At 44.6% G+C, this 265,442-nt stretch overlaps 2 protein-coding genes across 3 annotated transcripts; both read left to right on the top strand.

The window, feature by feature from the left end:
- Window positions 1-62,043: 62,043 nt before the first annotated feature.
- On the top strand, window positions 62,044-88,485 carry LOC115144763 (tyrosine-protein phosphatase non-receptor type 5-like). The gene is made up of 14 exons (XM_029685812.2): window positions 62,044-62,191; window positions 72,210-72,313; window positions 74,603-74,876; window positions 75,549-75,671; window positions 75,923-76,015; window positions 76,569-76,822; window positions 81,297-81,489; window positions 81,919-82,003; window positions 82,151-82,230; window positions 83,011-83,148; window positions 83,233-83,343; window positions 83,508-83,668; window positions 85,349-85,462; window positions 85,599-88,485. Exons 3-14 carry the CDS (start codon window positions 74,610-74,612, stop codon window positions 85,690-85,692), a joined length of 1,713 nt encoding a protein of 570 aa, XP_029541672.2. The 5' UTR covers window positions 62,044-62,191; window positions 72,210-72,313; window positions 74,603-74,609; the 3' UTR covers window positions 85,693-88,485.
- Window positions 88,486-102,628: 14,143 nt separating this feature from the next.
- On the top strand, window positions 102,629-231,672 carry LOC115144762 (dual specificity protein phosphatase 8-like). Of its 2 annotated transcripts, XM_029685810.2 has the most exons (6): window positions 102,629-103,007; window positions 142,441-142,579; window positions 223,240-223,400; window positions 223,544-223,703; window positions 226,006-226,129; window positions 226,530-231,672. In XM_029685810.2, exons 1-6 carry the CDS (start codon window positions 102,771-102,773, stop codon window positions 227,743-227,745), a joined length of 2,037 nt encoding a protein of 678 aa, XP_029541670.1. In that variant the 5' UTR covers window positions 102,629-102,770; the 3' UTR covers window positions 227,746-231,672. The 2 variants fall into 2 exon arrangements, with proteins under 2 accessions (XP_029541670.1, XP_029541671.1); XM_029685811.2 differs by lacking the exons at window positions 102,629-103,007; window positions 142,441-142,579 and adding an exon at window positions 207,941-208,626.
- Window positions 231,673-265,442: the final 33,770 nt, after the last annotated feature.

Raw genomic sequence — 265,442 nt, 5'->3', positions numbered from 1 at the left:
GCTAAAGTTACCGCATCCTTTTCCTCTGCGAGGACTTTGGGGTAGGAGTCTGTCATTCAGAAATGTAGCCATCCCACATTCTTGCCATAACTCCATGAGAGAGGGTTAATGAATGCATCCATGGGGTCTCGCAACAATACCAAGCACAGCTAAGGCAAATGTTTATCGAAACAAATATCAATACCTTCTGTAAAAAAATATCTGAGTGGACATAAAATGTCCTATGTCCACATACACTTAATAACAAACATATAAACGCAACATTTAAAGTGTTGGTTCAATGTTTCATGAGCTGAAATAAAATATCCCACACATTTTCAATAGGCACAAAAAGCTTATTTCTCTAAAATGTTGTGCACAATATTGTTTACATGAGCATTTGTCCTTTGCCCAGATATTCCACCCACCTGAGAGGTGTGGAATATCAAGAAGCTGATTAAACAGCATGATCATTACACAGGTGCACCTTGTGCTGGGGACAATAAAAGGCCACTCTAAAATGTACAGTTTTGTCACACAACACTCTGCCACAGATGTCCCAAGTTTTGCGGGAGCGGGCAATTGGCATGCTGACTGCAGGAATGTCTACCAGAGCTGTTGCCAGAGAATGGAATGTTCATTTTTCTACCATAAGCCGCCTCCAACGTTGTTTTTGAGAATTTGGCAGTACATCCAACCGGCCTCACAACCTTAGACCACGTGTATGGCGTCGTGTGGGTGAGCAGTTTGCTGATAGCAATTTGAATGCACAAAAATACTGTGACGAGATCCTGACGCCCATTGTGAGGCCCAGATTTGTTAAGGTATCTGTGACCAACAGACGCATATATGTATTCCCAGTCTTGTGAAATCCATAGATTATGGCCTGATGAATTTATTTCAATTGACTGATCTCCTCATATGACCTGTAACTTAATAAAAATCTTTTTAAATTGTTGCATGTTGCAGTCATATTTTTGTTCAGCATAAATAATATCAATGTGATTTCTGTTGTGTAAACCCTATCCAGAACATACAGCGCTCATGCTTACCTTAGACACCCTACCAACAAACCCCTAACACCCTCATCTATGTCCATGGAGGTATTCAGTATTCTCCCTTGCTTAATGTATCTGAATTCCGTTGATGATTACATGTTGAGGGACTATTTTAAGCACCACTTGTGTTTGACAACTGCACTGCCCACTCTGTCACTGATCTCCCCTCATTCTGGGTCCCCGTCATCGTCTGACAGACAGACATCTGCTTCTCAGACCAGCTTGATTGAACGTGGTTAAAAGAAACTCAGTTTGAAGTGACATTGAGTTGATTTTGCCATGCTATTTGGAATTTGTGTGTGAGTACGTGTGTGTGTGTGTGTCTGGTTGCAGGACCAAGGCTCCTCATCTCCTCATGATGAGTTCATCTTCTTCCTGACAGAATGAATGGATGCGTCACAGGGACCACTGTCCACCAGGATGTCTGAGTAAGTTCCATCATTCCCCCCAGATCAGTACTGCCCTCTGTCTCTGTTTCTGCCTCTGCCTCTTTCTCTCTCTCTCTCTCTCTTTCGTTCTCTTTATGAATCTTTGCGTCTCTCTCTCTCTCTCTCTCTTTCTTTATCTGTGTCGCTCTCTTTCTCTTTTCTCTTTTTACATTTTTCCCTCCCTCTCGCTTGCTCCCTCCCTCCCTCCCTCCCCTTCCTTCAGACCAGGGGAGAATGACTTCCCCTTGTCATTGAAGCCACGGAAGTTCAAGGCCGTACTGCATGCACATTGTTTACAGAAAACAGGTTCCCCATTATAGTAAATGGAAAAATGTTAATCTTCATGGTCAATCTTTGTGTAAATAAAAATGTTTTAGAAGACAATCATGATACCAATAATTGCTTCTAATACACCAGATGCATGTCCTTGAACCGATTATTTTAAAATCGCACACAGTATGTGCAGTATCCTGGTCGGTCTTCAACTTGAGTTACAACTTCAGAGGGGGCAGCACTGAACTAGTCTGCAACATCACTTCCTGGAGTAGCTCAAACTGCACATGTTATGTCTCCACGAAATGCCATCTTACAGTTTTTTCCAACTGCTTACACACTTTTTCAAAACTGTCTCCTTTTTTTTCAAATCTCTACACACAATTCTCAAAACTGCACACACAAAATGCAAAATGCCTCACATCTCCTTCAAAATGTAACACTGCATTCAAAATTACATAAACACATGTCAGAATGAAGCATTTACATCAAATGACAAACACAAACAAACACAAACATTTTTGGATATACCATGTAAACACTGTTGTTCTAAATCTAAAGCTCTTTGGTCTTTCATAGGCTTTTATCTACATTTCAATACAATGTTCTACAGTGAAAGTCATCTGCTGAGAGGGGTAACACGTACACTGTAAACACCAATACAATGTTCTACAGTGAAAGTCATCTGCTGAGAGGGGGTACAATGTTCTACAGTGAAAGTCATCTGCACTGTAAACACCAATACAATGTTCTACAGTGAAAGTCATCTGCTGAGAGGGGTACGTACACTGTAAACACCAATACAATGTTCTACAGTGAAAGTCATCTGCTGAGAGGGGTAACACGTACACTGTAAACACCAATACAATGTTCTACAGTGAAAGTCATCTGCTGAGAGGGGTAACACGTACACTGTAAACACCAATACAATGTTCTACAGTGAAAGTCATCTGCTGAGAGGGGTAACACGTACACTGTAAACACCAATACAATGTTCTACAGTGAAAGTCATCTGCTGAGAGGGGTAACACGTACACTGTAAACACCAATGCAATGTAGAAACAGAAAATATTTATTAGGCCAAACATTACTGTTGTATACAGTAGCATACAACAAAACCATAAACATATGTAAACCAAAAGTATTTTCTTTAGAATACAGTAAAGAACACGATTGTGTGTGTGGGGTCCCGGGGGACAGTCCAGGAAATGGTAGGGGGGGCAGTCACCAGTGCTAAGCTACGCTTCATCTCTTCTCCGGCCTGGGTCTGGCCACAATACTTTGTCCACATCACAAGATACTTCCCTCGATGTATGGCAAGAGAAAACGTATCTCCTAGCATGGCGTATCCCACCTTGGACAGAGGCAACCTCTATGTCCCCACATGGAGGGAAGTATCTCCTAGCATGGCGTATCCAACCTTGGACAGAGGCAACCTCTATGTCCCCACATGGAGGGAAGTATCTCCTAGCATGGCGTATCCAACCTTGGACAGAGGCAACCTCTATGTCCCCACATGGAGGGAAGTATCTCCTAGCATGGCGTATCCAACCTTGGACAGAGGCAACCTCTATGTCCCCACATGGAGGGAAGTATCTCCTAGCATGGCGTATCCAACCTTGGACAGAGGCAACCTCTATGTCCCCACATGGAGGGAAGTATCTCCTAGCATGGTGTATCCAACCTTGGACAGAGGCAACCTCTATGTCCCCACATGGAGGGAAGTATCTCCTAGCATGGCGTATCCAACCTTGGACAGAGGCAACCTCTATGTCCCCACATGGAGGGAAGTATCTCCTAGCATGGCGTATCCAACCTTGGACAGAGGCAACCTCTATGTCCCCACATGGAGGGAAGTATCTCCTAGCATGGCGTATCCAACCTTGGACAGAGGCAACCTCTATGTCCCCACATGCGTCCTCCATTGCCTGGAGAAGCGGCATGCGGGCATAGGGTTGCCGATCATACACTTTCCAGCGCCAGGCTGAGAATAATTCCTCTATGGGATTTAGAAAAGGTGAATATGGGGGTAGGTACAAAACTACAAATTGTGGATGGGTGGCAAACCAGTTTTGGACCAGAACAGCCCGGTGAAAACTAACATTGTCCCATAAAACCACAAATCTAGCAGGCTCCTGATCTGGATCAGGGACAAGCATTGTGTAAATTGCATCCAGAAAAGTGAGCATATGGCCAGTGTTGTACGGACCCAGTGTGGCATTGTGATGGAGGATGTGCCTCTCTCAATGGTCAAACCGTGGTTGATCACATGATCAACAAGTGTTGCCCTAATCTCATCAGAGATGGCTCTCCTTCCTTTTCTTCTTTGTCCTCATCCTCTTCTTCCTCTTCCTCTCCCTCCTACTCCTCTTGCTCTCTGTCCATTGTTGGCATCCATTGTTCAAAACAGGTAATCTGACCTTTGACCTATTTATAGGCCTATACTACAGTAAAGCAGTGATTGGTTAGTGATCAGTTAAGCTATTAGTGTTTGCACATGTGAGGAGTGTGTGTGTGTGACCTGGTGAATAAGTGTAGCATTTTGATTGGTTGTGTTTGGAAAAGGAAAGCAAGTCACTTCCTGTTCGATTTTTGTGTTTTAGGTAGAGAATTGTGAGTAGTGTTTTGAAAAAAGTGTTTTATGCAATTGACAACTGAGTCAAAGGCTGAGATATAGCTTATGGTTTTGGATGTGTAGTTTTGCACTTTGAGTGAGAGGTTTCAAAAATCGTGTGACATGAAAAGATTTTGTATGTAAGCAGTTGGAAAAAACTGTAACCGACTTCCTTTGGCTTCAATGCGCTAATGAGTCTTCACACAGGAAGGAATGGTGTCATGTGATTGATGCCTGGGCCAATAATACATACAGTCGTTGCTTTAGACAGTCAAATTATTGCTTGACAGTTTTGAATTTATGGGCTAAGCATACACATGAATTCTATTTCTGTTATGCGGATAGCCAAGTCAATAGACTAATAAGGAAAAGTGGGTAATCTGCCTACATAGCTGTGTTTTCTGGACTACAGATGAGAGCAGCGGCAGACGGGGCCTTTTAAGATAGCGTTTCATTAGCGTGTGCTTCTTTCTATTACACAATATTGGATGACAGTCATTCATATTCCATTCACCCAGTTCAAAGTAACAGCGATAGGTTTAGGCTACTACATGATACACAAATTGTCCCTATAACCCTCATGAGGTTGCTACAACCTAGCCTATGAATGAAAGTTTAAACGTAGGTGCACACACAGACAGTTACACGTTCAATACCACCTCGCACACTCTTGCCTGCATCTAGCTGATCTAGGGTGGAATAATTAGTCCAACAGTTGCAAACAAGAGTTGCTATTGGACAAATTCAGGTATATTTATGCCCGTTTCGTATCGTTTGCTTCCTTTAAGAAATGCTTTTCAACAGAATCGGCTGAGTGAATTCACCTCTGATCACACGTTTACTTTCTAGGAAGCCGCGTTGTATTCTTTCTCGCATCTATGCGCTCTCCTCCTCTCACCTTTTTCCTTCACTTGTGGTCTTCAATGCACAACACATCAGCTGTATGTGACGAGGCGAAAAAAAACTTTCCAAGTTAAACCATATCATAACCGCTACACACATCCTACATCGTTGTCACCATATTAGCTAAAGTAATGTCATAGTCAACATAGCTTAAATAACTGACGCATTAGTAAACCCGCTACAATCATGCAGTAATGTTACAGTGTATAGTCAGTAAGCAGTTGAACCAGCCCCGTTGACAATAAATTAGTAAAACCAAACGCTTACCTTGACTTGAAGAGTTACAGTGTTGTGTTGGATAGTCATAGCCAGCTAGCTAACATAGCATTCCTCTGTTTGAGCAGGGTGCTTTAGTAGGCTTAACTAGATAGCTGCATTTACTAGCTAAGTAAGTAAAACTGAAATTTTAAAAAAGGATGAAATCTCTCTCTCTTGCTTCTTCATTTTAGACTAAATTAATTAGTTTAAAACGATTAAACTATTGTCTTTCTCTCTTTGAGTCAACTGCTCACCACATTTTATGCACTGCAGTGCTAGCTAGTTGTAGCTTATGCTTTCAGTACTAAATTCATTCTCTGATCCTTTGATTGGGTGGACAACATGTCAGTTCATGCTGCAGGAGCTCTGATAGGTTGGAGAACATCCTCCAGAAGTTGTCATAATTACTGTGTAAGTCTATGGAATGGGGTGAGAACCATGAGCCTCCTATGTTTTGTACTGAAGTCAATGTACCCAGAGGAGGACGGAAGCTAGCTGTCCTCCAGCTACACCATGGTGCTACCCTACAGAGTGCTGCTGAGGCTACTGTAGACCTTCATTGCAAAACAGTGTGTTTTAATCAATTATTTGGTGACATGTGATTATATTTAGTATAGTTATATCTAAAAAATATATATATATTTTTTTAAAGTTTCACCATTTTTATTTTTATGAAATTCACTGAGGGTCTTCCCAGAGTGAAATATTGTATAATGATATGGCCAAGCAATACACTTCCTTGCCTCTCCATAGCTCTTCTCTGTACGGGATTCTGTCCACCATCATGAGCACATGACCAGTTGACCACAGGAGAATGGTCACTCTGTTTTTGAACACAGTGGCGAGGTCACTAAGTTACTGTAATAGCCTTTCACATCCCACTGGGGAATTTGGAGCTGGGACTGTGTGTGTGTGTGTGTGTGTGTGTGTGTGTGTGTGTGTGTGTGTGTGTGTGTGTGTGTGTGTGTGTGTGTGTGTGTGTGTGTGTGTGTGTGTGTGTGTGTGTGTTTGACTGTGACAGTGCATGTAAGGGTGCACGTGTAATGTATGCATTTTGTCCGTGTTGGTCTGTTCGTGTCTGTGAGCCAGATGATGTTTGTTCGTTTGTGTGTGTGTGTGTGTGTGTGTGTTTGACTGTGACAGTGCATGTAAGGGTGCACTTGTGCACTTGTTTTGTCCGTGTTAGTCTGTCTGTGTCTGTGAGCCAGATGATGCTTCACCCAAACAAACATTTAATGGAAAGCTAGACTGCCCATATCCTCCAATCCAGTGCATGTGAAGACTGAGTGTCTGTTAGTGGCCAGGGCTAAATATAGCAGCCACCTTCATTGTGTGAGTTTCTTCCTTCCGTCTAAACAGGCCACAATGCAAATCAGATGCACTCATTACCCCTGTATGACAGGAGCCAGGGCTGAACTACCATGCAAATGATGCATCCACATACCTATTCCCATAATACAGGACTGCATTCTGGGAAGAATGACTTAGTGTAAACAGGAGTTACTGTACGCTATTGTTCTGATGCGAAGAATCACCACCTGTCTGCCTGTTGACTGGTTCCTTGCAGATCAGACAGTCTGTGGCTGTGCAGTTGAATCACTCGTATCTGATTGTCATGGTGGAAGCAGAAAAACAATGTACTGTCCTATGACTCTGCCTAGGCCCAAGGAGCGCATTCTCATATGAGGCCTTGTATTTTTATATTCTGTACATTGAAAGTTACTGTATGCTCCATCATCACTCTTTGAAAAAATGGTTCCCAAAGGGTCCTTAGGCTCTCCCTAAGTCACGACTTCCGCCGAAGTTGGTGCCTCTCCTTGTTCTGGTGGCGTTCGGCGGTCATCGTCACCGGCTTTCTAGCTGCCACCGATCCATGTTTCTGTTTTCCATTTGTTATGTCTTGAGTGTACACACCTGGTTCCCATTAAGTTATTATTACTTCCCTATTTAACCCTCTGGTTCCCTTGATATTTTGTGCCTGATTATTCCTGGTTTGTGTTAGTCGTGTGTGTTAGGGTTGTTATCCCTGCGTGGATTATTTTAGCTGATTTATTTTTCTGAGTAAAGTACGTTATATTACTCAGTTCTGTGTCCTGCGCTTGACTCCGTCCTCACCTCTGCACAACTGACAAACTGTGAGGGAAAAAAGTATTTGATCCCCTGCTGATTTTGTACGTTTGCCCACTGACAAAGAAATGATCAGTCTATAATTTTAGTGAAAGGTTTATTTGAACAGTGAGAAACAGAATAACAACAAAAAATCCAGAAAAACGCATGTCAAAATTTTATAAATTGATTTGCATTTTAATGAGAGAAATAAGTATTTGACCCCCTCTCAATCAGAAAGATTTCTGTCTCCCAGGTGTCTTTTATACAGGTAACGAGCTGAGATTAGAAGCACACTCTTAAAGGGAATGCTCCTAATCTCAGTTTGTTACCTCTATAAAAAGACACCTGTACACAGAAGCAATCAATCAATCAGATTCCAAACTCTCCACCATGGCCAAGACCAAAGAGCTCTCCAAGGATGTCAGGGAGAAGATTGTAGACCTATACACAAGGCTGGAATGGGCTACAAGACCATCGCCAAGCAGCTTGGTGAGAAGGTGACAACAGTTGGTGTGATTATTTGCAAATGGAAGAAACACAAAACAACTGTCAATCTCCCTCGGCCTGGGGCTCCATGCAAGATCTCACCTCGTGGAGTTGCAATGATCATGAGAACGGTGAGGAATCATCCCAGAACTACACGGGAGGATCTTGTCAATGATCTCAAGGCAGCTGGGACCATAGTCACCAAGAAAACAATTGGTAACACACTACGCCGTGAAGGACTGAAATCCTGCACCGCCCGCAAGGTCCCCCTGCTCAAGAAAGCACATATACATGCCTGTCTGAAGTTTGCCAATGAACATCTGAATGATTCAGGGGACAACTGGGTGAAAGTGTTGTGGTCAGATGAGACCAAAATGGAGCTCTTTGGCATCAACTCAACTCGCCGTGTTTGGAGGAGGAGGAATGCTACCTATGACCCCAAGAACACCATCCCCACCGTCAAACATGGAGGTGGAAACATTATGCTTTGGGGGTGTTTTTCTGCTAAGGCGACAGGACAACTTCACCGCATCAAAGGGACGATGAACGGGGCCATGTACCGTCAAATCTTGGGTGAAAACCTCCTTCCCTCAGCCAGGGCATTGAAAATGGGTCGTGGATGAGTATTCCAGCATGACAATGACCCAAAACACACGGCCAAGGCAACAAAGGAGTGGCTCAAGAAGAAGCACATTAAGGTCCTGGAGTGGCCTAGCCAGTCTCCAGACCTTAATCCCATAGAAAATCTGTGGAGGGAGCTGAAGGTTTGAGTTTCCAAACGTCAGCCTCGAAACCTTGATGACTTGGAGAAGATCTGCAAAGAGTAGTGGGACAAAATCGCTCCTGAGATGTGTGCAAACCTGGTGGCCAACTACAAGAAACGTCTGACCTCTGTGATTGCTAACAAGGGTTTTGCCACCAAGTACTAAGTTGTCACCCCCTGACCGTAGAGATCTTTTTATTCTCTATGTTTGGTTGGTCAGGGTGTGACTCGGGTGGGAAACTCTATTTTCTTTGTTTCGGCCGGGTATGGTTCTCAATCAGGGACAGCTGTCTATCGTTGTCTCTGATTGGGAACCATACTTAGGCAGCCTTTTTCCCTTTTGTATTTGTGGGTAGTTGTCTTTGTTAGTGGCATTATAGCCTAAGTAAGCTTCACAGTCGTTTCCTTGTTCTTTGTTTTGTTGGCGACATTTATCAATAAAAGAAATGTACACTCACCATGCTACACCTTGGTCTGGTCATTTCCACGACGACAGCGATCATAAGTCATGTTTTGCAGAGGGGTAAAATACTTATTTCCCTCATTAAAATGCAAATCAATTTATAAAATTTTTGACATGCGTTTTTCTGGATTTTTTGTTGTTGTTGTTCTGTCTCTCACTGTTCAAATAAACCTGCCATAAAAATTATAGACTGATCATTTCTTTGTCAGTGGGCAAACATACAAAATCAGCAGGGGATCAAATACTTTTTTCCCTCACTGTATGACACCCCATAGGAGAACCCAGAAAGGGATCCACCAGGAACCAAAAAGAGTTCTTCGAAGGGTTATCTTATGGGGACAGCCGAAGAGCCCTTTTAGGTTCTACATAGCAACTTTATTTCCACGAGTGTAGCAGTCATCTGGGTTAAGCAAGGAAGCCATTTTGTGCCGTTGTTCATCTCATGTTACATACAGTAAATCAACATGGAAACCGGTATGTGCTCATGTAGACTGCCTGCTATAATTCTGGCCACACATTTCAATGACAAGGATTTGAGTAGAATTTACAAATAGTCTATACTTCATCCTAGTTATAAAAGTATAATATATTACATTGGCATACAATAAAGTACTATTTTCTCTTAATGAGGACAACTTTCACTTCTTTGTTTCAGTAGCTACTCACACCTACAGAGAAACACACTGCCTCAAAACCCTTGAGCAGGCGATGCAGTCACACACAGTCACTTCCTCTTTTTCATCTCATCTCATCTCTCTCTCTCTCCCTCTCTCTCTCTCTCTCTCTCTACCTCTCTCTCATTCTACCTCACTCTCTTTCTCTCTCTCTCTCTCTACCTCTCTCTCACTCTACCTCACTCTCTTTCTCTCTCTCTCTCTCTACTTCTCTCTCGCTCTCTCTCTCTCTCTCTCAAGCATTGAGTTCACTGAGGCACAAAGATAAAAGCAAAACACACCATGAAAGCAAATCTTCAATGTAACAAAAAATGTAAATGCATGCCTCCATGCGTGCTTCCATGACAACGCCTAGATGGCCTTCTTTATGTCACACATAATAAAGGCACAGAGTTCTGTTGGTTCAGGAAGCTGCTGATTCTCTTCATAAATAAATACTGATTGTAGTATGCAGCCTATATATGTGATAATGAATATTATGTTTCATACACACACAGAATAACACAATCCCAATGAGTATGACCCTGGTCAAGTTTAAACATCACCCTGAGAGGCCAACCTGTCGAATGTTTGACCTTCTTCAAAGAAGAAGAAAGGAGGAAAGGAAAAAAAATAACTCTGGTTCCAGAGCAAATACTGAAGACAATGGAATTTGGTACATATAGTGGCTTCTGGCCACACATGTCCCGGGGTGTCTCGAAAGGGGTCTGGGCCATACGTGTCCCGGGGTGTCTCGAAGAGGTCAGGACCACACGTGTCCCGGGGTGTCTCGAAGAGGTCAGGACCACACGTGTCCCAGGGTGTCTTGAAGAGGTCAGGACCACATGTGTCCCGGGGTGTCTTGAAGAGGTCAGGACCACACGTGTCCCGGGGTGTCTTGAAGGGGTCAGGACCACATGTGTCCCGGGGTGTCTCGAAGAGGTCAGGACCACACGTGTCCCAGGGTGTCTTGAAGAGGTCAGGACCACACGTGTCCCGGGGTGTCTTGAAGGGGTCAGGACCACATGTGTCCCGGGGTGTCTTGAAGAGCTCAGGACCACACGTGTCCCGGGGTGTCTCGAAGAGGTCAGGACCACACGTGTCCCGGGGTGTCTTGAAGAGGTCAGGACCACATGTGTCCCTGGGTGTCTTGAAGAGGTCAGGACCACACGTGTCCCGGGGTGTCTCGAAGAAGTCAGGACCACACGTGTCCCTGGGTGTCTTGAAGGGGTCAGGACCACACGTGTCCCGGGGTGTCTCGAAAGGGGTCTGGGCCATACGTGTCCCGGGGTGTCTCGAAGAGGTCAGGACCACACGTGTCCCGGGGTGTCTCGAAGAGGTCAGGACCACACGTGTCCCAGGGTGTCTTGAAGAGGTCAGGACCACATGTGTCCCGGGGTGTCTTGAAGAGGTCAGGACCACACGTGTCCCGGGGTGTCTTGAAGGGGTCAGGACCACATGTGTCCCGGGGTGTCTCGAAGAGGTCAGGACCACACGTGTCCCAGGGTGTCTTGAAGAGGTCAGGACCACACGTGTCCCGGGGTGTCTTGAAGGGGTCAGGACCACATGTGTCCCGGGGTGTCTTGAAGAGCTCAGGACCACACGTGTCCCGGGGTGTCTCGAAGAGGTCAGGACCACACGTGTCCCGGGGTGTCTTGAAGAGGTCAGGACCACATGTGTCCCTGGGTGTCTTGAAGAGGTCAGGACCACACGTGTCCCGGGGTGTCTCGAAGAAGTCAGGACCACACGTGTCCCTGGGTGTCTTGAAGGGGTCAGGACCACACGTGTCCCGGGGTGTCTCGAAGAGGTCAGGACCACACGTGTCCCGGGGTGTCTCGAAGGGGTCAGGACCACACGTGTCCCGGGGTGTCTCGAAGAGGTCAGGACCACATGTGTCCCGGGGTGTCTTGAAGAGGTCAGGGCCACACGTGTCCCGGGGTGTCTTGAAGAGGTCAGGACCACACGTGTCCCGGGGTTGTCTTGAAGAGGTCAGGACCACATGTGTCTCGGGGTGTCTCGAAGAGGTCAGGACCACACGTGTCCCGGGGTGTCTCGAAGAGGTCAGGACCACACGTGTCCCTGGGTGTCTCGAAGAGGTCAGGACCACACGTGTCCCGGGGTTGTCTTGAAGAGGTCAGGACCACATGTGTCTCGGGGTGTCTCGAAGAGGTCAGGACCACACGTGTCCCGGGGTGTCTTGAAGAGGTCAGGACCACACGTGTCCCGGGGTTGTCTTGAAGAGGTCAGGACCACATGTGTCTCGGGGTGTCTCGAAGAGGTCAGGACCACACGTGTCCCAGGGTGTCTTGAAGAGGTCAGGACCACACGTGTCCCGGGGTTGTCTTGAAGAGGTCAGGACCACATGTGTCTCGGGGTGTCTCGAAGAGGTCAGGACCACACGTGTCCCGGGGTGTCTCGAAGAGGTCAGGACCACACGTGTCCCTGGGTGTCTCGAAGAGGTCAGGACCACACGTGTCCCGGGGTGTCTTGAAGGGGTCAGGACCACATGTGTCCCGGGGTGTCTTGAAGGGACTACACTTACAGTATCATCTAGACTAAGACAAGTAGAGTTATATTCTGTTATATTATACTATCTTCTCTTATCTATTTATTATTTAAAAAATAATACATATGTATTATTATTTATTTATCTATATATTGTCTATTGAACTATCTTCTTATTTTAGATCATGAGGGCTCAACCAGGGGTGTTAATTGGTATGGCAGAGTATGGCAGTCACTAGCTCAACACCAACAATTTAAAAAAGGTTACTAAAATCACTCAAATTCCAATTAAAAGGCAAATGCAGTTTAGCAGTATTAGAGGGATATTAGAGGGTATTGGCTTTAGGATCATGCAGACCTCTCAGAGCGGGTGGACAAGCTCTGTGTTTACCAGTAGTAGGGTAGGGAGCATGTTTTAGGACCATGCGGATGCCTCAGAATAGCAGGTGAACAGTGTGACTTTTCTCTCAAAACAGTGCAGAGGTTGAAGATGGCTGTGGATGTCTAGGACGCTAGGTAACTGCTGTTTGACTTGCCATGAAACTACTCTAGAGTTTCTAATGCCGGTGCTGAGCTAGGGCGTAGCAGCTAGCCTAATTGCTGTATGACGTGTTTGAGGTGAATGAAACTACAGCAGCTAAGGTGATAATGACTGGATTCAATTTAGCTTGTTGTTGCTGTTTTCCAAATAGCATTTTAGAGTTTTTAAATTGTGTATAAATGTAATAAATTAGTTTAAACTGTTTTATTTACTGCATTTCTAGACTGTTTAAAAACTATAAAGAGTGTACTTCCTTTTGGGGTGCAGGTGTGGACAACCCTCCTGTAAATCTGCTGGGTAGGTGAGATTTTGCTCCTGCGCTAACAAACCTGATTCTGCTAATCAGCTGCCCTTCCGAACATTCATTACCCATATAAAATGTGCTAGAGCAGAGCCTGTAAAAATAGGTCTCCTATGAGAGGTTGATTCTGTCTCACACAGGGAGATTAAGAGATGGAGCATGTATACTAGTGGCGGCTGCTGAGGGGAGGACGGCTCATAATAATGGCTGGTATGGAGTGAATGGAATGGCATCAAACACATCATGTATTTGATACCATTCCATTCCCTCCATTCCAGCCATTACACTCCATTCCAGACATTATACTCCATTCCAGACATTATACTCCATTCCAGACATTATACTCCATTCCAGACATTATACTCCATTCCAGCCATTATACTCCATTCCAGACATTATACTCCATTCCAGACATTATACTCCATTCCAGACATTATACTCCATTCCAGACATTATACTCCATTCCAGACATTATACTCCATTCCAGCCATTACACTCCATTCCAGACATTATACTCCATTCCAGACATTATACTCCATTCCAGACATTACACTCCATTCCAGACATTATACTCCATTCCAGACATTATACTCCATTCCAGACATTATACTCCATTCCAGACATTATACCCCATTCCAGCCATTACACTCCATTCCAGACATTACACTCCATTCCAGACATTATACTCCATTCCAGACATTATACTCCATTCCAGACATTATACTCCATTCCAGACATTATTATGAGCCATCCTCCCCTCAGCAGCCTGCACTGATGTATACAGATAGGTTGAGCCTGTCTGTATCACACCTTCACACCAGATGGGCAGACAGGATTTTCAGAAGGTTATTTCCTGCCAAGTTTATATATAATGTATATTACAAAACACCTGCTTTTGGTATTTTGGGGTATTTTATTAGGACCCCCATTAGCTGTTGCAAAAGCAGCAGCTACTCTTGCAGGGGTCCACACAAAACATTAAATATAATACAGAATAAAATAATACAGAACATCAACAGGCAAGAACAGCTCGAGGACAGAACTAAACTCAGCAAAAAAAGAAATGTCCTCTCACAGTCAACTGCGTTTATTTAATGCCACCAGCTGCATTAAGTACTGCAGTGCATCTCCTCCTCATGGACTGCACCAGATTTGCCAGTTCTTGCTGTGAGATGTTACCCCAGTCTTCCACCAAGGCACCTGCAAGTCCCCGGACATTTCTGGGGGGAATGGCCCTAGCCCTCACCCTTTGATCTAAAAGGTCCCAGGCGTGCCCTTTGCTGGCCATGGCAGAACACTGACATTCCGGTCTTGCAGGCAATCACACACAGAACAAGCAGTATGGCTGGTGGCATTGTCATGCTGGAGGGTCATGTCAGGATGAGTCTTCAGGAACGTACCACATGAGGGAGGAGAATGTCATGCATACTATGCATGCCGGTCAATCTTGGTTAAGAGTTGATGAGAGACTGACTGCATAATTTCTTCTTTTTATAAGAAACATTCATTTGTTGAAAATCCCATATTGTTTGCATAGTCAACTTACACACAGCTCTGACATACACACATATCCCACCAGACATGCCACCAGGGGTCTTTTCACAGTCCCCAAATCCAGAACAAATTCAAGAAAGCGTATAGTTTTGTATAGAGACCTTATTGCATGGAACTTCCTTCCATCTCATATTGCTCAAATAAACAGCAAATATGGATTAAAAAAACAGATAAAGCAACACCTTGTGGCACAACGCCTCTCCCTTATTTGACCTAGATAGTTTATGTGTATGTGTACTGGTCAGAATTGAAAGAATGATGGATGATGCTTAATACAGGGAAATTCTTGAGGGAAACCTGTTTCAGTCTTCCAGAGATTTGAGACTGGGACGGAGGTTCACCTTCCAGCAGGACAATGACCCTAAGCATACCGCTAAAGCAACACTTGAGTAGTTTAAAGGGAAACATTTAAATGTCTTGGAATGGCATAGTCAAAGCCCAATTCTCAATCCAATTGAGAATCTGTGGTATGACTTAAAGTTGGCTGTACACCAGCTGAACCCATCCAACTTGAATGAGCTGGAGCAGTTTGCCTTGAAGAATGGGCAATATCCCAGTGGCTAGATGTGCCAAGCTTATGGAGACATAACCCAAGAGACTTGCAGCTGTAATTGCTGCAAAAGGTGGGTCTACAAAGTATTGACTTTGGGGGGATGAATAGTTATGCACGCTCAAGTTTTCTGTTTTTTTGTCTTATTTCTTGTCTGTTTCACAATAAAAATTATTTTGCATCTTCAAAGTGGTAGGCATGTTGTGTAAATCAAATGATACAAACACCGCAAAATAAATTTTAGTTTCAGGTTGTACAAAATAGGAAAAATGGCAAAGGGGGTGAATACTTTCGCAAGCCACTGAACTCGGAATCCACAATATGGCAGTGGTTGAAAAGCCAATACAACATACGTTTTTTCAACAACAGATTATAGTCAATAGTATCAAAGGCTGCACTGAAATCTATCAGTACAGCTCCCACAATCTTCTAATGATCAATTTCTCAATCATCAGTCATTTGTGTGAGGACATTACATGTTGAGTGCCCTTCTCTATAAACATGCTGAAAGTCTGTTGTTAATTTGTTTACAGAGAAATAGCATTGTATTTGGTCAAGCACAATTTTTTCCAACAGTTTGCTAAGAGCTAGCAGCAAGATTATGGGTCGGCTGTTAGAACCAGTAGTGGAAAAAATTCACCACCCTTGGGTAGTGGAATTACTTTGGCTTCCCTCCAGGCCTGAGGACAAAGACTTTTCTCTAGGCTCAGATTAAAAATGTGACAGATAGGAGTCGCTACAGAGTCAGCTACCATCCTCAGTAGCTTTCCATCTAAGTTGTCAATGCCAGAAGGTTTGTCTTTATTGATCGATAAGAAAAAAATAATAATTGCACTGCTTATCTTTCATTATTAGTTTTTTTATGCATTAATATAATTGCTCACTGTTCGTTGTTGGCATTTCCTGCCTAAGTTTTCCCACTTTGCCAATGAAATAATCATTAAAATAATTGGCAACATCAAATGGTTTTGTGATGAATAAGCCATCTGATTCGATGAAAGATGGAGTTGAATTTGTCTTTCTGCCCATAATTTCATTTAAATTACTCCAAAGTTTTTTTTCCATCATTCTTTATATTGTTGATCTTGGCTTCATAATAAAGTTTCTTCTTCTTTTTGTTGAGTTTAGTCACATAATTTCTCAATTTATAGTAAGTCAGCCAGTCAGATGTGCAGCCAGACTTATTAGCCACTCCTTTTGCCACATCTCCTTCAACCATACAATTTTTTCAATTCCTCATCAATCCATGGAGCCTTAACAGTTCTAACAGTCAGTTTCTTAACAGGTTCATGTTTATCAATAATTGGAAGAAGCAATTTAATAAATTCATCAAGTGCAGCGTCTGGATGCTCCTCATTAATCACATCAGACCAACAAATATTTGTAACATCATCCACATAAGAGTCACAGCAAAATATTTTGTATGATCTCTTATACACAATTTTAGGCCCAGTTGTTGGAACTTTGGCTTTCCTGGATATAGCAACTATATTGTGATCACTGCATCCAATGGGTACGGATACAGCTTTAGTACAAAGTTCTACTGTATTAGTAAAGATGTGATCGATACATGTGGATGATGTTGTTCCTGTAGTGTTTATAAACACCCTGGTAGGTTGATTAAAACTTCTTACGGCTGGGGGGCAGAATTGAGTAGCTTGGATGAATAAGGTTCCCAGAGTAATCTGCCTGCTACTCAGGCCCAGAAGCTAAGATATGCATATAGTATAATTAATAGATTTGGATAGAAAACACTCTGAAGTTTCTAAAACTGTTTGAATGATGTATGTGAGTATTACAGAACTCATTCCCAGCCTGGTGCAGGTCTACAATTTTGTTTCTGGTGTCCTTTGACAGCTCTTTGGTCTTGGCCATAGTGGAGTTTGGAGTGTGACTGTTTGAGGTTGTGGACAGGTGTCTTTTATACTGATAACAAGTTCAAACAGGTGCCATTAATACAGGTAACGAGTGGAGGACAGAGGAGCCTCTTAAAGAAGAAGTTACAGGTCTGTGAGAGCCAGAAATCTTGCTTGTTTGTAGGTGACCAAATACTTATTTTCCACCATAATTTGCAAATAAATTCATAAAAAATCCTACAATGTGATTTTCTTAATTTTTTTCCCTCATTTTGTCTGTCATAGTTGAAGTGTACCTATGATGAAAATTACAGGCCTCTGTCATCTTTTCAAGTGGGAGAACTTGCACAATTGGTGACTGACTAAATACTTTTTTGCCCCACTGTATTATATAATTCCTGACTGTTAGCACTTGGTGGCCTATGGCAACACCCCAAAATAAAAGGCTTTAGATGTGTCAAGTGAACCTGCAACCACAACACTTCAATAACACTTGAGATAAGATCTTCTCTAAGCATTACAGGGATATGGCTCTGAATATATACAGCAACATCTCCCCATAAGCATTTCTGCCTATAGGGGAGGTGTTGCACGTTGCTTATGGGGGAGTTGTTGCATGTTTTCCATGGCAGGTGAATCCAGGTGAAAGCTATGATCCCTTATTGATGTCACTTATTAAATCCACTTCATTCAGTGTAGATGAAGTGGATGAGACAGGTTAAAGAAGGATTTTTAAGCCTTCAGACAATTGAGACATGGATTGTGTATGTGTGACATTCAGAGGGTGAATGGGCAAGACAACATATTTAAGTGCCCTTGAACAGGGGAATTGTATTGCAAAGCTACTGGGATTTTCACGCTCAACAGTTTCCCGTGTGAATCAAGAATGGTCCACTACCCAAAGGACATCCGGCCTACTTGATCCAACTGTGGGAAGCATTGGAGTCAACATGGGACCTTGTAGAGTCCATGCCCTGAAGAATTGAGGCTGTTCTGAGGGCAAAAAGGGGTGCAACTCAATATTAGGACGGTGATCCTAATGTTTTGGACACTCAGTGTAGACCAGAGAGGTTGGGCCTGTCTGTATCACACCTTTACACCAGATGGGCAGACAGGATATTTATAACATTATTCCCCACCAAGATTCCGCTGGAGTTTTATTCAAATAAATGTAAAATAGTTATACGAGGATGTTGTCACGCCAAACTCCAGTTTCATCCCTGTGTCAGCATTATTGTTGTTATTTTTCCCTTGTCCAGACGTTGTCCGTGTTTTGTTTCATGTCCGTTATTCATTAAATGTTTACATTTAACATGTTCACTCCCTGTACTTGCTTCTCGTCTCCCAGTGTCTGTCCTCACAGAATGCTGACACCACAATTGGAAGCATCAGGGAGTTTTTAGTTTTTTTGTTGGTGACGTAGGGTGCCGCTGCCGAAGGAACCGGAGGTGCCTCAGCTGGCTCGTCAGGCTTCCATGCCTTAGCTAGCTCGTCGGGCTTCCATGCCTCAGCTGGCTCGTCGGGCTTCCATGCCTCAGCTGGCTCGTCGGACTTCCATGCCTTAGCTGGCTCGTCGGGTTTCCATGCCTTAGCTGGCTCGTCGGGCTTCCATACCTCAGCTGGCTCGAGAGGTTTTCTTGCCTCAGCTGGCTCGTTGGGCTTCCATGCCTTAGCTGGCTCGTCGGGCTTCCATGCCTTAGCTGGCTCGTCGGGCTTCCATGCCTCAGCTGGCTCGTCAGGCTTCCATGCCTTAGCTGGCTCGTCGGACTTCCATGCCTTAGCTGGCTCGTCGGGCTTCCATGCCTCAGCTGGCTCGTCGGGCTTCCATGCCTTAGCTGGCTCGTCGGGCTTCCATGCCTTAGCTGGCTCGTCGGGTTTCCATTCCGGGTTTTCTTGACTCGGATGGCTCAGCAGGCTCCCATCCCACGTCATACCTTAGCCGGCTCATCGGACTCCCACGCCTCAGCTGGCCCGTCAGGCTCGCCCAGGTGGGAAGCCGGGTGGCACCCCTTGAGGGGGGTACTGTCCTCACAGATGTTTTCTAAATGCTCTGATCCAAATGGGCCTTTCCTCTGTCCTATAGTCTAGTGACTGTACGACAGTCTCCGTATGAAAACAAATGTATATGATGCTTGTGTCAGTGTTTCATGTTAGATACAGTGTATTCCGAAAGTATTCAGACCCCTTCAGACTTTTGCAACGTTACAGCCTTATTCTTAAATTTAATACATGTTTTTTTTCATCAATCTACACACAATACCCCATAATGACAAAAAACAGATTTGACATTTCTTTGCACATTTATAAATAAAAATAACTGAAATGTCAAATTTACATAAGTATTTAGACCCTTTACTCAGTGCTTTGTTGAAGCACCTTTGGCAGCGATTACAGCCTAGAGTCTTCTTGGGTATGGGAACTCCTGTATTTGGGGAGTTTCTCCCATTCTTCTCTGCAGATCTTCTCAAGTTCTGTCAGGTTGGATGAGGAGCGTTGCTGCACAGCTATTAACAGGTCTCTTCAGAAATTTTCGATCAGGTTCAAGTACTAGCTCCGGCTGGGCCACTCATGGACATTCAGATACTTGTCCCGAAGCCATTCCTGAATTGTCTTGGCTGTGTCCTTAAGGTTGTTGTCCTGTTGGAAGGTGAACCTTTGCCCCAGTCTAAAGTCCTGAAGTTTTCATCAACGATCTCTCTGTACTTTGCTCTGTTGATCTTTCCCTCAATCCTGACTAGTCTCCCAGTCCCTGTTGCTGAAAAACATCCCCACAGCTTGATGCTGCCACCACCATGCTTCACCATAGGGATGGTGCCAGGTTTCCTCCAGACGTGATGCTTGGCATTCAGGCCAAAGAGTTTAATCTTGGTTTCATCAGACCAGAAAATCTTGTTTCTCATGGTCTGAGTGTCTGTTAGGTGCCTTTTGGCAAACTCCAAGCGGCTGTCATGTGCATTTTATTGAGGAGTGGCTTCCGTCTGGCAACTCTACCATAAAGGCCTGATTGGTGGAGTTCTGCAGAGATGATTGTCCTTCTGGAAGGTTCTCCCATTTCCACAGATTAACTCAGGAGCTCCGCCAGAGTGACCATCGGGTTCTTGGTCACCTCCCTGACCAAGGCCCTTTTCCCCCGATTGCTCAGTTTGGCTGGGCGGCCAGCTCAATGACGAGTCCATTGTATTGTTTGGGACCACTGTGTTCTTGGGGACCTTCAGCAGTACCCTTCCCCAGGTCTGCGCCTCGACACAATCCTGCACTGTCAACTGTGGGACCTTATATAGACAGGTGTGTGTCTTTCCAAAAAATGTCCAATCAATAAAATTTACCACAGGTGGACACCAATTAAGTTGTAGAAACATCTCAAGGATGATCAATGGAAACAGGATGCACCTGAGCTAAATTTGGAGTCTCATTGCATAGGGTCTAAATATTTATGTAAATAAGGTATTTCTGTTTTTTATTTGTAATACATTTGCAAAAAATTCTAAAAACCTGTTTTCACTTTGTCATTATGGGGTATTGTGTGTAGATTGATGAGGGGAAAACGAATTCAACAAATTTTAGAATAAGGCTGTAACCTAACAAAAAGTGGAACAAATCAAGGGGTCTGAATACTTTCTGAATGCGCTGTATTCCCTAAGGATCCCCATGAAGAAAATACCAGATTAAGGAACTATGGGACATTAACTGAATGTATCTTATTCACTTCCTGGAATATCAACTGTGCTTGTGAGTTCTTCTTACAGGGAATCTTTTAATTATGTCTTACTCCCGGACACTCCACAGAATGATCATCCCAGAAAATCATGGACAGGGCCACTCACTGTGTTGTCTGCAGAAAGTGTTGTTTACGCTAATGCAGAGTTCAGGGGAGCCGGGTTGCCAGATCTACTTTTACTTTAACCAGGAGTTTCCCACATCTGGCAAGCAGGATAGGAGGAGAGGAGGAGAGGAAAGGAGAGGAGAGAAGGGGAGGAGAGGAGAGGGGGAGGAGAGGAGGAGAGGAAAGGAGAGGAGAGAAGGGGAGGAGAGGAGAGGGGGAGGAGAGGAGGAGAGGAAAGGAGAGGAGAGAAGGGGAGGAGAGAGGGGCAGGGGAGGAGAGGGGGAGGAGAGGAGGAGAGGAGGAGAGGAGGAGAGGAAAGGAGAGGAGAGAAGGGGAGTAGAGGAGAGGGGGGAGGAGAGGGAGGAGAGGAGAGGAAAGGAGAGGAGAGAAGGGGAGGAGAGGAGGAGAGGAGAGAAGGGCAGGGGAGGAGAGGAGGAGAGGAAAGGAGAGGAGAGAAGGGGAGGAGAGGAGGGAGAGGAGAGAAGGGGAGGAGAGGAAAGGAGAGGAGAGAAGGGGAGGAGAGAAGGGCAGGGGAGGAGAGGAGGAGAGGAGGAGAGGAAAGGAGAGGAGAGAAGGGGAGGAGAGAAGGGCAGGGGAGGAGAGGAGGAGAGGAGGAGAGGAAAGGAGAGGAGAGAAGGGGAGGAGAGGAGGAGAGGAAAGGAGAGGAGAGAAGGGGGGAGGAGAGAGGGGCAGGGGAGGAGAGGAGGAGAGGAAAGGAGAGGAGAGAAGGGGAGGAGAGAGGGGCAGGGGAGGAGAGAAGGGGAGGAGAGGAGGAGAGGAGAGAAGGGCAGGGGAGGAGAGGAGGAGAGGAGGAGAGGAAAGGAGAGGAGAGAAGGGGAGGAGAGGAGGAGAGGAGAGAAGGGGAGGAGAGGAAAGGAGAGGAGAGAAGGGGGGAGGAGAGGAGGAGAGGAGAGAAGGGCAGGGGAGGAGAGGAGGAGAGGAAAGGAGAGGAGAGAAGGGGAGGAGAGGAGGAGAGGAGAGAAGGGGAGGAGAGGAAAGGAGAGGAGAGAAGGGGAGGAGAGAAGGGCAGGGGAGGAGAGGGGGAGGTTGAGGAGAGGAGGAGAGGAGAAAGCCCCTCACACATACTTTTTATTTTCAATGTGAAAAGAGAGAGCTGTTGTCTTTTGGAGGGGGATGAAATCTTACATTGCTGTGTGTAGACGGACATTCTTTAGGGAGGGAGAATGGAGGGGGGAGGCAGGGGACAGGGGTACTGTTTTTCTGGTTGTGTCTTAATTATAAGGTCAAGTCCCAGTTGGACTGGATCCACACTGCGAGGAGATACACTGTAACACACACACTCATACATACAGTACACTTCCATACAGTATTTACAGACAGTCATCTCCATCAGAACCTACTGTACATACTGAATGAAATGATCCATATTTAATCAGACCACCAGTACATGCTGTAACAGCTAGTGACCCTCCAGTGAACCCTTGTCTTGATACTAACCCCCCGTACACTCCTCTTTAGTCAGGATTACAGAGTCCCTCTGTTGGACTGTGCTGTACTGTACTCGCTGTCCAAACCCTCAGTTAAAGGGTGAGTCCTTTTAAATGTCTGTTTATATTTGAAATCTCTGTCCCAACCATCCATTAAAGGGATAGAGTTTCACTTAAGCCCTTGTTTAGATTTAGAGGAAACAGTTATAATTACTTCTGTATGAAATTGTCATTTTCGCTATCAACCCCCATTAGAATACTGTCTGCTCTCCCTCTCTTTCTCTCCCGTCTCTATCGCTCTCAATCTCTCTCTCTCTCTCTCTCTCTCTCTCTCTCTCTCTCTCTCTCTCTCTTTCTCCCTCTCACTCCCTCTCTCTCTGTCTCTCTTTCTCTCTCTCTCTCTCTTTCTCCCTCTCACTTTCTCTTTCTCTCTCTCTTTCTCCCTCTCTCTCTTTCTCCCTCACTCCTTTGCTCTTTCTCTCTCTCTTCCTTCTGTCTCTTTCCTCATTCCAACTCTCTCTCCGTTCTATCTCTCTCTCATCTGTTTGTTTACATTCGAGACCTTGGGACTATAAGGTTCTATCTTCGCAAAGCATAGTTCTGAGACAAAGTTTTCACATCAGAACTCATTCCAACTCTCTCTCCGTTCTATCTCTCTCACATCTGTTTGTTTACATTAGAGACCTTGGGACTATAAGGTTCTATCTTCGCAAAGCATAGTTCTGAGACAAAGTTTTCACATCAGAACTGAACTGTTTGTAGTGAATTCTTCTTTCATAACCCATTAAGGTCCTCATGTTAAAGGTACCTCAAGTGCAGAGTATCAAAAACCCTTTTCTAGGGGGTGCAATCGCAGATAGAACCTTATGGCTCTGAAATGTCAATCTGGGTTCAGCCATAAGGTCCTACCTGCCACAGAATGCTAAAATGATTTCAATTTCAATAGAAAAGCACAGACATTTAATGATTAAATAAAGAGAATACCCTTCCTTCGTTCTAGTCACATCATCAAATACATGAATTTATGTTCATCACACATTTGTTAAAGCGATAGTTCCCTAAAATGACAGCTATACTACATCCTGTGCAGAACTAGCAACATTGCGAAAATGTAGTTCTGGATGAGTAAACTGATATGTGTGTCTGGTCTCTGACACCCAAAGTCACTGAACTACTTGATAGTTATTAATAAAATGTGGTAAATTTGTCATTTTTGTGACATACCCCTTCCATGGAGGTTTTTGTATTGATATAGAATAAGACAAAACAGCAATGTCTCTCATAAGGGCCTTAAACTTGCTCTAAGGCGCCTGTATTCATGTGTTTTTACAAGAGCTTACATTATGGGCATTCTTCTTAAAAAAGTGGTGGAAACAACCTAAATCATTTAAAAAGAGGACCAGAACCTATAATATGAATAATCAAGGACTTGAGACAATAAGGTTATATCTGCAAAATGTATCATTTTTAGATAATGAGTATTTTATCATGTCCCAGATCTCAGAAATGTTTTGTGATGTCTTCCTCTTTCATGACTCAGTAAGTATATCACCTTACATACAGTTAATTTTTATTGACAACCCAGCATTGTGTGATTGGATTGAAGAAGGAACCTTGGAGCACCAAGTTAAAACGTGATTGGATTGATGAAGGAACCTTGGAGCACCAAGTTAAAACGTGATTGGATTGAAGAAGGAACCTTGGAGCACCAAGTTAAAACATGATTGGATTGAAGAAGGAACCTTGGAGCACCAAGTTAAAACGTGATTGGATTGAAGAAGGAACCTTGGAGCACCAAGTTAAAACATGATTGGATTGAAGAAGGAACCTTGGAGCACCAAGTTAAAACATGATTGGATTGAAGAAGGAACCTTGGAGCACCAAGTTAAAACGTGATTGGATTGAAGAAGGAACCATGGAGAACCAAGTTAAAACGTGATTGGATTGAAGAAGGAACCTTGGAGCACCAAGTTAAAACATGATTGGATTGAAGAAGGAACCTTGGAGCACCAAGTTAAAACGTGATTGGATTGATGAAGGAACCTTGGAGCACCAAGTTAAAACGTGATTGGATTGAAGAATGAACCTTGGAGCACCAAGTTAAAACATGATTGGATTGAAGAAGGAACCTTGGAGCACCAAGTTAAAACATGATTGGATTGAAGAAGGAACCTTGGAGCACCAAGTTAAAACGTGATTGGATTGAAGAAGGAACCTTGGAGCACCAAGTTAAAACATGATTGGATTGAAGAAGGAACCTTGGAGCACCAAGTTAAAACATGATTGGATTGAAGAAGGAACCTTGGAGCACCAAGTTAAAACGTGATTGGATTGAAGAAGGAACCATGGAGAACCAAGTTAAAACGTGATTGGATTGAAGAAGGAACCTTGGAGCACCAAGTTAAAACGTGATTGCGCAGATAGAACAAGTCATATTTTTCTTTCCATCGTACATTTACTTTTTAAAATAAAAATCGGACATATCTCACATGTAAAGGACCACCTAGAGGAACTCTATGTGAGTAACACATTTTTGACCAAATTGTCAGATAGAACCTTATAGTTCTAAGGTAACAATTTGTCAAATGGTCATAATTGCCATTATAACCTGTGTGTTTACGCCGTTACTGCCAGAACCATGTTACAGTTCAGATCCACCTTGTTTAGTTTCGACCATCTGAATATATAGGGCATGTAATCTCTTTACAGATAATATGATGTTAATGAGGGGTTATCAGGCATCACTGTGTAATAGGCCCCAGGGTGAGGGTGGGGACGTCACTGTGTAAGAAGCCACAGGTTGTAAGTTGCCCCAGGTTGAGGGCGGGGCCAATAGGGAATGAAATGATACGGTGACCATATTACTTCCACATTGGTGGTCACAAATTGTGATCGCAGTCAAATCCAATGTTGCACAACAGTTCTATATGCTATGAAATTTCTTGAGAAAACAGTGTTTAGATGGCCTCTATTAAAAAAGAGGAGGATCCCATCAGCTTTCTATGGGCTAGGCCTACTATATTTATTTCTCAAGTTTCCTAATATTAAGCACATTGCTTATCTTTACAACAAGAGTATAGCCTACCTGGCTGGCATGAAAATGAAACATGGGAAAAGTGTCCTCCACTCGCTATTTAAGTGCATAGATGACAGTCCTTTTTTCCCCCATGCCCATATTCCAAGACAGGTGCATCATAATGGTCCATTCTAAATCAAAACTAATTTCACACATACATTATTTAGTCTATGTAAAGACAACATTACATTGAGAATATTAGCCTATCACTTGTGAATGATGTATTATCACTTGTGAATGATGTATTTTCACTTGTGAATGATGTATTTTCACTTGTGAATGATGTATTATCACTTGTGCAGAAATGCAAGAAACAGTGCATGCCACGCTACAGACGTTTACGTGAGAAGGCTGATTTTCAGGATGTTTTATGGTCTGACAAACACAGCTCTAGTTATGTCACCTTTCACTGCAGATGTGGAAGAACTTGACTGGCCTGCACAGAGCCCTGATCTCAACCCCATCGAACACCTTTGGGATGAATTGGAACGTTGACTGTGAGACAGGCCTAATCGCCCAACATCAGTGCCCAACCTCACTAATGATCTTGTGGCTGAATGGAAGCAAGTCCCCGCAGCAGGAGGGACAACTCCATATTAATGCCTATGATTTTGGTATTAGATGTTTGACGAGCAGGTATCCACATACTGTAGTGTATCACAGATAGACTCTAGTCGTGAACTATAGTGGTGGTATGTAGTTCTAAACAACATTCTGTCCAATGAGGAAGTGATATGATCTCTATTGTAGCGAGATGAATGCTTTACTTCTGCCAAATGCAAATCCACTGGTTGATAGATTAGCATCCCTGTAAGGCATGTGACACTGATAGACAGGAAGGCTGCTGACAATAACATTTACACTTGATAGAGGTCAAAGTCAATTCTGACATACTGATAACAGTAGACCAGGGGTGGGCGACATAAGGCCCACGAGCCAGATCCAGCCCACGAGCCCATTCAATCCGGTCCGGGGAAGGTTTTAGTAACTTTTGGGCCTCTGTACACCTATGTAGATATTCCATTAAAAAATCCGCTGTTTCCAGCTACAATAGTCATTTACAACATTAACAATGTCTACACTGTATTTCTGATCAATTTGATGTTATTTTAATGGACCAGGTTTTCTTTCAAAAACAAGGACATTTCTGAGTGACCCCAAACTTTTGAACGGTAGTGTACATTTTTACTGAAGGATAAGAACCATGTTGATGGATATGTAAACACTGATCCAATAAGGTCTGCATAATCAGCTGGAAATGTAAAACCTATCAATACTGAAAGTGTGATGTGTTCCAGTAAGCCCTATGATGGTTCTGCAGTGACAGATGTACACCACTAGATGTCCTACTTTTCCACCAGAGGAACACTCCCCTCTGATTAGGAGACCAGGTGAATCTTCAAACATTACAGTAGACTGTTGCACACATTTGAGTTTGAATTAATGTAACCCCCACTGTACTCCCAAAAAATACAGATTAGGTTGGAAATCAGTGCACTGGTTGATTATTCTAGGTTTGCCATTTCTAAGCTATGTCCAGCTGTCTTTGCGGGCTCCTGAGTGGCGTAACTGTCTTTGGCACTGCATCTCAGTGCTAGAGGTGTCACTTCAGACCCTGGTTCAATTCCAGGCTGTATCACATCAGGCCATGATTGGGAGTCCCATAGGGTGGTGCACAATTGGCCCAGTGTCATCCTGGTTTGGCCGGGGTAGGCCGTCATTGTAAATAAGAATTTGTTCGTAAACTGACTTGCCTTGTTAAATAAAGGTTCAATAAAATTCAAATAAAAAAGGAAATTGGAAAGGAAAGGAATGGAATGCAGTGGACATGATAACATCTCTATCATGGCAATAGTGATGTAAGAAATGGACATGGTGACCAGGGATCCTGTCTGTCAACTCAAGGCTGTTTGGTATCAGGCCTTACACAGTGTCATCTGCAGTGGGTCTACCCTGTCTACCAATGACCTCTAGGGAAAAATGCATGTGTGTTCAAACCCATGTGTGTGTGTCACAAGACAGCATTAGCCTGCTGAGAGAGAGAGCATGTGTGATACTGTATTTTGCTGTTTTGGTGTTTATACAAGGGGGGACATACAGAGAGAGAGAGAGAGAGGGGGGACATACACACAGAGAGAGAGAGAGAGGGGGACATACATACAGACAGAGAGAGAGGGGGAGACATACACAGAGACAGAGAGGGGGGACATACACAGAGACAGAGAGAGACAGGGGGGACATACACAGAGACAGAGAGAGAGAGGGGGACATACACAGAGACAGAGAGAGAGAGAGAGGGGACATACACAGAGACAGAGAGAGAGAGAGGGGGACATACACAGAGACAGAGAGAGAGGGGGGGACATACACAGAGACAGAGAGAGAGAGGGGGGGACATACACAGAGACAGAGAGAGAGAGGGGGACATACACAGAGACAGAGAGAGAGAGAGAGAGGGGGGGACATACACAGAGACAGAGAGACAGAGAGAGAGGGGGTCATACACAGAGACAGAGAGAGAGAGGGGGGACATACACAGAGACAGGGAGAGAGGGGGAGACATACACAGAGACAGAGCGAGTGGGTGGGGGGGTCATACACAGAGACAGAGAGAGGGGGGGGACATACACAGAGACAGAGAGAGTGGGGGGCATACACAGAGAGAGTGGGAGGGGGACATACACAGAGACAGAGAGAGAGGGGGGACATACACAGAGACAGAGAGAGAGGGGGACATACACAGAGACAGAGAGAGAGGGGGAGACATACACAGAGACAGAGAGAGGGGGGGGGACATACACAGAGACAGAGAGAGAGGGGGGGACATACACAGAGACAGAGAGAAAGGGGGGGACATACACAGAGACAGAGAGAGAGGGGGAGACATACACAGAGACAGAGAGAGAGAGAGGGGGGACATACACAGAGACAGAGAGAGAGAGAGGGGGACATACACAGAGACAGAGAGAGAGAGGGGGGACATACACAGAGACAGAGAGAGAGAGGGGGGACATACACAGAGACAGAGAGAGAGAGGGGGGACATACACAGAGACAGAGAGAGAGAGAGAGAGGGGGGGACATACACAGAGACAGAGAGACAGAGAGAGAGGGGGGGTCATACACAGAGACAGAGAGAGAGAGGGGGGACATACACAGAGACAGGGAGAGAGGGGGAGACATACACAGAGACAGAGCGAGTGGGTGGGGGTCATACACAGAGACAGAGAGAGGGGGGGGACATACACAGAGACAGAGAGAGTGGGGGGCATACACAGAGAGAGTGGGAGGGGGACATACACAGAGACAGAGAGAGAGGGGGACATACACAGAGACAGAGAGAGAGGGGGACATACACAGAGACAGAGAGAGAGGGGGGAGACATACACAGAGACAGAGAGAGAGGGGGGGACATACACAGAGACAGAGAGAGAGGGGGGACATACACAGAGACAGAGAGAAAGGGGGGACATACACAGAGACAGAGAGAGAGGGGGAGACATACACAGAGACAGAGAGAGAGGGGGGACATACACAGAGACAGAGAGAGAGGGGGGACATACACAGAGACAGAGAGAGAGAGAGGGGGGACATACACAGAGACAGAGAGAAAGGGGGGACATACACAGAGACAGAGAGAGAGAGGGGGACATACACAGAGACAGAGAGAGAGAGAGGGGGACATACACAGAGACAGAGAGAGAGAGAGGGGGGACATACACAGAGACAGAGAGAGAGAGAGAGAGAGGGGGACATACACAGAGACAGAGAGAGAGAGGGGGGACATACACAGAGACAGAGAGAGGGGGGACATACACAGAGACAGAGAGAGAGAGAGAGAGAGAGAGAGAGAGAGAGGGGGACATACACAGAGACAGAGAGACAGAGAGAGAGGGGGTCATACACAGAGACAGAGAGAGAGAGGGGGGCCATACACAGAGACAGAGAGAGAGGGGAGACATACACAGAGACAGAGAGAGTGGGGGGTCATACACAGAGACAGAGAGAGAGAGGGGGGACATACACAGAGACAGAGAGAGAGAGGGGGGGACATACACAGAGACAGAGAGAGAGAGGGGGGACATACACAGGGACAGAGAGAGAGGGGGGACATACACAGAGACAGAGAGAGAGAGGGGGGACATACACAGAGACAGAGAGAGAGGGGGACATACACAGAGACAGAGAGAGAGAGAGGGGGACATACACAGAGACAGAGAGAGAGGGGGGACATACACAGAGACAGAGAGAGAGGGGGACATACACAGAGACAGAGAGAGAGAGAGGGGGGACATACACAGAGACAGAGAGAGAGAGGGGGACATACACAGAGACAGAGAGAGAGGGGGGACATACACAGAGACAGAGAGAGAGAGAGGGGGGACATACACAGAGACAGAGAGAGAGGGGGGGACATACACAGAGACAGAGAGAGAGAGAGGGGGACATACACAGAGACAGAGAGAGAGAGAGGGGGACATACACAGAGACAGAGAGAGAGAGAGAGAGAGGGGGACATACACAGAGACAGAGAGAGAGGGGGACATACACAGAGACAGAGAGAGAGAGAGAGAGAGAGAGGGGGGACATACACAGAGACAGAGAGACAGAGAGAGAGGGGGTCATACACAGAGACAGAGAGAGAGAGGGGGGACATACACAGAGACAGAGAGAGAGAGAGGGGGGAGACATACACAGAGACAGAGAGAGTGGGGGTCATACACAGAGACAGAGAGAGAGGGGGGACATACACAGAGACAGAGAGAGTGGGGGGACATACACAGAGACAGAGAGAGTGGGGGGGGACATACACAGAGACAGAAAGAGAGAGGGGGACATACACAGAGACAGAGAGAGAGAGGGGACATACACAGAGACAGAGAGAGAGGGGGACATACACAGAGACAGAGAGAGAGAGAGGGGGACATACACAGAGACAGAGAGAGAGAAGGGGGACATACACAGAGACAGAGAGAGAGAGGGGGGACATACACAGAGACAGAGAGAGAGAGAGGGGGGGACATACACAGAGACAGAGAGAGAGAGAGGGGGACATACACAGAGACAGAGAGAGAGGGGGGACATACACAGAGACAGAGAGAGAGGGGGACATACACAGAGACAGAGAGAGAGAGAGGGGGACATACACAGAGACAGAGAGAGAGAGGGGGGACATACACAGAGACAGAGAGAGAGAGGGGGACATACACAGAGACAGAGAGAGAGAGGGGGGACATACACAGAGACAGAGAGAGAGAGGGGGGACATACACAGAGACAGAGAGAGAGAGAGGGGGGACATACACAGAGACAGAGAGAGAGGGGGACATACACAGAGACAGAGAGAGAGAGAGGGGGGACATACACAGAGACAGAGAGAGGGGGGACATACACAGAGACAGAGAGAGAGATGGGGGGACATACACAGAGACAGAGAGAGAGAGGGGGACATACACAGAGACAGAGAGAGAGAGAGGGGGACATACACAGAGACAGAGAGAGAGAGAGGGGGACATACACAGAGACAGAGAGAGAGAGAGAGAGAGAGGGGGGACATACACAGAGACAGAGAGAGAGAGGGGGACATACACAGGGACAGAGAGAGAGGGGGACATACACAGAGACAGAGAGAGAGAGGGGGGACATACACAGAGACAGAGAGAGAGAGGGGGACATACACAGAGACAGAGAGAGAGAGAGGGGGACATACACAGAGACAGAGAGAGAGAGAGGGGGACATACACAGAGACAGAGAGAGAGAGGGGGACATACACAGAGACAGAGAGAGAGAGGGGGACATACACAGAGACAGAGAGAGAGAGGGGGACATACACAGAGACAGAGAGAGAGAGAGGGGGACATACACAGAGACAGAGAGAGAGGGGGGGACATACACAGAGACAGAGAGAGAGAGAGGGGGACATACACAGAGACAGAGAGAGAGGGGGACATACACAGAGACAGAGAGAGAGAGAGGGGGGACATACACAGAGACAGAGAGAAAGGGTGGACATACACAGAGACAGAGAGAGAGAGGGGGACATACACAGAGACAGAGAGAGAGAGAGGGGGGACATACACAGAGACACAGAGAGAGAGAGGGGGGACATACACAGAGACAGAGAGAGAGAGAGAGAGGGGGACATACACAGAGACAGAGAGAGAGGGGGACATACACAGAGACAGAGAGAGAGAGAGAGAGGGGGGCATACACAGAGACAGAGATACAGAGAGAGGGGGGGTCATACACAGAGACAGAGAGAGTGGGGGGACATACACAGAGACAGAGAGAGTGGGGGACATACACAGAGACAGAAAGAGAGAGGGGGGACATACACAGAGACAGAGAGAGAGAGAGAGAGAGAGGGGGGACATACACAGAGACAGAGAGACAGAGAGAGAGGGGGGTCATACACAGAGACAGAGAGAGAGAGGGGGGACATACACAGAGACAGAGAGAGAGGGGGAGACATACACAGAGACAGAGAGAGAGGGGGGGGTCATACACAGAGACAGAGAGAGAGGGGGACATACACAGAGACAGAGAGAGTGGGGGGACATACACAGAGACAGAGAGAGTGGGGGGGACATACACAGAGACAGAAAGAGAGAGGGGGACATACACAGAGACAGAGAGAGAGAGGGGGACATACACAGAGACAGAGAGAGAGAGAGAGAGAGAGAGGGGGGGACATACACAGAGACAGAGAGACAGAGAGAGAGGGGGTCATACACAGAGACAGAGAGAGAGGGGGGACATACACAGAGACAGAGAGAGAGGGGGAGACATACACAGAGACAGAGAGAGTGGGGGTCATACACAGAGACAGAGAGAGAGGGGGACATACACAGAGACAGAGAGAGTGGGGGGGACATACACAGAGACAGAGAGAGTGGGGGGACATACACAGAGACAGAAAGAGAGAGGGGGGACATACACAGAGACAGAGAGAGAGAGGGGGACATACACAGAGACAGAGAGAGAGAGAGAGGGGGACATACACAGAGACAGAGAGAGAGAGAGGGGGACATACACAGAGACAGAGAGAGAGAGAGGGGGACATACACAGAGACAGAGAGAGAGGGGGACATACACAGAGACAGAGAGAGAGAGGGGGACATACACAGAGACAGAGAGAGAGAGAGAGGGGGACATACACAGAGACAGAGAGAGAGAGGGGGGACATACACAGAGACAGAGAGAGAGAGGGGGACATACACAGAGACAGAGAGAGAGAGAGGGGGACATACACAGAGACAGAGAGAGAGAGAGGGGGACATACACAGAGACAGAGAGAGAGAGGGGGACATACACAGAGACAGAGAGAGAGAGAGGGGGACATACACAGAGACAGAGAGAGAGAGAGGGGGGACATACACAGAGACAGAGAGAGAGAGAGGGGGACATACACAGAGACAGAGAGAGTGGGGGACATACACAGAGACAGAGAGAGAGAGAGGGGGACATACACAGAGACAGAGAGAGAGGGGGGACATACACAGAGACAGAGAGAGAGAGGGGGGACATACACAGAGACAGAGAGAGAGAGGGGGACATACACAGAGACAGAGAGAGAGAGAGGGGGACATACACAGAGACACAGAGAGAGAGGGGGACATACACAGAGACAGAGAGAGAGAGAGAGAGAGAGGGGGACATACACAGAGACAGAGAGAGAGAGGGGGGACATACACAGGGACAGAGAGAGGGGGGGACATACACAGAGACAGAGAGAGAGAGGGGGACATACACAGAGACAGAGAGAGAGAGGGGGACATACACAGAGACAGAGAGAGAGGGGGACATACACAGAGACAGAGAGAGAGAGAGGGGGACATACACAGAGACAGAGAGAGAGAGGGGGGACATACACAGAGACAGAGAGAGAGAGGGGGACATACACAGAGACAGAGAGAGAGAGGGGGACATACACAGAGACAGAGAGAGAGAGAGGGGGACATACACAGAGACAGAGAGAGGGGGGGGACATACACAGAGACAGAGAGAGAGAGAGGGGGGACATACACAGAGACAGAGAGAGAGGGGGGGACATACACAGAGACAGAGAGAGAGAGGGGGACATACACAGAGACAGAGAGAAAGGGGTGGACATACACAGAGACAGAGAGAGAGAGGGGGACATACACAGAGACAGAGAGAGAGAGAGAGGGGGGGACATACACAGAGACACAGAGAGAGAGAGGGGGACATACACAGAGACAGAGAGAGAGAGAGAGAGGGGGGGACATACACAGAGACAGAGAGAGAGGGGGACATACACAGAGACAGAGAGAGAGAGAGAGAGAGAGGGGGGGCACACAGAGACAGAGATACAGAGAGAGAGGGGGGTCATACACAGAGACAGAGAGAGGGGGGACATACACAGAGACAGAGAGAGTGGGGGGACATACACAGAGACAGAAAGAGAGAGGGGGGGACATACACAGAGACAGAGAGAGAGAGGGGGACATACACAGAGACAGAGAGAGAGAGAGAGGGGGGACATACACAGAGACAGAGAGAGAGAGAGGGGGGACATACACAGAGACAGAGAGAGAGAGGGGGACATACACAGAGACAGAGAGAGAGGGGGACATACACAGAGACAGAGAGAGAGGGGGGACATACACAGAGACAGAGAGAGAGAGAGGGGGACATACACAGAGACAGAGAGAGAGAGAGGGGGACATACACAGAGACAGAGAGAGAGAGGGGGACATACACAGAGACAGAGAGAGAGAGAGGGGGACATACACAGAGACAGAGAGAGAGAGAGGGGGACATACACAGAGACAGAGAGAGAGAGGGGGGACATACACAGAGACAGAGAGAGAGAGGGGGACATACACAGAGACAGAGAGAGGGGGGGACATACACAGAGACAGAGAGAGAGAGAGGGGGACATACACAGAGACAGAGAGAGAGAGGGGGGACATACACAGAGACAGAGAGAGAGAGGGGGACATACACAGAGACAGAGAGAGAGGGGGGACATACACAGAGACAGAGAGAGAGAGGGGGGACATACACAGAGACAGAGAGAGAGAGGGGGACATACACAGAGACAGAGAGAGAGAGAGGGGGACATACACAGAGACACAGAGAGAGAGGGGGACATACACAGAGACAGAGAGAGAGAGAGAGAGAGAGGGGGGACATACACAGAGACAGAGAGAGAGGGGGGACATACACAGGGACAGAGAGAGAGGGGGACATACACAGAGACAGAGAGAGATAGGGGGGACATACACAGAGACAGAGAGAGAGAGGGGGACATACACAGAGACAGAGAGAGAGAGAGGGGGACATACACAGAGACAGAGAGAGAGAGAGGGGGACATACACAGAGACAGAGAGAGAGGGGGACATACACAGAGACAGAGAGAGAGTGGGGGGTCATACACAGAGACAGAGAGAGAGGGGGGACATACACAGAGACAGAGAGAGAGGGGGGACATACACAGAGACAGAGAGAGAGAGGGGGACATACACAGAGACAGAGAGAGAGAGGGGGGACATACACAGAGACAGAGAGAGAGAGAGGGGGACATACACAGAGACAGAGAGAGAGGGGGGACATACACAGAGACAGAGAGAGAGAGAGGGGGACATACACAGAGACAGAGAGAGAGGGGGGACATACACAGAGACAGAGAGAGAGAGAGGGGGACATACACAGAGACAGAGAGAAAGGGGTGGACATACACAGAGACAGAGAGAGAGAGGGGGACATACACAGAGACAGAGAGAGAGAGAGGGGGACATACACAGAGACACAGATACAGAGAGAGAGGGGGACATACACAGAGACAGAGAGAGAGAGAGAGAGAGGGGGGACATACACAGAGACAGAGAGAGGGGGACATACACAGAGACAGAGAGAGAGAGAGAGAGAGGGGGGGCATACACAGAGACAGAGATACAGAGAGAGAGGGGGGTCATACACAGAGACAGAGAGAGAGAGGGGGACATACACAGAGACAGAGAGAGAGGGGAGACATACACAGAGACAGAGAGAGTGGGGGGGTCATACACAGAGACAGAGAGAGAGGGGGGGACATACACAGAGACAGAGAGAGTGGGGGGACATACACAGAGACAGAGAGAGGGGGGGACATACACAGAGACAGAAAGAGAGAGAGGGGGACATACACAGAGACAGAGAGAGAGAGAGAGGGGGACATACACAGAGAGAGAGAGAGAGGGGGGACATACACAGAGACAGAGAGAGAGAGGGGGACATACACAGAGACAGAGAGAGAGAGAGAGGGGGACATACACAGAGACAGAGAGAGAGAGGGGGACATACACAGAGACAGAGAGAGAGAGGGGGACATACACAGAGACAGAGAGAGTGGGGGGACATACACAGAGACAGAAAGAGAGAGGGGGGACATACACAGAGACAGAGAGAGAGAGGGGGACATACACAGAGACAGAGAGAGAGAGAGGGGGGACATACACAGAGACAGAGAGAGAGAGGGGGACATACACAGAGACAGAGAGAGAGAGAGGGGGACATACACAGAGACAGAGAGAGAGGGGGACATACACAGAGACAGAGAGAGAGAGGGGGACATACACAGAGACAGAGAGAGAGAGGGGGACATACACAGAGACAGAGAGAGAGGGGGGACATACACAGAGACAGAGAGAGAGGGGGGACATACACAGAGACAGAGAGAGAGAGGGGGACATACACAGAGACAGAGAGAGAGAGAGGGGGACATACACAGAGACACAGAGAGAGAGGGGGACATACACAGAGACAGAGAGAGAGAGAGAGAGAGAGGGGGGGACATACACAGAGACAGAGAGAGAGGGGGACATACACAGGGACAGAGAGAGAGGGGGGACATACACAGAGACAGAGAGAGATAGGGGGGACATACACAGAGACAGAGAGAGAGAGGGGGACATACACAGAGACAGAGAGAGAGAGAGAGGGGGACATACACAGAGACAGAGAGAGAGAGAGGGGGACATACACAGAGACAGAGAGAGAGAGGGGGACATACACAGAGACAGAGAGAGAGGGGGACATACACAGAGACAGAGAGAGAGAGGGGGGACATACACAGAGACAGAGAGAGAGAGGGGGACATACACAGAGACAGAGAGAGAGGGGGGGACATACACAGAGACAGAGAGAGAGAGGGGGGACATACACAGAGACAGAGAGAGAGGGGGACATACACAGAGACAGAGAGAGAGAGAGAGGGGGACATACACAGAGACAGAGAGAAAGGGGTGGACATACACAGAGACAGAGAGAGAGAGGGGGACATACACAGAGACAGAGAGAGAGAGAGGGGGACATACACAGAGACACAGAGAGAGAGAGGGGGACATACACAGAGACAGAGAGAGAGAGAGAGAGGGGGGACATACACAGAGACAGAGAGAGAGGGGGACATACACAGAGACAGAGAGAGAGAGAGAGAGAGAGGGGGGGGCATACACAGAGACAGAGATACAGAGAGAGAGAGGGGGACATACACAGAGACAGAGAGAGAGAGGGGGACATACACAGAGACAGAGAGAGAGAGGGGGAGACATACACAGAGACAGAGAGAGTGGGGGTCATACACAGAGACAGAGAGAGAGGGGGGACATACACAGAGACAGAGAGAGTGGGGGGACATACACAGAGACAGAGAGAGTGGGGGGGACATACACAGAGACAGAAAGAGAGAGGGGGGACATACACAGAGACAGAGCGAGAGAGGGGGACATACACAGAGACAGAGAGAGAGAGAGGGGGGACATACACAGAGACAGAGAGAGAGAGAGGGGGACATACACAGAGACAGAGAGAGAGAGAGGGGGACATACACAGAGACAGAGAGAGAGAGGGGGACATACACAGAGACAGAGAGAGAGAGAGGGGGACATACACAGAGACAGAGAGGGGAGAGACAGAGAGAGAGGGGGACATACACAGAGACAGACATACACAGAGAGAGAGGAAGGGGGACATACACAGAGACAGAGAGAGAGAGAGGGGACATACACAGAGACAGAGAGAGAGAGAGGGGGGACATACACAGAGACAGAGAGAGAGAGAGAGAGAGAGAGGGGGGGACATACACAGAGACAGAGAGAGAGGGGGACATACACAGAGACAGAGAGAGAGAGAGAGGGGGACATACACAGAGACAGAGAGAGAGGGGGACATACACAGAGACAGAGAGACAGAGAGAGAGGGGGGACATACACAGAGACAGAGAGAGAGAGGGGGGACATACACAGAGACAGAGAGAGAGGGGGGACATACACAGAGACAGAGAGAGTGGGGTCATACACAGAGACAGAGAGAGAGTGGGGGGACATACACAGAGACAGAGAGAGAGAGAGGGGGACATACACAGAGACAGAGAGAGAGATGGGGGACATACACAGAGACAGAGAGAGAGGGGGGGACATACACAGAGACAGAGAGAGAGAGGGGGGACATACACAGAGACAGAGAGAGAGGGGGGACATACACAGAGACAGAGAGGGGGGACATACACAGAGACAGAGACATACACAGAGACAGAGAGAGATGGGGGGGACATACACAGAGACAGAGAGAGAGAGGGGGGACATACACAGAGACAGAGAGAGAGAGGGGGGACATACACAGAGACAGACAGAGAGAGGGGGGAGAGAGAGAGAGGGGGGACATACACAGACACACATACACAGAGACAGAGAGAGAGGGGGGGACATACACAGAGACAGAGAGAGAGGGGGGACATACAGAGACAGAGACAGAGAGAGTGAGAGAGAGAGAGAGGGGGACGACGACATACACAGAGACAGAGAGAGAGAGGGGGGGACATACACAGAGACAGAGAGAGAGAGGGGGGGACATACACAGAGACAGAGAGAGAGAGAGAGAGAGAGGGGGGGGGCATACACAGAGAGAGAGAGAGAGAGAGAGAGAGAGAGAGAGACAGGCTATGTGCTCACTGCCCACAAAATGAGGTGGAAACTGAGCTGCACTTCCTAACCTCCTGCCCAATGTATGACCATATTAGAGAGACATATTTCCCCCAGATTACACAGATCCACAAAGAATTCGAAAACAAATCCAATTTTGAAAAACTCCCATATCTTTTGGGTGAAATTCCACAGTGTGCCATCACAGCAACAATATTTGTGACCTGTTGCCACGAGAAAAGTGCAACCAGTGAAGAACAAACACCATTGTAAATACAACCCATATTTATGCTTATTCATTTTATCTTGTGTCCTTTAACTATTTGTACATTGTATATATATATATAATATGACATTTGTAATGTCTTTACTGTTTTGAAACTTCTGTATGTGTAATGTTTACTGTTAATTTTTGTTGTTTTTCACTTTATATATTCACTTTGTATGTTGTCTACCTCACTTGCTTTGGCAATGTTAACACATGTTTCCCATGCCAATAAAGCCCTTGAATTGAATTGAATTGAGAGAGAGGGGGGGGGGGGGACATACACAGAGACAGAGAGGGGGGGGACATGTGGATTTGTGTAGATGGGCTATTGACTGTGTTTCTACTGTTCAGTTCAGAGAGCTGCCAGAGGAAACTACCATATGGCAGGACAGGAGGGAGAGAGGAAGAGAGAAAGAGCGAGAGAGGGAGGGGAGATCGAGTGATGAGAGATATTGAGTGAGAGAGAGAGTAAGTGAGGGAGTGAGTGAGTAGGAGAAAGGGAGGGGATGGGAGCCGCAGTGGCTCAAAGGTTTTTCCTGCAGTTCTACACATTTTGCCATTGGGCGGAGAGAAGAATTTGCAGTTTTACAACAACATTTCTGCAGTTCTACCCATGTTGCAGTAAGGTGGGGAGAAATATTTGCCATTCTTATTATGATATCTGAGTGAGACTGACTAACAAAATCAATGTGTGCCCCACGGTCGATAATTCAACCATGATTAAAACTAGTTTAGATATCTGGCTAGACTAATTTACCAATCCATTTTTTGGAGTGACTGCCAGTGACTGACATAACAAGAGAAAAACTGCTGATCCACAACCGCATTTCAGAATTGCACCTTGTGTATTCTACTATTCTTAGTTCTAGATTCATCTAAGGAGGTAGGCTCATCTAAGGAGGTAGGCTCATCTAAGGAGGTAGAGTCATCTAAGGAGGTAGGCTCATCTAAGGAGGTCAATTCATCTAAGGAGGTAGATTCATCTAAGGGGGTAGATTCATCTAAGGAGGTAGATTCATCTAAGGAGGTAGATTCATCTAAGGAGGTAGGCTATTCTAAGGAGGTAGGCTATTCTAAAGAGGTAGGCTCATCTAAGAAGGTAGGCTCATCTAAGGCAGTAGACTCATCTAAGGAGGTAGACTCATTTAAGGAGGTAGACTCATCTAAGGAGGTAGGCTCATCAAAGGAGGTAGACTCATCTCACACTTTTGGGCTCCTGAGTGGCGCAGCAGTCTAAGGCTCTGCATCTCAATGCTTGAGGCATCACTACTAAACCCTGGTTCATTCCCAGGTTGTATCACAACCAGCTGTGGTCGAGAGTCCCATAGTGCGGCGCACAATTGGCCCAGTGTTGGCAGGGTTTGTCCGGGGTAGGCTGTCTTTCTAAAATAAGAATTTGTTCTTAACTGACTTGCCTGGTTAAATCAAATAAAAATATCTAAGGATGTAGGCTCATCTAAGTCAAGTCCAAATCAGACCAAAAGAAGTCTTAGAAACCTACCTGACCATTTTCTTTCATCTGATATGTCATGTACTGTTCTTACAGACCTTATTGATAACCTGGAAGCCTGCCTGAAAGCACAATATAATATTGATCAGCATTATAGCCAGTTCTGAAATGTACTACATGAGGCAATGGAAACGTGTTTACCTGGTAAATCAGTATAATCCAAGGCTGAGAGACCGCAGAAAATTGGTCAACTGTATTGGAATAAAGATAAGTCATTTGTGGTCTGTAATGAGAGTTGCAGAAAACAAGTTAATGAGAAGAGGTTTAAGAGAAGAGTTTAATCAATGTCAACATATCTTTGAAAACAAGCCTAGGTTCTATAAGAGGAGATTCAGAAGGGGCCAAGCACTGCATTCCGAACAACTGCAAAGTAACAAACCTCAGCAATTTTGGAATGTAATCAGCAAATTGGGTCCAAAAAGAGTTAGGAAAATTCCCTGGTTAATGTCTCCGTTGAAGATCCTTGCCATCATCTTGCTCTACATAGACAGAATATGATGTGTTTATGAGTTGTGAGTCCCCCTACCATCTCTGCCTAGCATGTGGACAAACACTAAAATAGCAAAACATTATATTATAACTGGAGCATATAATATCCAGTTCTTATTGGTATGACTTATTCAAAACTGTCCATGACTGGCTGCAAAAATACCTACCCTCGTATAATTCATTTTCAAAGACACAAGTAGTCATATGAGATTTCAAATATGTGATTACACTGGCAAATCTGGGAAGAAGTGAAATACTAAAATAAGTAGTGTTCTTGCTGGAAAGCACAGTAGTTACCCTATATTTTATCCCATTGTTAAGAATAATAATTGTTCCACTGATCAGACTATTAAGTAAATACAATGCCTTGCAAAAGTATTCATCCCCCTTAGCGTTTCTTCTATTTTGTTGCATTACAACATGTAATTTAAATAGATTTTTATTTGGATTTCATGTAATGGACAGACACATAATAGTCCAAATTGGTGAAGTGAAATGAAAATAAATAATAGTTTTTTTTTTAAAGGGGGGGGAAAAAGGAAAAGTGGTGTGTGCATATGTATTCACGCCCTTTGCTATGAAGCCCCTAAATAAGATCTGGTGCAACCAATTACCTTCAAAATCAAATCAAATCACATTTATTTATATAGCCCTTCGTACATCAGCTGATATCTCAAAGTGCTGTACAGAAACCCAGCCTAAAACCCCAAACAGCAAGCAATGCAGGTGTAGAAGCATGGTGGCTAGGAAAAAGTCCCTAGAAAGGCCAAAACCTAGGAAGAAACCTAGAGAGGAACCAGGCTGTGGGGTGGCCAGTCCTCTTCTGGCTGTGCCGGGTGGAGATTATAACAGAACATGGCCAAGATGTTCAAATGTTCATAAATGACCAGCATGGTCGAATAATAATAAGGCAGAACAGTTGAAACTGGAGCAGCAGCACGGCCAGGTGGACTGGGGACAGCAAGGAGTCATCATGTCAGGTAGTCCTGAGGCATGGTCCTAGGGCTCAGGTCCTCCGAGAGAGAGAAAGAAAGAGAGAAAGAGAGAATTAGAGAGAGCACACTTAAATTCACACAGGACACCGAATAGGACAGGAGATGTACTCCAGATATAACAAACTGACCCTAGCCCCCCGACACATAAACTACTGCAGCATAAATACTGGAGGCTGAGACAGGAGGGGTCAGGAGACACTGTGGCCCCATCCGAGGACACCCCCGGACAGGGCCAAACATCAGAGGTCACATCATTAGTTAAATTAAGTCCACCTGTGTGCAATCAAAAAGTGTCACATGTTCTGTCACAAGATCTCAGTATATATACACTTGTTCTGAAAGGCCCCAGAGTCTGCAACACCGCTAAGCAAGGGGCACCGTGAAGACCAGAGGCCGCACCGCAGTAAATAGTGTACAGCCACTGCAGACATCAGATTGACCATGCAGAGCCTTTAAATTCCAATCACCAAATGAGGGGACTATTGCAAGTGTGGATAAAAGCGACTTTATTACATGATGTCAAAAGGCAGCATTCTGCAATACGGGCGGGAGTAACAGCAACCTCATTTTGTTGACAACATTGCACATAAAACAGCGTTACCATGCTGCATTTTTTAAAACAGTTTCATCAACTCTCTCCATTCAGCTCCACTCTCCTAATCTTGAGGGGTGTTTTTTTTAAACATGCATCCAATCCCCTTGATCCCTTACATAACTAGACCAATCATATGCTTCAATGTTCCAGGATTCACAGTGCTGTGATAAGACAGGACAATGACAGAGGTTCCACTCGTGATGTTAAATTGCAGGTGCAGATGCTACGATTTCAAAGCGATTTGGAGCACAGCTGAAACATTACCACACTGACTATACAATGGACTGATTAGACAAATAAATGCAGTACTTATCAATGCGTTCATATAAGAGGTGTGGCATGTGAGCGTGAGAAGATGGTCAAATGCGTGTGTCTGATCTCGGCCAATGCCGGCGTGTTGGCAGCTCTGTGTATGTTTTATACATTTCCAATACTCCTTTGATTGAGTAAATAGGGATTTTCTTGTTTTCAAACGTATAAATGCCGGTGTGCATGGTAAATGGATGTTAAATGCTCTGTATAGAGCTCCAGTCTCCTGTGGACCAGTAGATGAGTTGGAGACTAGATGGTTTCCTATATAGAGCTCCAGTCTCCTGTGGACCAGTAGATGAGTTGGAGACTGGATGGTTTCCTATATAGAGCTCCAGTCTCCTGTGGACAGTAGATGAGTTGGAGACTGGATGGTTTCCTATATAGAGCTCCAGTCTCCTGTGGACCAGTAGATGAGTTGGAGACTGGATGGTTTCCTATATAGAGCTCCAGTCTCCTGTGGACCAGTAGATGAGTTGGAGACTGGATGGTTTCCTATATAGAGCTCCAGTCTCCTGTGGACCAGTAGATGAGTTGGAGACTGGATGGTTTCCTATATAGAGCTCCAGTCTCCTGTGGACCAGTAGATGAGTTGGAGACTGGATGGTTTCCTATATAGAGCTCCAGTCTCCTGTGGACCAGTAGATGAGTTGGAGACTGGATGGTTTCCTATATAGAGCTCCAGTCTCCTGTGGACCAGTAGATGAGTTGGAGACTGGATGGTTTCCTATATAGAGCTCCAGTCTCCTGTGGATCAGTAGATGAGTTGGAGACTGGATGGTTTCCTATATAGAGCTCCAGTCTCCTGTGGACCAGTAGATGAGTTGGAGACTGGATGGTTTCCTATATAGAGCTCCAGTCTCCTGTGGACCAGTAGATGAGTTGGAGACTGGATGGTTTCCTATATAGAGCTCCAGTCTCCTGTGGACCAGTAGATGAGTTGGAGACTGGATGGTTTCCTATATAGAGCTCCAGTCTCCTGTGGACCAGTAGATGAGTTGGAGACTGGATGGTTTCCTATATAGAGCTCCAGTCTCCTGTGGACCAGTAGATGAGTTGGAGACTGGATGGTTTCCTATATAGAGCTCCAGTCTCCTGTGGACCAGTAGATGAGTTGGAGACTGGATGGTTTCCTATATAGAGCTCCAGTCTCCTGTGGACCAGTAGATGAGTTGGAGACTGGATGGTTTCCTAAATAGAGCTCCAGTCTCCTGTGGACCAGTAGATGAGTTGGAGACTAGATGGTTTCCTAAATAGAGCTCCAGTCTCCTGTGGACCAGTAGATGAGTTGGAGACTGGATGGTTTCCTAAATAGAGCTCCAGTCTCCTGTGGACCAGTAGATGAGTTGGAGACTGGATGGTTTCCTATATAGAGCTCCAGTCTCCTGTGGACCAGTAGATGAGTTGGAGACTGGATGGTTTCCTAAATAGAGCTCCAGTCTCCTGTGGACCAGTAGATGAGTTGGAGACTAGATGGTTTCCTAAATAGAGCTCCAGTCTCCTGTGGACCAGTAGATGAGTTGGAGACTGGATGGTTTCCTATATAGAGCTCCAGTCTCCTGTGGACCAGTAGATGAGTTGGAGACTGGATGGTTTCCTAAATAGAGCTCCAGTCTCCTGTGGATCAGTAAATGAGTTGGAGACTGGATGGTTTCCTATATAGAGCTCCAGTCTCCTGTGGACCAGTAGATGAGTTGGAGACTGGATGGTTTCCTATATAGAGCTCCAGTCTCCTGTGGATCAGTAAATGAGTTGGAGACTGGATGGTTTCCTATATAGAGCTCCAGTCTCCTGTGGACCAGTAAATGAGTTGGAGACTGGATGGTTTCCTATATAGAGCTCCAGTCTCCTGTGGACCAGTGGATGAGTTGGAGACTAGATGGTTTCCTATATAGAGCTCCAGTCTCCTGTGGATCAGTAAATGAGTTGGAGACTGGATGGTTTCCTATATAGAGCTCCAGTCTCCTGTGGACCAGTAGATGAGTTGGAGACTGGATGGTTTCCTATATAGAGCTCCAGTCTCCTGTGGACCAGTAGATGAGTTGGAGACTGGATGGTTTCCTATATAGAGCTCCAGTCTCCTGTGGACCAGTAGATGAGTTGGAGACTAGATGGTTTCCTATATAGAGCTCCAGTCTCCTGTGGATCAGTAAATGAGTTGGATACTGGATGGTTTCCTATATAGAGCTCCAGTCTCCTGTGGACCAGTAGATGAGTTGGAGACTGGATGGTTTCCTATATAGAGCTCCAGTCTCCTGTGGATCAGTAGATGAGTTGGAGACTGGATGGTTTCCTAAATAGAGCTCCAGTCTCCTGTGGACCAGTAGATGAGTTGGAGACTGGATGGTTTCCTATATAGAGCTCCAGTCTCCTGTGGACCAGTAGATGAGTTGGAGACTGGATGGTTTCCTATATAGAGCTCCAGTCTCCTGTGGACCAGTAGATGAGTTGGAGACTGGATGGTTTCCTAAATAGAGCTCCAGTCTCCTGTGGACCAGTAGATGAGTTGGAGACTAGATGGTTTCCTAAATAGAGCTCCAGTCTCCTGTGGACCAGTAGATGAGTTGGAGACTGGATGGTTTCCTATATAGAGCTCCAGTCTCCTGTGGACCAGTAGATGAGTTGGAGACTGGATGGTTTCCTAAATAGAGCTCCAGTCTCCTGTGGATCAGTAAATGAGTTGGAGACTGGATGGTTTCCTATATAGAGCTCCAATCTCCTGTGGACCAGTAAATGAGTTGGAGACTGGATGGTTTCCTATATAGAGCTCCAGTCTCCTGTGGACCAGTAGATGAGTTGGAGACTGGATGGTTTCCTATATAGAGCTCCAGTTTCCTGTGGATCAGTAAATGAGTTGGAGACTGGATGGTTTCCTATATAGAGCTCCAGTCTCCTGTGGACCAGTAAATGAGTTGGAGACTAGATGGTTTCCTATATAGAGCTCCAGTCTCCTGTGGATCAGTAAATGAGTTGGAGACTAGATGTTTTCCTATATAGAGCTCCAGTCTCCTGTGGATCAGTAAATGAGTTGGAGACTAGATAGTTTCCTAAATAGAGCTCCAGTCTCCCGTGGATCAGTAAATGAGTTGGAGACTAGATGGTTTCCTATATAGAGCTCCAGTCTCCTGTGGATCAGTAAATGAGTTGGAGACTAGATGTTTTCCTATATAGAGCTCCAGTCTCCTGTGGATCAGTAAATGAGTTGGAGACTAGATGGTTTCCTAAATAGAGCTCCAGTCTCCTGTGGATCAGTAAATGAGTTGGAGACTGGATGGTTTCCTATATAGAGCTCCAGTCTCCTGTGGACCAGTAAATGAGTTGGAGACTAGATGGTTTCCTAAATAGAGCTCCAGTCTCCTGTGGACCAGTAGATGAGTTGGAGACTGGATGGTTTCCTATATAGAGCTCCAGTCTCCTGTGGACCAGTAGATGAGTTGGAGACTGGATGGTTTCCTATATTGAGCTTCAGTCTCCTGTGGACCAGTAGAGGAGTTGAAGGCCGGATGGTTTCCCCACTCTGTTTGGAGTCAAGTCATTTACAAAAACAGAAAAGAACGTTGGGGAAAGCACACAGCAAATCAAGCATGCAAACATTAAATGAGATTGTTAAATGAGATTGCACAATTTTGGGGAGACTATTGTACGCAGATGATATTGTCCTCCTTTCAGAGAGTGAGTTTGATTTGCGATGTATGCTGAACACTGTCAATCTCTGGTGTACCAAAGGGAGATGAATGATTAACCAAGATAAAAACCAAGATAATGCACATCAGACAAATGGGTACAGTAAGAAGTATTCATTGCCCCTAAAGTCCACTAAAGTACACTAGTTCATACTAATACCTTGGATTCCTTTTCGATGAATGTATGACCTTTGAAGAGAGTATAAAATATTTATCAGATTCTGCAGGTAGAACGTTGGTAGTACACTGAACATCTGTAAAGACCATGGCTAATGCACATACAGTTGAAGTCGGAAGTTTACATACACCTTAGCCAAATACATTTAAACCAGTTTTTCACAATTCCTGACATTTAATCCTAGTAAAAAGTGCCTGTTTTAGGTCAGTTAGGATCACCACTTTATTTTCAGAACGTGAAGTGTCAGAATCATAGTTGAGAGAATGATTTATTTCAGCTTTTATTTCCTTCAACACATTCCCAGTGGGTCAGAAGTTTACATACACTCAATTAGTATTTGATTGCATTGCCTTTAAATTGTTTAACTTGGGTCAAACGTTTCAGGTAGCCTTCCACAAGCTTCCCACAATAAGTTGGGTGAATTTTAGCCCATTCCTCCTGACAGAGCTGGTGTAACTGAGTCAGGTTTGTAGGCCTCTTTGCTCGCACACGCTTTTTCAGTTCTGCCCACAAATTTTCTATAGAATGGAGTTCCTCCGCTTTGTGATGGCCACTCCAATACCTTGACTTTGTTGTCCTTACCTTGCCACAACTTTGGAAGTATGCTTGGGGTCATTGTCCATTTAGAAGACTGTCGTGGAAATTTCCTCTATTTACCAAATCATGGGAGCAAACCACACACACACGTCAGAGTTAGTTATAAAAGTCCATCTTTAATTATATGAGCTCTTATCACAATCCTGTGACTCTCAGATAAATTCAGTGTCTCCCCAGTGAATTTTCTGAGAGTCCCCTTACAATCCAACTGAGTTCCTTTAATAGCAAAGACACCCATGGTCAGACAGCATAGACATAATTCATCGTTCAGCTTTGTCTCCTTTCATAAACCAATTCCTCCATATCAACAGGCATATATCAAATTGTCATTGATATACAACCCACTCTAAACACAAACTCCTGGACAAACTCACGGATAGGAGAGTGACCCTACAGGTCAACAAAGAGGAGCATAGAATGATTCCAGACACTGCAACCCCTCCTTTCCCCACTGGGAAAGTTAGGGAGTATAAGATATGTTTACATATGATGACACTTTGACCTCTCCCCTCTCATGTGGCCCATGCAACTTAGTCCTGACATAGAACAGATAACTGCCAATGGCCACCACTATAGTACAACAAAATACATTCTTATGAGAAGTAACTTACACACATTTGATGAATATTAAACATCTTACAAATGTTACCAACATATTCTGATAATTCCACGACAAGACCCATTTGCGACCAAGCTTGAACTTCATGACTGATGTCTTGAGATGTTTCGTCAATATATCCACATAATTTTCCTACCTCATGATGCCATCTATTTTGTGAAGTGGACCAGTCCCTCCTGCAGAAAAGCAACCCCACAACATGATGCTGCCACCCCCGTGCTTCACGGTTGGGATGGTGTTCTTTGGCTTGCAAGCCTCCCACTTTTCCTTCCAAACATAATGATGGTCATTATGGCCAAACAGTTCTATTTTTGTTAATCAGACCAGAAGACATTTCTCCAAAAAGTAGGATCTTTGTCCCTATGTGCAGTTGCAAACTGTAATCTGGCTTTTTTATGGCGGTTTTGAAGCAGTGGCTTCTTCCTTGCTGAGCGGCCTTTCAGGTTATGTCGATATCGGACTCGTTTTACTGTGGAAATAGATACTTCGTACCTGTTTCCTCTAGCATCTTCTCAAGGGTCCTTTGCTGTTGTTCTGGGATTGATTTGTAATTTTCACACCAAAGTTCATTCATCTCTACGATACAGAACGCGTCTCCTTCCTGAGCGGTATGACGGCTGTGTGGTCCCATGTTGTTTATACTTGCGTACTATTGTTTGTACAGATGAACGTGGTACCTTCAGGCATTTGGAAATTGCTCCCAAGGATGAAGCAGATTTGTGGAGGTCTATAAAAAAAATGTTTAGGTCTTGGCTGATTTCTTTTGATTTTCCCATGATGTCAAGCAAAGAGGCACTGAGTTTGAAGGTAGGCCTTGAAATACATCCATAGGTACACCTCCAATTGACTTAAATGATGTCAATTAGCCTATCAGAAGCTTCTAAGGCCATGACATCATTTTCTGGAATTTTCCAAGCTGTTTAAAAGCACAGTCAACTTAGTGTATGTAAACTTCTGACCCACTGGAGTAGTGATACAGCGAATTTTTAGTGAAATAATCTGTCTGTAAACAATTTTTGAAAAAATTACTTGTGTCATGCACAAAGTAGATATCCTAACCAACTTGCCAAAACTATAGTTTGTTGACAAGACATTTGTGTAGTGGTTGAAAAACAAGTTTTAATGACTTCAACCTAATTGTATGTAAACTTCCGACTTCAACTGTATTCACAGCTCTATAATTCATGTGTGTGTCCTATACTGAACTATGCTGCTGGAATCTAGGATTTTAAAGAATCCGAAAGAGGAATATGGTGTTTTCTTTGACTGCATAAGTTTGCCCCAAGCCTTGCTATTGAAGGAGACATGGGTTGAGAGCCCTGTGAAATAAGACAGAGGTGAAATGATTAGGTTATGGAACTGTCTTATCAATATGTCAGAGGACAGAATAACAAACAAGGTTTCAATTGGGATAAAACACAGAACTACTCTTCGAGAAAGGAACGCAATGCTATATTTAAGGAAGCTGGTCTACAACATATATATTGAAACAAGTTACGATGCAATGTCAATAGGATAAATAAAGGTCAAATTAAAATTAAAAATTAAAATTAAAAATTAAAATTAAAAATGTCAATAGGCTCAAACACAAGATAACGCTTAGCTACAAAGAAAAATTGTCAACTGACATATGGCTAAAACCAAAACTCAGAACATCCAACCAGAAAACAGCTAAGATCTAGAACCTTATGTCACCTCTCACCTAACCAGAAACCAAAGGTCCTTGTATTCCCAGTTGAGAACCCGGATATTGCCTCTGGTAATTGAAGTAGGTAGGTTCAATGGCATAGATGAATAAGAGCGACTATGACCAAGTCTGTAATTTAGAGATGAAGAAGAGCGACTATGACTATGTCTGTGATTTAGTGATCAATAAGAGTGACTATCACTTTGATTTAGGGATGAATAAGAGCGACTGTGACTAAGTCTGTGATTTAGGGATGAATAAGAGCGACTGTGACTATCTCTTTGATTTAGGGATGAATAAGAGCGACTATGACTATCTCTTTGATTTAGGGATGAATAAGAGCGACTGTGACTATGTCTGTGATTTAGGGATGAATAAGAGCGACTGTGACTAAGTCTGTAATTTAGAGATGAATAAGAGCGACTGTGACTAAGTCTGTAATTTAGAGATGAATAAGAGCGACTATGACTATCTCTTTGATTTAGGGATGAATAAGAGCGACTGTGACTAAGTCTGTGATTTAGGGATGAATAAGGGTGACTATGACTATGTCTGTGATTTAGGGATGAATAAGGGTGACTATGACTAGCTCTTTGATTTAGGGATGAATAAGAGCGACTATGACTAGCTCTTTGATTTAGGGATGAATAAGAGCGACTATGACTATCTCTTTGATTTAGGGATGAATAAGAGCGACTGTGACTAAGACTGTGATTTAGGGATGAATAAGAGCGACTGTGACTAAGTCTGTAATTTAGAGATGAATAAGAGCGACTGTGACTAAGTCTGTAATTTAGAGATGAATAAGAGCGACTATGACTATCTCTTTGATTTAGGGATGAATAAGAGCGACTGTGACTAAGTCTGTGATTTAGGGATGAATAAGAGCGACTATGACTAGCTCTTTGATTTAGGGATGAATAAGAGCGACTATGACTATCTCTTTGATTTAGGGATGAATAAGAGCGACTGTGACTAAGACTGTGATTGTAACGGTTTTCTAATGGTGAAGGAGAGTCGGACCAAAATGCAGCGTGTATATTACGATCCATGTTTTAATAAACAAACGTAACACGAATCTAAATACAATTACTACAAAAAACAATAAACGTAATGAAAACCGAAACAGCCTAAACTGGTGCAAACGAACACAGAATCAGGACATCAAGACACTAAGGACAATCACCCACAACACAACCAAAGAATATGGCTGCCTAAATATGGTTCCCAATCAGAGACAACGATAACCACCTGCCTCTGATTGAGAACCACTCCAGACAGCCATAGACTTTCCTAGAACACCCTACTAAGCTACAATCCCACTAACATACACACCAAAACCCCCAGACAAAACACACCACAATACAAAACTCCATGCCACACCCTGGCCTGACCCAATACATGAAGAAAAACACAAAATACTTAGACCAGGGCGTGACAGTGATTTAGGGATGGATAAGAGTGACTATGACTAAGTCTGTGATTTAGGGATGAATAAGAGCGACTGTGACTAAGTCTGTGATTTAGGGATGAATAAGAGCGACTGTGACTAAGTCTGTGATTTAGGGATGAATAAGAGCGACTGTGACTAAGACTGTGATTTAGGGATGAATAAGGGTGACTATGACTATGTATGTGATTTAGGGATGAATAAGGGTGACTATGACTATGTATGTGATTTAGGGATGAATAAGGGTGACTATGACTATGTATGTGATTTAGGGATGAATAAGAGCGACTATGACTATGTATGTGATTTAGGGATGAATAAGAGCGACTATGACTATGTATGTGATTTAGGGATGAATAAGGGTGACTATGACTATGTATGTGATTTAGGGATGAATAAGAGCGACTATGACTAAGACTGTGATTTAGGGATGAATAAGAGCGACTGTGACTAAGACTGTGATTTAGGGATGAATAAGAGCGACTGTGACTAAGTCTGTGATTTAGGGATGAATAAGAGCGACTATGACTAAGACTGTGATTTAGGGATGAATAAGAGCGACTGTGACTAAGACTGTGATTTAGGGATGAATGAGAGCGACTGTGACTAAGACTGTGATTTAGGGATGAATAAGGGTGACTATGACTAAGTCTGTGATTTAGGGATGAATAAGAGCGACTAAGACTAAGACTGTGATTTAGGGATGAATAAGAGCGACTATGACTAAGACTGTGATTTAGGGATGAATAAGAGCGACTATGACTAAGACTGTGATTTAGGGATGGATAAGAGTGACTATGACTATCTCTTTGATTTAGGGATGAATAAGAGCGACTATGACTATCTCTTTGATTTAGGGATGGATAAGAGCGACTATGACTATCTCTTTGATTTAGGGATGAATAAGAGCGACTGTGACTAAGACTGTGATTTAGGGATGGATAAGAGTGACTATGACTAAGTCTGTGATTTAGGGATGAATAAGAGCGACTGTGACTAAGTCTGTGATTTAGGGATGAATAAGAGCGACTGTGACTAAGTCTGTGATTTAGGGATGAATAAGAGCGACTGTGACTAAGACTGTGATTTAGGGATGAATAAGGGTGACTATGACTATGTATGTGATTTAGGGATGAATAAGGGTGACTATGACTATGTATGTGATTTAGGGATGAATAAGAGCGACTATGACTATGTATGTGATTTAGGGATGAATAAGAGCGACTATGACTATGTATGTGATTTAGGGATGAATAAGGGTGACTATGACTATGTATGTGATTTAGGGATGAATAAGAGCGACTATGACTAAGACTGTGATTTAGGGATGAATAAGAGCGACTGTGACTAAGACTGTGATTTAGGGATGAATAAGAGCGACTGTGACTAAGTCTGTGATTTAGGGATGAATAAGAGCGACTATGACTAAGACTGTGATTTAGGGATGAATAAGAGCGACTGTGACTAAGACTGTGATTTAGGGATGAATGAGAGCGACTGTGACTAAGACTGTGATTTAGGGATGAATAAGGGTGACTATGACTAAGTCTGTGATTTAGGGATGAATAAGAGCGACTAAGACTAAGACTGTGATTTAGGGATGAATAAGAGCGACTATGACTAAGACTGTGATTTAGGGATGAATAAGAGCGACTATGACTAAGACTGTGATTTAGGGATGGATAAGAGTGACTATGACTATCTCTTTGATTTAGGGATGAATAAGAGCGACTATGACTATCTCTTTGATTTAGGGATGGATAAGAGCGACTATGACTATCTCTTTGATTTAGGGATGAATAAGAGCGACTGTGACTAAGACTGTGATTTAGGGATGGATAAGAGTGACTATGACTAAGTCTGTGATTTAGGGATGAATAAGAGCGACTGTGACTAAGTCTGTGATTTAGGGATGAATAAGAGCGACTGTGACTATGTATGTGATTTAGGGATGAATAAGAGCGACTATGACTATGTATGTGATTTAGGGATGAATAAGGGTGACTATGACTATGTATGTGATTTAGGGATGAATAAGAGCGACTATGACTAAGACTGTGATTTAGGGATGAATAAGAGCGACTGTGACTAAGACTGTGATTTAGGGATGAATAAGAGCGACTGTGACTAAGTCTGTGATTTAGGGATGAATAAGAGCGACTATGACTAAGACTGTGATTTAGGGATGAATAAGAGCGACTGTGACTAAGACTGTGATTTAGGGATGAATAAGGGTGACTATGACTAAGTCTGTGATTTAGGGATGAATAAGAGCGACTATGACTAAGACTGTGATTTAGGGATGAATGACTATGACTAAGACTGTGATTTAGGATGAATAAGAGGACTATGACTAAGACTGTGATTTAGGGATGGATAAGAGTGACTATGACTATCTCTTTGATTTAGGGATGAATAAGAGCGACTATGACTATCTCTTTGATTTAGGGATGGATAAGAGTGACTATGACTAAGTCTGTGATTTAGGGATGAATAAGAGCGACTGTGACTAAGACTGTGATTTAGGGATGAATAAGAGCGACTGTGACTAAGTCTGTGATTTAGGGATGAATAAGAGCGACTGTGACTAAGACTGTGATTTAGGGATGAATAAGAGCGACTGTGACTAAGTCTGTGATTTAGGGATGAATAAGAGCGACTGTGACTAAGACTGTGATTTAGGGATGAATAAGAGCGACTGTGACTAAGACTGTGATTTAGGGATGAATAAGAGCGACTGTGACTAAGTCTGTGATTTAGGGATGAATAAGAGCGACTGTGACTAAGACTGTGATTTAGGGATGAATAAGAGCGACTGTGACTAAGACTGTGATTTAGGGATGAATAAGAGCGACTGTGACTAAGTCTGTGATTTAGGGATGAATAAGGGTGACTATGACTAAGTCTGTGATTTAGGGATGAATAAGAGCGACTAAGACTAAGACTGTGATTTAGGGATGAATAAGAGCGACTATGACTAAGACTGTGATTTAGGGATGAATAAGAGCGACTATGACTAAGACTGTGATTTAGGGATGGATAAGAGTGACTATGACTATCTCTTTGATTTAGGGATGAATAAGAGCGACTATGACTATCTCTTTGATTTAGGGATGGATAAGAGCGACTATGACTATCTCTTTGATTTAGGGATGAATAAGAGCGACTATGACTATCTCTTTGATTTAGGGATGAATAAGAGCGACTGTGACTAAGACTGTGATTTAGGGATGGATAAGAGTGACTATGACTAAGTCTGTGATTTAGGGATGAATAAGAGCGACTGTGACTAAGTCTGTGATTTAGGGATGAATAAGAGCGACTGTGACTAAGTCTGTGATTTAGGGATGAATAAGAGCGACTGTGACTATGTATGTGATTTAGGGATGAATAAGAGCGACTATGACTATGTATGTGATTTAGGGATGAATAAGGGTGACTATGACTATGTATGTGATTTAGGGATGAATAAGAGCGACTATGACTAAGACTGTGATTTAGGGATGAATAAGAGCGACTGTGACTAAGACTGTGATTTAGGGATGAATAAGAGCGACTGTGACTAAGTCTGTGATTTAGGGATGAATAAGAGCGACTATGACTAAGACTGTGATTTAGGGATGAATAAGAGCGACTGTGACTAAGACTGTGATTTAGGGATGAATAAGGGTGACTATGACTAAGTCTGTGATTTAGGGATGAATAAGAGCGACTATGACTAGCTCTTTGATTTAGGGATGAATAAGAGCGACTATGACTATCTCTTTGATTTAGGGATGAATAAGAGCGACTGTGACTAAGACTGTGATTGTAACGGTTTTCTAATGGTGAAGGAGAGTCGGACCAAAATGCAGCGTGTATATTACGATCCATGTTTTAATAAACAAACGTAACACGAATCTAAATACAATTACTACAAAAAACAATAAACGTAATGAAAACCGAAACAGCCTAAACTGGTGCAAACGAACACAGAATCAGGACATCAAGACACTAAGGACAATCACCCACAACACAACCAAAGAATATGGCTGCCTAAATATGGTTCCCAATCAGAGACAACGATAACCACCTGCCTCTGATTGAGAACCACTCCAGACAGCCATAGACTTTCCTAGAACACCCTACTAAGCTACAATCCCACTAACATACACACCAAAACCCCCAGACAAAACACACCACAATACAAAAACTCCATGCCACACCCTGGCCTGACCCAATACATGAAGAAAAACACAAAATACTTAGACCAGGGCGTGACAGTGATTTAGGGATGGATAAGAGTGACTATGACTAAGTCTGTGATTTAGGGATGAATAAGAGCGACTGTGACTAAGTCTGTGATTTAGGGATGAATAAGAGCGACTGTGACTAAGTCTGTGATTTAGGGATGAATAAGAGCGACTGTGACTAAGACTGTGATTTAGGGATGAATAAGGGTGACTATGACTATGTATGTGATTTAGGGATGAATAAGGGTGACTATGACTATGTATGTGATTTAGGGATGAATAAGGGTGACTATGACTATGTATGTGATTTAGGGATGAATAAGAGCGACTATGACTATGTATGTGATTTAGGGATGAATAAGAGCGACTATGACTATGTATGTGATTTAGGGATGAATAAGGGTGACTATGACTATGTATGTGATTTAGGGATGAATAAAGCGACTATGACTAAGACTGTGATTTAGGGATGAATAAGAGCGACTGTGACTAAGACTGTGATTTAGGGATGAATAAGAGCGACTGTGACTAAGTCTGTGATTTAGGGATGAATAAGAGCGACTATGACTAAGACTGTGATTTAGGGATGAATAAGAGCGACTGTGACTAAGACTGTGATTTAGGGATGAATGAGAGCGACTGTGACTAAGACTGTGATTTAGGGATGAATAAGGGTGACTATGACTAAGTCTGTGATTTAGGGATGAATAAGAGCGACTAAGACTAAGACTGTGATTTAGGGATGAATAAGAGCGACTATGACTAAGACTGTGATTTAGGGATGAATAAGAGCGACTATGACTAAGACTGTGATTTAGGGATGGATAAGAGTGACTATGACTATCTCTTTGATTTAGGGATGAATAAGAGCGACTATGACTATCTCTTTGATTTAGGGATGGATGACTATGACTATCTCTTTGATTTAGGGATGAATAAGAGCGACTGTGACTAAGACTGTGATTTAGGGATGGATAAGAGTGACTATGACTAAGTCTGTGATTTAGGGATGAATAAGAGCGACTGTGACTAAGTCTGTGATTTAGGGATGAATAAGAGCGACTGTGACTAAGTCTGTGATTTAGGGATGAATAAGAGCGACTGTGACTAAGACTGTGATTTAGGGATGAATAAGGAGTGACTATGACTATGTATGTGATTTAGGGATGAATAAGGGTGACTATGACTATGTATGTGATTTAGGGATGAATAAGAGCGACTATGACTATGTATGTGATTTAGGGATGAATAAGAGCGACTATGACTATGTATGTGATTTAGGGATGAATAAGGGTGACTATGACTATGTATGTGATTTAGGGATGAATAAGAGCGACTATGACTAAGACTGTGATTTAGGGATGAATAAGAGCGACTGTGACTAAGACTGTGATTTAGGGATGAATAAGAGCGACTGTGACTAAGTCTGTGATTTAGGGATGAATAAGAGCGACTATGACTAAGACTGTGATTTAGGGATGAATAAGAGCGACTGTGACTAAGACTGTGATTTAGGGATGAATGAGAGCGACTGTGACTAAGACTGTGATTTAGGGATGAATAAGGGTGACTATGACTAAGTCTGTGATTTAGGGATGAATAAGAGCGACTAAGACTAAGACTGTGATTTAGGGATGAATAAGAGCGACTATGACTAAGACTGTGATTTAGGGATGAATAAAGCGACTATGACTAAGACTGTGATTTAGGGATGGATAAGAGTGACTATGACTATCTCTTTGATTTAGGGATGAATAAGAGCGACTATGACTATCTCTTTGATTTAGGGATGGATAAGAGCGACTATGACTATCTCTTTGATTTAGGGATGAATAAGAGCGACTGTGACTAAGACTGTGATTTAGGGATGGATAAGAGTGACTATGACTAAGTCTGTGATTTAGGGATGAATAAGAGCGACTGTGACTAAGTCTGTGATTTAGGGATGAATAAGAGCGACTGTGACTATGTATGTGATTTAGGGATGAATAAGAGCGACTATGACTATGTATGTGATTTAGGGATGAATAAGGGTGACTATGACTATGTATGTGATTTAGGGATGAATAAGAGCGACTATGACTAAGACTGTGATTTAGGGATGAATAAGAGCGACTGTGACTAAGACTGTGATTTAGGGATGAATAAGAGCGACTGTGACTAAGTCTGTGATTTAGGGATGAATAAGAGCGACTATGACTAAGACTGTGATTTAGGGATGAATAAGAGCGACTGTGACTAAGACTGTGATTTAGGGATGAATAAGGGTGACTATGACTAAGTCTGTGATTTAGGGATGAATAAGAGCGACTATGACTAAGACTGTGATTTAGGGATGAATAAGAGCGACTATGACTAAGACTGTGATTTAGGGATGAATAAGAGCGACTATGACTAAGACTGTGATTTAGGGATGGATAAGAGTGACTATGACTATCTCTTTGATTTAGGGATGAATAAGAGCGACTATGACTATCTCTTTGATTTAGGGATGGATAAGAGTGACTATGACTAAGTCTGTGATTTAGGGATGAATAGCGACTGGATAAGACTGTGATTTAGGGATGAATAAGAGCGACTGTGACTAAGTCTGTGATTTAGGGATGAATAAGAGCGACTGTGACTAAGACTGTGATTTAGGGATGAATAAGAGCGACTGTGACTAAGTCTGTGATTTAGGGATGAATAAGAGCGACTGTGACTAAGACTGTGATTTAGGGATGAATAAGAGCGACTGTGACTAAGATGATTTAGGGATGAATAAGAGCGACTGTGACTAAGTCTGTGATTTAGGGATGAATAAGAGCGACTGTGACTAAGACTGTGATTTAGGGATGAATAAGAGCGACTGTGACTAAGACTGTGATTTAGGGATGAATAAGAGCGACTGTGACTAAGTCTGTGATTTAGGGATGAATAAGGGTGACTATGACTAAGTCTGTGATTTAGGGATGAATAAGAGACTAAGACTAAGACTGTGATTTAGGGATGAATGACTATGACTAAGACTGTGATTTAGGGATGAATAGGACTATGACTGACTGTGATTTAGGGATGGATAAGAGTGACTATGACTATCTCTTTGATTTAGGGATGAATGACTATGACTATCTCTTTGATTTAGGGATGGATAAGAGCGACTATGACTATCTCTTTGATTTAGGGATGAATAAAGACTATGACTATCTCTTTGATTTAGGGATGAATAAGAGCGACTGTGACTAAGACTGTGATTTAGGGATGGATAAGAGTGACTATGACTAAGTCTGTGATTTAGGGATGAATAAGAGCGACTGTGACTAAGTCTGTGATTTAGGGATGAATAAGCGACTGTGACTAAGTCTGTGATTTAGGGATGAATAAGAGCGACTGTGACTATGTATGTGATTTAGGGATGAATACTATGACTATGTATGTGATTTAGGGATGAATAAGGGTGACTATGACTATGTATGTGATTTAGGGATGAATAAGAGCGAATGACTAAGACTGTGATTTAGGGATGAATAAGAGCGACTGTGACTAAGACTGTGATTTAGGGATGAATAAGAAGCGACTGTGACTAAGTCTGTGATTTAGGGATGAATGACTATGACTAAGACTGTGATTTAGGGATGAATTGACTGTGACTAAGACTGTGATTTAGGGATGAATAAGGGTGACTATGACTAAGTCTGTGATTTAGGGATGAATAAGAGCGACTATGACTAAGACTGTGATTTAGGGATGAATAAGAGCGACTGTGACTAAGACTGTGATTTAGGGATGAATAAGAGCGACTGTGACTAAGACTGTGATTTAGGGATGAATAAGAGCGACTATGACTAAGACTGTGATTTAGGGATGAATAAGAGCGACTGTGACTAAGACTGTGATTTAGGGATGAATAAGAGCGACTGTGACTAAGACTGTGATTTAGGGATGAATAAGAGCGACTGTGACTAAGACTGTGATTTAGGGATGAATAAGAGCGACTGTGACTAAGTCTGTGATTTAGGGGTGGTTCCAAATGAACTTTTTTATTTTATTTTACTTTATATAATGATTTGAGAGCTGTACTGTTTGATATGATGTTGGTTGGAAATCAGGAACTATTCTGGATTAGAGATGAAGAAGAACTTGAATGGCTATTTAGGAAATAAGTATTCCTAGTTGCAAATTTTATGTGCAAAGCTCGGAAGATGCGACAAGATAAGTTGTTAACTTTAAATGTTTATTTTTTGACATTTTTATATTTCTAACATAACATCTACTTCCAGTGAAGCCGCTCAACAACTACATGACATTAGTCATCTAACAGACTCCCATCCGGAGCAACACACTGAAGGGCCAACGCCCTGCTCAAGGGCACGTCGACAGATCTCCCACAAGTTCAAAAACGGGGACCCGAACCAGCGATCCATTAGCCACTAGCCCAATCTCCCAACCGCCAGGCCACCAGCCCTCCAAGATCCCTCGAGAGCTGCCCCTCAACCAGAAACAGGCTACCTGAGGGCAATATCAAAACCAAATGGTCTATTGATTCTGTATTCTCACAACAAAATCTGCAGTGCTGCGATGATTTTATGCCCCAAATATTCAACATTCTGTTGGTGGCAAGAATTCTATATAATAATTTTAGCTGAAAAGTACGAAATCTTGCATCATTTTATTTATCAACTCATGGATTCGGTACATCAAAAATCTCTTCCCAACTATTTTCTGTATGGCACAGCTGTATGGGACAGCAATCTGTATGGCACAGCTGTCAACATCCTGGTCCTCAAATGAAACTGGTATACTTTCCTATTTATGCTGTGTTTATTCCTCATCGTGTTTTATATTGTGTAGACAGACCAGTTCCCTACCTCCTCCTGCTGCCACCTGCCTCATCCATTTTTGGGGTAATGCTGTAATCAATTGGTTATAATCTTGGAATTAGCAGACCTTCCCATACAATTCTGATGACTCCATGAAAGACATAACTCTACCATTCCAATTTACAATATAAGTTAAAAACAAAATACCCTTTCCCATAAATACAGGTATTTTATCAACCAGCACATTTGAGTTCAGCCATAATATTTGTTGTAACTTTTCAGGGGGGTGTAATTGTAGCCAGCTCTGCAACACATGTTTTAAAAAGCGAGATACTTTGAAAAAAGTTACATTTTTAATTAACTGAAAATGAGACATGTCAGTCTGCACAAAGGCAAAAAGGCCCTTTTTAAACCATTTATGAGCTTTTCTTAGTAATCTCCTTGAGAACCATTTAAGGTTCAAGTAAAACGTTTGGATAAGTGAAGATTTTAGAGAGAGGTTTAGTGCTTTTATATTTAATCATCTCTCATTCATATTCATTATATAGATAGGCATGCTTTATCTTGTCTGGTTTAGCATCCCAGATAAAGCTTAATATATTTTACTCACATGATTTGAAAAAGGAATCATCAGGAGTAGGCAGTGCCTTAAATAAGTGAGTAAACTGAAATATGACTAAAGACTTAATCAGGGCAATTTTTCCATAAATAGACAGGTATTTACCTCTCCATGTTTACAAGTTTTCTATTGAAATTCATTGTGGAGAGTTCATTTATATATTTTGTGATATGAATACCAAGTATGTCTACTTCACCATCAGCCCATTTTATAGGTAAACTGCAGGATATGTAAAAGTATTTTTTTAATATACAATACATAATATTGTACACTTATCATAACTAGGTTTTAGTCCCGAGAGTACAGAAGTTATCTAGATCTTTAATGATACATTGCAGGGATCTAGCTTGTGGACTTAATATCAAACTTGAGTCATCGGCATACATGGACAACTTTGTTTTTAAGCTTTGGATTTCTAGTCTTCTAATGTTATGTGATCTCATTTTAATAGCTAGCACTTCGATGGCCATAACGAATATATATGGTAACAGCGAACACCTTTGTTTAACTCCTCTTGACAATTCAAAACTGAGAAGTAGCTGCTATTTACTATTTTACGCCTGTGGTTGCTATAGATGACTTTGACCCATTTTATAAGAGAATCACCAAAATTGAAAAAATCCAGGCATTTATAAATAAAATCCAGTCTTACTTTATCAAAGTCCTTTGCAAAATCCGCTATAAATACCAGGCCTGGCTTCTTAGATATTTAATGATGTTTTATTATTTCTAGTAGTTGTCATCTATTATCTCCAATGTATCATCCATGTAAAAAAACCTGTCTGATTAGGATGAACAATACCTAGTAAAGCCTTTCTAATCCTGAGTGCTATGCATTTCGCTAGTATTTTTGCATCACATCACTGAAGTGTAAGAGGCCTCCAGTTTTTGGATCTTTATATTTGACTGGATCTTTATATTTGCAATCTGGGTCTTGATTAAATAATATTTTTGTTTTGTTGTCTTAATAGTTTTTCACTGTCGTATGAACATCTGTTTATATATACTGTACGGTGCATATATAAACATTTGTATTTTATTTTGCTACAGTAAATACATCCTGAAGATGCATGACAATATAACAATAAAGTAAATCAATCTTTTTATTTTTTAAATTTTGTTGGGGGATTGATCAGGCGGGTCACCAGCCCATCCCTGACATAAAGGGAAGCAATGGTTGATGATGTAGTAGAGGCTGACTAGAGGGAGGAAGAAAGAGATGATGAGCAATAGAGAGAGAGGGAAAAGAGAGAGAGAGAGAGAGAGAGAGAGAGAGAGAGGTGGGTGGCAATACCTAAAGCTTGGAAGGAGAAGAGGGGACAATGGGGGTGCTCACTGCTCAGTGATTTGTTATGATTCCTCCCTCCTCCCCCTCCCTACTCTCTCTCTCTCTCTCTCTCTCTCTCTCTCTCCATCCCTCTCCCTCATTCTAGCTCTGTTGCCAAGGCTACCGTACAGCCTCTTGCTGCATATACCTAGACGAGGCTGTCGCCTGTGGAGCTGTGGGATAACAGCGGTCTCTTCAGATTGCTGTGTGTCGAAGGGTTGATCTGAGAGGGTGGAAGGATAGTGCTGTGAAGAGAAGCACACCCAGGTAAGAAAGCTCTGCCAGACTAGACCATACGACTGGGTGAAGACTGCCTAGTGCTGCCACTACTCCCTTATACCTTCTCTCTCTCTCTCTCTCTCTCGATCTCTCTCTACACCTTTCGTCCTCTCTCTCTCGCTCTCTCTCTCTCTCTCTCTCTCTCTCTCTCTCTCTCTCTCTCTCTCTCTCTCTCTCTCGATCGATCTCTCTCTACACCTTTCGTCCTCTCTCTCTCGCTCTCTCTCGATCTCTCTCTACACCTTTCGTCCTCTCTCTCTCGATCTCTCTCTACACCTTTCCCCTCTCTCTCTCACTACACCTTTCCTCTCTCTCTCTCTCTCTCTCTCTCTCTCTCTCTCTCTCTCTCTCGCTACACCTTTCCTCCCCTCTCTCTCTCTCTCTCTCTCTCTCTCGCTACACCTTTCCTCCCCTCTCTCTCTCTCTCTCTCTCTCTCTCTCTCGCTACACCTTTCCTCCCCTCTCTCTCACTCTACACCTTTCCTTCTCTCTGCACGACAACATGGAGTGAATATTAATGTTTACAGCTCTTTGCTGCTGCGCTGCTGATCCTAAAAAGTAGGGAGAGAGGTGTATTGTGTGGTGTGTGTGTGTGTGTGTGTGTGTGTGTGTGTGTGTGTGTGTGTGGTGCATGTTTTGTTTGTTTATGTGTGTGTGTGTTTTCTCCCTCAATACTTAATGCTTTGCTGCCTACTATTATACATTTTGATACATATTTAATCTAATACTGTTATCATTGTGAAGTCTAGTGTGCTTGTCTCAGTAAGTATATTGTTTGTGTATGTGTGTACTGTTTATACGTGAACAATGTGGGAGTTACAAGAGAACGATGCAACAGCTCCCATCCCTGTGGGATTCTTTACGGATGCTCTCATACAGCTCTCTCTGTGCAGTTTGATCTCTCTGGCTCACCGTAGTGTTGTACGTGACATGAATGGTGTCTCAGTATGAACAATTACCATAGAAGACATATAATTTGTATCTACTTTGTCATGTTTTGATGTAATGTTGATTGACAACGCGAGAGACTGTTAATAAGAGTGCTTTCATTTCTGAGATGGTGAAGGATGTTTACTAACAAACCTTCCTTGGGGGAATTCATTTCATGGTTATTTATTGACGCATATTTTAATGTTGTTAAAAGGAATCCAGTGTGTGTGTGCGTGTGTGTGTGAGTGTCTGTGTGTGTGCTTGCGTGCGCTCGTGCATGTGCGTGCGTGTGTGTGAGTGAGTGATCGATATAAGCTGCTGAGGAAGGCAGGTCTCTGTCTCTCATGTGACCATGGCTCCTGTTACCGTGCAATCATCACTTTCAGTAAGAGCTTCTTCCTGCTGCCTGCCGCGTGTATTATAACAACACCTCTCAATACCTTCCTACCTCTACCAACCTCTCCCATTAATACAACACCTCTCAATACCTTCCTACCTCTACCAACCTCTCCCATTAATACAACACCTCTCAATACCTTCCTACCTCTACCAACCTCACCCATTAATACAACACCTCTCAATACCTTCCTACCTCTACCAACCTCACCCATTAATACAACACCTCTCAATACCTTCCTACCTCTACCAACCTCACCCATTAATACAACACCTCTCAATACCTTCCTACCTCTAACCTCACCCATTAATACAACACCTCTCAATACCTTCCTACCTCTAACCTCACCCATTAATACAACAACTCTCAAAACCTTCCTACCTCTACCAACCTCACCCACTAATACAACACCTCTCAAAACCTTCCTACCTCTAACCTCCTCGCCCATTAATACAACACCTCTCCATACCTTCCTACCTCTACCAACCTCACCCATTAATACAACACCTCTCAATACCTTCCTACCTCTAACAACCTCACCCATTAATACAACACCTCTCCATACCTTCCTACCTCTAACCTCCTCGCCCATTAATACAACACCTCTCAATACCTTCCTACCTCTAACCTCCTCGCCCATTAATACAACACCTCTCCATACCTTCCTACCTCTACCAACCTCACCCATTAATACAACACCTCTCCATACCTTCCTACCTCTAACCTCCTCGCCCATTAATACAACACCTCTCAATACCTTCCTACCTCTAACCTCCTCACCCATTAATACAACACCTCTCAATACCTTCCTACCTCTAACCTCACCCATTAATACAACACCTCTCAATACCTTCCTACCTCTAACAACTCACCCATTAATACAACACCTCTCCATACCTTCCTACCTCTACCAACCTCACCCATTAATACAACACTTCTCCATACCTCCCTACCTCTAACAACCTCACCCATTAATTAATACAACACCTCTCAATACCTTCCTACCTCTAACCTCCTCACCCATTAATACAACACCTCTCAATACCTTCCTACCTCTAACCTCACCCATTAATACAACACCTCTCAATACCTTCCTACCTCTAACAACTCACCCATTAATACAACACCTCTCCATACCTTCCTACCTCTACCAACCTCACCCATTAATACAACACTTCTCCATACCTCCCTACCTCTAACAACCTCACCCATTAATTAATACAACACCTCTCAATACCTTCCTACCTCTAACCTCCTCACCCATTAATACAACACCTCTCCATACCTTCCTACCTCTACCAACCTCACCCATTAATACAACACTTCTCCATACCTCCCTACCTCTAACAACCTCACCCATTAATTAATACAACACCTCTCAATACCTTCCTACCTCTAACCTCCTCACCCATTAATACAACACCTCTCAATACCTTCCTACCTCTAACCTCCTCACCCATTAATACAACACTTCTCCATACCTCCCTACCTCTACCAACCTCACCCATTAATACAACACTTCTCCATACCTCCCTACCTCTACCAACCTCACCCATTAATACAACACCTCTCCATACCTTCCTACCTCTAACCTCCTCGCCCATTAATACAACACCTTTCAATACCTTCCTACCTCTAACCTCCTCACCCATTAATAAAACACCTCTCAAAACCTTCCTACCTCTAACAATTTCACCCATTAATACAACACCTCTCATTACCTTCCTACCTCTAACCTCCTCACCCATTAATACAACACCTCTCAATACCTTCCTACCTCTAACAATTTCACCCATTAATACAACACCTCTCATTACCTTCCTACCACTACCTCTAACTTCCTCACTACTGTCTCATCTGGAAGAAAACAACACCTTAATCATAGACATACTGCATCACTGTATTGTGTAATAGGCAGTTCCCTGCTTTACATTACATTTACATTTAAGTCATTTAGCAGACGCTCTTATCCAGAGCGACTTACAAATTCTATTTCTATTCTATTTTTTTTTTTATTCCTCTCAAATGTAGTTTTCTTCCCTTGCATGCCATCTGCTGCTTTCACTAGTTCAGATGTTGGCACTTCCTCCCCCAGAAGTAAATTGAGTTAACTAGCTAGTGCAAACAAGATTTGATGATTATCCTTCTCCTAAACTCAATTGTACCTTTAATTCTTACCTTTCATGCCATTGTCCCTTTTGGAAATAACAGGTGCAAACCTTTCCCAAGTATGATAGACTTAGTTCATCTGGCTCCTGGATGGCTCCTAGTTGGCTCCTGGATGGCTCCTAGTTGGCTCCTGGATGGCCCCTGGATGCCTCCTGGATGGCTCCTGGATGGCTCCTAGTTGACCCCTGGATGCCCCCTGGATGGCTCCTGGATTGCTCCTAGTTGGCTCCTGGGTGGCTCCTGTATGGCTTCTGATGGCCCCTGGATGGCTTCTGGATGGTTCCTAGATGGCCCCTGATGGTTCCTGGATGGCCCAGGGTCCTGTATTCACAAAGTGTTTCATGCCTGAGTCAGAATAGGTACAACAGGAGCCATACTGTGCTGGTGTGGATATTTATTTTCACATCTTTCCAGCAGGTTCCAGCAACTGTGGTTGATGCGTAACCAGGCCAGCATTGTACAGCTAGGCTCGGCTCAGTTTGGCTCAGCTCGGTTTGGCCCTGTAGTGAATCAGATTAGGGATGCTGATCCAGGATCAGGTCCCCCTTCTCCATATAATACTATGAATTATGATCTAACAGGCTAAACTGATCATAGCAAACACTGAGATGCTTTGTGAATATAGACCCTGGTCTTCTCTTCTGGGACAGTCTTAAACGGTGACATGTCTTTTGTCTATTATGTGAGTGACTCAGAGGGAGCTGGCTTTGATATCTGCCTCTTTTGTCTATTATGTGAGTGACTCAGAGGGAGCTGGCTTTGATATCTGCCTCTTTTGTCTATTATGTGAGTGACTCAGAGGAGCTGGCTTTGATATCTGCCTCTTTTGTCTATTATGTGAGTGACTCAGAGGGAGCTGGCTTTGATATCTGCCTCTTTTGTCTATTATGTGAGTGACTCAGAGGGAGCTGGCTTTGATATCTGCCTCTTTTGTCTATTATGTGAGTGACTCAGAGGGAGCTGGCTTTGATATCTGCCTCTTTTGTCTATTATGTGAGTGACTCAGAGGGAGCTGGCTTTGATATCTGCCTCTTTTGTTACATAATCAGACTTTATTAGGTGTTTTGTATTGGGTGACAAACAAAGAACAAGAACCCAATAACAGCACCCAATATAAAATATTATTGTTATCAGCAGAAAAACACATTATTCATGAACAATCTTTGCGGAGGTCATTTTGAAACCATCTGAATAGTGGTCATAGAAAGCGTAGCCGTGATGGCTATAGTGTTCCACTGGGCTGGGCTCCCACTCACACTAATTATCCCCACTAGAAATTGTTTGTTTGTTTCAGTGTTTTCTGGCTCAGAATGCATTAACACTATGGGTGATTAACTGTTTATCGATCCATTAACCTGGTATATTGTAAAACACGGCCTGCTGTCCTCTGTTATTGTTGGTCTATTTTCTAAAAACATCTTATGATCAAGCTGGCCATTGCCACTCACATTAAAAATGTTTAAAATATGACTGGAACAGTTTTCCTCCAAAAGATGAGTTTTATTTGGAATAAATAGTAATAAATGCTCGGTTTTAAAATAAGCATAGTTAGAATAGCTAAAAACAAGGATACAAGTGAATAGGTGGTATAACATTTGCAAACACTGATAGACATGTGGCTCTCCCACACCTTTATCCACCACATAATCAGCAAGCCAAAGTGGTATGAGGGCTGTCAATTAAAACCAATAATAACAAATGCCTGTCCAAAAACATATAAAACACAAAATACAAAGTTAAATAGACTGTTTGGCTTGAAACGGTAGGAAATATATCAACTACGGCTTGAATATGAAAAATGAAATATTTGGTACCTGGTATACTACAGAATATCAACAAACATTTACAAATACATTTAAATATAGGGAAATGTCTTTGTTTTTGAGAGGTAATGCTCTCATCCATATAGATCTCATTCCAGAATTTAGACCTGGATACTCCTTGGCTGAGGTACCTACTGCGTACTAAAACCAAAGAAGAAGAACTTGTCCCACTATCGGCATGAATCAAAACAACACAACATAGCCCTGTAGAGTAGACAGCCTCTTGTACTCTTACTGTGGTGTAGACTTCTGATGTTATCCTGTGTCTTTGTCGAATAGAGCAACAAGTCACATTTTTGAAAACATTTTTGAAAACATCAACCATTAGGAGACCAGGCTGTACTGAGACTCTTGTGCTGTATATGTTCTGATAAACACAATGGATGTACTGCAGCCTAGACCTGAGAGGAGTCACAGAGAGTGTGCTGCCTACAGGACCTACAGAGGAGGCCTGCACGAATACATTGCCATTACATATACAATATGTACATATAGAGTGTGAACATATAGAATGTGTACATATAGAATGTGAACATATAGAATGTGTAGATGTAGAATGTGTACATATAGAATGTGTACATATAGAGTGTGAACATAAAGAATGTGTACACATAGAATGTGAATGTATAGAATGTGTAGGTATATAATGCGTACATATAGAATGTGTACATATATATTCTGAACATATAGAATGTGTACATATAAAATGTGTAGATATAGAATGCATAGATATGTGACAATAATGTGACAATACATCATGTGTAGATATAGAATGTGTGCATAAATAATGTGAACATATAGAATGTGTAGATACAATATGTGTACATTTAGAATGTGAACATATAGAATGTGTGGGTATAGAATGTGTAGATATAGAGTGTGTAGATATAGAATGTGTAGATATAGAATGTGTACATATAGAATGTGTACCTATAGAATGTGTGCATATAGAATGTGTGCATATAGAATGTGAACATATAGAGTGTGTAGATATAGAATGTGTAGATATAGAATGTGTACATATAGAATGTGAACATGTGGAATGTGTGGGTATAGAATGTGTAGATATAGAATGTGTACATATAGAGTGTGTAGATATAGAATGTGTACATATAGAATGTGTACCTATAGAATGTGTGCATATAGAATGTGTGCATATAGAATGTGAACATATAGAGTGTGTAGATATAGAATGTGTAGATATAGAATGTGTGCATATAGAATGTGAACATATAGAATGTGTAGTTATAGAATGTGAACATATAGAATGTGTACATATAGAATGTGTAGATATAGAATGTGTGCATATAGAATGTGTACATATATCATTGTCTCAGCGGTATACTGTACACCTCGCTCTGATACGTGTGTGTGTGTGTTTGTTTGTGCGTGATATGCTCATCGTTACCATGGTAACTGAAATGCAAGCTTTACAGCGTCAGTGCTTTAAGCAACCTTCACACAAAATAGTGCTGCTCGCCTTCCTATTTATAATTTCATCCATAAATCCATCAATCCACAAATCCATCCATAGATCCATCAATCCATAAATCCATCCACTCATCTGTCCATCCACTCAGCCATACATACAATGAGATGAAGGACCTCAGTGAACTTAAACCATCGCTTTTGATACAAAACACTCTCAATGCTGCAGCCTGTTTGAGGAGAGTGTGTGTGTGTTGCCATGGCTACTAGCCAGCCTGACTGGCGTCATCACTTCAAACCCACCTTTGCAGCGAGCGGAGAGAGAAAAATACTCAAAGCAGCACCCCTCTGTTCAACATCCGCTCACTCGCACACACACACACACACACACACACACACACACACACACACACACACACACTAACTATGTGTGGTCTCATATTCTGCTGAGGTCACCCATTCCAGTAAAGAAGGAGAGGAAATAAAGAGAGGGAAAAAAAAGAGAGGGAGAGAGAAAGAGGAGAAGAGAGAAAGAGGAGGAGAGAGAAAGAGGAGAGAGAAAGAGGAGGAGAGAGAAAGACATGGGAGAGAAAGATGAGGAGAGAGAAAGACATGGGAGAGAAAGAGGAGGAGAGAGAAAGAGGAGGAGAGAGAACGAGGAGGAGAGAGAAAGAGGAGGAGAGAAAAAGAGGAGGAGAGAGAACGAGGAGGAGAAAGAGAGAAAGATGAGGAGAGAGAAAGAGGAGAGAAAGAGGAGAGAGAGAGAAAGAGGAGAGAGAAAGAGGAGGAGAGAGAACGAGGAGGAGAGGAGAAAGAGGAAGACAAGGGAGAGAAAGATGAGGAGAGAGAAAGAGGAGAGAGAAAGAGGAGGAGAGAGAAAGAGAGGAGAGAGAAAGAGGAGGAGAGAGAAAGAGGAGGAGGAGAGAGAGAGAGAAAGAGGAGGAGAGAGAGGAGGAGGAGAGAGAAAGAAAGGAGGAGAAAGATGAGGAGAGAGAAAGAGGAGGAAGAGGAGGAGAGAGAAAGAGGAGAGGAGAGAGAAAGACATGGGAGAGAAAGATGAGGAGGAGAGAGAAGAGAGAAAGAGGAGAGAGAAAGAGGAGGAGAGAGAACGAGGAGGAGAGAGAAAGACATGGGAGAGAAAGATGAGGAGAGAGAAAGAGGAGAGAGAGAGAAAGAGGAGAGGAGAGAGAAAGAGGAGAGAGAAAGAGGAGGAGAAAGAGAGAAAGACATGGGAGAGAAAGATGAGGAGAGAGAAAGAGGAGGAGAGAGAAAGAGGAGGAGAGAGAAAGAGGAGGAGGAGAGAGAGAGAGGAGGAAAGAGAGAGAAGACATGGGAGAGAAAGATGGGGAGAAAGATGAGGAGAGAAAGAGGAGGAGAGAGAGAGGAGGAGAGAGAAAGAGAGAGAAAGAGGAGAGAGAAAGACATGGGAGAGAAAGGAGGAGAGAGAAAGAGGAGAGAGAAAGAGAGAGAAAGAGGAGGAGAGAAAGAGGAGAGAAAAAGATGGGAGAGAAAGGAGGAGGAGAGAGAAAGAGGAGAGAGAGAGAGAGAAGAGGAGGAGAGAGAAAGAGGAGGAGAGAGAAAGACATGGGAGAGAAAGAGGAGGAGGAGAAAGAAAGAGATGGAGAGAAAGAGGAGGAGAGAGAAGAGGAGGAGAGAGAAAGACATGGGAGAGAAAGATGAGGAGAGAGAAAGAGGAGGAGAGAGAACGAGGAGGAGAGAGAAAGAGGGAGAGAGAAAAGAGGAGGAGAGAGAAAGACATGGAGAGAGAAGAGATGAGAAAGAGAGAGAAAGAGGAGGAGAGAGAAGAGAAAGGGGGAGAGAAAGAGGAGGAGAGAGAACGAGGAGGAGAGAAAAGACATGGGAGAGAAAGAGGAGGAGAGAGAACGAGGAGGAGAGAGAAAGACATGGGAGAGAAAGAGAGGAGAGAGAGAAAGACATGGGAGAGAAAGAGGAGGAGAGAGAAAGACATGGGAGAGAAAGACATGGGAGAGAAAGATGAGGAGAGAGAAAGAGGAGGAGAGAGAAAGAGGAGGAGAGAGAACGAGGAGGAGAGAGAAAGACATGGGAGAGAAAGATGAGGAGAGAGAAAGAGGAGGAGAGAGAACGAGGAGAGAGAAAGAGGAGAGAGAAAGAGGAGGAGAGAGAAAGAGGAGGAGAGAGAGAAAGAGGAGAGAGAAAGAGGAGGAGAGAGAAAAAGGAGGAGAGAGAAAGAGGAGAGAGAAAGAGGAGGAGAGAGAAAGAGGAGGAGAGAGAAAGACATGGGAGAGAAAGAGGAGGAGAGAGAAAGAGGAGAGAGAAAGAGGAGGAGAGAGAACGAGGAGGAGAGAGAAAGACATGGGAGAGAAAGATGAGGAGAGAGAAAGAGGAGGAGAGAGAACGAGGAGGAGAGAGAAAGAGGAGAGAGAAAGAGGAGGAGAGAGAAAGACATGGGAGAGAAAGATGAGGAGAGAGAAAGAGGAGGAGAGAGAAAGAGGGGGGAGAGAAAGAGGAGGAGAGAGAACGAGGAGGAGAGAAAAAGACATGGGAGAGAAAGAGGAGGAGAGAGAACGAGGAGGAGAGAGAAAGACATGGGAGAGAAAGAGGAGGAGAGAGAAAGACATGGGAGAGAAAGAGGAGGAGAGAGAAAGACATGGGAGAGAAAGACATGGGAGAGAAAGAGGGGGAGAGAGCGAGGTGGGAGAGAAAGAGGGGGGAGAACGAGGGAGGGAGAGAGACAGACAGAGGCAACGAGACAGTGTGGTAGAGATGGAAAGAGAGACAGCGAAACTGTGGCTTGTGTAGCCGGCAGATTGGACTGGGTCGGTCTGACTGTTTGACTGGGTCGGTCTGACTGTTTGACTGTGCCTGATGTCATTTCAATGTTTTTGTCTGATTGACTGATTGAATGACTGACTGACTGGGTCCGTGTCTGGTTGGTGTGGATTTCCAGAGAGAGAGAAATAAAGAGAGAGAGGGAGAGAGAGAGAGAGAGAGGAGGGGGGAGGTTAGCTGAGAGGGAGATTGATTGATAGTTTACTTGTTTACCTTCCAACTCCATCCTCCTCTCATCACATCCCAGTTGGGGACTGGTGAGAATACTCTGGTATATCACTGGACTACACTGGATTACTGATCTCTTCAGAAGGACCACTTTATTTCACTGCTTGTGATTTATTTGAATGGTTATTGGATTGGATTCATTCACAGCTTATCTGAGTTTAAAAACTCATTTTCTTCAGGACTGATTTTATAATTCTGTTATTCTTCTTCTCTTTTCCAGGACTGATTCTATCACACAACATGGCCGACAACTGGTGGTTGCCACAGGATACAGGATTTGACCTGATCATGTGATCTGACTTCATTCCAGTAGACCTTTCATAGGTAAGTCACCTGACCTTCTCAGACTTCCTCATTGGCTAGATGAGCAGTGTGATTATTCAATTAAACAGCTGAAAGGATTCCACTAATTACCACAGCCACAAAGACAGACTTGTCAATTATCTTTAAAATGTATGAAAACGACAGGGTAGCCTAGTGGTTAGAGCGTTGGACTAGTAACCGGAAGGTTGCAATTTCAAACCCCCAAGCTGACAAGGTACAAATCTGTCGTTCTGCCCCTGAACAGGCAGTTAACCCACTGTTCCTAGGCTGTCATTGAAAATAAGAATGTGCTTATTTTAATGTTAGGCATGTGGTCAAGGTTAAGGTTCTATTTATAATCTGATTTTAAGAAGATAAATTGTAGAAATAGGTGGTGCTTATACCTTTGTGGCTGTGGTAACTAGTGACGACCGAAAAGTCAAGGATGTCCAGCTCTAAAGAGACTGTATTATTATTGTTTTTTATTTTTTGTATTATTTTACCTTTATTTAACCAGGTAGGTTAGTTGAGAACAAGTTCTCATTTACAACTGCGACCTGGCCAAGATAAAGCAAAGCAGTGCGACACAAACAACAACACAGAGTTAAACATGGCATAACCAAACATAGTCTGTAACACCATAGAAAAAATCTATATACAGTGTGAATGAGGTACGATTAGGGAGGTAAGACAATATATAGGCCGTAGTGGCGAAGTAATTACAATTGAGTAATTAACACTGGAGTGATAGATGTGCAGAAGATGAACGTAGTAGAGATACTGGGGTGCAAAGGAGCAACAACAATAACAATTACACTATATTATAATAACAGAATGGGTGAATTAGTGTCTACAAGCATCAGAAGTCATATAGGATAGAACTGCAAGTCAACCTGGATTGTGACATTAACAAGCCTGGTTAACTGTAATGTAGTAGTTGCCTGTACATTTTGTGAGAAAATGTTAGATTCGATGAGAAATCTTGTTTTGAATACGAGAACAGGCTGTGCCACACTCTGAGAGAGTTATATGTGTAATTCTATTGTACCATAGACCTCCAGTTAGAGTCTGACAGACACACACACACAGAGAAGCACACACACAGACACAGACACACGCACACACACGCAAACACACACAGACACAGACACACCACACACACAGACACAGACACACACACACACACACACACACACACACACACACACACACACACACACACACACACACACAGACACAGACACACCACACACACACACACACACACACACACACACACACACACACACACACACACACACACACACACACACACAGAGAGAGAGAGACGGACAAACACACACACAGACAAACGCGTCAGCAATCAGGCAAATGGAAGCAGCACCCTTACTGATGTGTCAGGAGTGGGACAGAAGAGGACTCTGAGTAATGTGTGTGCGTGTTGTCACGCACACACAATCACACATACAGACACACACGCACACAAACAAACAGACACATACACACAGACATGCACACACACACATAGACACACACACAGACACTAACACACACAGAGACACACACAGAGACACACACACACACACACACACACACACACACACACACACACACACACACACACACACACAGAGACAGACAAAGACACACACACACAAAGACAAACGCGTTAGCAATCAAGCAAATGGAAGCAGCACCCTTACTAATGTGTCAGGAGTGGGACAGAAGAGGACTCTGAATAATGTGCGTGTTGTCAGTGGATGATTATGCCAGGGACGGATGAGAAACACTATGTTGCCATGGAGACAGTCGGAGCTGTAAACACACCCCCTAACTCATCCCTCCCTCGACACACACACGCACACAAACAAACAGACACACACAAACACACACCACAAACACACACACACACCCCACACACACACAAACACACACACACACACACACACACACACACACACACACACACACACACACACACACACACACACACACACACACACACACACACACACACACAAACACAAACACAAACACAAACACAAACACAAACACACACACACACACACACACACCACACCACACCACACACAATATAGACCATTTTAATGTGACAAGAGGATCAGGAGAGGAGAGCCACTCCAAGCAGTGCAGCTACTCAACTGAATAGGCCAGCAGGATAGACACAACACACACACCACACGATTGAGCTGCACGATTGGGCTCAATGTCTGTTTGGAGGTTTGGCTGAGGGTGCTCATTTGCATTTGTGCAGATCATGGCACCCATCATATGACTGTATTGCCTCAGGGGGATCATGAACAGACGTCTGAGCAGCTCGACCCGTTCCCAGACGGAGGACTCCATCTTCCTAAAGCCAGATGAAGACCCCATGTGGCTGGACGACCTCCCAACGACAAACAACTTCTCTCAACCACGGGATGGCCCCCCAAGCCCTGATGCAAACCCAGGACGGGGGAACAGCCCCCCAAAGGACCCAGAGATACTGTGGAGGGACACGTTTTACATAGTTATCATGGGGATGCACTGGTGTGCCGTGCTCTGCGCCATTTCCCAAATCACGGTGGGTCAGCACTAAGGCCAAGGATGTTGTAGAAACTAAGAGTTTTCATGAATGCAAGTAGATGTGACCACAGGTGGAAAAGAACTAGCTGTGAAACTAACTGTTCTTGTCAGATACAAAAAAAAAAAGTCTGCATTGCCTATATTTACTGGTTTTATCTGCATTTATTTCAACTGAAGCTTTCCTTCTGATAGAAAATGTCCTGGCTTTTTTGGAAACTGAATGAACAAGAAAATATTCTGTCCTTTTTGTAGGATACCGTCCGTTTTATGATTTATTCATGCTGGAAAAAGGGACAGGTGGGAAATTACCACAAAATGACTCCTCCTTTTCTATCCCTTTCTCCTCTCCTCTCATCCCCTCCTCTTCTCCTCTCCTCTTCCTCTCCTCTCCTCTCCTCTCCTCTCCTCTCCTCTCCTCTCCTCTCCTCTCCTCTCCTCTCCTATCCTCTCCTCTCCTCATCTCCTCTCTTCTCTCTCCTCTCCTCTCCTCTCCTCTCCTCTCCTCTTCTCTTCTCTTCTCTTCTCTTCTCTTCTCTTCTCTTCTCTTCTCCTCCTCCTCTCCTCTCCTCTCCTCTCCTCTTCTCCTCCTCTCCTCCTCCCCTCCTCTTCTCCTCTCCTCTCCTCCCCTCCTCTTCTCCTCCCCTCCTCTCCTCTCATTCTCTGCTCTCAGGGTTATTGGGTCTTCTTTATGGTGGATGGTAACGAGTTGTTCCCAGCCTTCTACAAAGCCTTGCAGCTCTTAGACTTCTACCTGGGCGTCCTTCTATCATCCAACCCTGTGTTTGGAGTGGACGTGAGTACCTGAACATGCCGGTACACTCAAATTGTAACACAACACAGAACTTTAAGGTGGTGGCAGAGCAACGTTTGATAAAGACTCAAGCTGTACTTTACATTGTTGCGATTTATTGCGACCTCTGTTGCTTGGCGTATTGCTCTGTGATGTTTGTCTGGCTTGTGACATGTGCCCGCTTGTCTGATACTGATGTGTTGATACTGCTGTGTTCCACTTTCTCTCTCTCTGTGTGTGTGTGTGTTAAACAGTCTGTGTGCGTGTTGGTGGAGATGGAGAAGACCAAGAACTACTGGCTTCTCCACGCCACCGAAGGCATCGGCATGGCTGTCATTATCTTCATGGTAGGCATCTCTCACACCCTGATGAACGCTGCATGGCTCTCACATGATCTGACCTCCCAATGAGGAGAATTTGACTAATTCTTTCCAAAATCTTTTTAACCTAACAGAATTCTTGAAACCACAAATACGTATTTCCAACGTCTTTTCAAGTGTTATAATATCCACATGGCAGTTGTAAATACTGTATGGCTAGCATCAAGAAAGAAAACAATTACACACAATCTAGATGGGAAGACTCAGTCTCAGTAATACGATGTCAGAAGTAAGGGGATCTCTTGTATCTCTCAGTCCTGGCATGTGGGTGTGGGACAGAGAGGAGGCAGGTGCTGCAGGTGGTTCTGCCTTTCACTTATCCTCCACAGGCAGGTAATCCATCTCGGGAACGGGGACTTGTAGAGAATTATTTCAAAGTCCAGGCACTGTTGCTCTCTTCTCTCTTCAAATCTTTGCAGTACATTTTCAACATATTTTGCACATAAGACCATGTCTACTGTGACCTCGAGACGGCTCTTACCATTTCCATGAAATGTGCATTTTGATATTGTGTCTCCAGATCTACCGCATTGTGTGTAAGTTGGGGTACGGTGAAGCGTGGTGGCCCACGACAGTGGTGACTAACCACGGGGACAGACGTCAGTCAGTGAGTCGCCAGCCTTCCTTCACCCTGTCAGAGTGGACAGATGCCCAGGAGGACCTGATGGACCTAGAAGCTGAACCCCAGACACCTGTCTTTGACCTGGGTCTGGACACCAGGACGGAGGGGGACATCACCACCCTCTCTGTTACACCTGTGGGCCTGCAAGAGAGGTCAGTGGGAGGATGGATGTGGAGAGGTGGTCTCCGGGGGGGGTATGTGTGTGTGTGCACAATTGCAATACATTTTTCTTGTACACTGTAAACCCTAATGTGCTGTCATGACTCATAACTTTTGAGGAAACCTGTTGCACTTCATATATCTGAGTACGACCTGTACACTCTCGTTGGCTGGCCCTCTCTTCATACTCGTCGCCAAACTCACTGGCTCCATGTCATCTACAAGACCCTGCTAGGTAAAGTCCCCCTTTATCTCAGCTCACTGGTCTCCATAGCATCTCCCACCTCCAGCAGGTATATCTCACTGGTCACCCCCAAAACCAATTCTTTCTTTGGCCGCCTCACCTTCCAGTTCTCTGCTGCCAATGACTGGAACAAACTACAAAAATCTCTGAAACTGGAAACACGTATCTCCCTCACTAGCTTTGAGCACCAGCTGTCAGAGCAGCTCACAGATTACTATACCTGTACATAGCCCACCTATAATTTAGCCCAAACAACTACCTCTTTCCCTACTGTATTTATTTTATTTTATTTATTTTGCTCCTTTGCACCCCATTATTTTTATTTCTACTTTGCACATTCTTCCACTGCAAATCTACCATTCCAGTGTTTTACTTGCTATATTGTATTTACTTTGCCACCATAGCCTTTTTTTGCCTTTACCTCCCTTATCTCACCTCATTTGCTCACACCGTATATAGACTTGTTTCTACTGTATTATTGACTGTATGTTTGTTTGTCTCCATGCGTAACTCTGTGTTGTTGTATGTGTCGAACTGCTTTGCTTTATCTTGGCCAGGTCGCAATTGTAAATGAGAACTTGTTCTCAACTTGTCTACCTGGTTAAATAAAGGTGGGGGAAAAAACTGGGAAAAAAACAGTTACTTAAAGTGATTCTGTGGTCATTACTCAAATCGATTGTCACTGTGACCCAGCAGGGGGTCCAGAGTTGAGTTGTGTCAGCTTGAACATTTTGAGTAACTCACCCACTAAGCCACCCCTCCTATATCATTTCCCAGTGTGCCTTGCCTTTTCAAGTGAATTGTACAGATGTAGGATTTTAACATGATCAATCAAATGTATTTATAAAGCCCTTTTTACATCAGCCGATGTCCCAAAGTGCTATACAGAAACCCAGCCTAAAACCCCAAACAGCAAGCAATGCAGATGTAGAAGGACGGTGGCTAGGAAAAACTCACGAACAAACTCAGGAAAAAGGAACCTAGGAAGAAACCTAGAGAGGAGCCAGGCTCTGAGGGATGGCTTGTCACGCCCTGACCTTAGTATTCTTTGTTTTCATTATTATTTTGGTTAGGTCAGGGTGTGACAAGGGTGATATATGTGTTTTTGTATGTTTATGGGGTTGTCCCTAGTCTAGGTGTTTTTATGTCTATGGTTGCCTAGGTTGGTTCTCAATCAGAGGCAGCTGTTTATCGTTGTCTCTGATTGGGGACCATATTTAGGTAGCCATATTCCTTGGGTATTTTGTGGGTTATTGTCTATGTGTAGTTGCCAGTGTCAGCACTCGGTTTATATAGCGTCACGTTTGTTTATTGTTTCTTCTTTTATTAAAGAGTATGTATTCGTATCACGCTGCGCTCTGGTCTCCTCCTTACGATGAACGTGACATGGCTAGTCATCTTCTGGCTGTGCCGGGTTGAGATTATAGCAGTACATGGCCAAGATGTTCAAACGTTCACAGATGACCAGCAGGGTCAAATAATAATAACAGTCAAAGTGGTTGTAGAGGGTGCAACAGGTCAGCACCTCATGAGTAAATGTCATTTGGCTTTTCATAGCCGAGCATTCATAGTTAGAGACAGCAGGTGTGGTAGAGAGAGAGAGTCGAAAACAGCAGGTCCGGGACAAGGTAGCACGTCCGGTGAATAGGTCAGGGTTCCATAGCCGCAGGCAGAACAGTTGAAACTGGAGCAGCAGCACAACCAAGTGGACTGGGGACAGCGAGGAGTCATCAGGCCAGGTATTCCTGAGGCATGGTCCCAGGACTCAGGTTCTCCTGGAGGGGAGGGAGAGGTAGAGAGAGAGAATTAGACTTAAATTCCCAAAGGACACCGGATAAGACAGGAGAAATACTCCAGATATAACAGACTGACCCTAGCCCCCCAACACAAACTATTACAGCATAAATACTGGAAGCTGAGACAGGAGGGTTCGGGAGAAACTGTGGTCCCGTCCGACGATACCCCCGGACGAGGCAAACCAAGCAGGATATAACCCCACCCACTTTGCCAAAGCACAGCCCTCACACTATTAGTGGGGATATCTTCAACCACCAACGTACTGTACTACCCTGAGACAAGGCTGAGAAAAGCCCACGAAGATCTCCCCCACTGCACGAACTCGAGGGGAGCGCCAAACTCAGAACACTCTTTTGTTGCTGAGGATTTTCCTGAACAGCAAGACATGCAAACATGTAGTGTTTAAAAAGGCTTTTTTAAACACTATACCACCAACTTATTTCCACCTTTTCTTTATATCTCAAAGATATTGCTGGTATCAAAGCCAAAACGTGTTTTTCTGCCTAATGACCTAGTAATAATTTCCGTAAAGTTCTGCCTATGGTTTAGTATGAAACGTAGCCGTAATGCTGAGGCGGCATTGACACACCATATATATGGCTCTGTCTTAAACTGTTGATGGTTGCTACAGTGTTAGAAAAAAGGGTTCCAAAAGGCTTATGTGTGGAGGGATAGGGTTCTACCAAGAACTGATATGATCAGAATAACCCTTTTTGGAAGACAGGGATTCCTTGTAAGACAAAGGTTTCTACCAAGAACCTTTCACATTCTAATAACTTTTTTTGGAAGAAAGTGTTTTTTGATGGTTCTTTGGAAGGCAAGAAGTGTTCTTTGGTAGGCAAGAAGTGTTCTTTGGTAGGCAAGAAGTGTTCTTTTGTAGGCAAGAAGTGTTCTTTGGTAGGCAAGAAGTGTTCTTTGGTAGGCAATAAGTGTTCTTTGGAAGGCAAGAAGTGTTCTTTGGTAGGCAAGAAGTGTTCTTTGGTAGGCAAGAAGTGTTCTTTGGAAGGCAAGAAGTGTTCTTTGGTAGGCAAGAAGTGTTCTTTGGTAGGCAAGAAGTGTTCTTTGGAAGGCAAGAAGTGTTATTTTGTAGGCAAGAAGTGTTCTTTGGTAGGCAAGAAGTGTTCTTTGGAAGGCAAGAAGTGTTCTTTGGTAGGAAAGAAGTGTTCTTTGGTAGGCAAGAAGTGTTCTTTGGTAGGAGAGAAGTGTTCTTTGGAAGGCAAGAAGTGTTCTTTGGAAGGCAAGAAGTGTTCTTTGGTAGGCAAGAAGTGTTCTTTGGAAGGCAAGAAGTGTTCTTTGGTAGGCAAGAAGTGTTCTTTGGAAGGCAAGAAGTGTTCTTGGTTTTACAGTGTGGATGTTACATAATTAAACTCAAAATATGCTATCCTATACCTTTAAAAATACATGTTCTTAGTGTGATAATATTTTGGGCCTGTCTGAACGAATTAATAATGGGTTTATTTTTAATGGTGTATATTCAATGGATTTATTCAAATAGACACTCACCTACATCTGCACACCACTACTACCACTCGTCACCGGCATGCAGGCATGTACACGGGAGGTTTAAAAGGCATATGCAGGCAAGCATAGGGTAGAAATGGGCCTGTTCGTAAAGGCGACATAAAAACATTGCCCACACTTTGTTAGAGGCAAAATACCGTAAATCATATGTCATATGTGAAAGCAGTATTGGTGAACTCATTCATTTTCGATCCTGTGGCCTTCACCAAGTGAGTTGCTCAGCGAATCTTACCATTAAACTTAATGACATTACATATCTCATGAGGACTTATTTTGAGGCCTAATAAAATTCCAGTAATTTTCCCAAATTTCCTAAAAATCCTGGTTGAAGGATTTCCAGGAACCTTCCAACCAGGATTTGTGGAAAGCCAGGGAAATGTACAAGAATTTCCCCACCATACCTGCAAGTCACATTATGTTGACCAGCAAAATGACATGTAACTCTTATTGGCTTCCAGCAAAATGTAGAACAGCCAACAGAATTATATTAACCTGAAACTGCATTCATTATAACAGACAGAGTTGGATATGGAGAAAACAGACTAGCTAAGCTTTTAAAACTGGAACAACTATTTCAGCAATGGGTGGAAAAAATCTAACTAAATGATTGATTTCATTTAGAAAAATCTGTTATTTATCTTTGTGTAGCATAAAAATGATCAATGAATCACTCAAAAACATCTACCCTGCAGTAGAGCATGCTGGGAAAAAAGTTAATTCGTTATCCTAACTTTTTTTTTTAAATGTGTTGATCTGACTTCTCATTTAGTTTTGAGTCAGTATAACATAAACATTTGAAGAAATAATGTGTTGAATTTACTAGAAGTATTTGAGTTAAAAATGCCTTGGGGATTTACAGTATATGCGTCTGTGCCATCCTATGTGTGTGTGTGTGTGTGTGTTAGGAGGGGCTCCAACGTGTCCCTGACCCTGGACATGTGTTCTCCTGGCTGTACGGAGCCCTATGGCTACGGTGCCCAGCTCTCCCCCAGAGACCAGACTGCCAAGGAGTACCTGAGAGAGGGAACAAACGCACTCAGCCCTGCCCAGCTCCACACACGCGCTATGGACGACCAAGCCCTACAGGCAGAGTTCTATGTGAGTAACACACAAACCCACCAAGGAGCTCTCAACACCCAGAGGCTACTGTAAACAGTGTATGAGATGTTGACACAGTGAAATGCATTAGCATTCTCAGCTCTATAGAGGATGCATTACACCTTTAGGCTGAGATATACACTCACAATCACACACACACGCACACTCTCTCTAAGACAGAGGTAGGTCTACACAATCACACATTCTCTAAGGTAGATGTACACACTCACTATTAGTGTCAACCAAAGTTTCCCAAACTCATTCCTGGGGCCCCCTCTGCGAGCCCCGACTTTGGGCAACCCTGGTCTAAACTGTGTGTGCAATAGACACAAACCAAGATGAGCACACACAATCATGCACCAGAGACACCATTTCCTGGACACAACCACACATCACTAAGCTACTGTACATCCATTGTTCTGTTGCCAGGAAACACCCATGAACTTTGTGGACCCAAAGGAGTACAACTACCCAGGGCTGGTGAGGAAGAACCGCTACAAGACCATCCTGCCCAGTGAGTGGACACACTCCCAACAGCAGTCATTTCGAAACGCTCTCTGAACCGCACAAATAAAAGCAGAGACACACACACACACACACACACACACACACACACATAGGCAGCTGTCTGGGTCTTGTGATATGGTCCTGTGTTTTCCAGACACACACAGTAGAGTGATCCTCCAGACAGCAGATGAAGATGAATTCCTAAGGACCTACATCAATGCTAACTACCTACAGGTAGGTCTCTGTCTAACTACCTACAGGTAGGTCTCTGTCTAACAACATACAGGTAGGTCTCTGTCTAACAACATACAGTTAGGTCTCTGTCTAACTACCTACAGGTGTCTGTCTGCCTATTGCTCCATCTCAACTAATTAATGTACAAGCAGTGCCGTCCCAGCCAATAAGCCACATAAGTGGACGATTAGGGCCCAGCGGCTTGTAAGCTAGGGCCTTGTGTGCAAGTTTTCTCACCATGGTCCTGCGAGAACTACTGTGTTGCTGTCACTAGAACTACTGTGTTGCTGTCACTAGAACTACTGTGTTGCTGTCACTAGAACAACTGTGTTGCTGTCACTAGAACTACTGTGTTGCTGTCATTAGAACTACTGTGTTGCTGTCACTAGAACTACTGTGTTGCTGTCACTAGAACCTCTGTGTTGCTGTCATTAGACCTACTGTGTTGCTGTCACTAGAACTACTGTGTTGCTGTCATTAGACCTACTGTGTTGCTGTCACTAGAACTACTGTGTTGCTGTCATTAGAACTACTGTGTTGCTGTCACTAGAACTACTGTGTTGCTGTCATTAGAACTACTGTGTTGCTGTCATTAGAACTACTGTGTTGCTGTCATTAGAACTACTGTGTTGCTGTCATTAGAACTACTGTGTTGCTGTCACTAGAACTACTGTGTTGCTGTCATTAGAACTACTGTGTTGCTGTCATTAGAACTACTGTGTTGCTGTCACTAGAACTACTGTGTTGCTGTCACTAGAACTACAGTGTTGCTGTCCACAGGGTTACGGGGGTGAGGAGCGGGCGTACATTGCTACCCAAGGTCCTACAGTCAACACGGTGGGAGATTTCTGGAGGATGGTGTGGCAGGAACGCTGTCCTATAATCGTCATGATCACTAACCTAGAGGAGAAGAATGAGGTAGGGAGGGAGGGAGGGAGGGAGAAAGAGGTAGACCAGAGGTAAATGCCCATGTGAACTCTGGCTCTCTGTTGCCCCTTACAGAAATGTGCAGAGTACTGGCCTGAGGACTCTGTGTCCCATGAGGGCATCCTGATCACGGTTGTCACGGTAACCCAGGAGGACGACTACAGCCTGAGGGTCTTCAGTCTGAAGGTAAGACTAATACTACAGTATGCATCTATACACCAATGCCAAGGACATCACAGGAGGCTGCTGAGGGGAGAACGGCTCATAAAATTGGCCTTCACGATGCAAATGTAATGGCATTAAACACCTGGAAACCATGTGTTTAATGTATTTGTGTGTGTGTGAGACAGTGTGATGGAGAGGAGCGCAGCCTCAGGCAGTACTGGTACACCTCCTGGCCTGACCAGAAGACCCCAGACAAAGCCCCGCCCCTCCTGGAGCTGGTACAGGAAGTGGAGCAGGCAAGAGAGGAAGCTCTGCTCACCAGCGGCCCTGTCATCGTCCACTGCAGGTGGGGTTGGAAACACAGACATTATACCCACACCTATTACCGTCAGTAGGGAGGATGTCTCAGTGGATTTTTTGGAAGGTCTGTGCCCCTAGAGATAGAAGACGTGTGGCAGCATTGGAAGGGCTGTGCCCCTAGAGATAGAAGACGTGTGGCAGCATTGGAAGGTCTGTGCCCCTAGAGATAGAAAAGGTGTGGCAGCATTGGAAGGTCTGTGCCCCTAGAGATAGAAAAGGTGTGGCAGCATTGGAAGGTCTGTGCCCCTAGAGATAGAAGACATGTGGCAGCATTGGAAGGTCTGTGCCCCTAGAGATAGGAAAGGTGTGGCAGCATTGGAAGGTCTATGCCCCTAGAGACAGAAGACATGTGGCAGCATTGGAAGGTCTGTGCCCCAAGAGACAGAAGACATGTGGCAGCATTGGAAGGTCTGTGCCCCTAGAGACAGAAGACATGTGGCAGCATTGGAAGGTCTGTGCCCCTACAGATAGAAGACATGTGGCAGCATTGGAAGGTCTGTGCCCCTAGAGATAGAAAAGGTGTGGCAGCATTGGAAGGTCTGTGCCCCTAGAGATAGAAAAGGTGTGGCAGCATTGGAAGGTCTGTGCCCCTAGAGATAGAAGACATGTGGCAGCATTGGAAGGTCTGTGCCCCTAGAGATAGAAAAGGTGTGGCAGCATTGGAAGGTCTGTGCCCCTAGAGACAGAAGACATGTGGCAGCATTGGAAGGTATGTGCCCCTAGAGACAGAAGACATGTGGCAGCATTGGAAGGTCTGTGCCCCTAGAGACAGAAGACATGTGGCAGCATTGGAAGGTCTGTGCCCCTAGAGACAGAAGACATGTGGCAGCATTGGAAGGTCTGTGCCCCTAGAGACAGAAGACATGTGGCAGCATTGGAAGGTCTGTGCCCCTAGAGATAGAAAAGGTGTGGCAGCATTGGAAGGTCTATGCCCCTAGAGACAGAAGACATGTGGCAGCATTGGAAGGTCTGTGCCCCAAGAGACAGAAGACATGTGGCAGCATTGGAAGGTCTGTGCCCCTAGAGACAGAAGACATGTGGCAGCATTGGAAGGTCTGTGCCCCTACAGATAGAAGACATGTGGCAGCATTGGAAGGTCTGTGCCCCTAGAGATAGAAAAGGTGTGGCAGCATTGGAAGGTCTGTGCCCCTAGAGATAGAAAAGGTGTGGCAGCATTGGAAGGTCTGTGCCCCTAGAGATAGAAGACATGTGGCAGCATTGGAAGGTCTGTGCCCCTAGAGATAGAAAAGGTGTGGCAGCATTGGAAGGTCTGTGCCCCTAGAGACAGAAGACATGTGGCAGCATTGGAAGGTCTGTGCCCCTAGAGACAGAAGACATGTGGCAGCATTGGAAGGTCTGTGCCCCTAGAGACAGAAGACATGTGGCAGCATTGGAAGGTCTGTGCCCCTAGAGACAGAAGACATGTGGCAGCATTGGAAGGTCTGTGCCCCTAGAGACAGAAGACATGTGGCAGCATTGGAAGGTCTGTGCCCCTAGAGATAGAAGACATGTGGCAGCATTGGAAGGTCTGTGCCCCTTGCAGAAATGCTCTAAAATCGTGGTTGGTCAGGTCTAATACATTAATGGTTCCTCTTCATTCTCCTCCTCTTCATCCTCATCCTCTTCATCATCACCCTCTTCTTCCTCTTCATCCTCCTCCTCCCAGTGCTGGGATAGGTCGGACAGGCTGTTTCATCGCCACCTCCATCCTGTGTAAACAGCTGAGGAGTGAGGGTGTGGTTGACATACTGAGGACTACCTGCCAGCTCCGCCTCGACAGGTCAGTCTACCGTCTGTCTTTCTTTACACCTGTCTGTCTTTGTCTCTTTCCTGACGTGTGTGTGTGTGTGTGTGTGTGTGTGTGTGTGTGTGTGTGTGTGTGTGTGTGTGTGTGTGTGTGTGTGTGTGTGCGACAGAGGCGGGATGATCCAGACGGGTGAGCAGTACCAGTTTGTGCACCACGTCCTCAGCCTGTACGAGAAGCAGCTGTCCCACATTGCAGAGGAGTAGAGCACTACACCTGTACCTCCATCTTAATGTCACCCTTTAACGCACAGACACAACAACATCCTGCCCCCTTCCATTTCAGAGGCCCACATAAGAAAAGCCCAATCTTGATTTGAGAACTTTGCTTATAAGGCAAGACAGAAACTGCTGAGGTTTCATTATGCTGCCAGAAATTATTTTAAATAAAACAACTGCTATGAATTAAAACTATTTTACTGATTTGCTTTGCGGACGATGCTCTAAAAGGAGTGATGATGAAACGTTCTGTCACTTCTAACTCAAACATTTGTTTTCACACTTGCCAGAGGTCTATCCAGGATATCTTATCCGGTACACGCTATCAGGTGCCAGTTAACTTTGGATTATTCAGATTCCTCCAGATCAGAAAACGTTCAGCCTATATTAAAACACTGATGTTAAACACAGTGAGGGGTCACATGTTCGTCTGAAACGTAAGCATACCAAACTGTCCCCTGTGAGCAGGATGAAAACACATGCTCACTGGGTCTCTTTACGTTAAAACAGTACAGCAGGCCTTTCAAACTCCTGGTGCGGTCACCTCATCTTCAGGTTGCACGGTGCTCCGTGCTCATTACCATTGACTGAGCCATGTACCATAGAACTCTACAGAACCATAGAGGAATGTAACCATTAGGTAACTAGGCATTGTGTGCAGTCCCTACAGTATTACAGTGTCGTGTGTATGTGCAGTCAGTCCGTCATCATCATGACCTCACACAGAGGCGTCATGTGACCACCGAGACTGAGGGGGCGTGTGCATGTCTCATCTCCTGGGTTCACACATGAGCTGTTAGGACCGTCACATAGTGGAAGAATCCAGAGATAGAGGAGTAGCAAAACTTGCCCCTGTTCTTTTTTTTTAAGGTGTAACATAGCCTGGGTGCCAGTCTGCATCGGCTCGGTGACAACCTCGTATGGTATTGTCATGCCTTTATCATAACAATGGAGTCAGAAAAAGCACAAACAGGTCTGGGACCAGGATAGGAGTAAATCAGATAGGAGCAGAAAAGGACAAATGTAAAGGTTGCGAGAAGAAACAACACTTCAAACTGGAGTTTATCTTAACTCTATTTGATGGTTTTGCTTTCTTTCTTAGTTGTTATTTCCCCTCTCACAAAGGATGCATGCTGGGAAAACCTGACCCCCCCCCTAACCCTTCCCATCAGTGCTCCCTCAGTGGTGTTGGGATGGTGACACATCTCCTCTCAACAGTAGCCTAAACACATGCGTGACGTTAGCTGCCCATGATTGTTGTATAGATAGGCCAAGCCTAATCCGTATGAAGCACAATAGACCAACTATGGTTGTGTCTCTGATGTTCAGCTGTAAATGTTATTTTCTGTATCGTGTTTTGACTGTGTTGACTTAAATGGATTGCATGTGCTGTATGGGACTCTCGTAAGTCCACAATCAAAGCGAAGTGATTGGTTGTCCAGCTTTCCGTTGTGTAAGCGTTCTCCTATTATGTTGCAATGCTTTTGATACAGTTTGCTTTTGTGAAACCAACCAGAGATATTTTTAGAACATTTTGATACAATCCTTTCGAGTAGATGCCTTGTGTATATTACCATTTACACCACAATGGAATGTAGCTCATACTGTGGTCAAACCATTGGTTTATATTGCAAGATTTGACAGATAAAAAAATAAAAAATGTGACAACTAACTAAGTTACCTTACAACAACAACAAACACTGATTATGTTTTGTCTACAGTATTACTTTGATGCCTCTAGGCTTTGCTTTAATATGCTTTGCTTTATGTGTCCAAGATTTTATCTTGTTTTCACAGAGTCCTTAAACATTCCCCATATTCAATTTAATGACGTAAGGAAAATCACACTGTGGTTTCACTCTAAATGTTCAAGCTGTAGTTAGGACATTTGTGGAGTGTGGTTTCTCTTCCATGCCAATGTCCATGAGAGGAACAGCTCGCAGCCAGGGTTTAGATGTGGTTAACACCTCCGATACTTACTATTCTGACCTACAGTGTGGTTTCTCTTGGTGTGTAACTGATTGAATTGGGGCCTGTGACTCTTGGCCAGACTGGCTTTACAACAACATGAGAAATAATATGAGCTACGTGTATGGCAGCTAAAACAATGATTAAGAGTTGTATGTAAGACATCTCGGACAACTTTCATCTTGATTGAATACAACTGGTCAATTACAGCGAACATCACCAGGAGACAATCTCCTTGTTTTGGTTTGAAAGGCATCTCAAGAAGTCAGCACTAGTATTTCATCCTCTGCTTTGAAACTGACAAAATGTTGAGTTTTGAAGATGGAAAATAGCTGAAACTTGGAGAAGCTGGAAATTAAACTGTGAAATCCTTTCTTGATAACACTTATTGCAATTGATCCAACAGCTACACTTTGAGTGCTTGTTTTCTGTGCTGACCGGGTCTCATTCCCGTGCTGTAAAAGAAGATAGGTCAAATTGACATAGCCAATCCAGTGAGCAAAATCGGTTGAATAGACGTGGAAAATATGTCTCTTTGGATGAAGATGTTGAAAGTACATCTTTTGGGTTGAAAAGATGCTGAAAATACATATTTTTGGTTGAAAATATATTACAAACACATTTTTGGGGATGAAAATATGTTGAAAGGTGTCCTTTTGGTTGAAAATAAATGTAAAGACAGTTTTCGACCAGTTCTGCTCACTGGGAAAATATCAGACATACTCGAACCAACCAGCAAACAACCTACTCCTCTCCTCTGCTACTGCAGTATTGCTTTAAGTTGTGAGTTTTTGCATCCAAATAAAAGTTGATTTTCATGAATCTGTGTTGTCATTTCTCTAAGAATTTTTTGTCTGACTCTAAATAGTAAAGTTAAAACAAGTTTTAAAAATAACCCATTTATGTGAAGGCCTTTATCATAGTATTACTTCAGTAATGGCACATTTCCATGGAGTATTTACCCCAGTCTTTTACCCAACATGCTCAGACTTTTCTGTTTCTATCTATGTAGCCTGGCACCCGTGTCTCACTGGGCCATGGGTCCAGTGGACCTGGAGCCAAGGCAAGGCCCTGGGTACTTTTCAGCGCTCCATTTACATGACAATGGCTAACTGTGAACTTTAGCACTTCACAAAGCAACAGTCTTGAATGATGCAGAAGTTGTAGATTCTGCTTGCCACAAGTCTTCAGTGTCACACTCCTGATGGAAACACAATAAAGCTAGAGCTAACATAAATCACTGGCGACACCCTGGTGTGGGGGTAAGTCTAGATGGAAAAAGCACCATGAGGCAACACTCCACAGAGGCTAAGACTTGACCTGCTGCAGCAGTTGCCAGTTGAAGTAGACAACTATGACCACTAGGTGTCAGTTTATACAACGTAATACAGTGCTATATTGAGTAATGAAAACAACACATAAAGAACGTCCCGTTTTATGAGAAAAAAATACGTGTAAATCTCACAATGAGCATTGACCACCACTACAATAATATGAATATATTTATATGGATCTAATGCACTTTGGTATAGTGTTGATGTTGCTACTATATTTCTTGAATAGGCCTATAGTAACAGTGCAATTACAATATAATAAATTGTCGCTAACAAAAGGCCAGGGAAGCGAACCAGAGTCGCTGGTGTGAAAGGCAAACACCCTACATATCACCCAATAGGATGATCCTACATGGAGGGAACTGTAATGTGGTTCATATAGTGATGATCACTACAATATGTTTTTGTTCTGTTGGGTAATGGTGAATGTTTATTTTTCCCCTTTTGTTGATGTTTTTTGTTTAATGCTGCAATATGTATCTTTTTTTGGGCGACCTGAACCAAATTCACATAGAACTGTTAGTTATAGATATGTAATTCTCATTGAAAGCAAGTCTAAGAAGCTGCATAGCTGTTCTATGTGTACTATTTCTATGCTTCCCATGCTTACGTTTCGTTTTTGCATTTTTTAGTTTCAGTTTTGTACACCAGCTTCATACAACTGAGTACACAATATTTTTGCGTATGGAAAATATATGTAGATGGTACAATGATTATGTACACTATATGTACACTATACTGAAATTAGGCGAATTATTCGAATTTTAGCAACCAGGAAATGGCAGCGTGATTTCTGCATAGTGCACCATTAACTGGCTATTCTTTATTTTCATTCACTGCATTGTTTCCATATTAGAGTTAGCCCCTGTCTTGGCTCGCTCTCATTTTTCTTCTATATCCAATTTTGGTCCCTCTTGACATTCTCATAAAATGTGTCTTCGTTTTATTCATGGTAAAGTCATGAAATAAAACGTTCTTTGCATTGGTTATTTAATTATTTGATATTTAATTAATTTCATGCTCTTATAGCCTAGGAGGGCATACATATTTGTTTACCTTTATTTAACTAGGTAAATCAGTTATGAACAAATTCTTATTTACAATGACGGCCAACCGGGGAATAGTGGGTTAACTGCATTGTTCAGAGGCAGAACAACAGATTTTTACGTTGTCAACTCGATCCAGCAACTTTTCGGTTACTGGCCCAACGCACTACCCTCTAGGCTACCTGCCGCATATCCTAGGATTCCGCACACCCATCCAGCAACATCTAATCATGGTTGGACAAAATCGTTTTTTCCTGTCTCAACAAAGTGTGTGTGTGATCTCCCGGCAGCCCGCGCGCCGCACGTCTCCTTTAAAAACCAGAGTGTCCCTTTAATCCATGGCTCAAAAGGCTGACGTCAACTAACCCCTGAGCCACAGGCTCGGATTGGCTGAAGGTGACGTCAACTTGGATTTTTCTCTCTCCCCCCTCTGAACCATGACCTCATCCTTAGTTCATTTTAGTGCTATAGCTCACCTTCTGTTCTCCCGGGACGTTAATGTCTAGTAAATGGAGACTGCCTATCTACAATTGCGGTCACACTGCATGCCCCATATGCGAAACAATTTATTATTGTGCTTTAATGTGTTTCGCTCTGTTCTATTCTAGCGCTGTCAACTTTGCACTGGGACAGTAAAGGCTCAGCTGTCGCACATTATTCCATTGCCCTCGACCCATGACAAGTAAACAGTGACCAAAGTTAAAGCGCTTTGAAGAGGGCTGACATGGCACACTGTTCCTTTGCACATGGAGGTTAGCTGATCACAAATCACCAAACCGAGGAGACAGAGGTGAGTGTCTATGTTTGTGGACCCCTCCTGTTGTGTAGTGTGTGATCAGTCAGCTATCTGTCAAAAAATTCCTACACTATAATTCCTGCGAAATATTACGTTAGCAGGGGGTTGTTAGTTGGCTAGCCACAATAGCGCGCTGCTGCAGTTAATCCGCCAGTGCGCAACCCCGAATAATGGCAAAATTCAAACCTGGGTTTATTTCTGCTTTATTTTGACAAATAGCTTACCGCTTCTCTTCGCATTTTCTCTCTGAATTTTATGATTGATGGAATGCAGTTATTTTTCTGTTTTTGTTTTGGTGTCGTTAATCATGTGCACGATGAATGGATGCGGTGGTGGTTTTTGCGTGCACATATCCACACGTCACAAATTCACAATAGAAGAGTCTACCGCACCGCACTGTATCATTCTCCATTGACGCACCGCGTGTATAATATCATTGTCATTATCAAACCATTCAAATTTTTGTGAGGTAAAAAAAATACAACTAAACATTTTGTCACGATCATATCTATTCCATAGCTGGTCTTTATTGTCGTCTCCATTGGGTTTATTGTGGTGTGCTGCTCTATTCTCGCCCCCATCTCTATGCTGAGACTGGGGGACAGATTATTGGCACCAGGCCAGAACGACACAAAACTACAAATAGATTGTAATTGGTTTGTTTTCCATCCAATATTAGCCTACCGTTATTGTTATGATCATGTTATTATTTTGCAATAACATAAGGTTATAAAACATTATAGACTACTGCTATTTGCGTTTTTGTAGGCCTATTGATCATAGAGAGAAGATGATTAGCTAAAGTAGGCTACCTCTGTTATGGCAGGAGGATCCTGCCCTGTTCATCAAAGCATTCAGAGGGGTCCCCCCCCCCCCCTGCACTGTCATCTTCTGCCTGGGGATAGCCCATTACATTGATAGAACAGATATTTCCATTCAAACCAGTTCTATTTAGATATTGTGTTTACACTTGGGGAGTATTTTTCTACACTAATACAGGAGTAATGAAGGCCTAGATCACACTTTCACACACGGCTGGAAAAAAATAACTAATTGAAAGCTACGCCCCCCAACAAGCCACACATTCAATATAATTTCTCAGTGTGCCTTGCCAAGTGAATTTTAGAGTTCTTGTAAAACAAATGTTTACCCCTTTTTCATGGTGTCCAATTGGTAGTTACAGTCTTGTCCCATCGCTGCAACTCCCATACAGACTCAGGAGAGGCGAAGGTCAAGAGCCACGCGTCCCCCGAAACACAACCTAACCCAGCCGCACTGCTTCTTGACCAAATGCCCACTTAACCAGCCACAGTGTCCTCCACAGTGTTGGAGGAAACACCGTACACCTGGCGATCACGTCAGAATGCATGCACCCGACCTGCCACAGTGTCAGCCACAGTGTTGGAGGAAACACCGTACACCTGGCGATCACGTCAGAATGCATGCACCCGACCTGCCACAGTGTCAGCCACAGTGTTGGAGGAAACACCGTACACCTGGCGATCACGTCAGAATGCATGCACCCGACCTGCCACAGTGTCAGCCACAGTGTTGGAGGAAACACCGTACACCTGGCGATCACGTCAGAATGCATGCACCCGACCTTCCACAGTGTCAGCCACAGTGTTGGAGGAAACACCGTACACCTGGCGATCACGTCAGAATGCATGCACCCGACCTGCCACAGTGTCAGCCACAGTGTTGGAGGAAACACCGTACACCTGGCGATCACGTCAGAATGCATGCACCCGACCTGCCACAGTGTCCTCCACAGTGTTGGAGGAAACACCGTACACCTGGCGATCACGTCAGAATGCATGCACCTGACCTGCCACAGTGTCAGCCACAGTGTTGGAGGAAACACCGTACACCTGGCGATCACGTCAGAATGCATGCACCCGACCTGCCACAGTGTTGGAGGAAACACCGTACACCTGGCGATCACGTCAGAATGCATGCACCCGACCTGCCACAGTGTTGGAGGAAACACCGTACACCTGGCGATCACGTCAGAATGCATGCACCCGACCTGCCACAGTGTCCTCCACAGTGTTGGAGGAAACACCGTACACCTGGCGATCACGTCAGAATGCATGCACCTGACCTGCCACAGTGTCAGCCACAGTGTTGGAGGAAACACCGTACACCTGGCGATCACGTCAGAATGCATGCACCCGACCTGCCACAGTGTTGGAGGAAACACCGTACACCTGGCGATCACGTCAGAATGCATGCACCCGACCTGCCACAGTGTTGGAGGAAACACCGTACACCTGGCGATCACGTCAGAATGCATGCACCCGACCTGCCACAGTGTCAGCCACAGTGTTGGAGGAAACACCGTACACCTGGCGATCACGTCAGAATGCATGCACCCGACCTGCCACAGTGTCAGCCACAGTGTTGGAGGAAACACCGTACACCTGGCGATCACGTCAGAATGCATGCACCCGACCTGCCACAGGAGTCGCCAGAGTGCGACGGGACAAGGACATCCCTGCCAGCCAAACCTTCTCCTAACTCCAACGACGCTGGGCCAATTGTGCACTGCCCCATGGGTCTCCCAGTCAGCTGTGACAGAGCCTGGACTCAAACCAGAATCTCTAGTGGCACAGCTAGCAACTGCGATGCAGTGCCTTAGACCACTGCGTCACTCAGGAGGCCCAACATTCAATATAATTTCTCAGTGTGCCTTGCCTTTTCGAGTGAATTGTTGTATTACCACCAATTACTGTAGTTGTTAGTGACAGAGAAACATTGTTTAATTCGTTCCTGCTGTAGGAGAATGTTATCATTACAATTATACTCTTTAATTGTAAACTGACAGTGTTATTGTAACACCTCAAACAACACTACAAATGTTACACTGACAAATTAACACTAGGTAACACTGGCCAAAATGCTGTGTGTGTTCCACAGATTCCCATCCTATATGAGGTCTGTAGATGACGTTATTGGGAAGTTAATGATTAACTTGGATGATGTTACCTCATCGTTGGGTGTACTCCAGTTGATCCCTTTGTGTTTGCTTTCCCTCCACAAGCTTATGTGTAATTATTGACCTGAAGGAGACAGCCAGCACAGCCAACGTTGTTTATTTGACATGTATTGCATAGAAGTGAGTTCATTGTTTTAAATGTATTGCAAAGCATTATTTCTGAAAAAATTTGAGTTAAAATAATTGACTCAGCTTGAGACTTCTGGTCATTTTTTAAAAGTCATGTTTCATTACTCCTGGGCTACTACAGCACCAAACGTTTCATCTATATTTTGGATAGCATTATCCCGACCCTATTTTGTTATTCTTCTCCTGGTTAGTGTATGAACCTGTTCCAATGCAGTAGTAATTGGTCAGTAGTGTTGGAGCCAGCTCTAGTCCCTGTGGTGGTACCCTACCCTACAGTACCCACTACACAGCATCCTCCCTCTGTCCTCCTCGTGCCCCCTGCTCTCCCCAATACAGGCTGTTTCCATGGAAACCTAGCAATCTGCTCCAGTCAGTCCCACCTGTTTCCTACTTCTTCGCTTGTGTTCTTCAGAGTTTTAGAAATAAAAACAGTCTCCCACTGGCTATTTTAGGTTTCTAAATGCAGGATGGAGGAGACTAGTTGTGCAGGGTAGGGAATGTCAATGTGGTTTACTATGTTCAGTAAGTATTCTGCATTGTCATGTTGGATGGATGAGGATGCTGCGGTTGGGGCTCCCCTTCTCTCCTCTCTTCCCTCCCTTTCAGTCTAGACAGACAAAAGAGAATGAGAAGTGAGCTGTGATGCAATGATGGTGTTTGTACCTCTACAGATCTAACCTGCACACCCCTCCTCTCCCTGCTGGCACCTCTCTCCTGCTCAATACTACACCTCTCCTCTCCCTGCTGGTTCCTCTCTCCTGCTCAATACTACACCCCTCCTCTCCCTGCTGGTACCTCTCTCCTGCTCAATACTACACCCCTCCTCTCCCTGCTGGTACCTCTCTCCTGCTCAATACTACACCTCTCCTCTCCCTGCTGGTACCTCTCTCCTGCTCAATACTACACCCCTCCTCTCCCTGCTGGTACCTCTCTCCTGCTCAATACTACACCCCTCCTCTCCCTGCTGGTACCTCTCTCCTGCTCAATACTACACCCCTCCTCTCCCTGCTGGTACCTCTCTCCTGCTCAATACTACACCCCTCCTCTCCCTGCTGGTACCTCTCTCCTGCTCAATACTACACCTATCCTCTCCCTGCTGGTACCTCTCTCCTGCTCAATACTACACCTATCCTCTCCCTGCTGGTACCTCTCTCCTGCTCAATACTACACCCCTCCTCTCCCTGCTGGTACCTCTCTCCTGCTCAATACTACACCCCTCCTCTCCCTGCTGGTACCTCTCTCCTCTCCCCACCCCTCCGCTACTCCTCTCCTCCCCTCTTCACCCCTCCCCTCTTCTCCCCTCACAGCCTCGTCCTTGTTGTCCGCACGAGATAACGATAGAGAATGAGGGAGGGAGGGGGAGAGAGAGAGTGAGAAAGGGAGCTAGGGAGGGCGGACTCGGGCGCCATTAGACATATGCAGCGGTCAGTGTGTGTTGCGCTCAACAGCAGCAACACAGAGAGGATAGGATCACATCTCATCCTGCTCTCTAGTACTGCACTGTCTGTCTGAAGGACTCCACTGACATAGCCATGCTATGGGGATGTCATAAGGCATGGTAAGGATGACACAGGGATGCTAATATCCTTGGTCCAGTGAGGCTACACTAGCTGCTAGCTAAGGTGAGGAAATCAAATCTACCTTTGTATTGGTCTTGGGAGAGAGGAGGGGGCGTGTGTGGATCTTTGTTTACATGCATTGCATGTGATGTGTTTTGTACTATGTGTTGTTGTGTGTGCTTTACTTGTATCTCCTCTTACATACCAAGAGACGGTAGAGGCATTAGTGAGCACAAGATGTTGAAATATATATTTTCAACCAAAGATAGATTTTCTATGTCTTTTCAATGTCTTTTGCTCAGTGTACTGTAGTTTCCAGTGTCCCAGTGTCCTTGTGTTATGCAGGAGGACTCTGTTTGCTCTAGCAGTCTACATATAGAAGTTAGTTAGCTCTTCCATGTTCCAGATGCTGTGCTAGCACTGGGCACATTGCCAAGCAGCCACTGTAGATAGATTGACATCTATGTCAGATTGCTGCCCACTTGCTGGTGTAGGAGATGATGGAAGAAAATACCCCTGTTATGTAAGAACTACACTAGGAAGACATGCAATGGATGTTGTGTGCTGATGACAGTTTCAAATGCTCTTATCGTGACACACTCTATTCAATATGAATCGCTGAAGTTCAGAGTTACAGCGTGATTGAAATTTAAAGGCAATGTTCCTGCATTAGCGGAGACTGCATTCACGGTAAACACTGCATATGTCGGCTCAATTGGAAATACATTAACATTTCTATCGCACAATTTGTAATGCTTCAGCGATACAGATTGAATAGAGTCCTTAGTGATGGAGATTAAGACTGTCGGTTTCACACCTAATTCTGTTAATCTTTCTCTCTCAATCTAATTTCAAACGCATTCTTTTATAAAGCCTTTTTACATCAGTAGATGTCACAAAGTGCTTATACAGAAACCCAGCCGAAAACCCCAAACAACAGCTCTCTTCTCCCTCTCTTCTATCTCTCTTTCTTCTGCTTCTATATTCTATATAGCTCTATTATATCTCTTCTCACTCTCTCTTTTCTATCTCTCTCTCATACCTTTATATCAGGGTTATTCAACTCTTACCCAACTAGTACCGGAGTCTGCTGGTTTCTGTTCTACCTGATCATTAATTGTACCCACCTGATATCCCAGGTCTAAATCAGTCCCTGATTGGGAGGGGAACAAAGAAACAATGCAATGGAACTGGCTTCGAGGTCCAGATTTGAGTTTCAGGGCTCTATATTCTATATCTCTCTCTTCTATCTCTCATCTCTTCAATCTCCATCTCTCTCTTCAATCTCTATCTCTCGTCTCTTCTATCTCAATCTCTCTATTCTATCTCTCGTCTCTTCTATCTCTCGTCTCTTCTATCTCAATCTCTCTATTCAATCTCTCGTCTCTCGTCTCTTCTATCTCAATCTCTCTATTCTATCTCTCGTCTCTTCTATCTCTCGTCTCTTCTATCTCTCGTCTCTTCTATCTCAATCTCTCTATTCAATCTCTCGTCTCTTCTATCTCAATCTCTCTATTCAATCTCTTGTCTCTTCTATCTCAATCTCTCTATTCTATCTCTCGTCTCTTCTATCTCAATCTCTCTATTCAATCTCTCGTCTCTTCTATCTCAATCTCTCTATTCAATCTCTTGTCTCTTCTATCTCAATCTCTCTATTCTATCTCTCGTCTCTTCTATCTCAATCTCTCTATTCTATCTCTCGTCTCTTCTATCTCAATCTCTCTATTCTATCTCTCGTCTCTTCTATCTCAATCTCTCTATTCAATCTCTCGTCTCTTCTATCTCAATCTCTCTCTTCTATCGGTCCTATTTTTGGTATTTGGTGTTTTATTAGGATCCCCATTAGCTGTTGCAAAAGCAGCAGCTACTCTTCCTGGGGTCCAACACACAACATGAAACATGACATAATACAGAACATTAATAGACAAGAATACAATAGAATGCGTTTCCACTGCTCAATATTCCAATGGCGGCGAGCTCTACACCAGTCCAACCGATACTTGGCATTGCGCATGGTGATGTTAGGCTTGTGTGAGGCTGCTCTGCCATCGGAAACCCATTTCATGAAGCTCCCGACGAACAGTTATTGTGATGACATTGCTTCCAGAGGAAGTTTGAGTGTTGCATCCAAGCACAGAGGATTTTTACATGCTACGCACTTCAGCATTTGACATTGTTGCTCCTAGACATTTCCACGTCACAATGACAGCAGTTACAGTTGACCGGGGCAGCTCTGGCAGGGCTGAAATTTGATGAAGTGACTTGTTGGAAAGGTGTCATCCTATGACGGCGCCACGTTGAAGTCAATGAGCTCTTCAGTACGGGCCATTCTACTGCCAATGTTGATCTATGGAGATGTTATGGATGTGTGCTCAATTTGTTTTTACACCTGTCAGCAACGTGTGTGACAGGGTGTCCACATGTCCTGTATCTTATAATATATATCTTATAATACATCTCTGACCATCTCTGGATAGTGCCAATATAATACTGAGATATTCACAGCAACTAGACGCCAGAGCAATGAATGGGAGCAATAAAAGTGAACATTTTAAACGGTAAGAAATGTATTTAAACAGCATTGTACTGTAATTACAAGGGATTAGAGTGAGAATGTTGGCTGTAGGGATTTGCATATTAATGATTACTTGGTGTTTTGTATGAATTGCACTTCTAGAAGCCTAACAAAAGGTTTCCTCACTGGCTATGATGACAAAACAAAACATACCAAATGTACATGGGTAAATGTTCAAGACCCGCTTCAACTCTGACCTTTTCCTTTCATACAGTTCATTATTTAGGAAATACTACCACATATCAGTTCAAGTGGTACAGCACTCTCACTAACGGGTGCAACAAATAGAGCTTCTTACAATCGCGCCTTAAAATATGTTCATGTCCCAGTGATTTGTTCCACTCCCACAATCCACTGAGTACAAAACAGTAGGAACAGCCTGCTCTTTCCATGACATAGACTGACCAGGTGAATCCAGGTGAAATCTATGATCCCTTATTGAAGACACGTGTTAAATCCACATCAAGCAGAGTAGCTGAAGGGGAGGAGACAGGTTAGAGAAGGATTTTTAAGCCTTGAGACAATTGAGACATGATTTAAGTGCCTTTGAACAAGGTATGTTTGTAGGTTCCAGGCACACCTGTTTGAATGTGTCAACAACTGCAATGCTGCTGGGTGTTTCATGCTCATCCGTTTCTCGTGTGTATCAAGAATGGTCCACCACCCAAAAGCCAACTTGACACAACTGTGGGAAGCATTGGAGTCAACACAGGCCAGCATCCCTGTGGAACACTTTCAACGCCTTGGAGAGTCTATGCCCCAATTAATTGAGGCTGTTCTGAGGGCAAACGGGAGTGCAACTCATTATAAGGAAGGTTTTTCTAATGTTTTGTACACTCAGTGTATTGCTCCACGATGCACCATCATTTACAGAATGCTGTAGTAAATATAACAGCATAGCAATACAGTTCTTTATTCTTAAATTGTATCAAATAAAATCAGTAATTGCTAACAGTGAATATTTAATTATATATTACACTATGCCAACTGATATATGGTGTTTTCTATCATTTTGACTTTAAGCCTTAACAAAGGATTGTAAAATGTCAATACTACTGAGCAGAGCAGATCAAAAGGACATGGCTAGCCGCTCAACTGTTAAAGGTTTGTGACTTGCTACCACTTTGAGCTGTTCCCTATATACATTTAATTGGTAGGAATCACTACCACATATCACTTAAATTGATGCAGTACTCTCATTATCAGGCACAACTAATATAGCCTCTCATAAGGCACTCCTCAAAATATGTTAATGAGCAAGAAACAACAAGTCTGTGCACCCAAGGTTTTTGGCTCTCTACAAAATGCAGTATGGTATTGTATTTTGAATTCCAGTAAATTACTGGCAGCCATTAGCATGTACGTTACTGTAGAGTTTCAGGATAAGGTATATAGAGATCCTGAAGTACAGTATATTGTGGTATTCTATGAGGGTACAGCGTTCTCACTCACGGAGTGAAACAAATATAGCCTCTTATAGCACACAACATTTTCCCACAATGCATCATAATTAATACAGTAAAACACATGTATGGTATTTTACTGTGCATTTTACAGTGTTTTACTGTTGAAATGACAGAAAAGTCTCAGTGTGCTGTTACTGATAAGAAAGCTAACAGTGTAGCCTTGAGCTAGATGTGTTGTTAGGCTGGGAGTTCCTCACAGAATAACAACCCTTCCTTTCCCCTCTCCTCCCCTCCCTGTGCCGTGGCGATAATGTCATAGTAGGGGTTAGAGGTTGTTGAGTAGATCATGGCCCCCGTCCATGGACACTGCTGACTGACTGCTGACCAGAGCTCTCTCTCTCTCAATTCAAGGGCTTTATTGGCATGGGAAACATATGTTAACATTGCCAAAGCAATTGAAGTAGATAATAAACAAAAGTGAAATAAACAATAAAAATTAACAGTAAACATTACACTCACAGAAGATCCAAAAGAATAAAGACATTTCAAATGTCATATTATGTTTATATACAGCGCTGTAACGATTTGCAGATATGTAAAGTACAACATGGAAAATAAACATTAATATGGGTTGTCTTCACAATGGTGTTTGTTCTTCACTGGTTGCCCTTTTCTTGTGGCAACAGGTCTCTCTCTCTCTGTTTCTCTCTCTCTGTGTTTCTCTCTCTGTGTTTCCTTTTCTCTGTGTTTCTCTCTCTGTGTTACTCTCACTCTGCATGTCTCTCTGTGTCTCTGTCACCCACCAAGTCCCTATTGGACAGGGCTGAATGTTTCTTGTTTTTCTCTCACTCACACACACATTTCTGTCTCCACCTGTCTCTCATACACACAGGAATTAATTCCCTTTCTCTCACATACTCTTTTTTCCCCTCTTTCACTCCTTACACACATGGTGCCTTTCTTTCTCTCTGTCTCCATCTCTTTCATCTCTCTCTCTCTCTCTCTCTCTCTCTCGTCTGGGGTGTAAACCTTCCTTTACACAGTAAGCGAGAGGAGAGGTGACATGTATTTTTCACGACGCAGCGTAGCAGATAATAAATAAAATAACATGGCTGCTCTGCACCATCTTATGTAAAGCAGCACTTTCTGTCACCCCATCAGACAGGAACTCGGAATGTAATGTTTGTCCATCATGGGATTTCCTCAAATGTTTGGTCTACACTGTGTGTCTGCAAATGTGCATGAACGGTGTGTGTGTGTGTCAGCTAACAGTATGACAGTTGTGGAGAGGAGCTTATAGAGGGGTCTCTGTGACATGTGACACGCACACACACACACACACACACACACACACACAGGCTGTTTATCTATGTCCAGACCTGCTCTGTGAATTCCCCCCTCGGCTTAATTTATCTCAGCTCCTCAGTTTCCTGTTTCACGAGCTGCCACACAAGAGACCTTGCACCCACCACAACACACACACACACACACACACACACACAGTTTAAATTGTAGTACAGCGCTGTAGTCAGTGTATAAAGGCACTGTGTATTGTTGTAATTTCACCTGATAGTCCTCATAGTAGATTCCTCAGATCTCAGAACAGATTGTGCTCAGGGATGATCCAGAGCCCCTGTGAAGTCCTAACATGTTATATATTTGTTTAGTACTCTGGTTGTTTTTTATATGCGAAGTCTGCAAAGAGACTGTAAATGCAAGAATACTTTACACTTGACATTGCGGTTATGGTACTGATGGCTGATGTAGTTTGTTTTAGGTTGCTCTAATTAGCAGCCCAGGGTCTGGCATACAGGATGGAACATGGAAGACAGTAGGCTACTTTGTCCACTTGGTTACTGTGAGGTGTGAATCATCATTATGTCATGTGTGGTGTGAATCATCATTATGTCATGTGTGGTGTGAATCATCACTATGTCATGTGTGGTGTGAATCATCACTATGTCATGTGTGATGTGAATCATCACTATGTCATGTGTGGTGTGAATCATCACTATGTCATGTGTGATGTGAATCATCACTATGTCATGTGTGATGTGAATCATCACTATGTCATGTGTGATGTGAATCGTCACTATGTCATGTGTGGTGTGAATCATCACTATGTCATGTGTGGTGTGAATCATCACTATGTCATGTGTGGTGTGAATCATCACTATGTCATGTGTGGTGTGAATCATCATTATGTCATGTGTGGTGTGAATCATCACTATGTCATGTGTGGTGTGAATCATCATTATGTCATGTGTGGTGTGAATCATCACTATGTCATGTGTGGTGTGAATCATCACTATGTCATGTGTGGTGTGAATCATAATTATGTCATGTGTGGTGTGAATCATCACTATGTCATGTGTGGTGTGAATCATCACTATGTCATGTGTGGTGTGAATCATCACTATGTCATGTGTGGTGTGAATCATCACTATGTCATGTGTGGTGTGAATCATCACTATGTCATGTGTGGTGTGAATCATCACTATGTCATGTGTGGTGTGAATCATCACTATGTCATGTTTCATAACTTTAACATAACACCTTAAATCTGTCTCATAACTCTCACACCCATGTGTTTCAAAACTCCAACAAAGTTTTGTCTCAAAGTTGGTCGCGGCTCAGTTGCCACTAGTGTAAGTGTTACAAAGCATTTCATTTGAACAGGGTGTAGATGCTGATTCACTTTAGATGGATCTTTCACATACAGGTTAGAATGTTTGTCAGATTGACTGACTGACTGACTGACTCACTCTGTCTTCTCTCCTCAGACACCATGGCTCTCCTGAGGTCCGTTACAGTAGCGGTAGCTTCTCTCCTCCATTGACATCCTCTCTTCTCCTCTTCCACCACCACCACTTCCTCTCTCCACTCATCTACCCATCCACCCTCAGTACCACCCCTCCCCCCATCCATACACCCCTACAACCTCAGCACCACCCCTACAACCTCAGCACCACCCCTCCCCCCCATCCATCCACCCCTACAACCTCAGCACCAACCCTCCCCCATCCATCCACCCCTACAACCTCAGCACCAACCCTCCCCCATCCATCCACCCCTACAACCTCATCCACCACCCCCCCTCAGCACCACCTCCCCCCATCCATCCACCCCTACAACCTCAGCACCACCCCTCCCCCATCCATCCACTCATCCACCCTCATCACCACCCCACCCCCATCCATCCACCCATCCTCTCCACTCCTCACTGACCTCGTTGCTGCCCATCGTTGTGGCATCATGGCGGGGGAGAAGGGACCAACCAGGCGGAGTGCCATGGACATCAAGCGCCTAGCAGGGCTGATCCAGAGGGGGGCGGGTCGTCTACTGGTGATTGACAGCCGGACGTTCTCGGAGTACAACGCATCCCATGTACAAGGGGCGGTCAACGTGTGCTGCTCCAAGCTGGTGAAGAGGCGACTGCAGCAGGACAAGGTGTCCGTCACCGAGCTACTACAGCCCAACGGCAAGGTCAAGGTAGGTCAAAGGTCACGGGGACAGGGGTTAGAGGTCCTTCAAGAATAAATATTTTCAACAGCTCGCCAGTTACACTGCACAGTTCACCACAGGAAAACATGCTGGTAATGAGGGCCAAGGGGCTGCCTACAGTGTATCATTCTAACATAGAAATCGAATCTAGATTCTATGTCTGTGTTCCAGGAGACCATGACCAGTCATTAGTTCAGGATTATTTCCCGGATGTGAGAGATGCTTTTTGGATTGATCACTATGTTGATAACTGTTAGGGCGGGAGAAGAACAGCAGCCTAAGGACATGAACATTCTATGCTATTGTTCTATGCAACAGGGTCAGGTAGAGGACTGTGTACTGTTCTGTTCTGTAGTCAGTCTGTGTCTCTCTGGCTTGCTCTGCTCTGGATTTCTGGGTGCTATATTTGGCAGGCTGGCAGGCGGTCATACTGTAGGTTTATTGCAATGAAACTGAATCCTCCCGTTTTCCAGGACTTCTGCTCCCAATATGACAGCCTTGTTTCCATGGCCCAGCCATGGCATGCTACGCAAATCCTGTATTTATAGTCGCTGTGTGAAACTGGAGGTTGGGTGTTTGTCTGTGTGCATGTCTGTGTGCATGTCTGTGTGCATGCGCGCGTGTGTGTGTGTGAGGGTGGTTGGGTGTGTGAGTGCATGTCCGTGTGCATGCATGCTCGTATATGCGCATGTGCGTGTGTGTGCGTGTGTGTGTGTGTGTGTGTGTGTGTGTGTGTGTGTGTGTGTGTGTGTGTGTGTGTTTGCTCTATCCAGTAACTTTACATGATGGGTAAATCCATCTCAACAGACCTGTGGAAATGACATCTTCCTTCCCACAGCACCAACAAGACAGAAACAATGTTACAGTGGCGCAATTTGAATATAATTACACCTGCAATGCCAAAGAACATGACCACGGCATTGATTCTGGGATGCTATAAGATATGGATGACACATGCCCTTAGTATTGTGATGACGGAAACATTTAGGGGATTTTTTTAGGTGTGACACACACAGTTTGAGTGGCGACTCATAAAAGCCAGTCGTCTACTTCCTGATGTGAATCAGCGGGCCCTGGATGCCTGACCTGTCATGTATGTGTGTGGCTCGTGCTTCGTCTCATTCTCTCCTTCCCCCCTAGTTGCTTATATTCATGATTTAGCACTTGGAGTCAGTCCTTCCAACTCAGCCTGTCAATGTAACTACCCTTCAACCCTCAGTGAAATGTAGAGGTGTCTAACCCGCTCTACATGAGTGGAAGCAGCAGCACCTTAGACCTTTATTCAACTTAATCAATATATGTATGTCCCTGGGATTGAAAGACATCTTTAGCTGGCTGGGGAAGCTTGGCATTCTCTCTCTCTCTCTCTCTCTCTCTCTCTCTCTCTCTCTCTCTCTCTCTCTCTCTCACACGCTCTCTCTCTCTCTCTCTCTCTCTCTCTCTCACACACTCTCACACACTCTCTCTCTCTCTCTCTCTCTCTCTCTCTCTCTCTCTCTCTCTCACACGCTCTCTCTCTCTCACACACTCTCACACACTCTCACACACTCTCTCTCTCTCTCTCTCTCTCTCTCTCTTTCTCTCTCTGATTGAAATATGCATCATACCAGTATTTTCTGCCCTGGTAAGTTTAGAGTCATTATTACCCTGGGCAGAATGCTGTTGCACAACTTTTCTTTTAATAGACCAGTGACTAATATCTCCCAGTCAGTGTGTAGAGGCTTTGGACTGGTCGGAAGGCTAGAACTGGTTTACATCAGGGCTGAGTTCAATTACAGTTTCCAAAAGTGAACCCAATTCAAAGTTTTCCTAATTGAAAAGCATTGAAGATAATTGGAATTTCAGACTACATCCTGAATTGACTGGAGTTTAAATGGAATTGGCCCCAACCCTGGGGTGTAATCATTACTCCAAACATTTGCAAAACGTTCTATTGTGCAATGAAAACAAACGTTTCTATTGGACAGATTCAGGTAGGTCCCCCGTCCCTGTTTGCTGAAAATGTCCAATAGAAATACTAGTTTTCGTTACAAAATGGAAAGTTTTGCAACTGTTTGGAGTAATGATTACACCCCAGGTTAACATAATCATTTAGGGCCCGATTCTGATCCAAGTTAAGAGCAAGTAAATAGCTTTCTATTCACCTGCTATTCGTTTTGAATATGGCGTATTCTGACCTTGACTTAATTCCCTAATAATTCCACCACATTTACGAGGAAACTGAATAAGTTCTAGCGAACGTACCCGTTCCAAGTGGAAAAAGCATCTACTTATTTTTTTCCTGATAGAAATAACACATTCTCCTTCCACTGTAATGTACTTGGTATTAATTTGATAATAGCTATTGATAACAGCTAGGTAAATGAGTTATCCGTTTGGATAAGGGAATTGTAAATATAAGTGACACTTGTATTAGATATATTTCACCTTATAATCGCTGGAGACAAATGTGAAACCAGTCATATGGCAGCAAACTGAAGCATATCAACATGTCAACCACAGTAAAGTTGATGAAATGCTCTGCTATTATGCAGCATATTCATTGTACAGACTTTTAACTTGCAGGGATGGGTACTCTTGATTGACTTATAGACTACCCTGACTTTCTTCCATTTCTATCATGTTAAATATTAGTCACTATCAGTATCGACCGTCAGTAGGCCAAATAACAACACATATTCAACTGACAATTTACTGTTAGTTTTCTTCAGTTGGTATCATTTCATTTAATGACATTGTTTCATTTACCTTCATTTGCTTCCTCTGTAAACGCTGGCACGGCCATGTGGTTGTTGCTGATGATCTTTAGTAACAGTTGTTCATATTTTAAAAAAGGTGAATTAAATCATTATGGAGCGCAGACCATGCCGTGCCAGTTTAAACTCGCAAGGCACAATACTTGGCTGTGTCATCACACTGTTCCATGGTTAGTGCAGGCAATAGATGAGGGTACAGACTACTATTGTACACTATTATCCCAATTATAATTATATGTACACCAGTGGTGTAGAGTACTTCAGTATGTCCCTGGTCATCCCTACTGCCTCTGATCTGGAGGACTCACTAAACAGAGAACATCCCTGGTCATCCCTACTACCTCTGATCTGGAGGACTCACTAAACAGAGAACAACCCTGGTCATCCCTACTGCCTCTGATCTGACTCACTAAACACAAATGCTTCATTTGTAAATGATCTCTGAGTGTTGGAGCCTCCCCCTGGCTATCTGTCTTGTTTGCTTAATTATATGGAATTTGAAATTATTTATACTTTTACTTTTAATACTTAAGTATATTTGAGCATCTGTCTTGTTTGCTTAATTATATGGAATTTGAAATTATTTATACTTTTACTTTTAATACTTAAGTATATTTGAGCAATTACATTTACTTTTCATACTTAATTATATTTCAAACCAAATACTTTTAGACTTTTACTCAAGTAGTATTTTACTGGGTGACTAACTTTTCTATTAAGGTATTCTTACTTAAGTATGACAATCGGGTACTTTTCCCACCACAGATGTACACTAATCTTCCAGTATTACCATGGGTTAAACAGTTCAATATAACTCAATGTAATAAATTGCTGAGGTGTAGTCACCTTTTAGGACACAAGCTCAATACAATACAAAACTGTATTAATAAGGCTTGAAATGACTTAGATGCTTTCTAAATATAGCATAATCAAATTATAAAATGACTAACTATAAGATTTGACCATCCTTAGAACTGTAAAATACATATTTCTATGTTTAATGTTAGAGAAAATGTGCATATTTTCTAAAGTTCTCTGTTGATCAATGCATCTGCCCCCATTGCTGTAAAAGTCTCACAGACCTCTAGCTTGGCTTCCTGAACTCATTAGAAACTCGCCTTCCATCTCATATTAATCCTGTCCACCTGTGACAAACAGAAACTGTTGTTTGTTTAAAATCTATGAATTATTTTTAGATTCATGGATATAAATCGATCTCTGAATGTGCTACCGTGATGATTGCAGTCATGTGCTTTGTCAGCGGCTGTGACAGAGCGAATGAAATGGAAGGAGGGACATCCCAGCTTCAAGTGGTTTCAGATTTCACATCCTACGCCGCACAGACTCAGAAGAAAATACTACTGTGTCCTTGGGAACCAGGGATATCACTCAAAGCGAGCCATTTCGATCTATGGTATCCACAGATAGATGAGGAAGTGAAAATGTCGGGCGGAACCGATACCAGAAACACGCAGGTCCCCTAAAAATGGGACCTTACATCTAAGAGGTTTTAAAGAACTTTTGATTCCCAGGAGGACCCGTATGAATGAAAAAAAGATGGAAATGTATGCACTAACCTCTGTAAGTTGCTCTTGAGAAGAGCTTCTGCTAAATGACTAATATGTGAAAAAGAAAAAATTGATTTGAGAAAAAAAAGATATCTCTCTCTATATCACCATCTCTCTGTCACACTGTCTCTCTGTCCTGGTCCCCCCCACCTGTATATCACCATCTCTCTATCAACATCCCTGTTTCCTCTCTTTCTCTCTGCCCCTCTTTTCTCTCTCTGTCTTCTCCATGTTGCCCTGTTGCTGGCTAGCTGTTGGTATTCTCTCCACCACAGTAAAGAGGATAATGCTGCCGATTTAATGCTAGGCTGGATAAAGCTGGAACTAGCCGGGTGACACGGGAGGGCCACACGGCCCCAGAGTCCTTTGTTATTGGCTAAGCATGACATCATCCCCCTTTGTGTGGCCACTGGCAGGCCGTGAGCTGGGCACGTGCAGAGCGGCTGCGCGGTATTAATGCAGGCTCCTGCCCCCACCACATACACATACACACACACACGCAGACACACACTGCCTCCCACAGGGCTTTCAGCATCACTAGGGGCCGCCTCAGCGAGCCTGTCTCAGTCAGACGATGAAGCAAAGGACATCATTGTGGGTCCTTGTGGGAGTGAATGTAGGAAGCTGAAGAGAGGGGTATTCATGGGTGGGCTACCTCCTGCCTGCATCCTATTGAGTCATAATGGCAGGCGTCCCCCAAGGCTCTATGCTTGACCCTTTCAGATTTTATCATCACAGGATTAGGTTGAGTGAACTAAGTGTATAGACAGGAATCAAAATGGCATCCTACCTCCCTACATAAACCCCCATGTAATTCACTGTACAGACTCTACTAGGCTTAAACTAGGTCAGTTAAATTCTGTAGGCTGTGTGTGTGAGCGTATTTGTGTGTAGTGTGTGGATGAACCTCGACCTCAGCAGGCGCATGGTCCCTAGTCAGTGACTGTGTGATGATCAGGCCGGGTTGTTTCTTGGCTTCAGCTAAGCTAATCCTTCCACGCTGCTCCATGCTGCTGGATGTGGTGTAGGAGTGAATCAGGGCCAGGCCAGGACCAGGGCAAGTCTTCAAATATGGCCCAGAGGTTGGCTAGCTCCAGTCAGGGCCAGGGTAAGGCCAGGGCAAAGTCTGACAGATGGCCCAGAAGTTGGCTAGCTCCAGTTAGGGCCAGGGTAAGGCCAGGGCAAAGTCTGACAGATGGCCCAGAGGTTGGCTAGCTCCAGTCAGGTTCAGGGTAATGCCAGGGCAAAGTCTGACAGATGGCCCAGAGGTTGGCTAGCTCCAGTTAGGGCCAGGGTAAGGCCAGGGCAAAGTCTGACAGATGGCCCAGAGGTTGGCTAGCTCCAGTCAGGGCCAGGGTAAGGCCAGGGCGAAGTCTGACAGATGGCCCAGAGGTTGGCTAGCTCCAGTCAGGGCCAGGGTAAGGCCAGGGCAAAGTCTGACAGATGGCCCAGAGGTTGGCTAGCTCCAGTTAGGGCCAGGGTAAGGCCAGGGCAAAGTCTGACAGATGGCCCAGAGGTTGGCTAGCTCCAGTCAGGGCCAGGGTAAAGCCAGGGCAAAGTCTGACAGATGGCCCAGAGGTTGGCTAGCTCCAGTCAGGGCCAGGGTAAGGCCAGGGCAAAGTCTGACAGATGGCCCAGAGGTTGGCTAGCTCCAGTCAGGGCCAGGGTAAGGCCAGGGCAAAGTCTGACAGATGGCCCAGAGGTTGGCTAGCTCCAGTCAGGGCTGACACAGTGCAGTTCACCAAATTCAAATCAGTCGCAAACACTCTCTATCACACACACTCTTCTTCTGTCTTCTTCTCTCTCTCCAGTTTTATTTCCACTACAAACAATTGTAACACGTTTAACCTTAACTGATGTTCAACTGTCACTGGTTAGTCTTTGATACTAATTGGTCCTTTTGCCGGAAGACTGGGTTCCGGCTGCACGTGTCCCGTAAGCCATTTACTAAACATTTATCTCCGTCACCTACCGGTATCCACCTGCTAAGGATCCTGGGTAATGACTTAATGAAGTGTAGTGCCTCATGGGATTGCCCCACCACAGACACGACAGACCTAGAAAAGACGAATACGTTGTCGTCTTACCATATGACAAATCTCTGCCATAATTTGTCTTGAATATGGATAAGAATAGCAAAATGGATCATTTGACAGTATTTGCATGATGAGCATTGAGCACTATATCATGAACTATAGATGTGTTATTTACATTCACTAGTAGTAACTGAAATAGATTAGCAGTTTACGGGATCATCCTCATTTTAATTTAGGACTGCAGTATACAGTTGGATGCACAAGTGTGATATCCTGACCCTTGACCCTGACATTATTTCCAGGTAATGGTAGCGACGGAGTTAGCATATGCGAGTACAGTGTCATACTTATTTCCATCCAGGACAATACAGTAGTGTAGACATAGTTTTTAGGTCCATATCCTGTTCTAGCCTGGTGCACAGTAACATGGCTATTGCACCACTCAGGATAACTAACCCGCTGCATGTCATGGCCAGGTAGCCAGGTTGATGGTAACAGAAGGGCACAGCAGGATGTTTGGGGATTTTTATGACACAGCCTGAAATGTTTTGGTGATTTCCTGAGGCAGACATTTTTAGCAACACTCATATTTTAGCCCCGACCGTGGCAATACTGTGGGAGAGGCTATACAGACATGCCTGGTGCCCAAAATTATGATGTATGTCGCGCAACGAGAGTTGAGTGGGGACGAACGGATTCGGTTAAGACCTCCGAGCTATAATAACAATGGTTCTGTGTTAGGGTGCTTTAGGAGTTAGGGTGCATGAGGAGTTAGGGAGCGTGAGGAGGTAGGGAGCATGAGAAGTTAGGGAGCGTGAGGAGTTAGGGAGCGTGAGGACGTAGGGAGCGTGAGGACGTAGGGAGTGTGAGGACGTAAGGAGCATGAGGAGTTAGGGAGCATGATGACGTAGGGTGCATGAGGATGTAGGGAGCGTGAGGACGTAGGGAGCGTGAGGAGGTAGGGAGCGTGAGGAAGTAGGGTGCGTGAGGACGTAGGGAGCGTGAGGACGTAGGGAGCGTGAGGACGTAGGGTGCATGAGGACGTAGGAAGCGTGAGGACGTAGGGAGCGTGAGGAGTTAGGGAGCGTGAGGACGTAGGGAGCGTGAGGACGTAGGGTGCGTGAGGACGTAGGGAGCGTGAGGACGTAGGGAGCGTGAGGAGTTAGGGAGGTTGAGGACATAGGGTGCATGAGGACGTAGGGAGCGTGAGGAGTTAGGGAGCGTGAGGAGTTAGGGAGCGTGAGGACGTAGGGTGCATGAGGACGTAGGAAGCGTGAGGACGTAGGGAGCGTGAGGAGTTAGGGAGCGTGAGGACGTAGGGTGCGTGAGGACGTAGGGAGCGTGAGGACGTAGGGAGCGTGAGGAGTTAGGGAGCGTGAGGACGTAGGGTGCGTGAGGACGTAGGGAGCGTGAGGACGTAGGGAGCGTGAGGACGTAGGGAGCGTGAGGAGTTAGGGAGCGTGAGGACGTAGGGAGCGTGAGGACGTAGGGAGCGTGAGGAGTTAGGGAGCGTGAGGACGTAGGGAGCGTGAGGACGTAGGGTTCGTGAGGACGTAGGGTGCGTGAGGAGTTAGGGAGCGTGAGGACGTAGGGTGCGTGAGGAGTTAGGGAGCGTGAGGACGTAGGGAGCGTGAGGACGTAGGGAGCGTGAGGAGTTAGGGAGCGTGAGGACGTAGGGTGCGTGAGGACGTAGGAAGCGTGAGGACGTAGGGAGCGTGAGGAGTTAGGGAGCGTGAGGACGTAGGGAGCGTGAGGACGTAGGGTGCGTGAGGACGTAGGGAGCGTGAGGAGTTAGGGAACGTGAGGACGTAGGGAACGTGAGGAGTTAGGGAGCGTGAGGACGTAGGGAGCGTGAGGAGTTAGGGAGCGTGAGGACGTAGGGAGCGTGAGGAGTTAGGGAGGTTGAGGACATAGGGTGCATGAGGACGTAGGGAGCGTGAGGAGTTAGGGAGCGTGAGGAGTTAGGGAGCGTGAGGAGGTAGGGAGCATGAGGAGTTAGGGAACGTGAGGACGTAGGGAGCGTGAGGAGGTAGGGAACGTGAGGACGTAGGGAGCGTGAGGAGGTAGGGAGCGTGAGGACGTATGGTGCGTGAGGACGTAGGGAGCGTGAGGAGTTAGGGAGGTTGAGGACATAGGGTGCATGAGGACGTAGGGAGCGTGAGGAGTTAGGGAGCGTGAGGAGTTAGGGAGCGTGAGGACGTAGGGTGCATGAGGAAGTAGGAAGCGTGAGGACGTAGGGAGCGTGAGGAGTTAGGGAGCGTGAGGACGTAGGGAGCGTGAGGACGTAGGGTGCGTGAGGACGTAGGGAGCGTGAGGACGTAGGGAGCGTGAGGAGTTAGGGAGGTTGAGGACATAGGGTGCATGAGGACGTAGGGAGCGTGAGGAGTTAGGGAGCGTGAGGAGTTAGGGAGCGTGAGGACGTAGGGTGCATGAGGACGTAGGAAGCGTGAGGACGTAGGGAGCGTGAGGAGTTAGGGAGCGTGAGGACGTAGGGAGCGTGAGGACTTAGGGTGCGTGAGGACGTAGGGAGCGTGAGGACGTAGGGAGCGTGAGGAGTTAGGGAGGTTGAGGACATAGGGTGCATGAGGACGTAGGGAGCGTGAGGAGTTAGGGAGCGTGAGGAGTTAGGGAGCGTGAGGAGGTAGGGAGCATGAGGAGTTAGGGAACGTGAGGACGTAGGGAGCGTGAGGAGTTAGGGAGGTTGAGGACATAGGGTGCATGAGGACGTAGGGAGCGTGAGGAGGTAGGGAACGTGAGGACGTAGGGAGCGTGAGGAGGTAGGGAGCGTGAGGAGTTAGGGAGGTTGAGGACATAGGGTGCATGAGGACGTAGGGTGCGTGAGGACGTAGGGAGCGTGAGGAGTTAGGGAGGTTGAGGACATAGGGTGCATGAGGACGTAGGGAGCGTGAGGAGGTAGGGAACGTGAGGACGTAGGGAGCGTGAGGAGGTAGGGAGCGTGAGGACGTATGGTGCGTGAGGACGTAGGGAGCGTGAGGAGTTAGGGAGGTTGAGGACATAGGGTGCATGAGGACGTAGGGAGCGTGAGGAGTTAGGGAGCGTGAGGAGTTAAGGAACGTGAGGACGTAGGGAGCGTGAGGAGTTAGGGAGCGTGAGGAGTTAGGGAGCATGAGGAGTTAGGGAGCGTGAGGTGGTAGGGAGCGTGAGGAGTTAGGGAGCGTGAGGAGGTAGGGAGCATGAGGAGGTAGGGAGCATGAGGAGTTAGGGAGGTTGAGGACATAGGGTGCATGAGGACGTAGGGATCGTGAGGAGTTAGGGAGCGTGAGGACGTAGGGTGCATGAGGACGTAGGGAGCGTGAGGAGTTAGGGAGCGTGAGGACGTAGGGTGCATGAGGACGTAGGGAGCGTGAGGAGTTAGGGAGCGTGTGGACGTAGGGTGCATGAGGACGTAGGGAGCGTGAGGAGTTAGGGAGCGTGAGGACGTAGGGTGCCTTGAGGACGTAGGGTGCGTGAGGACGTAGGGAGCGTGAGGACGTAGGGAGCGTGAGGAGTTAGGGAGCGTGAGGACGTAGGGTGCGTGAGGACGTAGGGAGCGTGAGGACGTAGGGTGCGTGAGGACGTAGGGTGCGTGAGGACGTAGGGTGCGTGAGGACGTAGGGAGCGTGAGGACGTAGGGTGCGTGAGGACGTAGGGAGCGTGAGGACGTAGGGTGCGTGAGGACGTAGGGTGCGTGAGGACGTAGGGAGCGTGAGGACGTAGGGTGCGTGAGGACGTAGGGAGCGTGAGGACGTAGGGAGCGTGAGGACGTAGGGTGCGTGAGGACGTAGGGAGCGTGAGGACGTAGGGAGCGTGAGGACGTAGGGTGCGTGAGATTTGGATCAAGGGGTCCAGAGGCAGGGTGTTTTTGGGTGAGGGGCAGTGTGTGGTGAATGGTCATCATCGGTCATTTGAGTGATTTGGTCACACAACCCCCCCCCTCCGCTAGCACTTCATAATAGCGCCACATAAAGCATTCAGAATGGATTATTTAATAGTTTATTCATAATTTATTAATCATTACTCCATTCATAAGATGATTAATGTAGGTCCTTATAAACCATTTACTAGTCAGTTAGATGTTATCATCTAAAGTGTGGGTTATATATACTTCATAAATCATTTATAAATGTTTAGAGTGACCAGTGTAATTTCTCACAAAAAGATGGACAGATGGACATTCCAACAGTACATGATGTTCCAGGTCTCAAAATGACCTAGATCCTATCAATGGTTAAGCAATAAGCACACGGATGATGTTAAAGAAAAGATTTGAAACATTTTATTCCAAAACAGTAACTTCAAACACACTCTATGCTGAGTGACATACGCATTTCTTGGCAGTGACTTTTCTACCAAAGTGTGGATTACAGTCACCCCTTAGAGCAGTCTACTATTGGTTAACCCAGAAATAAAATATTGTGCCATTTGGTCAGCTGCATGACTAAATTATGGGTCCATACATTTATTTAACCTTTATTTAAACATTGAGATTAAAAATGTCTTTTTACAAGAGAGCCCAATACGTGTTACAAATTAGGAGTTGTGGTTTGCTGCAAGGACTCCACCCAAAAGTAAAGGTACCTACCCCCACCTCAATCACATAACAGTAGTAACAAAGGAATAAATATCCACTAGACAAAAACTGTCTGGTCCGACCAGCTGTTATGTGTAGGCTGCATCTCCCTGCTTTATGGTTAGTTTGCTGTCGCCATGTTGACAACACTGGCAAAACATTCACATTAGAACTCCTTGCAACAGTTGTTTCACAACAGTTTCTGTTCATAAAATGTTGAATATATTTCCTTTAACATCCTGTGTTGTGTGCTTATGATTTGAACATTGATATGTTCTAGGCTATTTGAGGCCTTAAGGAGCATCGGGTACGGGAATGTGCGTCTTTTTGTGAGAAATTACACTGGTCGCTCAAAACATCTATCACTAACATTGAGTGGCTGCTACCAACATACTGACTCAAATCTCTAGCCACTTTAATAATGAAAAATTGGATGTAATAAATGTATCACTAGTCACTTTAAACAATGCCACTTTATATAATGTTTACATACCCTACATTACTCATCTCATATGTATATACTGTACTCTATACCATCTACTGCATCTTGCCTATGCCGTTCGGCCATTGCTCATCCATATATTTATATGTACATATTCTCATTCATTCCTTTACACTTGTGTTTATTAGGTAGTTGTTGTGAAATTGTTATATTACTTGTTAGATATTACTGCATGGTCGGAACTAGAAGCACAAGCATTTCGCTACACTCGCATTAATATCTGTTAACCATGTGTACGTGACAAATAAAATTTGATTTGATAAAGTATTTATAAAGTATAAAAGGCCCACACTTCAGATGAAAATACTTAACTAATGATTAGTAAATGGTCTATAAGGACCTATATTAAACATCTGATTAATGATCTTAAGAATCTTAATCTAAATACATTAAAAGTTGTTTAGAAACCCTTACTGAAAAAACAGGCTTCTGGCAAACAGTTGTGGCAAACCTTTGGCCAATTTGCCGCAAATTTGCGGGAAGCTCATATTTTCACATGCACATTTGTTTTGTGGCAAACTATTGCAGTAAATTTGCAGAAACGTATGAATATGAAATTGCAAATTAGATCTGTTTTTTGGTTACTATGTTAAACAACATTGAAATGTATCTACATAAACCAAATCACAACTTTAAATGAACTTACTTCACAGAGTAAATCAAATCAAAATCAAATCAAATTTTATTTGTCACATACACATGGTTAGCAGATGTTAATGCGAGTGTAGCGAAATGCTTGTGCTTCTAGTTCCGACAATGCAGTGATAACCAACAAGTAATCTAACTAACAATTCCAAAACTACTAACTTATACACAGTGTAAGGGGATAAAGAATATGTACATAAGGATATATGAATGAGTGATGGTACAGAGCAGCATACAGTAGATGGTATCGAGTACAGTATATACATATGAGATGAGAATGTAGACAAAGTAAACAAAGTGGCATAGTTAAAGTGGCTAGTGATACATGTATTACATAAGGATGTAGTCGATGATGTAGAGTACAGTATATACGTATGCATATGAGATGAATAATGTAGGGTAAGTAACATTATATAAGGTAGCATTGTTTAAAGTGGCTAGTGATATATTTACAACATTTCCCATCAATTCCCATTATTAAAGTGGCTGGAGTTGGGTCAGTGTCAATGACAGTGTGTTGGCAGCAGCCACTCAATGTTAGTGGTGGCTGTTTAACAGTCTGATGGCCTTGAGATAGAAGCTGTTTTTCAGTCTCTCGGTCCCAGCTTTGATGCACCTGTACTGACCTCGCCTTCTGGATGATAGCGGGGTGAACAGGCAGTGGTTCGGGTGGTTGATGTCCTTGATGATCTTTATGGCCTTCCTGTAACATCGGGTGGTGTAGGTGTCCTGGAGGGCAGGTAGTTTGCCCCCGGTGATGCGTTGTGCAGACCTCACTACCCTCTGGAGAGCCTTACGGTTGAGGGCGGAGCAGTTGCCATACCAGGCGGTGATACAGCCCGCCAGGATGCTCTCGATTGTGCAATTTCTTCAGCCTCCTGAGGTTGAAGAGGCGCTGCTGCGCCTTCTTCACGACGCTGTCAGTGTGAGTGGACCAATTCAGTTTGTCTGTGATGTGTATGCCGAGGAACTTAAAACTTGCTACCCTCTCCACTACAGTTCCATCGATGTGGATAGGGGGGTGTTCCCTCTGCTGTTTCCTGAAGTCCACAATCATCTCCTTAGTTTTGTTGACGTTGAGTGTGAGGTTATTTTCCTGACACCACACTCCGAGGGCCCTCACCTCCTCCCTGTAGGCCGTCTCGTCGTTGTTGGTAATCAAGCCTACCACTGTTGTGTCGTCCGCAAACTTGATGATTGAGTTGGAGGCGTGCGTGGCCACGCAGTCGTGGGTGAACAGGGAGTACAGGAGAGGGCTCAGAACGCACCCTTGTGGGGCCCCCGTGTTGAGGATCAGCGGGGAGGAGATGTTGTTGCCTACCCTCACCACCTGGGGGCGGCCCGGGAAGTCCAGTACCCAGTTGCACAGGGCGGGGTCGAGACCCAGGGTCTCGAGCTTGATGACGAGCTTGGAGGGTACTATGGTGTTGAATGCCGAGCTGTAGTCGATGAACAGCATTCTCACATAGGTATTCCTCTTGTCCAGGTGGGTTAGGGCAGTGTGCAGTGTGGTTGAGATTGCATCGTCTGTGGACCTATTTGGGCGGTAAGCAAATTGGAGTGGGTCTAGGGTGTCAGGTAGGGTGGAGGTGATATGGTCCTTGACTAGTCTCTCAAAGCACTTCATGATGACGGAAGTGAGTGCTACGGGGCGGTAGTCGTTTAGCTCAGTTACCTTAGCTTTCTTGGGAACAGGAACAATGGTGGCCCTCTTGAAGCATGTGGGAACAGCAGACTGGTATAGGGATTGATTGAATATGTCCGTAAACACACCGGCCAGCTGGTCTGCGCATGCTCTGAGGGCGTGGCTGGGGATGCCGTCTGGGCCTGCAGCCTTGCGAGGGTTAACACGTTTAAATGTCTTACTCACCTCGGCTGCAGTGAAGGACAGACCGCATGTTTTCGTTGCAGGCCGTGTCAGTGGCACTGTATTGTCCTCAAAGCGGGCAAAAAAGTTATTTAGTCTGCCTAGGAGCAAGACATCCTGGTCCGTGACTGGGCTGGGTTTCTTCTTGTAGTCCGTGATTGACTGTAGACCCTGCCACATGCCTCTTGTGTCTGAGCCGTTGAATTGAGATTCTACTTTGTCTCTGTACTGACGCTTAGCTTGTTTAATAGCCTTGCGGAGGGAATAGCTGCACTGTTTGTATTCGGTCATGTTGCCAGACACCTTGCCCTGATTAAAAGCAGTGGTTCGCGCTTTCAGTTTCACGCGAATGCTGCCATCAATCCACAGTTTCTGGTTAGGGAATGTTTTTATCGTTGCTATGGGAACGACATCTTCAATGCACGTTCTAATGAACTCGCACACCGAATCAGCGTATTCGTCAATATTTTTATCTGACGAATACGAAACATGTCCCAGTCCACGTGATGGAAGCAGTCTTGGAGTGTGGAGTCAGCTTGGTCTGACCAGCGTTGGACAGACCTCAGCGTGGGAGCCTCTTGTTTAAGTTTCTGCCTGTAGGCAGGGATCAACAAAATGGAGTCGTGGTCAGCTTTTCCGAAAGGGGGGCGGGGCAGGGCCTTATATGCGTCGTGGAAGTTAGAGTAACAATGATCCAAGGTTTTACCACCCCTGGTTGCGCAATCGATATGCTGATAAAATTTAGGGAGTCTTGTTTTCAGATTAGCTTTGTTAAAATCCCCAGCTACAATGAATGCAGCCTCTGGATAAATGGTTTCCAGTTTGCAAAGAGTTAAATAAAGTTCGTTCAGAGCCATCGATGTGTCTGCTTGGGGGGGGATATATACGGCTGTGATTATAATCGAAGAGAATTCTCTTGGAAGATAATGCGGTCTACATTTGATTGTGAGGAATTCTAAATCAGGTGAACAGAAGGATTTGAGTTCCTGTATGTTTCCTTCATCACACCATGTCTCGTTAGTCATGAGGCATACGCCCCGCCACTCTTCTTACCAGAAAGATGTTTGTTTCTGTCGGCGCGATGCGTGGAGAAACCCGTTGGCTGCACCGCCCCGGATAGCGTCTCTCCAGTGAGCCATGTTTCCGTGAAGCAGAGAACGTTGCAGTCTCTGATGTCCCTCTGGAATGCTACCCTTGCTCGGATTTCATCAACCTTGTTGTCAAGAGACTGGACATTGGCAAGAAGAATGCTGGGGAGTGGTGCGCGATGTGCCCTTGTCCTGAGTCTGACCAGAAGACCGCTACGTTTCCCTCTTTTTCGGAGTCGTTTCCTTGGGTCGCTGCATGCGATCCATTCCGTTGTCCTGTTTGTAAGGCAGAACACAGGATCCGCGTCGCGGAAAACATATTCTTGGTCGTACTGATGGTGAGTTGACGCTGATCTTATATTCAGTAGTTCTTCTCGACTGTATGTAATGAAACCTAAGATGACCTGGGGTACTAATGTAAGAAATAACACGTAAAATAACAAAAAACTGCATAGTTTCATAGGAACGCGAAGCGAGGCGGCCATCTCTGTCGGCGCCGGAAGTAAGAGTAAAAACAAATCATTCTAAATGTAGTAAATATACTAAACAACATGTATTCAATGTCTTAAACAGATCAAAATAAATCCAGTACAACTTCAAATCATCAGTATTGTAATGAAGAAAATAGCAGACTGGATATTTCCCAAATAAATTGTTTAATCTTTTTATGTAGCTACAACATTTACATGAGATATGTGAACACTATGGGCATGTTGACTTTAGGATGTTTAAAGGTACAACAGGTACAACATCATTATTTACATGAGCCAAGTGATAACCGAGCAATAAATTAACCAATGGAAGTTTGAAAGATAATTAACAAAATGTTAATAATTAAAACAAAAATGAAATCAAACCCAGTTCAGAACTATTGCCTTTTTGTGTGGACTTTGGAGATGGCAGCCCTGTGGAAGTCCTTCGTCCAAAGCTTGTTGAATACATGCACTGAAACATTCAGAAAACAAAACATAATTAGGATACTGAAAATTATTTATATTTTGGCATCTTAAAGGGTAGAAATTGATTTATGCCTAATATGGCAATTAATATTATTTTTCCAAAATCAATGATTCTTACTCAAAAATATGCTTGGTTAAAAATAACCCCATTTGTGTTATGCATCTAACCCGGCACCTTGGGTTGATTCGACTATATTGCAGGGTTAAAACAACCCAGTGTGTTGGGTTGTGACATAAACCCGGCACCTTGGGTTGATTCGACTATATTGCAGGGTTAAAACAACACAGTGTGTTGGGTTGTGACATAAACCCGGCACCTTGGGTTGATTCGACTATATTGCAGGGTTAAAACAACCCAGTGTGTTGGGTTGTGACATAAACCCGGCACCTTGGGTTGATTCGACTATATTGCAGGGTTAAAACAACCCAGTGTGTTGGGTTGTGACATAAACCCGGCACATTGGGTTGGGGGATTGAACCAGGAGCTGGGTAATTCATATAAACCTTGGGTTATTTTCAGTGTCATCCTAATTACAAATTTGCTTGTATATTTTGGCCTTTACTACCATCCCATCCCCTCCCTTTCTTACACACAGAATCAGGATACAATGTTGAATTTCAACTAATTCATTTCTATTGCTGTAACGGTTTTCTAGGTGTGGTGAAGGAGAGTCGGACCAAAACGCAGCGTGTAGATTGCGATCCATGTTTAATAAACAACGTAAACACGAATAAACACAAACACTACAAAACAAAGAATGTAAATAACGAAACCAAAACAGCCTATACTTGTGTGACCTAACACAGCGACAGGAACAAAGACACTAAGGCCAATCACCCACCACAAACTCAAAGAATATGGCTGCCTAAATATGGTTCCCAATCAGAGACAACGATAAACACCTGCCTCTGATTGAGAACCACTCCAAACAGCCATAGACTTTGCTAGATAACCCCACTAGCTACAATCCCAATACATACACACCAAAACCCCAAGACAAAACACACCACAATATAAAAACCCCATGCCACACCCTGGCCTGACCCAATACATGAAGAAAAACACAAAATACTTTGACCAGGGCGTGACAATTGCCAGCATTTCAGCACATACATCTCGTCAGAGAATGTACAAGAATATATAAAAAAAAGTTAATATCACATTGAAACAAAGCCCTATTGTCTAAATAGGTATTATTTCACAAGATAAGATTTCATAAGATAGGACTGATTATGAGAAATTATTTATATTATTTCATGAACCAATTGATATTCACATTCACTGACACACGTCGGCCATCTTAGGTGAGAGCACACACCATGCTGTTTTTCTATAGAATAATGGTCTACATTTGGGTCGAGTTAAAACAATGTTACACAAAACATTTGAAGGTCACTCTACTAAAGACATGGACTAATGACTCATTACTTAATAACTGTATTTCATTCATAAATGCACTTTTACAATCCCCAAAATGTAACATTTGTTTTTCAAATCAATTGTTGTGTTTGAATGAAAGTGTACCAGAACACACTTCAGTAGTTGAACTAAAGGCAAATGAGCCACATACCATACTGTAGCAAAAAGCAGGCACAAATGCATAAAAAAACTAACTAAAAGTCCATTTAAAACTTCTTATGGATCAAATCCCGTTAGCGGGATCGATTTGACAACATCCGGTGAAATGGCAGAGCGCCAAATTCACATTAAATTATTAGAAATATTTCACTTTCATACAATCACAAGTGCAATACACCAAAATAAAGCGTAATTTCTTGTTAATCCAGCCACCATGTCAGATTTCAAAAAGGCTTTACGGCAAAAGCAAACCATGCTAATATCTGAGGACAGCACCCCATCAACAAACACATGACAATCATATTTCAACCCGCCAGGCGCGACACAAAACTCAGAAATAACTATATAATTCATGCCTTACCTTTGAAGATCTTCTTCTGTTGGTACTCCAATATGTCCCATAAACATCACAAATGGTCCTTTTGTTCAATTAATTCCGTTGTTATATCCCCAAAACGTCCATTTATTTGCAAAGTTTGATTCAGAAAGACACCGGTTCCATCTCGCCCAACATGACTGCAAATGATCTATTAAGTTACCTGTAATCTTGGTCCAAACATTTCAAACAACTTTCCTAATCCAATTTTGGGTATTTTAAAACGTAAATAATTGATCAAATTTAAGACGGGATAAACTGTGTTCAATGGCGGATAAAATCAAAGTGTAGCGAGCTTCAGGTCGCGCGCCCCAAACAAAAGAGTCCACTTGGCTCGTCTCCCAGAAAGGAAAGGGCTACTTCTTCATTACTCAAAGGAAAAACATCAACCAATTTCTAAAGACTGTTGACATGTAATGGAAGCCATAGGAACTGCAAGCATATTTCTATTAAAATGGGAAACCTAATTGAAAACAGATTGACCTCAAAAAAAAAAATCCCTGGATGGATTGTGCTCGGGGTTTTGCCTGCCAAATCAGTTCTGTTATACTCACAGACATTATTCAAACAGTTTAGAAACCTCATTATTAGTAGAGTGTCTACTAATAATATGCATATCCTAGCTTCTGGGCCTGAGTAGCAGGCAGTTGACTTTGGGCACGCTTTTTATCCGGACGTGAAAATACTGCCCCCTATCCCAGAGAGGTTTTAACAGAGCTATTAATAGTGCCTTAAGCATGTTAGCATTGGAACGAGACACTCATGGCTCATCCATCGATTGATCTATAAAATGAAAGGAACACCAGAGGGCTGTGCTTCCTCCTGTCACTTCTCACACTACATAGCTATTTTTCCCTCAACATCAGACATCCCCTAACTTGGACACTCTCTAGCGGTTGGAGAATTAAATCACCTCGAGCTCAACATTTAAATGGCCTGGAAAATAATTTAACATTTTGCGACTAAAGACACCCTTCTAGCTAGCTGACCACCGATGTTCATTGGAGTTTATGTAAGTTAAGGTTTTGAGAGGTTTCAAAAAACATTTTGTGGGACATGCTGTATATTGTAAAAAAAATTTTTACCTAAATGATTCATACTCATTTATATTAGTATTTTAGTATTAAACTGTTATCTACTTTCTCAAAACATCAGATTCATCTGTAAAACAAATAATGGGGCATTATTTGGTTACAACACTGAGGAAGATGTTGGTGAAGCACCATTTTTAGGAGTCTACAGGAGGGCGCACCGGGCTACGCAATGAAAAGTTGACAGGCAAGTCATGTTGTTTTACTGGAAGGCTAGCCAACTGGTAAACTATCTAGTAAACGAGGTTGGTGTCTCTTTTTTTAAACAAAATTAAACGGATATATCTTGCAATTGAACAACATAGTAAGGTGGACAATAACTGGGGACTGTATGCCTAATAAAGATGTATTTCTTTTGCAAAACCGCTTATTGAAAAGCTGATAGTAGTAGCATTTCCACAGAAATGTCGAACATGCTAATGGCTAACCGGTTAACTAACATTTTTAAGACACCAATAATCCCAAAACATTGATGGCTTGATCACAAAATAACACTGTTGAAGGTAATATATTTCTTAAACGCTGTTGAGTATGCCGATTATATGGGGTGCTACGCTACAAGAGCAGATACTTATCCAGTATTGTTCAGTGGAAAAAATACATGCTCGTTGTACTATTGGTTATCGATGACAATGTGGAAGACGGAAAAGCTCTGTCCCCATTTTCAAAAAGTAATTTCTCAATTTTACTTATCCTCACACTTTGGAATCAAAGAGGCCGGGGTCCACTCATTTAGTGCATCTTTACAAAGCTGTCCATTCATTGGCATTGAACTCTGCATTTAAGTACAGAAATAAAGAAATGTTAGAAAGAGCTAGCCAACTAAACTAGGCTACATCAAGTTTAAGGTAAACTCCTAACGTTAGCTAGCTAACAAAATTTCACAAGTCCGATTAAAGCTGCCACTGTCAGAAAACCAGTACACGGTTACACTAGCTAACTCAATAAATCACCATGCAAACATGAGATAAGCCTGCCAAATAGCATAGTTAAGTTTACCCAGATGGAGAATAAGTAAAATCTAGCTATGGTAACATAGCTTGCCAGCTAACTTAGCTAACTTTAGCTAATAAGGGAAACATTGTCCGAGACCAGAAGAAGTGTGAGACTAAGCTAGCTAAGGTAGCTTGCTAGCTATCTACCGTTACAGACACTGACATAGTTAGCAAGCTAGCCAAATGTCTAGCCAAATACCAAGGTATCTGGCTAGACTGTGAACACTCCTTCCAGACTCATATTAAAAATCTTCAATCCAAAATTAAATCTAGAATCGGCTTCGTATTTCGGAAAAAAGCCTCCTTCACTCATGCCGCCAAACCCTCGTAAAACTGACTATCCTACCGATCCTCAACTTCGGCGATGTCATTTACAAAATAGCTTCCAATACTCTACTCAGCAAACTGGATGCAGTCTTTCACAGTGCCATCCGTTTTGTCACCAAAGTCCCTTATACCACCCACCACTGCCACCTGTATGCTTTAGTCAGCTGGGCTTCGCTACATATGCATCGCCAGACCCACTGGCTCCAGGTCATCTATAAGTCTATGCTAGGTAAAGCTCCATCTTATCTGAGCTCACTGGTCACGATAACAACACCCACCCGTAGCACGCGCTCCAGCAGGTATATCTCACTGGTCAGCAGGTATATCTCACTCCCAAAGCCAACACCTCCTTTGGCCGCCTTTCCTTCCAGTTCTCTGCTGCCAATGACTGGAACGAATTGCAAAAATCACTGAAGCTGGACACTTATCTTTCCCTCACCAACTTTAAACATCAACTATCTGAGCAGCTAACTGATCGCTGCAGCTGTACATAGCCCATCTGTAAATAGCCCACCCAATCTACCTCTTTTGCACACCAGTATTTCTACTTGCATATCACCATCTGCTCATCTATCACTCCAGTGTTAATTTGCTAAATTGTAATTACTTGCTACTATGGCCTATTTATTGCCTTACCTCCTCACGCCATTTGCACACGCTGTATATATACTTTTTCTTCTTCTTCTATTGTGTTATTGACTGTACGCTTGTTTATTCCATGTGTAACTCTGTGTTGTTGTTTGTGTCGCACTGCTTTGCTTTATCTTGGCCAGGTCACAGTTTTAAATGAAAACTTGTTCTCAACCAGCTTACCTGGTTAAATAAAGGTGAAATGACCTATTTAACCTGAATGACCATTAAACTCATAATTCATAATAATTGTTACTTAACGTTTTCATGGTTTTCAGTCAGCCAAAATCTGTCGAAATAACTTTCCCCGGTTTCCACTCGTCAGTCACTCAGTCGCACTAGAACTGGAATACTTGCACGTATTCTGGTGGACTTAATGTATTGGTGGTGTCACGCCCTGACCTTAGAGAGCCTTTTTACGTCTCTATTTGGTTTGGTCAGGGTGTGATTTGGGTGGGCATTCTATGTTCTTTATTTCTAGGTGTTGTATTTCTATGTTTTGGCCGGGTATGGTTCTCAATCAGGGACAGCTGTCTATCGTTGTCTCTGATTGGGAATCATACTTAGGCAGCCTTTTCCCACCTGTGTTTGTGGGTGATTATTTTCTGTTTTGTGTTTCTGCACCTGACAGAACTGTTCGTTGTCGTTTTGCTCTTTGTTGTATTAAGTATTATGAGTGATTATCCTTCTCCCAATACAGCCTCTTCCAACGCCACGTGCTAGCTAACATACTACTGAATTGTACCACTAGCATATTGACATGTATATTGGTATTAAACAACAAGAACATAATCATCTAAAAATATTCAGTACTGTTCAAAAGTTTGGGGTCACTTAGAAATGTACTTGTTTCCATGAAAACATACATGAAATGAGTTGCAAAATGAATAGGAAATATATTCAAGACTTTGACAAGGTTATAAATAATGATTTTTAATTGAAATAATAATTGTGTCCTTCAAACTTTGCTTTCGTCAAAGAATCCTCCATTTGCAGCAATTACAGCCTTGCAGACCTTTGGCATTCTAGTTATCAGTTTGTTGAGGTAATCTGTTGAGATTTCACCCCATGCTTCCTGAAGCACCTCCCACAAGTTGGATTGGCTCGATGGGCACTTCTTACGTACCATATGGTCAAGCTGCTCCCACAACAGCTCAATAGGGTTGTGATCCGGTGACTGTGCTGGCCACTCCATTATAGACAGAATACCAGCTGACTGCTTCTTCCCTAAATAGTTATTGCGTAGTTTGGAGCTGTGCTTTAGGTCATTGTCCTGTTGTAGGTCATTATCTTGCCGTCCACAGGGTATGGCACGGCGTTGCAAAGTGGAGTGATAGCCTTCCTTCTTAAAGATCGCTTTTACCCAAAGCACCCCCAGACCATCACATTGCCTCCACCATGCTTGACAGATGGCGTCAAGCACTCCTCCAGCATCTTTTCATTTTTTCTGCGTCTCACGACTATTCTTCTTTGTGATCCGAACACCTGAAACTTAGATTTGTCTGTCCATAACACTTTTTTTCCAATCTTCCTCTCTCCAGTGTCTGTGTTCTTTTTCCCATCTTAATCTTTTCTTTTTATTGGCCAGTCTGGGAAGAAAAAAAATCTGCAACTTTTGCAACTATGCTGCATCCCGGAGTCTCTTCTTCACTGTTGATGTTGAGACTGGTGTTTTTGCAGGTACTAAACTAAGCAAAAAAAGAAATGTCCTCTCACTGTCAACTGCGTTTATTTTCAGCAAACTTAACATGTGTAAATATTTGTATGAACGTAACAAGATTCAGCAACTGAGACATAAACTGAACAAGTTCCACAGACATGTGACTAACAGAAATGGAATAATGTGTCCCTGAACAAAGGGGGGGTCAAAATCAAAAGTAACAGTATCTGGTGTGGCCACCAGGTGCATTAAGTACTGCAGTGCATCTCCTCCTCATGGACTGCACCAGATTTGACAGTTCTTGCTGTGAGATGTTACCCCACTCTTCCACCAAGGCATCTGCAAGTTCCCAGACATTTCTGGGGAGAATGGCCCTAGCCCTCACCCTTCGATGCAACAGGTCCCAGACGTGCTCAATGGGATTGAGATCCGGGCTCTTCGCTGGCCTTGGCAGAACACTGACATTCCTGTCTTGCTGGAAATCATGCACAGAACAAGCAGTATGGCTGGTGGCATTGTCAAGCTGGAGGGTCATGTCAGGATGAGCCTGCAGGAAGAGTACCACATGGAGAATGGAGGAGGATGTCATGGAGGAGGATGTCTTCCCTGTAACGCACAGCGTTGAGATTACCTGCAATGACAACAAGCTCAGTCTGATGATGCTGTGACACACCGCCCCAGACATGACGGACCCTCCACCTCCAAATCGATCACGCTCCAGAGCACAGGCCTCGGTGTAATGTTCATTATTTCGACGATAAACGTGAATCCAACCATCACCCCCGGTGAGACAAAATCGCGACTCGTCAGTGAAGGGCACTTTTTTCCAGTCCTGTCTGGTCCAGCGATGGTGGGTTTGTGCCCATAGGCGACGTTGTTGCCGGTGATGTCTGGTGAGGACCTGCCTCAGCAGACACCACAAGCCCTCAGTCCAGCCTCTCTCAGCCTATTGCGAACAGTCTGAGCACTGATGAAGGGATTGTGCGTTTCTGGTGTAACTCGAGCAGTTGTTGTTGCCATCATGTACCTGTCCCGCAGGTGTGATGTTCAGATGTACCGATCCTGTGCAGGTGTTGTTACACGTGATCTGCCGCTGCGAGATCGATCAGCTGTCCGTCCTGTCTCTCTGTAGTGCTGTTTTAGGCGTCTCACAGTACGGACATTGCAATTTATTGCCCTGGCCACATCTGCAGTCCTCATGCCTCCTTGCAGCATGCCTAAGGCACGTTCACACAGATGAGCAGGGACCCTGGGCATCTTTCTTTGGTGTTTTTCAGAGTCAGTAGAAAGGCCTCTTTATTGTCCTAAGTTTTCATAACTGTGACCTTAATTGCCTACCGTCTGTAAGCTGTTGGTGTCCAAACGACCGTTCCACGGTTTCAATTTCATTCATTGTTTATGGTTCATTGAACAAGCATAGGGAAACCGTGTTTAAACCCTTTACAATGAAGATCTGTGAAGTTATTTGGATTTTTACGAATTATCTTTTTTTTCTGAGTTTATTTAATGAAGCTGCCAGTTGAGGACTTGTGAGGCATCTGTTTCTCAAACTATACACTCTAATGTCCTCTTGCTTCAGTTGTGCACCGGGGCCTCCCACTCCTCTTTCTATTCTGGTTAGAGCCCATTTGTGCTGTTCTGTGAAGGGTGTAGTACACAGCGTTGTACCAGATCTTCAGTTTCTTGTCAATTTCTCGCATTGAATAGCCTTAATTTCTCAGAACAAGAATAGACTGACGAGTTTCAGAAGAAAGTACTTTGTTTCTAGCCATTTTAAGCCTGTAATTGATCCACAAATGCTGATGCTCCAGATACTCAAATAGTCTAAAGCCAGTCTAAATAGCCAGTTTTATTGCTTCTTTAATCAGAACAACAGTTTTCATCTGTGCTAACATAATTGCGAAAGGGTTTTCTAATGATCAATTATCCTTTTAAAATTATAAACTTAGATTAGCTAACACAATGTGCTATTTGAACACAGGAGTGACGGTTGCTGATAATGGGCCTCTGTAAACCTGTTTAGATATTCCATAAAAAAATGTGCCATTTCCAGCTACAATAGTCATTTCCAACATTAACTATGTCTACACTGTATTTCTGATCAATTAGATGTTGTTTTAATGGACAATTTTTTAAATTTTCTTTCAAAAACAAGGACATTTCGAAGTGACCCCAAACTTTTGAACAGTAGTGTAAGTGTTTAGTCAAATCATTACTTAGCTAACTATCTATCACATGAATTGTGCAAAAATATGATACTTAACGTTAGTTAGCTAAGCGCTAGCCAGTCCGTCAGTGGCGCTGACAGATTAAACTGGTATCAACAAAATGTGTTTCACTCTGTCCCATAAAACATGACATTGCTAACTATGCATGTTTGCCATTATTTGCAATAAATATTGTCATTGCCAAAGGTTTGCTGCAGATTCACCACTAATGGCAAACGTTTGCAAAATCACATTTGTCACTAACTAACAGGATGTTTGCAGCAACAAATTAATTTTGGGGAATTTGTAAATAACTAGGTTACAAAAATGTACAAATGTGGGAGTAATGATTAATAAATGATGAATAAACTATTTACTAATCCATTATAAATGCTTTATCATGTGGAGGTATTATAAAGTGCTACCACACCCTTTCACAGCAAATGATAGAGGGGACCTTTGCCCTAACACGTCTGAGGACAGACAGACAGACAGACAGACAGACAGACAGACAGACAGACAGACACACACACACACACACACACACACACACACACACACACACACACACACACACACACACACACACACACACACACACACACACACACACACACACACACACACAGCAGTGCCAGCTGCCAGTGCCAGTCAATGACATCATATCACCATTGAGTGTTATCTTTACTGACGGGGTTGTTTGTACAGTCTTTAAATCCTGCTGATGGACTAAAGCTTTGATGGTTCGAACCAGCACTCACCTGCACCTACAGAGCCTTCACAACGTATTCATACTCCTTGACTTGTTCCACATTTTGTTGTGTTACAGCCTGAATTCAAAATGGATTCAATGGGTTTTTCTCTCACCCATCTACACACAATACCTCATTATGACAAAGTGAAAATATGTTTTTAGACATTTTTGTTAATTCTTTGAAATTAAATACAGAAATATCTTGTTTATATAAGTATTCACACCCCTGTCAATACATCACCTTAGGCAGTGATTAAAGCTGTGTTTTTCTGGTTAAATCTCTGAGCTCTTTCCACACCTGGATTGTACACTATTTGAACATTCTTGTTTGTTAAATTCTTCCAGCTCTATCAAATTGGTTGTTGATCATTGCTATACAGCCATTTTCAAGCCGTGCCATTGATTTCCAAGTTGATTTCAGTCATAACTGTAACTCGTCCACTCAGGAACATTCAATGTCGTCTTGGTAAGCAATTCCAGTGTACGGTGCATTCAGAAAGTATTCAGACCCCTTTTTTCACATTTTGTTACGTTACAGCCTTATTCTAAAATTGATTAAATATTTTTTTCCTCATCAATCTACATATAATGCTACATAATGACAAAGCAAAAACTGTTTTTTTGACATTTGTGCAACTATATAAAAACTCCCCAGAAACATTTACATAAGTATTCAGGCCCTTTACTACTTTGTTGAAGCACCTTTGACAGCGATTACAGCCTCGAGTATTCTTGGGTATGACTTTAAAAGCACACCTGTATTTGGGGAGTTTCTCCCATTCTTCTCTGCAGATCCCCTCAAGCTCTTTCAGATGGATGGGGAGCGTCGCTGCACGTCTATTTTCAGGTCTCTCCAGAGATGTTCGATGGGGTTCAAGCCCGGGCTCTGGCTGGGCCACTCGAGGACATTCAGAGACTTGTCCCGAAACCAGTCCTGCGTTATCTTGGCTGTGTGCTTAGGGTCGTTGTCCCGTTGGAAGGTGAACCAAAAAATGTCTGCAGCACTGAAGCTCCCAAGAACACAGTGGCTTCCGTCATTCTTAAATGTAAGAAGTTTGTTGGAACCACTGGACGCCCTGCCAAACTGAGTAATCGAGGGAGAAGGGCCTTAGTCAGTGAGGTGACCAAGAATCTGATGGTCACTCTGACAATGCTCCAGAGTTCCTCTGTGGAGATGGGAGAACCTTCCAGAAGGACAGCCATCTCTGCAGAACTCCACCAATCAGGCCTTTATGGTAGAGTGACCAGACGGAAGCCACTCCTCAGTAAAAGGACGATGACACCCCGCTTGGAGTTTGCCAAAAGGCACCTAAAGACTCTCAGACCATGAGAAACAAGATTCTCTGGTCTGATGAAATCAAGATTTAACTTGGCCTGAATGCAAAGTGTCATGTCTGGAGGAAACCTGGCCCCATCCCTACGGTGAAGCATGGTGGTGGCAGCATCATTCTGTGAGGATATTTTTCAGCAGCAGGGACTGGGAGACTAGCCGGGATCGAGGGAAAGATGAACGTAGAAAAGTACAGAAAGATCCTTGATGAAAATCTGCTCCTGAGCGCTTAGGACCCCAGACTGCTGCGAAGGTTCCAGAGTTTAAGAGGATCTGCATAGAAGAATGGGAGAAACTCCCCAAATACAGGTGTGCCAAGCTTGTAGCGTCATACCCATGAATGCACTGTTTGTCTGAACAAAAATATTAACACAAAATGTAAAGTGTTGGTCCCATGTTTCATGAGCTGAAATAAAATATATAAAAAATGTTCCATATGCAGAACAAGCTTATTTCCCTCAAATGTTGTGAGCAAACTTGTTTACATCCCTGTTAGTGAGCATTTCTCCTTTGCCAAGGCAATTCATCCACCTGACGGGTGTGGCATATCAAGAAGCTGATCATTACACAGGTGCAACTTGTGCTGAGGGCAATAAAAGGCCTCCGATATGTTGTGTCACACAACACCTTGCCACTGTTGTCTCACGTTTTGAGGGAGTGTGCCATTGGCTTGCTGAATGCAATCATTTCCAACAGAGTAGTTGCCAGAGAATGATCACACCCATCATTATTGTATTTTGCTGGAAGATTTTTTTTAAATGGTTTGTTTCAATATCTTTGTTTGTGCATTTACTTTGATTATGTATCTTCATATGTTACACAAAGATAAATAACATACCTTTTCTAAATGAATCCAATCAGTTAGTTAGATTTCTTTTGCACCCGTTACTGTAATGTTTGTTCCAGTTCAGATGATTTGGGTAGTCCCAACCCGGACTCTCATTCTGAGTGCATGTTGCATTTGAATGAAACATCTTATGGTGTCTGGATTCTAACACATCACTTTACAAGCCAGCAAAATGTGACTTGTGGGTAGGGTGGCACAATTCTGTTAACTTTGGCAAAATTCCCAGGATTTCCAGAAATTCTGGTTGGGCATTTACTGGAACGGAAGCAGGAAATTCAACCAGGATTTTGGAATCATCTGGGAGTTTTGTAAACCTACTTGCAAGCCTTATAACAAATGGTATGAAGGATGACCTTACAGGGTACTTGTGATGTTACATTTGATAGCAGAGCTCTGAGGAATGCTTCAAAATGGCTATGCAGTGTGCCGATCCCTGTATCACTTCATCCATGTTTAGAATTGTTTTCATCACCTGCATCCTGTATTCAAAATGACTGCCAAGGTTGGGCAGACTAAGCTACAAGACTACCTGAAGTATCTAAAGTGGAACAACCATTTTAGTAACAGGGGCAATAAATCCAAGCAACATATTGAATTAGTTTAGAACATTTTATAATTTATATTTGTGTAGCATAAGGTGATTAAAATAAAAAAATCAATCATGCACAAACAATTTAAAAAAAGAAACCTGCAATATAGTTTGCTGGAAAATATGATAATGATGGTAGTGGTTTTGATTCAAAGTGATGTGTATGAGTTTCAGGCTCCTGTATCAGGGTAAAAGTAGGCCCTCAAAATAACGCTTATTTTGTTGATTATTTTTGAATGATACCATATTCACTTAGGATCTCACTTGGTGAAGTACATATAACCAAAAATGTCTCTGTCACTAACAAATACAGTCATTTGTGGTAACTCTACAATTTACTCGAGGCAAGGCACTCTGGGAAATATTTGAATAAGGCTTTACACTAAGCAGTATGTTAATTTAACACTGTTCCCATGTCTACATGGGTCCACAGACTCAACACTGTCAGTATTCATGTGTTTGTTTTTAAACACGGGTATGTATATATGCTGTGTCTGTCTTTTATGCAGCAGTAGTTGAAATCATTAGGTTTCGACCTAGAACATTTTATGCTCTCACTGCGGGCCATTTTCCCTACTGCCTGTGTCATGTTTGTTGCTCATAATGTCCTATTTGAAGCCAGACCTCTCGTTATTGTACACAGATAAAACACCCGCTGAGAGGCAGATCTGGGGGGGTGTGAGGTCTTAGACTCACAGGCCAGTAACAGAGGGAAAAACGCTCTCCCACTCCCTCCCTCCCTTCTTCTCTTTCTGTGGAGGAGGTAAGAGAAAAGAGACTCTACTTATATCCTGCTGTGATGCTCTCTCTCAATTTCAATTTAAGGGGCTTTATTGGTATGGGAAACAAATGTTTACATTGCCAAAGCAAGTGAAATAGACAATAAACAAAAGTGAAATTAACAATATAAAATTAACAGTAAACATTACACTTACAAAATGTCCAAATGATCAGAGATACTTCATCTCTCTGTCTCTCTCTCTGTCTCTGTCTCTGTCACTGTCTCTCTATTTCTGTCTCTCTCTGTCTCTCTCTCTGTCTCTGTCTCTGTCACTGTCTCTCTATTTCTGTCTCTCTCTCTCTCTCTCTCTCTCTCTCTCTGTCTCTGTCTCTCTATTTCTGTCTCTCTCTCTCTGTCTCTCTCTCTCTCTCCCTCTCTCTGTCTCTGTCTCTCTATTTCTGTCTCTCTCTCTCTCCCCCTCAATTCAATTTGCTGTATTGGCATTACGTAACAACGTACATATTTCCAAAGCATGCTTTGGAGATTAAGTTAGACATTTACAATATTAACGTAATTAAAATAATAATAATCAAGATTGCCAACGGGACAATCAGTAACAATAATAATCAAGGGTAAAAATAACCATACAATTAACAATAACAATGGCATGAAGGACATGTGCAGGTTGGTTTGTCTCTCAATCTCTCTGTCTCTCGCTCTTTCTCTCTCCATCTCTCTGCTCGCTCTCCCTATCTCCCTCTCTCGCTCTTGCTCTCACTCTCCTCAATTCAATTCAAAGGGCTTTATTGGCATAGGAAACATATGTTAACATTGCCAAAGCAAGTGAAATAGATAATAAACAAAAGTGAAATATACAATAAAAAATGAACAGTAAACATTACACTCACAGAAGTTTAAAAGGAATAGAGACATTTGGAATGTCATATTATGCCTATGCACAGTGTTATAACTATACAAATGCAAAATGGGTTGTATTTACAGTGGTGTTTGTTCTCCACTGGTTGCTGCTGTGATGGCACACTGTGGTATTTCACCCAGTAGATATGGGAGTTTATCAAAAGTTGATTTGTTTTTCAAATTCTTTGTGGGTCTGTGTAATCTGAAGGGAATGTTTGTTTCTAATATGGTCAAACATTTAGCAGGAGGTTAGGAAGTGCAGCTCAGTTTCCACCTCATTTTGTGGGCAGTGTGCACATAGCCTGTCTTCTCTTGAGAACCAGGTGTCCTTTCGGCGGCTTTTCTCTATAGCAAAGCTATGCTCACTGAGTCTGTACATAGTCAAAGAGTTCCTTCATTTTGGGTCAGTCACAGTGGTCAGGTATTCTGCCACTGTGTACTCTCTGTTTAGGGCAGTTGTTTTTTTTAGGGCAGTAGTTTGCTCAGTCGTTTTGTAAATTCTTTCCAATGTGTCAAGTAATTATACTTTTTGTTTTCTCATGATTTGGTTGGGTCTAATTGTGTTGCTCTCCTGGCACTCTGTGGGGTCTGTTTGTGTTTGTGAACAGAGCCCCAGGACCAGCTTGCTTAGGGGGCTCTTCTCCAGGTTAATTTCTCTGTCGGTGATGGGTTTGTTATGGAAGGTTTGGGAATCGCTTCGTTTTAGGTGGTAGTAGAATTTAACGGCTCTTTTCTGGATTTTGATAATTAGCAGGTATCGGCCTAATTCTGCTCTGAATGCATTATTTGGAGTTTTACGTTGTACACAGAGGATATTTTTGCAGAATTCTGCATGCAGCCTCAATTTGGTGTTTGTCCATTTTGTGAATTCTTGGTTGGTGAGTGGACCCCAGACATCACAACCATAAAGGGTCATATCCGCTCCGGGCAGCCGAGCGGAAATGGAGGAAAACTCGCCTCCCTGCGGACCTGGCATCCTTTCACTCCCTCCTCTCTACATTTTCCTCCTCTGTCTCTGCTGCTAAAGCCACTTTCTACCACTCTAAATTCCAAGCATCTGCCTCTAACCCTAGGAAGCTCTTTGCCACCTTCTCCTCCCTCCTGAATCCTCCTCCCCCTCCCCCCCTCCTCCCTCTCTGCAGATGACTTCGTCAACCATTTTGAAAAGAAGGTCGACGACATCCGATCCTCGTTTGCTAAGTCAAACGACACCGCTGGTTCTGCTCACACTGCCCTACCCTGTGCTCTGACCTCTTTCTCCCCTCTCTCTCCAGATGACATCTCGCGTCTTGTGACGGCCGGCCGCCCAACAACCTGCCCGCTTGACCCTATCCCCTCCTCTCTTCTCCAGACCATTTCCGGTGACCTTCTCCCTTACCTCACCTCGCTCATCAACCTCATCCCTGACCGCTGGCTACGTCCCTCCCGTCTTCAAGAGAGCGAGAGTTGCACCCCTTCTGAAAAAACCTACACTCGATCCCTCCGATGTCAACAACTACAGACCAGTATCCCTTCTTTCTTTTCTCTCCAAAACTCTTGAACGTGCCGTCCTTGGCCAGCTCTCCCGCTATCTCTCTCAGAATGACCTTCTTGATCCAAATCAGTCAGGTTTCAAGACTAGTCATTCAACTGAGACTGCTCTTCTCTGTATCACGGAGGAACTCCGCACTGCTAAAGCTAACTCTCTCTCCTCTGCTCTTATCCTTCTAGACCTATCGGCTGCCTTCGATACTGTGAACCATCAGATCCTCCTCTCCACCCTCTCCGAGTTGGGCATCTCCGGCGCGGCCCATGCTTGGATTGCGTCCTACCTGACAGGTCGCTCCTACCAGGTGGCGTGGCGAGAATCTGTCTCCTCACCACGCGCTCTCACCACTGGTGTCCCCCAGGGCTCTGTTCTAGGCCCTCTCCTATTCTCGCTATACACCAAGTCACTTGGCTCTGTCATAACCTCACATGGTCTCTCCTATCATTGCTATGCAGACGACACACAATTAATCTTCTCCTTTCCCCCCTCTGATGACCAGGTGGCGAATCGCATCTCTGCATGTCTGGCAGACATATCAGTGTGGATGACGGATCACCACCTCAAGCTGAACCTCGGCAAGACGGAGCTGCTCTTCCTCCCGGGAAGGACTGCCCGTTCCATGATCTCGCCATCACGGTTGACAACTCCATCGTGTCCTCCTCCCAGAGCGCTAAGAACCTTGGCGTGATCCTGGACAACACCCTGTCGTTCTCAACTAACATCAAGGCGGTGGCCCGTTCCTGTAGGTTCATGCTCTACAACATCCGCAGAGTACGACCCTGCCTCACACAGGAAGCGGCACAGGTCCTAATCCAGGCACTTGTCATCTCCCGTCTGGATTACTGCAACTCGCTGTTGGCTGGGCTCCCTGCCTGTGCCATTAAACCCCTACAACTCATCCAGAATGCCGCAGCCCGTCTGGTGTTCAACCTTCCCAAGTTCTCTCACGTCACCCCGCTCCTCCGCTCTCTCCACTGGCTTCCAGTTGAAGCTCGCATCTGCTACAAGACCATGGTGCTTGCCTACGGAGCTGTGAGGGGAACGGCACCTCAGTACCTCCAGGCTCTGATCAGGCCCTACACCCAAACAAGGGCACTGCGTTCATCCACCTCTGGCCTGCTCGCCTCCCTACCACTGAGGAAGTACAGTTCCCGCTCAGCCCAGTCAAAACTGTTCGCTGCTCTGGCCCCCCAATGGTGGAACAAACTCCCTCACGACGCCAGGACAGCGGAGTCAATCACCACCTTCCGGAGACACCTGAAACCCCACCTCTTTAAGGAATACCTAGGATAGGATAAAGTAATCCTTCTCACCCCCCTTAAAAGACTTAGATGCACTATTGTAAAGTGGCTGTTCCACTGGATGTCATAAGGTGTTTGTAAGTCGCTCTGGATAAGAGCGTCTGCTAAATGACTTAAATGTCAAATGTAAAATGTATATCTCTCTATCGCTCTCTCCCTGCCTCTCTCTCACTCCTCTCTACCTTTCTCTGTTGTACCTATGCAACACCTGCATTGTTAATGGTAAAAACAGCAGTATAGTAGTGTAATGCTGCTGCCTGCTGGCTGGTGAAGGGGGAGGCACTGAGTCTTTTCATATGCTGCAGTATGTCAACTCCAGAGGTTATTGACCTCTAACAATGCAGTAATCATTCTCTCTCTCTCTCTCTCTCTCTCTCTCTCTATCTCTCGCTCTCTTCAATTCAATTCAAGGGCTTTATTTTCATGGGAAACATATGTTAACATTGCCAAAGCAAGTGAACCCAGATGGTATCAGTGGACTCAAATGGGTATCAGTGGACTCAGATGGGTGTCAGTTAACTCAGATGGGTATCAGTGGACTAGCTTGGTATCAGTGGACTCAGATGGTATCAGTGGACTCTGATGGGTATCAGTGGACTCAGATGGTATCAGTTAACTCAGATGGGTATCAGTGGACTCAAATGGGTATCAGTGGACTCAGATGGTATCAGTGGACTCAGATGGTATCAGTGGACTCAGATGGGTATCAGTTAACTCCGATGGGTATCAGTGGACTAGCTTGGTATCAGTGGACTCAGATGAGTATCAGTGGACTCAGATGGTATCAGTGGACTCAGATGGTATCAGTGGACTCAGATGGTATCAGTGGACTCAGATGGGTATCAGTGGACTCAGATGGGTATCAGTAGACTCAAATGGGTATCAGTGGACTCAGATGGTATCAGTGGACTCAGATGGGTATCAGTTAACTCAGATGGGTATCAGTGGACTAGCTTGGTATCAGTGGACTCAGATGGGTATCAGTGGACTCAAATGGGTATCAGTGGACTTAAATGGGTATCAGTGAACTCAGATGGTATCGGTGGACTCAGATGAGTATCAGTGGACTCAGATGGTATCAGTGGACTCAGATGAGTATCAGTGGACTCAGATGGTATCAGTGGACTCAGAATGGGTATCAGTGGACTCAGAATGGGTTCAGTGGACTCAGATGGGTTCAGTGGACTTAAATGAGTATCAGTGGACTCAGATGGTATCAGTGGACTCAGATGGGTATCAGTTAACTCAGATGGGTATCAGTGGACTAGCTTGGTATCAGTGGACTCAGATGGTATCAGTGGACTCAGATGGTATCAGTGGACTCAGATGGTATCAGTGGACTCAGATGGTATCAGTGGACTCAGATGGGTATCAGTGGACTCAGATGGGTATCAGTGGACTCAAATGGGTATCAGTGGACTCAGATGGTATCAGTGGACTCAGATGGGTATCAGTTAACTCAGATGGGTATCAGTGGACTAGCTTGGTATCAGTGGACTCAGATGGGTATCAGTGGACTCAAATGGGTATCAGTGGACTTAAATGGGTATCAGTGAACTCAGATGGTATCGGTGGACTCAGATGAGTATCAGTGGACTCAGATGGTATCAGTGGACTCAGATGAGTATCAGTGGACTCAGATGGTATCAGTGGACTCAGATGGGTATCAGTGGACTCAGATGGTATCGGTGGACTCAGATGAGTATCAGTGGACTCAGATGGTATCAGTGGACTCAGAATGGGTATCAGTGGACTCAGAATGGGTTCAGTGGACTCAGATGGGTTCAGTGGACTTAAATGAGTATCAGTGGACTCAGATGGTATCAGTGGACTCAGATGGGTATCAGTTAACTCAGATGGGTATCAGTGGACTAGCTTGGTATCAGTGGACTCAGATGGGTATCAGTGGACAGAATGGGTATCAGTGGACTCAGAATGGGTTCAGTGGACTCAGATGGGTATCAGTGGACTCAGATGGGTATCAGTGGACTCAAATGGGTATCAGTGGACTCAGATGGTATCAGTGGACTCAGATGGGTATCAGTTAACTCAGATGGGTATCAGTGGACTAGCTTGGTATCAGTGGACTCAGATGGGTATCAGTGGACTCAAATGGGTATCAGTGGACTTAAATGGGTATCAGTGAACTCAGATGGTATCGGTGGACTCAGATGAGTATCAGTGGACTCAGATGGTATCAGTGGACTCAGATGAGTATCAGTGGACTCAGATGGTATCAGTGGACTCAGATGGGTATCAGTGGACTCAGATGGTATCGGTGGACTCAGATGAGTATCAGTGGACTCAGATGGTATCAGTGGACTCAGAATGGGTATCAGTGGACTCAGAATGGGTTCAGTGGACTCAGATGGGTTCAGTGGACTTAAATGAGTATCAGTGGACTCAGATGGTATCAGTGGACTCAGATGGGTATCAGTTAACTCAGATGGGTATCAGTGGACTAGCTTGGTATCAGTGGACTCAGATGGGTATCAGTGGACAGAATGGGTATCAGTGGACTCAGAATGGGTTCAGTGGACTCAGATGGGTATCAGTGAACTCAGATGGGTATCAGTGGACTCAAATGGGTATCAGTGGTCTTAAATGGGTTCAGTGGGCTCAGATGGGTATCAGTGGACTCAGATGGTATCAGTTGACTCAGATGGGTTCAGTTGACTCAGATGGGTTCAGTGGACTCAGATGGGTATCAGTGGACTCAGATGGGTTCAGTTGACTCAGATGGGTATCAGTGGACTCAGATGGGTTCAGTTGACTCAGATGGGTTCAGTTGACTCAGATGGGTTCAGTTGACTCAGATGGGTTCAGTTGACTCAGATTGGTATCAGTGGACTCAGATGGGTTCAGTGGGCTCAGATGGGTATCAGTGGACTCAGATGGTATCAGTTGACTCAGATGGGTTCAGTTGACTCAGATGGTATCAGTTGACTCAGATGGGTTCAGTTGACTCAGATGGTATCAGTTGACTCAGATGGGTTCAGTGGACTCAGATGGGTATCAGTGGACTTAGATGGTATCAGTTGACTCAGATGGGTTCAGTGGACTCAGATGGGTTCAGTGGACTCAGATGGGTATCAGTGGACTCAGATGGGTATCAGTGGACTCAGATGGGTTCAGTTGACTCAGATGGGTTCAGTTGACTCAGATGGGTTCAGTTGACTCAGATGGGTTCAGTTGACTCAGATTGGTATCAGTGGACTCAGATGGGTATCAGTGGACTCAGATGGGTATCAGTGGACTCAGATGGTATCAGTTGACTCAGATGGGTTCAGTGGACTCAGAATGGGTGTCAGTGAACTCAGATGGGTTCAGTGGACTCAGAATGGGTGTCAGTGAACTCAGATGGGTTCAGTGGACTCAGAATGGGTGTCAGTGAACTCAGATGGGTTCAGTGGACTCAGATGGGTTCAGTTAACTCAGATGGGTTCAGTGGACTCAGATGGGTATCAGTGGACTAGCTTGGTATCAGTGGACTCAGATGGGTATCAGTGGACTCAGATGAGTATCAGTGGACTCAGATGGGTATCAGTGGACTCAGATGGTATCAGTGGACTCAGATGAGTATCAGTGGACTCAAATGGGTATCAGTGGACTTAAATGGGTATCAGTGGACTCAGATGGTATCAGTGGACTCAGATGGTATCAGTGGACTCAGATGGGTATCAGTTAACTCAGATGGGTATCAGTGGACTAGCTTGGTATCAGTGGACTTAAATGGGTATCAGTGGACTCAGATGGTATCAGTGGACTCAGAATGGGTATCAGTGGACTCAGAATGGGTTCAGTGGACTCAGATGGGTTCAGTGGACTCAGATGGGTATCAGTGAACTCAGATGGGTATCAGTGGACTCAAATGGGTATCAGTGGTCTTAAATGGGTTCAGTGGGCTCAGATGGGTATCAGTGGACTCAGATGGTATCAGTTGACTCAGATGGGTTCAGTTGACTCAGATGGTATCAGTTGACTCAGATGGGTTCAGTGGACTCAGATGGGTATCAGTGGACTTAGATGGTATCAGTTGACTCAGATGGGTTCAGTTGACTCAGATGGGTTCAGTGGACTCAGATGGGTTCAGTGGACTCAGATGGTATCAGTTGACTCAGATGGGTTCAGTTGACTCAGATGGTATCAGTTGACTCAGATGGGTTCAGTGGACTCAGATGGGTATCAGTGGACTCAGATGGTATCAGTGGACTCAGTTGGGTATCAGTTGACTCAGATGGGTTCATTTACATTTACATTTAAGTCATTTAGCAGACGCTCTTATCCAGAGCGACTTACAAATTGGGTCAGTTGACTCAGATGGGTTCAGTTGACTCAGATGGGTATCAGTGGACTCAGATGGGTATCAGTGGACTCAGATGGGTTCAGTTGACTCAGATGGGTTCAGTTGACTCAGATTGGTATCAGTGGACTCAGATGGGTATCAGTGGACTCAGATGGGTATCAGTGGACTCAGATGGTATCAGTTGACTCAGATGGGTTCAGTGGACTCAGAATGGGTGTCAGTGAACTCAGATGGGTTCAGTGGACTCAGAAGGGTTCAGTGGACTCAGAATGGGTGTCAGTGAACTCAGATGGGTTCAGTGGACTCAGATGGGTTCAGTTAACTCAGATGGGTTCAGTGGACTCAGATGGGTTCAGTTAACTCAGAATGGGTGTCAGTAAACTCAGATGGTATCAGTTGACTCAGATGGGTTCAGTGGACTCAGAATGGGTGTCAGTGAACTCAGATGGGTTCAGTGGACTCAGATGGGTTCAGTGGACTCAGAATGGGTGTCAGTGAACTCAGATGGGTTCAGTGGACTCAGATGGGTTCAGTTAACTCAGATGGGTTCAGAGGACTGCTGTACTGGAGGTTGTGTTTAAACGCAGACTAGGTGGTCAGGTTGAGATGCTCTCTCCCCTCTCAGATGGGTTCAGTTAACTAGGTGGTCAGGTTGAGATGCTCTCTCCCCTCTCAGATGGGTTCAGTTAACTAGGTGGTCAGGTTGAGATGCTCTCTCCCCTCTCAGATGGGTTCAGTTAACTAGGTGGTCAGGTTGAGATGCTCTCTCCCCTCTCAGATGGGTTCAGTTAACTAGGTGGTCAGGTTGAGATGCTCTCTCCCCTCTCAGATGGGTTCAGTTAACTAGGTGGTCAGGTTGAGATGCTCTCTCCCCTCTCAGATGGTCACTGACCACAAAACAGTTAAGACGGGGAACAACAGTCTTTTACAGGTGTTGTAGAGGTGTTAGAAACATGACACGACATACTGTACACATCCATCCATTCTGGACTCATCCATCCATTTTGTACTCATCATTCATTCTGTACTCCTCCACCCATTTTGCACTCATCATCCATTTTGTACTCATCCATCCATTCTGTACTCCTCCTTTCTGTACTCATCCATCCATTCTGTACTCCTCCGTTCTGTACTCATCCATCCATTCTGTACTCCTCCATTCTGTACTCATCCATCTATTCTGTACTCATCCATCCATTCTGTACTCCTCCGTTCTGTACTCATCCATCCATTCTGTACTCCTCCATTCTGCACTCATTCATCCATTCTGTACTCATCCATTCTGTACTCCTCTATCCCGATGGGTCAGGAAAAACATGCATCAGTCACCTGTGTATCTGTCGGCCAAGACACTCTGGTACGGCTGCTGTGTAACATGAAGCACAAACACACACACACACACACACACACACACACACACAATGAGGCACGCACACAAACACACACTATTGCAGAGTAAAAGACTCTCTGATACACACTATAGACCTGTGTGTCTACCATGACCCACTGCATGGTAAAGCTCACAGAGAAAGACAAAGGGGCCACTCAGCAGTGAACAGTGGTCTTGGAGGAGGTGTTGTTTTGCCGAGCAGCTATAGTGTAGTCTTTATGCTATCTGAAGGTCGGAGGGAGCACATGAAAACAACACAAAGAAAAGGGTTAAAGAACCCCCTTTCAGTGGTGGTTTAGAGCTGCAATGCGATAGGCTAGGCGCTGGTCATGTGACTAAAACCTGCCTGACAACATGGAGAAGGAGCCTGACTGGCGTGTCACACACACAGCATAGACAAACACAGGCGCATGCTCGCATCTCTTCCTCTTTTACAAACACATTGTGACAAAGCCTCTACAGCATGCTGATGCATTGAAGGTGCTTGAACTGTCCATTTACACACATGCATGTGGATGGAATGTTTTGTATTTAACAGATAATATGTCCTCATTATTTAGCCGTTATTTACTGTTACAGCATCGCTTCCTGGATATCAATGTGAAAATCCCTTTAGATTTTTTTTTTACTCTGTCCAGATGGTGTAATATTTTGCCATGTTCCCAAATGTTGTTTCGGTAACCCCTTGCACCACCCACCCAACCCCCTCTATATCATAAGATTTCAAAATGAAGATAAATGTGTGTTTTAATACAAACAGCAGTTTTTATCAGAGCAATTTTTTTTACTCATGCGTTATGACAACTTCATATTCCTTTTGCAATGAATGATACTAACCCTAACCTCCATTGACATCTTCTTGCTCACTGGTGTTTCTACAGGTTGAGATGGGCAGGAAACAGGAAGTGGTGGTATACGACCAGAGTTCCAAAGAGGCGGGGCAACTGTCCAAAGACGGCTTTGTCCACATCCTGCTGGGCAAGCTGGAGGGCACCTTCCATCGAGTCTCCCTGCTCACAGGTAGGCACTTGCTGTGTGTGTGTGTGTGTGTGTGTGTGTGTGTGTGTGTGTGTGTGTGTGTGTGTGTGTGTGTGTGTGTGTGTGTTGCTGTGTGTGTGTGTGTGTGTTGCTGTGTGTGTGTGTGTGTGTGTTGCTGTGTGTGTGTGTGTGTGTGTGTGTGTGTGTGTGTGTGTGTGTGTGTGTGTGTGTGTGTGTGCGTGGGAACCACCATCCTGGAATCAGTGTTTACAAGCCGATGGTGTTTCACAGCTGATCCAAAGTCAGTTCCTGTGTGCATATAACAATGTGGCCTGCATTGAACAAGTAGGCATGGTGCAGTGTGCCATGCTTCTGTTTGGACAGCAGGTATCACTAGTGAGCATCATCTGTAATCGTGTTCATCATTCTTTCACTCACTCATTATATGTTCTACTCGCACATGGTTAATAATGCATTTATTTATTATATGACATATTGGTCACTCTGTCGATGGAAGGAAGGAATAGGAAAATAGTAATTGTGAACATCTATGAGTTTTGCATTGCAAACCTCTCCACCCCTCTCTCTTTCACTCTCCAAGCCCTTTGAAATTGAGGCTTAAGCTTAAATTCAAATATGAATACCTGTTTCTCAAATCAGGCAGTCTTATTTTCCATGCTTAATAGCTTTTTCCTTTTGGCTGGTAAGCACCCTCAGAGTTAGAAAGGAGGCCTGACGCGGGTATTAATCTGAGACTTAATACCTTCTCAGTATCTATCTAGGACTGCAGCGCTGCAGAGAGACAGTGGCAGTAATACACAGATGCTCACACACACACGCAATAATCTCCCTCACTCAGGATTGGGAGAGAGACAGTGTGTGTATGTGTGTGAGTGTGCATGTGTGTGTGTAAAGATGTTTCCTACCCCTACAAATCTCCAAAAGCATAGTAAGATTCACACATATTCACACACACACACATATTCACACACACACACACAAAGTAAGCCTGGAATTTTCCATTTCAGCTTTTTGATGAGGCTACCACCTATCCCTCTTAAAAAAAGACCCATCAGCGATTCTCTTCTCAGTCTTTCTGCATCTCTCTCTCTCTCTCTCTCTGTGTCTCTCTCTCTCTCTCTCTCTCTCTCTCTCTCTCTGTGTCTCTCTCTCTCTCTGTGTCTCTCTCTCTCTCTCTCTCTCTCTCTCTCTCTCTCTCTCTGTGTGTGTCTCTCTCTCTCCCTGTCTCTCTCCCTTTCTCTGTGTCTCTCTCTCTCTCTTTCTCCCGTTCTCTGCTGTTTCCACGACAACAGTGGAAGAGAATATGCTGGTGGATGATTCAACCAATGGGAAAGACTTTTGTTTTGTGAAATCAGGGTCAGTGGTGTTAACAGTCATAGCGGAATAATGTGTGTGTATGTGTCTGTATGCATGCATGCATTCGTGTGTGTGTTTCGGGGTCATGTGCGTTAACAGTGGTCTCTGTTAACAGTGGTCTCAGCACTGGCAGGGTAGCATGGAAGTGACGGTCTCAGAGGTCAATCTGTGCCAGCTTGACCATCTGACGTCTGGTCATCCGTCGTGTGACATTGGTTCTGGCGTCTGGTCACACGGGTGTTAATTGCCGTTTTTCACCTGTTTCTCTTCTTCAGTCTTCAGCATCAGAATTAGACCTTCAGTTAACAAAGTTCATTTATTTCCCCCATCCTCTATCCCTATCCTCAGATTCATTTAACAGTTATTCTGGTTTAATTGTCTCAGAATACCCAGGGAATAACCCCCCCCCCCCTCCCCCCCCCAGTCTTCAGGGAACAGGGCCTGATTTATGATGTCATTAACGGTGCCAATGACTTCATACCCGAGGGATGGCTTGATGTGGGCCCAACAGCTCACACACTCACTCACTCACACACACAATTATAAACATGTAGACGGATACACACACACACAATTCTAAACATGTAGACACACATAGCAGCACAGCGCTCCAAGGGAGATAAAGGAAGAGGGACGGCTAGGATAGAGAGATGAAAAGAAAATGAGCCTTTAAATGGGATAGACAGAGTGAATAAAGGAATAATTGCAGCAGTTTGGTCTCGCTGTCTGGGGGAGAGTGGATTTACTGCCTAAACTGTAATGTACACACAGGCATGTTAAATGGAGGATTAAAACACACACGTGCTGCTATGGACACACACGCACGCACGCACACACGCACACACACACACACGCATGCACGCACACACGCACACACGCACACACACACACACACACACACACACACACACACACACACACACACACAGTCCTACCAGGGCCAGTCCAGTCCCCATTGGGTGGAGCCAGTTTGTTTGTTACAGTGGTTAGCTGACAACAACACTAGAGCATAGCTCTTATCCCATTGTTCTTACGTTAGCATAGCTATCATAGGAGAGAGAGAGAGGGAAAGAGAGAGAGAGGAAGCCAGAGAGATGTTTGTATGAGCAATGCAGGCATGACTATAAAATCAAATAAAATGTTATGTGTCATATGCGCCAAATACAACAGGTGCAGGCCACAACCTTATCTTGAAATGCTTACTTACAAGCCCATAATCAACAATGCAGTTGAAGAAATGGAGTTAAGAAAAGATTGACTAAATAAACTAAAGTAAAGTAGAGAGAGAAGAAAAGGAGGATGTAGAGGGCGTCATCTAGTGTTAGCAGAGGTAGAGAGATAGAAATTAGATGGGGAGAGACAAAGGTAGGGTCTCACTTTATGTGGATAGTCTGGATAGATGGTCTACAGATGGTCATACTATCAACACACTATCTGTTAATAAGCAACTGCTTGTCTAAGGTTACGGTTAGGGTTAGCGTTAGGTTGAGAATAAGGGTTAGGATTAGGGTTAGTAAACAGTCAGTTGAAATGTTTGTCTGTAGAGCATCTACAGATTAACTATCCAAATAAAGTGTTACCAAAGGAAAAGATGCAGATGATGAGAATGTGTCCTCTGCAAATCAAAATCAAATCAAATCCAATTTTATTTGTCACATACACATGGTTAGCAGATGTTAATGCGAGTGTAGCGAAATGCTTGCAGATGATGAGAATGTGCCCTCTGCAGATGATGAGAATGTGCCTTCTGCAGATGATGAGAATGTGCCCTCTGCAGATGATGAGAATGTGCCCTCTGCAGATGATGAGAATGTGCCCTCTGCAGATGAGAGTATGTGAAGAGAGAGAGAATAGGAGAGGATGGAGAGAGCGAGCGACAGCGGTGCAGCTTCCGAGTGAGCAAGCTCTGCAGATGTGGAGAGATGAGGACAAAGGCAGAGATTGGAGATAGAGAGAGAGGTAAGGGGAGATGCAGGTGTGAGAGTGTGTGTGTGGTCTTCAGATGTGCAGTGACTGTTTGTAATCTCTCTCAAGTGCCATCTGCCTGTTTTTTTCTCAGGATTACTAAAGCTACACACCAAAGTGGAAGGGAGGAGAGAGAGAGAGAGAGAGAGAGAGAGCGAGAGAGAGAGAGAGAGAGAGAGAGAGAGAGAGAGAGAGAGAGAGAGAGAGAGAGAGAATGTGCCGCTTGTGCCTAGATGCCCTACATTGGCAACGGGAATGGGAAAATAAATCATCAAATCTGTATGCTACTTGCAAGATCCATCCAAAGCGCTGTACATTGTGTGCAATCATTACTCCACCACCAAGATCCATCCAAAGCGCTGTACATTGTGTGCAATCATTACTCCACCACCAAGATCCATCCAAAGCGCTGTACATTGTGTGCAATCATTACTCCACCACCAAGATCCATCCAAAGCGCTGTACATTGTGTGCAATCATTACTCCACCACCAAGATCCATCCATGTGTAGCAATGACGTCAGGAAACACGGAAGCCATTTTGAGCCAGAATGCTCAGCACACATTTAGTGACGGAGAAGGGCAACATTCCAACCCATCTTTGCTATTTAAATCAAATAAAGCGTTATTGGTCACATACACATGGTAAGCAGATGTTATTGCAAGTGTTGTAATGCTTGTGCTTTTTGTTCTGACAGTGCAACAATATCTAGCATGTAATCTAACAATTCCACAGCAACTACCTAATACACACATATCTAAGTAAATGAATGGAATAAGAATATATACAATACCGTTCAAAACTTTGGGGTCACTTAGAAATGTCCGTGTTTTTGAAAAATGTTGGTCCATTAAAATAACATCAAATTAATCAGAAATACAGTATAAACCTTGTTAATGTTGTAAATTACTATTGTAGCTCGAAACGGCAGATTTTGAATGGATATCTACATAGGCGTACAGAGGCCCATAATCAGAAACCATCACTCCTGTGTTCCAATGGCACGTTGTATTAGCTAATCCAAGTTTATCATTTTAAAAGGCTAATTGATCATTAGAAAACTATTTTTCAAATATGTTAGCACAGCTGAAAACTGTTGTTCTGATTAAAAAAGCAATAAAACTGGCCTTCTTTTGACTAGTTGAGTATCTGGAACATCAGCATTTATGGGTTCGATTACAGGCTCAAAATGGCTAGAAACAAAGAACTTTCTTCTGAAACTCGTCAGTCTATTCTTGTTCTGAGAAATGAAGGCTATTCCATACGAGAAATTGCCAACAGACTGAAGATGTCGTACAACGCTGTATACTACTCCCTTCACAGAACAGCACAAACTGGTTCTAACCAGAATAGAAAGAGGAGTCGGAGGCCCCAGTGCACAACTGAGCAAGAGGACAAGTCCTCAACTGACAGGTTCATTAAATAGTACCCGCAAAACACCAGTCTCAACTTCAACAGAGAAGAGGCAACTCTGGGATGCTGGCCTTCTACGCGCGGGGGGGGGGGGTATTTTAGGTACTCTTTGAAGAGTTAGGATTTCAGATGTTTTCAGAAGATGGGAAGAGACTCTGCTGTCCTAGCAGAGGGCCAAGAGACCAGAGGTGGCAGAACGGAGTACTCGGGTTGGGGTTGTAGGGTTTGAGCAGAGCCTGGAGGTAGGGAGGCGCAGTTCCTCAGTTCCTCGTAGGCAAGTACCATGTCTTGTAGTGGATGCAAGCTTTGACTGGGAGCCAGAGGATTGCGTGAAGGAGCAGGGTCACATTGGAGAACTTAGGAAGACTGAACACCAGGCGGGCTGTAGCGTTCTGGATAAGTTGCAGCCCGCCTTAGGACCTGCGCCTGTTCCTGTGTGAGGTTGGTTCATACTCTACGGATGTTGAAGAGCATCAACCTGCAGGAGGTAGTCACTGCTTTGATGTTTGCAGAGAACGACAGGGTGTTGTCCAGAGTAACGCCAAGGTTTTTGCACTCTGTGAGGGGGACACCGTGGAATTGTCAACCTTGATGGAGAGGTCTTTGAGCGGGCAGGCCTTCCCCGGGAGGAAAAGAAGCTCCGACTTGTTGAGGTTGAGCTTTAGGTAATGGGCTAACATCTAACATCTGTCTGGCACGCAGAGATACATGTCACCACTTAGGTGTCAGATGGGGGAAGGAGAAAAGTAGTTGAGAGTCCCTGAGGGACACCAGTAGTGAGAGTACGGACCCCAGATCCTCTTCACATCATCTGGTAGGAGTGGCCTGTCAGGTAAGATTGTGCAGAGTCTGAGATGCCCAGGCCTGAGAGGGTGGAGAGGAGGATCTGATGATTCACGGTAGAGGTCGACGTATGATTTTTCAACGCCGATACCGATTATTGGAGGACCAAAAAAGGCGGATACCGATTAATCGACCAATTTTTTATTTTTTATTTGTAATAATGACAATTACAACAATACTGAATGAACACTTATATTTTAACTTAAAATAATACATCAATAAAATCAATTTAGCCTCAAATAAATAATGAAACATGTTCAATTTGGTTTAAATAATGCAAAAACAAAGTGTTGGAGAAGAAAGTAATATGTGCCATGTAAAAATGTGTGCCATGTAAAATATGTGCCATGTAAAAAAGCTAACGTTTAAGTTCCTTGCTCAGAACATGAGAACATATGAAAGCTGGTGGTTCCTTTTAACATGAGTCTTCAATATTCCCAGGTAATAAGTTTTAGGTTGTAGTTATTATAGGAATTATAGGACTATTTCTCTCTATAACATTTTAATTTCATATACCTTTGACTATTGGATGTTCTTATAGGCACTTTAGTATTGCCAGTGTAACAGTATAGCTTCCGTCCCTCTCCTCACTCCTACCTGGGCTCGAACCAGGGTTACATCGAAAACAGCCACCCTCGAAGCATCGTTATCCATTGCTCCACAAATGCCGCGGCCCTTGCAGAGCAAGGGGAACAACTACTTCAAGGTCTCAGAGCGAGTGCACACCCCGCTAACTAGCGCAGACCCCGCTAACTAGCTAGCCATTTCAGATCGGTTACACCAGTCTAATCTCGGGAGTTGATAAGCTTGAAGTCATAAACAGCTCAATGCTTGAAGCACAACGAAGAGCTGCTGGCAAACGCACGAAAGTGCTGTTTGAATGAATCCTTACGAGCCTGCTGCTTCTTATCACCGCTCAGTCAGGCTGCTCTATCAAATATCAAATCATAGACTTAATTATACCATAATAACACATAGAAATATGAGCGTTAGGTCATTAATATGGTAAAATCCGGAAACTATCATTTAGAAAACAGATATAGATATATAGATATACCTCTCCTTAATACAACCGCTGTGTCAGATTTCAAAAAAACGTTATGTATAAACCATGCAATAATCTGCGACGGCGCGCAGAAAATAAATCAAATGAAGTCAACAGAAATCACATGATAAATATTCCTTTACCTTTTTATTTTTTATTTAAAATTTTAGCCCTTTTTTCTCCCCAATTTCATGGTATCCAATTGTTTAGTAGCTACTATCTTGTCTCATCGCTACAACTCCCGTACGGGCTCAGGAGAGACGAAGGTTGAAAGTCATGCATCCTCCGATACACAACCCAACCAAGCCACACTGCTTCTTAACACAGCGCGCATCCAACCCGGAAGCCAGACGCACCAATGTGTCAGAAAAATGTAAATTACTGATTGTTATGAAAACTTGAAATTGTCCCTAATTAATCGGCCATTCCGATTAATCAGTCGACCTCTAGTTCACGGTGTTGAAGGCACTGGATAGATTTAGGAGGATGAGAACAGAGGAGAGAAGTCTCAGTTGACTGATCCGCCTTAAAGCCTGACTGGTTAGGGTCAAGAAGATTGTTCTGAGAGAGTTGGCCAGAGACAACTCGTTCAAGTGTTTTGGAAAGACAAGAAGGGATACTGGTCTGTAGTCTTTGACTTCAGAGGGGTTGAGTGTTGATTTCTTGAGGGGAGCAACTTTGAACATTTTGAAGTCAGAGGGGCAGCCAGTGTTCGGGTTGCCGAACCTCACTAGTCATCTGGAGAGAGAGGGGAGAAAGAGGTCAAGGCGTAGGGTAGTTCTGTGTGAGTGGTACCAGTGGACTCAATAGGCTGAGTGAATGAGGAGCGGATGTCATCAACCTTTTTTTCAAAGTGGCTGACAAAGTCGTCAGCAGAGAGGCAAAGGGAGGGGTGGAGGATTAAGGAGGGAGGAGAAGGTAGAAAAGTGTACTAATCTGTTAATCCTCCTGCTATTGTGCAGCTTCTGCTACGAGCTCTGAACAGGCCTGGAGGGATGACTGCAATGCTAACATGCTAACAGTTAACAGGCCTGGAGATGGCTGTAATGCTAACATGCTAACAACTAACAGGCCTAGGGTAATGGCTGTAATGCTAACATGCTAACAGTTAACAGGCCTGGAGATGGCTGTAATGCTAACATGCTAACAGTTAACAGGCCTGGAGATGGCTGTAATGCTAACATGCTAACAACTAACAGGCCTAGGATAATGGCTGTAATGCTAACATGCTAACAAGCCTGGGGTAATGAGTCTCAGACTGCCTGTCAGTCTGCCAGCCTGATGAAGAAACATAAACACATCATAATACGGAGACATTAGGAGATGAAAGAGACTGCTCACACAACACACACACACACACACACACACACACACAGAAGCCGCTGTGCGAGTGCCTTTAGGCTTTGATGAGATTGGGTGTGGGTGTGACTGCACAGTCTACAATGCAAAGTTTAATCCAATTATGTGTCATTCATCTGTGCTCTTATACAACAGGGCGGCGGCCCTTGTGTGTGTGTGTGTGTGTGTGCGTGTATTTGTGTGTGTGTGTGTTGTGTGTGTGTTGTGTGTTGTGTGTGTGTGTGTGTGTGTGCGCGCGCGTGCGTGCGTGCGTGTGCGTGCGCGCGCGTGCGTGCATGTGTGTGTGTGCGCGCGTGTGTGTGTGCGTGTGTGTGTGTGTGTGCGTGCGTGCGTGTGTGTGTGTGTGCCGCTGAGTTCATCTTGGGAGACAGACTCTCACAATGCAGCCGTTCACAGAGCCATTCCAAAGCCTATATAAAGTATATATACTATATAAAGCGGCCTGTGTGTGTTTGTATGTGTATTGGTTAGATAGACCTATTGAGGAGGTGAGATAATTCACGTCATTCCATCCTGCTGAGTGACAGTCTGTGTGTGTGTAGACGTTCATTTATTGCAGGCCTGTAGCATGACATGTATGAGGCCTCGCCACCATTCTCAGAATGGAAGCTTTGTGTTTCTCTTTCCTTTCCAACACTGGGTGGAAATCCCCATATCCTATTGGCTATAGACCCGGAGTAGCACACGCTTATATTCAAAGGCAGTTACAGTGTGTGTGTGTGTATGTGTGTGTATTCAGTATTCTATATGTGGCCTGTGCAGGATTCAAACCAACAACTCCAGTATTCCAAGGACAGTGCTCTTACCAACTGAGCCAATCGGAATCAATGGCAAAATGATAATCCCAGCACATTTTACAAGCACTCAACTGCTCATACACTTAGTATAATGCCTTTTTAATGTGGGAATTAAGCCACCATAAAGTCCAATGTAATACATGGAGCATATTGCCATTTGGCACAGATTTTGTATTGAATTGCATGGCTTTTTCAAAATGTTTTCTAGTAACCTCACTACATTATTGACTACCAAATGGTTCGAGCTGAATAATGACTGGGATGTGTGTGGCCTGAAGTGGATGTATGGGATCATATGATTGGATGGTTTAGGTTCACAGCTGCATGTTGATTGGTCACAGTTGAGGTCATTGAGGTCACAGTTATTATGGTTGGCTGACATGGGTCATGGCCTTGTCTCTCGCTCTCTCTTTATTTCTCCCTCTCTCTTTCCCTCACACCTCTCCTCCAGATCTCCTTCCCCCTCTCCCCATTCACACCTCTCTACCCACCCTGTCATCCCCCTCTTCTTCCTCTCTTCCTATCTGATCCTTCAACATTACGCTCCAGAGACTCCTGCCAGATCAATGATTTCATTGAGAAGAAGCCAGTCGTGCCATTAAGAGGTGAGCTCACCATCCCACGGGAGGTCTGGCACATTATTCTCAATGACCTCCTCCCCTTCTTCCTCTCTCCTCCTCCCTCTTTCCCTCCACCTTTCTCTGTCTCTCTGTCTTCTCTCCCTCTGAGCTACCCCTTTCCTCGCCTCGCTGATCCCCTCTTCTTATACCTCTCCTCCACCTCCCCTCTCCTACCTTTCCCCATTTCCTCTTCTTGCTGATCCCCTCTTCTCATGCCTCTCCTATCCGCTCACACTCCTCCACCTCCCCTCTCCTACCTTTCCCCCATCCCCTCCTCCCTCTGCTCTCTCTCTCTCTCTCTCCCTCTGCTCTCTCTCTCACCCTCTGCTCTCTCTCTCTCTCTCTCTCTCTCTCTCTCTCTCACCCTCTGCTCTCTCTCACCCTCTGCTCTCTCTCTCTCTCTCTCTCTCTCTCTCTCTCACCCTCTGCTCTCTCTCTCTCTCTCACCCTCTGCTCTCTCTCTCTCTCTCTCTCTCTCTCTCTCTCTCTCTCTCTCTCTCTCACCCTCTGCTCTCTCTCTCTCTCTCACCCTCTGCTCTCTCTCTCTCTCTCTCTCTCTCTCTCTCTCTCTCTCTCTCACCCTCTGCTCTCTCTCACCCTCTGCTCTCTCTCTCTCTCTCTCTCTCTCTCACCCTCTGCTCTCTCTCTCTCTCTCACCCTCTGCTCTCTCTCTCTCTCTCTCTCCCTCTGCTCTCTCTCTCACCCTCTGCTCTCTCTCTCACCCTCTGCTCTCTCTCTCTCTCTCTCTCTCTCTCTCTCTCTCTCTCTCTCTCACCCTCTGCTCTCTCTCACCCTCTGCTCTCTCTCTCTCTCTCTCTCTCTCTCTGCTCTCTCTCTCACCCGCTGCTCTCTCTTTCTCTCTCTCTCTCTCCTCCTCTCCTATTTCATGGTGCAGAGAACAGAGGTTTATATTTAGCTCCAGTCTCCTGCGGTTGTCACATCTGGCGCCAGTGGCCTGTGCGCTCTCACCCTGCCCTGTACACACACACACTGGAGAAAAACCTAATACTTGCACTCTAAATAGTAGGCATTTTAGGTATGTGAAAATATAACGTTTTATAGTATGTTAAATTTTGAAAATCAAGTATACTTTAAATGCCAGAATGTTATATGCATTTCAGCTTTTCATGTAGAATCGCTGCACACTTTTGAGGAAGAGACTCATGTGTGTTTGACAACATTTGAAAATCAGCTGATAATGAGATAAGCGGACACGCTGTACCCAAATGAACCTATGGCGGGAATGCATGCATTGACATACAGTGCTGGCAAACACACATACACGCCTGCACACACACACACACACACACACACACACACACACACACACACACACACACACACACACACACACACACACACACACACACACACACACACACACACACACAGAGGTACTGGTTTTCTTAGCTGTAACAGTTTTCTGTAGCAGTGTTCTGTAGCAGTGTTCTGTGGCAGTGTTCTGTAACAGTGTTCTGTAGCAGTGTTCTGTAGCAGTGTTCTGTAGCAGTGTTCTATAGCAGTGTTCTGTAACAGTGTTCTGTAGCAGTGTTCTGTAGCAGTGTTCTGTAGCAGTGTTCTGTAACAGTGTTCTGTAGCAGTGTTCTGTAGCAGTGTTCTGTAGCAGTGTTCTGTAACAGTGTTCTATAGCAGTGTTCTGTAGCAGTGTTCTGTAACAGTGTTCTGTAACAGTGTTCTGTAGCAGTGTTCTGTAGCAGTGTTCTGTAGCAGTGTTCTGTAGCAGTGTTCTGTAACAGTGTTCTGTAACAGTGTTCTGTAGCAGTGTTCTGTAACAGTGTTCTGTAACAGTGTTCTGTAACAGTGTTCTGTAGCAGTGTTCTGTAACAGTGTTCTGTAGCAGTGTTCTGTAACAGTGTTCTGTAGCAGTGTTCTATAGCAGTGTTCTGTAGCAGTGTTCTGTAGCAGTGTTCTATAGCAGTGTTCTATAGCAGTGTTCTATAGCAGTGTTCTGTAGCAGTGTTCTGTAGCAGTGTTCTGTAGCAGTGTTCTATGGCAGTGTTCTGTAGCAGTGTTCTGTAACAGTGTTCTGTAACAGTGTTCTGTAGCAGTGTTCTGTAACAGTGTTCTGTAGCAGTGTTCTGTAGCAGTGTTCTGTACCAGTGTTCTGTCGCAGTGTTCTGTAGCAGTGTTCTGTAGCAGTGTTCTATAGCAGTGTTCTGCAGCAGTGTTCTATAGCAGTGTTCTGTAACAGTTTTCTGTAGCAGTGTTCTATAGCAGTGTTCTGTAACAGTGTTCTATAGCAGTGTTCTGTAACAGTGTTCTATAGCAGTGTTCTGTAACAGTGTTCTATAGCAGTGTTCTGTAACAGTGTTCTGTAACAGTGTTCTATAGCAGTGTTCTGTAGCAGTGTTCTGTAACAGTGTTCTGTAGCAGTGTTCTGTAACAGTGTTCTGTAACAGTGTTCTATAGCAGTGTTCTGTAGCAGTATTCTGTAACAGTGTTCTATAGCAGTGTTCTGTAACAGTGTTCTATAGCAGTGTTCTGTAGCAGTGTTCTATAGCAGTGTTCTGTAGCAGTGTTCTATAGCAGTGTTCTGTAGCAGTGTTCTATAGCAGTGTTCTGTAGCAGTGTTCTGTAGCAGTGTTCTGTAGCAGTGTTCTGTAGCAGTGTTCTATAGCAGTGTTCTGTAGCAGTGTTCTGTAGCAGTGTTCTGTATCAGTGTTCTATAGCAGTGTTCTGTAGCAGTGTTCTATAGCAGTGTTCTGTAGCAGTGTTCTGTAGCAGTGTTCTATAGCAGTGTTCTGTAGCAGTGTTCTATAGCAGTGTTCTGTAACAGTGTTCTATAGCAGTGTTCTGTAACAGTGTTCTATAGCAGTGTTCTATAGCAGTGTTCTGTAACAGTGTTCTATAGCAGTGTTCTGCAGCAGTGTTCTATAGCAGTTTTCTGTAACAGTGTTCTGTAACAGTGTTCTATAGCAGTGTTCTGTAGCAGTGTTCTGTAGCAGTGTTCTGTAGCAGTGTTCTATAGCAGTATTCTGTAGCAGTGTTCTGTAGCAGTGTTCTATAGCAGTGTTCTGTAACAGTGTTCTGTAGCAATGTTCTGTAGCAGTGTTCTATATCAGTGTTCTGTAGCAGTGTTCTGTAGCAGTGTTCTATAGCAGTGTTCTGTAGCAGTGTTCTGTAGCAGTGTTCTATAGCAGTGTTCTGTAGCAGTGTTCTGTAACAGTGTTCTGTAGCAGTGTTCTGTAGCAGTGTTCTGTAACAGTGTTCTGTAACAGTGTTCTGTAGCAGTGTTCTGTAGCAGTCTTCTGTAACAGTGTTCTGTAGCAGTGTTCTGTAGCAGTGTTCTGTAGCAGTGTTCTGTAGCAGTGTTCTGTAGCAGTGTTCTATAGCAGTGTTCTGTAGCAGTGTTCTGTAGCAGTGTTCTATAGCAGTGTTCTGTAACAGTGTTCTATAGCAGTGTTCTGTAACAGTGTTCTATAGCAGTGTTCTGTAACAGTGTTCTATAGCAGTGTTCTGCAGCAGTGTTCTATAGCAGTGTTCTGTAACAGTGTTCTGTAACAGTGTTCTGTAGCAGTGTTCTGTAGCAGTGTTCTGTAGCAGTGTTCTGTAGCAGTGTTCTGTAGCAGTGTTCTATAGCAGTGTTCTGTAGCAGTGTTCTGTAGCAGTGTTCTATAGCAGTGTTCTGTAGCAGTGTTCTGTAACAGTGTTCTGTAACAGTGTTCTGTAGCAGTGTTCTGTAACAGTGTTCTGTAGCAGTGTTCTGTAGCAGTGTTCTGTAACAGTGTTCTGTAGCAGTGTTCTATAGCAGTGTTCTGTAGCAGTGTTCTATAGCAGTGTTCTATAGCAGTGTTCTGTAGCAGTGTTCTGTAGCAGTGTTCTATAGCAGTGTTCTGTAACAGTGTTCTATAGCAGTGTTCTGTAACAGTGTTCTATAGCAGTGTTCTGTAACAGTGTTCTATAGCAGTGTTCTGTAACAGTGTTCTATAGCAGTGTTCTGTAACAGTGTTCTGTAGCAGTGTTCTGTAACAGTGTTCTATAGCAGTGTTCTGTAACAGTGTTCTGTAGCAGTGTTCTATAGCAGTGTTCTGTAGCAGTGTTCTATAGCAGTGTTCTGTCGCAGTGTTCTGTAACAGTGTTCTGTCGCAGTGTTCTGTAGCAGTGTTCTGTAGCAGTGTTCTGTAGCAGTGTTCTATAGCAGTGTTCTGTAGCAGTGTTCTGTAGCAGTGTTCTATAGCAGTGTTCTGTAGCAGTGTTCTGTAGCAGTGTTCTATAGCAGTGTTCTGTAACAGTGTTCTATAGCAGTGTTCTGTAGCAGTGTTCTATAGCAGTGTTCTGTAGCAGTGTTCTGTAGCAGTGTTCTATAGCAGTGTTCTGTAGCAGTGTTCTGTAGCAGTGTTCTATAGCAGTGTTCTGTAACAGTGTTCTGTAGCAGTGTTCTGTAGCAGTGTTCTGTAGCAGTGTTCTATAGCAGTGTTCTGTAGCAGTGTTCTGTAGCAGTGTTCTATAGCAGTGTTCTGTAGCAGTGTTCTGTAGCAGTGTTCTATAGCAGTGTTCTGTAACAGTGTTCTATAGCAGTGTTCTGTAACAGTGTTCTATAGCAGTGTTCTGCAGCAGTGTTCTATAGCAGTGTTCTGTAACAGTGTTCTGTAACAGTGTTCTGTAGCAGTGTTCTGTAGCAGTGTTTTACATTTACATTTAAGTCATTTAGCAGACGCTCTTATCCAGAGCGACTTACAAATTGGTGCGTTCACCTTAAGACATCCAGTGGAACAGCCACTTTACAATAGTGCATCTAAATCTTTTAAGGGGGGTGAGAAGGATTACTTTATCCTATCCTATAAGTTTACACTTATCACTACTCTGAAGGGGACGTGTTTGAAGGACATGGCTTTTTATCTCCAACTCTGCTGTAATGAAATGTGCCGTTACAGTAAGGTAGCTCTCGACGTTCAACTGTCTGTTAGAGTGACAGATGTTCGTGTTTGACAACTCTGCTCGCAAGTTGTTTTGTAGAAGGCATGTATTAATGTCTGGGCAAAATGTGTCCAGTGGGAAGGAATAGTGAAGTGCGGCTCGACCACTTCAAACATGTTCCTGAACCCTGCATTCATTCTACAATAGAGAAGGGTCTCATCTGCCGCTATGAATTTTGCTATCGCTGCGTTGCTTTCTTTAGCCATACGGGAGTCAGTTCGCATATTGTTGCCTGAAAGCTGTGGGGAGAAGTGGTTGCTGTTTCCTTTTTTCTGCCAAATTGGAACTTCAGGGTGATGTTCGCAGAAATGAGTAGTCATGTTACTCGCATTGCCACTCAAATAGACTATCAGCAATGATCAGATCCTACATGTTGTAGACGTTATATCCACCACTCGTTGGCAAGCCCTGTTATAGTTTACAGGAAGCAGTGAAATGTTACCAGACCTGAATGATTTTGGGCGTTTTCTAGTCCTGGCTCGCCAGCAGTGTTCTGTGCCATGTTGCTCCTTTGCATTTAGCTAACTGCTAATTCCTTCATAAGCTAATTGCTGCTACGACGTGTCTCAGCTCTGTTCTCACTGGAGCTAAATAATTAATGAGCGGAGCCGCACACAGCTAAGAGAACTTTAATACTATGTAGCAGTGTTCATCGCAGTGGATATTTTTCCCACGTTAAATATGCAATAATATATACTTTATTTTTCTATACAATATATAAACTCAGCAAAAAAAAAAAGTGTTCTCACTGTGAATATTTGTATGAACATAGCAAGAACCAACAAGTGAGACAAACCGAGTAAGTTCCACAGACATGTTCGACGTGACCAACAGAAATGGAATAATGGGTCCCTGAATAGGGGGTCAAAAGTAACAGTGAGTATCTGTGCATGATGGACCCGCCACGTCGTTCCAGCTCCAGAGTACAGGCCTCGGTGTGACGCTCGTTCCTTAGCAGTGTTCGATAAACACGAATCCAACCATCACGCCTGGTGAGACAAAACCACGTTCTCGTCAGTGAAGAGCACTTTTGCCAGTCCTATCTGGTCCAGTGACGGTGGGTTTGTGCCCAAAGGTGACGTTGTTGCCGGTGATGTAAGGCAGGTCCTCACCAGACAACAGGCCTACAAGCCCCCAGTCCAGCCTATTGCGGACAGGGAGCACTGATGGAGGGATTGTGCGTTCCTGGTGTAACTCAGGCAGTTGTTGCCATCCTGTACCTGTCCCGCAGTGTGTGATGTTTGGATGGACCGATCCTATGCAGGTGTTGTGGCGTGGTCAACCACGTTCAATCAGTGTTCGTTCTGTCTCCTGTAGCACTGTCTTACACGGAACCCAAAACAACTGCGCGCATCATGTATAGAATTATTTTGTCCCCCTACACCAAAACACGTTCACGCAGTTTAAAATATCAAAAACAAACTGAACCAATTACATTAATTTGGGAACAAGTTGAGTCATTAAACATTTATGGCAATTTAGCAGGTGTTTTCATTGCCATGACAGTGGGTATCACGTCTGCTGCAGATGCATTTGATTAGCTCATTTCTTGAGTCAGTTGTTGGATTGGCACTAGGAACATGTTCATGTTTCCAAGTTAAACGTTCTCAAATGCCATCGAAATGGCAGCAGTGGTATGAGAACCAGCACTTTCTTGAGCGAGCAATACAGCTTTCCTCTGTTCGAAATCTTCATCGACCCACTGTGCCAGACTCAGCATGCTCATGGGGCTGATGTCGCTGGTCCAAATGTCAGCCGTGAAGCTAATAGCAGTGACACCCATAGATGCACAATATTGTTGAAATGCACAACTGCAGTAGGGAAACATCTGGAAAATAGCAACTACTTTGTAGTGTGTATAGCCTGGTGCTCGAGGTGCTCGACCAGTCGGTGGAAGCCAACATCATCCATGACAGAACAGTTGATTGTAAAGGGCAATGAATCTCATTATCTTGGCGTTAATGGATTTCGCCTTTGAGTTCTCACTGAAGTTCTTACGCTTTCAAATGACTGCTTAACTTGAACTTGTTAGAAGTGTGCGCCTAGCATTTCTGCTTTTGTTCTGATTAGCACTATTTTTCATGGCATCATCTACCGACGTTATATAGGTATGCACCTCAGCTTTGACGCCGGGCCGATGCTGGCATTTTTAGCCAATGTTCGGGCGTGTTCGATATATCGTGCATCCCTAGTAAATAAGGAACTTAATAAAAATATATATAAAATCACATTTGCAAACATTACTAAACCTGTTTTCGCTTTGTTATTATAGGGCATGGTTTAGACTAACGAGGAAAAATAACTATCCATTTTGGATAAAGTCAGTCTGAATTACTATCCCAATCTCCTGTACACAGAGAGAATAGAAAGGAAACAATTTCAAAGATTTTACCGAGTTACAGTTCATAAAGGAAGTCAGTCAATTTAAACATAGTGAACAAATATGAAATGCAACTTGTAAAGTGTTAAGCAGTGCTTCATTTGTCAAATCGTGAGGTGCCAGCCCAAAGTGCACATGAGGGGAGGGGGGGTGACCTGGGGAGTAAAATGTTTATCAGCTTTATAATAAAGCATTGCATGCATAGTCACATTTGCGTCATGGTATAGATCAGTAGAGGGACTTACAGATGTGGCACAAATGGGAGTGTTTTTAGTAGCCTAGGGTCCAGGAAAAATGTGTTCTTTTATAAACACATTTCATGGAATTCGACATAATTTTACATGACTGGAGACTTTGGCAGAATCTTTAATACCGCACAAATGATCGGAATGGCAGGGTACTTTGACACTGTCAAATAGATCAATAAAAACTACCATGCCTTGATTTCATCAATAAATAGCACTGTAGCAGTGTTCTGTAGCAGTGTTCTGTAGCAGTGTTCTATAGCAGTGTTCTGTAGCAGTGTTCTGTAGCAGTGTTCTATAGCAGTGTTCTGTAGCAGTGTTCTGTAACAGTGTTCTGTAACAGTGTTCTGTAGCAGTGTTCTGTAACAGTGTTCTGTAGCAGTGTTCTGTAGCAGTGTTCTGTAGCAGTGTTCTATAGCAGTGTTCTGTAGCAGTGTTCTATAGCAGTGTTCTATAGCAGTGTTCTGTAGCAGTGTTCTGTAGCAGTGTTCTATAGCAGTGTTCTGTAACAGTGTTCTATAGCAGTGTTCTGTAACAGTGTTCTATAGCAGTGTTCTGTAACAGTGTTCTATAGCAGTGTTCTGTAACAGTGTTCTATAGCAGTGTTCTGTAACAGTGTTCTGTAGCAGTGTTCTGTAACAGTGTTCTATAGCAGTGTTCTGTAACAGTGTTCTGTAGCAGTGTTCTATAGCAGTGTTCTGTAGCAGTGTTCTATAGCAGTGTTCTGTCGCAGTGTTCTGTAACAGTGTTCTGTCGCAGTGTTCTGTAGCAGTGTTCTGTAGCAGTGTTCTGTAGCAGTGTTCTATAGCAGTGTTCTGTAGCAGTGTTCTGTAGCAGTGTTCTATAGCAGTGTTCTGTAGCAGTGTTCTGTAGCAGTGTTCTATAGCAGTGTTCTGTAACAGTGTTCTATAGCAGTGTTCTGTAGCAGTGTTCTATAGCAGTGTTCTGTAGCAGTGTTCTGTAGCAGTGTTCTATAGCAGTGTTCTGTAGCAGTGTTCTGTAGCAGTGTTCTATAGCAGTGTTCTGTAACAGTGTTCTGTAGCAGTGTTCTGTAGCAGTGTTCTGTAGCAGTGTTCTATAGCAGTGTTCTGTAGCAGTGTTCTGTAGCAGTGTTCTATAGCAGTGTTCTGTAGCAGTGTTCTGTAGCAGTGTTCTATAGCAGTGTTCTGTAACAGTGTTCTATAGCAGTGTTCTGTAACAGTGTTCTATAGCAGTGTTCTATAGCAGTGTTCTGTAACAGTGTTCTATAGCAGTGTTCTGCAGCAGTGTTCTATAGCAGTTTTCTGTAACAGTGTTCTGTAACAGTGTTCTATAGCAGTGTTCTGTAGCAGTGTTCTGTAGCAGTGTTCTGTAACAGTGTTCTATAGCAGTGTTCTGTAGCAGTGTTCTGTAGCAGTGTTCTATAGCAGTGTTCTGTAACAGTGTTCTGTAGCAGTGTTCTGTAGCAGTGTTCTATAGCAGTGTTCTGTAGCAGTGTTCTGTAGCAGTGTTCTGTAGCAGTGTTCTATAGCAGTGTTCTGTAGCAGTGTTCTGTAGCAGTGTTCTATAGCAGTGTTCTGTAGCAGTGTTCTGTAACAGTGTTCTGTAGCAGTGTTCTGTAGCAGTGTTCTGTAACAGTGTTCTGTAACAGTGTTCTGTAGCAGTGTTCTGTAACAGTGTTCTGTAGCAGTGTTCTGTAGCAGTGTTCTGTAACAGTGTTCTGTCGCAGTGTTCTGTAGCAGTGTTCTGTAGCAGTGTTCTGTAGCAGTGTTCTATAGCAGTGTTCTGTAGCAGTGTTCTGTAACATTGTTCTGTAGCAGTGTTCTGTAACAGTGTTCTATAGCAGTGTTCTGTAGCAGTGTTCTGTAGCAGTGTTCTGTAACAGTGTTCTGTAACAGTGTTCTGTAGCAGTGTTCTATAGCAGTGTTCTGTAACAGTGTTCTGTAACAGTGTTCTATAGCAGTGTTCTAGTAGCAGTGTTCTATAGCAGTGTTCTGTAAGCAGTGTTCTGTAGCAGTGTTCTGTAGCAGTGTTCTGTAGCAGTGTTCTATAGCAGTGTTCTATAGCAGTGTTCTATAGCAGTGTTCTGTAGCAGTGTTCTGTAACAGTGTTCTATAGCAGTGTTCTGTAACAGTGTTCTAAGCAGTGTTCTATAGCAGTGTTCTGTAGCAGTGTTCTGTAAGCAGTGTTCTGTAGCAGTGTTCTGTAACAGTGTTCTATAGCAGTGTTCTGTAGCAGTGTTCTGTAGCAGTGTTCTGTAACAGTGTTCTGTAACAGTGTTCTATAGCAGTGTTCTGTAGCAGTGTTCTGTAAGCAGTGTTCTGTAGCAGTGTTCTGTAGCAGTGTTCTGTAGCAGTGTTCTGTAGCAGTGTTCTGTAACAGTGTTCTGTAAGCAGTGTTCTGTTCTAGCAGTGTTCTGTAGCAGTGTTCTAGCAGTGTTCTGTAGCAGTGTTCTATAGCAGTGTTCTGTAGCAGTGTTCTGTAGCAGTGTTCTGTAGCAGTGTTCTGTAGCAGTGTTCTGTAGCAGTGTTCTGTAGCAGTGTTCTGTAGCAGTGTTCTGTAGCAGTGTTCTGTAACAGTGTTCTATAGCAGTGTTCTGTAAGCAGTGTTCTGTAACAGTGTTCTGTAAGCAGTGTTCTATAGCAGTGTTCTATAGCAGTGTTCTGTAACAGTGTTCTGTAACAGTGTTCTGTAGCAGTGTTCTGTAACAGTGTTCTGTAGCAGTGTTCTGTAGCAGTGTTCTGTAACAGTGTTCTGTAGCAGTGTTCTGTAGCAGTGTTCTATAGCAGTGTTCTGTAGCAGTGTTCAGTGTTCTAGCAGTGTTCTAAGCAGTGTTCTGTATAGCAGTGTTCTGTACAGTGTTCTGTAACAGTGCAGTGTTCTGTAGCAGTGTTCTTAGCAGTGTTCTGTAGCAGTGTTCTGTTAACAGTGTTCTTAGCAGTGTAACAGTGTTCTATAGCAGTGTTCTGTAACAGTGTTCTGTAACAGTGTTCTGTAGCAGTGTTCTGTAACAGTGTTCTGTAACAGTGTTCTGTAGCAGTGTTCTTAGCAGTGTTCTGTAGCAGTGTTCTGTAGCAGTGTTCTGTAGCAGTGTTCTGTAGCAGTGTTCTGTAGCAGTGTTCTGTAGCAGTGTTCTGTAGCAGTGTTCTGTAGCAGTGTTCTAGCAGTGTTCTGTAGCAGTGTTCTGTAGCAGTGTTCTGTAGCAGTGTTCTATAGCAGTGTTCAGTGTTCTATAGCAGTGTTCTGTAGCAGTGTTCTGTAACAGTGTTCTATAGCAGTGTTCTGTAACAGTGTTCTGTTCTATAGCAGTGTTCTGCAGCAGTGTTCTGTAGCAGTGTTCTGTAACATTGTTCTGTAGCAGTGTTCTGTAACAGTGTTCTATAGCAGTGTTCTGTAGCAGTGTTCTGTAGCAGTGTTCTGTAACAGTGTTCTGTAACAGTGTTCTGTAACAGTGTTCTATAGCAGTGTTCTGTAGCAGTGTTCTGTAACAGTGTTCTGTAGCAGTGTTCTATAGCAGTGTTCTGTAGCAGTGTTCTGTAGCAGTGTTCTATAGCAGTGTTCTGTAGCAGTGTTCTGTAGCAGTGTTCTATAGCAGTGTTCTGTAACAGTGTTCTATAGCAGTGTTCTGCAGCAGTGTTCTATAGCAGTGTTCTGTAACAGTTTTCTGTAGCAGTGTTCTATAGCAGTGTTCTATAACAGTGTTCTATAGCAGTGTTCTGTAACAGTGTTCTGTAACAGTGTTCTATAGCAGTGTTCTGTAGCAGTGTTCTGTAGCAGTGTTCTGTAGCAGTGTTCTGTAACATGTTCTGTAGCAGTGTTCTGTAACAGTGTTCTGTAACAGTGTTCTGTAGCAGTGTTCTGTAACAGTGTTCTGTAGCAGTGTTCTGTAGCAGTCTTCTGTAACAGTGTTCTGTCGCAGTGTTCTGTAGCAGTGTTCTGTAGCAGTGTTCTGTAGCAGTGTTCTATAGCAGTGTTCTGTAGCAGTGTTCTGTAACATTGTTCTGTAGCAGTGTTCTGTAACAGTGTTCTATAGCAGTGTTCTGTAGCAGTGTTCTGTAGCAGTGTTCTGTAACAGTGTTCTGTAACAGTGTTCTGTAGCAGTGTTCTATAGCAGTGTTCTGTAACAGTGTTCTGTAACAGTGTTCTATAGCAGTGTTCTGTAGCAGTGTTCTATAGCAGTGTTCTGCAGCAGTGTTCTATAGCAGTGTTCTGTAACAGTTTTCTGTAGCAGTGTTCTATAGCAGTGTTCTATAACAGTGTTCTATAGCAGTGTTCTGTAACAGTGTTCTGTAACAGTGTTCTATAGCAGTGTTCTGTAACAGTGTTCTGTAACAGTGTTCTATAGCAGTGTTCTGTAGCAGTGTTCTGTAACATTGTTCTGTAGCAGTGTTCTGTAACAGTGTTCTATAGCAGTGTTCTGTAGCAGTGTTCTGTAGCAGTGTTCTGTAGCAGTGTTCTGTAACAGTGTTCTGTAGCAGTGTTCTATAGCAGTGTTCTGTAACAGTGTTCTGTAACAGTGTTCTATAGCAGTGTTCTGTAGCAGTGTTCTGTAGCAGTGTTCTGTAACAGTGTTCTGTAACAGTGTTCTATAGCAGTGTTCTGTAGCAGTGTTCTGTAGCAGTGTTCTGTAGCAGTGTTCTATAGCAGTGTTCTGTAACAGTGTTCTGTAGCAGTGTTCTATAGCAGTGTTCTGTAGCAGTGTTCTGTAGCAGTGTTCTGTAGCAGTGTTCTGTAACAGTGTTCTGTAACAGTGTTCTGTAGCAGTGTTCTGTAGCAGTGTTCTTAGCAGTGTTCTGTAGCAGTGTTCTATAGCAGTGTTCTGTAAGCAGTGTTCTGTAGCAGTGTTCTGTAGCAGTGTTCTGTAGCAGTGTTCTGTAGCAGTGTTCTATAGCAGTGTTCTGTAAGCAGTGTTCTTAGCAGTGTTCTGTAGCAGTGTTCTGTAGCAGTGTTCTGTAGCAGTGTTCTGTAGCAGTGTTCTTCAGTGTTCTATAGCAGTGTTCTGTAGCAGTGTTTCTGTAGCAGTGTTCTAGCAGTGTTCTATAGCAGTGTAGCAGTGTTCTGTAGCAGTGTTCTATAGCAGTGTTCTGTAGCAGTGTTCTGTAGCAGTGTTCTATAGCAGTGTTCTGTAACAGTGTTCTATAGCAGTGTTCTGTAACAGTGTTCTATAGCAGTGTTCTATAGCAGTGTTCTGTAACAGTGTTCTATAGCAGTGTTCTGCAGCAGTGTTCTATAGCAGTGTTCTGTAACAGTGTTCTGTAACAGTGTTCTAGTAGCAGTGTTCTGTAGCAGTGTTCTGTAGCAGTGTTCTGTAGCAGTGTTCTATAGCAGTGTTCTGTAGCAGTGTTCTGTGTTCTATAGCAGTGTTCTGTAGCAGTGTTCTGTAGCAGTGTTCTGTAGCAGTGTTCTATAGCAGTGTTCTGTAGCAGTGTTCTGTAGCAGTGTTCTAGCAGTGTTCTGTAGCAGTGTTCTGTAGCAGTGTTCTGTAGCAGTGTTCTATAGCAGTGTTCTATAGCAGTGTTCTGTAGCAGTGTTCTGTAGCAGTGTTCTGTAACAGTGTTCTATAGCAGTGTTCTGTAGCAGTGTTCTGTAGCAGTGTTCTGTAGCAGTGTTCTGTAACAGTGTTCTGTAGCAGTGTTCTGTAGCAGTGTTCTGTAGCAGTGTTCTGTAGCAGTGTTCTATAGCAGTGTTCTGTAGCAGTGTTCTGTAACAGTGTTCTGTAACAGTGTTCTATAGCAGTGTTCTAGCAGTGTTCTGTAGCAGTGTTCTGTAACAGTGTTCAGTGTTCTGTAGCAGTGTTCTATAGCAGTGTTCTGTAACAGTGTTCTGTAACAGTGTTCTATAGCAGTGTTCTGTAGCAGTGTTCTATAGCAGTGTTCTGCAGCAGTGTTCTATAGCAGTGTTCTGTAACAGTTTTCTGTAGCAGTGTTCTATAGCAGTGTTCTATAACAGTGTTCTATAGCAGTGTTCTGTAACAGTGTTCTGTAACAGTGTTCTATAGCAGTGTTCTGTAACAGTGTTCTGTAACAGTGTTCTATAGCAGTGTTCTGTAGCAGTGTTCTGTAGCAGTGTTCTGTAGCAGTGTTCTGTAACAGTGTTCTATAGCAGTGTTCTGTAGCAGTGTTCTGTAGCAGTGTTCTGTAACAGTGTTCTGTAACAGTGTTCTGTAGCAGTGTTCTATAGCAGTGTTCTGTAACAGTGTTCTGTAACAGTGTTCTATAGCAGTGTTCTGTAGCAGTGTTCTGTAGCAGTGTTCTGTAACAGTGTTCTGTAACAGTGTTCAGTGTTCTTCAGTGTTCTGTAGCAGTGTTCTATAGCAGTGTTCTAGCAGTGTTCTGTAGCAGTGTTCTGTAGCAGTGTTCTGTAGCAGTGTTCTGTAGCAGTGTTCTGTAGCAGTGTTCTGTAGCAGTGTTCTGTAGCAGTGTTCTGTAGCAGTGTTCTGTAGCAGTGTTCTGTAACAGTGTTCTGTAGCAGTGTTCTGTAGCAGTGTTCTGTAGCAGTGTTCTGTAGCAGTGTTCTGTAACAGTGTTCTGTAGCAGTGTTCTATAGCAGTGTTCTGTAACAGTGTTCTTAGCAGTGTTCTGTAGCAGTGTTCTATAAGCAGTGTTCTATAGCAGTGTTCTGTAGCAGTGTTCTGTAGCAGTGTTCTGTAGCAGTGTTCTAGCAGTGTGTAACAGTGTTCTATAGCAGTGTTCTGTAACAGTGTTCTGTAGCAGTGTTCTGTAGCAGTGTTGTAACAGTGTTCTAGCAGTGTTCTATAGCAGTGTTCTGTAACAGTGTTCTGTAGCAGTGTTCTGTAACAGCAGTGTTCTGTAGCAGTGTTCTGTAACAGTGTTCTGTAGCAGTGTTCTGTAGCAGTGTTCTGTAACAGTGTTCTATAGCAGTGTTCTGTAACAGTGTTCTGTAGCAGTGTTCTGTAGCAGTGTTCTGTAGCAACAGTGTGCAGTGTTCTGTAGCAGTGTTCAGTGTTCTGTAACAGTGTTCTGTAACAGTGTTCTGTAGCAGTGTTCTGTAGCAGTGTTCTGTAGCAGTGTTCTGTAGCAGTGTTCTGTAACAGTGTTCTGTAACAGTGTTCTGTAGCAGTGTTCTGTAACAGTGTTCTGTAGCAGTGTTCTGTAACAGTGTTCTGTAGCAGTGTTCTGTAGCAGTGTTCAGCAGTGTTCTGTGCAGTGTTCTGTAGCAGTGTTCAGCAGTGTTCTGTAGCAGTGTTCTGTAGCAGTGTTCTATAGCAGTGTTCTGTAGCAGTGTTCTGTAACAGTGTTCTGTAGCAGTGTTCTGTAACAGTGTTCTGTAGCAGTGTTCTGTAGCAGTGTTCAGTGTTCTGTAGCAGTGTTCTGTAGCAGTGTTCTGTAGCAGTGTTCTGTAGCAGTGTTCTATAGCAGTGTTCTGTAGCAGTGTTCTGTAGCAGTGTTCTATAGCAGTGTTCTGTAACAGTGTTCTATAGCAGTGTTCTATAGCAGTGTTCTGCAGCAGTGTTCTATAGCAGTGTTCTGTAGCAGTGTTCTATAGCAGTGTTCTGTAACAGTGTTCTATAGCAGTGTTCTGTAACAGTGTTCTGTAACAGTGTTCTATAGCAGTGTTCTGTAGCAGTGTTCTGTAACATTGTTCTGTAGCAGTGTTCTGTAACAGTGTTCTATAGCAGTGTTCTGTAGCAGTGTTCTGTAGCAGTGTTCTGTAACAGTGTTCTGTAACAGTGTTCTGTAGCAGTGTTCTGTAGCAGTGTTCTGTAGCAGTGTTCTGTAACAGTGTTCTGTAGCAGTGTTCTATAGCAGTGTTCTGTAGCAGTGTTCTGTAGCAGTGTTCTGTAGCAGTGTTCTGTAGCAGTGTTCTGTAGCAGTGTTCTGTAACAGTGTTCTGTAGCAGTGTTCTGTAGCAGTGTTCTGTAGCAGTGTTCTGTAGCAGTGTTCTGTAGCAGTGTTCATAGCAGTGTTCTAGCAGTGTTCTATAGCAGTGTTCTGTAACAGTGTTCTGTAGCAGTGTTCTGTAGCAGTGTTCTGTAGCAGTGTTCTGTAACAGTGTTCTGTAGCAGTGTTCTGTAACAGTGTTCTGTAGCAGTGTTCTGTAGCAGTGTTCTGTACAGTGTTCTATAGCAGTGTTCTGTAGCAGTGTTCTGTAGCAGTGTTCTAGCAGTGTTCTGTAGCAGTGTGCAGTGTTCTTAGCAGTGTTCTGTAGCAGTGTTCTGTCAGTGTTCTATAGCAGTGTTCTGTAGCAGTGTTCTGTAACAGTGTTCTGTAGCAGTGTTCTGTAGCAGTGTTCTATAGCAGTGTTCTGTAGCAGTGTTCTGTAGCAGTGTTCTGTAGCAGTGTTCTGTAGCAGTGTTCTGTAGCAGTGTTCTGTAGCAGTGTTCTATAGCAGTGTTCTGTAACAGCAGTGTTCTATAACAGTGTTCAGTGTTCTGTTCTAGTGCAGTGTTCTGTAGCAGTGTTCTGTAGCAGTGTTCTATAGCAGTGTTCTATAGCAGTGTTCTGTAGCAGTGTTCTGTAGCAGTGTTCTGTAGCAGTGTTCTGTAGCAGTGTTCTGTAGCAGTGTTCTGTAGCAGTGTTCTGTAGCAGTGTTCTGTAAGCAGTGTTCTGTAGCAGTGTTCTGTAGCAGTGTTCTGTAGCAGTGTTCTGTAGCAGTGTTCTGTAACAGTGTTCTGTAGCAGTGTTCTATAGCAGCAGTGTTCTGTAACAGTGTTCTATAGCAGTGTTCTGTAGCAGTGTTCTGTAGCAGTGTTCTGTAACAGTGTTCTGTAACAGTGTTCTGTAGCAGTGTTCTGTAACATAGCAGTGTTCAGTGTTGTAGCAGTGTTCTGTAGCAGTGTTCTATAACAGTGTTCTAGCAGTGTTCTGTAGCAGTGTTCTGTAGCAGTGTTCTGTAGCAGTGTTCTATAGCAGTGTTCTGTAACAGTGTTCTATAGCAGTGTTCTGTAGCAGTGTTCTGTAACAGTGTTCTATAGCAGTGTTCTGTAGCAGTGTTCTGTAGCAGTGTTCTGTAACAGTGTTCTGTAGCAGTGTTCTGTAACAGTGTTCTGTAGCAGTGTTCTGTAGCAGTGTTCTGTAGCAGTGTTCTGTAGCAGTGTTCTGTAACAGTGTTCTGTAGCAGTGTTCTGTAGCAGTGTTCTGTAGCAGTGTTCTGTAGCAGTGTTCTGTAGCAGTGTTCTGTAGCAGTGTTCTGTAGCAGTGTTCTGTAGCAGTGTTCTGTAGCAGTGTTCTGTAGCAGTGTTCTGTAGCAGTGTTCTGTTAGCAGTGTTCTGTAGCAGTGTTCTGTAGCAGTGTTCTATAGCAGTGTTCTGTAGCAGTGTTCTGTAGCAGTGTTCTGTAGCAGTGTTCTGTAACAGTGTTCTGTAGCAGTGTTCTGTAACAGTGTTCTGTAGCAGTGTTCTGTAGCAGTGTTCTGTAACAGTGTTCTGTAGCAGTGTTCTGTAGCAGTGCAGTGTTCTGTAGCAGTGTTCTGTAGCAGTGTTCTGTAGCAGTGTTCTATAGCAGTGTTCTATAGCAGTGTTCTGTAGCAGTGTTCTGTAACAGTGTTCTGTAGCAGTGTTCTGTAGCAGTGTTCTGTAGCAGTGTTCTGTAGCAGTGTTCTGTAACAGTGTTCTATAGCAGTGTTCTGTAGCAGTGTTCTGTAACAGTGTTCTGTAGCAGTGTTCTGTAGCAGTGTTCTGTAACAGTGTTCTGTAACAGTGTTCTGTAGCAGTGTTCTGTAACAGTGTTCTGTAGCAGTGTTCTGTAACAGTGTTCTGTCGCAGTGTTCTGTAGCAGTGTTCTGTAGCAGTGTTCTGTAACAGTGTTCTATAGCAGTGTTCTGTAGCAGTGTTCTGTAGCAGTGTTCTGTAGCAGTGTTCTGTAGCAGTGTTCTGTAGCAGTGTTCTGTAGCAGTGTTCTGTAGCAGTGTTCTGTAGCAGTGTTCTATAGCAGTGTTCTGTAGCAGTGTTCTATAGCAGTGTTCTGTAGCAGTGTTCTGTAGCAGTGTTCTATAGCAGTGTTCTGTAACAGTGTTCTATAGCAGTGTTCTGTAACAGTGTTCAGTGTTCTGTAAGCAGTGTTCTATAGCAGTGTTCTATAGCAGTGTTCTGTAGCAGTGTTCTATAGCAGTGTTCTGTAACAGTGTTCTATAGCAGTGTTCTGTAACAGTGTTCTATAGCAGTGTTCTGTAACAGTGTTCTGTAACAGTGTTCTATAGCAGTGTTCTTCAGTGTTCTGTAGCAGTGTTCTGCAGTGTTCTGTAACAGTGTTCTGTAGCAGTGTTCTGTAACAGTGTTCTGTAGCAGTGTTCTGTAGCAGTGTTCTGTAGCAGTGTTCTGTAGCAGTGTTCTGTAGTGTTCTATACAGTGTTCTGTAGCAGTGTTCTGTAGCAGTGTTCTATAGCAGTGTTCTGTAACAGTGTTCTGTAGCAGTGTTCTATAGCAGTGTTCTGTAACAGTGTTCTGTAGCAGTGTTCTGTAGCAGTGTTCTGTAACAGTGTTCTGTAGCAGTGTTCTGTAGCAGTGTTCTGTAGCAGTGTTCTGTAGCAGTGTTCTGTAGCAGTGTTCTATAGCAGTGTTCTGTAGCAGTGTTCTGTAGCAGTGTTCTATAGCAGTGTTCTTCAGTGTTCTGTAGCAGTGTTCTGTAACAGTGTTCTGTAACAGTGTTCTGTAGCAGTGTTCTGTAGCAGTGTTCTGTAGCAGTGTTCTGTAACAGTGTTCTATAGCAGTGTTCTGTAGCAGTGTTCTGTAGCAGTGTTCTGTAACAGTGTTCTGTAGCAGTGTTCTGTAACAGCAGTGTTCTATAGCAGTGTTCAGTGTTCTGTAACAGTGTTCTGTAACAGTGTTCTGTAGCAGTGTTCTGTAGCAGTGTTCTGTAACAGTGTTCTGTAGCAGTGTTCTGTAGCAGTGTTCTGTATAGCAGTGTTCTGTAACAGTGTTCAGTGTTCTGTAACAGTGTTCTGTAAGCAGTGTTCTGTAGCAGTGTTCTGTAGCAGTGTTCTGTAGCAGTGTTCTGTTCTAGCAGTGTTCTGTAGCAGTGTTCTATAGCAGTGTTCTGTAGCAGTGTTCTGTAGCAGTGTTCTATAGCAGTGTTCTGTAGCAGTGTTCTGTAGCAGTGTTCTATAGCAGTGTTCTGCAGTGTTCTGTAACAGTGTTCTATAGCAGTGTTCTGCAGCAGTGTTCTATAGCAGTGTTCTGTAACAGTGTTCTGTAACAGTGTTCTATAGCAGTGTTCTGTAGCAGTGTTCTGTAGCAGTGTTCTGTAGCAGTGTTCTATAGCAGTGTTCTGTAGCAGTGTTCTGTAGCAGTGTTCTGTAGCAGTGTTCTGTAGCAGTGTTCTGTAGCAGTGTTCTGTAGCAGTGTTCTGTAACAGTGTTCTGTAGCAGTGTTCTATAGCAGTGTTCTGTAGCAGTGTTCTGTAGCAGTGTTCTATAGCAGTGTTCTGTAGCAGTGTTCTGTAGCAGTGTTCTGTAGCAGTGTTCTGTAGCAGTGTTCTGTAGCAGTGTTCTGTAGCAGTGTTCTGTAGCAGTGTTCTGTAGCAGTGTTCTGTAGCAGTGTTCTGTAGCAGTGTTCTATAGCAGTGTTCTGTAGCAGTGTTCTATAGCAGTGTTCTGTAACAGTGTTCTATAGCAGTGTTCTGTAACAGTGTTCTGTAACAGTGTTCTATAGCAGTGTTCTGTAGCAGTGTTCTGTAGCAGTGTTCTGTAGCAGTGTTCTGTAGCAGTGTTCTATAGCAGTGTTCTGTAGCAGTGTTCTGTAACAGTGTAGCAGTGTTCTGTAGCAGTGTTCTGTAAGCAGTGTTCTGTAGCAGTGTTCTGTAGCAGTGTTCTGTAGCAGTGTTCTGTAACAGTGTTCTTAGCAGTGTTCTGTAGCAGTGTTCTATAGCAGTGTTCTGTAACAGTGTTCTATAGCAGTGTTCTGTAACAGTGTTCTGTAGCAGTGTTCTATAGCAGTGTTCTGTAGCAGTGTTCTGTAACAGTGTTCTATAGCAGTGTTCTGTAGCAGTGTTCTGTAACAGTGTTCTGTAGCAGTGTTCTGTAGCAGTGTTCTGTAGCAGTGTTCTGTAGCAGTGTTCTGTAGCAGTGTTCTATAGCAGTGTTCTGTAGCAGTGTTCTGTAGCAGTGTTCTGTAACAGTGTTCTGTAGCAGTGTTCTATAGCAGTGTTCTGTAGCAGTGTTCTATAGCAGTGTTCTATAGCAGTGTTCTGTAGCAGTGTTCTGTAGCAGTGTTCTATAGCAGTGTTCTGTAACAGTGTTCTATAGCAGTGTTCTATAGCAGTGTTCTGCAGCAGTGTTCTATAGCAGTGTTCTGTAGCAGTGTTCTATAGCAGTGTTCTGTAACAGTGTTCTATAGCAGTGTTCTGTAACAGTGTTCTGTAACAGTGTTCTATAGCAGTGTTCTATAGCAGTGTTCTGTAGCAGTGTTCTGTAACAGTGTTCTGTAACAGTGTTCTGTAACAGTGTTCTGTAGCAGTGTTCTGTAACAGTGTTCTGTAGCAGTGTTCTGTAGCAGTGTTCTGTAGCAGTGTTCTGTAGCAGTGTTCTGTAACAGTGTTCTGTAACAGTGTTCTGTAGCAGTGTTCAGTGTTCTAGCAGTGTTCTGTAGCAGTGTTCTGTAGCAGTGTTCTGTAGCAGTGTTCTGTAGCAGTGTTCTGTAGCAGTGTTCTGTAGCAGTGTTCTGTAGCAGTGTTCTATAGCAGTGTTCTGTAGCAGTGTTCTGTAGCAGTGTTCTGTAGCAGTGTTCTATAGCAGTGTTCTGTAGCAGTGTTCTGTAGCAGTGTTCTGTAGCAGTGTTCTGTAGTGTTCTGTAGCAGTGTTCTGTAGCAGTGTTCTGTAGCAGTGTTCTGTAGCAGTGTTAGCAGTGTTCTGTAGCAGTGTTCTATAGCAGTGTTCTGTAGCAGTGTTCTGTAGCAGTGTTCTTAGCAGTGTTCTATAGCAGTGTTCTGTAACAGTGTTCTATAGCAGTGTTCTATAGCAGTGTTCTGCAGCAGTGTTCTATAGTTCAGTGTTCTGTAGCAGTGTTCTGTAGCAGTGTTCTGTAGCAGTGTTCTATAGCAGTGTTCTGTAGCAGTGTTCTGTAGCAGTGTTCTATAGCAGTGTTCTGTAGCAGTGTTCTGTAGCAGTGTTCTATAGCAGTGTTCTGTAACAGTGTTCTATAGCAGTGTTCTGTAGCAGTGTTCTGTAGCAGTGTTCTGTAACAGTGTTCTGTAACAGTGTTCTGTAGCAGTGTTCTGTAACAGTGTTCTGTAACAGTGTTCTATAGCAGTGTTCTGTAGCAGTGTTCTGTAGCAGTGTTCTGTAACAGTGTTCTGTAGCAGTGTTCTATAGCAGTGTTCTGTAGCAGTGTTCTGTAGCAGTGTTCTGTAGCAGTGTTCTATAGCAGTGTTCTGTAACAGTGTTCTATAGCAGTGTTCTGCAGCAGTGTTCTATAGCAGTGTTCTGTAACAGTTTTCTGTAGCAGTGTTCTATAGCAGTGTTCTATAACAGTGTTCTATAGCAGTGTTCTGTAACAGTGTTCTGTAACAGTGTTCTATAGCAGTGTTCTGTAGCAGTGTTCTGTAACATTGTTCTGTAGCAGTGTTCTGTAACAGTGTTCTATAGCAGTGTTCTGTAGCAGTGTTCTGTAGCAGTGTTCTGTAACAGTGTTCTGTAACAGTGTTCTGTAGCAGTGTTCTGTAGCAGTGTTCTGTAACAGTGTTCTGTAACAGTGTTCTATAGCAGTGTTCTGTAGCAGTGTTCTGTAACAGTGTTCTGTAGCAGTGTTCTGTAGCAGTGTTCTGTAACAGTGTTCTGTAACAGTGTTCTGTAACAGTGTTCTGTAGCAGTGTTCTGTAACAGTGTTCTGTAGCAGTGTTCTGTAGCAGTGTTCTGTAGCAGTGTTCTGTAGCAGTGTTCTGTAGCAGTGTTCTGTAGCAGTGTTCTATAGCAGTGTTCTGTAGCAGTGTTCTGTAGCAGTGTTCTGTAGCAGTGTTCTGTAGCAGTGTTCTATAGCAGTGTTCTGTAACAGTGTTCTATAGCAGTGTTCTGTAACAGTGTTCTGTAGCAGTGTTCTGTAGCAGTGTTCTGTAGCAGTGTTCTAACAGTGTTCTGTAACAGTGTTCTGTAACAGTGTTCTATAGCAGTGTTCTGTAGCAGTGTTCTGTAGCAGTGTTCTGTAACAGTGTTCTGTAGCAGTGTTCTGTAGCAGTGTTCTGTAGCAGTGTTCTGTAGCAGTGTTCTGTAACAGTGTTCTGTAACAGTGTTCTGTAGCAGTGTTCTGTAACAGTGTTCTGTAACAGTGTTCTGTAGCAGTGTTCTGTAGCAGTGTTCTGTAACAGTGTTCTATAGCAGTGTTCTGTAGCAGTGTTCTGTAGCAGTGTTCTGTAACAGTGTTCTGTAACAGTGTTCTGTAGCAGTGTTCTATAGCAGTGTTCTGTAGCAGTGTTCTGTAACAGTGTTCTGTAGCAGTGTTCTGTAGCAGTGTTCTGTAGCAGTGTTCTGTAACAGTGTTCTAGCAGTGTTCTGTAACAGTGTTCTATAGCAGTGTTCTGTAACAGTGTTCTATAGCAGTGTTCTGTAACAGTGTTCTATAGCAGTGTTCTGTAACAGTGTTCTGTAGCAGTGTTCTGTAACAGTGTTCTGTAGCAGTGTTCTGTAGCAGTGTTCTATAGCAGTGTTCTGTAGCAGTGTTCTGTAGCAGTGTTCTGTAGCAGTGTTCTGTAGCAGTGTTCTGTAGCAGTGTTCTATAGTGTTCTGTAGCAGTGTTCTGTAGCAGTGTTCTGTAACAGTGTTCTGTAGCAGTGTTCTGTAACAGTGTTCTGTAGCAGTGTTCTGTAGCAGTGTTCTGTAGCAGTGTTCTATAGCAGTGTTCTGTAGCAGTGTTTCTGCAGCAGTGTTCTGTAGCAGTGTTCTGTAGCAGTGTTCTATAGCAGTGTTCAGTGTTCTATAGCAGTGTTCTGTAGCAGTGTTCTATAGCAGTGTTCTGTAGTGCAGTGTTCTGTAACAGTGTTCTATAGCAGTGTTCTGTAGCAGTGTTCTGTAGTGTGTTCTGTAGCAGTGTTCTGTAACAGTGTTCTGTAGCAGTGTTCTGTAGCAGTGTTCTATAGTGTTCTGCAGTGTTCTGTAGCAGTGTTCTGTAGCAGTGTTCTATAGCAGTGTTCTGTGTTCAGTGTTCTAGTGTTCTGTAGCAGTGTTCTGTAGCAGTGTTCTGTAGCAGTGTTCTGTAGCAGTGTTCTATAGCAGTGTTCTGTAGCAGTGTTCTATAGCAGTGTTCTGTTAACAGTGTTCTATAGCAGTGTTCTGTGTTCAGTGTTCTGTAGCAGTGTTCTATAGCAGTGTTCTGTAACAGTGTTCTGTAGCAGTGTTCTATAGCAGTGTTCTATAGCAGTGTTCTGTAACAGTGTTCTGTAGCAGTGTTCTGTAGCAGTGTTCTGTAGCAGTGTTCTATAGCAGTGTTCTGTAGCAGTGTTCTAGCAGTGTTCTATAGCAGTGTTCTGTAGTGTTCAGTGTTCTGTAACAGTGTTCTATAGCAGTGTTCTGTAACAGTGTTCTGTAGCAGTGTTCTGTAGCAGTGTTCTATAGCAGTGTTCTGTAGCAGTGTTCTGCAGCAGTGTTCTATAGCAGTGTTCTGTAGCAGTGTTCTGTAGCAGTGTTCTGTAACAGTGTTCTGTAGCAGTGTTCTGTAGCAGTGTTCTGTAGCAGTGTTCTATAGCAGTGTTCTGTAGCAGTGTTCTGTAGCAGTGTTCTGTAGCAGCAGTGTTCTCAGTGTTCTATAGCAGTGTTCTGTAGCAGTGTTCTATAGCAGTGTTCTGTAGCAGTGTTCTGTAACAGTGTTCTGTAGCAGTGTTCTGTAACAGTGTTCTATAGCAGTGTTCTGTAGCAGTGTTCTGTAGCAGTGTTCTGTAACAGTGTTCTGTAACAGTGTTCTGTAGCAGTGTTCTGTAGCAGTGTTCTGTAGCAGTGTTCTGTAACAGTGTTCTGTAGCAGTGTTCTGTAGCAGTGTTCTGTAGCAGTGTTCTGTAACAGTGTTCTGTAGCAGTGTTCTGTAGCAGTGTTCTGTAGCAGTGTTCTGTAGCAGTGTTCTGTAGCAGTGTTCTGTAGCAGTGTTCTATAGCAGTGTTCTGTAGCAGTGTTCTGTAGCAGTGTTCTATAGCAGTGTTCTGTAACAGTGTTCTGTAACAGTGTTCTGTAACAGTGTTCTGTAACAGTGTTCTATAGCAGTGTTCTGTAACAGTGTTCTGTAGCAGTGTTCTGTAACAGTGTTCTAGCAGTGTTCTGTAGCAGTGTTCTGTAGCAGTGTTCTGTAACAGTGTTCTGTAGCAGTGTTCTGTAACAGTGTTCTGTAGCAGTGTTCTGTAACAGTGTTCTATAGCAGTGTTCTGTAGCAGTGTTCTGTAGCAGTGTTCTGTAACAGTGTTCTGTAACAGTGTTTCTATAGCAGTGTTCTGTAGCAGTGTTCTGTAGCAGTGTTCTGTAACAGTGTTCTGTCAGCAGTGTTAACAGTGTTCTGTAGCAGTGTTCTGTAACAGTGTTCTATAGCAGTGTTCTGTAACAGTGTTCTGTAGCAGTGTTCTGTAGCAGTGTTCTGTAACAGTGTTCTATAGCAGTGTTCTGTAACAGTGTTCTGTAGCAGTGTTCTGTAACAGTGTTCTGTAACAGTGTTCTGTAACAGTGTTCTGTAGCAGTGTTCTGTAACAGTGTTCTGTAACAGTGTTCTGTAGCAGTGTTCTATAGCAGTGTTCTGTAACAGTGTTCTGTAACAGTGTTCTGCAGTGTTCTGTAGCAGTGTTCTGTAACAGTGTTCTGTAGTGTTCAGTGTTCTGTAGCAGTGTTCTGTAACAGTGTTCTGTAACAGTGTTCTGTAACAGTGTTCTGTAACAGTGTTCTGTAGCAGTGTTCTGTAACAGTGTTCTGTAGCAGTGTTCTGTAACAGTGTTCTGTAGCAGTGTTCTGTAGCAGTGTTCTGTAGCAGTGTTCTATAGCAGTGTTCTGTAGCAGTGTTCTGTAGCAGTGTTCTGTAACAGCAGTGTTCTAGCAGTGTTCTGTAGCAGTGTTCTGTAGCAGTGTTCTGTAACAGTGTTCTATAGCAGTGTTCTGTAACAGTGTTCTGTAGCAGTGTTCTATAGCAGTGTTCTGTAACAGTGTTCTGTAGCAGTGTTCTGTAGCAGTGTTCTGTAGCAGTGTTCTGTAGCAGTGTTCTGTCGCAGTGTTCTGTAGCAGTGTTCTGTAGCAGTGTTCTGTAACAGTGTTCTGTAGCAGTGTTCTGTAGCAGTGTTCTGTAGCAGTGTTCTGTTAGCAGTGTTCTGTAGCAGTGTTCTGTAACAGTGTTCTGTAGCAGTGTTCTGTAGCAGTGTTCTGTAACAGTGTTCTGTAACAGTGTTCTGTAGTGTTCTATAGCAGTGTTCTGTAGCAGTGTTCTGTAACAGTGTTCTGTAACAGTGTTCTGTAGCAGTGTTCTGTAGCAGTGTTCTGTAACAGTGTTCTGTAGCAGTGTTCTGTAGCAGTGTTCTGTAACAGTGTTCTGTAAGCAGTGTTCAGTGTTCTGTAGCAGTGTTCTGTAGCAGTGTTCTGTAACAGTGTTCTGTAACAGTGTTCTGTAACAGTGTTCTGTAGCAGTGTTCTGTAGCAGTGTTCTGTAACAGTGTTCTATGGCAGTGTTATGTAACAGTGTTCTATAGCAGTGTTCTGTAACAGTGTTCTATAGCAGTGTTCTGTAACAGTGTTCTGTAGCAGTGTTCTGTAACAGTGTTCTATAGCAGTGTTCTATAGCAGTGTTCTGTAGCAGTGTTCTGTAGCAGTGTTCTGTAGCAGTGTTCTGTAGCAGTGTTCTGTAGCAGTGTTCTATAGCAGTGTTCTGTAACAGTGTTCTGTAGCAGTGTTCTGTAGCAGTGTTCTGTAACAGTGTTCTGTAACAGTGTTCTGTAGCAGTGTTCTGTAGCAGTGTTCTGTAACAGTGTTCTGTAACAGTGTTCTGTAGCAGTGTTCTGTAACAGTGTTCTGTAGCAGTGTTCTGTAACAGTGTTCTGTAGCAGTGTTCTGTAGCAGTGTTCTGTAACAGTGTTCTGTAACAGTGTTCTATAGCAGTGTTCTGTAGCAGTGTTCTGTAACAGTGTTCTGTAACAGTGTTCTGTAACAGTGTTCTGTAGCAGTGTTCTGTAACAGTGTTCTGTAACAGTGTTCTGTAACAGTGTTCTGTAACAGTGTTCTATAGCAGTGTTCTGTAACAGTGTTCTATAGCAGTGTTCTGTAACAGTGTTCTATAGCAGTGTTCTGTAACAGTGATCTATAGCAGTGTTCTGTAACAGTGTTCTATAGCAGTGTTCTGTAACAGTGTTCTATAGCAGGGTTCTATAGGAGTGTTCTGTAGCAGTGTTCTATAGCAGTGTTCTGTAACAGTGTTCTGTAGCAGTGTTCTGTAGCAGTGTTCTGTCACAGTGTTCTATAGCAGTGTTCTATAGCAGTGTTCTGTAGCAGTGTTTGTCTGTCTGTGTGTGTGTGCACATACACACGTGTGTGTGTGTGGTGCTGCCAAAAGTTTCCAACATGACGTGATCTAGCTGTGTCCCTGCTCTCCCTCTTCCACCTCTTCCCCCACTGGTTTAAAAGGCCACACAGACACACACAGGAAGACACACACACATACCAGAAGGTGGAGCCATGCTCTGACATAACTTTGCTATTTTGTGATTCTTTTGTCATTTATTTAAAAAAAAAAAAATCACAAAAATGTATCCGCTATAATTTCTCACAACCGACAAGTACTTTTGGAATATCAGATCGGCAGTTACTTAACTCAATTCCAGCTTCAACTTCGACTTCGACTCATCTGCCCTGATCTCTTTCTGTAATTCCGACACAATACCGGCATTAGAGAGGCAAGAGAGGGGGGGTTCTGGCAAGATTAAGGTGAAGGGAAAACCGGCGACCTCTTCCCTCCAGTCACTTGATAATAAGATGGATGACCTCCAATCGTGGGTTTGCTACCAACGGGACTCACTGAAACTGCAATATGCTCTGCTTTTCTGAAACTTGGCTCTTGGACAAGATACCACCCATGGTTATTCAACTCGATGAATTCTTCATTCACTGTGCAGAAAGGACAGTGGAGTCAGGGAAATCGAGAGTGGGAGGGGTTCATCAACAACAACTGGTGTGCTGACTCGAACGCAGTGGAGATGTCGACCCATTGTTCACCCCTCTTGGAATACCTGATGGTCAAATGGCGACCCTTCTTCTTTTGAGCTGTTATTGTGACTGTTGTGTAAATTCCACCTCAGGACAAGAAAAATAACAAGCTGGCACTTAACGAACTGTATGAGGCTATAAACTAGCAGGAAAACTTACATCCAGAGCTTGCTTTTCTGGGCGACACGTCTCCCTCGCCACTAGGGGCGATAAAGTCCTAGACCACTGTTATTCTACCCACAAGCAATTATACAAGGCTCTCCCTCGTCCGCCATTTGGCAAATCCGATCATGACTCTGTGCTCCTGCTTCCTGTTTACAAGCAGAAGACATTACACATTCACTGTCACTCCAGCACACATACAAACACTCACTTGATAATTTGCTCACACACGCATAATATGCACATACATTTATACTGACTCTGCACACACCCAGTCACATACAATCATCATATACGCTGCTGCTACTCTGTTTATCATATATCCTGATGCCTATTCACCTTACCCCTATGTATATCTACCTCTATAACTCCAGTATCCCTGTCACCTTACTCCTATACATATCTACCTCTATAACTCCAGTATCCATGTCACCTTACCCCTATACATATCCACCTCTATAACTCCAGTATCTCTGTCACCTTACTCCTATACATATCTACCTCTGTAGCTCCAGTATCCCTGTCACCTTACTCCTATACATATATACCTCTATTACTCCAGTATCTCTGTCACCTTACTCCTATACATATCTACCTCTATTACTCCAGTATCTCTGTCACCTTACTCCTATACATATCTACCTCTATTACTCCAGTATCCCTGTCACCTTACTCCTATACATATCTACCTCTATTACTCCAGTATCCCTGTCACCTTACTCCTATACATATCTACCTCTATTACTCCAGTATCTCTGTCACCTTACTCCTATACATATCTACCTCTATTACTCCAGTATCTCTGTCACCTTACTCCTATACATATCTACCTCTATTACTCCAGTATCTCTGTCACCTTACTCCTATACATATCCACCTCTATAACTCCAGTATCCCTGTCACCTTACTCCTATACATATCTACCTCTATAACTCCAGTATCCCTGCACATTGTAAATATGATACTGGAACTGACTGACCACGTACAGTGCATTCGGAAAGTATTCAGACCCCTTGACTTTTTCCACATTTTGTTACTTTACAGCCTTATTCTAAAATGGATTAAATAAAAACATTTCCTCATCAATCTACACATAATATCCCATAATGACAAAGTAAAAACTGGTTTTTAGACATTTTTGCAAATGTATTCAAAACAGAAATACCTTATTTACATAAGTATTCAGAACCTTTGCTATGAGACTCGAAATGGAGCTCAGGTTTCCATTGATCATCCTTGAGATCATGAGGTCATTGAGATCATCCTTGAGATCCTTGAGATGTTTCTACAACTTGATTGTGGAGTCCACCTGTGGTAAATTCAATTGATTGGACATGATTTGGAAAGGCACACACCTGTCTATAAGGTCCCACTGTTGACAGTGCATGTCAGAGCAAAAAGGAATTGTCCATAGGGATCCGATACAGGATTGTGTTGAGGCAACATATCTGGGGAAGGGTACCAAACCCAGTGGCCTCCAATATTCTTAAATTGAACCACCAAGACTCTTCCTAGAGCAATCAGGGGATAAGAGCCTTGGTCAGGGAGGTGACTAAGAATTCGATGGTCACTCTGACAGAGCTCCAGAGTTCATCTGTGGAGATGGCAGAACCTTCCAGAAGGACAACCATCTCTGCAGCACTCCACCAATCAGGCCTTTATGGTAGAGTGGCCAGACGTAAACCACTCCTCAGCAAAAGGCACATGACAGCCCGCTTGGTGTTTGCCAAAAGGCACCCAAAGGACTCTCAGACCATGAAAAACAAGATTCTCTGGTCTGATGAAACCAAGATTGAACTCTTTGGCCTGAATGCCAAGCGTCACGTCTGGAGGAAACCTGGCATCATCTGTACGGTGAAGCATGGTGGTGGACCATACAGAGATGGGCACCCTGGCAAAAAGGATTTGGGGCATTTGGAAATGATTTTAACTTAAATATTATGTATTCATAGAGTACTGTAAATACCATTGGAGGCTTCTCAGAGGAGGAAGGGGAGGACCATCCTCCTTAATGAATTAAATAAAAATATTGAGAATTTTAGATAAAACTACACAAAATATATTCACATCACCAAATAATTGATTGAAAACTAGGTCTACAGTAGCCTCTATAGCACTCTGTAGGGTAGCACCATGGTGTAGCTGGAGGACAGCTAGCTTCCGTCCTCCTCTGTGTACATCGGGCTCCCAAGTGGCGCAGCGGTCTACGACACTGCATCTCAGTGCTAGAGGGGTCACTACAGGCTGTATTCCGGGCTGTATTACAATCGGACATGATTGGGAGTCCCATAGGGTTGCGTCGTCCAGGTTAGGTTTTGGCTGGGGCAGGCTGTCATTATAAATAAGAATACAGGTGACAGGGGTACTGGAGTTATAGAAGGTTAAGTAAAAAAATAAAACATTGACTTCAATACAAAACCTAGGAACATCATGGTTCTCACCCCCTTCCATTGACTTACACAGTAATTATGGCAGCTTCTGGAGGGTGTCCTCCATACTATCCAACCTCTTGCAGCATGAACTGACATGTTGTCCACCCAATCAAGGATCAGAAAATGAATCTAGTACTGAAAGCATAAGCTACATCTAGCTAGCACTGCAGTGCATAACATGTGGTCAGTAGTTGACTCAACTAAGACAATAGTTGAACAGTTTTGAACAAATTCATGTCTTCAACAATGAAGGAGAAGCAAGAGAGAGCGATAGCTATATTTTGTCTTTTTTTTCAGTTTCACTTACTTAGCTAGCTAGTTTAGGTTACTCAAACACCCTACTCAAATAGAGGGATGTTATGTTAGCTAGCTGGCTATGATTATCCAACGCTGCTAGTATGATAACAACGATGTAGGCTGTGTGTAGCGGTTAGAAGTTACGATATGGTTTGGCTTGGAAAGGTAGCAGCCTAAACCTATCAATGTTACATTGAACTGGGTGAATGGAATATGAATGGCAGTTATCCAGTGTGCTGTAATAGAAATAAGGCCATATTCTCATTCCAAAAAATTGTCGTCCTCCTTCGTCTTAAACGGTACCGACCGCCACTGATAAACACATATTCAACACACACAGTAAGGCGTTGGTGTTGTAAATACATGTTAAACACTCCCGTGGAGCCTCCTGGGCTGCTGTTTCCTGTTACAGGCTGGAGATTACATGTTAAACACTCCCGTGGAGCCTCCTGGGCTGCTGTTTCCTGTTACAGGCTGGAGATTACATGTTAAACACTCCCGTGGAGCCTCCTGGGCTGCTGTTTCCTGTTACAGGCTGGAGATTACATGTTAAACACTCCCGTTGAGCCTCCTGGGCTGCTGTTTCCTGTTACAGGCTGGAGATTTTCCATCCCCGTGGCAAAAGCAGGCTACATTTGGAATTCCAGTCGAGCCCAAGGCCCCCGGTCCATCCAGTGAGGAATGCTGCAGTTTGTCATCATTCCATTCCCAGTCTTCCTCATAACCCTCCTGCTTTCACTCTCTCTCTCTTTCTCTCACACACACACATACATACACACACAATAGACATAACCGTACCCATACACACATACACAACATGCACAAATTCCCACAAATAGACACACCGTTTACAAACACAAACATACATACAGACACTTAGGCTGCCACAAAACCTTTGCTTCCTGCCTCTTGTGTAACAACTTCCTATTTCAGATGAGGGGAAGTGACGTCAGGGTCAGGGCGGGAGAGGGAGACGCCTATGGCGGGTGGATTGTGTGTGTGTGTGCGTCAAAGCCATAGAGATCCTCAGAGATCCTGTATGTATTGAATAGGGCTGGGAATGACCAGGGACCTCGCGATACAATATTGTCAACATGCTTAGGTGCCGATACGATATGTATTGCAATTCTCACGATTCTATATGTATTGCAATTCTATACTGTGATTTTATTGCGATTTGATGTTCCAAACATATTTCTTACCATATGTCTGTTGCAGAGGGATAGGAGAGAGCCATGAGAAAACGAGTTTTGATCAGTCATGGAAATAACAATACTGAAAACAAATTGGCTCCCTATTAAAAAAGAAGATGGAGAACAAGATATGAAGGAAAAATACTGTCATTTTGGTGCAGGTACAGCCAACTAGCACAACAATAATATTACAACATTGTCAAAACGATACCATATATTGTCAATTATAAACCGGGTGGTTCGAGCCCTGAATTCTGATTGGCTAAAAATACTTTTTACTGTTCTAATTACGTTGGTGACCAGTTTTTAATAGCAATAATGCACCTTGGGGGATTGTGGTATATGGCTAATATACCACTGCTACGGGATGTATCCAGGCACTTCACATTGCGTTGTGTATAAGAACAGCCCTTAGCCATGGTATATTGGACATATACCACACCCTCTCGGGCCTTATAGCTTAAAAATAATATCCCGATATGTAACTGTATTGATTCCATTCCCTCACCATTAGTATTGATGTCGATGGGGACAGCATGGCTGGTTCCTCTGAGCCTTGCGTCATCTCCATTGTTCTCTGTAAGGACACTCAGCTAATGATGTCACTCACTGCTGGATGGCTCTGACCACAGTGCTGCCTTACACACACACATACACACACACACACACACACACACACACACACACACACACAGACATACACGCACTGTTCTGTCCTGTCTCTCACACTCTGTTTTGCTGCAGTGACAGGAAAGCACACCCTAACCCAGTGCGCTGAGATATCCACTGTCCCCATCTCCGCCCAAACACAGCCCTCCTGGGGATAGATGTTGATATAGATGTTTATTTTTACACTGACATGACTTTACCCAGAATATATCTTCTGGTGCAGGGCTCTTCAACTCTTACCCTACGAGGTCCAGAGTACTGCTGCTTTTCTGTTCTACCTGACTATTTGCACACACTTGGGGTCCCAGGTCTAAATCAGTTCCTGATCAGAGGGCAAGAATGAAAAAGAAAGCAGTGGAACTGGCTTTGAGGTCCAGATTTGAATTGATGGGTTCTAGTGCCATAGGTCAGTTGGACGGATTCTAAAAAGACTCACATTGTCCTGTAACGCTTTTTCTAAAGTATCTTTCTGACCAAACTTGCCTGCAGGAAAATTTGAATTGACAGGTGTATAAAATCAACCACACAGTCATGTGATGAGAGAACTCGATCCCCATTCACTGGCAAGAGGGAGAGCTTGGTTTGCTGTTTTGAAGGGTTTGTTGTTCTGAAAGTGTATTGGAAAGTTTCTTAGTGGCTAGCTAAAATTTTATTTTGGATCCCGCGATGCAGTTGGCATCAGTTGCTGGGACCACTAGTCTCTGTCCAGTGATCCTGCCGACCAAAGCTGGGTCTGAGGAGCTATTTGGCTTAGCAGCTAGCCTAGCTGTTAGCTAGCTGCCTATCAAGCCAGCATGGTTTTCTTGGGGGCTTGAATGCAGCCTGTGACGTGGTTACCCATTGTGGCTGGGACTGAGGATTGTACCGGGTTTGTGGCTGGGACTGCGGATTGTACCGGGTTTGTGGCTGGGACTGCGGATTGTACCGGGTTTGTGGCTGGGACTGAGGATTGTACCTGATTTGTGGCTGGGACTGAGGATTGTACCTGGTTTGTGGCTGGGACTGCGGATTGTACCGGGTTTGTGGCTGGGACTGAGGATTGTACCTGGTTTGTGGCTGGGACTGAGGATTGTACCTGGTTTGTGGCTGGGACTGCGGATTGTACCGGGTTTGTGGCTGGGACTGAGGATTGTACCTGGTTTGTGGCTGGGACTGAGGATTGTACCTGGTTTGTGGCTGGGACTGCGGATTGTACCGGGTTTGTGGCTGGGACTGCGGATTGTACCGGGTTTATGGCTGGGACTGAGGATTGTACCTGGTTTGTGGCTGGGACTGAGGATTGTACCTGGTTTGTGGCTGGGACTGCGGATTGTACCTGGTTTGTGGCTGGGACTGAGGATTGTACCTGGTTTGTGGCTGGGACTGAGGATTGTACCTGGTTTGTGGCTGGGACTGCGGATTGTACCGGGTTTGTGGCTGGGACTGCGGATTGTACCGGGTTTATGGCTGGGACTGCGGATTGTACTTGGTTTGTGGCTGGGACTGAGGATTGTACCTGGTTTGTGGCTGGGACTGAGTATTGTACCTGGTTTGTGGCTGGGACTGCGGATTGTACCTGGTTTGTGGCTGGGACTGAGGATTGTACCTGGTTTGTGGCTGGGACTGAGGATTGTACCTGGTTTGTGGCTGGGACTGCGGATTGTACCTGGTTTATGGCTGGGACTGCGGATTGTACCTGGTTTGTGGCTGGGACTGAGGATTGTACCTGGTTTGTGGCTGGGACTGAGGATTGTACCTGGTTTGTGGCTGGGACTGCGGATTGTACCTGGTTTATGGCTGGGACTGCGGATTGTACCTGGTTTGTGGCTGGGACTGAGGATTGTACCTGGTTTGTGGCTGGGACTGAGGATTGTACCTGGTTTGTGGCTGGGACTGCGGATTGTACCTGGTTTATGGCTGGGACTGCGGATTGTACCTGGTTTGTGGCTGGGACTGAGGATTGTACCTGGTTTGTGGCTGGGACTGAGGATTGTACCTGGTTTGTGGCTGGGACTGCGGATTGTACCGGGTTTGTGGCTGGGACTGAGGATTGTACCTGGTTTGTGGCTGGGACTGAGGATTGTACCTGGTTTGTGGCTGGGACTGCGGATTGTACCGGGTTTGTGGCTGGGACTGCGGATTGTACCGGGTTTATGGCTGGGACTGAGGATTGTACCTGGTTTGTGGCTGGGACTGAGGATTGTACCTGGTTTGTGGCTGGGACTGCGGATTGTACCTGGTTTGTGGCTGGGACTGAGGATTGTACCTGGTTTGTGGCTGGGACTGAGGATTGTACCTGGTTTGTGGCTGGGACTGCGGATTGTACCTGGTTTATGGCTGGGACTGCGGATTGTACCTGGTTTGTGGCTGGGACTGAGGATTGTACCTGGTTTGTGGCTGGGACTGAGGATTGTACCTGGTTTGTGGCTGGGACTGCGGATTGTACCTGGTTTATGGCTGGGACTGCGGATTGTACCTGGTTTGTGGCTGGGACTGAGGATTGTACCTGGTTTGTGGCTGGGACTGAGGATTGTACCTGGTTTGTGGCTGGGACTGCGGATTGTACCGGGTTTGTGGCTGGGACTGAGGATTGTACCTGGTTTGTGGCTGGGACTGAGGATTGTACCTGGTTTGTGGCTGGGACTGCGGATTGTACCGGTTTGTGGCTGGGACTGCGGATTGTACCGGGTTTATGGCTGGGACTGAGGATTGTACCTGGTTTGTGGCTGGGACTGAGGATTGTACCTGGTTTGTGGCTGGGACTGCGGATTGTACCTGGTTTGTGGCTGGGACTGAGGATTGTACCTGGTTTGTGGCTGGGACTGAGGATTGTACCTGGTTTGTGGCTGGGACTGCGGATTGTACCTGGTTTGTGGCTGGGTTTGTGGCTGGGACTGCGGATTGTACCGGGTTTATGGCTGGGACTGCGGATTGTACTTGGTTTGTGGCTGGGACTGAGGATTGTACCTGGTTTGTGGCTGGGACTGAGTATTGTACCTGGTTTGTGGCTGGGACTGCGGATTGTACCTGGTTTGTGGCTGGGACTGAGGATTGTACCTGGTTTGTGGCTGGGACTGAGGATTGTACCTGGTTTGTGGCTGGGACTGCGGATTGTACCTGGTTTATGGCTGGGACTGCGGATTGTACCTGGTTTGTGGCTGGGACTGAGGATTGTACCTGGTTTGTGGCTGGGACTGAGGATTGTACCTGGTTTGTGGCTGGGACTGCGGATTGTACCTGGTTTATGGCTGGGACTGCGGATTGTACCTGGTTTGTGGCTGGGACTGAGGATTGTACCTGGTTTGTGGCTGGGACTGAGGATTGTACCTGGTTTGTGGCTGGTACTGAGGATTGTACCTGGTTTGTGGCTGGGACTGAGTATTGTACCTGGTTTGTGGCTGGGACTGAGGATTGTACTTGGTTTGTGGCTGGGACTGAGGATTGTACTTGGTTTGTGGCTGGGACTGAGGATTGTACTTGGTTTGTGGCTGGGACTGAGGATTGTACCTGGTTTGTAGCTGGGACTGAGGATTGTACCTGGTTTGTGGCTGGGACTGAGGATTGTACCTGGTTTGTGGCTGGGACTGAGGATTGTACCTGGTTTGTGGCTGGGACTGAGTATTGTACCTGGTTTGTGGCTGGGACTGCGGATTGTACCTGGTTTGTGGCTGGGACTGAGGATTGTACCTGGTTTGTGGCTGGGACTGAGGATTGTACCTGGTTTGTGGCTGGGACTGGGACTGGATTGTACCTGGTTTATGGCTGGGACTGAGGATTGTACCTGGTTTGTGGCTGGGACTGAGGATTGTACCTGGTTTGTGGCTGGGACTGAGGATTGTACCTGGTTTGTGGCTGGGACTGCGGATTGTACCTGGTTTATGGCTGGGACTGCGGATTGTACCTGGTTTGTGGCTGGGACTGAGGATTGTACCTGGTTTGTGGCTGGGACTGAGGATTGTACCTGGTTTGTGGCTGGGACTGAGGATTGTACCTGGTTTGTGGCTGGGACTGAGTATTGTACCTGGTTTGTGGCTGGGACTGAGGATTGTACTTGGTTTGTGGCTGGGACTGAGGATTGTACTTGGTTTGTGGCTGGGACTGAGGATTGTACTTGGTTTGTGGCTGGGACTGAGGATTGTACCTGGTTTGTGGCTGGGACTGAGGATTGTACTTGGTTTGTGGCTGGGACTGAGGATTGTACTTGGTTTGTGGCTGGGACTGAGGATTGTACCTGGTTTGTGGCTGGGACTGAGTATTGTACCTGGTTTGTGGCTGGGACTGAGGATTGTACCTGGTTTGTGGCTGGGACTGAGGATTGTACCTGGTTTGTGGCTGGGACTGAGGATTGTACTTGGTTTGTGGCTGGGACTGAGGATTGTACCTGGTTTGTGGCTGGGACTGAGGATTGTACCTGGTTTGTGGCTGGGACTGAGGATTGTACTTGGTTTGTGGCTGGGACTGCGGATTGTACCTGGTTTGTGGCTGGGACTGAGGATTGTACCTGGTTTGTGGCTGGGACTGAGGATTGTACCTGGTTTGTGGCTGGGACTGAGGATTGTACCTGGTTTGTGGCTGTTTAGATCCCTGCTGATTGTTGTTTAAATCCTCCCTGTGACCACCTGCCCTGTCTGGAACTGTGAGGAGTAACAGTGGAACAAGGCGGAACAACATGGAATCTCCACATGATACCTGGACGTAGACTGAGGACAAAGTGAGGGAAATGATCTCTGAGAAATTGAAAATGGACCACAGGAAGATTGAGGTGGAGCGCGCCCACAGGACTGGAAAACCTACCACCGGCCCAGGTGACAGGCCCAGGTGACAGGCCCAGGTGACAGGCCCAGGCCAATAGTGGTCAAGTTCTCGAGGACGAGGTAGCTGTTCTGGAAAGAGCCAAGAATTTGAGAGGAACGTTTATCTTCCTCAACGAGTACTATCCTGAAGCTGTGCGCCAGTAGAGGAAATAACTTTTCCCAGCCATGAAAGCTGCCAGAGCCTCGTGGGGACATTGCTTACATCCGCTATGACAGGCTCATTGTCCACCCTCCCTCCAAAACCCTGGAAGGGATGAGAGCCACGCCTATGTGTTCGTAGCTTCAACCCTGCAGCACACACCAATTGATTCATGCTGAATGTATCTTTTTTTAAATCTTGCTTTGATGCTCTTTTCCATACTATAGATCCCCATTAGCAACAGCTGTATGTCATAAATGTTACGTTTTTGCCAAGGAGATCTTAGTTGCGCAAATTTACATCTAACTAAGATATTGCAGTATTTCTTAATGAAAAGATGTGCATGAAAACAAGTCGTCTCTCGTTGAATTACAACAAAGACTTTATTGAAGAATCCCTACATTTGACAAATCACTGACGAACTGGTTTTTTGTTTGCCCGAACAGCTGGGGAAAAAAACATACCGAAGTCTAAAACTAACAAAATGTCACAAAATGTTGTGATAATATATGCACAAACTCTTCCGAACTCTTTCAGCTGTGAAGGTTGCACTGTGAACTGTGTGTGTGTGTGTGTGTGTGTGTGTGTGTGTGTGTGTGTGTGTGTGTGTGTGTGTGTGTGTGTGTGTGTGTGTGTGTGTGTGTGTGTGTGTGTGTGTGTGTGTGCGTATCCATCTGGCGTAAACAGGGAGGTTGTAGACCTAAAGACAGTGGGGTGGTCACGGTTACGGTCCATGGTAGTCCTCTTTCTGTCGACAGAGAAAGACAGAAAGAGGAAAGGATGAAGAAAGAGAAGATGTCTCTCTGTCTCTCTAAGCTTTATTATCATTTGATTCAATATTTACCTTCATAAAGCTTTCAATGTCCTTTTACATGAAATCAATATCTGCTTCTCAATACATAGTGACCAACCCACTGTGCTACAGCTTCCTATAAGCATTACAATGATTAAACCATCCGTTATGCAAGAGTACACCCACCCTGATAGACAGTCTGCTCTAGGGAAATTAGACCTGAGTCACACACACATGTCCACACACACACAGACACACACACACACACACACACACACACACACACACACACACACACACACACACACACACACACACACACACACACACACATGTCCACAGACACAATGACATAACCATTTAACCAACCCCAATCCCCCGTTATCATATGGTAAACAGACACACACACACACACACACACATGTCCACACACACACACAGACACAATGACGTAACCATTTAACCAACCCCAATCCCCCGTTATCATATGGTAAACAGACACACACACACACACACATACACCTTCCCCTATCCACAAACTCTGATGTGGATAAACACACATGCAAACATACGGTACACACACACACACCATCTCCTCCACACACACACACACACACACACACACACACACACACACACACACACACACTGTCACCTCCACACACCAGTGAGCACCTCAAACAGGGATTCTGAAGAAGCTCATCTGGCTGGTGAGAGGCCGTATGGTCCTGACTGGCCCCCTATGGAGTGTGTGATGGCTTTCCCTACCCCCTGCCTGCCTGTGTGTGTGTCTGTGTCTGTGTGTGTGTGTGTGTGTGTGTGTGTGTGTGTGTGTGTGTCTGTGTCTGTGTGTGTGTGTGTGTGTGTGTGTGTGTGTGTGTGTGTGTGTGTGTGTGTCTGTGTCTGTGTCTGTGTCTGTGTCTGTGTCTCTGTGTCTCTGTGTGTCTGTGTCTCTGTGTCTGTGTGTGTGTGTGTGTGTGTGTGTGTGTGTCATGTCCCACTGTGTGTGATGGAGTTTACGTCTGTGCAGTCTGTTTCTCCCAGGCCTATCTCATGGGGGGGTAGATTAGATGGGGAGGGCGACTAGCATCAATCATCCTAGAATACAATTTAACCACCAGAGGTTACTGTCTTAGTATTACACACACACACACACACACACACACACACACACACACACACACACACACACACACACTTTTTACAATCCTACTACCCTCCAGCATACTGACCCCTTCTCTGTGGGGGACTATCTCACCAACCCTCCCCCTCTACCCCTCTATCAATTACATTTCAATGTAAAGGCTTTATTGGCATGAGAAACATACAGTTGAAGTCGGAAGTTTACATACACCTTAGCCAAATACATTTTAACTCAGTTTGTCACAATTCCTGACATTTAATCCTAGTAAAAATTCCCTGTCTTAGGTCAGTTAGGATCACCACTTTATTTTAAGAATGTGAAATAATGAATAATAGTATAGAGAATGATTTATTCCAGCTTTTATTTCTTTCATCACATTACCACTGGGTCAGAAGTTTACATACACTCAATTAGTATTTGGTAGCATTGCCTTTAAATTGTTTAACTTGGGTCAAATGTTTCAGGTAGCCTTCCACAAGCTTCCCACAATAAATTGGGTGAATTCTGGCCCATTCCTCCTGACAGAGCTGGTGTAACTGAGTCAGATTTGTAGGCCTCCTTGCTCACACACGCTTTTTCAGTTCTGCCCTCTGTCACGACTTCTACCGAAGTCGGTTCCTCTCCTTGTTCGGGCGGTGTTTGGCAGGCGACGTCACCGGTCCTCTAGCCATCACTGATCCATTTTTCACGTTCCATTTGTTTTGTCTTGTTTTCACACACACCTGGTTTCAATTCACACCTAGTTTCAACACACCTGGTTTCAAATTAATTACATGTTGTATATTTTCCCTCTGTTTCCTCCATGTCCTTGTCGGGAATAGTTTATTTGTAAGTACTCGTGCTATGTGTTACTGGTGCGCTACGGGTTTTGTACCCCATGTGTTTGTTGTTTTGTATGCCATTAGTTTTATATATTAAACTGCTCCGGCTGTTCACCAAGTTCTGCTCTCCTGCGTTTGACTTCCCTGCCACCAGTTACACACCCCTTACACCCACAAATGTTCTATACGATTGAGGTCAGGGCTTTGTGATGGCCACTCCAATTCCTTGACTTTGTTGTCCTTAAGACATTTTGCCACAACTTTGGAAGTATGCTTGAGGTCATTGTACATTTGGAAGACCCATTTGCGGCCAAGCTTTAACTTCCTGACTGATGTCTTGAGATGTTGCTTCAATATATCCACATCATTTTCCTGCCTTATGATGCCATATTCTATTTTGTGAAGTGCACCAGTCCCTCCTGCAGCAAAGATGTCACTGGTTTTGAAGGTAGGCCTTGAAATACATCCACAGGTACACCTCCAATTGACTCAAATGATGTCAATTAGCCTATCAGAAGCTTCTAAAGCCATGACATAATTTTCTGGAATTTTCCAAGCTGTTTAAAGGCACAGTCAACTTAGTGTATGTAAATTTCTGACCCACTGGAATTGTGATAGTGAAATAATCTGTCTGTAAACAGAAATTTGTGGAGTGGTTGATAAACGAGTTTAAATGACTCCAACCTAAATGTATGTCATCTTCCGACTTCAACTGTATGTTACCATTGCCAAAGCAAGTGAAGTAGATAATAAACAATACAATACAAATGAACAGTAAACATTACACTCACAAAGTTCCAAAATAGTAAAGACATTTCAAATGTCATATTATGTGTAAATAGTTCAAGTACAAAAGGGAAAATAAATAAACATACATATGGGTTGTATTTACAATGGTGTTTGTTATTCACTGGTTGCCTTTGTCTTGTGGCAACAGCTCACAAATATTGCTGTTGTGGTGGCACACTGTTGTATTTCAGCAAATAGATATGCTAGTTTCTCAAAATTGGGTTTGTTTTCAAATTGATGTGGATCTGTGTAAGCTGAGGGAAATATGTGTCTCTAATATGGTTTTACATTTGGCACGTTAGGAAGTGCAGCTCTGTTTCCACCTCATTTCGTGAGCAGTGTGCACATAGCCTGTCTTCTCTTGAGAGCCAGGTCTGCCTACGGCGGCCTTTCTCAATAGCAAGGCTATGCTCAAAGTCAAAGCTTTCCTCAAGTTTGGGTCAGTCACAATGGCCAGGTATTCTGGCACCTTGTACTCTCTGTTTAGGGCCAAATAGCATTATAGTTTGCTCTGTATTTTTGTAAATTCTTTTCAATGTGTCAGGTAATAATCTTTTTGTTTTCTCATGATTTGGTTGGTTCTACTAGTTTCTTTCCTGGGGCTCTGTGGGGTCTGTCTGTGTTTGTGAGCAGAGCCCCAGGACCAGTTTGCTGAGGGGACTCTTCTTCAGAATCAAATCAAATTGTATTGGTCACATACACATATTTAGCAGATAATATTGTGGGTGTAGCGAAATGCTTGTGTTCCTAGCTCCAACGGTGCAGAAATATCTAACAATTTACAACAATACACACAAATCTAAATTAAACGAATGGAGTTAAGAAATATATACATATTAGCATGAGCAATGTTGTTGGCATTGCCTAAAATACAGTAGAATAGAATACAGTATATACATATGAAATGTGTAAAGCAGTATGTAAACATTATTAAAGTGTCTATCTAGTGTTCAATTTTTAAAGTGACCAGTGATTCCATGTCTATGTATATAGGGCAGCAGCCGCTAAGGTGCAGGGTTGAGTATCTGGGTGGTAGCCGGCTAGTCATGGCTATAGAAGCTGTTTTTCAGTCTCTCTGTCCCAGTTTTGAAGCACCTGTACTGACCTCGCCTTCTGGATGGTAGCGGGGTGTAAGGACCGTGGCTCGGTTGGTTGATGTCCTTGGTGACCTTTTTGGCCTTCCTGTGACATCGCGTGATGTAGGTTTCCTGAAGGACAGGCAATGTGCCCCCGGTGATGCGTTGGGGAGACCACTCTCTGGAGAGCCCTGCGGTTGTGGGCTGTGCAGTTGCCGTACCAGGCGGTGATACAGCCCGACAGGATGCTTTCAATTGTGCATCTGTAAAACTTTGTGAGTGTCTTATGGGCCAAGCTGTTGCGCCTTCTTCACCACACTGTCTGTGTGGGGGGACAATTTCAGGTCATCGGTGATGTGTACGTCGAGGAACTTTTCAACTTCTCCACTGTGGTCCCGTCGATGTGGATAGGGGCGTGCTCTCTGCTGTTTCCTGAAGTCCACGATCAGCTCCTTCAGTTGTTGACGTTGAGGGAGAGGTTATTTTCCTGGCACCACTCCTCAGGAGGCGTGCACACCATCCCTCACTTTGTTATGGAATGTTTTGGAGTCACTTCCTTTTAGGTGGCTGTAGAATTGAATGGCTCTTTTCTGGATTTGGATCATTTGCAGGTATCGGCCTAATTCTGCTCTGCATTATATGGTGTTCTACGTTGTAAACTGAGGATATTTTTGCAGAACTCTGCATGCAGAGACTCCATTTGGTTTTGTGAATTATTGGTTGGTGAGCGGACCCCAGAACTCACAACCATAAAGGGCTATGGGTTCTATAACTGATTCAAGTATTTTTAGCCAGATCCTAATTGGTATGTCGAATTGTATGTTCCTTTTGATGGCATAGAAGGCCCTTCTTGCCTTGTCTCTTAGATCGTTCACAGCCTTGTGGAAGTTCCCTGTGGTGCTGATATTATATGTATTATTTGACCTTTAACTAGGCAAGTCAGTTAAGAATGAATTCTTATTTACAACGACAGCCTTCACCGGCCAAATGGGGACGATGCTGGACCAATTGTGCGCCGCCCTATGGGACTCCCAATCACAGCCAGTTGTGATACAGCCTGGAATTGAACCAGGGTGTTTGTAGTGATGCCTCTAGCACTGAAATGCAGTGCCTTAGACTGCTGCACCACTCGGTAGCCCCAAGTATTTTATTTCAAGGTGGCACCGGGATGTTAAGGCCGAGATATGTATAGTTTTTTGTGTGCTCTAGGACAACGGTGTCTAGATGGAATTTGTATAAGTGGTCCTGACAACTGGACCTTTTTTGGAACACCATTATTTTTGTTTTACTGAGATTTACTGTCTTTTGTCTTTTTTTTGCCAATTTTAACCTCACACTTGTTGTTTGTGTACATGGATTTTATAATGTCGTATGGTTTTCGCTTGTGATGCACCAATATGACATTTTTGGCCGATACCGATATCCAATATTTTCCTTGCCCCAAAAAAATGATACTGATATTTAAAATTTTATCGGCCTTTTAAGCATTCTAGTACAGTTAAATAGTTAACACACACACATGGATGCAGCTGTCTAAGGCACTGCATCTCAGTGAAAGAGGCGTCACTACAGTCCCTGGTTTGAATCCAGGCTGCATCACATCCGGCCTTGATTGGGAGTCCCATAGGGCGGCATACAATTGGCCCAGTCTCGTCTGGGTTTGGCCGGGGTTAGGCCGTCATTGTAAATAAGAATTTGTTATTAACTGACTTGCCTAGTTAAATAAAGGTTACACACACACCACACTGACCAAAAAGTTATTTTGTTGGCATTTACGTATGTCCCCATTACCAGTAAAACATCATCAAAACCTATTTCTTTCACTTACTTTCTGTGCTGTTTCGTTGTTCATTTGTTCAGTCATTTCATTCTCAACCAGGATTTCTATGGAACTCTGTTTGGGTCTTTGCATGTGAACAAAATATACTATTTAACACTATCTGATGTGTCAAATAACACTATCTGATGTGTTAAATAACACTATTTGATGTGTCAAATAAGTTTGTTGACCAATCAGGACATAAATATAACTGCACGTCACATAATAATTTAACGCGTTCATACATTTTTCACCCAGTTATTACACATTGATTACACTATCACTCGTATTTCATATGTCACAGCGATTCATCGATACGTATGCTATGATGCTGGTAAAGTTGTCTCGCGCACCTACAGTGCTGGTCGTAAAAAAAGCTAGCTAGCTCATGGATGCAAACAATGTTCTTCCCCAAAACATAATCTGTTTCAGTAGCTATAGTTAGCTCGCTAATTATATAGCTAGGTGTCATCATCTTAAATAACCCTAATTTATAAGACAGTTCTTATTTGATTAATGGTGGTCAGAACCATCTATGTGAAGCTAGCCACAATAAGGATTAGCCACAATACAAGACAAATGAGATGATTGTGGACTACAGGAAAAGAGGAACAAGCATGGCCCCATTCTCATTGATGGGGCTGCAGTGGAGCAGGTTGAGAGCTTCAAGTTCCTTGGTGGTCCAAGCACACCAAGACAGCCGTTAAGAGGGCACAACAAAACCTATTCCCCCCCAGGAGACTGAAAAGATTTGGCATGGGTCCTCAGATCCTCAAAAGTTTCTACAGCTGCACCCTCAAGAGCATCCTGATTGGTTGCATCACTGCTTGGTATGTCAACTGTTTGGCCTCCGACCGCAAGGCACTATAGATGTCTATACCATGGCGGTGTCAGAGGAAGGCCCTAACAATTGTCAAAGACTCCAGCCACCCTAGTCATAGACTGTTCTCTCTGCTACCGCACGGCAAGCGGTACCGGAGAGCCAAGTCAAGGTCCAGGAGGCTTCTAAACAGCTTCTACCCCTAAGCCATAAGACTCCTGAACATCTAGTCAAAGGGCTACCCAGACTATTTGCAGTGACTGCTCAACTTGTTGATTGCTTGATCCACACAGCAGACATTGCGGGCTAGTTTAGGAATGCTGTGTTGTACGTATAGCGCAAAATTATATGTGGCGTCATTACGTCACGTGTTTAGTCCCAGGGTCCTTAGCTTGGTGCTAAACTTTGAGGGCACTATGGTGTTGAACGCTGAGCTGTAGTCAATGAATAGTATTCTCACATAGGTGTTCCTTTTGTCCAGGTGTGTAAAGGGCAGTGTGGAGTGCAATAGAGATTGCATCATCTGTGGATCTGTTGGGGCAGTATGCAAATTGGAGTGGGTCTAGGGTTTCTGGGTGTTGATGTGAGCAATGACCAGCCTTTCAAAGCACTTCATGGCTACTGGCGTGAGTGCTACGGGTCAGTAGTCATTTAGGAATGTTACTTGAGTGTTACTTTAACATGTCCTGGTAATCCGTCTTGCGGCCTTGTGAATGTTGACCTGTTTAAAGGTCTTACTCACATCGGCTACGGAGAGCGTGATCACACAGTCGTCCAGAACAGCCGATTCTCTCATGCATGGTTCAGTGTTACTTGCCTCAAAGTGAGCACAGAAGTAATTTAGCTCGTCTGGTAGGCTCGTATCACTGGGCAGTTCGCGGCTCTTCTTCCGTTTGTAGTCTGTAACAGTTTGCATTTCCTGCCACATCCGACAAGCATCGGAGCCAATGTAGTACGATTCAAATTTAGTTCTCTATTTAAGATTTACCTGTTTGATGATTCGTCGGAGGGCATAGCAAAAATTCTTATAAGCTTCGGGAGGGCGGGGGGAGATTTGTACGCATCTCTGTGTGTGGAGTGAAGGTGGTCTAAAGTGTTTTCCCTTCCCTTTCCCTGGTTGCACATTTACCATGCTGGTTGAAATAGATCAAACGGATTTGAGGCACCCGGACCTTTGTCCCGATACCTCCGTCTCTTTCTCCTGCTAATGACAGGGATGAGGGCCTTGTCGGGCGTCTGAAGTAAATCCTTCCCAGCCGACTCATTGAAGAAAAATGATTCCTCCAGTATGGGGTGAGTAATCACTGTCCTGATATCTAGAAGTTATTTTTGACACGGTGGCAGAAATATAATGTACAAAATAAGTTACAAATAACGCAAAAAACATACGCAATAGCACAATTGGTTAAGAGATTGTAAAACGGCAGCCATCTCCTTTGGCGCCATTCTCATATGTATATGTTTTTGCTGTTTGTTCTTTGTTATAGGGCCAAAAAGATTGGAGAAGTGGTTTACCCATACATCTCCATTTTGGATAGATAACTCTTCGTGTTGTTGTTTGTTTAGTGTTTTCCAATTTTCCCAGAAGTGGTTAGAGTCTATGGATTCTTCAATTATATTGAGCTGATTTCTGACGTGCTGTTCCTTCTTTTTCTGTAGTGTATTTCTGTATTGTTTTTGTGATTCACCATAGTGAAGGCTCAGGTAGGCTCAGGTTTTCTGGGTCTGTTTTTGGTTGAATAGGTTTCTCAATTTCTTTCAATCCATTTGTCATTGTTGTTAATTTTCTGTATGAAATGTTTCAATTTGATATGGAAGCTGAAGTAAAATATACTGTTTAGGTTTTCTACTGCCAAGTTTACACCTTCACTATTACAGTGAAACGTTTTGTCCAGGAAGTTGTCTTAAAATGTGTTGTTGCCTAATAGTTTTTTGTTAGATTTCCACACTACTGTCCCTCTGTCGCTCTCCCCCTCTCAGAGGGACAGGCAGCAGGAGGTTGAGTGTCATTCTACACCACTGGATCACCTGTCAGGATATCAGCAGAAAGGGACATCACCTCAGAGTAGACTACAGAACAGGAGAGGGATGAGGTTAATGAAGTGTGTGTGTGTGTCTGTGTGTATGCGTGGATATGTATGTATGCAAGAGTATTTGTGTGTGCGTATGGCTGCGTTTACACCAACAGCCCGATTCTGATATTTTTTCCACTAATTAGTATTTTGACCAATCACATCAGATGTTTTCATATCAGATATTTTTCAAAGCTGATCTGACTGGTCAAAAGACCAATTAGTAAAAACATAAAAATAATTGGGCTGTCTGAGTAAACGCAGCCTATGTGTGTGCATGTTTGAGTGTGTGTTGATAGGACTAGTTGTCAGGAGATCTGTAATAGGTATTCTCCATCAGTGAGGTAATGCCTACAGGAGAACAGAACACAGCTGTGGGGGTTAGGTAGTCACTGGGGGAGAGAAAGGGGGATGAGGGAGAGGGATATCTGGGGGTGAGGTACCATGGGGATAGGGGAGAGATACATAATCCCAGGCCGTGGGCAGGCAAACAGGCCCAAATCCCACTCTTTCACTAGCCCAAGCCAATGGCATGTACCATATACTCAGCAGGCTCTGCTCACACTTACTGGTCTGAGGCTAAATCACTCGACTAACAACATCGGACACTTTCTAGAACACAAAGCCTTCACTATCTCATCCTGGAATATCCAAGGCCTGAGGTCATCTGCCTTTGGCCTAAAGAGCAGGAACCTGGACTTCAAAGAAATAAGAAATACAAGAAACCTGGTATAGAGGAGACGGACCCACTGGTTGCCCTCTAGGTTACAGTTCTGAATACACTGCTCGCGTCGCGTGCGTGAGCATTGCAAAATACATTTTGAAATGTATATTATTCAATTATTGCACCCACACTGCTCACAAAATGCGCCAACGAGCGTCTGAGTTGTCAAGGGCTAAAATAGAAGTCAGTTCTATTTGTGATGCAGATCGCACTGCAAGTCCTGCCTCTCCCATCTCCTCATTGGTTTATAGAAGCAGGTACCCACGTACCTTCTCCTCATTGGTTATACCCACGTGGGTGACTGAAAGACGAACGAGGTCGGTGGCGGCAATGCACCAAATTTATGAAAGTTGCCAATCGCAATATAAAATCCAGAGAATAGAAAGCCTGGAAGGACAGATGACTAGAAACGATTCGGTTGACTGTTTTATGTGTGGATTAATTGTCGGAGTAGAGGACCTTGTGAATTTCAGCTAAAATAACAACTCAGTGTTTATATCCCAGGACAAATTAGCTAGCAAGTGCAAGCTAGCAAGGTAAATTGCCATAAATGTTTAATGCTTTTCGACCTGTCCCCAAATTAATGTAATTGGTTCAGAGTTTGTTTTGATATTTTATCCTGCGTGTCATGATTGCGTTTGGTGTGGGGGGACAAAATACATTTATGCACCATGGCATACGATGGCGCACGCGCGCAGCCGGTTTGGGTTCCGTGTTAGGTTGGAGTCATTAAAACTTGTTTTTCAACCACTCCACAAATTTCTTGTTAACAAACTATAGTTTTGGCAAGTCGGTTAGGACATCAGTTAAGACAACAGCTTGGAAAATTCAAGAAAATGACATCATGGCTTTAGAAGCTTCTGATAGGCTAATTGACATAATTTGAGTCAATTGAAGGTGCACCTGTGGATGTATTTCTAGGCCTACCTTCAAACTCAGTGCCTCTTTTTGCTTGACATCATGGGAAAATCAAAAGAAATCAGCCAAGACCTCAGAATTAAAATTGTAGACCTCCACAAGTCTGGTTCATCTTTGGGAGCAATTTCCAAATGCCTGAAGGAACCACATTCATCTGTACAACAACAGTACGCAAGTATAAATACCATGGGACCACGCAGGCGTCATACTGCTCTTGAAGGAGACGCGTTCTGTCTCCCAGAGATGAACATACTTTGGTGCGAAAAGTGCAAATCAATCCCAGAACAACAGCAAAGGACCTTGTGAAGATGCTGGAGGAAACAGGTACAAAAGTATCTATATCCACAGTAAAACGAGTCCTATATCGACAGCAAGGAAGAAGCCACTGCTCCATAACCGCCATAATAAAGCCAGACTAAGGTTTGCAACTGCACATGGGGACAAACATTGTACATTTTTGGAGAAATGTCCTCTGGTCTATTGAAACAAAAATAGAACTGTTTGGCCAAAATGACAATCGTTATGTTTGGAGGAAAAAGGGGGACGCTTGCAAGCCGAAGACTACCATCCCAACCGTGAAGCACGGGGGTGGCAGCATCATGTTGTGGGGTTGCAGGAGGGACTGGTGTACTTCAAAAAATAGATGGCATCGTGAGGAAAGAAAATGATGTGGATATATTGAAACAACATCTCAAGACATAAGTCAGGAAGTTAAAGCTTGGTCGCAAATGGGTCTTCCAAATGGACTTTGACCCCATTTGTGGCAAAATGTCTTAAGGACAACAAAGTCAAGGTATTGGAGTGGCCATCACAGACCTCAATCCTATAGAAAATTTGTGGGCAGAACTGAAAAAGCATGTGCAAGAAAGGAGGCCTACAAACCTGACTCAGTTACACCAGCTCTGTCAGGAGGAATGGGCCAAAATTCACCCAACTTATTTATTGTGGGAAGCTTGTGGAAGGCTACCCGAAACATTTGTCCTAAGTTAAACAATTTAAAGACAATGCTACCAAATACTTATTGACTGTATGTAAACTTCTGACCCACTGGGAATGTGATGAAAGAAATAAAAGCTGAAATAAATCATTCTCTCTACTATTATTCTAACATTTCACATTCTTAAAATAAAGTGATGATCCTAACTGACCTACGACAGGGAATTTTTACTCTAATTAAATGTCAAGTATTGTCAAAAACAGAGTTTAAATGTATTTGGCTAAGGTGTATGTGAACTTCCGACTTCATATATATATATATATATGTATGTAGACACCTGCTCGTTGAACATCTCATTCCAAAATCATGGGCATTAATAGGGAGTTGGTCTCCTTTTTGCTGCTATAACAGCGTGATTCATCACTCCAGACAACGCGTTTTCACTTCTCCAGTGTCCAATGACAGCAAGCTTTACACCACTCCAGCTGACGCTTGTTTGTGGCTGCTCGGCCATGGAAACCCATTTCATGAAGCTCCCGACGAACCATTATTGTGTTGACGTTGCTTCCAGAGACAGTTTGGAACTCAGTAGTGAGTGTTGCAACCGAGGGCAGACAATTTTTACATGCTACGCACTTTAGCACTCGGCAGTCCCGTTCTGTGAGCTAGTGTGGCCTACCACTTTACGGCTGAGCCGTTGTTGCTCCTAAACGTTTCCACTTCACAATAACATCACTTACAGTTGACCGGGGCTGCTCTAGCAGGACAGGAATTTGACGAACTGACTTGTTGGAAAGGTGTCATCCTATGACGTGCCACGTTGAAAGTTACTGAGTTCTTCAGTTTGTGCCATTCTACTGTCAATGTTTATCTATGGAGATTGTATGGCTGTGTGCTCAATTTTACACACCCGTCAGCAACGCATGTGGCTGAAATAGCCAAATCCACTCATTTTAAAGGGTGTCCACATATCTTTGGCTATTTTGCTGCACCTGCGATAACATTGCAAAATATGTGTACGCAAACCAATAACATTTGATTTTATTCCTATATGTTACTTTACTTGTAGGGCCAGTAGGTTTTCTTTACCAGTCCTGGTTATATTTGGCCTTGGTGCCTGTCTGATTTGCTCTATTGCTCAGTCCTTATGGAACTACTGTCATGCAAACCATGTTTGGCTTGACAATGACAATGGTTTAGACAAAAGCCATTATGGTGGGTCAGAGTGGCCAGCACACCTATTTTTTACCCGGCAGGCATACGTGTGCAGTAAATAAAAGTGTTCCCCTTTCGTTTTTAACACCCTGTCTGCAATTCCTTAATTAAAGACCTGCTATTCGGGGCCTTGTTATCCTGTCTGGGGAGGAGACAGGGACAGGAGGGAAGTGAGGGGAAGGGGAGAAGAAGTGGACGAGGGAGGAGAAGGGAAGGGGAGGAAAGGGAGAGAGGACAACAAACCCCATTGAAGTTCACCAACTGATGGTCACGTAGTTGGCTACTCAAAGAAATGGACAGGAACTTACTGGACACTAAAAGTCCATTTATGCTTGCTTTAAATAATGACAATAGTCACACAATATGGCCTCTAGGGAGTGCCACACCTGTGTTGACAAATGAGGTTGATATAATTTCCAGACGGGTGGATAGGTATTTGTAATTGAGGGCTTAGAAAGCATTGCTGTGTGTGTGTACGTACAGTACGTTCATGTGTGAGTGTGTGATGATTCATCAAGAAGATGAATTCAGCAGATGCTTTCATCCAAAGCATCTTAAAAGGCATACAACAACTGAGCTACATGGCAGAGTTTTCAGCGCGTATTTCCAAATGACCTAGTTCTTCTGCCTCTCTCTCTGACCATCATGGACCACAGATGTTGGCCTACTGCTAGTTCCACCACTGTAGTCACTCACTCACAGGCTTATAGGAATAACAACTTCCCTCTAATCACAGATCTTGGATCAGTCTGCCCTTCCCAATCCAAACCTCAACCATTACGAGGCTAAAAACAAAACTTTACAATGTAGCTAATTCAGTTAACCATTTTTACTGCAACAATGTAGTATATTTTACAATTGTTCTGTGATCATACCGGAAAAAAATGATTGGCGTTGACATTAGAAAGATAATCTAGATAATTGTAGGATTAGGGTGACAAAAACTCCATTTGAACTTGATGATCAAAGTGATTGTTTAGATTTTCACTTCCTAAAACAGAGCAGCTAATCCTCGTTGCTTAGTGTGAGGACATTTGGCCCATAGAAATAACATCTATAGAACGGGCCTCCCCATTCAAAGCAATAATGGCATACTGGGTGGATTCTATTTCTATGGTTAGTCTACATGTTTGTCATACCATAGTAAGGCATAGTAAGGTGTGTGTGTGTGTGTGTGTGTGTGTGTGTGTGTGTGTGTGTGTGTGTGTGTGTGTGTGTGTGTGTGTGTGTGTGTGTGTGTGTGTGTGTGTGCGTGTGTGTTCTTTCTTTCTCACTGCTCCCCGAGCGAGAACATAGTGTCTTAAGACAAGAGCCGGAACAGGCAGATCGTTCAAAATTGGGCGTCTGACATGTCCGGAGGACGTCAGGAAATGCCTTCAGAACTTGCCATTAGGGGCAATAGTGAGTGCTATTGCTATCAAGTTGGCTTGTGTTTTGCTAAGGCAGATGAGCATAATCCTATGACTCCAGATCCAACGGTTGCATGTTCAATACCAGTGATAGACCCTTAGTTATATATATTTTTACCCTTTACCCTTTACCCTATCCCAATGCCTAAAGTTAATGTTTTAACCCTTCTCCAAACCTTAACCCTTATTAACCGTTACCCTTTGAAATGTGACGTTTGGAGAAACGGAACGATGCTGAGCAGGAGCAGTCAGGGTGTCAAAAACACTTTGAAATGTGATGTTTGGAGAAACGGAACGATGCTGAGCAGGAGCATTCAGGGTGTCAAAAACACTTTGAAATGTGATGTTTGGAGAAACGGAACGATGCTGAGCAGGAGCAGTCAGGGTGTCAAAAACACTTTGAAATGTGATGTTTGGAGAAACAGAACGATGCTGAGCAGGAGCATTCAGGGTGTCAAAAACACTTTGAAATGTGATGTTTGGAGAAACGGAACGATGCTGAGCAGGAGTAGTCAGGGTGTCAAAAACACTTTGAAATGTGATGTTTGGAGAAACAGAACGATGCTGAGCAGGAGCATTCAGGGTGTCAAAAACACTTTGAAATGTGATGTTTGGCGAAACATGGATAAACGTCATAATCTGAAGTCAAATTGGTAAAACAACGAGATCTTGTACACACACACAAGATGGTCTATCCATACTGGAATTCAAAACTCATTATACCATGTGATTGTTGAATATTCGTTTCTGATTGACTTGAAGGGCATTCTAGAGTGTGCATTATTTCCCAATGGTATATCTGCACGGTAGAATTCAATGGCTATAGTTCATTCTTACATGTTCTATCTTTAAGCAAAAGTTGAATTGAAAACATTATTGACATTGTTGAATTGGATTTTCATAAAAACAAGCTAGGACAGATGGTTTGGTTAGTTAAACTAGGAAGTCTGTTTGTTTGGTTACCAAGCCAACTACATAGTAAACTGTCTAGCCACTTCAATAGATGTTGAACACAATTCTACCGGCAAATAAACACAGTTCTAGCGGCAAATGTGTTAAATTATAGCCATGGTATGACAGAGATAATCACCTCAGGGCTCTATGCGTTCTCTGGAAAATCATGCAACTTCATGGAAGGATAGTTCCACTCCGCTAGTTGTACTTTTGACTCATCTGTCCATAGAACATTCTTACAAGATTCTTGAGGATCATCCAGCAGCTTCCAGGTGCTTTTTGGCAAACTTGAGTCAACTTTCTGGATGAGATGGGTCCCATTATTATGCATTCCACAGTAAGAATCTCATACCAACGGTCAAGCATGGTGGGGGTAGTGTGATGGTTTGGGGATGCTTTTCTGCCTCAGACCCTGGACGACTTGCCTTCATAGAAGGAACCATGAATTGTGCTCTGTGTCAGAGAATTCTACAGGAGAATATCAGGCCATCCATCTGTGAGCTGAAGATGAAGTGCAGCTGGGTCCTGCAGCAAGACAATGATTCTAAACACACAATCAAGTCTTCATGAAAATGGTTAAAAAAGCAACCAAAGTTTTGGGAATGTTCTAGTCAAAGTCCAGACCTATTCCCAATTGAGATGTTGCAGCAGGACTTGAAACATGCAGTTTATGCTTGAAAACCCACAAATGTCGCTGTTCTGCATGCAAGAGTGGGCCAAAATTCCTCCACAGTGATGTGAGAGACTGATCAACAACTACAGGAAGCATTTGGTTGCAGTCATTGCATATGAAGGTGACACAACCAGTTATTGTGTGTAAGGGGGAAATTACTTTCTCACACAGGAGAATTGGGTGTTGTATAAATTTGTTCATTAAATTAAAACAATATTTTGTTGTTGTTATTTGTAAACTCAGGTTCCCTTTATTTAATATTCGTTTTTGGTTGAAGATCTGATAATTCACTATAAAAAATATGCAAAAATTGAGAAAATCAGAAAGGGGCTAAATACTTTTTCAACGCACTGTATGTGTCTTGTGTTCTTTCTATGGAGGTGGAAGGAAGTTTAATAAACACCAATCAATCCTCCAAGCGTTTTATAAATGCTTTTTAGAATCCATATTAGCTTTTCATATTTTGTGTTGGTTTGGTGCTCTAGGGAACACAAGTTAGAACCAATTGGACAGGGTATTAAGAATCAGTGGGAAGATCATTGGAGCAAGCCAGGAACCCCTCAGTGACATTTACAAAAAATGAGTGAGGAAGAAGGGGGAACAAATAGCGTTTGACATAACACACACACAGCATAACCAGGTATAGACCAGCAGAGCCCCCTACCCTCCAGGCCCAGGTATAGACCAGCAGAGCCCCCTACCCTCCAGGCCCAGGTATAGACCAGCAGAGCCCCCTACCCTCCAGGCCCAGGTATAGACCAGCAGAGCCCCCTACCCTCCAGGCCCAGGTATAGACCAGCAGAGCCCCCTACCCTCCAGGCCCAGGTATAAAGATCTCCCATTCAAATCGAAGAGAGCAGCATCTCCATTTGTGCCAACATCCATTAAACGACTTAACTCTATTGAAGTTTGTATTTGTATATATGTGGATATACCCTGGGAGAACATAGAATGTCTCTAATCCTTTATACTGTAGCCTACATGTTTTTGTGTTCTATGTTGTTATATGTCTTGTTCGTTCTTCACCATACATGAAGTTCCCTGCCAGGAAATAAGAGTTATTTGAATTGAATTGAATACTCACACACTCCAGTACATGCCGTATACTGCACAACACATAAATACAGTGCCTTCAGAAAGTATTCATACAGTGCCTTCAGAAGGTATTCATATCCCTTGACTTATTCCACATTTTGTTATGTTATTGCCTGAATTCAAAATGGATAATGTTTTTTTTTCACACAATACTCCATAATGACAAAGTGAAAACATGTGTTTCGATATTTTTTGCTAATTTCTTGATGATATACAGAAATATCTCATTTACATGCTGTAAGTATTCACACCCCTGAGTCATTTACTTTGTAGAAGCACCTTTGAGTCTTTTTGGGTACGTCTCTAAGAGGTTTGCACACCTGGATTGTACATTATTTGCCCATTACTCTTTTTAAAAGTCTACAAACTCGGTCAAGTTGATTGTTTATCATTGCTAGACAGCCATTTTCAAGTCTTGCCATAGATTTTCAAGACGATTTAAGTCAAAAATGTAACTAGGCCACTCAGGAACATTCAATGTTGTCTTGATAAGCAACTCCAGTGTAGATTTGGCCTTTTGATTTAGGTTATTGTCCTGCTGAAAGATTAATTTTTCTTCCAGTGTCTGGTGGAAAACAGACTGAACTAGGTTTTTCTCTAGGGTTGTGCCTGTTTGTACAGCTGTATTCCATTTTCTTTATCCCAAAGAACTCCCTATTCCTTTCCGATGACAAGCGTACCTATAACATGATGCAGCCACCACCATGCTGGAAAATTCCATGCTTGAGTGGTATTCAGTGATGTGTTGTGTTTGATTTTCCCAAAACATAACACTTTTTATTTAGAACAAAGTTAATTTCTTTGCCACATTTTTTACAGTATTGCTTTAGTGTCTTGTTGCAAACAGGATGCGTGTTTTGGAATATTTTTATTCTGTACAGGCTTCCTTCTTTTCACTCTGTCAGTTAGGTTAGTATTGTAGAGTAACTACAACATTGTTGATCCATCCTCAGTTTTCTCCTATCACAATCCTTCAACTTTGTAACTGTTTTAAAATCACAATTGGGCTCATGGTGAAATCCCTGAGCGGTTTCCTTCCTCTCCTGCAACTGAGTTAAGATGGACACCTGTAACTTTGTAGTGACTGGGTGTATTGATACACCATCCAAAGTGTAATTAATAACTTCACCCTGCTCAAAGGGATGTTCAATGTCTGCTTTTAACATTTTTACCCATCTACCAATCAGTGCCCTTCTTTGAAGGCATTGAAAAACCTCCCTGGTATTTGCAGTTGAATCTGTGTTTGGAACTCACTGCTCGATTGAGGGACCCTACAGATAATTGTATGTGTGGGGTACAGAGATGGGGTACTCATTAAAAATTCATTTTAACCACTATTATTGAACACAGAATGGGTCCTATTTATTATTTATGTAGGCTTGCCATAACAAAGGGAATGAATACTAATGGACTCAATACATTTCAGCATTACATTTAACTTTCAATTTTGAAAATGTTCAAAAATATTCTAATCCATTTTGACATTATGGAGTGTTGTGTGTTGATCAGTGACACCAAATCTAAATGTAATCCGTTTTAAATTCAGGCTGTTACACATCAACATATGGAAAGGGTAAAGGGGTGTGAATACCTTCTGAAGGCACTGTAAGCGCGTACACAAGCACACAAATGTCGTTTGATACATTCACACTAATTCGTGATAGACAACACACACACACTTGTTGTTCAGTGTGAACACACACAATCTAATGAAATACATACTGGTACACACACATTGTTCAGTACATGCACGTTCTAAAACTCAGTGTTTAATTAACATCCCTTCTCTACACTCACACACACACACACTGCACATCAGAAAACATACCGTATTTAATTAAGCACACATAGGCATTGAGTGTGTGTTTTGCAAAGGCAGAGAGTGATGTGTTTCAGAGGGAGCGATGTCATCTACTTGTTGTACACACTACACATTATAAATCACAAACTATTTAATTGAACACAAACACACAGAGATGCAGTGTGTATCTTGCTAAAACACATAGAGCAGTAGTTGCTGTCTCCCTGCTCCAGCTCACTAGGCCCCTGAGGTGACCACATATTTGTCTGGTGAGTAAGGAATGCGGTTACATGCCTTAGACATTAGCTATGACGGAGCACTGGCTCCACAAGAGAGGGAGGGAGTGAGGGAGGAAGAGTGGGAGGGAGGAGGGGAGAGGGGAAGGGCAGGGTCAGAGTCTGAGCTCACGGCAAGTGAGCTCATTCACCCCCCCGGGCGAGCAAGCGAGGAGAGAGAGAACAACTACGTCATCCTCTACACAGAGGAGCGGGAGGGAGAGAGAGAGGGAAGCAGGCAGGGAGGGAGGGGGAGAAGTGTGAGCGAATGAGAGACGGGGAGAGCCAAACAGCACAACAATAGGGTACTGCTCTTCTGCCTGTGGGCTCACACACACGGAGAGAAGGCACGGAGAGACACTCAGTAGCAGCTACAGACAGACAGACATGTACTCTCTTTCTTCTTTCTTCTCTCCATAGTTATTCCTTTCATTATTCCTCAAAATACTACTGGACCTCTATGGCTTTGGTAGATATTATAGGAAAAATATGATTCTTGGTGGATTTGAACTGAATGAGTTCTAGAAGTGACTTGTGGAACTTGTGGGCAGTACATCTACAGATGTTTGGGAGTAGTTTACTTTCTGGAAGTGGGTTCCGTCCATTCTCTTGAGTTCGGGAACTAAGGTTCCTTCCCTCCTTGGACTTTGGGATCTGAGTTTGGACTTGGACTTGGTCACCACCAGTCGGAGTAGTGACAGCTGGGACTTTGTGGTGTGGAATTTTAGACCTGACCGGCTTTCCCTCTGAAGTTTTTCGGAACAAGTGATTTGTTTGTTTAGCCGTTCTGCTAACTTTTTCCTGGGGGACTCCTGCGGTCTGGACGGCAGTCAGTGTGTTCCTGATCTGAGTGCACTAGAACGCGTGTATGTTGAGCGTGTTGAGGGTGATGCCTCTGGACGTGGTCATAGCCCCGGCTGAGGACTGTTTCTGGCCTGTCCTGCAGGAGTCAGACAGGAGGCTGAAGATCAGAGTCCGCAGGAGCAAGGAGGGGAGGGAGCTACGAGGTGTGTACTGACCTAGTCTGGGAAGGGGTGTCAGTAGGTTAGAAAGAGATGAGAGAGAAAGAGAGAGAGAGAGCTCAGCGCTGCAGTACACTGTAAAACATTTCCTATATAATGGCAGCAATTGGCCAGTGAGTACAGACACCGTAATCCATTTTACGGTACCAATTGTTTTACTGTAATCTAATTTACAGTATTCACGGTAACTTTATGCCAGAGCAATGAAACACAGTACAATACAGTAAAAGTGAGCATTAAACAGTACACATTGTTGTCTACAGTATGTTACTGTAAGTATAAGGGATTATAGCAAGCAGCATGGCTGTAGGCATTTTGAATTGATGAATAATCTATGTTATTTATCGCTTGCATATCTAGAGTTAAAAGATACTTTCACCTCTACTTTTTTATTTGACCTTTATTTAATCTGACACTTCTGACCTTTTCCCTACATACATTTAGGTGTCTGGGAACTACTGCCACATATCACTTACATTGGTACAGGACTCTCACTAACGGGTGCAACAAATATATCCTCTTACAAGGCAAGCCTTAAAATATGTTAATGAGCCAGCAATTCTTTCTCTGCCCACATTAATTCTCACCAATGCACCATCATTTACAACATGCTGCAGTAAATATATATATATATATATATATATATATATATATATATATATATATATATATATAGCAAAACAGCATTATAGTACTTTATTGTTCAATTGTTCCAAAATAAAATCAGTAATTGCTAACAGTGACTATTTAATTATATATTACACTATGCCAACTGATATATGGTGTTTTCTATCATTTTGACTTAACAAAGGATTGTAAAATGTCAATACTACTGGGCAGAGCAGATCAAAAGGACATGGCTAGCCGCTCAACTTGCTACCACTTTGATCTGTTCCCTATAAACATTTCATTGGTAGGAATCACTACCACATATCACTTAAATTGATACAGTACTCTCATTAACAGGCACAACAAATATAGCCTCGTTCAAGACATGCATAAACATGTGTTAATGAGTGAGAAACAACAATACCATGCACTAAAGTTCAAAAGGTTTTTGAACAGTATTCTGAATTACAGTAAATCACTGGCAACAATTGGCCAGTAAGTTACTGTAGAGTTTCAGGACAAGGTTTGAAGAATTCCTAAAATACAGTATATTACTGTATTCTGCGGTGGTACTCACGGGTTCAACAAATAAAGCCTCTTACAAGGCACGGTATAAAATATGTTAATGAGCCAGAGACTCTTTCCCCGCCCACAACAGTTTTTCACAATGCAACATAATTAATACTGTAAAACACATGTACAGTATTTTACTGTGCATTTTACAGTGTTTGACTGTTGAAATGACAGGTCTTAGTGTGCTGTAAAACAAATGTATGGTATTTTACTGTGCATTCTACGGTAATCTACTGTATTCAATTTATACAGTATCAAACTGTTGATTAATACAGTTAGTGGCGTAGTGGCGCAGTGGTCTATGGCACTGCATCACAGGCTCTGTCACAGCCGGCCGCGACCGGGAGACCCATGAGGCAGCGCACAATTGACCCAGTGTCGTGCGGGTTAGTGTTCACGCTCTCTCCACCTGTGGTCATTGACATGTAAAACTATCACAAGGGCCCATTTCTCCTTCCCTCTGCCGCTCTCTCTGGTTCTCCCACTCTATTTGATCTTTCTCTCTCTTCTGCATCGGCAGTGTGTGAAGCCAGGTGTTCTATGTTACACCTTTCACACAGCAGAAGACGAAGACGTGTTACATTTCCTAAATGTGTGTGGTGCACAGTGTGCATTGATATACTGTACAGTTTGTGTATTTCCAACATAACGTGTTTGTATGTCTAGCTATATACACAGCAAATGATCCAGTGTTAAATGGGACAGTGTCTACACAGGTCCACACTTGTCAGTGTTAAATCAACACTGGGACAGTGTCTACACAGGTCCACACTTGTCAGTGTTAAATCAACACTGGGACAGTGTCTACACAGGTCCACACTTGTCAGTGTTAAATCAACACTGGGACAGTGTCTATACAGGTCCACACTTGTCAGTGTTAAATCAACACTGGGAAAGTGTCTATACAGTTTCACACTTTTCAGTGTTAAATTAACACTGTGCTTAGTGCTGACACTATTACACTTTGGCAGTGTTAGGTAATTTACACTTAGTGTTACACAATAACACCTGATATAGTATTTTAACACTATGAAGTGTATATAGTTTGCACCAATGGTGTTATGCAATAACACCTAATATAGTATTTGTAACACTATGAAGTGTATATAGTTTGCACCAATGGTGTTATGCAATAACACCTCATATAGTCTTTTTTAAACATTACGCAAAGCAGTCTGTTACTCAAACAAGGTCACTCAGTGTTGGGTTTAGGACATTACAATAATATTTACACATCTTCATTGCAGCATGCTCTTAAGTACTTCCAAAAACATCCAAACTTGGAGCCGATATGCTCAAACTTTAGTTACGTAATCATGGACCACTTAAACTGGTACAAAACTTCCGCTCACAGGTAGATCAAAAATAATGTGTTGAAAGTCATGCCCACTCGAAGCCACGCCTCAATAACATTTCCCACTGTGCCTTTCGTTTTTGTGTAAACCGTAGAGTTACTGCCCATGACTGTATTTGTTAGTGACAGAGACATGGTTGTTTTAGTTGTTCATTTTTTGCTCCTGTAGGTGAATGTTACCCGTTAAAATTAAACTTTTATGACAATAGATTAAATATATCATAAGTTCTCACTTTTATGGCCAAGTTTTACCATAATGATGTTATGAACTTCCTGGTTTACAGGCCACATCAGGCCTGCAAGTCACATTTTGCTGGCTTGCCAAGTGATGTGTAGTTCCTTTTGTAATCCAGTCAGAGTTAGGATATCCAACAGCTGGAATGTATATTCACAGGCAACCTGCATTCAGAATGACTGTCAACACCATTTCAGTAATGGGTGCAATACATCTAACTAACTGATTGGATTAGTTTAGAAAAAATGTATGTTATTTATCTTTATATAGAATAAGTTTAATCAGTCAATCAATGAACATGCAAAAACATAGATATTAAAAACAATCCTAAAAATCAACACTAGGTAACACTGGCCAATTTGCTGTGTGTGTAGATGTGCTGTAGAGTGTGTATACTGCATCAGAGTATAGTATGCATGTGTTTCAGTGCAGTTAGCCCAACACCTGGTCCTGTTCACACTGCACATTGCGTGCTCGTATGCATGTGTTCACACCACAGCTTCAAGGCAGATGGGCAGATTAGCCCAGAGAGAGACAAAATCACATGTTTGACGTCACCTGTTGAGAATAGAGGTGTTGTTAGTGGTTATTTTTAGATTGTGTTGTCCTCAGAAGGTTAGCTGCCTAGCTGCTGCAAACCAGCCTCACTATTTACACTCAAACACACATTCTAACGCTACCATAACATATGGATCTTGATAAGCTGTATTGACATGGACTTTATCTTAAATATATTGATGTACACACAATTCAGTTTTTTAACTGCCATTTATACTGAAATAAAACTCAACAAAAAAAATCTCTGTAAGCCACATGCTAACGGTACCATACTGACGTATAGATCTCTGTTAGCCACATGCTAACGCTACCATACTGACGTATATATCTCTGTTAGCCACATGCTAACGCTACCATACTGACGTATAGATCTCTGTTAGCCACATGCTAAATCTACCGTAACATAAACATAGGCACAAACAGATACTGGTTGCCCTTCAACCCTCTATATTGCAATTGTGGTGTTCTTTGTAACATGCTGATCGAGTGGCTACCCTCAGGCCCCCTGCTGCTGTAGCAGACTCTTTGTGGAGTAGAGTGGAGTGGGGCATGTGTGCAATGATGTCATAGCGGTGGGGGAGACACATTGAAATGCTAATGTCCCCTACAGAGCACAGGGGACAGCTGGAGGGGCACAGAGGATGGTGTCATGTCTCTCCCATATGAGCGATAGAAGAGAGGGATGGAGGGAGGGCAGTCATTCAGGCAAATCAATGCCCCCGGGATGGAGAAGAGAGGGGGAGTGTGCGTGTGTGTGTGCATGTGTGTGTTCCCCTCCATTAAGGCATAATGCAGCTGAAAGCCTCTCACACACCCATGCACACACACACACAGAGAGGGGTCTGGTATTTAGGGCCAGTCAATAGTACCAACAGCGTAATGTTATAGACAGGCTCTCTCTCTCTCTTTCTGTTCAGTCAATATCTCAGTGATTTCAGGCCATACAAACAGACCTTGTATCATAACTCACCAATTCTGGTTAGAGCTTTGGGCCAGTAAACGAAAGGTTGCTGGATCGAATCCCCAAGCTGACAAGGTAAAAATCTATCGTTCTGCCCCTGAACAAGGCAGTTAACCCACTGTTCCCTGGTAGCCTGTCATTGTAAATCAGAATTTGTTCTTAACTGACTTGCCCAGTTAAATAAAGGATAAATTCACCAGAAAACAGTGTTTGTAGCAATGGAGGATGTGATTTGTGTTGGTGAAAAAGCATTTCTGCTTCCAAATTATGGCAACAAACAATCCATGTGTTTCTGTGTCGAACAGGGATAATTTGTCCTCATGAACTTGCTTTCCATTTCCTCACAAGCTTTCCATTTCTTTCTACAATACATTGAAATATGTTGATATACACTTCTTGTAAACATGTATTTCTCTATGAAATTCATTCATATGTGGAGCATTTTTAGATTGTATTGATTTGTGTACATGACCCTACTTCTCCCGATTGGGTGCCCTGTGGAGGGAGAGAAGGAAAGATAAAAGGGGAGAGAGAGACCATTCGGTAAACGAGGGAGGGCCTGGCCGCTCAGAGAGAGGAGAGAACAAAATACATTATATAAGCTGCGGAGCGTTGGGACAGTGGAGATGGGATGTGGGGGGAATAGGAAGTCTGTGCTGGCTGGTGGGCCCATTGTGACGCCCTCTTTCCAGTAAGTTGTTTACCATGCATAGACTGAAAGGTGGATGGCTACTCAACAACCAGGGTCAGTTTGGCTATTCAGTTCATAATGGTGAAGGTGAGACTGTGGGGAACGGGCAACTGGTCCTAGAACAGTTGTTTTGAAACTTAAAGGAGCAGGAGCCTCAAACGACAGGCTTTTTTCAGTTTGAGCTGCACTTGCTTGACCTAATTGTAGGCGTTGGGTCACTTAGTTGGGTTCTTTTCTTGAAGAACTGCTGGGGTATTGAGGCTGGGTGCTGGGTAGACAGGTTGGTTGTTTAGCAACAAAACCAACGCGTGCGCAAATAGGTGGCAAAACAGACGGGGTTGGCTTCGATTATTGACAATATGCAAGCTATATTTAGTCTCTGTTTATTGAAAACATAAATACATTTGCACAATGAGGCCTTGTTGCCTCTCAAATACATTGTTTAAAAAATATATATATTTAACCTTTATTTAACTAGGCAAGTCAGTTAAGAACAAATTCTTATTTACAATGACGGCCAACACCGGCCAAACCCGGACGACGCTGGGCCAATTGTGCGCCGCCCTATGGGACTCCCAATCACGGCCGGTTGTCAGGGTCTGTAGTGACACCTCAAGCACTGAGATGCAGTGCTATAGACATCGTTACAATTATTGGTTAGCTAGCTAGCAAATTTGAGCCATATTAGCATTAACATGAAATCATTCAAAACACCTCAAAACAAGACATGATATCAAGAACAAGAGGAAACGAGCTGAAACAAGCCACTTACGATTCCCAACATGGCGGTTTCTTGTCATTCTTCCTAGCAATCTGGCCATCCAGATTTCCAACAACACACTGACTTCTGCCCCATGGAAGCATGGGCATCGTTTTGGTGATGTTGTCAGATAATCTATCTATCGGTGTTGGGTTGTTGAGATACGACCCAGCGAGTGAGATCAGAAGACGAGTTGTAGTTTAGTAGGGGTGTGGCATTCAGATAGTTATAGCCAACCTTGAGAATAAATGTCATTCCTGTTCATCTGTTCTGTTGCATAGTTATCACATGTTAAGGTTGAACATTAAATTCTATAGCTTCAATGATGCTTAAGGAAATGTATGAGTTCCCTAAAAACCCAAGAAAATTCCATTGTGGGGATATATTAAGTCATATATCTTACTAGGCAATAAGGTATATAAATAATTGCATTTAAAAAAATGGATATAGACTCTTTAACAAACTCATTTACATTTTCACATTACATTCTAAATAAGCAGTGTCAACAAATGTCGGCACATGCATCCAAACCAGCAAGTCTGTGGAGGTCTGCAGGGCTTCCATGTTGTTTGGGGGGGGTGAGCCAGAGCTTGGTGGAGTCCCGCGTTGAAAAGGGTCTCTGGCTCCCCCTGTACAGCAGCAATGTTCTTGGCTAGACCTCCCCTGCTGGCAGGCACAGGATACTTGCAGTGGTCTCTGACTGTAGTGCCGGACACACGACAGCCGCTGGTCGAGAGGGGCTCTTGGGTGGTTATCCAGGATATACCTCTGCACCGGCTTGGCCAAGCAGTACAGATCAAACCTTGCAGGATGTTGGCGCGATGTAACCATTGGTGGCCAACCCTACACAGAGGTTTATTAAGAAGGAGACGTTTGACAAGATCCCATTTGAACACACACATATCACAACCAACACTCTGGTTTTCAAAGTAAAAAATGGATTGTGCCATCTGAGTGTGTGACCTCAAGACAACACTGCATTTGTCCCCTCTGGTTGCCTGCGATGGCCCTTTCCATACCCCAACACAGCCTGGAGCCCAGTCCATGAGCAAGCCGCATCGCACTGCTCCTACCACCAGGTGGTGCCAGGATCTGTCCCTCCATCAGCTTTCTTTGCCTGGAGTGGGATCAAACACAAAGGAGAGAGGAGAAAACACATAAATGGCAATGGCAGATTCAGGGTCAGGAGATGCCCATTCTCATACCCCAGCAACAACATGGAACCCAGCCACCAAGCGTGCCACCTGTCACTTCTATCACCTCCTCTCCACTTTTCTGAACCTCAATCAACCTTTTATGATTTGGGGATGGGCACGGGTGGAGGCCACAAGAATGGTCTGAAGAGACAGTAGGTTTGGGGTGTTTTCAGGGAAAGTGATGTTGCTTAAAAAGGAAACTGTGTTGGGGGAGCTTGAGAGGAAGACTCTTGGTCTATTCTCAAAGGAACCAACCTCCCAACCTGCCCTCCCAGCACACCAACTTCTGTAATTCCTGCCTCCATTTCCTCACCTGCAACTTCCACCACATCAACAATAATGACTAAGCCCTGCTCAGTACTCACTACACCAGAGCCACCCTTGGGTGCCTTTTGAGTACACTTGGTGGCAATCTCTGTAGAGAAAAGCCTCATCACAGAGATTACACTTTCTGTGGTTCCAGCAGTCCAAGGAGTGGCCCAGTCCCCTGCACACCACCTGCTCTCCACACATCCTACATAACTTTGGTTGTATGAAGCCCTGGTTCTCTCCCAACACCATTACTGAGGGCAGGTGTAAGCCCCCAAAACCTTATAGAGCTGCTCTTTGTTGGATTGAAATTCCCCAGCTGGAATTCCAGATGCCTTCAGCATCTCTTACCTTTTTAGGTGCACCTGTCACGTTACAATTTCTATTCAGCCAAAAGCATGTGTCTTCCCCACTCACTGTTTCTTTGATCATTCTGATGACCACCACCTTAGTAGTGGCCTCCTCCGACAATTTCTCCACAGTGAACAGATCAAACTTAGCTTTTTTGTTTTCATACCTGGTCTAGAACTCTTTCAACAGAGCTGCTGTCTGGAAACTCACATCGAACCTATTTGCTTAAGGCAACCCAAGAATGCAGTTTATAACACCTGGATTGAATTTAAGGGTATTTTGCACTAAATTTCTGGAGAAGTCCAATCTGAACAAATCCAGTGGATTCCCATCTTTAAGTTTCAAGAGAAACCGCACACTGTGGTGCTTCCTCATGCCTGGCTTGGGGTCTGACATGATGCAGGCCCACTATGAATAACCAAATGTCTTAGAAGGTACAACGAGCTGAAAAGGGGTTAGGCTATACTAGGCTAAAAGGCTAGTAGGCTATGGCTAGCAGGATGAGGAGGCTAGCAGGCCGAGGTTCGCCATCTTGTAAGCTATCAACAAACTCAACTAAAGCAAACCAGCAAAACTAGCCGGCCAGCAGGCTAAATCTAAAACAGATAATAGCTGACAAACAATGAACTAGAGTGAGGATACAGGAGAGCTAAGAAGAGAGAAGGCTAGTAGGTGAGCAACCCAGCGGTTAAGCTAGACAGCAATTAGCAAGCTAGCAGGCTAGAAAACTAACAAGCAATACAACTAACAGCTGCCAACACTTAGATACCTTGACAAGAAAGCTAAAGCTGGCTAGGCAAAAAGGAGAACAGGAAGAAAGGTTGACGCAGAGAGAGAACAGTAAGCTAACACAAGCTGAGGGGCAAGTTAGCCAACTGCTAGCAGGCTAGACTAACCAGAAAGCTAGTTAGCAAGCTAGCCAGCCAAAAAGCCACCCCAGCTAAAAGGTAACAAACAATTTGCTATACCGGGCCACCCTACACAACCATAAGCAACTAGAGCCAAAAACTAAGAAAGCTACCACAAGTTAACAAGAACTAAACATACTAACAAAAGTAAAGACATAAGGAAAAGCAAAGACCCAGAGTGCCCCTGCCACGCCTGGACTCTCTCCTCCAACAGCCTGGTTTCAAAAAGACAAGAATCAATAACACAAAAGTAAATCTGAAGAATATATATATATATATATATAGGACATTTATTATCATGGGTGGCCAATAACATCTAGCTGAAAGCCAAGTCCCTAATAAGCCACGCCTCCTAAAAATAACCTAAGGATTACACTAAAAAAAGACCCAGCTGCTAGGTCAACATAGCATGAAAGTAAAAAATACCAAATTGATGGTTAAATTAACCTATGTTTGGTTAATCCCAATAACCCAAAATGTTGGGTTATTCACGCAACCTAACTGGCTGGGTCAAAATAACGTGCTCTGTCCACTGTCTGTTTTTAGCCCATCATTTTTATTTTATTTTTGTGTGCACCCCAAATGGCACCCTATTCCCTAAGTAGTGCACTATTTTTGACCAGAACCCGATGGGCCCTGATCAATAGTAGTGCACTACATAGTGAATAGGGTGCCATTTTGGGATGCAGGCCTGGTGTCTGACTGTGTTTGGTCATAAGACTAAAGGTGATCTCAGCGCTTACAGACAGTTGACTTTCTGATGTCATCTCATCAGACAGCTGGTCCTCAGTATGTGACAGGGTATTTTCAGTGATGTGTTTGGATTGAAATGGAGAGATGTGTCATCCGGTGCTTTTGGGGGATGTGAGTGCATGTCTCTCTGGGTACTTTCTGAGTGTGTGTGCATGTGTGTGTGTGTGTGTGTGTGTGTGTGTGTGTGTGTGTGTGTGTGTGTGTGTGTATGAGGGCACAATATATTTGCGTGCTCTTGGTGGGTTTTTCCATAGTGACAGCACCCCGGGGACAATAGAAACAATGGTCAACCACATCATCCCATGTTTGTTGCCATAGCAACATTACCTCTGAAGGCCAGGTGACCAACGACGATGACGGGGAGATTGTGTGTTATCAGTAGTGACTAAGAACACAGCACAGGACCACTGTAAACGTCTGGACATCCCAGTGGTGTGTGTGATGATGGGTGTTGACCCAATATTACTGAAACATTATAGGCCTCAATAGACCCATGCAGGCACACAATCCTGACTCCTCATCTCTGCTCTCTGTACCTGAGAAGAGGAAGGGAGTTTGTCAGAATATCCCATGCTGACCCTGTCCTCTCAACAACTCTCCTGTAATGAAAAGTGACATGTAACTTAAGTGATGTGTTTTTTTTCCTGTTTATGTGGCGTTGTATTGTGTGAATAAAGACCTTTACATGTGGAGGAAGGGTTTTGAATGAGGAATATATCATAGACTTCTGCTGAAACAAAGTGTGCTAATTGAGGAAAGAGGGACTCCCTTAGTAATAACAAGAGCCACTCTTTCTGTCTCTCTCGTTCACTCTCTTTCTTCATTTATTTATTTATCTTTCTCTCCCTGTCTGCTGCATATGGAGAGGTGATGCCATCTTTCTGCCAGTTGCCATTAATAGCTGGATACAGGCAGGCCCTCCTCTCCTCTCTCCTCTCTACTTTTCTCCTCTCTCCTCCTCTCCTCCTTTCCTCTCTCCTCCTCTGCTCTCTGGTCTTAAAGGGACAGGCACCAGATATAGCCGTCTGTCTGTCTGCCTTTCTGTCTATCTGTCTTTGGGTCAGAATACCCTCTGCTCTCGCTGACTCCACCACGACCCATATTCAGCCCAGCAGAATTTGCTCTGGGTTCAGACCCATATCCACTGTAGGTTAAACTGAGATTACAGGGCCAGTTATATATTGCTAGCAACTGAGGTTTCAGGGCCAGATATAAAACTAGTTTTTCAACCACTCCACAAATTTGTTATTCACAAACTATAGTTTTGGCAAGTTTGGCATGACACAAGTAATTTTTCCAACAGACATTATTTAACTTACAATTCACTGTATCACAATTCCAGTGGGTCAGAAGTTAACATACACTAAGTTGACTGTGCCTTTAAACAGCTTGGAAAATTCCAGAAAGTCATGGCTTTAGAAGCTTCTGATAGGCTTATTGACATCATTTGAGTCAATTGGAGGTGTACCTGTGGATGTATTTCAAGGCCTACCTTCAAACTCACAGCCTCTTTGCTTGACATCATGGGAAAATCAAAATAAATTAATTGTAGACCTCCACAAGTCTGGTTCATCCTTGGGAGCAATTCAGAAATGCCGGAAGGTACCACGTTCATCTGTACAAACAATAGTACGCAAGTATAAACACCATGCGACCACTCAGCCGTCATGCCGCTCATGAAGGAGACGCGTTCTGTCTCCTAGAGATTAACGTACCTTGGTGCAAAAAGTGCAAATCAATCCCAGAACAACAACAAAGGACCTTGTGAAGATGCTGGAGGAAACGGGTACAAAAGTATCAATATCCACAGTAAAAACGAGTCCTATATCGACATAACCTGAAAGGTCGCTCAGCAAGGAAGAAGCCACTGCTCCAAAGCCGCCATCAAAAAGCCAGACTACGGTTTGCAACTGCACATGGGGCCAAAGATTGTACTTTGTGGATAAATGTCCTCTGGTCTGATGAAACAAAAATATAACTGTTTGGCCATAATGACCATCGTTATGTTTGGAGGAAAAAGGGGGAGGCTTGCAAGCCGAAAGAACACCATCCCAACCGTGAAGCACGGGGGTGGCAGCATCATGTTGTGGGGGTGCTTTGCTGCATGAGGGACTGGTGCACTTCACAAAATAGATGACATCACGAGAAAGGAAAATAATGTGGATATATTGAAGCAACGTCTCAAGACATCAGTCAGGAAGTTCAAGCTTGGTCGCAAATGGGTCTTCCAAATGGAAGACCACAAGCATACTTCCAAAGTTGTGGTAAAATGTCTTAAGGAAAACAAAGTCAAGGTATTGGAGTGGCCATCACAAAGCCCTAACCTCAATCCTATAGAAAATTTGTGGGCAGAACTAAAAAAGCGTATGCGAGCAAGGAGGCCTACAAACCTGACTCAGTTACACCAGCTCTGTCAGGAGGAATGGGCCAAAATTCACCCAACTTATTGTGGGAAGCTTGTGGAAGGCTGCCCAAAATGTTTGACAATTTAAAGGCAATGCTACCAAGTACTACTTGAGTGTATGTAAACTTCTGACCCACTGGGAATGTGATGATAGAAATAAAAGCTGAAATAAATCATTCTCTCTACTATTATTCTGACATTTCACATTCTTAAAATAATGTGGTCATCCTAACTGACCTAAGACAGGGACTTTTTACTAGGATTAAATGTAAGGAATTGTGAAAAACTGAGTTTAAATGTATTTGCCTAAGGTGTATGTAAACTTCTGAATACAACTGTATATATTACTAGAAACTGAGGTTACAAGACCAGTTATATATTACTAGAAACTGAGCTTACAAGACCAGTTATATATTACTAGAAACTGAGGTTACAGGGCCAGTTATATATTACTAGAAACTGAGGTTACAGGGCCAGTTATATATTACTAGAAACTGAGGTTACAGGGCCAGTTATATATTACTAGAAACTGAGGTTACAGGGCCAGTTATATATTACTAGAAACTGAGGTTACCAGACCAGTTATATATTACTAGAAACTGAGGTTACAGGGCCAGTTATATATTACTAGCTTACTCACAGCTTTGTGTGTGTGGAGTTAAAGGGTGTTGTGTTGTAGCCTGGTGTGTGTTACACCTTTAGGCTATGTCATGTCCTGTGTGTGCTAGTTTAGCAGGGTGATGTCATGTCTTTGGGTGTATGCATGCGTGTGTGTGTGTGTGTGTGTGTGTGTGTGTGTGTGTGTTTGGCAGTAGCCCAGATAGGGTCAGACAGGACTGAAACTAGATTAGGTTCTAATCCTTCTGCTGGGGCTCAGGGTTTCCTTGAAGCACTCCTTCTTCCCTGCCTCACTCCTTTTCATTCCTCCCTCACTCACCCCTTCCCTCACCTGGCGAGATCATTTTCTCTCCCCTTCTCCTCCCATCCAGCTAGAAGTTAAACAACCGTGGTAATGCAGAGTAAGTGTGTGTCTTAGTCAGATTTTGAAAGGGAGTGAGCAAATGTGTATTATATGTTTGTGTGCTGCTGTATGAGTGTCTGTACTGCATGGTTGTGTGTATGTTAAGAAAACATTCTTATTTTCAATGACTGCCTAGGAACAGTGGGTTAACTGCCTGTTCAGGGGCAGAACAACAGATTTGTACCTTGTCAGCTCAGGGATTTGAACTTGCAACCTTCCGGTTACAAGTTCAACGCTCTAACCACTAGGCTACCCTGTACTGCACGGTTGTGTGTATGTACTGCACGGTCGTGTGTATGTACTGCACGGTCGTGTGTTTGTACTGCACGGTCGTGTGTATGTACTGCACGGTCGTGTGTATGTACTGCACGGTCGTGTGTTTGTACTGCACGGTCGTGTGTTTGTACTGCACGGTCGTGTGTATGTACTGCACGGTCGTGTGTATGTACTGCACGGCCGTGTGTATGTACTGCACGGCCGTGTGTTTGTACTGCACGGTCGTGTGTATGTACTGCACGGTCGTGTGTATGTACTGCACGGTCGTGTGTTTGTACTGCACGGTCGTGTGTATGTACTGCACGGTCGTGTGTTTGTACTGCACGGTCGTGTGTTTGTACTGCACGGTCGTGTGTATGTACTGCACGGCCGTGTGTATGTACTGCACGGCCGTGTGTTTGTACTGCATGGCCGTGTGTATGTACTGCACGGTCGTGTGTATGTACTGCACGGTCGTGTGTTTGTACTGCACGGTCGTGTGTATGTACTGCACGGTCGTGTGTTTGTACTGCACGGTCGTGTGTTTGTACTGCACGGTCGTGTGTATGTACTGCACGGTCGTGTGTATGTACTGCACGGTCGTGTGTTTGTACTGCACGGTCGTGTGTATGTACTGCACGGCCGTGTGTTTGTACTGCACGGTTGTGTGTATGTACTGCACAGTTGTGTGTATTTACTGCACGGTTGTGTGTGTGCTGCGCATCTGTGTTTTTTAAATTGTATTTAACCTTTATTTAACTAGACAAGTCAGTTAGCTGCCTTGCTCAGGATCAGAACGACAGATTTTTACCTTGTCAGCTGATTTGATCTAGCAACCTTTTAGCTACTGGCTCAACACGCTAACCACTAGGATACCTTCCGCCCCAGGTGGTGGTGTGTGTGTACTGCACGGTTGTCAGGGGGATGTTACTGGGCCTCTGTGCTGGCCCTGCACCTGTGGCCTCTCTAATTCCCCAGCCCTGACGCAATGCTCTGCTACAGGACATGAGCTCATGAAGGAAACAGAGCCACACACACACACACACACACACACACACACACACACACACACACACACACACACACACACACACACACAGTCTTTAACACACACACAGGCCAAAGTGGAGCCGTCTGCACTTAAAGGGCCAGCCACACACATTCCTCACCGCCCAGCAGCCAAACTATCTCCCAGAATGCAGCAGAGAACGATTTCCTACTGAGCTGGGAGCTTAACCTTAACCCACAATCTAGCTCCAACGGTTATACATGTACACAGTTTCAAATGGTTCAGCCAAGTTGTTGAAACACAAGTCTGTAATGGAAGGGGATTCAGTGCACAGTCAGGGAGAGTAATACAAAAATATATAATAATAAAACATGATAATACTTTTTCTTTCACTTAAAAAATGTGGAGCAAATTATGCAGATCAGTAGGAAAAATAATATAATTGAATCCAGGCAGGAAAATGTGACAACTGTGCAAGGGGTGTGTAGACTTCCACTTGACAACAGGGAAAATGTAACGTCAAGCAGTTTTCTGTGTTGGAGTTGTGAGTTCTGTATGTGTATGAGCAGTAGCTCCCAAACGTTTCGGGAATTGTATTTATTTGGAGTATAACGGACCTTTCCTCTCTGTCTCTCTCTTTTTCTCCTTTAGGGGGCTTTGCTGCATTCTCCTCCTGTTTCCCCGGGCTTTGTGAGAGCAAGCCAGCTCTGCCTATGAGCATATCCCAGCCCTGCCTGCCTGTAGCTAACGTAGGCCCCACACGCATCCTACCACACCTCTACCTGGGATCGCAGAAAGACGTCCTCAACAAGGTGAGCCCGTAGCAGTCAAGGGGAAGTAGAACGTGAGAGGAAAGGAAGTACAGTAAAACGTTAACTTTGATGTTGTTGTTCTCTGTTATTGCCTTTTCTAACAGTCCCCTTGTCTGCATGTGTCTCTCTCTGTCTGTCTGTAGGACCTGATGGTTCAGAATGGCATCACGTACGTGCTGAATGCCAGTAACACCTGTCCCAAGCCTGACTTCATCAGAGAGAGCCACTTCATGCGGATCCCTGTCAATGACAACTACTGTGAGAAGCTACTGCCCTGGTTGGAGAAAACCAATGAATTCATTGGTAAGTCATGATTGTGTGTCTTTGCATGTGCAGAGAATATCATATATACCATTTAGAAGACGCTTTTATCCAAAACGACTTACAGTCATGCTTAAATGTATAGGTGGTCCCAGGAATCGAACCCCCTTTCTGGCAGTGCAAGCGCCATGCTCTACCAACTGAGCTACAGGGGACCACATATATGCACGTATATGCAGAATATGCATTAGTAGTTGTAACCTGAGCAGGAGCGGTGTATGTCAGTGTATTTGGGCTCCTGAGTGGCTCAGCGGTCTAAGGCACTGCATCTCAGTGCTAGAGGCATCACTAAAGACCCTGGTTTGATTCCAGGCTGTATCACAACCGATTAGGAGTCGCGTAGGGTTGCGCACAATTGGCCCAGCGTCGTCCGGGTTAGGGTTTGGCCGGGGGTAGGCCGTCATTGTAAATAAGAATTTGTTCTTAATTAACTGACTGGCCTGGATAATTAAAGATGAAATAAAATAAAAGATTGTCATACAACATAGTGAAACAGGCCTCATATTCAGTATATCACATTATTGTAATGTATCACCCTCCTTGCTTTCACAAGTGGTACACTCCCAAAGCGGGGTTAATCGTGATGACGACGACCCCCTGTGCTGAAGAGGTGGTTGGTCTTCTATGGGTGTTCCATAGACGGGTTGGTTGTTTAGCAACAACGCCGATGCGTGCAGAACTATGGTTCAAACAGACGGCTTGGCTTAGATTGCTGCTAACATGGCAACTATATTTAGTCTCCAACATTTGTTGAAAACATAAATAGTTGCACAATGAGCACTTGTCTCTCTAATACACAGTTGTTGGTTAGCTTGCTAGCTAGCAAATTTGAGCCATATTAGCATAGATGTGTCAGTCAGTCATAACACCTCAAAATAAGACATGGTATCAAGAACACAATCAAACGAGCTGAAACGAGACACTTACGTTTCACCACATGCCAGTTTCTTGTCATTGTTGCCAGCTATCTGGCCATCCAGAACCGTAACACACAGCCTTCTGCCCCATTGTTGCCAGCTATCTGGCCATCCAGAACCGTAACACACAGCCTTCTGCCCCATTGTTGCCAGCTATCTGGCCATCCAGAACCGTAACACACAGCCTTCTGCCCCATTGTTGCCAGCTATCTGGCCATCCAGAACCGTAACACACAGCCTTCTGCCCCATTGTTGCCAGCTATCTGGCCATCCAGAACCGTAACACACAGCCTTCTGCCCCATTGTTGCCAGCTATCTGGCCATCCAGAACCGTAACACACAGCCTTCTGCCCCATTGTTGCCAGCTATCTGGCCATCCAGAACCGTAACACACAGCCTTCTGCCCCATTGTTGCCAGCTATCTGGCCATCCAGAACCGTAACACACAGCCTTCTGCCCCATTGTTGCCAGCTATCTGGCCATCCAGAACCGTAACACACAGCCTTCTGCCCCATTGAAGCGTGTGCATCATTTTCGTGACGTTGTCAGCTAACCCATCTATTCTCCCGGGAGACTCTCTATTCTAACTAATCAAATTCGATGGGTGTTTCATTCTCCCGGGAGACTCTCTATTCTAACTAATCAAATTCAATGGGTGTTTCATTCTCCCGGGAGACTCTCTATTCTAACTAATCAAATTCGATGGGTGTTTCATTCTCCCAGAAGACTCTCTATTCTAACTAATCAAATTCGATGGGTGTTTCATTCTCCCGGGAGACTCTCTATTCTAACTAATCAAATTCGATGGGTGTTTCATTCTCCCGGGAGACTCTCTATTCTAACTAATCAAATTCGATGGGTGTTTCATTCTCCCGGGAGACTCTCTATTCTAACTAATCAAATTCGATGGGTGTTTCATTCTCCCGGGAGACTCTCTATTCTAACTAATCAAATTCGATGGGTGTTTCATTCTCCCGGAAGACTCTCTATTCTAACTAATCAAATTCGATGGGTGTTTCATTCTCCCAGAAGACTCTCTATTCTAACTGATCAAATTCGATGGGTGTTTCATTCTCCCAGAAGACTCTCTGTTCTAACTAATCAAATTCGATTGGTGTTTCATTCTCCCAGAAGACTCTCTGTTCTAACTAATCAAATTCGATGGGTGTTTCATTTTCCCGGGAGACTCTCTATTCTAACTAATCAAATTCGATGGGTGTTTCATTATCCCAGAAGACTCTCTGTTCTAACTAATCAAATTCGATGGGTGTTTCATTCTCCCAGAAGACTCTCTGTTCTAACTAACTGTTCCTGGGTTTGTGTACAGCCGTGTGTGTTCACACGTGTTTGTTCCCCCCCTCCCACAGACAAAGCCAAGGTGTCAAACTGCAGAGTCATTGTGCACTGCCTGGCTGGAATCTCACGCTCGGCAACCATCGCCATTGCATACATCATGAAGACAATGGGCCTGTCATCGGATGATGCCTACAGGTACACTCTCTACCCGACGCTCTCCACCAGCTGAGCTTAAGTTGCAGCATCTTTAAAAAGTGGACTCAGTGTTTGAGGAAATGCTAGACGCTCATCTGTACCCCCCAGTCTTGAGAAATGCCATTCTTCTGGTTGCCAGAGGAACTAGTGTACAGTAGGAACTAGTTGTGTTGTCTGGAGATCATTGCATAGGATCATCTTTTGTGTGGCAGTTAGTTCACAGCAGTTCATTCGGGGGTAACCTGCTACTTAAATGCACGCAACCCAACGATGAATATTAGGTTTACACAGGAAGTAACTTAGAAGAACTTTACAAAGTATTTGTTTTGTTTTACTTTGCATCTGGAGCCCCAACTCTAACTGGAACTAACATTTTACCCTCTTATTTCCTCTTGACCAGGTTTGTGAAGGACCGACGGCCTTCAATATCGCCCAACTTCAACTTCCTGGGGCAGCTCCTGGAGTTTGAGAAGGAGCTGCGGCTCCTCCAGGCGCTGTCAGACGACAAGACCTCAGAGGGCAAAGGTCAATCCCAGGGCTCAGATGTCAACGGGTTCAGCTCAGGGTCAGAAGTCAATGGTCACCATGACTCTTCATCAATAGAGCCCCAGACCCCACCAGAACCGAAGCTCCCCTCGCCGACTTCTCTCCAGCAGGGCTTCAACGGCCTCCACCTGTCGGCCGAGCGCATCCTGGACACTAACCGGCTGAAGCGATCCTTCTCCCTGGACATCAAGTCTGTGTACTCCCCCAGCAGCCCCCACTGCCTGTGCCTGGCAGCGCCCACACACTCCGAAGACCTGCCCAAGCTATGTAAGCTGGACAGTCCCCCTGTCAATGGTGTCTGCCCTCAGTTCTCCCCTGTCCCAGACAGCCCCAGCTCGGCTGAGTCGCCCTTCCCTTCCCCGGGGTGCAGCGGCAGCATCGGAGGTCTCGACGTTGGGGGTCCCAGTGAGGGGGGCGTTCGTTCTGGAGGTCCATCATCGTCCAGGCCCAGGAGGAAAGCCAAGCACAGCCCTGGATCTGGATCCACAACCAGTTCCCCGGTACACCCCCAGTCCCTGAGTCTGACTCTGGGACGCTCCCTGCCCGTTCACAAGAGCCCCAGCCTGGACGAGAGCCTGAAGGGCTCCATGCTTCTCTCTCTGCCCCCCAAAGAGTCCGGAACCATGTGGACCAAACACAGAGACACAGTCCAGGCCACCACCCCAGTCACACCTGTCACCCCCACTGCCGACGCCCCCTGGTACTTCGGGGCTGAAGAGGTAGGGGAAAGAGGGATGGAACTTGGAGGAGATGGAGGAGGAGGGGTGGAAGTGCGATTCGGAAGCAGCTCTGCATACGTGGCGTTCGGTTGTAGCGAGGGGGTGCGGCTACGGGAGAAAGTGCAGCGGGACAAAAGGGCATCGTCATCATCAGCGCCATTACAGAGGGACTCCTCAACGACCGTCGCCAACGGGACGGCCTCCAACAGCACCGAGAAGCAGTTCAAGCGGCGCAGCTGTCAGATGGAGTTTGAGGAGGGCATCTCAGACACGCGTTCCCGGGAGGAGCTGGAGAAGATGGGGAAGCAGTCCAGCTTCTCTGGCAGCATGGAGATCATCGAGGTGTCCTGACTAACTGCACTCCTGACCACAACCGGCCCACCCAGGGAGGAGGAGAAACGGACCTGAACGAGGAGGGAGGACAGAGGGGGGAAATTTACGCTCCCCAAACAGACCGTGTTAAAGAGTCGAACTCTGAGAAGACAGAAACACCAGAGAGATTCCGGGAGTCTTATCTAGCTAGTGTTCCTGGACTAGACATGGGGTTCAACAGGCTGTTGATTTCCTAGGTTACATTTACAGTTCTACCAACCAAAGCTCTGAAGAGAACAACTATGGGAAAAGACGGAGACTATAGGGCACTGACACTGAACTATGAACTGTGAACTATTTCATCTGTATGGTGTCAGTTCAAGAAGAACAGATCCATGGGCAAATCTCAATCCCCCTATCACCCATATAGTGCACTACTTTTGACCAAAAGTCACCAAAAGTATAGTGCTATTTTCATAATTAGGTGTCATTTGAGACATAGCCAAGTGCTTTCCTCCCAAAGACTTCAATCCCCAGCATGCCTCAGTCTGCCCCTCCCTTCATTACAAAGACTTAGAAAGAGCTCTGTACCCCAGAAATGCACCACAGCACAATGCAGAGAGAGACAATTCAGACTGTCCTAAGAGACTATACCGGTGGTACTGCATCAAAACAATGATGAATCCTCCATGTTGGCGTGTCAGCCCAACATGGTTTACAAAGACTTTGCAGTTTAAGAGGACTCACAGTGACTGATAAAGACTGGCATTGTATTTTCCCGCAATACTCGTCTGCTTCCTTGTTTCCAGTGTTTAACAGTGTGACGTGACTGTTGGGGCGGTGGGGAGGAGAGGAGTTAGGTCCCTGTAGTGGAGTTCAGTACTCGCATGTCTCACTCCACACCTCCCAAGTATACCCCACCCCAGCCTCTCAGAGCATGCTCCAGGGTGGCTGGCGACAGACAGACAAATACTATATATACTATATGAATATATATATAGCGATTTTAATGGACTTTTAATCAACAACAAAAAAATCTCAGTTCTGGTTGTAATTTATTTGATCGGTTCATTCTGGTAATGAGAAATAATAGAATGTTTTGTGGACTTTTTCCTTTTCCTTTGTTAATCTCAGTTTTTGTTGTATGGTATTTATGAAACACATACAACCACACACTCATGCACACACAAACACATGCACACACACACACACACACACTCATGCACACAAATCTACAAGCAAGCAATATGTGCTGTTCCTTGTTTGGAGGAAGAGTGATGTATTGTGGGTTTCATCTGACGTTGAAATGCACTTTTCTGTTACTCTTCAAAAACAAGTATCCCATCCACATCCTAAGAGGGTACCAACACCCTCTAACCCAGGAGTGGGAAAACTACAGCTCATTCAATCCGGCCCATGGGAGGTTTCAGTAAAAACAACAAACAAAATGGGGGTTAAATTATTATTTGGGGTTTAAAAACGACTCCAGGCCACACTTAAATGTCTACAACTAGATAGAATGTTTGTAGAAATTATAATACACCTGTACATTCTCAAATAACTGCCCTTTTTCTGGCCCGAAATAGATTTTGACAAAGAAATCGGTTCTCAAATCTTCTGTGCTACCCTCAGTTGAATTTCTAAATCCTGACGTGGCCTTCGAGCCAAAATGTTTGCTCACCCCTGCTCTTACCTCTGGTGACATCACCAGATGTGTGGTATGGTGAAGAACAGTCCCTATGAGCATGAAAACTTTGAATTTACATTGAAAAGATGTTGAAAATACATATTTGTGGTTGAAAATACATTGAAAATAGGTATTTTTAGTTGAATATACATTAAAAAAATAAGTGTTTTCATCATCTTATGTTCACCGAGATGACTCTTCAGTTGAGTGTAATTAAGATGTTATTTATTGTGATTGGGGGCTCCTACAGTTAGTGCATCGCCTGGGAGACGGTTAATGTGTGTGATCGAGAATGAAGAACTTTATTCAACCCAGTACTAAAGAGCAGAATTATTGTAGGAAGGACTGTTGATTTCTCCAGGGCTCATGACAACAACTACCGGTATATGCAAGTAGATCCACACAGTTGACAATGTTAGAGACATCCACCTAACACACTGCTCAACTCACTCTTTTGGCTAGTTTCCAAATATACACACACACACAGACATAACTAAACTGTGTTGGGATATGAGAGAAGCCCATAGCTGAAACAAATCCCCTCCACACATACACACACACAGACATAACTAAACTGTGTTGGGATATGAGAGAAGCCCATAGCTGAAACAAATCCCCTCCACACATACACACACACAGACATAACTAAACTGTGTTGTGATATGAGAGAAGCCCATAGCTGAAACAAATCCCCTCCACACATACACACACACAGACATAACTAAACTGTGTTGGGATATGAGAGAAGCCCATAGCTGAAACAAATCCCCTCCACACATACACACACACAGACATAACTAAACTGTGTTGGGATATGAGAGAAGCCCATAGCTGAAACAAATCCCCTCCACACATACACACACACAGACATAACTAAACTGTGTTGGGATATGAGAGAAGCCCATAGCTGAAACAAATCCCCTCCACACATACACACACACAGACATAACTAAACTGTGTTGGGATATGAGAGAAGCCCATAGCTGAAACAAATCCCCTCCACACATACACACACACAGACATAACTAAACTGTGTTGTGATATGAGAGAAGCCCATAGCTGAAACAAATCCCCTCCACACATACACACACAGACATAAACACACAGACACATATAGTCACACACAAAGATATACCACCACCTTTCGTTTGTTCTCAGGGGATCTTTCAGTGAGCCACGCCTGGCGCAGGGTACACAATTGCTTGCACATCAGCACAATGCATGTCACTCCCTCACTATCTCACTATCAGTCTGTCGCTCTCACTCTCTTATTTTCCAAAGGTTTGATAAAAACAAAACGGAAGGGATGAAACTAGAAGGTGATTCAGAAGTGAATAAATGAATGCTATTGCTCTGCTGGTGCGAGATTGTCTATTTATTTATGATGTACCTATGTGTGTTTTTTTCTTTTCCTTTGGTTAGCTTTTCTCTATTGTGACCTTTGACCTATACCTTTGTGCTGCTGTAAGGTCAGACCTGGATTTCCTGTGTTCAGTTCTCTGAGGCTTTCCTTCTAGTCTCTTTATTTTTAAAAGATTATATAATTATTGTTATAATTATTTTAAAACATGTTAAGAGAAGATGCAGGCTGTCCCGATTGCTATAATTGTTGGTTTTGATGTATTATTATTATTATTATTATTATTGATGTTATGTTGTGTAAATAGCAAGGTATCTAAGAATATTGATGAATTTAGGTACATTTTTTAAATAAAATCCTGATACCTTAGGCTGCTTGACGCAAAATACCTCAGGTTTTTCCTTCCTTGTACATGTTTTGTGAAAATGAGACAAAAATACAAAAATAACAAAATATGAACTGTTCTCTGTCTCTGTTTTGGTTTTAGGTGAGTCCATCTTGGGCTGGTGGTCCACATGGGATAATTGCAGGACAAAACAGCCATACCGGCTAGCATATGGATAAAAACCAAGCCATACAGGCTGGCATATGGATGAAATCCAAGCCAAACTGTCACGCCCTGACCATAGAGAGCTTTTTATTCTCTATGTTGGTTAGGTCGGGGTGTGACTAGGGTGGGTCATCTAGGTGATTTATATTTCTATGTTGGCCAAGTATGGTTCCAAATCAGAGGCAGCTGTTTATCGTTGTCTCTGATTGGGGATCATTATTAGGCAGTCATTTCCCCTTTGTGTTTTGTGGGATCTTGTCTTTGTATAGTTGCCTGTGAGCACTATAGCAGCTTCACGTTTCGTTTGTTCTTTTATTGTTTTGTTTTGCTGTGAGTTTCACAGAGTAATAAAAAGATGTGGAACTCAGATCACGCTGCGCTTTGGTCCAGTTATTATAACGATTGTGACAGGAGATCCCACCAACAACGGACCAAGCAGCGTGCCCAGGAGGAAAGCCAGGAGTGGAGGACATACTGGATGTGGGAAGAGATTATGGCAGGAGACAGAAGCCTGCCATGGAAGCAGGCGGAGGCAGCGAGGGAACAACAACGACAACACCGGGTTCGCGGCCACGACGCAAGCCCTAAAGACAGCCCAAATGTTTTTTGGGGGGGTACACGGAGTGGTCGGCGTCGCTGAGGGGTGAGTCAGAGACCGAGGAGGAATATTGGGACAGACTGAGCGAGGAGTGGGCGGCGAAAGTTGGGGGTAGTGAACCAGAGACTGTCAGACTGCCCTAAGGAGAGTGTTATGGATTTAAAGGCACCTGAGTCAGCTCTCCGTACTCATCCGGAGAAGTGTGTTAAAGTTCCGGTACAAGTGTTGCCGGCTATACGCACTAGGTCTCCAGTACGCCTTCCCAGCCCAGTACATCCTGTGCCAACTCCCCGTACTCGTCCTGAGAAGTGTGTTAAAGTTCTGGCACAATTGATGCCGTGTGAAGAGTGTCATCGTTCCGGTTCAATGTGTGCCGGATCTACTCACTGTGTCTCCAGTGCGCCTCCACAGCCCGGTACGTCCTATTCCTGCTCCTCGCACTCTCCCTCAAGTGTGCCTTCCCAGTCAGGTACGTCCTGTACCTGCTCCTCGCACTCGCCCTGAGGTGCGTGTCACCTGACTCAAAGCGAGAGCTGCATGTAGCCATGTGTGCACATTTGTTCATATTCTTTGCTAGTAAGTGAGTTATTAGCCCAGTTATAGCTCATTTCTAGTCAGCAATAGGGGAGATGTTGCTTCCTTCAAGAGCACAAAATGTGTACATGTCTCGACATCTTTGAAAAGCAAGTCAGTTAAAGAGATTTTTTTTATGTTTTAAAGGGGCAGTGTCATATTTTGAGAAGGGTTTGAATAAGCTAAGTAGCCAATAGGCAGAGGGTAGCATAATATTTCTGATTCTCTGTAATAATGGTATGGGAATAATAATTCATTTTATTTTGTAAAGTGGTTTCTTGCATCAAACAACAATATATTTTCAGTCATTAAATAAGCCTTTATTTAATTAGGCATTGAACACCACACATTGGCTGCCACTGTAGGCTGAATGATAGAACAGCTAAATGTTATGGGGTGCATTTTCTCCATTGTTTTTGATGGTAGGCCACTCTGATAGGACTACATTATGATCAAATAGCCATAATAGCCTCCTTCGCCACTGTTATAATTTTAACTTAAAGTTGGTACAGCCTCAGTGTTCACAGTAAACGCGCCCCAGCAGTTGCACAGAATTTTCACAACATTCAAATTTGGTCAGTGCCTACATTTATTGAGAGAACATTGCTTACAGAGTTTAATAGCTGTGATAGTAGAAAACTGAGGATGTATCAACATCATTGAGGTTACTTCACAATACTTAGCTAAATGACAGACTGAAATAAGGAAGCCTGTACAGAATATATCTACCACAGCATTCTGCAAACCATCTCAACTGGGTTGAGGTCAGGTGATTGTGGAGACCAGGTCAGCTGATGCAGCACTCCGTCACTCTCCTTATTGGTCAAATAATCACTTACACAGCCTGGAGGTGTGTTTGGTCATTGTCCTGTTGAAAAACAAATGATAGTCCCACTAAGCGCAAACCAGGTGGAATGGTCTAGTGTTTTTTGACCCGAAAGAGTCTCTTCTTATTATTGGTGTACTTTAGTAGTGGTTTCTTTGCAGCAATTCGACCATGAAGGCTTGATTCACGAAGTCTCCTCTGAACAGTTGATGTTGAGGTGTCTGTTACTTAAACTCTGTGAAGTGTTTATTTGGGCGGAATTTTCTGAGTCTGGTAACTCTAATGAACGTATCCTCTGCAGCAGAGGCAACTGTGGGTCTTCCTTTCCTGTGGCGGTACCCATGAGAGCCAGTTTCATCATAGCGCTTGATGGTTTTTGCAACTGCACTTGAAGAAACTTTCACAGTTCTTGAAATTTTCCGGATTGACTGACTTTCATGCCTTAAAGTATGAAGGTCAGACCCCTACCTTGTCACAACACAACTGACTGGCTCAAACGCAATAAGAATAAAATAAATTCCACAAATTAACCTTTAACAAGGCATACCTGTTCATTGAAATGCATTCCAGTTGACTAACTCATGAAGCTGGTTGAGAGAATGCCAAGAGTGTGCAAAGCTGTCATGAAGGCAAAGGGTGGCTACTTTGAAGAATCTCAAATATAACATATTTTGATTTGTATAACACTTTTTTGGTTACTATATGATTCCATATGTGTTATTTCATAGTGTTGATGTCTTCACTATTATTATACAACGTAGAAAATAGTACCAGTAGCAGTCAAAATAAACTTTTGACTGGTACTGTATATTGACTCAAGGGGTTGAATACTAATATACTCAAGATATATTAATGTTTTGGTTTCATAATTATTATTTTTGACAATTATTAGAATTTTTCTTCCACTTTGACATTACAAAGTATTTTGTGTAGCTCGTTGTAATGGGTGCGTGTCGGTGGCAGGAAAGTCAGGCGCAGGAAAACAAACTTGGTATAAACGGAGTCGTTTAATAAGTGCTCATAAAACTCCAAAAACTAAAATAATATAAGTGGGTAAAAAACCCAGAGAGGGAGAGACAGAGAGAGACAGAGGAACGGAGAGAGAGAGAGAGGAAGGGAGAGAGAGAGAGGAAGAGAGAGAGAAAGAGAGAGAGAGAGAGACAGAGAGAGAGGAAGAGAGTTAGAGAAAGAAAGAGAGGGAGAGAGAGAGAGAATTTTATTGTTAATTTCACTTTATATATTCACTTTATATATTATCTACCTCACTTCCTTTGGCAATGTTAACACGTTTCCCATGCCAATAAAGCCCTTGAATTGAAAGAGCGAGAGGAAGAGTGTGAGAGAAAGAGAGAGAGAGTAAGAGACAGAGAACCCACGCCAAGAGGACCTACACCCATATCACAGCTTCACCAGCCACACCCTGGCCACACCCTATATAGGCCCCCCCATATCAGACCTATGCCCCTTCTGCCCACCCCATGCCCCCCGCCTCTGCGGCAAGGACCTCAACATGACAGCAGGACAACCCCAACTATTACACCCGCCCAAGCCCCATCCTGCGACCTAAGAGGAATGTTTCAGATGCTCAACATGCTCTGCTCACAACTACTGTGAGGGTCCAGGCCTAAACCACACAAAAACAACACTAGATACACAAAGCTTGTACTATCTCATCCTGGAACGTACAAGGTCTGAAGTAATCTGCCTTTGGCCTAAAGAGCAGGAACCCAGATTTCATCGAAGAAATTGGAAATACAGACATTGTCATCCTACAAGAAACATTGTATAAAGGAGACAGATCCACTGGTTGCCCTCTAGGTTACAGAGAGCTGATAGTCCCATCCACCAAACTACCACATGTTAAACAGGGAAGAGACTCAGGGGTAATTTGGTATATAGCAGACTGTAACGTCTGTCGTTCGAATGAGATCAAGGTGCAGCGTGGTAGGTGTACATTTTCTTTATTAAAAGGTTCCACCCCAAAAATCCAAAAATAAATAAAAATAAAAATAAAATAAAAACATGACCGACCGAAACGCTTAGGAGTGCAACCCATGCAACAAACAAAGACAAGATCCCACAACTGAAGGTGGGGGAAAGGGCTACCTAAGTATGATCCCCAATCAGCGACAACGATAGACAGCTGCCTCTGATTGGGAACCATACTAGGCCAACAAAGAAAAAGAAAACATAGATATACAAAAACTAGAGTACCCACCCTATTCACACCCTGACCTAACCAAAATATAGAGAATAAACAGAGATCTCTAAGGTCAGGGTGTGACACAGACCTAAGCCAGTCTATTAAATTTGTCAAAACAGGAACATTTTGCATCTGTTAGAAATTAATAAGGAAATTATCTCAACAGAGAAAAATTTCCTCGTGTGCTATCTATATCCCCCCAATAGAATCCACACATTTTAACGATGACAGCTTCTCCATCCCAGAGGGGGAGATCAACAATTTCCAGGAAGTGTACCTATGATGAAAATTACAGGCCTCTCTCTTCTTTTTAAGTGGGAGAACTTGCACAATTGGTGGCTGACTAAATACTTTTTTGCCCCACTGTATATCAAAGAATTAGCAAGGGCACTAGAACAGTCTGCAGCACCTGGCCTCACCCTACTAGAATCTGAAGTCAAATGTCTACTGTTTGCTGATGATCTGGTGCTTCTGTCCCCGACCAAGGAGGTCCTACAGCAGCACCTATATCTTCTGCACAGATTCTGTCAGACCTGGGCCCTGACAATAAATCTCAGTAAGACAAAAAAGGTCCAGTTGCCAGGACCACGAATACAAATTCCATCTAGACACCGTTGCCCTAGAGCACACAAAAAACTATTCATACCTTGGCCTAAACATCAGCTCCATTGGTAACTTCCACAAACCTGTGAACGATCTAAGAGACAAGACAAGAAGGGCCTCCTATGCCATCAAAAGGAACATAAAATTCAACATACCAATTAGGATCTGACTAAAAATACTTGAATCAGTTATAGAACCCCTTGCCCTTTATAGTTGTGTGGTCTGGGGTCCGCTCACTAGCCAAGAATTCACAAAATGAGACAAACACCAAATTGAGACTATGCATGAAGAATTCTGCAAAAATATCCTCTGTGTACAATGTAAAACACCAAATAATGCATGCAGAGCAGAATTAGGCCGATACCTGCTAATGATCCAAATCCAGAAAATAGCTGTTAAATTATACAACCACCAAAAAGGAAGCGATTCCCAAACCTTCCATATCAAAGCCACAGAGCTACAGAGAGATGAACCTGGAGTCCCCTAAGCAAGCTGGTCCTGGAGCTCTGTTCACAAACACAAAGAGACCCCACAGAGCCCCAGGACAGCAACACAATTAGACCCAACCAAATCATGAGAAAACAAAAAGATATTTACTCGACATATTGGAAAGAATTAACAAAAAAACTGAGCAAACTATACTTTTTTTTATTGAAATAGACAAGTCAGTTAAGAACAAATTCTTATTTACAGCCTTATGGGGGAAACAGTGGGTTAACTACCTTGTTCATGGGCAGAATTACACATTTTCATCTTGTCAGCTCAGGAATTTGATCCAGCAACCTTTTGGTTACTGGCCCAACACTCTAACCACTAAGCTACCTGGCCCAACACTCTAACCACTAAGCTACCTGGCCCAACACGCTAACCACTAAGCTACCTGGTCCAACACTCTAACCACTAAGCTACCTGGTCCAACACTCTAACCACTAAGCTACCTGGCCCAACACTCTAACCACTAAGCTACCTGGCCCAACACTCTAACCACTAAGCTACCTGGCCCAACACTCTAACCACTAAGCTACCTGGCCCAACACTCTAACCACTAAGCTACCTGGCCCAACACTCTAACCACTAAGCTACCTGGTCCAACACTAACCACTAAGCTACCTGGCCCAACACTCTAACCACTAAGCTACCTGGCCCAACACTCTAACCACTAAGCTACCTGGCCCAACACTCTAACCACTAAGCTACCTGCCACCCCACTGTTTTTTTGCCTTAAACAGGTAGTACACAGTGGCAGAATACCTGACCACTGTGGCTGAACCTAATTTAAGGAAATGTACAGACTCAGTGAGCATAGCCTTGTGATTGAGAAAGAGCACTGAAGGCAGACCTGGCTCTCAAGAAAAGACAAGCTATGTGCACACTGCCCACTAAATGTGGTGGAAACTGAGCTGCACTTCCTAACCTCCTGCCAAACGTATGACCATATTAGAGACACATATTTCCCTCAGATTACACAGACCCACAAAGAATTCAAAAACAAATCCAATTTTGATAAACTCCCATTTCTATTGGGTGAAATACCACAGTGTGCAATCACAGCAGCAAGAATTGTGATCTGTTGCCACAAGAAAAGGGCAACCAGTGAAAAACAAACACCATTGTAAATACAACCCATATGTATGTTTATTTATTTTCCCTTTTGTACTTTAACTATTTGCATATAACATGACATTTGAAATGTCTTTATTCTTTTGGAATTCTGTGAGTGCAATACTTCACTTGCTTTGGCAATGTTAACATATGTTTCCCATGCCAATAAAGCCCTTAAATTGAATTGCATTGAAATTTCAGAGAGAGAGAGAGAGAGAGAGAGAGAGAGAGAGAGAGAGACAGAGAGAGAGACAGAGAGAGAGAGAGACAGAGAGAGACACAGAGAGAGTGAGAGAGAGGAAGGGGGGAAGGGTGGTACAGAGAGAGAGAGACAGAGAGAGAGAGAGAGTGAGAGAGAGAGAGAGAGAGAGACAGAGAGAGAGAGAGACAGAGAGAGACAGAGAGAGAGGAAGGGGGAAGGGTGGTACAGAGAGAGAGAGAGAGAGAGAGAGAGAGAGAGAGAGAGACAGAGAGAGAGAGAGAGAGAGTTGTAGAGAGAGAGAGTGAGAGAGAGGAAGGGGGAAGGGTGGTACAGAGAGAGAGAGACAGAGAGAGAGACAGAGAGAGACAGAGAGAGAGAGAGAGACAGAGAGAGACACAGAGAGAGTGAGAGAGAGGGGGAAGGGGGGAAGGGTGGTAGAGAGAGAGAGAGAGAGAGAGAGAGAGAGAGAGCGAGAGAGAGAGAGAGAGACAGAGAGAGACAGAGAGAGACAGAGAGAGAGGAAGGGGGAAGGGTGGTACAGAGAGAGAGAGAGAGAGAGAGAGAGAGAGAGACAGAGAGAGAGAGAGAGAGAGAGACAGAGAGAGAGAGAGAGAGGAAGGGGGGAAGGGTGGTACAGAGAGAGAGAGACAGAGAGAGAGACAGAGAGAGACAGAGAGAGAGAGAGAGAGAGAGACAGAGACAGAGACAGAGAGAGAGAGACCATGTCACTATGGATTGTCTCTGTAGTTCCCTCCTTTGATCGGTTCATTGTCTGTGTTATTTCTCTCTCTCTCACACACACACACACGATACACCTACATACATGTCCTCTGGCCAAATGTGACAGATATTTACTCCGTTGGTTCCCTGTTGCCTCTCGTTATCTTCCAGTGATGGGCACAGCGATGGGCACAGCGATGGGGACAGTGATGGACACAACGATGGGCACAGCGATGGGCACAGCGATGGAGGGATGGTTGGACCATTGGATGGGTGAAGTGTTTGCCCAATGATGTGATGTGTTTGAATAGTGATTACCTTTAGGGGATGAGAGAAGCGAGAGAGAATGTGAGAAGGTATATTTCAATGTGTGTGTGTGTTAGAGAGAGATAGAGAGGAAGGTATTTTGCCCTCAGCAGATTGTGACGACCCTCCCACTCTGTCTGCCGTATTCTCTCTGTTATTTCCTTATTAGGATGCTGGTGGGCGGAGTTGGGAGGGTCGTCAGCTACATGGGAAACACCTGGGCCCGGTGTCTCCCAGGATAAATACACCACTTCCCCATTCATGGAGGAGACTCTCTCCATGCAGACACCCTCTGTAGATTGTGTTGTGGTTCTTGATGGCCGGCCGTTTGTTTGTTTGTTTGTTTGTTTGTTTGTTTGTTTGTTTGTTTGTTTGTTTGTTTGTTTGTTTGTTTGTTTGTTTGTTTGTTTGCTTTGGCACCTTTCATCACCCTGCATTATCACATTCACGCATGCAAAACACTCACTTACACTACTGATTACTGATTACACACACCATTGTATATTATATTTATTTGCTTTAGTTAATAAATATATATCTCTCTACTCATTATCTCCACGTTGTCTCCCTTTGTTACGGGCTTTGAGCCGGTTCGTGACAAGTGGGGGCTCATCCGGGATATTTGAACTATTGGTTTGGGAGACCGTGGAGGTACGTGTTTGGTTTGCATATTTTGTTTGAGTTTGATAGGCCCAGTATTGGTTGCCTTTTGTTGTTTGGTTTGTGTGCTGTGTTGGAGAGACTATAATGGTTAGTTTCCAGGCCCTGCCTAGCCTGAACTCTTGTTCTACTTTCTGTTGGGACATCAGTCTGAGGTGAGTAGTCTGCTGTGTACCTCGGTGGGAGATTTGGGTAGGGTAGTGAAACTTGCTACCCGGAGCTATAGCCTTTTTCCCCTGATAGGTTTAGCGACGTGTTTCATTTTTTGGAATATGTTGGGCATGGTTAATGTTTGTTATTTTTGTGTGGTGTCTGTGGACTGAGCAGTTGTCTCGGGGGGCACATCCGTGGCTTGGTGGAATTTTTCCAGCATGCTGGGGAGTTCTATTTCCTTGCCAGCGGGCTACAGTGCGTAAATTCCCACCGCAAATCTACACGAAGACTAGGGTTGAGTTATTGTAGGTTTTGGGGAAGCTCCGTATCCATCTCTTCTGTGGTACTCAGGGTGATTATAATTCTCGGGTTGTGGTCTGGTGTGCTCAGCAGAAGGGAAGAGCCAGAATTTTTTTTTTTTTTGTGTGATTATGGCGTCTTATGTAGATAAGTTCATTCGCTCTCCATCAGAGGAATTGTTAGATTTAGGTACTAAAGAACAGCTGTTGAAGGTCGCGGAACACTACAAGGTTGAGATTAGTGATAAACGTCTAAAGAATTCTATTAGGTTGATATTGAAGGCCAATCTGATGGAGAGTGGTATTCTAGAAGTTACCACCGGGCCAGCCTCTGCTGAGGATTTGTCATCTCCCCATAATGTTACAATGGCCATTCCATCGGTTAGTCCTAGTAGCCTTCTTTTTGAACAGCAGAAAGAACTGCTTTTGTTACAGCTGGAGCATGATCGTGAGAAGCTAGAGCATGATCGTGAGAAGCTAGAGCATGATCGTGTAAAATATGAAAAGGAATTGGCATTTAAACAAGATATGGAGCGTGCTAAAATCAAGTTGCAACAAGAACGTATAGATTTGGTTAGGGAAGGAAAGATCTCAGGGGAGAGTTTGTTTTGGGAAGGTGACCCAGATTTACCTAGGGGTAGTTCCGCTTTTGGTCGTGCCCCAGAGACATTTGATATTGTTGGGAACTTACGGTTATTGCCTCGGTTTAATGAAAGGGACCCCGAGACATTCTTTTCGTTGTTTGAGCGGGTTGCTGACGCTAGGAGTTGGCCTGATTCTGACCGCACTTTAATGTTGCAGTGTGTGCTGACTGGTAAAGCGCAGGAAGCATATTCAGCTCTTAGTGTACACGATAGTGCCAGTTATGATAAAGTTAAAACAGCTGTGTTACAGATTTATGAATTGGTCCCTGAGGCTTACCGCCAAAGATTTAGAACATTAAAAAGGGATGATAACCAGACTCATGTTGAGTTTGCGCGACAGTTGTCTTTACAGTTTAATCGCTGGTGTTCCGCCTCTGCAGTTGTGACTTTCCAAGGGCTGTGTGATCTGATTATGTTAGAGCAATTTAAGGACACAATTCCTGATCGTATTGCCACGTATATTAATGAACAGAAAGTAAAGAATGTTGCTGAAGCTGCAGTTTTGGCAGACGAGTATGTGTTGACTCACAAAAGTGTCTTTGCAGAACCCCGTATTCGGAAAGAGTGGGGGCGTTCGGATAGATTTGGGCTTCGCTCACCGAGATACTTTGGTTCTCGGGCAGAGTTCTATTCAACTAGGGTTGAACCTGACTCCCATGGTAAAGCTGACTTTGGGCAGGAGTGTCACTACTGTCACGGTTCAGGGCATTGGAAAACGAATGTCCACTTCTCAGGTCAAAGGGTGCTTACGCTAAATCTAAGCCTACTGCATTAGCTGCACCTGTTCCACATCAGTTCATTCATAACTCATTTCCTCAGGCCCAGGAGAATGTGAAAGTCCATATTGATCCAGACTATTTACCTTTCATTACAGAAGGTTTTGTGTCTATGTTAGGAAGTAAAGACCTAGTGCCAGTGAAGATCCTGAGAGACACAGGTGCCTCTGAATCATTTGTGTTGGAGTCTGTGTTACCCTTTTCTGCTGAGACTGATTCGGGAATAGTGTTCTAATTAGGGGAATAGGTTTGAACACTCTGTCAGTTCCATTGCATAAACTGATGTTGGATTGTGGGCTGGTGAAGGGTGAAGTTGTTGTGGGTGTGCGTCCTTCGTTGCCTATTGAGGGTATCGATGTTATCCTTGGGAATAACTTGGCTGGTGAGCGTGTATGGCCTGTCGTGTTTCCATCTCTAGTGGTTTCCACTAAGCCGTCATTTGTTGGGATTCCTGATGAGAGTGTACAGTTTCCCAGAGGTGTTCTCTGCGTGTGCAGTGACACGTTCTATGAGCCGTGGCGAACTGGTCACTGCGCCGACTAATGATAATAATACAAAGTATGTCACTGTTTTCCCTGTTATCCCGTTATCTGTAACCCGCTCAGATCTAATCAATGCGCAACGGGATGACCCCACGTTGGAAGAGTTGCGTGATCAAATTGTGCCTATAGAACAGTTGGGAGATGTCGCCCATGGCTATTTTCTCCAAGAGGATGTCCTGATGAGAAAGTGGGTGTCTCATGATAGTGTTTTTCTGGGGAGGCAATTAGTCAGGTTGTTGTACCAGTTAAGCTTCGTAAGTTGGTGTTGGAAACTTCTCACAGCGACGTGGCTGGACATATGGGGGTGAGGAAAACCTACAATCGCATATTAAGACATTTCTTTTGGCCTAGATTAAAGAGGGATGTTTCTGATTTTATCAAAACTTGTCACACCTGTCAATTAACTGGTAAGCCTAATCAAGCTATTAAACCAGTACCATTGTTTCCTATTCCTGTACTCAGCCAACCTTTTGAGTATCTGATTATTGACTGTGTGGGTCCTCTGCCTCGTTCTAAAAAGGGTAGTAGTTACCTGTTCACTGTGATGTGTCAGACCACTAGGTTTCCTGCTGCCTATCCTCTCCGATCTATCACGACTAAATCAGTGTTAAAAGCTTTGACTCAGTTTCTCTCATTGTTTGGAATCCCTAAGGTCATTCAGAGTGATCAAGGATCTAATTTTACCTCTAATCTGTTTGGTCAGGTTCTTCAACAGCTCCATATTAAACACAATTTGTCTAGCGCCTATCACGCGCAAAGTCAAGGAGCACTGAACGTTTCCATCAAACACTAAAGTCTTTGTTGAGAGCTTATTGTACTGAGATGGATAAGGATTGGGAGGAGGGGTTGCCTTGGTTACTGTTAGCTGCTAGGGAAGTTTCACAGGAGAGCCCAGGTTTCAGTCCAAATGACCTTGTGTTTGGACATAGGGTGCGTGGACTTTTATCTGTTCTCCAGGATGACTGGAAGTCTCCCGAGCCTCCTCAGTCCCTGTTATCGTATGTGTGTGATTTCCGGCGACGGCTGTATGCCGCTTGTGAAATGGCTAAAGAGAAGTTATCATCTTCACAGGAGAGGATGAAGGGCATATTTGATCGCCGAACTGAGCCTCGTCACTTTAGTCCAGGTGACCAGGTTCTTGCTCTGCTGCCAATAGTTGGTTCTCCTTTTCAAGCCAAGTTTCAAGGTCCATATACAGTGGTGCGCCAGTGCACTGAGCAAAATTATCTAGTTGCCACTCCAGAACGGAGGAAAGCACACCAGCTGTGCCATGTAAATCTGTTAAAACCCTATTATGCACGTTCCTCTGAGACTGAACAGTGGGATTCTACAGAGGACGGTAAAACCTGTTCTTTTGGCTGATACCGTTGTTTCCTTGGGTTCTTGTCGTGCTAGATCTGTGCATGAGGAGGAAGATGTTCCTGGTCTTGTTTTCTTCTTTCCTCTTAAATGTTGCTTCCTGTGCGAAGGTCGCTGAGGTCTGGGGAGGAGGTTGGCTGGGGCAAATTGTAAGTGTGAAAACGTAAACCCTCATCAATTTGTGGCGCAGAAGCTGTGTCAATTTGGAACTTAGAGACTGGTATTTTGTTCCGGGGTCCTTGTTGGTCCCCGGTTTTATGGGGGGGGATGTGACGACCCTCCCACTCTGTCTGCCGTATTCTCTCTGTTATTTCCTTATTAGGATGCTGGTGGGCGGAGTTGGGAGGGTCGTCAGCTACATGGGAAACACATGGGCCCGGTGTCTCCCAGGATAAATACACCACTTCCCCATTCATGGAGGAGACTCTCTCCATGCAGACACCCTCTGTAGATTGTGTTGTGGTTCTTGATGGCCGGCCGTTTGTTTGTTTGCTTTGGCACCTTTCATCACCCTGCATTATCACATTCACGCATGCAAAACACTCACTTACACTACTGATTACTGATTACACACACCATTGTATATTATATTTATTTGCTTTAGTTAATAAATATATATCTTTCTACTCATTATCTCCACGTTGTCTCCCTTTGTTACGGGCTTTGAGCCGGTTCGTGACAAGATCAATGGTACCAATTAATCACCAGCATCTCTGTAGTAATTGAATGGTTGAATGAGACAACAAAAGCCCTTTTGGTTTCATGATGTCATGAATCTCAGAACACTTCTATTAAACCATCAACATAAAGTATGTAATGTAACTGTTGCGTGCAGGTGTGTGTTCTGAGCAGAAAAGCCAGTATTATGGATTTTTAGGGATTTCCCCATGAAAGACTATGTTATTCGACTATATTAATCTGACAACACTTTGTAGGCTACCCAAAAAATATCAGCTGTCTAAGGCCTATCCTAACTGTCTGATTGACAAATTGTGGGTATTCAATTTGTATGTTTTACTATCTGCTACACATGTGCACATAAGACAAAGGTTTACACTGCACTGTACAGTACTCTATCAGCTAAATGTCAGTCTTTTCCATGCGTGTATTGGATCAGTGGATCATCCTGTCTACAGTATGTCTATACGTCTATCTCTTTCTCAGGGTGCCCTTGGTGAGTATTAAGATCTGCTCACTAATACACCTTAAACAGGTTACATTGGATCACCTTGCATTCGGCTGAGGTCTGCATTATGAGACCATATGAGAACGCTCTTAACATACTTGGACACATTACACTGTCAGACCCATCTGATACTCGTGAACACTATTGTTGATGAGCTACTGTCTATGGATGAAAAAAACAGAATATAGGAACAGAAGACAGTTTAATTGAGTGTACAGAAAAATACATTTGAATGTGTGCATGTGTGTGTCCTCCTCCTCCCAGTGGTTGATGGGTACCAGACGCGGCCATGCTGAGTGCCGGCCTGGCGCCTGTTCCCAAGCCTTATATATGGAAACTGTTAGGAGCATTATGTCAGCACGGCATTCCACACTTTTCCACTCACACGCACGCGCGCACACACACACTCTCTCTGTTAGGAGAGTTACGTCAGCACGGCATTCCGCACTTTTCCACTGGCCGGCCAGAGTGAGCGATTCCAAAATGGATTTATTTTCCTCTTGTCCTTCTATGACCCTATCTCTGAATGCCTTCATTCTCTATCTCTCCTCCATCTTTCTCTCCTGCTTGATTCTTCTCTCTCCCTCTTCTCTCTGTTTGTCTGTCTTGTTGTTTTATTCTCTCAGTCTCTCCTAGTTTGTCTCTTTCTGTGTTTCTTTCTCTTCCCAAAAGGAAATGCAGCCTAGAGGGAGCCTGAGACCTGCATAATATGCCATGCTTTATTTATATACACTTCCATATGTGTCTTCTCACATCCCTTAGAAATAAATGCCATTTAGCAGACACTTTCAACCGAAGCAACTTACAGTCACGCATGCATTTTACATACAGGTGGTCCTGGGGATCAAACCCACTACCCTGGTGTTGCAAGTGTCTTGCTCTACCAGTGGAGCTACAGAGAGCCGTATGTAGATGGTGAGTAATGCTGCAAACACATGGATGACTGCAGAATGTAGTGGATCTGTGACCTGCAGATTGCAATCCCTGGCTCACTGCTGTGAGGCTGTTCTGCAAAGCTTCATCCGTCCTAATGCAGTTAGTGTTGTCATGGTCACCTGTGTATTACATACTGTAGCTCTTTCTACGGTGAGCGAGAGGTGACATTTAAGGCTCTATTCAATCCGTAGTACGGAAGTTCAGAGTTACAGCATGATTTAAATTTAAAGGCAATGTTCCCTCGTTAGCGGAGACTGCATTCTTGGTAAACGCTGCATATGTCGGCTCAATGGGAAATTAACTTTACATTTAGAAAAGACTGTTCCCTTAGTCTGCAAATAGTGGAAATGGATTCCAAACAAAGGATGCAGGAGAGGCTTATGTGCTTAACGCACAATATATCTTAATAAAGTTCATTACGTTTGTTTCATTCATACTGCCAAATTCGAGAGAAAAAAAGTTACCAATCTATACTTGAGTTATTTGACCCCTAATCAAATAAAGACATCGGACAAAATCTGAATGAAGTTCACAATGAATCAATCACTGGTTGGTTATGAGCACACAGAAACTAAAGGCCATGACTACCTTGTTCAAAAAGAATGGCACTGATTGGCCTATAGGTGGCGCTGTTATACGCAGTCTCACTTAAACCCTCATATCCGTTGCCCCCTTTGACCTAGAGACTTGGAACGTCGTATGTACGTGCCTTTCCTCATGCTGAACAAATTTGACTCAAGGACCCATAAGGTCCGTCAGGATAGATTTTCCACCATCTTGGACATTTTGGAAAACCTTTGAAAACTTTTTCTCATGAACCGTGAGATGCTAATGCTTAAAATAATAATTAAAAATCTTCTTCTCATGAACTAAATTAATCACAAAAGTCCCTAAAGAGATTGAGATGGCCACACTGTACCAGTAAATATTAACGCATAAAATATGTATATTTTTTATTGAACCTTTATTTTATCAGTGAGTCATACTGAGACCACGGTCTCTTTTACAGACAAGCCCTGAATTACAGAAATGACATAAATGACATAAATACACACACCAAAATAGAAATACAAAATGCCAACAGAAAGAAAAACAGGGTCATAAAAAACAAATTCATCAGTAATAAGGTCCTCAATCAACTTTCTGAAACATCATATTTAACAACATTTTGAAGATTGTTCCACAAATATGGTGCAAGAAAAATAAAATCAGATTGTGGAATGCTCTTAGAGGAGACTTACCCAGAAAGACTTGCAGTTGTAACCGCTGCCAAAGGTGCTTCTACAAAGTATTGACTCAGGGGTTGATAAAAACAACAACATGTTTTTACTTTGTCATTATGGGGTATTGTGTGTACTGTATAGTACTGTAGATGGGTGAGAAAATATGTATTGAATCAATTTGGTATTCAGGCTGTATCACAACAAAATGTGGAATAAGTCAAGGGGTATGAATACTTTCCGAAGGCACTGTATGTACATTGCATACAGAATTGCAATCGCAATGAACAGGTTCCTCTATTTTAATGAATCAAATGGATCAATTATGTTACAATTGACTAGGTCTACAATACAGTGAGATGGATTTGCTCTGCCGATTGATCAGCTCAGGTTTTCCATGCGTAACTTAATGCTGCCACCTAATGGCTGTGAGTCAAACTCACCATCTCCCGTAATACTCTTTGGTGAAGGTGAAAAACAATCAATGATTTTGTTCTAAAAGTCAAAATAGATACAGACTGCATATATTTCATTTGTCCTCGGGTTACGCTTACCGTATGACAAGAGATGCCCAGGGGAGAGAGAGAGACAGAGAGTCTGTGAGAGAAAGAGACAGAGAGTGAATGGTGCATGGGTGGGAGTGAGAATATGTGTGTGTTTCACTCTGTACCGTATGAGTGTACTCTCAAAGCGCTGACTAAAGCAGCTGGACATGCTGACGCCTGTCTCTCAAATGGTGAGGTGCTGGTCCAGACTGAGACAACACTCTTCCCCATGCAGCTATACCCCTATCAGCACTGTTACACTGTTACTGTCTCCATCAGCACATATCAGTGCATAGCCCAGCCCAGCCCCATCTCTATACCCAGCCCAAGCTCTATACCCTAGCCACATCTCTATACCCAGCCCCAGCTCCATACCCTAGCCCCAGCTCTATACCCATCCCCATTCCCAGCCCCAGCTCTATACTCAGCCCAAGCTCTATACCCCAGCCTCAGCTCTATACCCCAGCCATAGCTCTATACCCGGCCCCATCTCTATACACCAGCTCAAAACCCAGCCCTATACCCAGCCCTAGCTCTAAACCCAGCCCCAGCTCTAAACCCAGCCCAGCCCCAGCTCTATACCCAGCCCTAGCTCTAAACCCAGCCCAGCCCCAGCTTTATACCCAGCCCCAGCTCTATACACCAGCTCAAAACCCAGCCCCAGCTCTATACCCAGACCCAGCTCTATACACCAGCTCTATACCCAGCCCCAGCTCTTTACCCAGGCCCAGCTCTATACCCAGCCCTAGCCCTATACACCAGCCCTTTACCCAGCCTCAGCCCCATATCCTAGCTGTATACCCAGCCCCAGCCCTAAAAACCAGCTCTACACCCAGACCCAGCTCAATTTCCAGCCCCATCTCTACCCAGCCACAGCACAATGCACCAGCTCTATACCCAGCCCCAGGCCTATACCACAGCTCAATACCCAACCCAAGATCTATACACATGCTCTGTACCCAGCCCCAGCTCTATGCCCAGCCCAAGCTCTATGCCCCAGCTCTACACCCAGCCCTAGCTCTATACCCTGCCCTAGCCCTATACCCCAGCTCTATACCCAGCCCAGCCCAATATCCCAGTTCTACACCCAGCCCTAACTCTATACCCAGCCCCAGCCCTACACCCCAGCTCTATACCCAGCCCTAGCTCTATACCCAGCCACAGCTCTATACCCAGCCCCAGCCCAATACCACAGCTCTATACCCAGCCCAAGCTCTATATCCAGCCACAGCTCCATACTCCAGCCCCAATCCCAATTCCATACTCAGGCCCAGCTCTATACCCCTCCCCAGTTCTATACCCAGCCCCAGCTCTATACCCAAACCCAGCCCTACACCCAGCTCTATACCCCAGCTCTGTAGCTAGCCCCATACACCAGCTCAATTCCCAGCCCCAGCCCTCTACCCAGCCCCAAACTCTATACCAGCCCCAGCTCTATACCCAGCCCCAGCTCTATACCTAGTCCCAGCTCTATACCCAGTCCCAACTCTATACCTCAGCCCCAGCTCTATACCAAGCCCCAACTGTATACCCAGCCCCAACTCTATACCTCAGCCCCAGCTCTATACCTCAGCCCCAGCTCTATACCCAGCCCCAGCTCTATACCTCACCCCCAGCTCTCTTCCCAGCCCCAGCTCTATACCTCAGCCCCAGCTCTATACCCAGCCCCAGCTCTATACCCAGCCCCAGCTCTATACCTCAGCCCCAGCTCTATACCCAGCCCCAGCTCTATACCCAGCCCCAGCTCTATACCCAGCCCCAGCTCTATACCTCAGCCCCAGCTCTATACCCAGCCCCAGCTCTATACATCAGCCCCAACTCTATACCTCAGCCCCAGCTCTATACCCAGCCCCAGCTCTCTACCTCAGCCCCAGCTCTATACCCAGCCCCAGCTCTATACCTCAGCCCCAGCTCTATACCAGCCCCAGCTCTATACCCAGCCCCAGCTCTATACCTCAGCCCCAGCTCTCTTCCCAGCCCCAGCTCTATACCTCAGCCCCAGCTCTATACCTCAGCCGCAGCTCTATACCCAGCCCCAGCTCTCTACCTCAGCCCCAGCTCTATACCTCAGCTCCAACTCTATACCCAGCCCCAGCTCTCTTCCCAGCCCCAGCTCTATACCTCAGCCCCAGCTCTATACCTCAGCCCCAGCTCTATACCTCAGCCCCAACTCTATACCTCAGCCCCAGCTCTATACCTCAGCCCCAACTCTATACCAGCCCCAGCTCTCTTCCCAGCCCCAACTCTATACCCAGCGCCAGCTCTATACCTCAGCCCCAGCTCTATACCTCAGCCCCAGCTCTATACCTCAGCCCCAACTCTATACCTCAGCCCCAGCTCTATACCTCAGCCCCAACTCTATACCAGCCCCAGCTCTCTTCCCAGCCCCAACTCTATACCCAGCGCCAGCTCTCTACCCAGCCCCAACTCTATACCCAGTCCCAGCTCTATACACAGCCCCAGCTCTAAACCAGCCCCAGCTCTATACCCAGTCCCAGCTCTATACCCAGTCCCTACTCTATACCCAGTCCCAGCTCTATACCCAGCCCCAACTCTATACCTCAGCCCCAGCTCTATACCCAGCCCCAACTCTATACCCAGCCCCAACTCTATACCTCAGCCCCAGCTATATACCTCAGCCCCAGCTCTATACCCAGTCCCAGCTCTATACCCAGTCCCAGCTCTATACCCAGCCCCAACTCTGTACCCAGCCCCAACTCTATACCTCAGCCCCAGCTCTATACCTCAGCCCCAACTCTATACCCAGCCCCAGCTCTATACCTCAGCCCCAGCTCCCTTCCCAGCCCCAGCTTTATACCTCAGCCCCAGCTCTATACCTCAGCCCCAGCTCTATACCCAGCCCCAGCTCTATACCTCAGCCCCAGCTCTATACCCAGCCCCAGCTCTATACCTCAGCCCCAACTCTATACCTCAGCCCCAGCTCTCTTCCCAGCCCCAGCTCTCTACCTCAGCCCCAGCTCTATACCCAGCCCCAGCTCTCTACCTCAGCCCCAGCTCTATACCCAGCCCCAGCTCTATACCTCAGCCCCAGCTCTATACCAGCCCCAGCTCTATACCCAGCCCCAGCTCTATACCTCAGCCCCAGCTCTCTTCCCAGCCCCAGCTCTATACCTCAGCCCCAGCTCTATACCTCAGCCCCAGCTCTATACCCAGCTCCAGCTCTCTTCCCAACCCCAGCTCTATACCTCAGCCCCAGCTCTATACCTCAGCCCCAGCTCTATACCTCAGCCCCAACTCTATACCCAGCCCCAACTCTATACCTCAGCCCCAGCTCTATACCTCAGCCCCAACTCTATACCAGCCCCAGCTCTCTTCCCAGCCCCAACTCTATACCCAGCGCCAGCTCTCTACCCAGCCCCAACTCTATACCCAGTCCCAGCTCTATACACAGCCCCAGCTCTATACCAGCCCCAGCTCTATACCCAGTCCCAGCTCTATACCCAGTCCCTACTCTATACCCAGTCCCAGCTCTATACCCAGCCCCAACTCTATACCTCAGCCCCAGCTCTATACCCAGCCCCAACTCTATACCCAGCCCCAACTCTGTACCCAGCCCCAACTCTATACCTCAGCCCCAGCTCTATACCTCAGCCCCAGCTCTATACCCAGCCCCAGCTCTATACCTCAGCCCCAGCTCTCTTCCCAGCCCCAGCTCTATACCTCAGCCCCAGCTCTATACCCAGCCCCAGCTCTATACCCAGCCCCAGCTCTATACCCAGCCCCAGCTCTATACCCAAACCCAGCCCTACACCCAGCTCTATACCCCAGCTCTGTAGCTAGCCCCATACACCAGCTCAATTCCCAGCCCCAGCCCTCTACCCAGCCCCAAACTCTATACCAGCCCCAGCTCTATACCCAGCCCCAGCTCTATACCTAGTCCCAGCTCTATACCCAGTCCCAACTCTATACCTCAGCCCCAGCTCTATACCAAGCCCCAACTGTATACCCAGCCCCAACTCTATACCTCAGCCCCAGCTCTATACCTCAGCCCCAGCTCTATACCCAGCCCCAGCTCTATACCTCACCCCCAGCTCTCTTCCCAGCCCCAGCTCTATACCTCAGCCCCAGCTCTATACCCAGCCCCAGCTCTATACCCAGCCCCAGCTCTATACCTCAGCCCCAGCTCTATACCCAGCCCCAGCTCTATACATCAGCCCCAACTCTATACCTCAGCCCCAGCTCTATACCCAGCCCCAGCTCTCTACCTCAGCCCCAGCTCTATACCCAGCCCCAGCTCTATACCTCAGCCCCAGCTCTATACCAGCCCCAGCTCTATACTCAGCCCCAGCTCTATACCCAGCCCCAGCTCTATACCTCAGCCCCAGCTCTCTTCCCAGCCCCAGCTCTATACCTCAGCCCCAGCTCTATACCTCAGCCGCAGCTCTATACCCAGCCCCAGCTCTCTACCTCAGCCCCAGCTCTATACCTCAGCTCCAACTCTATACCCAGCCCCAGCTCTCTTCCCAGCCCCAGCTCTATACCTCAGCCCCAGCTCTATACCTCAGCCCCAGCTCTATACCTCAGCCCCAACTCTATACCAGCCCCAGCTCTCTTCCCAGCCCCAACTCTATACCCAGCGCCAGCTCTCTACCCAGCCCCAACTCTATACCCAGTCCCAGCTCTATACACAGCCCCAGCTCTAAACCAGCCCCAGCTCTATACCCAGTCCCAGCTCTATACCCAGTCCCTACTCTATACCCAGTCCCAGCTCTATACCCAGCCCCAACTCTATACCTCAGCCCCAGCTCTATACCCAGCCCCAACTCTATACCCAGCCCCAACTCTATACCTCAGCCCCAGCTATATACCTCAGCCCCAGCTCTATACCCAGTCCCAGCTCTATACCCAGTCCCAGCTCTATACCCAGCCCCAACTCTGTACCCAGCCCCAGCTCTATACCTCAGCCCCAGCTCTATACCTCAGCCCCAGCTCTATACCTCAGCCCCAGCTCTATACCCAGCCCCAGCTCTATACCTCAGCCCCAGCTCCCTTCCCAGCCCCAGCTTTATACCTCAGCCCCAGCTCTATACCTCAGCCCCAGCTCTATACCCAGCCCCAGCTCTATACCTCAGCCCCAGCTCTATACCCAGCCCCAGCTCTATACCTCAGCCCCAACTCTATACCTCAGCCCCAGCTCTCTTCCCAGCCCCAGCTCTCTACCTCAGCCCCAGCTCTATACCCAGCCCCAGCTCTCTACCTCAGCCCCAGCTCTATACCCAGCCCCAGCTCTATACCTCAGCCCCAGCTCTATACCAGCCCCAGCTCTATACCCAGCCCCAGCTCTATACCTCAGCCCCAGCTCTCTTCCCAGCCCCAGCTCTATACCTCAGCCCCAGCTCTATACCTCAGCCCCAGCTCTATACCCAGCTCCAGCTCTCTTCCCAACCCCAGCTCTATACCTCAGCCCCAGCTCTATACCTCAGCCCCAGCTCTATACCTCAGCCCCAACTCTATACCCAGCCCCAACTCTATACCTCAGCCCCAGCTCTATACCTCAGCCCCAACTCTATACCAGCCCCAGCTCTCTTCCCAGCCCCAACTCTATACCCAGCGCCAGCTCTCTACCCAGCCCCAACTCTATACCCAGTCCCAGCTCTATACACAGCCCCAGCTCTATACCAGCCCCAGCTCTATACCCAGTCCCAGCTCTATACCCAGTCCCTACTCTATACCCAGTCCCAGCTCTATACCCAGCCCCAACTCTATACCTCAGCCCCAGCTCTATACCCAGCCCCAACTCTATACCCAGCCCCAACTCTATACCCAGCCCCAACTCTGTACCCAGCCCCAACTCTATACCTCAGCCCCAGCTCTATACCTCAGCCCCAGCTCTATACCCAGCCCCAGCTCTATACCTCAGCCCCAGCTCTATACCTCAGCCCCAGCTCTATACCCAGCCCCAGCTCTATACCCAGCCCCAGCTCTATACCCAGCCCCAGCTCTCTACCTCAGCCCCAGCTCTATACCTCAGCCCCAACTCTATACCCAGCCCCAGCTCTCTTCCCAGCCCCAGCTCTATACCTCAGCCCCAGCTCTATACCTCAGCCCCAGCTCTATACCTCAGCCCCAACTCTATACCCAGCCCCAACTCTATACCTCAGCCCCAGCTCTATACATCAGCCCCAACTCTATACCAGCCCCAGCTCTCTTCCCAGCCCCAACTATATACCCAGCGCCAGCTCTCTACCCAGCCCCAACTCCATACCCATCCCCAGCTCTCTACCCAGCCCCAGCTCTCTACCCAGCCCAAACTCTATACCCCAGCCCCAGCTCTCTATCCAGCCCCACCTCTATACCCAGCCCCACCTCTATACCTCAGCCCCAACTCTATACCAGCCCCAGCTCTCTTCCCAGCCCCAACTCTATACCCAGCGCCAGCTCTCTACCCAGCCCCAACTCTATACCCAGTCCCAGCTCTATACACAGCCCCAGCTCTAAACCAGCCCCAGCTCTATACCCAGTCCCAGCTCTATACCCAGTCCCTACTCTATACCCAGTCCCAGCTCTATACCCAGCCCCAACTCTATACCTCAGCCCCAGCTCTATACCCAGCCCCAACTCTATACCCAGCCCCAACTCTATACCTCAGCCCCAGCTATATACCTCAGCCCCAGCTCTATACCCAGTCCCAGCTCTATACCCAGTCCCAGCTCTATACCCAGCCCCAACTCTGTACCCAGCCCCAACTCTATACCTCAGCCCCAGCTCTATACCTCAGCCCCAGCTCTATACCCAGCCCCAGCTCTATACCTCAGCCCCAGCTCCCTTCCCAGCCCCAGCTCTATACCTCAGCCCCAGCTCTATACCTCAGCCCCAGCTCTATACCCAGCCCCAGCTCTATACCCAGCCCCAGCTCTCTACCTCAGCCCCAGCTCTATACCCAGCCCCAGCTCTATACCTCAGCCCCAGCTCTATACCAGCCCCAGCTCTATACCCAGCCCCAGCTCTATACCTCAGCCCCAGCTCTCTTCCCAGCCCCAGCTCTATACCTCAGCCCCAGCTCTATACCTCAGCCCCAGCTCTATACCTCAGCCCCAGCTCTATACCCAGCCCCAGCTCTATACCTCAGCCCCAGCTCTATACCTCAGCCCCAGCTCTATACCTCAGCCCCAACTCTATACCTCAGCCGCAGCTCTATACCCAGCCCCAGCTCTCTACCTCAGCCCCAGCTCTATACCTCAGCCCCAACTCTATACCCAGCTCCAGCTCTCTTCCCAACCCCAGCTCTATACCTCAGCCCCAGCTCTATACCTCAGCCCCAGCTCTATACCTCAGCCCCAACTCTATACCCAGCCCCAACTCTATACCTCAGCCCCAGCTCTATACCTCAGCCCCAACTCTATACCAGCCCCAGCTCTCTTCCCAGCCCCAACTCTATACCCAGCGCCAGCTCTCTACCCAGCCCCAACTCTATACCCAGCGCCAGCTCTCTACCCAGCCCCAACTCTATACCCAGTCCCAGCTCTATACACAGCCCCAGCTCTATACCAGCCCCAGCTCTATACCAGCCCCAGCTCTATACCCAGTCCCTACTCTATACCCAGTCCCAGCTCTATACCCAGCCCCAACTCTATACCTCAGCCCCAGCTCTATACCCAGCCCCAGCTCTATACACAGCCCCAACTCTATACCTCAGCCCCAACTCTATACCTCAGCCCCAGCTCTATACCTCAGCCCCAGCTCTATACCCAGCCCCAGCTCTATACCTCAGCCCCAGCTCTCTTCCCAGCCCCAGCTCTATACCTCAGCCCCAGCTCTATACCCAGCCCCAGCTCTATACCCAGCCCCAGCTCTATACCCAGCCCCAGCTCTATACCTCAGCCCCAGCTCTATACCTCAGCCCCAACTCTATACCTCAGCCCCAGCTCTCTTCCCAGCCCCAGCTCTCTACCTCAGCCCCAGCTCTATACCCAGCCCCAGCTCTATACCTCAGCCCCAGCTCTATACCTCAGCCCCAGCTCTATACCTCAGCCCCAGCTCTATACCAGCCCCAGCTCTATACCTCAGCCCCAGCTCTCTTCCCAGCCCCAGCTCTATACCTCAGCCCCAGCTCTATACCTCAACCCCAGCTCTATACCTCAGCCCCAGCTCTATACCCAGCCCCAGCTCTATACCCAGCCCCAGCTCTCTACCTCTGCCCCAGCTCTCTACCTCAGCCCCAGCTCTATACCTCAGCCCCAACTCTATACCCAGCCCCAGCTCTCTTCCCAGCCCCAGCTCTATACCTCAGCCCCAGCTCTATACCTCAGCCCCAGCTCTATACCTCAGCCCCAACTCTATACCCAGCCCCAACTCTATACCTCAGCCCCAGCTCTATACATCAGCCCCAACTCTATACCAGCCCCAGCTCTCTTCCCAGCCCCAACTATATACCCAGCGCCAGCTCTCTACCCAGCCCCAACTCCATACCCATCCCCAGCTCTCTACCCAGCCCCAGCTCTCTACCCAGCCCAAACTCTATACCCCAGCCCCAGCTCTCTATCCAGCCCCACCTCTATACCCAGCCTCAGCTCTATACCCAGCCCCACCTCTATACCCAGCCCCACCTCTATACCCAGCCCCACCTCTATACCCAGCCCCAACTCTATACCCAGTCTCACCTCTATACCAGCCCCAGCTCTCTTCCCAGCCCCAACTATATACCCAGCGCCAGCTCTCTACCCAGCCCCAACTCCATACCCATCCCCAGCTCTCTACCCAGCCCCAGCTCTCTACCCAGCCCAAACTCTATACCCCAGCCCCAGCTCTCTATCCAGCCCCACCTCTATACCCAGCCTCAGCTCTATACCCAGCCCCACCTCTATACCCAGCCCCACCTCTATACCCAGCCCCAACTCTATACCCAGCCTCACCTCTATACCCAGCCCCACCTCTATACCCAGCCTCAGCTCTATACCCAGCCTCACCTCTATACCCAGCCCCACCTCTATACCCAGCCCCACCTCTATACCCAGCCCCAACTCTATACCCAGCCCCACCTCTATACCCAGCCCCACCTCTATTCCCAGCCCCACCTCTATACCCAGCCCCAACTCTATACCCAGCCCCACCTCTATACCCAGCCCCACCTCTATACCCAGCCCCACCTCTATACCCAGCCCCAACAGCGTTGTCATCAAACCCACTATCCTGGCATTACAAGTGTCCTTCTGTACCGAATGAGCTACAGAGAACCATACGTATGTCCTCGTGGCCTATTCTAACCCTTTAGCCCCATCAGCACTCCATCAGCACATATCAGCATATCCCAGTGTCTGCACCTCATCAACCACATCCTGGACCACCACAGAGGAAGACTCAAATTAGGTAGAACTCAGCAAATCCACTGGTACAGTGTCAAATATGTTCTCATCCTTCCAAAGGACACATAGACTATCACACACACACACACACACACACACACACTTAGATGAGTGCAGGCTGACAACACTGTAGTGTGACTTATAATTTTCCTGCTCTCTGGTGATGACATCAGAGCCACATGTGGGCTATTTCTGTTTGGTTGCCGGGTGAAAATGAGGTTGTGTCTGATGTGTTGAAAATGAAAAGAAAAGACCCATATCAAACAATTTCATGCATTGATTAGCGTTATAAAAACAGTTCCGTTTGGTGCGAGCACGTAGATTTGACTTGATGTAGTCTGGTAAAAGTGGATTTTCTCTCTGAACAGTGAGCCTGTCTGTTTATGTTCAGACACTCTATTCCAGGGGTAGGCAACTATAATAGATTCAGCTGTGGGACGATTATAGTCAGAGCAGATCGTCGGGGCCCAGAACATACTTACAAAAATGTGCACCCAACAAATTGACGACAAGTAAGCGCAAAAAGAGATGGTATTTGAAAATAACGTAATAATTTAATATATTGGTTCCATTGAGACATGATCATGTCTCTCTTTTTATTTGTAGGAACACCTGGGAACAGATTGCCTGAATTGAATTATATTTTTAACTGATTTATTGGTGAATGACAGTCTTTTTGGGAAAAAAACATTGGGGGGACAAAATAAATCACTTGCAGACAGTTTTGGCCCCCGGGGTGCATCTTACTGACTCCTGCTCTATTCTCTAGTCTAAATGACTAGATTTACTCATACTCCTCCCTCCTCATCCCTTCCTCACCCCTCCTCATCTGTCCTCACCCCTTCTCATCAACCCTCACCCCTCCACACCCCTCCTCCTCCCTCCTCACCCCTCCTCATCTGTCCTCACCCCTTCTCATCAACCCTCACCCCTCCACACCCCTCCTCCTCCCTCCTCATCCCTTCCTCACCCCTCCTCATCTGTCCTCACCCCTTCTCATCAATCCACACCCCTCCTCATCCCTCCTCACCCCTCCACACCCCTCCTCATCCCTCTCCTCCGCATCCTCCCCATCTCTCTCTCTCCCTAGTGATGAGTGCAGGAGGCTGGAACCAGGTAGGGCTGTAGACATGAGTAATGTGGCAAGACTGACTCACACACTCAGACGTCAGACACTCAGACATCAGGCTTCAGTGTGGAGACGTCCATGACACACATGCACACACAAATGCACTGTGTAACTGGTAATACAGACAATCTGATACCCGTGGTGCACCACAGTGTGCTTTTTTAAATCATGAGGAGTAGACCCTGCAGGCAGGCAGTGTGGACAGAGTATGGATCTGTCTGTGAACAATGACCTCCGAGGGATTAGAGTAACACTAACCATTAGCGGGGCACTTCCACTAACGCCAATGTCCCTTTGTGTAGCTAGCTGTTTATATGTTACATTGTGTAGCTAGCTGTTTATATGTTACATTGTGTAGCTAGCTGTTTATATGTTACATTGTGTAGCTAGCTGTTTATATGTTACATTGTGTAGCTAGCTGTTTATATGTTACTTTGCCTAGGAGAGAAACTCTAATAATGTCCTCCTCAGCCTTCCCCATAACCGACCCTGTTACAAGTAAGTACAGTTTATGTTTTGCAGCAAAATACTCTATTAAAACATGGTGTATTTGGTGTGACCTTTGACCTCTCTGTCCCTGACCTGTCCCAATGTTCACCTTGAGGGCAGGAGTCCTAACGCGGGTGAAATGTGACTGCAGCATCCTCTGTCCGCTGGGGTCGGACGATGGGGTCGGACGATGGGATGGGGTCGGACGATGGGGTCGGCTGTAACTGCTACTCCCAGAGAGGAAACTCAGAGCATCAGCTGGATGGTCAAGTGATTCTCCTCAGCACACACACACACACACACACACACACACTGGCACACACACACACATTGGCACACACACACTGGCACACACACAGACAAACACACAAACTGGCACACACACACACACACAAACTGGCACACACACATACACTGGCACACATACACACACACACAGACAAACACACAAACTGGCACACACACACACACAGACAAACACACAAACTGGCACACACACATACACTGGCACACATACACACACACACAAACTAGCACACATACACACACACACAAACTGGCACACACACACACACACAAACTGGCACACACACATACACTGGCACACATACACACACACATAGACAAACACACAAACTGGCACACACACACACACACAGACAAACACACAAACTGGCACCCGTAGTCACAAACAAATGCACACAAAAAGGATACACTCACGTGAACCCTCGAAGACAGTTGCGTGCACATACACACACACCTCTACTTTGCATCTATTACGTATCTATTATTTATGCACGAGTAATGTCAGGTTTTAATACCTGCTAATGGCTTTTAGACTGACTATGAATAAATCATATCAGTCACGCCACAGCCACTACCTCACCTTCACTGCCTCTGTTGACGTGATCTATAGGTGTGTGTGTGTGTGTGTGTGTGTGTGTGTGTGTGTGTGTGTGTTTGTGCGTGTCTGTGTATATGTGCGTGGGCATGTTGTAACTGCTACTCCCAGAGAGGAAACTCAGAGCATCAGCTGGATGGTCAAGTGATTCTCCTCAGCACACACACACACACACACACACACACACTGGCACACACACACACATTGGCACACACACACTGGCACACACACAGACAAACACACAAACTGGCACACACACACACACACAAACTGGCACACACACATACACTGGCACACATACACACACACACAGACAAACACACAAACTGGCACACGCACACACACAGACAAACACACAAACTGGCACACACACATACACTGGCACACATACACACACACACAAACTAGCACACATACACACACACACAAACTGGCACACACACACACACACAAACTGGCACACACACATACACTGGCACACATACACACACACATAGACAAACACACAAACTGGCACACACACACACACACACACACACAGACAAACACACAAACTGGCACCCGTAGTCACAAACAAATGCACACAAAAAGGATACACTCACGTGAACCCTCGAAGACAGTTGCGTGCACATACACACACACCTCTACTTTGCATCTATTACGTATCTATTATTTATGCACGAGTAATGTCAGGTTTTAATACCTGCTAATGGCTTTTAGACTGACTATGAATAAATCATATCAGTCACGCCACAGCCACTACCTCACCTTCACTGCCTCTGTTGACGTGATCTATAGGTGTGTGTGTGTGTGTGTGTGTGTGTGTGTGTGTGTGTGTTTGTGCGTGTCTGTGTATATGTGCGTGGGCATGTTGCCATTAGCTGTTCTCAAAATAGCAATAGGCTATGAGAAACAGAAGGGTTTGTGTCTTTAACTACACTCTTAGAAGTGATGGTGCCTGGAAGAACCTTTTGGGTTGCCACACCGGCGGAACCTTTCCAGTTGAAAAAGGTTCCTCGAGGAACCCCTGTGTAAAGGTTCAAACCGGAACCTTTTTGTGATGGGAGGGGTTCAATTTGAAACATTTCTAAAATATATTGTAGAGTTGGTAGCCTATCAGATTGGAGGTGTGGCTTATTGGAGGCGTGGCTTTTTATATTTTTGGTGTATGCACTTCGAAGTTAAATGTGCCTTTAATATTTATGCATATTACATATTCTATATAATATTAACAATGATCCTTACATACAGTGATAACTATTCCAACTTCGGGATTTGCATAGGCTCTTGAGGAACTCCTACACCTCTGTTAAAACTACAAAACTGTCAGTGTACAACCTTAATATGCGATGACAATACAACAGCAGGAATGACATTTACTCAAACGTGTGGCCCAAAAAAAATCTATCTTAAACCCACGGCCCAACTAAGCCACGCCTCCACTTCAGTGTTCGTCCACGAACCTGTTAGTGCATTGAACCATTTACGGTTCCTACAAGAATCCCCCAACTAATCTAAGGTGCAAATATGAACCATTGAGCAATGGTTCCTTGAGAAACTCCAGGGCTTCCTGGAGTTATTTGAGTCACCACAGTGCATGCTTGAGGTACATCTATTCCTTTAGCTCATCACCTGACTGAGATGTTGTAATAACCTCCAGGAACCTACAACGGTGTGTCTTCTATGATGTCACCCTGAGTTCCCTCGTCATCTCTGATGTCGCCTCCCAGAATAGGGGTGAGGTCTGAGGTCGCCTCGCAGAATAGGTATGAGGGGTGAGGTCTGAGGTCGACCTCCCAGAATAGGTCTGAGGGGTGATGTCTGAAGTCGCCACCCAGAATAGGTCTGAGGGGTGAGGTCTGAGGTCTGAGGTCGCCTCCCAGAATAGGTCTGAGGGGTGAGGTCTGAGGTCGCCTCCCAGAATAGGTCTGAGGGGTGAGGTCTGAGGTCGCCTCCCAGAATAGGTCTGAGGGGTGAGGTCTGAGGTCGCCTCCCAGAATAGGTCTGAGGTCGCCTCCCAGAATAGGTCTGAGGGGTGAGGGGGTTGAGGAGTGCTCCCGTCAGCCAGGCTTAGAGCAGCAAGTTCGGGATTGGTGTGTATCGATCCTTGCTTGTTGTGTCGGTATCGACGGAGAGATATGTTTCAGGAAGTGACCTTGGCAGGCACAGACGGACAGATAAACCGAGGTGGACAGATAGAACCGGATGGACAGGGAGACAAACAGAAAGACGGGTACCTGCCAGGACATAGTTCTGTCTCCTACGGTGTACCATGCTGGCACCATCAGCCCTGCTGCCCTGGCACTTGCGCCACCATGATAGTGTGTTCGATTCCCGGGACCACCTGTACGTAAAGGGGAAATGGGGATACTTAGTTGTCCAACTGAATGTGTCTACCGCATTTAACCCAACCCCTCTGAATCAGAGAGGTGCGGGGGGGCTGCCTTAATCGACATAAAAATGCATGCATGCATGACTGTAAGTCGCTTTGGATAAAAGTGTCTGCTAAATGGTATACTGTAGAAAGGTGACATATCTCCTGAAGGCCACATAGGAGCTTGCAGTGATTCAGATATATATTTTTTACATTATATGTGAATGTATAATACAAAAACATAAATGCAACATGCAGCAATTTCAAAGATTTTACTGAGTTCCAGTTCATACAAGGAAATCGGTAAATTTAAATAAATTCATTAGGCCCTAATCTGTGGATTTCACATGACTGGGAATACAGATATTTATCTGTTGGTCACAGATACCTTAAAAAAAGATAGGGGTGTGGATCAGAAAAACTGTCAGTATCTGGTGTGCAGCGCGACACAACTCCTTCGCATAGAGTTGATCAGGCTGTTCAATGATCAGGTGGTTCCTCTTCCATGGCTGTGCGAAGTTGCTGGATTATGGCGGGAACTGGAACACGCTGTCGTATATGTCGATCCAGAGCATCCCAAACATGCTCATTGGGTGACATGTCTGGTGAGTATAAAGGCCATGGAAGAACTGGGACATGTTCAGCTTCCAGGTATTGTGTACAGATCCTCGTGACATGGGGCCGTGCAGTATCTTGCTGAAACATGAGGTGATTCAGATTGAGAAAACTTTAATATCCTCAGAGGCAATTCATCTTGCAGCAGTCATAAAACATATAACATCTAAAAATGTACAATAAATATCAAAGGATATTTACAAACAAATAGGCAGGGAAAGTAAAATGTCATAGTGCAAGTGCTAAGTGCAATTAGTACAACATTTGTTAAGTTGCAGAATTGCATTCGGAATAAAAGAGACCTTGGTCCTATTTTTTATATTTTTTACCTAAGGTAGTTTGTACCTGCGGCCAGAGAGAAGGAGCTGGAATTCAGGGTGGATGGGAAGAGTCAACCTCTATTTTATTGGCCTTATGGAGGTCTCTGTGTCACGTTCTGACCTTTATTTCCTTTGTTTTGTATTTATTTAGTATGGTCAGGGCGTGAGTTGGGTGGGCAGTCTATGTTTGTTTTTCTAGGTTTTGTCTATTTCTATGTTTGGCCTGCTATGGTTCTCAATCAGAGGCAGGTGTTAGTCATTGTCTCTGATTGGGAACCATATTTAGGTAGCCTGTTTTGTGTTGGGTTTTGTGGGTGATTGTTCCTGTCTCTGTGTTTGCACCAGATAGGACTGTTTAGGTTTTCCGATTTCTTGTTTTGTTTAGTTTAGTCTGTTCATGTATAGTCGTCTTTATTAAAAACATGAATAACCACCACGCTGCATTTTGGTCCGCCTCTCTTTCACCAGAAGAAAACCCTTACACAGGTAGAGAGATGACAGTTCTTGCTGTTGCTGCCCTATGACTTTTCCCCATGTCCTGACTATCTTGCCCAACCTATTTGTCTGTGCAACCTTGATATTCCCAAACCAGCAGGTCAAGCAGTAGGACAGAATGCTCTCAAATAATGATTCATAAAAGAGAACCTTGATGGTTAGATCAACATAAAAAAAGTACCGTTTCTGTAGGAAATACAGTCTCTGTTGGCCTTTCTTAAAAATAGCATCAGTACACTGATCCCTAGCCAGCTCGTTGTTAATGACTAGCCCAAGGTATTTGTACTCCTCCACTATTTCAATGGGCTTACCTTTTATCAGTGAAGGTGTGTGCATGGTAGTGTTCCTTCGAAGGTCAATCACCATGCCCTTTGCTTTTGATGTATTTAATATTAGATGGGATGACTCACCAGACAGTAAAATCATTCAGAGCCGGTCCATGCTCCGTCTCATCCCCTTCGAGAAGACTAACCAAAGCAGTATCGTCAGATTATTTGATCAGTTGGCGCCCTGGAAACCGGCTCCTGCAGCTGTTTGTATACAGTATGTATAGTATGTACAGTATGTATAGTACTGGTGAAAGAACACTGCCCTGTTGGGTTCCAACTGAAGTAGTGTGCACCTCAGAGAGTGTGTTGCCGACTCGTACCTGCTGAGACCTATCAGTTAAAATATGAGGGAAATTAGATTTTTGTGCATATGGAAAATGTATTGGTTCTTTTATCTCAGCTCATGAAACATGGGACCAACATAGCAGCACCCACTCGTAGCACGCACTCCAGCAGGTATATCTCACTGGTCACCCCCAAAGCCAATTCCTCTTTTGGTCGTCTTTCCTTCCAGTTCTCTGCTGCCAATGACTGGAACGAACTGCAAAAATCTCTGAAGTTGGAGACTCATATCTCCCTCACTAGCTTTAAGCACCAGCTGTCAGAGCAGCTCACAGATCCTGCACCTGTACATAGCCCATCTGTAAACAGCCCATCTATCTACCTACCTCATCCCCATACAGTATTTATTTCTCTTGCTCCTTTGCACCCCAGAATCTTTACTTACACATTCATCTAATGCACATCTACCATTCCAGTGTTTCAATTGCTATATTGTAATTACTTCGCTACCATGGCCTATTTATTGCCTTACCTCCCTTATTTTACCCCATTTGCACTGTTTTCTTTTGTTCCGCTGTATCATTGACTATGTTTTGTTTATTCCACGTGTAACTCTGTGTTGTTGTATGTGTCGAACTGCTATGCTTTATCTTGGCCAGGTCGCAGTTGCAAATGATAACTTGTTCTCAAATAGCCTACCTGGTTAAATAAAGGTTAAGTAAAATAAATGTAAAAAAAAAAAGTTTTTTTATATGTTGCGTTTATATTTTTGTTTAGTATATAAGCATTACCCAATATCACAAACAACGGTTACCTCTTACATGAGGAATGTGCACACCGTTGTTAGATGGAAAAGGTGGCCTCAAGTTACAGAAATCACTGCAGTAGTTACTCTCTCATTCAGTGGACATGAACCAATGCCAATAACAAACAAATATCCCACAGTGCTCTCAAGTGGTCAATTGTGGTACTACAAACGTTCTGAGAACATTCCACAACCCACCCTGTCAATCACTGCTCTGCCTCTCATAGAGCTGATTGGAGCTCAGTCAGCCAATCCCCTGACTGCCTACTGTTGGTCTCAACCTGTGTTCAGCCGTTATTTATAGAATCCTCAGGATGCTGGGATGTGAGGGGACAGGGGAAGAAGGGGGAGAAGGAGGGGTGTGGGGAGAGATGGGGGGATATGGGGGATACCGATGAGACAGCAACCATAAGTCCAGCTCTGACCTGGCTCTCGAGAGAAGTCAGGCTTTGTGCCCCCTGTCCACAAAATTAGGTAGAAACTGAGCTACACTTCCTAACCTCCTGCCAAATGTATGAACATATTAGAGACATTTTTTTCCCCAAAGATCACTGAGACCCATAAAGAATTTGGAAACAAATAAAACATTGATAAACTCTCATATCTGTTTGGAAAAATACCGCAGTGTGCAATCTTAGCAGCACGATTTTAGAAAGGGGCAACCAGTGGTGCACAAACAACATTGTAAATACAGCCCATATTTATGTAACATGTTTCCCATGTTCCAACTACTTGCACATTGTTACAACACTGTACATAGGCAATAATATAACATTTGAAATGTCTATATTTTTTTGTGTAATGTTTACTAATGTTTCCCTTTTTTATTTCCATTTGGTTTCAAATCAAATTGTATTCGTCATTTACACATGGTTAGCAGATGTCATTGCGAGTGTAGCGAAATGCTTATGCTTCTAGTATTTTACGTCATGCCACTAAGGCGAATTGATTTGAATTGAATTGAGAGAGAGAGAGAGAGAGAGGGGGAGGGAAGGAGAGAGAGAGAGAGAGGGGCATGGAAGGAGAGAACGAGAGACAGAGAGAGAGAAAGAGAGAGAGGGGGCATGGAAGGAGAGAGAGGGAGAGAGAGAGAGAGAGAGCAAGAGAGAGAGAGAGGGAGGGAA

Source organism: Oncorhynchus nerka, linkage group LG17 (assembly GCF_034236695.1).
Source record: "Oncorhynchus nerka isolate Pitt River linkage group LG17, Oner_Uvic_2.0, whole genome shotgun sequence".
NCBI lineage: Eukaryota > Metazoa > Chordata > Actinopteri > Salmoniformes > Salmonidae > Oncorhynchus > Oncorhynchus nerka.
Note: the sequence above shows the minus strand (reverse complement) of the source record. Positions and strands in the feature narration are given on the sequence as shown.

Coding starts and splice junctions, on each gene's coding strand:
- LOC115144763 (XM_029685812.2), top strand. CDS start 74,610: ATGAACAGACGTCTGAGCAGCTCGACCCGTTCCCAGACGGAGGACTCC. Junction 75,672..75,922: donor ACCCTGTGTTTGGAGTGGAC/GTGAGTACCTGA, acceptor TGTGTTAAACAG/TCTGTGTGCGTGTTGGTGGA. Junction 83,344..83,507: donor TGAGGGTCTTCAGTCTGAAG/GTAAGACTAATA, acceptor TGTGTGAGACAG/TGTGATGGAGAGGAGCGCAG.
- LOC115144762 (XM_029685810.2), top strand. CDS start 102,771: ATGGCGGGGGAGAAGGGACCAACCAGGCGGAGTGCCATGGACATCAAG. Junction 223,401..223,543: donor AGAAAGACGTCCTCAACAAG/GTGAGCCCGTAG, acceptor GTCTGTCTGTAG/GACCTGATGGTTCAGAATGG. Junction 226,130..226,529: donor TCATCGGATGATGCCTACAG/GTACACTCTCTA, acceptor CCTCTTGACCAG/GTTTGTGAAGGACCGACGGC.